This window comes from Rattus norvegicus, chromosome 4, assembly GCF_021556685.1.
Source record: "Rattus norvegicus strain SHRSP/BbbUtx chromosome 4, alternate assembly SHRSP_T2T, whole genome shotgun sequence".
Lineage (NCBI taxonomy): Eukaryota > Metazoa > Chordata > Mammalia > Rodentia > Muridae > Rattus > Rattus norvegicus.
Genome location: NC_141537.1, coordinates 147,662,560 through 147,934,679, shown reverse-complemented (window position 1 = coordinate 147,934,679; position 272,120 = coordinate 147,662,560). Strand labels below are relative to the sequence as shown.

At 47.0% G+C, this 272,120-nt stretch overlaps 14 protein-coding genes, 1 long non-coding RNA gene, 2 other non-coding genes and 3 pseudogenes across 125 annotated transcripts; 10 read left to right on the top strand and 10 right to left on the bottom strand.

Annotated features, from left to right (window-relative positions):
- Positions 1–993: 993 nt before the first annotated feature.
- On the bottom strand, positions 994–16,266 carry Brk1 (BRICK1 subunit of SCAR/WAVE actin nucleating complex). Its single transcript, NM_001195476.1, is given in 3 exon segments — positions 994–1,875; positions 2,088–2,170; positions 16,128–16,266. Coding segments are annotated over 3 exon segments (228 nt in total). The 5' UTR covers positions 16,246–16,266; the 3' UTR covers positions 994–1,848.
- A 3,470-nt stretch (positions 16,267–19,736) lies between these two features.
- Positions 19,737–26,310, top strand: Fancd2os (FANCD2 opposite strand). 2 transcript variants are annotated; one of them, NM_001446512.2, is made up of 3 exons: positions 19,737–19,775; positions 21,977–22,562; positions 26,210–26,310. In NM_001446512.2, the coding sequence occupies exon 2, from the start codon at positions 21,985–21,987 to the stop codon at positions 22,519–22,521; it is 537 nt and encodes a 178-aa protein (NP_001433441.2). In that variant the 5' UTR covers positions 19,737–19,775; positions 21,977–21,984; the 3' UTR covers positions 22,522–22,562; positions 26,210–26,310.
- Fancd2 (FA complementation group D2) lies at positions 23,712–88,287 on the bottom strand. 2 transcript variants are annotated; one of them, XM_087657591.1, is made up of 45 exons: positions 88,225–88,287; positions 86,549–86,642; positions 85,678–85,773; positions 82,689–82,829; positions 81,768–81,835; positions 81,539–81,642; positions 80,918–80,978; positions 78,514–78,566; positions 75,016–75,094; positions 71,126–71,250; positions 69,934–70,021; positions 68,114–68,218; positions 67,696–67,796; positions 67,214–67,322; positions 66,973–67,008; positions 64,837–64,980; positions 62,704–62,838; positions 61,683–61,814; positions 61,389–61,499; positions 57,622–57,731; positions 56,222–56,282; positions 55,491–55,610; positions 54,729–54,802; positions 54,281–54,424; positions 53,497–53,597; positions 52,450–52,565; positions 51,791–51,899; positions 50,718–50,828; positions 50,318–50,430; positions 48,029–48,172; positions 46,419–46,535; positions 44,802–44,930; positions 44,325–44,443; positions 41,566–41,676; positions 40,511–40,641; positions 37,524–37,617; positions 35,293–35,415; positions 33,717–33,810; positions 33,131–33,202; positions 32,468–32,506; positions 31,317–31,391; positions 30,327–30,401; positions 28,674–28,820; positions 26,330–26,431; positions 23,712–24,107 (listed from the first exon to the last, which is right to left on the bottom strand). In XM_087657591.1, exons 3-45 carry the CDS (start codon positions 85,748–85,750, stop codon positions 24,039–24,041), a joined length of 4,365 nt encoding a protein of 1,454 aa, XP_087513717.1. In that variant the 5' UTR covers positions 85,751–85,773; positions 86,549–86,642; positions 88,225–88,287; the 3' UTR covers positions 23,712–24,038.
- A 106-nt stretch (positions 88,288–88,393) lies between these two features.
- On the top strand, positions 88,394–104,300 carry Emc3 (ER membrane protein complex subunit 3). The gene is given in 8 exon segments (NM_001008355.1): positions 88,394–88,659; positions 96,648–96,705; positions 97,045–97,138; positions 98,649–98,753; positions 99,241–99,322; positions 101,284–101,363; positions 102,045–102,127; positions 103,171–104,300. Coding segments are annotated over 8 exon segments (786 nt in total). The 5' UTR covers positions 88,394–88,504; the 3' UTR covers positions 103,300–104,300.
- Positions 104,301–117,021: 12,721 nt separating this feature from the next.
- On the top strand, positions 117,022–126,178 carry Prrt3 (proline-rich transmembrane protein 3). Of its 3 annotated transcripts, none has more exons than XM_087659037.1 (4): positions 117,022–117,103; positions 120,784–121,917; positions 122,106–122,261; positions 123,111–125,577. In XM_087659037.1, exons 2-4 carry the CDS (start codon positions 120,918–120,920, stop codon positions 124,889–124,891), a joined length of 2,937 nt encoding a protein of 978 aa, XP_087515163.1. In that variant the 5' UTR covers positions 117,022–117,103; positions 120,784–120,917; the 3' UTR covers positions 124,892–125,577.
- Positions 125,858–135,484, bottom strand: Creld1 (CRELD disulfide isomerase 1). Of its 3 annotated transcripts, none has more exons than XM_087657589.1 (11): positions 135,355–135,484; positions 134,952–135,187; positions 134,453–134,535; positions 130,755–130,935; positions 130,371–130,462; positions 129,222–129,398; positions 129,042–129,137; positions 127,401–127,484; positions 127,159–127,254; positions 126,893–127,027; positions 125,858–126,514 (listed from the first exon to the last, which is right to left on the bottom strand). In XM_087657589.1, the coding sequence occupies exons 4-11, from the start codon at positions 130,895–130,897 to the stop codon at positions 126,300–126,302; spliced, it is 1,038 nt and encodes a 345-aa protein (XP_087513715.1). In that variant the 5' UTR covers positions 130,898–130,935; positions 134,453–134,535; positions 134,952–135,187; positions 135,355–135,484; the 3' UTR covers positions 125,858–126,299. The 3 variants fall into 3 exon arrangements, with proteins under 3 accessions (XP_087513715.1, NP_001019954.1, XP_087513714.1); NM_001024783.1 differs by having other exon boundaries at positions 130,755–130,865; positions 135,355–135,466; XM_087657588.1 differs by having other exon boundaries at positions 134,952–135,484.
- Positions 135,485–135,904: 420 nt separating this feature from the next.
- Positions 135,905–148,373, bottom strand: Il17rc (interleukin 17 receptor C). 50 transcript variants are annotated; one of them, XR_015685465.1, is made up of 18 exons: positions 148,055–148,373; positions 147,751–147,772; positions 147,449–147,601; positions 147,147–147,209; positions 146,950–147,059; positions 144,599–144,710; positions 144,275–144,319; positions 142,542–142,681; positions 142,281–142,340; positions 140,393–140,447; positions 140,142–140,323; positions 140,006–140,056; positions 139,035–139,196; positions 138,762–138,883; positions 138,373–138,432; positions 137,953–138,004; positions 136,669–136,764; positions 135,905–136,548 (listed from the first exon to the last, which is right to left on the bottom strand). XR_015685465.1 is itself a non-coding variant. In XM_087656866.1 (18 exons), the coding sequence occupies exons 11-18, from the start codon at positions 140,292–140,294 to the stop codon at positions 135,989–135,991; spliced, it is 1,173 nt and encodes a 390-aa protein (XP_087512992.1). In that variant the 5' UTR covers positions 140,295–140,323; positions 140,393–140,447; positions 142,281–142,340; positions 142,542–142,681; positions 144,275–144,319; positions 144,599–144,710; positions 146,950–147,059; positions 147,147–147,209; positions 147,342–147,601; positions 147,751–147,772; positions 148,055–148,373; the 3' UTR covers positions 135,905–135,988. The 50 variants fall into 50 exon arrangements, 46 of the variants coding, with proteins under 46 accessions (XP_087512992.1, XP_087513003.1, XP_087513013.1 ...); XR_015685466.1 differs by having other exon boundaries at positions 138,373–138,465; positions 139,081–139,196; XR_015685464.1 differs by having other exon boundaries at positions 139,081–139,196.
- A 769-nt stretch (positions 148,374–149,142) lies between these two features.
- On the bottom strand, positions 149,143–161,899 carry Il17re (interleukin 17 receptor E). 4 transcript variants are annotated; one of them, NM_001004091.1, is given in 15 exon segments: positions 149,143–150,370; positions 150,741–150,839; positions 150,920–150,971; positions 151,376–151,444; positions 154,300–154,454; positions 154,553–154,598; positions 154,680–154,727; positions 154,816–154,991; positions 155,866–155,932; positions 156,696–156,764; positions 157,688–157,827; positions 157,902–158,061; positions 158,297–158,394; positions 161,314–161,329; positions 161,664–161,869. In NM_001004091.1, coding segments are annotated over 15 exon segments (1,914 nt in total). In that variant the 5' UTR covers positions 161,796–161,869; the 3' UTR covers positions 149,143–149,783.
- Positions 161,900–171,133: 9,234 nt separating this feature from the next.
- On the bottom strand, positions 171,134–175,818 carry Jagn1 (jagunal vesicle mediated transporter 1). 3 transcript variants are annotated; one of them, XM_087659036.1, is made up of 2 exons: positions 175,618–175,818; positions 171,134–172,099 (listed from the first exon to the last, which is right to left on the bottom strand). In XM_087659036.1, exons 1-2 carry the CDS (start codon positions 175,711–175,713, stop codon positions 171,992–171,994), a joined length of 204 nt encoding a protein of 67 aa, XP_087515162.1. In that variant the 5' UTR covers positions 175,714–175,818; the 3' UTR covers positions 171,134–171,991. The 3 variants fall into 3 exon arrangements, with proteins under 3 accessions (XP_087515162.1, XP_087515161.1, NP_001037737.1); XM_087659035.1 differs by lacking the exon at positions 175,618–175,818 and adding an exon at positions 175,034–175,099; NM_001044272.1 differs by having other exon boundaries at positions 171,135–172,099; positions 175,625–175,808.
- Positions 172,320–172,510, top strand: LOC120102752 (U2 spliceosomal RNA). The gene has a single exon (XR_015687302.1). It is a non-coding gene; the product is annotated as a U2 spliceosomal RNA (small nuclear RNA).
- A 1,619-nt stretch (positions 175,819–177,437) lies between the features above and the next one.
- Apoo-ps2 (apolipoprotein O, pseudogene 2) lies at positions 177,438–179,898 on the top strand (annotated as a pseudogene).
- Positions 179,899–185,248: 5,350 nt separating this feature from the next.
- Positions 185,249–198,087, top strand: Cidec (cell death-inducing DFFA-like effector c). 6 transcript variants are annotated; one of them, XR_015685773.1, is made up of 6 exons: positions 185,249–185,280; positions 186,163–186,240; positions 187,357–187,510; positions 191,807–191,965; positions 192,049–193,273; positions 193,478–194,081. XR_015685773.1 is itself a non-coding variant. In XM_087658881.1 (6 exons), the coding sequence occupies exons 1-6, from the start codon at positions 185,571–185,573 to the stop codon at positions 197,213–197,215; spliced, it is 804 nt and encodes a 267-aa protein (XP_087515007.1). In that variant the 5' UTR covers positions 185,249–185,570; the 3' UTR covers positions 197,216–198,087.
- LOC102548450 (uncharacterized) lies at positions 197,056–202,001 on the bottom strand. The gene is made up of 2 exons (XR_015686951.1): positions 201,584–202,001; positions 197,056–199,696 (listed from the first exon to the last, which is right to left on the bottom strand). It is a non-coding gene; the product is annotated as an uncharacterized LOC102548450 (long non-coding RNA).
- A 2,751-nt stretch (positions 202,002–204,752) lies between these two features.
- Rpusd3 (RNA pseudouridine synthase D3) lies at positions 204,753–213,585 on the top strand. 5 transcript variants are annotated; one of them, NM_001398863.1, is given in 9 exon segments: positions 204,753–204,864; positions 205,137–205,282; positions 206,083–206,127; positions 206,208–206,307; positions 206,762–206,869; positions 206,942–207,026; positions 207,184–207,307; positions 207,660–207,799; positions 212,387–213,581. In NM_001398863.1, coding segments are annotated over 9 exon segments (861 nt in total). In that variant the 5' UTR covers positions 204,753–204,763; the 3' UTR covers positions 212,399–213,581.
- Positions 209,424–233,242, bottom strand: Ttll3 (tubulin tyrosine ligase like 3). Of its 22 annotated transcripts, none has more exons than XR_015685657.1 (15): positions 233,140–233,241; positions 230,561–230,655; positions 228,963–229,131; positions 228,728–228,825; positions 225,482–225,610; positions 224,603–224,717; positions 223,659–223,763; positions 222,009–222,204; positions 218,688–218,836; positions 216,611–216,854; positions 214,645–215,080; positions 210,901–211,183; positions 210,331–210,407; positions 209,938–210,164; positions 209,424–209,750 (listed from the first exon to the last, which is right to left on the bottom strand). XR_015685657.1 is itself a non-coding variant. In NM_001429203.1 (14 exon segments), coding segments are annotated over 14 exon segments (2,607 nt in total). In that variant the 5' UTR covers positions 233,183–233,221; the 3' UTR covers positions 209,424–209,492.
- Positions 233,243–234,387: 1,145 nt separating this feature from the next.
- On the bottom strand, positions 234,388–244,937 carry Arpc4 (actin related protein 2/3 complex, subunit 4). The gene is given in 6 exon segments (NM_001106615.2): positions 234,388–235,278; positions 237,695–237,865; positions 238,909–239,004; positions 240,790–240,901; positions 242,249–242,367; positions 244,905–244,937. Coding segments are annotated over 6 exon segments (507 nt in total). The 5' UTR covers positions 244,908–244,937; the 3' UTR covers positions 234,388–235,272.
- Positions 244,938–245,357: 420 nt separating this feature from the next.
- Tada3 (transcriptional adaptor 3) lies at positions 245,358–256,956 on the top strand. Of its 19 annotated transcripts, XM_087658159.1 has the most exons (12): positions 245,358–245,629; positions 245,746–245,803; positions 246,155–246,208; positions 247,212–247,436; positions 248,063–248,313; positions 248,417–248,522; positions 249,542–249,646; positions 250,579–250,720; positions 250,807–250,910; positions 252,364–252,473; positions 252,971–253,156; positions 256,413–256,956. In XM_087658159.1, the coding sequence occupies exons 3-12, from the start codon at positions 246,203–246,205 to the stop codon at positions 256,603–256,605; spliced, it is 1,428 nt and encodes a 475-aa protein (XP_087514285.1). In that variant the 5' UTR covers positions 245,358–245,629; positions 245,746–245,803; positions 246,155–246,202; the 3' UTR covers positions 256,606–256,956. The 19 variants fall into 19 exon arrangements, with proteins under 19 accessions (XP_087514285.1, XP_087514286.1, XP_087514289.1 ...); XM_087658160.1 differs by lacking the exon at positions 245,746–245,803; XM_087658163.1 differs by lacking the exon at positions 246,155–246,208.
- LOC120102750 (U2 spliceosomal RNA) lies at positions 255,374–255,564 on the bottom strand. The gene has a single exon (XR_015687301.1). It is a non-coding gene; the product is annotated as a U2 spliceosomal RNA (small nuclear RNA).
- Positions 256,957–261,809: 4,853 nt separating the features above from the next.
- Positions 261,810–262,392, top strand: LOC147995021 (gamma-glutamylaminecyclotransferase pseudogene; annotated as a pseudogene).
- Positions 262,393–264,513: 2,121 nt separating this feature from the next.
- Positions 264,514–268,077, top strand: Cct3-ps6 (chaperonin containing TCP1 subunit 3, pseudogene 6; annotated as a pseudogene).
- Positions 268,078–272,120: the final 4,043 nt, after the last annotated feature.

Here is a 272,120-nt window from a genome sequence, read left to right as displayed (position 1 = left end):
CACCCAGCTGAGTTAATCCAGGGAAGGGAACTCAGGTACTTTGTAGGTTACTTGTGTGGTGATTTGAATATGCTTGACCCATAGGAAGTGGCACTATTAGGAGGCATAGCCTTTTAGAGGAAGTATATCACTGTGGAAGTGGGCCTTTGTGGTCTCATATAGCTCAAGTTTGGACAATGTGATGACACCCTCCTTCTGGCTGCCTGTAATAGACAGTCTCTTCCTGGCTGCCTTCAAATAATGACAGAGGACTCTTGGCTCCTCCAGCATCATGTCTGCCTACAGGCTGCCACACTTTCTGTACTGATAATGCCAGCTCCAATGGAACATTTGCCTTTAAAGAGCTGCCTTAGTCATGGTGTCTCTTCACAGCAACAAAACCCTAAGACAATATACTCTGAAAATGATCTAAATAATTCAGGATAACTCTGGTGTGAAAACACAAGCCAGGAAGTCTGAGAAAGGGCAGTACTGAATGTACTTGTCTGGAAGAACAATGGGGAATGTTAACCCGAGCTAGACTCTGAATGTGAAATAGGGCTTGGATAGAGAGGAATCAGTGTGCACAGAGTGATGAACTCTGCCCTACTCAAGGGGAAGATCTCTGTAAGGAAAAGCCTTGAGCAGTGAGTTGGCTTAAGTTTACAGGAAACATTGGAAGTCCTCGATTCTTGTTTAAATGGCAGTATTTGTTTGAGAAAATTGGTTTTTACATTTTGTACACGTACACGGTACACTCATGCACAGGAACACCACAGCATGCACGTCGAGATCAGAGGACAACCTCCAAGAGTAGGTTTTCTGCTGCCATGTTGGTCCAAGAGACAGAACTCAGGGCTCCCAAGTTTGGAGGAAAGCACCCTACATGTTAGACCATCTCACAAACCTCAGTATTTATTTTCAAAGGATGTTTATCTTATAAAACTAGTAGTCTACCTTGGATAGAGTTAAACTGGGAAGATTCTAGGATTTTAACAGATCATAAACATCAGGTCTGATTCAATACTGTATCTTTTATTAGAGTCTAACACACCTATAAAGTAAAAGTCCTTGGTAGTATCTGCTGAAAGACCAAATAATTCCAGGCTGAGCTGGTTCAAGTGTCCAGACAGGAACACTCTGACTGGAGCTGCCTAGGCTTTGAACAGCTAGAGCTGCAGGTTCCTCTGTGGGAGAGCATTCCTACACAATGACTCTGTGAACAGCGAGTCCCTCTCCAGCTAGTCTTGCCACCACAGTCAGCAGTCAGACAAAGTTGAGTTTATTAGGGAAGCATGAGAGCCACTGATACCCCAAGTGACACAAAGAAAACTGAAAATGTCCCTTCAAGCCAACTGGGGGCCTGGCTTTGACCTCCCAGAACAAGAAACTGGTGTGTTAGCAACAACATTTTCTGGCAACCACACTGCAGGGCACGAGTCTCAGCCAGGACTGCCCCCACCTCTCACAGGCAGGGAGAAGGCTGACTGTGGATAGAAATCAGTGCAGAGGCCATGGGAGCTGTAGGGAAGGAAAGTCTGAGAGAAAGAGACTGAGAGGTGGGGAGGACCTTAGAGAGTCCCAGCTTTGGCCCCTCAACACCTCAAGCACATTGACAATAGTTCCACACAATGTTACTGAAAAGGAAAAAGCCTAATGCTGTTTCCAAGAGGTCCCCTGGACTGCTTGCTCCCCCATGCCACATCACACCCCAGGGCACACAGCAGAGCCCAAAGGCCACTTTTGAAAAAGAAAAACAAGAAAAAGCCCTGTCGCTCTGTAAGGAGAGGAGGAGGAGAAGGCTGCTGGGCCTTTCCCACATGGCCAGTGTTCTGTACAGCAACTTCCCAGCAGCGGCGTGGCACAGTTCTAGGTGAGAGTCTCACCCTTTGTCACCTGTGAAGGGAAAACTGACATTTAGATAAAATGCAAACGGATTAAAGTCATTTAAAAAAAAATCCTATTTTGGATCCTACTCAGTGAGAAATGGTAGCAAAGGCAGCTCCAGAGACCCAGACACCTAAATCCAGGCAGAGCACTTAACTTCTGCAAGGCTGTTCTAAGTAGAAATGTGTATTCCCTCAGGGGTAGCCTGTGACCATACTCACCCTCGCTTCAATGTACTCTATTCTCCGTTCAAGGGCTGTCAATTTCTCATTCAGTGTTGCGAGTCTTGAACGACAAGACATATCTGGTAAAAGGAGACTAACGTTCAGGATTAATGTCCCCCAAACACCCACACCCAGACCCCTGGGCTGAAGAGGAAACAGTTTTCCAAGTACACACGGGGACTGGGGATATGGTAAGAAGCATTGAAGGATTGACTGCCCAGATGCTGTGGAACACCCAGGGTGGTAGGCAGAGAAGAGTCACCACGAAAGGAGATCCCTGTCTTGTCTTATAACCAAGGCTAGTCTTGACTTGCAATGATCCTCCTGTCTCAGGCTACATTTGTAAAAGTTGTCATGGCAGCAGTATACAGCTAGTATGTAAAGGATGTGCAGATCGCTTGCTAAGCAGCAAACTAAGAGAAGGGACCCACGAGAAAGGAAACACAGAAGCAAGCTCTTCAACCTAAAGCATATCCCATAACCCCCTGGAAATTAAAGTAGGGCTGTGTACTAAATGTACCACACTGAGGAGCACCAGCTGTTTCTTGAGCCCACAGGGCTGAGTGGGAGCTGTGTTCCTCTGTTCCCTGGCATCACAAGCACCATACGTCACTAGCCCGGAAGAAATCAAAACTCAAAACCTGAGTACGGTTTTAGGATAGAGTTACAGATCAGCTGAGGAGGCTTGTCCTAGATTATTCCAAGTTCAATGCCCAGCACTGCGGCAGTGAGGGAGAGTCCAGAGGGTTACAGCTGAAATTAAGGCAAGGAAGGAAGGAAAAAGAGGTCCAGAGAGGAGGGTGTCAAAAGCCCACTTTTTTTCAGGATGTGTGTGCGTGTGCATTTGTCTGTCTATGCATGCCTCATGCTCATGGATCAAGTTTTAAGCTCTCAGCTCTCGTGCCATGCCTGCCTGCCTACCTGCCTGCTGCTATGCTCTTCACCATGATAGTCATGGACCCAACCACTGGAACTGTGAGCTCCAAAATAAACTCTTTTATAAGTTGCCTTGGTCACAGCAATCGAAAAGATACAAATTGGTATCAGCAAGTGGGCTATTCCTGTGACAGCCTGACCATGCTGCTTTGGAATAGAAAAGCAGCCGAACACTTTTAATGGGCAATCTTGAAAGGAGCTAAAGGGCTGGAGAGGTGGCTCAGTGGTTAGGAGCACTGACTGCTCTACCAAAAGTCCTAAGTTCAAATCCCAGCAACCACATGGTGGCTCATAACCATCTGTAATGAGATCTGATGCCCTCTTCTGGTGTGTCTGAAGACAGCTACAATGTACTATAATAAGTAAATAAGTAAACAAATAAATAAATCTTAAAAAAAAAAAAAAAAGGAAAGAAAGGAGCTAAAAATCTGCCTGAGGTTAAATTGAAACTTTGGGGGCTGGAGAGATGGGTCAGTGATTAAGAGCACTGACTGCTCTTCCAGAGGTCTTAAGTTCCAGCAACCACATGGTGGCTCACAACCATCAGTAATGGGATCTGATTCCCTCTTCTGGTGTGTCTGAAGACAACTACAGTGTTCTCACAGAAAATAAATAAATAAATAAATAAATAAATAAATAAATAAATAAATAAATAAATAAGTCTTTTTTTTTGAGCTGGGGACCGAACCCAGGGCCTTGCGCTTCCTAGGTAAGTGCTCTACCACTGAGCTAAATCCCCAGCCCCTAAATAAGTCTTTAAATTGAAATTTTGGACTAATTTCTTTGGTAGAGGAAATTTCAAGACAGCAACTCTGAAGTTGGATTACTGGTACTCTTTTGCAGGTCTACAATGAAATAGAGCAAGCAGGGCAAGAGGAAATACAAAATGCAGAATTTGAGGAGAAAAAAATTGTGAGGAAACGTTGGAACCAAGGCTTGCGCTGAAAGAGACAAGAAGACTAATGAGAAATGGAATTAGGGAATGAGTACTCTCAGGGCAAGACCCCACCCAAGCTAACCCTGCAATTTATGGAAGAAAAAGACGAAAGGAATTTTCTGTTCCTAAAAGGCAACAACAAATCAAAGTTTATAAAAATGTAGGGGCTAGGTTCCATCCCCAACAGGCAGCATAACTTGGCAGTAATAGTTTTGTGGTTCTGGCTATATAATTGTGAAGGATACATGAGAAAATGGGTTTGAGAGCTGGTTAGGTCAGGTGTGTGGTAGGGAGTCTGGGCTGTAGCCCAGAGCAGTGGGTGGGCAGTGAAAGTGAAGCCTTGATCTCACTGGTGATCCCACTGTGCTAGAGCTGTGGGTTATCTGCTAGAGAGCTGCAGAGAGGGAGTAGAAATAACCCAAGAAAGAGAAGTATGCTCCAGTCACAAAGCTGTAAGGAGGAAGCACATAAGACCTTTTGATATCAGACATAGAGACAGGATTCGGAGTTTGCCCTGTTGGGTTTCCACCTTGCTTGGTCCAGCATTGCCCTACTATGCCACTACTCTTCCTTGCTGGAATGGTGATGCATACTCTGTGCCATTATATGCTCAAAGACTGTAACTTGCTGCAAATGAACTGCTTTCTTTTTTTTTTTTTTTTTTTTGGTTCTTTTTTTTCGGAGCTGGGGACCGAACCCAGGGCCTTGCGCTTCCTAGGTAAGCGCTCTACCACTGAGCTAAATCCCCAGCCCCGAACTGCTTTCTTTTATAAGTTGCTTTGGTCATGGTGTTTTGTTACAGCAATGAAAAGTAACACTGTCTCATCATTTGAGCTCTTGGAAGCTAATCTGAGCCTGGACTGCGTCAACAATACCCATAGAGACCTTCTGAACTAGAGAAAATTCAATCAATATCAATCACATGATGGAGCCAAGATTCTGTGAAAAGCAGCCTTGACTCTTTCCCATGCCTTTTCCAATCTTTTTTCAGTACCCCCCAGAATGCAATCTAGACTCCCTTAAAATACCTTTTCTCTTCTGACTCCTTTACCTGAAACCACAAGACCCTTATTCTTCTCAGCAGCACAGGATGGAGACAAGTGATGGCTACTTCCTACTACCGCCTCCAATCCATGTTTCTGTCTCAGTAACCTTTATTCTTTGGGTCTAAAATAGCTGCCAGATCACTCTGAACGTCCCCCACACCATGAGTCAACAGCAAGCTGACAACTTCCCTTCTCGTCTCTTCTCTGCCTGCTTCTACAAAAGCATTCACTTTGACAGATCCTTCTACACTCTGATCCATTTCATCATCTTGCCTATCTAATCATTCTTCGTCACCAACACTTGCTAATAATTTGCCTCTGAGAAGTCTTAGCCAGAAAAAAGCAAGTCTTTTTATTTATTTATTTATTTTATTTATTTATTTTTGTCTGAATATATCTAAAATTCCTAAGGATGAACTTCTCATTCTTAAGACACTTGGGTATTTGGCTGTCACTGTCCCCACTTTAGAAAAACAGTTAAAAAAATAATAAGGGGGGCCACTGGGCTGAGGAGATGCTTCAGTGCTTAAAGCACCTGCATAAGGGCAGGAGTTCAGACATCCAGCAACTCACGTAAATGGCTGGTGGGCAGGGCAGTCTACCTGCAATTCCAGCCTCAGAAGGCTGAGATGGGATCCTCCTCAGAGCAAGAGAGCTAGAAAAACTAGACTTCCTATCACCGAGCTTTGAGTTTGACAGAGAGACCTGCCTCAGTGAGTAAAGTGGAAGAGCTATGATGGTTCTCTTGTGCACGATACATACACACACATATACACACTCACACATACCCACACACACATGAAAAAGACATTCACCCATTCTCACTATTTCAAACTTAGTTTTCATAATCCTTTTCCATACTTAGTTTCACCACCATACATTCATTCACCGTAGGTGTGAACACAATGCTGGGCCCTTCTTTTTAAACCTTACTACCTGCTATTGCTGTCTCCTCTAGTTCCCAAGTCTGACTTATGATGACCACCCTAGCAACCTTTAGAAACACACACCACCTTACTTTAAAAAAAATTTACATTTTTGTGTTTGTATGTATGCCCTGGCACATATATGCAAAGGAAAGAGTGGCTCTTTCCTTTAGCCATGTAGATCTCAGAGACTGACCTCAGGTCATCAGGCTTAACAGCAGGTACCCACTGAGCCATCTCACTGGCTCAACACTGTCACTCTGTCAGGACTATCCAGCATGCCCAGAGTTCCATTTACTAGGATGTCTGGAAGCTCAAAAGCTGGATTTCCTAGGAAAAGAGAGATCCAGGGAGGGCTCTTTCCTAGAGACTTGTGTTACCTGTCAGTCTGGTAAATCAATCAGAACCCCAGAACGATACTCTAGAACTGGCTTACGTGAACACTGTTGAGGAAGACAGTGCCCAACTCCAGACACAGGCTCTGAACTATGCTTGAAGTTAAATGTTTGGTTCATAGGCTAGGTGTAGCCCAGGGGTAGAATGCCACTTCACATGCTTAAGGCCACACCAGAACCTGCTATTTTAAATAAAAATAACAGAGAGCATTCAGCAACTGGGCAACTCTGGACCCTGAATTAAAGTAAACTTTGTCACCACTCAATAAAAGCAGGTCTTATTAGAGTGCTTGCTTGTATATCCACACCATCACTGCCAACAATACTAACATGATTTCTTCTCTACCTTTATCATTTATTTTTAAAGATTTATTTTATGTGTGTGAGTACACTATTGCTGTCTTCAAACACACCAGAACAGCGCATTAGATTCCATTACAGATGGTTGTGAGCCACCATGTGGTTGCTGGGAACTGAAGTCAGGACCTTTGGAAGAGCAGTCAGCGCTGTTAACCACTGAGCCATCTCTCCAGCTCCTACATTTACTTTTTAGGTAAGATCTTCCCTACATAGCCTGGCCTAGCCTGAGACTAAAACTTAACAATCCTTGTACCTGTTGCTTCCCACAAACTGGGATTACTGGAACATTTCACTACACTTGGCTTTCTGCCTCTGGATTACTTCATGTACCACCTTAGCACAGCAAAGATTAGTACTAGCTTTATCTCAAAGTTTCTTCTGGGGGCTGGGGATTTAGCTCAGTGGTAGAGCGCTTGCCTAGGAAGCGCAAGGCTCTGGGTTCGGTCCCCAGCTCCGAAAAAAAAGAACCAAAAAAAAAAAAAAAAAGTTTCTTCTGGACTTGTTTGGTGGGTGTTGGGATGTGACGGTAGAGGGGGTTTATTCTATTTCCTTATATAAAGTTCAGGCCACATTGGCACTCACTATGTAGCCCAGGATAGCTTTGAATTGGAAATCCTATCTTAGCCTTCTAAGTTCTGGAATTACAGGTGACTGCTAATATACCCAGTGCAATGGCTATTCCTGGTTGTCAACTTGACTATATCTGGAATGAACTACAATCCAGAATTGGAGGGCTCACCTGTGATCCAGAAGACACAAGTTTCTGACCTGGATCTTGGCATGGAGATCTTGAAGCACAGTGGCTTTGAAAAGCTTAGGACTGGGAAAGGTAGTACACGCCTTTAATCCCAGGAGTCTAAGGTAAGATCTCTGAGTTCAAGATCAGACTGGGACAAAGCAAGTCCCAGATCCAGACGTGGTGGTACACACGTTTATTCCGGGCCAAACTAGCTGAGGACTCACATAAGGACATGTTCTGAACAAGGAAGATTTCTTCGCCTGCTTGCATTTATTTGCCAGCACATCTGCTGGAATCTACTACAAAAGACCAGCTGAAACAACTAGCCTTGTGGGACTGAACAGCTACTAGATCCTTGGACTTCCCATTCACAGCTGACCACTGTTGGGGTAGTTGACTATAAGTCATCACAACAAATTCCCTTAATGTATAGAGACATCCTATAAGTTCTGTGACTAGAGAACCCTGACTAAAATAGAAGTTAGTCCTGGGAGTGGGGTATTGCTGTGTTAGACCTGACCATGCTTTTGTATGGAAGAATGCAGATTTTGGGACTTTGGATTTGGAAAGCAGTGGAAGGCTTTAAATGGGGCTTAATGGGCAATCCTGGTAGGAATATGAAAGACTGTTACTGAGAGTGATTTGAACAGTTCGGAACTGGCCCAAGAGGTTTTCGTGGAGAATTTGAATATGTGGCCTAGAGACTGTTTTTGTGGTATTTTGGTGAAGAATGTGGCTAAGTTTTGCTCTTGTCTGAAGAGTCTGCCTGAGGCTAAGGTGAAGAGACTCAGATTAATTGTACTGACTACAGTCTCAGAACCCCCATCATACTTTGTTCTCTGGTTAAGTCTTATGAAGAGCATTTTAAACAAGCATAGCAAACTGAGAAAGGAAAAATATAAAATATATGGTTCAAGTATTAAAGGGGTACCAGAAAGTGGAATGGAATCCTGTGTTCAAGGATATTAGATTGAATGAAAGGACCTTGGGTCAAGATCCTACCCAGCTAAATTTGGGCCCAGGCCTGGTAGTACAAGCCTTTAATCCCAGGAGGCAAAGACAAGCAGATCTCTTGAGTTCAAGGCCAGCCTAGAGCAAGTGCTAGGTGAAGAAAAATTTAAATCCAGGCTTGGTGGACCACTTTTTTTTTTTTTTTTTTTTTTTCCGGAGCTGGGGACCGAACCCAGGGCCTTGCGCTTCCTAGGCAAGCGCTCTACCACTGAGCTAAATCCCCAACCCCTTGGTGGACCACTTTTAAACAGTGTTTAGGAGATAGGTATGCAAATCTTTGAGTTCAAGGTCAGTCTACAGAGCAAGTTGCTGGAAAGTCAACCTTAGGCAGAGAGTTGTAAAACAGATAACTGGTAATAGAATAGGGGGGGCCATGTTCAGTCTCAGCAAGCAGCAGAACAGGACTTCAGCCATGTGGATCTGGCTTTAAAGTCCAGAATAAAAGGGGCTACTAGGACAACTGGTGCTGGTTAGCTGGAGCTAAGAAATTAGTGGTGATTAAGAAGAGACCAGCATCGGGCTGGAGAGATGGCTCAGCGGTTAAGAGCACTGACTGCTCTTCCAAAGGTCCTGAGTTCAAATCCCAGCAACCACATGGTGGCTTACAACCATCTGTAATGAGATCTGATGCCCTCTTCTGGTGTGTCTGAAGACAGCTACAGTGTACTTATATATAATAAATAAATAAATCTTAAAAGAAGAGACCAGCATCACTGAGGTGAAATCTGGGAAGTGTTTTCTGAGCGCATAAAGAAGCTGTGTCCTGGAGATAGCCAAGGTTGTACCTCATACTGAAGCTGGACTTGGTAATCTTAAGAGTCACTCAGGTGGTACTGGTTTTGAAGGCATGAAGGTGTCATGAAGAACAGCTGAGGCTTGGCACTGTGAGAAGCCAGGGAAGGCCATTGGTGAAGGTGCAGCCTCAGTTGCAGTTGATGGCCCAGGACTGAAGGAGTCATGCAAAGGAGCTGAGGCATGGCAACATGAAGAGAGTATATGAGAGGCTATAGGTGAAGCCTAGTTGAAGTAGAAAAACCCAGAGTATTGGAGATGCCAGTGCCATGAGATGACCACCAAGAGCAACAGCAGCAGCAGTGGAGTGGGATCAACCAGAGCTTAGACTGCTACAGACAGCAGAGCTGCAGAAGTGACACCAGCCCTTTGAAGGAGCCCAGAAGATCATGTGTGGATCCCAGAAAATGAAACAAGAAACTGTAACACTGAAGTTGCCTTAGAGACCCCAAGATGTTCGAGATACCACAGCTGTGGGCTATCTGTTGAGGAAAGCTGCTAACAGGGAGTGAAACCAGCCCAGCAGAAAGAAATTTGTTGCTGTCAACAAAGATGAAAAAGGGTTTGAAGATCTGAAGACATCAAACATGGAGATTGAGAGTTTGAAGTTTGCCCAGCTGGTTTCCTGTCTTGTTTTGGGAATTATAGTTAAGTGATCAGATGAATCTCAGAAGAGACTTTGAACTTTTAACACTGTTGAGACTGCTATAGACAAGGAGACTTTGGAAGTTGGACTAAATGTATTTTGCATTATGCTATGTTTAGGTATGGCCTCCAATGACTCATATGTTTAGACAAGCCTATGGGGCCAGGGAGTGGCATTATTAGGTGTGGTCCTGTTGGAGTAGGTGTGGCCTTGTTGGAGAAGGTGTGTCATTGTGGGTTTTGGGATACAAGACCCTCATCCTGGCTGTCTGGAAGCCAGTATTTTGCTATCAGCCTTCAGATGAAGATGTAGAACTCTCAGCTCCTCCTGCACCATGCCTGCCTGGATGCTGCCAGGTTCCTGCCTTGATGATAATGGACTGAACCTCTGAACCTGTAAGCCAGCCCCAATTAAATGTTGTTCTTAAAAGAGGTGCCTTGGTCATGGTATCTGTTCACAGCAGTAAAATCCTAAGACACTCAGCTCTTGGCTTGTTTTTGAAGTCAAGTTTTAGTTCCTGGATTAGCAGGAAGAGTCTGAGATCTGCAAAGGAGAAATGTTCCTTTTCCTGCTTTACAAGGGAGAAGTCTCTGCTGAGATGTCTGTATCACATGTGTATGAATCACATTTTACTGAGGAAGTAATTGATTTGGGGTTTTCTGTTGCATCCTTGATTAGGGAAATAAAGCAGGATTCTAATTTTTTTTTTTAGGAACAAGAAGAAATGGCCTCCATGACTGTTATTTTCTCTGAAGATAATAAAGGCCCTATGCCTGGAGTCATTACTAGGTGTTTTTTGAAATAGCTGAAATTAGTACTTTAAAGAAAGGAGTAACTAATTAGAAGGCAGAAACTCATTATGATACACAATTAAAAGCTAAAGCAATTTAACTGTTAGCTGAGCCTTTAGGCAAGTCCCTGGTTGACGCTTACATATGATACATGAACTTACAGAGACATCACTGGGCTGAGAAGCTCTGAGTCCTAAGGAGAAACTTTATGTGGTGTGGCATAGATGACTTAGTAAGAATTGTATGGGGTATAATGTTCTGTCTATGCCCTTACCATACCTCCTAAGTTCTGGTATGTATCTATAAGGTTTGTACCATTTATGATTATCTAACTCAGTGGTACAAAGACTATAGTTTAGTTTGAAGAGGCATTTGGAGTTCTTTGAAAATTACAGCAAACCCAAGTCCCTACCCTGACACCTGTAAGTAAGCACATGCTCTAAAGGGAGAATGTATTCTTTCTAGACAGCTAATGACTGAACAACTTTTTTTTTTTCCTTTCTTTTTTTTCGGAGCTGGGGACCGAACCCAGGGCCTTGGGCTTGCTAGGCAAGCGCTCTACCACTGAGCTAAATCCCTAACCCGGACTGAACAACTTTTATTCTTGCAATTCCAGTCACTCACAATCTGTGGTTCCAATTCAGTGTCAGACACCTGCCTGAACCTGAGGCCACACAGATGATGACACATAGTCACACTTAACACTGCTCTGTATTGTGGGGTGTGTGAACTTTCTAAAAAAACATTACCGCAGACTACTGGTCTGCATTTTTAGACTCTGCCCTGATTCTGAAGCTAATGTGTGCAAAGAAATATAAAGGGGGAGGGTGATTTTTTTTAAATCTATTTTTATATGCAATTAACAAATTCAGCATGCATGTTGTAGTCCAGCTGTGTCAGATGGTATAAAATATGTAAATAATGTTGGAAGGCAGAAATGGAAGAACATTTGACCCTTCAAGTTGGAGACCTAAGCCTAAGCAACATGGTGAGACTTCTCGAAATGGGGAGGAAAAAAGTAAGGAAGAGCCGGGCGCAATGGTGTGGGACTTTAACGCCAGAACTCAGGAGGCAGAGGGCCAGCCCAGACTACACAGCAAGCTCCAAGCCATCCAAGGCCAGCCTGGCATCAAAAGGTCTCTTAGTAAAACCGTCTCAAAAAAACCCCACAAAACAATAAACAGAAGCTTTCAGACTGAGTCTTTCTCAGCAATTATGTAACCATCTAAGGAAAGGGAGAAGCTTCCTAATAGATATGGAGACCTTGTCTCAAATCCCACCACCCCCACCCCAGCAAAAACAAACCAACAAAAAGGTAATAAACTAAGAAAAGAAAACTAGAAAGAGCAGGGTCATGTGTACACCTGTAATCTCAGTCAGGGAAGTCAGAGTCCATGTGAGATACTCTTGGCTAGCTTGGGCACACCATGGCACCCTATTTCAACACACACACACACACACACACACACACACACACACACACACACACACGAGAGAGAGAGAGAGAGATAGAGAGAGAGAGAGAGAGAGAGGGGGGGGGGGGAAGGAGGGGAGAAAAAGATGAGGAAGAGGAGAAAGTGAACAGTACTCCTAAGAGACTCAGAATTATGACAATCAGCAGTAGTGTATACCTAAGCCGTCAGAGCAAGATTCAAAGTTCCAGATCATCCTAGAAACTTAGTGAGACCCTGTCTGATAAATATTTCTTAGAGTGTACATATCAAAATATATGTGGACTAAAGTTTAATGTAGCCAGGCCTGTATATAGACACAGGCCTATAGTCTCAGTTACATAGAGGAAGCAGGACTTGCGCCTGGCCAGGGGTTAGCGGCCAACTTGTTGCACAGTGAAATCACAACCAAAATGATGTTTATTAGTACAGGCTGGTAATATAGATTGAGTAGCGTTTATGAACTAAATCTCTGGTACTAACACACACACACTCAAAAACCCCCAAAACAGCCAGTTGTGTACACCTGAGAGGCAGATCCTTCTGAGTTTAAGGCCACCCTGGTGTATACACATTGTGAGTTCCTGGTCAGCCAAAGCTATATAGCAAGTCCTTGTCTCAAAAAACAGAAACAAACCTAGAAACCTTCCGATTTTGATTGTTCGGTGGCAGTTAGGTAACCATCCGAGGGAACAGCTTATTTACTGATGCAATTCAGTTAGAATGAAGCTGCTGTTACTAAGACCCAGATTTGGAACAGTGAAATGTTACATCACTCTTACATTTTGAAAAGCAGGTCCAATTTAACAGGACTTTTGGTGCTTTGCTGATTGAAATGCCATTAATACTTTGGTTAGACACTGTATGCACATCTCTGATATTAACTCCTACCACATATGTGAAGTCTTATAATTTTGCTTTTTAAAACCTTCTTTGTGGGCTGGAGAGATGGCTCAGCGGTTAAGAGCACTGACTGCTCTTCCAGAGGTCCTGAGTTCAATTCCCAGCAACCACATGGTGGCTCACATCCATCTGTAATGGGATCTGATGCCCTCTTCTGGTGTGTCTGAAGACAGCTACAGTATACTCACATTAAAACCTTCTTTGTGAGTGATGTTTCCAACTACTTTCCACTGCCTCTCCCAGCTAGGCCAAAAACTCAAATCTATGATCCTAACGTAGTCCATCCTGCCCCACCCCCAGCACAAAACACTAGGTTTTTGTTATTTTCTGAGACAGGGCCTTATCTTTACCTAGGCTGGCCTTACACCCATGGCAATTCTTTTGCCTCAGCCAGGCAGGATTACAGGTATAAACCACCACATCAGGCTATTTTAATTTCTTTCATTCGATTCTTCCTTGAGGGAATGTTTGTCAGTTCATTTGATTCTTACTTGAGGGGATGTTTTTCAATAAGGAATGCTGTTTAAATAAAAAAGTGAAATATTCCAGTTCTCTGGCAAAGTAGGAGAAATCAACTACGTGGACCAAACATGGAAGTCATTTACACAGAAAGCACACGCCCAGCAAGTGCAACTTAGGGTGGAGTTGATTCCAGCATTCACAAGGTCCTGGGCCAAAACAGAAAACCTCCACAGGGAAACTAGACTATGGGCGGCAGGACAAATGATCAGTTCTCGAAATGTTTGAATCTGCATCATAGGGTTGAACTTCGAGCCCACCTGCCTTGCCCACGGAGTTGAATTCTTTTTCTTATACTTCTTAAATCGGCTTCTTCTGGGGATACGTGAACTCTTATTGACTACAGTTCTCTACCGTAGCCTCCACAGTGACTTACGGGTGTGAGGCTATGGCACTGACACATTTATGCTACTCCCTCACTAATTAATCTTTAACCTCCGTTCCCCGTTGAGAAAATCCATGTAAGCTTACATGGAGCCCTACACATTTTGTAAGTACACTTCTAATCCCAGCACCTGGGAAGCGGAGCCAAGAAGAGGCATCGCAAATTAGAGGACATCCTTGATCAATAGAGTTCCAGGCCAGCATAAAGTGATAGACTAATTATCACAGGAGGGGAAGGGAAGAAAAAGTTGAGCACGGTGAACCTAGAGCTCTAGCAATTTCCAAGACTCAAAACCAAAATGGAGTAGGGGAGACGGAGGATGGATGGGCAGATTAAGATCTCTTCTTTATGCTGTATTTGAAGGTGGGTGTGAGCATGTACTACGGTACCGTTGTGGGGTCAGAAGACAACGTGTGGCAGTTGGTTCTCTCACCTTGTAGACCCTGACGATTGTATGCAGGTTGCCAGACTTGGTGGCTTTTACCTGCCAAGCCATCTCAACAACCTGAAGGAACGCCTTTGTTTTTTTTGTTTTTTTTTTGTTTTTTTTTCCGGAGCTGGGGACCGAACCCAGGGCCTTGCACTTCCTAGGCAAGCGCTCTACCACTGAGCTAAATCCCCAACCGAAGGAACGCCTTTGAATACAGAAGATGGATTTTTTTTTTTTTTACATTGATAGTCTCCCTTCATATATGTCTGTGTCATATCCCCTAGAACTGGAGTTATGGACAGTTGCGAACTGCAGCGTGGGTCCTGGGATTTGTACCTGGGTCCTCTGGAAGCTGAGCAATCTTTAGAGCCCCAGAAAATGGTTCCTTTTTTGTGGCTGTTCTGAGGACCAGGCTGGCCTCAGATGCATAACACTCTTCCAGCCTTCCTCTCTCAAGTGCTAAGAGCACAGGCGCGAGCCACCAAATACAGCAGGACCTGTGTAAGGACCAGTTACCCCTGCTGATTTTTGCTTTGTTCTACCAGGCTGGACTCAAACTTTCTACAAAGCAGATGAGTTTGAGTTCCTCCTGCCTCTGCTTCCTGAGTGCTGCTACTTAGAGGCACAGTGTGCGCCTGCAGGGCCACTGCTCTACAGACAGGGAATCCCTAGTCGCTTAATGATGCGTTTCCGCCTTCTTTTTTGTTCTCTTTTCTTAACAAACAAAAAACAAAACAAAACAACAACAACAACAAAACCCAAAAGGGGGGGCGGAGAAAAAGAGAAAACTCTTTACTTTCTAAGGAGTGGAGGGTCTTGTGCCTGCCACTCAGGAGCCCAACACCTGAACTACATCATTCTGCTCTGTCACCTCCATTATACTACTTAGGACTCAGCAGGTCTTTAGCTAGAAAATAATCGACTCATTTTAATTTACTTTCCAAAATACAGCACTCTCCCAAAGATGCTGAAAGTTGCTAATTAGTAGAACCACAGTACTCTAGTTGAAAAAGATCACTGGATGCCATCTGCACGTCTTGTATTGTGTAAGAAAGTTCCTGAAGGAACCCTTCCGGAGACCGTAAGGAGTCTGTGACAGGTTTTCAGTCCAGAAGGCTAGGAACACATGCAGAAAGAAATCAAGACTGTCAGCAGCCGGCCACACCTAGGAATACTTTTTGGAAAAGTAGACTCTGCTGAAAGCAATCTGCCCTGTTAAACCCGAGGAACCAGACAGAAGCACCCAGAACACCTACTATGAAGCAGATACAGGGCTACAAAACGCATTTCCAAGACCCGACAGGGCCCCATCCCTTACAACCCTCATCACTAGAACCAAAGGGAGCTGGGGGAATGAACGGCAGGGGAATGGTTAAACGGGAGCAATAGAAGGCATGGCACTAAGGGCTTTCCGACTTGATCCTGAAGGAGATGGAGAACTATCAGGAGTCTCTTAACAGTATTCGTGACCGTGACACGGCTGCGCACTGCGTGCCAAGTGCAGACTGGCAAGGAAGGGCAGCGCAAACCAAGTCAGACGATGGATGGGCCTAAGAGGCTGGGCAGCGGGCGCGCTGACGTGCGCAAGCGGGGCATGGCAATGGGCAGGGTAGACCCACGGAAACCGCCTAGTGAGGCTCAGGGTGAGGGTCCTGGGGCCGGCAGGGAGCGAAAGAGGAAGCGAGTAGCCGGCACGGCGCGCCTCTCCTGAGCGCCGCCGGCAGCCTCCGATGCCTCCCTCCTCCCAGCCTCCCCTGCTCGCCCGCTGACCGAAAGAGTTGAGAAAGTCCGAGATTTTCTTGATGCTGCTGGTGATGATCTCAATGTACTCCCGGTTCGCCCAGTCCTGGTGAATCTCTCGCTGCACCGGATCCTCTTGTCCCGCCATGGCGGCAGCCTGAGGAAGAGTGACTGCGCAGGCGCCGCGACCTCCACAGGCCTCCAACGCGCCTGCGCTGCCGCCGGCACCCAAGTGTTCGAGCCCCAGAAAGTCCTGGCATTGAGGCGCGCACGCGCAGACTAACTGTCTTCACCGTTCCAGTTTGGCTCCCACGCAGGGGAAAACAAGGCTCCTCCACTCGCACTGTGAAGACTGAGAGCTACCCTGTCCCCGCCTGCACAAACCCGCTGATCACTAGCGGGTCTTGTCGTTAGGGGACGCCCACACGCTCCTACCTCCACCTAGGGTTGCTCCAAGCTTTCTTGCGCTTTGTCAGCAGATTTGGCCACAGTCCACAAATCCCGTTCAAGATGCTTTTCATGCTTGGGTCACAACTCTGCTCATTCTCGTTTTCTTTTAAAATTGTTATTGTTGTTGTTTGTTTTTCGAGACAGGATCTCTCTGTGTAGTCCTGGCTGTCCCTAAACTCACTCTGTAAACCAGGTTGGTCTCGAACTCTGAGATCCACCTGCCTCTCCCTCCTGAGTGCTGGGAGTAAAGGTGTGGGCCACCACCGCCATGCTAACATTTTTATTCATATTACGTGTGTGTAAGCGTACATGTGACACAACACGCAAGCAGAAGTTACAGGACAACTTTCAGGAGTTGGTTCCTTGCCTTCCATTTTATGGGACAGAACTCAAGTCATCGGGCTCGGGTGGCAAGTGTCTTTATTAATCGAGGCATCCCACGGATTCTGAATCTCCATATTGACCAAATGAGCAAACTACATTTTTAATGCTAATGCCCAGTGATGGACAGGCTGAAGCAAAATGGTAAGTCTCAGTGTAAACTAGAGCAATTTCTATCAAGAACTGCAAAAGCAATCTCTAACCTTTCCACCGAGTCATTTCATTAAGAAAATCGTTAAAGGAAGTGGTCATCGTGCATGCTTGTAATTTCAGCACTCAAGAGACTGAGAAAAATACTTTAACCCTAAGAATTGGGCTTTGAGGTAGTGCCTGCTATAGTAATTGCAGTAAAGCTAAACAAAGGTGGAGTCAACCCTTGTGTGGTGGTTTCAATAGGTTTGGCCTATGTTTGAATACTTGACCCATGGGGAGTGGCTCTGTGAGGAGGTGTGGCCTTGTTGGAGTGGGCATGTCACTGTGGGTGTGAGCTTTGAGGTTTCCTAGTGTTCAAAGTCTGGCTGGTGTGGAATCAGAGCCTCCTCCTGGCTGTCTGCAGAAGACAGCCACCTCCTGACTGCCTTTAGATCAAGTTGGCCTGCTGGGTACCATGCTTTCCACCATGATGAAAATGGACTGAACCTTTGAAACTGTAAGCCAGCCCCAATTCAATGTTTGACTTTATAAGCGTTTCCTTGTTATGGTGCCTCTTCACAGTGATGGAAACCTTAACTGAGACACCTTTGTAGATCAGGCTGGTCTCAAACTCAGAGATTCACCTGCCTCTGCTTCTAGGGTGCTGGGATTAAAGGCACACCTCATAACCACCCAGTGCCAAGATGTAAAATTTTTAAAAATTTTAACTTAGGCATCTACCTTGGGAAGGGAATGGAGCTCTTGGAGTTGGTTTTCCAGAGCTTGATATTACAGATGTCTGTGTTTAGCCCAGCCCAGCCCAGTTCTTTCTGCTTCTTGTTCTCTGTGGGATTTCTTTCTCCCCACATATGCTTTTGCCATTTGCCAGGACCAGGGCAGTTGTGTGTGTGTGTGTGTGTGTGTGTGTGTGTGTGTGTTTCCTTCTTCCTAAGAAGACTGGCTCAGGTATTTCACTGTAATTGGTTGATGTAAGGAGACTTTGGCTTTTCTGGATCCCAGTGGTGCTAATAGCAAATGGTACCTCCCAGAACATGTGCCCTAGATCTGAGCAGACTGCACACGGGACTATGTACAGACTGTCACAACAGTTCGAATACTTCTTTTTCCAATAGTTCTAATCATCTGGTCTTGGCCGTGGGGACTTCCATATTTAATGAATATGATGTACAGTAACTACAGTTTCACTTGCCTCTTAAGTAGTAGCTATCTCTTAATCAGGAGGAAGATAAAAACAGGAAAAGTTGTAAATTCAAAAGCACCCACCTCTCTTCCAAGTCTCATAGTTTTCTACTCTCTCTGGTTTGTTTTCCATCTAAATTCTTTTTCTGTTATTCCTTCTGTAATGGACACACATGTATACACAGTGGGCACCTGAAGACTCTGTAGGTCTTCCAAACCCAGATCGCTGCCTGGCCCCAGTCCATGGGCCCTCAGTCTTAGCCAATTAACACCACCCTTAGGGTTACAGTGTTTTCCCATTGTTCAGCTGGCCTTAAACTCAGGTCAGGCGTCCGGCTTAGTCTCATGAGCGCTGAGATTACAAGTGTGTACCAAAATGCCCAGCTCATCCAACAAATTTTTAAATTAAGAGTTCTACAGTTAAGGAAATGCAGGGCTAATTTTGTGTTTAAGGAAAGTACAGTATGGGCTAGAGAGATGCCTCAGTGGTTAAGAGCACTGGCTGCTCTTCCAGAGGTCCTGAGTTCAATTCCCAGCAATCACATGGTGGCTCACAACCATCTGTAATGGAATCTGATGCCCTCTTCTGGTGTCTGAAGACAGAGAATGTACAGTGTGTGTATATGTGTGTGTGTGTATACATAAATATATATATATATAAATAAATATTTTAAAAAAGAGCAGTACGTTGTTAGTTCATCAATCCTCCCTTCAGACACTTGCATTCTATGAGACTGAAATTACTGGGGGTGGGGGCAACTCCTGCTTTCCATAGCCATTCGTGCTAATTAAAATGTTGCTCACAGTGTACTTTTGCTATGGTAAATCATGTGTCTCAGTGTTAGACACAAAACAGAAGCATCTTGAGGTCTAACAGAAGACAAAAGTAATTATGGGGCTGAAGAGACAGCTTAAACAGTTGAGAGTATTTGAGCTTGTAGAGGACCCAGTTTCTTTTCTGGCCCCAAGGTCTCCTGCACAGAAATATTGCTCATAAACTCATACAGGCAAACAAACAAAAATGATTTTTTGAAGTTAAAGAAAACAAGTTGTTAGAAAAGTAAGGGAAGTTTTTCTTTTCTTCTTCACAGGTGGGCATTTATAATTCACTTTTCTTGTACTGGAGTCCTTCTAGTGCAATAATAAAACCTTTCCAAGCACTGGAGCACAGTGTGAGCCAGGGTATAATGAATAAAGGTTAACTTAACACTAACTACAGGTCTTGGAACTTGACCACAGCCTTTGACATGGGGGGAGGGGGGTTGTCTTCTAAGTACCATGTCAAATGCACACAGGTGTAATCCAGGGGTAGGGAGGAACTGAAGGTGTTGCTGTAGCTGTGTTACACCAGAGGCCTTCCAGAAGGGCGCCTCCAGCCACGTCCTCGCCCCCGCACCCTTCCACACTTGGCCCCTGCCTCCGGGGTCCTGAGTCACAAAGGCGGTTGCTAGGCGCCGAGTGGAGAAGAGATGCGGCAGCTACACTGGAGCGTGCAATCCGCGTGGAGTTCAGTAGGTGAGTCCCCGGCCCAGATGGTGATGGTGGGTCTCGGCCCAGGCTCCCACCGCTGTCCCGGCCTTGGCCAGGGCCGAGTGGCTCCCGCTCCGGGGGAGGGAATTCCAGGGAGACAAACCTGTTCTCCAAGCACTCCAGCCTCTCGGGATCTTTTCACAGTTCGCGAGGACTTGAGCTGCACTTTGGCGCTGCCGTCCCCTTTCCCAGGTGGGGAAATCAAGGATCCGGGTTCCTTAGAAGGAAGGCGCCAATAAAAATGCCTCTTTGGACAAGGGAACCTTGTGTTCCCTGTGTGGGGCTAGAACAGCAGTTTGTGTAGAATCCCTAGTTCACCCCCAAACCCTATTCCCTGTGATGCTGGGGACTGTGGCAGAACCATTTTTATTTAAACCTTGTGTGAAGGAGTGGAAAGACTTGGAGTCCAAAAGCCCTTCCATCCCTATTGATTTAGGTTGGACATTTGACGGACCATTTTTTTTTTCAGATGAGTCTCTAAGTAGATTTTTCTTTTTTATATTTAGAGGCGTTAATACTCTGCATCTGCTTGCTATGGCAGTCTACCAAATGCCCCCTCTAGTTTTCTTTTATTTTCAGACAAGGTCTTACCCTCTGCAGCCCAGGCAGTTATTGAACTCCTAGCAATCTTGCTTTGACCTCTCAAGTCCCGAGATGTCTAGCACTGGGTGCCTTTCATAAGCAGTTTGAAACAGACAGCTGTACTCTGTGTCAGTTTCTCTTCCTAAGGCAACCTAGAAATAGGAAGCATAGCAACTTGCAAAGCAACTGAGAAACACTATCAACTGGAGGAAACCAGCAAGTTAACTCCATCCTAGTCATTGTCAAAGGGCACTTTTCATTTTGAAATCACACACACACACACACACACACACACACACACACACACACACACACATGAACCTCACTGGGGGTTTTCATAATGGGATATAAATGGGACTTGTAATGGTCCTTCACATGAGAAGAAAGTGTTAAGAAAATGTTAACTTCTCCTGAATTCAGTAGACACTGTCGATTTCAAAGTAAAATTACAGAAAAATCAAAATTCTATTAGGATAAATTTTGACTTAATCTATCCTCCCAGCACAAAAGGAAAAGTCAAGGTATTATCCAGTGGGTATCTTACGTATAAAAACATATATCTTTATATGGGGGAGTAAATGAACAAATTTTAAAGGCTAGCCTTTGAACTCTCCCTTATGGAAGGTGTCTCTTCCAAGGGGCTGTGTAAGTTGCCCAGCGCTCTAGAGTTCTCTTCTATCAGAACGCTTTTAGGGCCAAGAGACTGTCCAGTAATATTTTTGTTTTGGGGTTGGGTTTTCTGCTGTTAAGTCTTGGGGTTTTTTGTTTGTTTTGTTTTGTTTCTTTGGACAGTGTCTCCTTATGTAGCCCTGGCTGTCCTTGAATTCAGAGCTCACCTGCCTGAGACTTATTTTATGTGTCTATCTGTATGCTCAGGTACTGGTAGAAGACAGAAAATCCCCCTGTTGAATCCCCCGGAGCTGTAGACAGATGTAAGGTGCCCCACATGGGAGCTAGGAACCAAATTCAGGTTCTCTGAAATAGTAGCAAGTATTTGAAACTGTTGAGCCAACTCTCCAGTACCTTGTGGGGAAGGGCTGGGTCTCACCATGTATGTAGTTCTGGCAGGCTTAGAGCTCACTGTGTTAAACAGTCTTGCCTCCGAGTTGTAATGATCCTCCCACCTCTACCTTCCAGATGCTAAGAATATAGCAGGCATAAACCACCAATCCAGGGACTGTTTTATGTTGGACGCCTGGGGTGGTATAGTGAAAACAGGTTACTTAAAAGTCACACTGTAAGTCTGCAAATTGTAAGGTGTAACAGAATTATGGGGGGGGGGGGGGTTGCATATGTGCAAACTTCCGGATTCCACCCCACATTTCTAATTCAGTAGGTCTGAGATGGGGCCCCAAGAGTTTGCATTTTTATCAGATCCTTAATGATGTTAAAACTGATAGTTCAAGGGCTATACTTTGAGAGCTCTGACAAAGTACCAATTTCAAATACTTACAAGACATGGGCAGTTTTCTTTGCCTCAAATAATATGAAGTCCAGCCACTTTTGCCTCCCAGCCCCCACCCCAAGACATTAAGATACCTCCATGCCTCTCCCCTCCCCCAAAGCACAGCAGGGAAATTCCATGTCTGACTCCTTTCCTTTAGGACTGTCAATGGCAGGCTACCAGCTCTGGTCACCATGGACCCCACTGGATGAGAGCTTCCAATGGCTGCGGCATACAACACCTACTCCTTCCTCCAAACACCCTTTTAGGGCCTCTCCTTGCTTCCCCCACACCCCTTCCGACCTTGAAGTGCAGTTGTGCCTTCAAGAAGTCACACTTGTCCTAGACAGCCCTCTTGTGGAATCTGGAGAGAGCCCCAAGTTACCCTGTCACACATCAGAGCTCCGAGCCGTGAGTAACAAGAAAGGAGTGGTGAGGAAACCCCAGCCAGTCCGCCTCAGTGGAGTAGATTCTGTTTTTGGTAGGGTCATCACAGCCCAGCCACCCAAGTGGACTGGAACCTTCAGAGTTTCAGACAAGTCAGCCTTCTGCAAAATAATCAGCAGGGAGCACCGGTGGCCTACTGGACTCAAGGAGCCTCAGATCCAAATGACAGTGACTATGTGCAAACAGATGCTACGCTCAATCCTCCTGCTGTATGCGACTTACAAGAAGTGCACCTTTGCCTTGCAGCACTCCAAGTGAGGGTCCCCATTTGACACCTGTGCTCCACACCATGCTCTCTGGTATGTACCCAAAGCTTACACAGACCCATCCACATAAACCGAACCATGACACCACACCGAACACTTTGCCTTTAGGTCAAGCTGTGACGATTCAGGAGATCTCCCTTTCTCTTCAGAAATAGGAGCAATGACACTAGCAGGGAAGAACATTTCTACGCTAAGGCTGAATGGCCATTTAGAAGTTAACCCAACATTGGTGTGCACATGTGATAATTACGACCTTGTCATATAAATAAGCCAGCCTAGTGTGAGCTCAACTTAAATGCCAAAGACAAAGATGAGCTGGTGAAGGAAGGGATGCCAAGGAAGACATGGATGGATCTCTGGGTACTAGAGGATGAAGGGGTCAAAAATCTGTACATGGGTTAAGGTCTAATTTAAAAACAGCATTCCCTCCTCAAATCAATGTGAACAAGGAAAAAAAACACCAAAAACAAAACAAAACAAAACAAAACATAACTTTATACCAGTATGAGTAAAAATATTAACAAACATTAAATAATCTTAATAGCACAGCAAGGAGAATCTGGCAGCAGCTTCCTGGCAGGAGACAGAGGAGTCCCCTATTTTAGCTCCTGATGCTCTATTTTTAATAAACTATAATTATTTTGTATAATTCTTACAAATAGATTCTAGGCATAATTCAGAATAATGTGGAAATAAATAGTATATGTCCACACAAAGCCAGCCCATGTTTGGTGATGTCTTCCTTCCTTTTATACAGATAACCAGAGATTTTAAAAAGGAGCTGGTAAGGTGGCACGTAAAGGTCCAGCATTTGAACTCTGGAACCATATGGTGGAAGGAGAGAGTTCACTCCCATAAGCTGTCCTCTGACCTCCACATATGCACGATAGTACATATATGCCCATACATATACGCACAAACATAAATGTTTAAAAATTCAAAAGTAATGTTAAGGCCTTCCTGGTCAACATATCTAATACCACAATAGCCAGGACTATGTAAAGAGACCCTGACACAAACCAAACCAAACATAGATCATTGTTAAGAAGGTCAAGTCATTCCTCCAGGAAGATAGCAGTACGGAACACACTTTTAGGGCACCAGTATGACTGCACAAACCTCAACTCAATCTTACGTATTCCTTGAGTAACGAAGACACATCCAAAGTGAGGAAAAAGGTAGTCGAGGCAAAACTCAGAAACGGATTTATTTACAAAGCTATCATAAGCCTAGACTTTAGTTTCAAACCCATCCCCCACGGCCCAGCTAGAGCATCTACAGCACAGTCATGCTCATCCAACCCACGGACGGATACTACACTGGACTCCTGAGCCAGGGACCTGGAGGTTACACAATCTGTGAAATCCACTGGGGAATTAAATAAAAACTCCTTCTTGTTGGACAAACAGGATGCTTCTGGCTAGAAAGACAGACACCAGACTTCAAACCCCAAAGAGAAAATGGGTGAGAGTCTGCCAGAGGTGAGCAGGGCAGCCGTGTCACTCGGCTCTAACTGGAGCTGTCGTCACTCTCATCACTGTCCCTGTCCTGTCCATCATTTGCTTCATCTTCCCCATCCTAAGGGAAAAGAAGACAACAGGCACCTTAGGACAGGTCTCGAAATGCTGCTCTCTCAGATGTACACACCACACCATTTTCATTCTTAAAAGCAACGAAGAGTTAAAATTGTTGTAAGCTAAAGCAGATGTTCCTCTTCTGTTTTTGCTTTGTTTTGAGACAAGATCTCACGTAGCTCAAGACCTCTCACCCTTATGTTGCCAGGAAGGACCTTGAGTTTGTGGGCTTCCTCCACCTCCACTTTCTAGCACCTCCAAGGGCTGGGATTACAGGTGCATTCTACCCTTTTTAAATGTGAGTTTTTGAGATGAGATCTCACTATGTGGTTCTTGACTGGTCTCATACTCAGGAGATCCACCTGCCTCTGCCACCCAAGTGCTGGGACCACAGGCGTGAGACGTCATACACAGTTCCCCCATACCCCATAGTTCTTGACATGAACCAAAGCTCAAGGCCACGGAGAAAGGTTTTTGTTGAGACAGGGTCTCATTGTGTAACCCTATCTAACTCAAAACTTGCTATGTAGTCCAGGCTGGCCTTGAACCCACAAAGATCCATCTGCCTCTGCTTCCCTAGTACTGCGATTAAAGGTGTGAGCCACCACATTCAGCCTAAAAGGTCATTTTAATACTGAACTCTTTACAACTGAAGCAAATCTGCATGATCTTTAAATAAACCAAAGCTCTCTAGCAGTTCTTCAGGCATAAAACACAGAAACAAAGTCACATTATCAATTCAATAGATACAGCAAGCCTTCATATGGTACAACTATCCCAAGATTCAGGCCAAGTCAGGAGGATTGTGAGTTCAAGGCCAGCCTTGGCTACATAGCAAGATTATGTATACATAAATAAAAGGAATAAACAGGCCAATATGTATGAGTTGTGTGTGCAAAGCAAAGATTATTACAAGTCCTGGCACATACCAATGAAATCAGCACGGAACTGATTTCTTCCTCTACTAGGACTCATTTAGGTAGTGGAAGCATAGCATACTGATTACCTCAGATCCTATGAGAGTAAGCAGAAGAGGTCATAATGGGACTATAATAGAGCCTTAGAATCAGACTTCAGAGTGGACAGCCTTTCTGTGCACAACTTCTAGCTAAACTGCCTGGTGTGCCCAGCTAATGTGAAACCTAATGCACACATTTTCATTTAGCTTTGTCTGCGATAGCATTTGTCCACAGAAAAAAAATGAAAATTTATATTACTTTATTTCTGTTTTGGCAGCTTGACTCTAGGCTTTTGTTTTTATGTTTCTATTTTATGTGTTAAAACAAGTTGAGGGGCTGGAGAAATGGGTCAGTGTTATTGAGAGTACTGGCTGTTCTTCCAAAACCCACATGGTGGCTCACAACTCTAATTCCAGTCCCAGGGGTACAGCAGCACCCACAGGGGCTGCATGCATGGACCTGATGCACAGAAAAACATGCACAAAAAATACCCATAATCATTAAAAAACAGACACACACACACACACACACACACAGAGAGAGAGAGAGAGAGAGACATACAGATGCATATATACACAGACACACACACACACACACAGAGAGAGAGAGAGAGAGAGACATACAGATGCATATATACACAGACACACACACACACAGAGAGAGAGAAAGAGAGAGAGAGAGAGAGAGAGACAGAGACATACAGATGCATATATACACAGACAGACACACACACACACCTGAAATGCCCTGTCATAGTAGTTCATGTCTTTAACCTCAGCAGCTGGGAGGCGCAGACAGGTGATTTTAAGCTAGCCTGATCTACATAGTTTCAGGAGGCCAGAATTGCCAAACAAACAAAAGTTAAAATGGTTTAACTCTTTTAACAACAAACATGCTTGTCATGTCTCCATTCTAGAATACATATACAAGATCATGGAAAACAGGATGCTATATAACGGAAGAAAAAACCCCCCACTTTGTTTCTGGTACAGAGGATCGAGTGCACAAACGTGTAAATGCTAAGTACCAGAGTGCTACCACTGAGCTAGAATTGCCCTTAGGTTGCAAATTTTCAACATACCTTGAGATGATGTAATGGAATTTTATGGCTCCCGAAACATTCATATACGCTTCTTTTTCCCCATAGGGAATGAAGATGGGCACAGAATTAACAACGGATACATAGAGAAAAATCCTGTACTTTCTACTAACAAAGAATACTTAATAAAATACTTAATGCCAATGCCAGATCAGCCTGTGCGGATACCTCTGTTGCTCTGTTCCTGGAGACATAGGATGTCATGCCATCCTCACTGTCCTCTGAAGTGTTTTCTGGGGAGGAGGGATGCTGGGAAATAATTTCTTCACCCTAAACATAGAAGAAGCAAAACAAATAGTGGGTTATAATAAGCACCTTTATGATTGGGGGAGGCCAAGTTTCTAGGTATTAGAGAAGAAATATTCTAGCCTCTGATCTATCATTCAGGGAAGCACCATTCAGTTCCATATTTCTGAGATGCTCATGGAAATGATACATAAGTCTATGTCCACTTTTGTATATCTAGTGTTACACTAGATTATATACTAGATGTTGTATTGGTGACTCTGTTAACGCTAAATATGGATGTAAATTGTCCCAAAGGCTAAGTCAGAACTTAGAAGAGGATCAAAGTTTGCAGCTAACGTGGGTTACATAGTGAGATCTTGTTGCCAAAAATATATTTCTCAATGCCTCAAGGCTCATAAGTGCCACACACCAACTGAATAGGCAATGAGAGTCTGAGGAGCTGTCTAGACTCAAACCCTGGCTCCACTAACTCCCTGCTGAACAGTCTGTGAAAGTTACTATCCGAGCTTCGGTTTTCTCCAACAAAACAACAGAATTGACTCCATAGGGTTGATTTGAAGAAAGAAAACCACTGTTCTATCGTTTTCATACAAACCATTATACGACTCAGCTAGAGGGGGGTGCAGGGATGGCGTGGCCGCTGAGTGTTTAACTGCAGTTCCAAGGAACTCAACATTTTCTTTTGGCCTCTTTTAGATCCTGCATACATGTAGTGCACATAAACTCATGGAGGTACACATCCATACACACTTTTAAAAGTTAAAAACGGGGCTGAGTGGAGATGGCTCAGCGGTTAAGAGCACTGATTGCTCTTCCAGAGGTCCTGAGTTCAATTCCCAGCAACCACATGGTGGCTCACAACCATCTGTAATAGGATCTGATGCCCTCTTCTGGGGTGTCTGAAGTCAGCTACAGTGTACTCATATACATAAAATAAATAATTCTTAAAAAAAAAAGTTAAAAACGACCCTTGGCTAGTACGAGTGAGGAGGACTTAGACCTTGGAAGTGAGTGGTGTTGAACCCCCACGGCAGTGTCTCACACAGGCTCCAGATGAGCACACTCATTTGCTAGAACAGAGAGCATCTTCAGTAAGAAGAGAGACGGCTTTACAAGAAAAATTCAAAACAAGTTTGTCCATATAAGAAAATGTTATAACTCTTCTTTCCGTGGGGCTTACAAGTGTTACCCCGGCACAGAGAAAGGGCCATGCTGATTTGCCTCCTTGTTTTTGGTTTTCTGAGATTGGCCCTCACTATGTAGCCCTGGCTGTCCTAGAACTTGCTCTGCACACAAGGCTGCCTCTGCCTCCTGTGTGCTGGGATTAAAGGCCTGTGTTACTACTGTCCAGCTAAACAGTATTTTGAAAAAAAAAATTTTTTTTTTTGGTTCTTTTTTTCGGAGCTGGGGACCGAACCCAGGGCCTTGCGCTTCCTAGGTAAGCGCTCTACCACTGAGCTAAATCCCCAGCCCCGAAAATGTTTTTACCTTTATTTTTACTTTATGTCTTTTAGTGCTCTGCCTGCGTGTGTGTCTGTGTACCATATGCATGCAGGCCCATGGGGGCCCATAGAGGGGTTTGGAGTCCCTGAACGGGGGTTACATGGTAAGCTACCATGTAAGTGCTGGGAATTGAACCTAAGTCCTCTGAAAGAGTGGCCAGTGCTCTTATGCTGCACTGTCTCTCCAGCCTTATAATCTTATAGATCTTATAATCTTATAAAACAACCACAGATGTGATAACAATCATCTTCTTTCCCCCCACTAATGGGGATGGCACCAAGTTCCTCACACAAGTACTCTACCCCTGAACCGAGTCTCTAGCCTCCTCTATTCACTTTCTTTTTTTTTTTTTTAAATTTATTTTATTAATATGAGTACACCGTAGTTGTCTTCAGACGCACCAGAAGAGGGCATCAGATCTCATTACAGATGGTTGTGAACCACCACGTGGTTGCTGGGAATTGAACTCAGGACCTCTGGAAGAACAGTCAGTGCCCTTAACCTCTGAGCCATCTCTCCAGCCCCTCTATTCACTTTCAAATTTGGGGTAGCTTTGCTAAATAGTAGCTGGGCAAACCTTGAACTTGTGATCCTCCTGCGTCAGTTTCACAAGTAGCTGAGGATTATAAACCTGTGCCCCCAGGCTCAGCTAAAAGCAGTCATTAGAACTGGGCTTGGGTAGCCCCTTGCATTTCTTCTGATGCTCTTACAAAGAACAGGACTGGGAGCACTCCATCAATTGTCTGAACTTCAGGCTTACCTGTAAGTCTCGGTTTTTGAGAGTACCCAACCAGAAAGCCTCTCTACAATTGTTGAGGACAAGCATGGCTTTGACTCTGCAAACTAACAGCTCCAGTGACTTTTTGAGTAAAGGCACATGTTTGGTGAGTCTTGTGTCCTGGTGAATCTGAAGAGACATAAATCATCCAGGTTTATCATCAAGTATCCTATTTCTAGTACGAAAATGTCTGAATTTCTCATAACTGAACAGGAAGAGGACATGACTGGCCAATATGGTCCAGAGACAAGTTCAATCAAAAAGTAACAGTTTGATGAGTATGCCAAAAACATTAAAACCTTAACACTAGAAGACATACCACCACCACCTCTAGGTGCCCCTTATAAGCTCTGTTGAGTAGTGATCAGCAAATTGCCCCAAGATGTTTAACTGATATGAAAAATATTAGGTCTTGTCAGTTTAAGTCCTAGAAAGTCCACCTCAGCTTTTTCTAAACAGAACCAGGGAAGAAGTAAGTTGCAAAAAAAAACAGTTCCAAGAGTCACATGGTTTCCCAGGGGCCACAGTCTCTAGGTTCCTTCAGACAGATGTTCAAGGCCATCCTTTGATCAGAGGGGTTTTTTTTTGTTGTTGTTGTTGTGCCCTCCCCCGGCCACCCCAGCCAAGGACTCATCAAGCATCTCTGACTACCCTGGAACTCACTGTAGATTAGGCTGGCCTTGATCTGTTCACCTAGACCCACCTGCTTCTGCCTCCCAAGTGCTGGGATTAAAGGCACGTGCCATGATGTCTGGTTTAGGGAAGTCTTTTAATAAATACACAGATATTCCCACAAGAGAAAACCAAGTCCTGAGGCTGAAAGCTCTCAGATGGCTGGCTAGGAATACTTCCAGGTTGGAGCATTAGCTGCCATGTAACATTCCTCCCGCCACAGCCACAGTCTGTGTGCGCCCTCTAATTTATGTCAATTTGACACATCTAGGGTCACCTGAGAGGACCTCAGTTGAGAAAATCCCTCTACAAGACTAGGCTGTAGATAAGCCTTTAGGGCATTTTTTTAATTAGTAACTGACGTGGGAGGATCCAGCCCACGGCTGTTGGGGCTTCTGAGTTGGTAGTTTTGGGTTCTACAAAAGCAGGCTGAGCAGCCATAAGCAGCACACCAGTAAGCATGCCTCCATGGCCTCTGCATAGCTGTTGCATCCAGGCTCCTGCCAGCTTTAGTTCCTGCCTTGGCTTCTCCCAAAGGATGTGTAAACTAAACAAACTCTTTCCTCCCTGAGTTGCTCTGGTCACGGTGTTTCATCACAGCGTTAGAAACCCTGATTCCAGGACGTCTATAACAGAGCCTCATCTAGGAGTGTTCTGTACTCCCTCCCCCAAGAAGTGGACTCTGCTTTGTCCTGAAAGTGTCTTGCTATGTAGCCTAGGCCAGCCAGCCTGCAATGCTAGGATGGGCACAGCTACCCTTGGCTCCTCAGAAGCACTGAGAGGAAACAGAGCTATAAAGTTTGAGCACAAATACAAAGCCCTCCCTTTTGACAACTGCCAGTCCCACAGGGTGGAAAGTTGGGTCTGGTGGCCCATGCCTATAATCTCAGCAGGGAGACTGAGCACAAGGAGTCCCAGGCCATGGCTGGTTATGCTTCAGAGTGAGACCTGCTCCTCTCTTACCTTGGAGTGTCCACAAAGGTGATGAAGTAGCCTTGTGTTCAACTGAAGGGTTTGCAGCAAGCTCAGAACATCATCCTAAAAATAATAATTCAGAAATGTCCTGGTATAATGTTCTGTTATTTCAGATGCAAGCTGTTCTTGCAACCAGGGCTCTAGGGAGGGTAAACTTTGTAGTTCCAACCGTGTTATACTCATCTGAGCCTGGCCCTCAGATAGGAGCACTGAGTCAGCTAGCTATTGGTTTGTAGCTTCTCAACTCTATCCCTAAGATCTATTAATCTGCTAGCTAGTAAGAGCTAGATTGTTTTTGTTTGTTTGTTTTTTTCAAGATAGGGATCCTCTGTGTAGCACTGGCTGCCCTGGTACTCGCTCATTAGACCAGGCTGGTATCAAACTTTAAGTGGGGAAGCATGTCTCAAGTTTCCCATCTGTAAATTAGGACAAGATACACCCCCTTTTTTTCTTTTCATAGCTATTTTCATAACTAAATACTGCCAGTGTTTTGTAAAGCTCACCTTTCTATACATGTGTAAGAAATTCTGTTTCAGAGGTGGATCAGTGGGGAGGGAAAAGGGATGAGAAGGAAATGGAGGTATGTATGACCAAAATACATTTTACACACAAACATGTGTGACGTTGTAAAATAAATTTACCCACAAAAACCCTTTCTATTCTCACCATGCCAGTTCCAAGACCCTCATGGCTCTAGGCATATCGAGCATGATTTGCAGCGCAGCGGTCTCTAAAATGTTTGCAGACACTGCTGCAGCACAATGACGGCAGACGCAGCCCAAAAGTTGGGGAGAGGTAGGGTCTGCACACAGTGATGTGAGCGGCTCAGCTTACCTGGGTGGGTACTTCCGGCTCCAGCTGGTATGCTGTTGCTTAGAACTGGTGCTCAGAGGATAGGCAACAGGCTCCTGCAACCCCAGCCCTGGCTCAGAAATACCCACAGACGTCCCAGACAATGGATCTGCTCTCAGCTCTTACCCGATGCTTTCTAAAGCTGAAGTCGAGGAGCGGCATGCACTGCTTCAGAAATGCCTCCACAAAGCGACGGCCATACTGAAGGGAGAGAGGGCGGTGCTGAGCCACAGTTGAGGGCTTTACTTGAAAAGCTCTCAGATGAAGCAGCATAGGCCGCCTAGCTCAAGGCTTTTATATCATCCCATTCAAGTAAATTGGGAGTGGTTCAGGAAGTTAATGTGGAGGATGTAACTTAAGTTGAAAAGCAGACAGACCTGCTCCGTATATAAAGAAGCTACAGATTATGCAGACTCAAACCCAGACAGACAATGGCCAGAGCCCTTGTTCAGCTTAGAGAACACAGAGCAGCAGCTGCACTCAAGCCTCTGGGCCTAACTCATTTTCAAGAGGAGAAATTTTGAGAGGACCAAGGGAATACATGGCCATCTCCAATCAAGTTACTTCTCCGATTCACTCATTTCCTAAGCTGCACAGGGTAGCGTGAAGAGAGAAGCGACCAAGAACGGTACCATGCACTGGAGGAAGACACCACAGGAGGGAAGAAGCATTCTCCCCATAACGTTCTGTTTAGGTTTACCATCAAATCCAGGTACAGGCAGGAAAATCCCCACAGGAGGAGGGAAGGGTTGTGCAACTGTCGGAATACCGACCTGACATGCATAGACCACTCACAAAGGACTGCACCTGGGGCTGCGCACACACTAAGCAGCTTCTCTACCACTGAGCACCATTCCCAGCCCTGGCCCTTGTGAAAAATGGAAACCATCTATAACTTGTCTTCCGCTACCTGGAAATACTGCTGGGGAGTGCAAGGGTGAGTGCTGCTCTTTCTCCTTTGTTTGAGGTAGGGTCTTCCCTAGCAGCCCTAGCTGACCCGGAACTCCCTGTGCAGACCATGTTAGGTGTGCGCAGCCAAGAGCACCACAGACACTGTTCTGTGGCATTCGACTAGGCCTAATATTCTGACCAAAAATTCTGCAACTCACGAACTACATGTAGTTAGTTGTCAACTACTGTAGCCAACTTAGCCTCTGTCTTCCTTGAACTACCACCTATTGGTATAGCCTTTGGCATGTAAAGGAGGCAAAAAGCAATTCCAGTTATCTGAGGCCCCTCTGAAATGACCCACAGGAAAACACATGGAAATCTCTTACCTTTAAACACACATGCAGAACAGGATAACTGTCAAATACCTGGCCAGGAGAACGACAAGAAACTTAACCTGAGGTCAGCTCCTTTGAGTAGCCAGCCCCCCAGTGCACACGGCCCAGCTGTGAGTGACCCAGAGACTGCAATGTGAGGAAGGCACGCCAACAGTGCAATAGAAAATCAATTACAGCAGAAGGAAACTCTCGCAACCCAAGCCCAAGACAAGCAAGAAAGGAGCAAAGGGGATTAAGAATTGACTCTGACTGGGGATGTAGAGAAGACAGCACTGTTAGAGGACTGCCATTCTGATATGAAACTGTAGAAAAGACTGCGATGGAAACGAAGGAGAAGCCAACAGTAGAGAACACAGTGTCTGGAGGACAAAGGCAATCGGGTGGACATGTGCTCAGATCAGAGGATCCGAGGTAAGATGGTGGGAGAAAATGGGGCAATGTCAGGGAGTACATTTGGTAGTACAGGTGGGAGGCAAAAAAGAAAGTGTGGGGGGGAACCCCAGAGTAGCCAGATGGGGTTGTCCAAAATGAATAGGGATCATAAAAGGGAGGAAACAGGCCCAGAGGAAGGGTGAGAATAGCAAGTAGGTGAATTCTGGAAACCAGAACCATAGTGCCTAGGGTAGCTAGTGAGGCGGGTCAGGGGCCCCATACCTTCATCAGATTGATAAGGATGCTGAAGTCTCGGACAGCCATGTTCCAATAGAGAAGCTTCTCTTCGTGAACCTGGGGACAGTCAAACAGGCCTCTGAGTCACACAGCCCAGTGCTTCTATTGCCCTCTCACTACCAGGCTGTCCATTCTGAGGAGATGTGGGAACCAGTGTACTCCTCAGCAGGCTCACACACTGTGGTGACATCAGAGTGCCCACACTGGTACACAGTTATTTCCACATAGGTACAAGGCTCTGCTGCCATCGCATCTCTGTGGGTTCTGACTCGCTGGGTACCCCATGTCCACCCCAGCTCTGACTAGGAGGCTGCCAAGGCCACAGCACCTAAAATAGCCTTGGTGTTCTTCAAGCCAGGTAGTGGCAAACGGGGCAGAAACAAAGGGAAAGAGCTCACTTCTCACCTCCAACTAGAGGGAAAAGAAATCAAACCAGAGCTTTCTGAAAGAACTCCTAGGTCTTGGTAACTGAAAGAAAATGGCTTAGGATAAACTCTACACCCAAGAGATAAAAGAATCAATGCCCACATAATCGAAGTCCACTTGTTTTTTAGGGGAATCCCTGAGCCACCTGCTGGGAATCTGTAGCTGTGCCAGCCTGAAGACCTTTCACCGTCTTCTCAAGTTCAGCCATCATCACACGGAAGAAGATGACAAAGGTGTGCCTATAAGGGAGAAAGGCCTGAATACCCACACGATGCATAGCTTACAAAAAACTTCCAGAAAGTTCCCTGTAGGAAGAAGTCAGGAGACGAACAGTCATTTCTACCTCTGTCTCTGAATGATTAGCTAGGGTCTACTGAAAAGGGGGACTGAAAAGAAGGAAGAAAGAGCCCAGGGGCTGGTGTGTGGGTCAGAAGATAACAGCGCGTGCCAAGCATGTACTGGGCTCAGCACAAATGAGATGGGCATCACGGTGCACGCCTGCAACCCTCGCAGTAGGGAGCAGGGGTAAGAGAATTGCAAGTTTAAGGTCATCTTGACTACAAAGGGAGTGAGGCTACCCTAGACTAAATGAGACTCTCTTGGGAGAAAGGAAGAGAGACAGAGGAGAGGAGAGAGAGGGGGACAGGGAGGAGAATAAGGAGGGGGAGGGGAAGAGGGAGAGGAAGAGGGAGAGGAAGAGGGAGAGGGAGAGAGAACGAACATAGGGAAGGCCAAGCCAAGGCAAATGGCCAGTCAAACAATGAAGCGAGCTTGGCAGCTAACCATGATGCAGGAAGCAGCCATGAGATAGTGGGGAAGCCATGTTTATGTATAAGTTCCTTTCACTGATTTTAAGTGGAGAAATTCTAACTTTCACTTTCCTCAACAGTAAAGCTGTGGTAATGACACCTCTACCTCACAGGAATCAAGATCAAATGAGATGAAGATGTCAAAGTCTTTGATAAACCAGACTGACTATACAAGGAAAAGGTAACTATTGATATTGTAAGACACAAAACCATCAAGACAAACATCAGATACAATAATCAACTTTTCCAAGCTGGCTAAAGTATTAGAAAGATGATCTTAAATTAGTCTTTTTATTAGTTTTGGTGTTGGGAGCTGAACCCAGGCCTCGAATATGCTAAGTAATAAAACAGTAGCTTATTATTGGTGAAAACTGTAAGTAATGAGACTACATTCTCCCATGGTATCCTTTCACACACCTTGTGACCTGATTTGAATCTGAAATGCTGGCAAGCTCGTGATTTGGGCATGGCCCTTAGTGAGCTCACAGCACTATTTTAAAGGCTATAGAACCTTAGCTAGCCCATAGTGCTATTTTAAAGGTGACAGAACCTTTGGGAAGGAGGCCTGGCTAGTGGAATAGGCAGGCTTTTGAAGGTAAAGCCCCTGGTTCTGGCCTGCTTACTTTAGTTCCTGTTTCGAGTCACGTGACCATGCTGCAGCCTCAAACTCTTGCCAGTGATGGTGGGGCAGCTTCTGACACCATACTTAGCTGTCACACTGGACTGAAATTGTGCCCTAAAATAAGTACCTCCCCCTCAGATTGCATCGGTCAGATACTTTATCAGTGATGAGATAAGGATCCAGAGCATTTTACAAAGAATACACAGTGAGACTTATACTGCCAAAGGAGTGGGAGAGTTTACCTTCCAAGTCAAGTAAGATGGAGGATGGTGGAGCAAGAAGCCCCTTACCTGGTCAACGTGGGGAATGTAGAAGAGGAGGCATCTTTCGGAGCATTGACCAGTTCTGGGACACCAACACCAGTGATCTCCTCTATGGCCTTCAGAACATTGTCTGTGTGCTCCAAGTAGATGCTTTACAAAGTCAAAAGAATAGGGACACACATTATAGAACTCCTAAATCTGCCCTGTTTCCTGGCTACCAAGTGAGCAAGTTTGCTTCATTACAAGCCCCTCCCTGGCTCTCCTCTCCATGACACACACAGTGGAGGCAAATGACCAGGAACCAGACAGACCTCCCCTCCTTAACGCTAATTTTCTCAGGGATTTTGTCAGTGGTGGGAAGCTGACTAACACAGTTGCCACCTGTAACTATATTCAGTGTCCATAAGTACCCTGTGGAGATCTGTGAAGCAAAGAGAGAAGGAGCAGCCAGTAAGAGACGCAGATCAGACGGAGAGCGGTCAATTTCTAACTAACAGCTGACAAAGTCTCCAAAGTCCAAAACCCGGAGTCAAGCCTGGAGGCACAGGCCTGTACTCCGAACTATCTGGGAAGTCAGAGGCAGGGGGATCACAGGTGCAAGGCCAGCTTGGGATATAGCTGTGTGTGTGTGTGTGTGTGTGTGTGTATGTGTGTGTGTGTGTGTGTGTGTGTGTGTGTGTCAGAGAGAGACAGAGACAGAGAGAAGGAGAGAGAGACAGAGACAGAGAGAAGGGGGGGAGAGAGAGAGAGAAATTCAAAATATCCCATAGGCATAGGAACTCAGGCATAGCACTGTTAAGTATATTAGAACACAAGAGCTAATAGTCACCAACAATAATAAATGTTTCTTTCATTTTTAAAAGTTTGTTTATTGGGGTTGGGGATTTAGCTCAGTGGTAGAGCACTTGCCTAGCAAGCACAAGGCCATGGGTTCAGTCCCCAGCTCCGAAAAAAAAAGTTTGTTTATTTTTATTTTATGTGCACTGGTGTTTTGCCTATGTGTATGTGAGGGTTCCAGATAACTTGGAACTGGAGTCACAGACAGTTGTGAACTCCATGTGGGTGCTAAGAATTGAAGCCAGGTCCTCTGAAAGAACAGCCAGTGCTCTTAACTGCTGAGCCGTCTCTCCGGCCCCAACAATAAACCTTTCTAAAGCCGCCCCCAACCCCAAATTCTTTTCATGAGATGCTACCATGTATAAAGTTTTCAAATAATCTCAGATATTCACTTTTTTTGGAGAAAGGGTCTTTCAATGTAGCTCTGGCTATACTACTGACATTCACTTTTTTGTTATTTTTATTTTTCAAGACAGGGCTTCTCTGTGTAGCCCTTGCTATCCTGGTTAGCCCAGGCTAACCTTACTCTGTAGACCCGACTGGCCTTGAACTCAGAGATCTTACTGCCTCTGTCTCCTAAGCACTGGGATTAAAGGTGTGCACTTTAATCATTCACTTTAATAATAACAAAGATTCCAAATGCTTGTCAAGAACTAAGAGTAAATAAAGTTCCAATTAGAAGCACTGTCAAAGCTAGAGATAGTTAAGGGCACTGGCTGCTCTTCCATGGGACTTGGGTTCAATTCTCAGTACTTGGTGGCTCACAAACAGTTGAAGTTCCAGTTCCAGGGGATATGATGCCTTCTTTTGACCTCTGAGGGCAGTGCATACATATGGTGCATAAACATGCAGCTTAACACACACACACACACACACACACACACACACACACACCCCAGAAATACAAACAGCCAGCTGGATGGTGCCCATCTGTAACTCCAGCTCTCAGGAGGTGTAGGCAGAACAGAAGTTCAAGGCTATCCTGTCTGAAGGTTTAGCTCTCCCTCCCACGGGATTTGGGTACAGAGAACTGTCGATCCAGTCCCTTCAGGTCCCGGCGGTGTCTGTTCAAGGCTATCCTTAGCTACATGGTAAGCCCACGGCAACAAGCCAAAATAAATAAACAAAAATGTGCTTAGATACCCTGGAAGTAATGGATGTGTCTTAGACACGATGCGCAGTACGTGTATTGACTCACCATTAACAAGGTAGGACACAACTGTAGACTTAGTTGGTATTAGCCAACATTAGGAAAAGCATTCTTAGGATCTAAACTCCAATCGATACGCATTTAAAACTGTCATTTGCTTTCAAGTTCCCCCAGCAGAGGTAACGACTCAGTCCCTGACTAGATGAGAGATCCCAACATCAGCAAAATGGAAAAATGCAATCTGGCTCCCTAAAGAAACAAAATAACTCACCAAAGCAAGTCATGGAGGTGGTCATTAAAAGTGGGGTTCTTCTCTTTGTCCCCATGAGGCCATGCTCGACAAAGCAGCTGTTTGGCCAGAGAGGCTGTTGGAAAACAAAATAAAAAACATTTCACTCACACTAAATTACCTCATTCCTTTAAAACTACACAAGTGTTAACTGAGGGTGGTTGTTTCACTCCTAGCACTGGGGAGATGAAGGCAGGGAAGAGACTGCAGTGAGGTCCAGGATAGTGAGGGCTTTACAGACACTGGCAGCTCTCCCCTCCCAACCAACTGACATGGTTGTGTGTGTTAATAGGGTGTAGAGTGACCTGTCAGCATGTAGTGTGAGTAATCAGAGAAGCGCACTCTCATCTTTCAGATCCTGGAGGAAGAGTAGTGATCAAAAAGATTATTTTATTTTTTAGAAATTTTAACGCGCTCTTGCTCTCTTGCTCTTGTTCTTGCCTTCCTGTTCCTGCTCTCTCGTACCATTCCCCTCCCCACTCTGTCTCCACATGCTCATGGCTGGCCTCTACTCCTCTTCCTCTCCCCCTCCCTCCCTCCCTCCCTCCCTCTCTCTCTGTTTCTTTCTCTCTCTATGCCTTTCTCTGTCCCTAGTGCCCTCTTAACTCCCCTCCCCATTCCCTGAATAAACTCTATTCTATACTATTAAAAAAAGTTTTAAAGCATATTTTTAAAGGGTTTTTAAGAAGAATTACGGTACATGCGAGTATCTTGGGTGTGAGCACGTGCATGTAACTGCGGGTGCCTCAGAGGACCCTCTGAAGATGGAGCTGCGTGCAGTTATGAGCAGTTATGTGAAGCTGTGTGAGGTAATGTTGGGGATTGAATCAGCTCCCCTTTGACAGCAGTAAACATTCTTAACCACTGAGTCATCTCAGCCCTAGATTTTTTTTTTTTAATTTAAGATTTTGCCCAATCAAGCAATTTTGTTTTTAGGACAAGTGTTTTATGTGGGTGCTTGTCTAGTTTGCAGAAAACTCTGGGTTCAATGCCCACAACATATAAAACCAGGCATGGTGACATGTGCCTATAGTACCAGCACTTAGAAAATAGAGGAGCTTAGCAAAGGGAGGATCAGAAGTTTGGATGCATCTTTAGCATGGACATAGCAAATCTGATCCTGCCCAGGCTTCAAGAGACTGTTTCTACAAAAAACAAAAATGAGAGTGTCACTGTGTAGCATAAGTGAGCCTCAAACTCACAATTCTTCAGCTCTGGGTACTGGGATTGTAGGCAGATAGCACCAGCCCTGGCCTAGCAATCAATCATTTAAGAAGCTAATTTGTTCTTGTTCCATTAACTGAGCTGCCATAAATGAAATCATGTGTCTAAGACTTGAATATACCCTATTTACTGACCCTGTCATGAAGTATAAAACATGTCCTGTTTAAGATTGAAACCCTATTCTATTAATTAAATATAGAAAAAAAAGATTACTTTCACACATTAATCTTGCTTTTTGTTGTGCCAAAACTGGGAAAGATAGTGATTTGCATTTTAAGAGCTCTTATGCTAAACGATACTTAAAGAGAAAGGTCACAAGTTCCAGATCCCTAGGGAGGGGTGACAGGTGACACATGACCTGTCAGACACATGACCTCCCAGAACTGGAGCGCCCAAGGTAGAAAGATCTGGAGTTCAAAGCCAACTTGGTTACATAGTAAGATGATCTCAGAGATGGGGAGAGAGAGAGAGAGAGAGAGAGAGAGAGAGAGAGAGAGAGAGAGAGAGAGAGAGAGGAGTGTCAGCTCTCAGTGGATGACATAAGCATGCTTTGAAAAGGCCAGCACTTATTTCCTTGGTGCTTTGATTTCTTTTTCTTATATTTTCACCCACTCCATGGTGTGTGCGTGTGTACAGAGCATATGAGGGAAATGATAAAAAGACAGAAGAGTGTGGTGGTTTCAGTGAGAAGGGCCCCCACAGGTTTATATGTTTAAATACTTGGTTCCTAGCTGGTGACCTGTTTGGGAAGGATTAGAAAGTGGTCTTGTTGGAAGAGGTGTGGGCATGAAGGTTTCAAAAGCCCATGCCATATTCCCAGTTAGCTTTCTCTGTGTCCTGTTTGTGGATCAGTGTGTAAGCTCTCAACTACTACTCCAGTGCCATGTCTGCCTTCCCACTGCTTCCCATTACAATGGTCATGGATTCCAAGCCTCGGAAAGTGTAAGCCCCATCCACTCCTCTATAAGCTGCCTTGGTCCTGCCACCCTCACAGCAATAGAGAAGTATGTAGGTATCTAAGCATCTAAGTCAGGGAGGAAGCATATTATTATGACTTATGCAGGGGATGGTGGAGGCCTATAATTCTAGTACTTGGGAATAAGAAAAAGAAAAGTTAGGATTGCTACAAGGCCAAGCTTAGCCTGGTCTACATAGAGTCCATACCAGCCAGAAATACATAATGAAACCTTGTCTTTTTTTTTTTTTTAAAAAAGGTGAAAGGTAAACAAAAGTTAAACAGAAAATTATTAAGGATGGAGGGTAGAGCTCAATAGTTTAACACTGGGTTTAATCCCTAGTATAAAGAAAAAGAAGAAAACTTGGGGCTGGAGAGACAGCTCAGTGGTTAAGAGCATTTGCTGGTCTTCCAGAGAACCCTGATTTTTCCCAGCATTCATTGGGCAGCTCACAACTGTAACTCCAGTTATAGTGAATCCAATGCCCACCTCTGGCCTCCAACATTATCATATTCATCCAAGTGAAACACTTATATACAGAATAAAAACAAAATACATACAGAAACCAAAACGGCACAGTCAGTTAATCTAACCAAAGTCATACTGCGCAGTGTCATGGCCCATCCTGAAACCTGGTCTCCTTGGTGGAGGAGACGGCATGCTTATCATTTTGTGGGATTTACATGTAAAAATGTCAAAATCCTAGGAAAACACCAAAATTGCAAATGTAAGACATCAATCCTATTCATATCTCCCTCTTCCCCTGAAACTGGGATCTAGGCTCATCACCAAGTTTTTCTTTCTTCTGGGTAGGTACTGCAGACTTCTCCAGAAGGGCCATCAGAAGTCTGAGGAGATAAAGACCACACTGGAAACTGGGAATGCTGTGCTGCAAATTCTGCAAGTAACTGAAGCTCTGGCTGTGAAAAAGCAAGAGATGAGAGAACATGCATTAAATGCATCACATGCATTAAAGAGGTTTTACACACACGAGTTGCCCAAGCTGTCTCTTTGCAAAGAAACTGGATAGGAAAAGCTCCATGGACAAAATTATTTGCTATTTTGGGATCTTATGGGGGGAGGGGAAGTTCTCATAAAGACTAGGCTGGCCTTGAACTCGTCACGACAATGATGGAATGGGTCATGACAAGATGGGATAGGACTGGCAATTAGTATCAACTAGTTGCTCCCTACAGAGCTAACATTGATAGAAGACTGAGAGGTCATTAGATAGTCTAAAGTTGGCTGAGTTTAGGGAGTGGTGACACATGTCTGTACTTGCAACAGTAAGAAGACTGAGACAGGAGAAGGCTGTGTTTGAGGCCAGACTAGGATATATATACCATGACCTGTTTCCAAAAAATCAAAATGAGAAGCCGGAAAAATGGCTGAGCAGGTAAGACCACTTGCTTCTTTTCCAGAGGACATGGACATGCATGCACGCACACGCACACACACACACACACACACACACACACACACACACACACACACACACACACACGACAAAAATCTAAGAAATAGAGCTGGGTGTGGAATTGTATGTCATTGTATGTCATTAATCCCAGCACTCAGGAGACAGAGGCAGGTGGATCTTTGTGAGTTTAAGGGCTGAGGACAACCCAGTCTACATCATGAGTTCCAGGCCATCACAGTTACATAATGAGACCCAGTCTCAAAACAATAAAACAAAAAAAACCCAAACCTTTAACACATGAAAAAACATTAAAGGAATGTGACATATAAGTGTAGATTTTGTTCACAACTGAATGAATATTTTCCAAAAATATTCTGCCAATCCAGTTCTAGGACTTCTTGCAAGCATCCTGGGATGTCCTGCCTACCTGAGCAGTTCCTCCAAGGGCTGCCCCTCTTCCGTCTGCTTCAGTCGGCTCGCAAGGACCTCAAGGGCTGAGCGCAGGAGGCGGTGGTTTGATTGGTGAGTAAATCCTTTCCTAAAGCAAAAACGTGGGCCAGCCTGTTTCAGGAGGGTCACTGGGCACTAACTGAGCACAGAGCAATCAGTGAAAACTAAAAATAATTTAAGGATGTTAATGGGGGCTGGAGAGATAGCTCAGTGGTTGGGAGCACTGACTGTACTTCCAGAGGTCCTGAGTTCAAATCCCAGCAACCACATGGTGGCTCACAGCCATCTGTAATGAGATCTGATGCCCTCTTCTGGTGTGTTTGAAGACAGTGACAGTGAACTCACATACATAAAATAAATAATCTTTAAAAAAAACATTAAAATCTTCTGCCTGACTTCCAAGAGTGTACACAATCTGATCCCCGAATTTTTTCTAGCAACATCTTCCTTTTCCTTTCACACGTTTTGTTGCTTGTTGTGTGTGTGTGTGTGTGTGTGTGTGTGTGTGTGTGTGTTTACCATTAAAAAACACTCCTTGATGAATTGTCAATGCACATCTTTCATTGGCCATTGCTTTTAAGTACTGAGAATATAAAAATGACTAGCGTCTGCCCTTGTGGAAAATATTATAAGTCTAACAAGGAAGAAAATTTAACACACAATTTTAACAAAATGTGTGAAATTAGACCAGAAGAAAATGGCAGAGTGTTAGAAGGGAGCTGAAGAAAGAGGATTATCTAGTAAGGTTAGAGAAACTTAACTGATTTCTCTCCAGAAGCTGAAGAGATTCAGTCAGAGGGTACGGATCAAGTAGCCAGGGTCCTGAGGAAGGATGCGTGTATCTGAAGGGTTTTGGGTTAAAATTAAGTAGGGCGCTGAGTAACTCAGTCTGCCTGCAGGCATAATGTGAGAGTGGGTGCAAGAGCAGATGCCAGACAACAGGCGGTGAGAAAAGGCAGGTCAAAGGGCGAGAGCCAGGAAAGCCCACAGCTGTCAGTGATGACAACTGGGAAGGGAAGATTGGACATCCGGAGATGGACCGAGAGGCCAACTGTGACACTAGGTCAGGTATGATGGAAGGCTGGAAGCAGGAGACGCCTATTTATATGATACAATCAATAGAATTTAGGGTTACATGTGAGAGAAGAAAGATGGAGTCTAAAGAATAACTCCTGGTTTTGGCGTACAAGAGTGATGATGGCATTTTCAAGCAAGGCGAGGCTGGAGGAAGAGTGATGCTATGCTCAGATCTGGATGTGAGGAGTCTGAGGTGCAATGACACATCCACGGGAGTGCTGAGTAGGCAGTTGGATACAATCTTGCCTACAGTTCGTAAGAGAAGATTTAGCATAAATTTAAGCTTGGGTAAAATTCTCAAGAAAAACCGTTCAAAGAGGACAGATGGGATAAGGCATGGCTGAGGAACAGAAACACTCAGAGGCATGCCTTTATTTCTCCTTTCCCCCATGCCTCCAACTCTTTACCTCCCTAAAACCCAACTCCCAAGGCTCAGCAGGTAAAGGCCCTTGCTGCCAAGCCTGACACAACCTGACTCTGACCCCTGGATCCCCTTGGTGGAAGGAGAAGATGTTAGTGTATACATATAATACACACAATAAAATGTAAAAACATTGTGTTATAATATATTTCTTTTTTTTTCTTTTTTTTTTTTCCCGGAGCTGGGGACCGAACCCAGGGCCTTGCGCTTGCTAAACAAGCGCTCTACCACTGAGCTAAATCCCCAACCCCGTTATAATATATTTCTATCCTTATTTTGAAACCAGGTTGAACAGAAGGCTCAGCACTTAAGAGCATGACTACTCTTGCAGACGACCTGAGTCGGTTCCCAGCACCCATCAGGCTGTTTACACCCACCTGCAACTCCAGCTCCCGGAGATCCACACCTACTTCTGGACTTTGAAGGCACAGACACAGATACACATAGTTTTTAAAATGTAAAAAGTAAAATAAAAAGACTACTGATTCTTTAAAGGCCTACAAGGGTGTGGCTGTAGCTCAGTTGGTAGCGTGCTTGCCTATCCTGCATAACGTCCTAGGTTTCATCCTCAGAAGCACATTTGGTGGCACAGGTCTGTAATACCAGTTAGTACTTAGGGAGTAGGGCAAGGGTAATAAGCAGCCTCACTTGCAGAGCATGTGCAAGGAAGGCCATGCCTATGAGAGCCTGTTTAAAAGCCTCATCAAGTGCCACAGCTTCCACTGTATCCCCAATATTCTAGTTCACACTGTGCTCACGTTTTACCACATAATTTGAGACTTACTTACAACTTAACTTAAAATTTAACTAATTAACCACCTAACTTTTAATTAAATAATAAAAAGTTGTATAATTGTTTAGATTGGGGAGTATCTCTGTCTTCTTCAGTCTGGTCTCAAACCCCTGCATGAGCTCATTTTTCTTCTGCTTCAGCCTTCCTAGTAGCTGGGTTAAGACATGAACCACCACAGGGCTGGCTTCCCTAGTTACTGCAGATGCTGCTACAAGAAACAGAACGAATAAGAGGCTCAGATTTGTTGTGCTAATCAGTGAGCCCCTAATTTACCAAACTGGTTAGTGGCCCCCTAAGAGTAGTTTTATAAGAGCAAATAGAGAAGAAAGCACCCAGGAAGGGCTGTGTCCACCTCCTTCCCGTCTGCTCTTAGGGAACAATCAGAAGTGAATGCACGCACACACTCATTGCACACACCCCTGCAACACTGCCTCCTCTCACTTACCAAGCCAAGAGTGCATGGAAGACCTGCAGCAGCTTCTGGTAGCAGGAGGACATGGTGTAGTGCTCCTGAGCTGTCACTCTGGCCTTGTCATTTACACTGAGATTCTCAGCACCTAAGCACTAAAATGAAAAGAGGGTTTAGTCCAGCTCCTCGCTCCTCCTCAGTTGCCTCAGTTGGGAAGGAACGCTTGGCAGTTACTTACAGATCCACAAACCTAGCCTGTTTGTAAGTTAATGTTTCTTTGCTTTTCTCCCTCTCTTTGTAAAAGTTCCAGGCTGCTTGTCCAGCCACTCTGAAGACCATGCTCCAGCTATGAGTCTGCTCCTGCATTTGTGCTGCTGAGTCTGCCGCTCTCCTGACCTCTCACGCAGAAGGTCTAAGTCTCTCTCTTCTTCTGGTCTCCCCATACTCTGCCCGCACCACAGCTTGCCTGCCTGCGTTTCCGTGGTTTCTCATCTTACAAGTCAGTCTTCTCACCTGGAAGAAGTTGTGAATGTTCTCCAGATGGTTACACATGGGGGTTAGCAGCTGAACAACACAATGCACAATGTCCTGGACAGATCTCTGATGAAGATGTGAGAATCCAATATTCCGGCTTCCTTTATTCTACAATAAATTTCAGAGTTATGAGAGAAGAAACTGGATAAATCATTTAAATTAATCATTACCTGAGAGTTCAAAGTTGGGGGGCGTGGAGAGAGCTCAGCAATTAAGAGTTAAGAGCGCTGACTGCTCTTCCAGAGCTATTGCCAAAGGTATTGAGTTCAATTGCCAGTAACCACATGGTGGCTCACAATCATCTGTAATGGGATCTGATGTCCTCTTCTGGTAACTTCTGAAGAGTGACCGTGTACTCATATACATTAAATAAATAAATAAATAAATAAATAAATAAATAAATAAATCTCAAAAAAAAAAAAGTTCAAAGTCGGGCTGGAGAGATGGCTCAGTGGTTAGGAGCACTGACTGCTCTTCCAGAGGTCCTGAGTTCAAATCCCAGCAACCACATGGTGGCTCACAACCATCTGTAATGAGATCTGATGCCCTCTTCTGGCTGACGGCACACATGCAAGCAGAACACTATATACATAATAAAGATATCTTTAAAAAAAGCTCAAAATTGTGACTCCAGGTAGGAGTCAACAGAAGAGGCGATTTATTTTCCTAAGATGATATCATAACATAGGGATAAAAATGCTAGCAAAAGAAAAAAATCTTTCTTTAGTTTTAAATATCTGAGAGAATGGGTTTTGTAGAGTTAGAACAGGGTCTGATTAAAAAGTACAGAGATGGCTCAGAAGTTACTTGCTGCTCTTGAAGAAGAGCTGGTTTGTTTCCGAGCACCCACAGGGTGGCTCACAACTGCCTGTACTCTAGTTCCAGGGAGATCTGACTCCTCCTCTGACCAGGCATGGTGATATATGCCTTTAATCTCAGAAGAGAGATGGCGGCAGGCAGGATGATCAGGACTTCAAGGCAATTCTCAGCTGCACAGTGAGTTCAAGTCCAGCCTGGGCTCTAGGAGACTGTCTCAAAAGGTCAAAAGTACAGACCATCATAACTAATGAGTTTGGGCACATGCACACGGAACAAATAACAATCACACACACACACACACACATGCACACGCACACCCAACGCACACACACTGGCACACACGCACTTACACGCACTCATATGTACGCACGCATTCACACACTTTACCATCTGCAGCATCCATGTACTTTCCTATATGCTGGGTGCTTTTGTACCTTCTATGCTTCTATGTTTAGGACATTTAGAAATAAATTTATTGAATAGGGAGTTTCTCCAATTTTGTTTGAAAAATACACACACACACACACACACACACACACACACACACACACACACACACTTGGTGTTAAGGATCCAGCCTGGGCCTTAAGTATGTTAGGTTACACTACAGCCCAGCCTGTACAGGGCCAGACACGTATGTAGGAATTATGTTACCTAGTAAATTAATGCCATTATGTTACCTAGTAAATTAAACACAACACTAAATTACTCACAACTAACACCTGCTTATTTCCAAGTTCCTTGGAAGCCCAGGCCTGTGCTTGTGCCGCTACTAACCTTGAAGAAACAGACTCTCTTGGTAAAGGAAGGAGTGAGTCTATTCTCTAGCTTCTGGGAAAGATCTTCCAGCAAGAAAAGCAGCTCAGCAGGCCCCAGCTGGACAACTTCTGTAGCCTGTAATGTGGAAGGGAAGAATAGCTTCTGTCATGTCCTGTTTACCAAGTTTTTGGTGTATCTGATGCTCATCTCTCCCACTGGGTGCAGAATTGAATTTGACTTTTAATCTTAAAAAAGGAAATGGGGGCTAAAAAGAAGGCTCAGTGGACAAAGCAATTGCCACACAAGCAGGAGGACCGGGGGTGGACATCAGGACCCATGTAAAAGACGGTGGGCACTTTAAGCACTTTCCCTGCCCAGTCTTCTCCCCAGCTTCTATTTCATTCCACCTCTTCTCTCCTGCTCACTGTGGCGAATCATTCGATAAGTGCACGGCAGGAGACGGGATGGGGAAATGTCCCACCTACACCGCTCATTCAATGCACTTTTATGGAGCATCTTCTATGAGCAGCCTGAAAAGATACTCACACACTACTAATTCTATTCTGAAGGTGCCTACATTTTCTCAACTATTAGGTAAAAATCCATGCCATTTTAAATATTTTAGTCTGGGGAAATTCCATTCTCTAGTGAAGATCCTTATCAAAAGTTACCTTCTCTGTGAAAATATTCCCTATTCTCAACTTCGTCAGGATGAACCCTCTTCCTGCCATTCAGATATTAATACAGTGCAGAGCCATCATCTCTACCCCCCCGTGCACTTGCCCAGCTGAAGGAAGCAGCAAACGGTGCATGCTACTGTGTGCAGGTGAGCAGTCACCATCAAAATGGCGTCTAGACTTATCTATTTAGAGCTGAACAAAGGTCACGGAAATGGAAAAACAACACTGACTTCTCTATACCCCAACAGTCCTCCACTGTAAAGTACACTCAATGCTTCTAACTGGTAACCTGCAGAAGGGTCATGTCACCAGGACTGTGATTTATAACCTGACACAAGGAGAAAACCTGTGAACAACCAGGGTGACAAAGATAACTGCTCACTCAGAATCCATACCAAGGGCTCTGAAGTCAGAAACCAGCCTCTCCTTTGCTGCCTCCCCTACATCCCATCTATTGTCCTCCCACAGGGGCTCACAGTGCTCCCCCACAGAACAATATTCTCCCTTTTCAACTCTCTATGTATTTTTTTAAGATTTATTTATTTATTTTATGTGAATACACTGTAGCTGTCTTCAGACACATCAGAAGAAGGCATCGGATTCCCCATTACAGATAGTTGTGAGCCATCATATGGAGCTGGGAATTGAACTCAGGACCTCTGGAAGAGCAGTCAGTGCTCTTAACCACTGAGCCATCTCTCCAGCCCCTCAAATCTATTTTTGTTGTTTTGTTGAGTGTCTCTGTTAGCACTGACTATCTTGGAACTAACTATGTAGACCAGACTGGTCTTAGATCTGCCTAGCTCTGCCTCCTAGTTGCTGGGCTTAAAATTGTGTGCCATGACCCCTGGTCCAACCACTTTAAATATCCGTGCTCTACTTGAAACATGGACAGACCTGAGGAGCTTCCCAAAAGGCTTCGATCTAGGATCCCAGACTGTCACTTACTTCAGTGTGCATTTCAGTGTCTAAGATGAACTTGGTCACAAGTCCAGAATGCAGAATAGAGAAGACTTCAATGTCCAGCTCTCGGAAGAAAGCACGGTAATTCTGCAGTGACACAAACGTCTTTCCTTCCTTCCCTGTAGACTCCTGCAGACAAAAGAATTCAAAAGAACTAAAGTCTCAGTCATCAGCCTAATAAAACATTTAATCTGTTATTATTTTAAAATTGTGTGTGTGTGTGTGTGTGTACACTTGTGAACTTGTGAGCACAGAGGCACTGGATCCCACTCAAGCTGGAGTAACAGCTGAGTCACCAAACGTGGGTGCTAGGAACTGAAATTCTATCCTTTGGAAGAGCAATAAGTACTCTTAACCATGGAGCGATTGTCTCCACAGCCCCCCAAATCTAATTTTAATTAACATGCTAATGTCTGATACACATTCACATTTGGTAAAAAATTCTAATTTCCTTACATCACCAGATTCCTTTCACCAAATTCTCTAACCACCCCTAAGCCACAGCACTTGATGTAGTTTAGGAATATGCACCAACATCATCTTTGGTTGTTTCTACTTAAGGTAAACAAAAGCATGTGGGAGTGCACAGAAAGCTGTGAGCTTAAAGGCCAGGAGGATCTAGTCTCAAACCTTAGCTCAAGTGCACATGTATGTCTGTGAGCAAGTCCTTCATTTATCCCCTGCTTATAAAGTGCCTAATGAGTTAATACATATATGAACATTAATATCAACCTTGGACTTTTTTTTTTTTTTCTTTTTTTCAGAGCTGGGGACCGAACCCAGGGCCTTGCGCTTCCTAGGCAAGCGCTCTACCACTGAGCTAAATCCCCAACTCCCAACCTTGGACTTTTAAGAGGTTAGTGGAGTTACACATAACAAATTAAAAGACTGCATGGTGGGGTTGGGGATTTAGCTCAGTGGTAGAGCGCTTGCCTAGGAAGCGCAAGGCCCTGGGTTCAGTCCCCAGCTCCGAAAAAAAGAAAAAGAAAAAAAAAAGACTGCATGGTGGCTGTGAAACAAACTGACATCCATGTGTCTAGGAAACTTCTCAAACAGGACGCTTCCACAGAGCATATTAAACATTCCTAAACCATTCACAGTGTTGTTCCTCACTTGTTAGGCCTTTTGTGGCTTTACATTGTTTGTACTTTTTATTTCTTAGCTATGTTTGCGTGCATGCCACAGCACATGTGCGGAAGTCAAACAACAATTTGTGGGAACTGGTTCTCTCTCCACCATGTGAGTTCTGAGGACTAAATTCAGGTCAGAAGGTGCGACAGCGGTACCTTTACTGGTTGAACCATCTTATTTACTATATTTTGTCTCTGGGTTTTTGAGACAAGGTCTTGAATGTAGCTTAGCCAGCCTCAAATGTATACTCATCTTCCTTCACAGCCTCCCAGACGCTGAGGCTATAGGTACGCACAACATCTAGGTCACTGAGTTTAAGGTCTGGGGTAAAAAAGGAGAAAAGCCGAAAGCAGTATATACAAAAGAATGTCATCCCGAGCAGCGAAGTTCAGGCAGGACTGCAATCCCAACACCAAGGGCACCAAGGCAGAGGCCAGCCTCTGCTACCTAGTGAGGCCCTATGTGAAAAACCTAAGGCAGGGGCTGGTGTATTCTAAGATACAGTGAGATCAAAGTACCAAAGGGAGCAAAACACAGGGTAAAGTATGTAGAAGATAAAGAGAAAAGGCAGCCATGTGTACAGCAGCAGTAAGGGCTGTTCTTCTTTGGTTTCTGTGGCTATGATAAAATACTCTGATGAAATTAATTGGGGAGAAAAGGGCTCACTTGGCTGTGGTTCTCCAGGTCATACTCCATCATTGAGACAAATCAGGGCAGGAATTGAAAGCAGAAGCCACAGAGGAGCACTGCTTGCTGGCTTGCTCTCTAGCTTGCTTCCTATTCATGCTCAACTAGCTTTCTTAACGGGCCCAGCCCACTTGCCTAGGGATGGTGCCACTCATAGTGGACCCATCAATCATCAACTAAGACAATTTCTCACAGCCTGCTGCAGGCCAATCTAATTTGAGCAATCTGTCAACTGAGGCTGCCTCTGCCTAAGGGATCCTACTGGTTTCTAGTGGGAGACAACAACCAAGAATTTAGAGACCAATAAGAACTCTGCTATTCGGGGGTCATTCTGAGGCCAAAGAGACTTCATTTGCCTCTCATTTGCCTCTCTTCCCGTTTCTTCAAAGCATGCAGATATGAGGTCAACCTCATTCTGACTGAGCAGTCATAAACATTTGTCGAACATCCCAATACCTTGTCTACTTGGCTTTTCCCAGACGGTGCCACGTCACATTCTGAAGTGTCTTCTGTGAGAAGTGTGTCCGTGCAGGATGCTGTGCTGCTATCAGCTTTCTGTTTCTTTCCCCCTGTGTTGCAAAGAGAGAATAATCACTCAAGTAATTAAAATGCACATTTTGCCAAATAGGGCCCTCCAAGAAAGGAAGTCGAAATATTATGATTGGAATTACACAACTTATGCACCTTCTAAAGAAAGATTTGACAGCAGGTCTTGCTAATCACTGTAGAAGTACCACTCACTAACCAACCATGTACCACCAGCACTCTGATCTTCCCAAATATGAGTGCCACCATACATATAACCCATGAGGTTAATTCAGTGTGGCACAGATGGGGACAAGAAAGGAATACTCACCGGTCTTTCCCTTGTGTCTGCTTTTTGCAGCAACAGCAGAATTGCTCCTAGGTATCACATCTAAAGTATCCAAGTCAACGCTTGTGAAAGGTGGGACATAGTCTGGGATGACTGAAACAGAGAAGGAGTAATGAACACCAACCGCAGATCCACATCCCCATCACAGATTTCCAAATCACCACCTGCAGCAGCGAATGCCTGTGACATGCACCTCCCCCGTCACTCAGCAGATGTGGCTCAGGCTTAGAGAATACAGTGACTGATGATGATTAATTAATACAGAGCCATTTTCAATAACGACATGGAATAACCAACCAAGCAAAAAGAAACTAAAAACACCACTTAAAAATCCAACGATATTAGCAGTTGGTCACTTATCTTTTTGTTTTATATTCCATTATTTAAGATGAGAGTCTGAGGAAGGCTTCTTATTTTCCCTACAGAATTAAACTGGAACTTTGGGGTTTTGTCTTTGTTTTATGTCTGTCTATCTGCCTCTCTAGGACAGGATCTCACTCTGTAGCCCTGGATGGTAGTGAATGCACAGAGATCACATGCCTCTGCTTCCAGAGTACGGAGATGAAAAGTGAAACACCACATTCAGCCCTAAGCTAGCACTAAAAAAATTTTTATTAATGTGTGTATTTTGCCTGCATGTATACCTGTGCACCACATGCATGCTTGGTACCCTGGGAGGCCAGAAAATGGTACTGAACACTGGAAATGGAGTTGCAGACAGTTGTGAGCCGCTACGTGGGTACCTCGCATGAAACCCCTCTAGAGGAACAGCCAGTGCTCACTGCTGAGCCATCTCTCCAGCCCCATAAGCTAGAAAGAAGGAAAAGGCCTTCGTCTTTACTGCTGTTCATGACTATATTTAAGAAGAAAAGGTTGCCTGGCCACTGAGGCAAAGGCAGGCAGATCTCTGTGACTTAGAGGCCAGTCAGGTCTACAAAGTGAGTTCTAGACAGCCAGGGCTACAGAGACACCCTGTCTCAAAAATAAATAAGTAAATGTATGTGACGCTCATCTCCTCAGCACGACTCCGAGGCTTGTAGCATGGCCCTTCTTACCTGCCAAGTACTTCTCTAGGATCTCCTGAAGCTCCACAAGGTCCTTTAGCCGACTAAGAACCTTGCCCTTCATCTCAGGAGAAGTTTGTTGGCAGAAGGCATTCACAACCTGCAGAGTACAAATCCTCTTCCTATGTGGGCATCAGCCTCATTTGCTTTCCTTCCCCAAGGATGAAAGGTTCTTTTACTGCACTAAATATTTTTTTAAATATAAAGCATTGGAGCCTGGTATGGTGGTTTATGTTTATAAAATTTCAGTAGTTGGGATGCTAAGACAGGAGCACTACCATGTATTTGAAACCAATCTGGTCTACAAAAGGAGATACAGGCTATACCCATTTCTCCCTGAGACCAAAGAGTGAGTGGTAGTCCGTAGCAACAGAACAGGCTTTCTCGCACAGACATGAAGCCACTGTTTGGAGAAGTGGGAGTGCAGGGCATCTGAGGAACCAGCTACACAATGAGGGTCTATGCTCTCTGACAGGGACGTCAGCAGGTCAGCAGGTCAGCAGGTCAGCAGGGGTGGGGAACTTCCACTGTAGAAGCACAGGCATTGGTGCTTCAGGGAGATGTTCCAGGAGTTTGTGGGAGCCAAGAAAATCGTTTTATTTTGAGAGAAACTACAGCCGTAAGTGAAACACTCCAGTAACTCTGCTCACCTCTCTGAACCAGTTGAAAGTTAAGAATGTGAGTGAACACATGAGTGAACGGTCTTTAGCAGACATGGACTCCAGTTTCTCTCCAGGTTCCAGGTCAGGGAGGAACAGGGGACAATCTGAGAAAGAACAAATGTCCCACCAACCTTTAGGTTAAGAACACAGGTCCTAGCTCCCCAGCTACCTACCTGTCACCTTAAGCTCTTATTTGAGAGCCAAGCTTTATTTCAAAAATCCTTCCACTTTAGTGTCCAAAGAATACAACCACACTCTTTACCCATCTTGGCACCTATGGGAGCCTACTGGAAACAGGACTTCTAAGAGGCAGGTATGTCTGGAAGGCTATGTGGCAAGGTCCTTTTTGCTGGCTATTACCAGGGCCCCTGGAACCAAAGAGAGCACACGGCTCTTCTTAAGATTGAAGGTGTTTATGCCCGAGACAAACGGAATTCTACTATTTCTTACGCATATAAATAAAACAACAGAGGGGTTGGGGATTTAGCTCAGTGGTAGAGCGCTTGCCTAGGAAGCGCAAGGCCCTGGGTTCGGTCCCCAGCTCCGAAAAAAAGAACCAAAAAAAAAAACCAAAAAAACAAAAAACCAAAAAAAAAACAAACAACAGCACAGTGACTCCTGGAGGCAAACCAAACGGAACCAGAGTGATTCAGGGAACAGAATCTCAGATCCATTGAAACAGCCGCATGGTTCATGCCAAATTCCTAAGAGGTCTTCCTGCAAAGGCCATGGGTCACAAAATGTGTCATGATGCTGTGCACCTCCCAGATTTATAGTAATAAAAAGTAAACACATACAAGTGGGAGAAAAATAAAAATAAAAATAATAATAAAGGATATGTTCACCAAACAGCATTCAGCAACAATTACAAGCTAATGCCTGGCTCCACACAAGCTCATTTGATTGACACTTCATTATTGCTGCAATTCTCATCTGAGGTTAGAAATTCCATCCCACACACATGAGGTACAGGCCTGGCCCCTGCCTACTTTACCACAAGAGCACAAAAGAAGGCCCTGAGAACCGCAACCATACCTAAGAGAGCATCGATCTCATCCAAGTTTCCGTTATGTTGTCTTGCCACGCAAAGTCTCAGCAGCCGGAAATGGGAAGCCAGGCACAAAGGAGACATTGATCTAGGAAGGAAGAACCCACCTCAGGGGCCACACTTAGTACCACAGTCAAAGGAATCCAAAACTACAGGTACTCGCTCTTGTAACTAAAGAGAAGCGGCAAGTAACTCAGTGATGCCCAGCAGATAGCGAGCTACACTTGGAGGAGGCAAAGGGTATGCGAGCAGCTGTGAGGCCCCAGTGGGAAGGAGGGGGTGACGGAGGCAGAGGCAGCCAAGGATGCCCATGAAAAACCGCAAAGGACAAATAAGCTGGTGCAGTGTGCGCTGACTCTCACAGGCAATGCGAACCTCAACCCCAGGGAGCAAGAAAAAAAGAGGCCTCTGGCTGCATCCTTCTGCAGCTCTCGATACAACCTTTCTTCAAAGAATCACTTTGATGTAAGGACCCCACACATTAAAAGAACTATGAAATGGGGCTGGAGGAATGGCACAGGAGTTAAGAGTGCTTACAGCTCTAAGAGAGAACCCAGGTTCAGTTTCCAGAGCCTATATGATGGCTCACAACTACTGGGAACCAACACATTCTTCTAACCTTCACGGCCTCCAGAATGCATATGGTGTGGATACACGCACTTTGGTATTCATACACATTAAATAAATAAGTCCATTCATTAATATTAAGAGATTGAAAAAAGAGAATTTCCCATGAACATTCAAAATACCATCAGATGGAAAGCAACTAACTTCTGGCTTGATTCTTGTGAAGTCACTTGACTGACATCTTTTGCAAATTCCTGAAAGAACAGTGGCAGGAGGTTGATGACAATGCCATCTTGAGTGTTGCATTCTTCCAGTCCATAGAGCGCTTTCACAGGAAATGGAAAGTCACTGAGAAGAGAACCCAAAATCTGATGTCCCCACTGGGAGGGAAACAAGGCCAAGTGGGAAATCACTAGAACAAACCAACTTCAATCAAAACAATTTTAGGAAGCAGCTATAAATAAAGAGAACAGGTGGGGACCATTTTAGCAATTCTACAGCTGGGATACAGGATGGTGGGGGTGGGGGTGGGGGTGGGGTGAACTATGGTGGGCAGACTTGGGGGCAAAAGTAATGTGAAATTTGTATTAGCCACTGAACGGATACAACCTCCTGACTAGTAGAGCCAACCTGGAAGGTAAACAGCACTCACCCTTCTGGAACAGCACAGAAGTCCACCACAAAGGCATCTTGGAAATCATTAAAGATCGTCTGAGCAACCCATTCCTTCCAGTGCAAACAAGAATGGTGTAGTGAGGGGTATAGTTGCTATAGCCCTAAATAAGCTGCCATTAACCCTTCTAAACTACAGGCTTCTCATTTCTTTTTTTTTTTTTTTTTTTTTTTTTTGTTCTTTTTTTCGGAGCTGGGGACCGAACCCAGGGTCTTGCGCTTCCTAGGCAAGCGCTCTACCCCTGAGCTAAATCCCCAACCCCCAGGCTTCTCATTTCTAAAGCAGAAATAGTAACACAGACCTCCAATACTGTGACGAAAGGAGAAAATGCACCTACAGTGCCTCACTTGGTGCCTGGTACAGAAACCAACGACCGCTCACCTTTACCATTATAATCATTGTTATGTGGAGGAGCCCCAGGAGAGTCCACAAACTGGGACTCTTCCCAGCTAGGATCAGGACGCCCAGGATGCTCTGTTTGTACACCACAACAGAGAGAAAGACTTAATTGTGCCAAAGAAGCTCTGATGCTTTGTCACTTTAAGAAAAGACACTTGGAATGGGGTTTTAGCAGCTCACCCCAGTCATCCCAAAACTGGGGATGGAGAGGCAGGAGGACTACAGCTAGTTCAAGGGCAGGCTAATCTTTATAGAAGTTCTAGTCAGACTGGGCTACACAGTGAGACCTGTCTCCAGAACTGGCTCCTACCTGCCACCCCCAAAACAAGACATTATTCTTACCAAGGTTTTTGGAGCCAACTTTCTTTCTTGGATGAGGTTGGCAAATTCATCATAATAAAGAGAAGAGGCCCAAGGAGAGTGTTCGGTGCAGGAATGAACCAGTTGTAACAAAGAAGTCACCTGGAAGAGATAGAAATAGCCGTGACTCTTGGGCTGCCAACTCTGAATTCATCTCCACACTCAGTGGTAAGTTCTTTCTCCAATCTCACTGCCATAAGTTAAGTGAGGCATCCCTGAACCTCTTCTCTAGTCTGTCTCTTTCCAAGCATAGATCATAACCAAAGCCAAAACCAAAGCTGGAGTGACACCCTTAGGCATGGACATTAGGAGAGGAGAAGAGAGACAGCATAATGAAGAACACTGCCATGTGTCCTACAGAGAACTTCTGAGGAGTTATCAAGGCAAGATGGGCATGGTGTCTCACGCCCGTAATCCTGGTACTTAGGAGGCAGAGACAGGAGGATCCTACAAAGTTCAAGGCCGGTCTGGTCTATATAGTTAGTTCCAGGCCTGGGCTACATAGCAAGACCTTATCTTTAAAAATAGTTACTTGAAGATGTTTCTTAAACAAGATACACAAAATACTCCAGTCACTCAGTGGTAGTATACATGAGGCCCCTGCTCATCCCAGCATTGTGAAAGAAAACTCACATCGCTTCCTAGTAAAACAACAGTGAGAAGCCTCGAGCCTTGTGCACTGGCACACTTCTTACCACGTCACAGAAACTTACCTGTGTGTGCTGTTCACTGCTCACACTGGCGCTCCTCTGGGTTGAATTAGATGGCATAGTTCTAGGAACAAGGAATTTTAGTTTAATTTTGTAATATTTTATAATAATTGGCAGTAAGTTTAACAGTCTTGTTTTCTTTCAGATGGAAATAAAGGTAAAATCTCATGAAGGCATGGAGGTGAACTCTGTTCATCCTAGTGAAGCACAGTTCCCTCATTTGTTGAGACAGAGTAACACTAGGTTATGTCTATGGCAAACTCCAGGGTGCAAGTGATCACTCTGCCTTTGTCCCTTGAATTCTGAGGCTTTTGCAGATTAGTAAGACCAACTAATACGTATTTTGAAGGGCACACTAAATTAGTAATGATAAGAGAGTCTCTTTTGTTTTCCTGAGACAATAGTCTGACCATGCTACCCAAGACAGCTTCAAACTCCTGCCATCAGGTGAGTCTCTTTCCATGTACCCAGATAAAGAAAACATTTCTTCAATATGTAGAGTGTTCTGGGCATTGTCCTAGCCACTGAATACTCTTAAAAGTCTACAATGTAAGAATAATTAGCATTTCACAGTTTCGAAAGTATAAAGACAGAGTAACTCACCCAAGGTCCTTAGGTGAGCTAGGATTGGACTCCAGACAAACAGTATGGATCAGCAAATAAACTCTTAACCAACACACAAAAGGCTCTTCATATTTTTCCCCCTTCCTTTCTTCTAGCTGTTATGCTGACTCTAAGAATGTTTCCTAAGCTCTTAGAATTCCTGACGAAGGATTTCTGAGAAGCATACTGTCAGTTTTCAATGCAAGTAAACTCATAGCAAGTGAGGAATCCACGCAGAAAATTTATTTCTACTAAACATGAAGCTCCAGACAGAATTAATGCAGGTAGAGAGAGCTTAGGTCAGAAGCAGATTCTAAAAATTAATTTTAGAAGGACCAAGGTTACCCTCTGTGGAAAGATTTCCAGCACTGTACCTCTGGGCAACATTATGATTAATAACTATAATGTAACTCTATAAAAATTGCAATGGTATATATAGTTAAGATTAGAAAGGAATGGGCTGGAGAAAGGACCCAGCAGTTCAGAGTATGCTCTTCCAAGGACCTGAGTTCAATTCCCAGGACCCACATCAGGCAGCTCACATCTGCCTGTAACTCCGGCTCCTCTGACCTCGGTAACTGATACCTCTGGCTTCCATAGGTACCTGACTCATGTACATATACCAACCTACAAAAATGTAATTGAAAATAACAAAAATCCTAAAAACAATTAGAAGAGAACATGGAAAAGAAGCCAGACATGTTTACTTCTTCTCTTATAGTTTTAATATCTCTATTAAAATAATGTTACAAAATATAAAGTATGCAAGGCTGCACCAGAAACCAACTCTGCACAAGTACCTGTCTTCTGCCATGATGCCGGCCATGGTGACTGCACCGATGATCCCAATGAGTTTGTACTTGAACACAGTGCTAGAGAGCTGCTTCCGGATCACCAGGTGCATGTCATCCTACGATGAGATAATGAGGTGAGGACAGAGAGAGACTGTTCTGGAGTAACAGATCGAAAGGACAAAATCACTGTTGGAGCTAAATTCCATTCTCTAATTCTCATGTAGAAGATAGAAAATCCACAGACCAATTATACAACGCTCCTAGAACAAGGTCCACATTCCACAACCGCTCTTAGTGTTGTCATGGCAGCTGCTCTAGGACATAAGAATCACTGTGGGATGGTCGTGCAGCTAAAATACGAGATACAATGAACGATTTTTAAATATATCGATTTTGGGTGTATACCTATGTGCAGGGCAGAGGCACAGAGGTCAGTGGGCAATTTTTAGGAGTAGATGCTCTCATTCCAAAATGAGGACATGCTGATCAAATGAGGATGTTTTCACAGCTGACCACAGGTTACTGTGCAGTTCTGACACAACCCTATGACCCACTATGCAGACCACAATAAACCATTCAGAAATGAATTTAAGTTGGTCAGTGGTAGTTTACACCTTCAATCAGCACTTGGGAAGCAGAGGCAAGCAGATCTCTGTAAGTTTCAGGCCGGCCTGGTCAACAGAGCAAGTCTGAGGACAGCCAAGGCTACCCAGAAAAACCAAAAAAGAAAAAAGAAAGGAAGTAAGGAAGGAAGATTGAAGGAAAGGAAGGAGGGAAGGAAGATTGAAGGAAAGGAAGGAGGGAAGGAAGATTGAAGGAAAGGAAGGAGGGAAGGAAGGGAGGGAAGGAAGAAAGAAAGAAAGGAAGAAAGAAAGAAGAAAGAAAGAAGTCTAACTAAGGAAGCAGAAGATCACATGTTAAATTCTATAAGACACTGCTAGCTGGGTGTGGGGCATAACTCTGAAAACAGAACTTGAGTTTGCAGCCAGCTTCAGTTACACACTGAAAAATACTCCTGAAAAGAACTAAGTAATAAGAAGATATCCTATATTCTTGGGTTGGAAATTCATTATTGAAAGATGAAAACATTGTTCAAGGATTTAATGTAATCCTTATCAAAAATGCAGCTCCAGTTTTTGCAGAAATAGGAAATGTTGTGCTTTCCAAGTAAGAACGTGAAACGGTATAGCTGTTCTGAACAATGTTGGTAGCTCCTCAGATTGCTAAACTCAGAACCCCGAATACTTCAGCAACATTATCTCTAGGTATACACTCTACAGCTGGGGCCGAGGCTCACATGTGGACCTGCACATGATGCTCAAACAGCATTGTCCAAACAGCTGAAGGTAAAAACAGCCCACAGCCATCCTCGGGCAATCAACGAATGAGAGAGAGATGGACATGAAATGGACATTCAGCCACAATGAGAATGAAGGTCTGACGTGCCCTGTAGCCCCGAGAACACTGCCTGAGAAAAGACAGCAAGAAACACTGTGTGATCCTACATGTCTTACCAAGGCCCCAGGAGAGTGGGCGGCGTGGACTTACTGTCATATTGGGTACCTTTCTGTTCAGAATGACAACTATTCTGAAAATGAATATTAATTATAATTTCAATTTGTGAATATTCTCCATACCACTGATATACTTAAAAATAATGAAAATAAAAAGTTTTGTATATATTTTGCCACAATTCAAAAACAAAATATCAAAGTAACTGTGTATTATGGATATGAAACAGTTTGCGAATACTCTGCTAAATGAGAAAACAGGGTACAGCACCAAGAAGGGAAAGCCCAACAGAGGTAATAATAAATTTGTGAAAGTTCAGGACTGGGGCACTGATGGCCTCAGAGCTCAGCCAGATGCCTAGAAAATGGGTACTGTTGATTGCACACCTCTCCATACACACTGAATTCTGTATGTGTTTATGTGTGTATGTGTGTGTACGTGTGTGTACGTGTGTGTGTGTGTGTGTGTGTGTGTGTGTGTGTGCGCGCCACCTAGTCAAGACAATGTTTACACTAAACAAGGTGCTGGACTTCCAAAGTCACAGCCCAGTATGAATTAGTGCCACAAAGTGGCCCTACAGCTGCAGGAGGTGAGTTATGATCCCAACCCAATAAGCTTTGCTCCTATTGATACCCTGGTAGCTTTCTTCAGTGATTCGTGACTTCAGAGGAAAGCCGGACTAGGTGAAGTTCAGCTTAGACATCTGGTGTCTCCACAATACTCCATACAGAATCTGAAAAGCAAGGCTTAGTCTCATGGTTGGCTGACTACAGGTTCAGGCCCATCTTTACTCCAACAGACTAACTCACTGACAGGCTGGGATTTGTTGTCCAGACTGAACTAGTGGCAGAAATTCACCTAATTCTGTTTCCCAAGAGCTAGGAGTAAATATCCATGACTCACTGTTGTTAATTTTATTGTTTAGACAGGGTCTTGCTAAAAACCACCTTTGACTCCACAGGGTAAACCAAGGCAGGCAGTGAAGGGGTATGACGTTGGCAATTGGGGTCATGCTGATAGCAGCCAACTGTATCCCTGCTGACAGTGACAGGTGATTTACTGGGTCAGTATTACTGATGAAGTAAAACTTATTTATCTGGAGCTGGTAAGAATGCCCAGTGAGAAACTCTCAACTCTTTTAGCTCTTAAGTTAGAGAGTAGGTCATGCATACACAGGTACATACATATACACACATACACACACACACACACACACACACACATACTCTGGCCAGGCCTGACCACCTATTTCACAAGTGCACATGTATACCTACATATTCACACATATACCTACATATGTATGCACACACATATAGACAGACAGACATGTATACAGTTGGTGGATGAAGCAGAGCCAACAGCCACACTTTATTTTTTCTCTCAGCCTTTTTATACCTTTAGATAAAAGTTCTCTATAAAACTACCTCATGGATAAAATGTTACACAAAAGGGAGTTACAGAAGGATGTCAATAGTAAGTTCAAAGTAGAGTTTCATTCTGTAAGCTCATTATAAGTTCAAAGCAACAGTTTCACATGGCCTTGCCTTATCATAGTGCATACTGTGGCTTCATCCTTGGATCTGACCTAGCGTGAATGTTTTTCCTTGATAGAGAATCTGTCCCAAGCCTATTTTTCTTCTTAGTGCAGTTTATGAAAGCTCATTATATTCCTTATCATGCAGCCTTTACTTACTATTTTATGAGGATGATTTTAGCTAAAATCATCTCTTTAAACTTTCTTCCTAAAATTATTTGAATCAAATCTGGAATTCTATAAAGTCATTAATTCATCTAAACAGCATTAATACATGAAAGTTCATCTTCATGTTGATCTGCAGGAAATCTGCCCTGTAGAGTGGGCTGATGCCCAGGAATCATTAGGCTATGGAATAGTGGCAGGAAAGGTGTCTCAGCAGTGAGAAGCGATCCTGGGACAAGGTCTCTGAGGCCATGCATCTCCAGAGTGCACCCGCTGTAGCCATGCAAAATGGTGGGCTATCTCCAGGAAACTCACCTGCTTGCCATAGCCTCTCCTAGATGGCTTCTATCAGGGCCTCACTAGGAAGTAGCCTGAACTATGTATGTTGCTAGGTAGCCCAGGCTGGCTTGGCACTCACCAACATTTAATTTTTTTATATTGTGAGACAGGGTTTCTCTATTTTGTGGCTGCGGCTGTCCTGGAACTGGTTGGTCAGGTCGTTTCTACTACTCCACAGGCTTAGTCTGGCAAATTTCAAACAATGAGGTTTAAAACATCTTACCTGGATATGGTTGCTGGTTCCGGGCTGTTGGCTAAATGCTAGAGTGCTGAGAATACAGAAGATTTTTCGTATTTGTTGAGGGGACATATTTTCCAAATAATCTAAAATGCCCTATGAAGTGGGAAAAATGTCCAAAATGAGGTAATTAGCTAACATTTTTCTCTATTTAAATTGAATCATTTCTCTGTTTAAATTTAAATTTTTCTTTATTTAAATTTAAAAACAGTTGAATTGCATTAACACTGAGATACCTGCCACAGAAAATGATTTGATAATTGTCAGAGCAGATGTTACCTTAATAAAAGCAGCGTTGAGCCTCATGGCAGAGGCGTTTAGCACAATCAGCTCCAGGAGGACATCTAATGCAGCATCAACTTCAGCCTCATTCCCACTGCATACATGGGTTACTAAAGCACCAACCACTTCCTACACAGGGAGGTCAACAGGGCAGCATGAAGCAAAAACATGACACGCCCATTCTAAAGGGTTCATGCTCACGGCCTTTCTAACCTCTACCTTACTGTCTATTATCCAACTGCCATGAGCATTGGCTTCAGGAAGCCGGTAACCACACAGCATAACCACACTACCACAGTTATCCTGGCTCCCCGGACCTCACTCTCCCAGGCTGGCCTCAAACCCGTGACTATCCTGTCTCTCGAGTATTAGGGTGATAGGGATGTCAACTCAGTCTTGACCTTCTTTCAGTGACACTATCAAAACCTCCTGAGTCTGCTCCTTGGTGTGGCCATCTGAGTACGTATCCATAAGTTAAACTTCACTCAAGTTGTGGCTGGGCTTAGTGTACATTAAGATTTCTTGAAAAGACTATACTTAAGGAGCTGAAGGTCTTACAAGTTTTGTGAATAGAGTACAAGTCAGACTGGATGATTCCAAGAATATATGGCTTCCTCAGAAACTTCATTCAGATACAAAACTCCACACACATATGCACATAATTAAAAAATAGTAAAATAAACGCTAAGTTCAGCTGCTTGAAGTGCGACACATGAGCAAGATCTCAATGATTTTAAACCAAACTTCAGCTCTCACAGTGGGATCCTATCTTACAGCTTCAGGACAGAGACTAGAAATGAGTATTTTCTTGGTCTATGCAGCAAGATCCCGCACTGCAGGCCAGTCTTGCTTCGAACTTCTGTTCATCCTCCTGCCTGTCTCCCGACAATCCATTACACATGTGCATCTCTATGGCTGGCTTGGAACTGAGTTTTCCAAGCTGTTGGTCAAAGGTATTTCCCCTCCCATGTTATCTAACCACCCTGAATATAACATCCAAATAAATGCTTCAACATACCTGCTGGCAGTAGGTATCAAAAAACTTAAAGGCATATTTGCATAGAAGACTGCCAAACAAAATTATCCTCTGGTCTTGGGAGTGAAACAAAGTCTGAGCCAGCAGAAGGATAGATGGGCAAATATCCTTAAGAACCTGTTAGAGGAAGAAAGAGAAGACTAGGAAAATGTTCTAATAGCCACCACTACCACCAAAGAAAGCAACTGGTGGGCCTCGGGGCATCAGGCTGACACAGCTCTCCTGCCCTCACACGCTGCTCTCTAGCCTTCATACGATGCACCAAACCCAGAGCCTGGTCCATGTCTGACAGACACTGGACCACTGACTTACAGCTCCAACCCCAGCTCTCACCTAACTGAAAACAACAAAACAGGTTTTTTGTTTTTTTCTGGTGGGTACTCTAGGTGGCCTAAAACTTTGTAGTTACAAAAGACGAACTTGAGCTCCATGCTTCCACAGCCCGATGCTAGTGAGTCCCCAATGTACTGCTATTTATAAAAGGAGTCCTAATTGTACCAAAAATACCTTCACCATTCTGATTTTTCCTCTAAGGATCAGATTCCATAAACAGATAAAGAAATACCTTTGGAATTAAAAAAATTAAATGATAAGCTTATTACATGGTTCCTACTTGTTCAGTTTGGAACTACAAACTAGACTGAATAGATAGATTTCAGTTTCTTCAGTCAATCATACACCTCCCCAGGTAGGCTGTTCTATTTCAGTTATGATTTAAGTTCAGTCTATTATAACATTCAATGCTACCCAAATTGAGTAGTGTGTGTGTGTGTGTGTGTGTGTGTGTGTGTGTGTGTGTGTGTGTGTGTGTTGGTGACCATTTGACCATGTGGAAGGAAGGCAAGGAGGGCAAAAGTAACCCTCAGGGTTTTTTAGGAGCCATATTCATTTTTCTTCCTTCCTTCCTTCCTTCCTTCCTTCCTTCCTTCCTTCCTTCCTTGCCTTCTCCTCCTCTACCTCCTCCTCCTTTTTTCTTTTTTGGGACAGGGACCCTCACTGAGACCTGGGCTCAAGAAATGCTGGGTGACCAGTTGACCAGTGAGCCCCACGGACATGCATATTTCCACCCCCAGTACTGTGATTACAAATGAGTGCCAACATGCTCAGTATTTTTATGGGTGCTGGGAGTAGAATTCAGGACTTCATGATTGTGTAGCAAACACTTTACCAACTGAGCTACCTCCCCAGACTTCCAAACTAAGTTCTTTAAATAACTGTTATAAGAGAAGGTTCCATCAACAATATAATAAAGATAGACATTGGGGCTGGGGATTTAGCTCAGTGGTAGAGCGCTTACCTAAGAAGCGCAAGGCCCTGGGTTTGGTCCCCAGCTCTGAAAAAAGAACCAAAAAAAAAAAAAAAAAAGATAGACATTGAAGGATCCAGAGTAAATGAGTAAATAACGTTAGTAATTCCATCTTCTTTACTGATATTGTCATTTTCGAAACAAAAGGCAACAACAAAGAAACAAACAAAAAACCCAGCAGGTGGATGGATCTCTATGAGTTTAAGACCAGCCTAGTCTACACACCAGATTTCAGGCCAGCCAAGACTACATAGTGAGACTCTCATAAAAAAAAAAAAAAAATCAAAACACATTAAAAAAATTATATTAAGGCTGGAGAGATGGCTCAGCAGTTAACCGTGCTTGCCATTCTTCTAACAACTCAAGTTGGGTTCCTGGCACCCATGTCAGGTAACTCACAAACATCTGTAACTCCAGTTTCAGAGGATCCAATGCCCTCTTCCAGCCTTCAAGAGCTCGTACACACATGTGGCATATACACACAGGCACATGACATAAACACATACGCAAAACCAAATCTTTTTTAAAAATCCAAAAGGCAAAAGAACTTGAGTTAGAGAAGTTCAAAATAAACTAACTTCATTAACATCTTCCTAGAAGGATAAAAAGCCATTTAGGCTGGCTCATTAATACCATCATCTCAAGAAAGCCGTCACTCTACTGCTCTGAGACATGCTGAGCTTCCTGTCAAAGAGCAATAGTAGACAAAGGCGTTTTGAGACTTCTACATGGTGCAGAAAATGTCAACCTATTATCTTCTCAGCATCTCTCTACCTGCAGCCACCACTTCCTGCTTATCTCACACTTACCAAGCAATGTGTAGAGAACGTACTGTCAAGGAGCTGTTCTTGAATGCAGTCTGACTGAATCTTGTTTCTCAGAAGCCTCTCAACGCCCTTCTTTGTCTGAGTGCTGGTTCCATAGATGATGAGCAACATTGCCACGTCCAAAGCCTGTCAGAGAGCAGCACACCAGAGCTCAACTACTTTCTACTAAAACACAATGACAACACTCGCTTGCTCACTCCACACCCACGGAGCTCAAATGCCATTACAAAAACCAGAAACACTCTTCAGAGAAATAAAGTGTAACCACTATTATCCTTTGGTAGTTCCTGAAAAAAGAAATCAGAATGTTGAGAACAGTGATATTAAAATAGAATGTTGAATAATTTTACATTTGTTAAAAACAAATAGACAAAATCATGTGACAACTAAATTATATATTTTTAAAATTAGGAAGATTGCTTTATGAAAAGTTACCAAGACTATAAATCAATATGAGCTTAAATAACTTATAATTATTTTTGAAATATAATAGAGCTACACAAACCAGAAGAAGCCAACCCATTTTTGCTTGTTTATTTTTTTGACACAGGGTTTCTCTGTGTAGCCTGGCTGCACTGGAACTCACTTTGTAGACCAGGCTGGTCTTGAACTCCAAGATCTTCCTAGCTCTCACTCCCAAGTGCTGGGACTAAGGAATGTGCCACTACTCCCAGCTCAGCAAACTCGCTTTTAAAACAGAGTAAGTCATTTCTGCTACATGGTGATGATGGTGAAGGAAAAATAAGAAACCTGCACTACACGAGCCCCAGTAGGATTCTACTTAAAGACAGAGTGAAGACTGTACACATGCATATGCACACATTTGCACTTACAGGAGTGCGCCCGTGCTGTGCACGCACTGCTTTCCAAAGGGGATATAGAGACAGCACAGCGCTTAAAAGCACTTGCTGTTGCTCTAGGGACCAGGGCTCTCAGGCCACAGCCCCATGTAGGATGACTCACAACACCTATAATGCCATCTCCAAGGAGACCCACTACACCATGCCTTAAATCCCAGCACTGCGGAGGCAGAGGCCAGCGTGGTCTACAAATGGGTTCCAGGACAACCAGGGTTGTTACACAGAGAAAACTGGTCTAGTAAAAAACAAAAACAAACAAAAAACTGTTCAAAGAATATATAACTTATGTTTATACTATGTTCTGGCTTGCAAGTCTAAAAATTAGGTATAAAGGTATCAAAGGGTGTGAATTTACTTTTTGTGTAAAAACAAACTGGATTATCACCTGCCCCAAGATTATATTCAAGAAATCATGGTAGCAAATGCCTGTCATCGTAGCACTTCGGAGTAGGAGTAAAGGTAAGAGAGTCAAGAGTTCCAGGTCAATTTCACAGCTACACAGTGAGTTTGAAGACGGTTAGCTGAGACCCTGTCTCAAAAATCTTCATTTTTCTACTGTGTATCCTATATCATAGAAACTTTTAAGACTGTCATCTAATAATAGGACACTCAATTAACAAAAAAATCCCACAGAAGGAGAATCATCTTCAGTTTGATAAGCACAGTGAGTTCAAAGCCATCCTGGATTGCAGAGTTTCACAACATACACCCACAGACACACATAAACAGAACAATACACATAAACACACAGACAGACAGACACATACAGACACAGACACAGACACACACACACACACACACACACACACACACACACACACACACACAACAGAGTCAAAGAGAGACGGAGAAAGACATAGAGTGGGAGATAGATCCAGTACCATTGCTTGTCCTACAGTGGAAAGTCTAACCTACTCAAGTTAGGACTACATAGTAAAGTAAAATCAAAAAGACAACTCCACCTGGTGGAAGAAAGGCCAACCAGACTTAGGACCTGAACTCATGACCACGGTCGGGGACAGCCTTTTGGACTATAACTTCATATGGGTAAAACAACCTCCGAGTCTACTGAACACTGTGGACTACAGTCATTTCAGAACCAGTCACAAGGCAAGTCACCCCACTCTGGTTGTCTTCTCCACACACCCAACATTATCAGAGCAGCTACAGAAGGACAGCTGCAGGAACACAAGAAGAAGGCAGGACAGCACAATAGGCAATGCAATTCTTTAATTCAAAGGACAAGAGCATTTAGTACCTTATGTTCAGCCGCTGACTGAATGCGTTCAATTGCCTAGAAAAACAAGGGCCACGATGTTATATCGTATGCATGGAGAGTGTCCATCTGCTTCATTCCACATATCCTGCTCACTTGCACGTCATGATCATTTATACTTGAATGACAGTTTTAAGACTTAGTTCATCTCACCTCACACATCTGTCACTGACTGACACTCATGAACCACCTTGATGATCAGAGTTGCAAGGATCTTACTCACCTTGATCCAGGCTTCTGAAATGGTTTTCTCGTATCTAATGGCTGACTTTATTACATCAAAGAGGAGAACAATACAGTCTTTATCACTGTTTTCTTGATTTCCTGAAGAGCTACAAACAACAAAGCAGGAAACATTATTTTTCTACGAATCAGAAAAGATCTTATAAGATCCGAATTTCTGTTATTAACTAGAGGTTCTGGAGCATGTCCCCACTTATGCAAAATATTGAAAAACTTGCACCATAGATTGTGTGGATTTGAATGGCTAGGAAAATGTGTTTCCATTACAATACATAGCTACAGACTAAACCTCAATACACAAACACACACACAAACTTCACAATCCCCGTTGCACTGTATGTGAATGTAGCCTTGCTACCAGAACTTGTGGTTTATTATGATCTTATAACTGCCCTGCCTTCAGGATGAAAGGAGACTATGATTATGCAAGGAAAGGAATGGCAATTGCAAACCGCTCCATACCTTGCTAATCCTTTACTTTTCAACTTGCTTTGGGAAGCCTGAATTCGTGACGGCAAGGTAAAATGCTGGACGTTCAACTTCTCCCGCAGCTCAGCAATCACCTAGGGTAAGTCACTGTCAGTCATATATCCTGCTCACCCTCAGCGGACAGGCACAGCCACTCTCTCACTGGAACCTTAACAACCCCACAATACTGAGGAAAACACCTGACCTGTAACAAAAGGCACGTTAGCAGCCTGCATGAGAACAGTTCAAGTTCTTCAGAATGCCACACCCTAGACCCTAGGTTCACTTGAGCCACAGCCACAGGGCAATAGGAGATGTCAGCCTGCAGCAGCGTATGCTGAGGGACCAACCAGACTGAGCTGTTCTCTCCAACAGCTCTCTGGAGTGATCAGGGTAGGAGCTAATAGCATACCTCTAGTGAAGTGCTGTCTGTCACAGAATGAAGAATGAACTTTACTATCACAGGTAAGTCCTCTAGACGGACAGATGACAGCTTGCCCATCACCAACTGGCGGATCTAAATATAAAAAGCACAAAACTCTTCACTACTCAAACCCAATATAGACTTACCAACAAAATTAGAAAATTCATTTTGCTCATTTGATTTTCTTAATGGTAGTTTAGGGGAAAAGTTCTTTTTCCCTAAATTACAAACTTTTATAATTATAAATGTCAGATGTTTCTAACACAGACAAGTGATAAACGTCAAACATCTTCAGCCTCACATTCCATTCAGCCTGAGCTCACAACCGAAAATAGGAGAGCTCACTCCTGCTTCCCTCACAACTGACCCCGGTGAACTTACTGTGGATTGTGAACAACCCTGGGTTTACGGATGATGGAAAGCTAGCTCTCTTCCAGAATAAAAGTATGTTATTTAGAAGGGAACCAAAGAGGAGTGAAGTAACTGCCGAATAAAAACCAGCTAAATTCCAGAACCCATATATATATATACACATATACATATATGTATATATGTATATATATGTATATGTGTATATATATATGGTTTTTTTAAAATATTTTTTTGCTTTAGTTGCTTTGGTGAGAAGTGTTCAGGTGCTGGTGTTAGTGAGAGGCTGTGGGAGTTAGCTTTTGCATTTATTTATTTATTTATTTATTTATTTTATTTATTTATTTTTTTTTTTTTTTTTTTTTGGTTCTTTTTTTCAGAGCTGGGGACCAAACCCAGGGCCTTGCGCTATTTAGTTATTTATTTATTTATTACATGTAAATATACTATCACTGTCTTCAGACACACCAGAAGAGGGCATTGGATCCTATTAGATGGTTGTGAGCCGCCATGTGGTTGCTGGGAATTGAACTCAGGACCTCTGGAAGAGAGGTCAGCGCTCTTAACCGCTGAGCCATCTCTCCAGCCCCAGAATGCTTATATTTTAAAAGCTACAAAAGAAGTAAAAATATACTGTTGTTTTCCTTGAGGGTTTAGCGTCCCAGGCTGGCCCTGAGCTCCCTATGTGGCTTAGGATGGCCTTGAACTTCCGTTCCCAGCATGGCTGCTTTGGAGACAAGCGCATCTCTGAAGCTCCTAGTAAGTTTCACGAAGTGAGACACCTATCACCACCACAAAACATTTTTTAAAAAGTGGACAGACCTGAAGAACACCTGAGGTTGTGATCGGTGTTCCACAGGTACACATACACACACGCATGCATATATACACGAACATGCACAAGCTTACCACTTAAGAGATGAGAGTGTAATTCAGTGGTGAAATGTCTGCCTAGTGTTTGTGGGACCCTGGGTTCGATCACCAGCACAGCGAAAAACAAAACAAAACCCAACTAAATTGCATTGCTTAAGCCAAGCCTGGGGAATCACATGTGTTACCCCAGCACTGGGGAGGCCAAGGAAGGAAGATCTTGAGTTTGAGGCCAGTTAGGGCCAAATGGTCAGATCATTTGAATTGAAAGAAAAAAGAAGAAGGGAAAGAAAAGAAAGAAAGGAAGGAAGGACAGATGGCTGGATGGAAGGAAGGAAGGAAGGAAGGAAGGAAGGAAGGAAGGAAGGAAGGGAGGGAGGGGCTGGGTTTTGGCTTAGTATTATAGTATTTATAAGGCCCTGGTTTCTGATCCCCATGATGATGATGTGCATGCGTGAGTGCGTGAGTACAACATAATACTTTAATATTTGTGAGCATAGTTTCAAGGTGGTATTTTCTTTCATTGTATATGATTTCTTCCTATTTCTGGAAAGCAGGCTCTTCCCTACCTCAGACAGGAAGTTTGGGTCAAGTCGGAGACTGGAAAAGACATCCAAGATCGGAACAGTCAGTGAAGTATTCTGCACCAGCAGCTCACTGTTAACAAAAAAGGAAAAGCTGAGTAATGGCTTGAACAGAACCAGGCAAGGCATAACCTGAGAAGCTACTCCTTAGAGTAGAGAGGACAAGACATACAGTGACCCCCTGGACCTGAGGTGGATGCTCAAGCCCCTTCTAGGAAATGGCATAGCAATCAGCACATGACCTAGCCATCCACCCACACACTGTCTGTTACTTCTAGGGAACTTATAATACCTGAGGCAATGTAGAAGCCATGCACATAGTTGCCCTGCTGTATTGTTTGGGGAATCATAACCAGAAAAAGTCTGTACATCAGAGCATGTGCACCTCTGTGTAGCCCTGGTTGTCCTGGAACTCACTCTATAGACCAGGCTGGCCTCAAGCTCACAGAGATTTGCCTGAGGTTGACCTTGAACTCCTGATCCTCCTACCGTTATTCCCAAGTGCTGAGCTTAAAGGCATTCTCGACATTGCCCAGATAATTTTTACATTTTGAGGCAGGATTTAGTGTATCCCAGGCTGGCCTCAAACTCACAATGTAGTCAAGAATGACCATGAACTTCTGATCCTCCTGCTTCCACCTTCTGCCATCACAGCTGGTTTATGTAATATTAGGGAATTAACATACTTTGTACATGTCAGGCAAATACCCTTAACAACTGAATCATATACCCAACCACCTTTCATGTGTGATTTTGAGCCTCATGTACCCCAGACTGGCTATGAACATCCTACAAAACTGAAAAGGAACTCTCAAATGCCTGTGGGGTGTGTGTGTGTGTGTGTGTGTATATATGTGCGTGCATGTGTGCCCATGTGTGTGTGTGTGTGTGTGTGTGTGTAGGTATGTACATCTGTGGGTGTGTGCACATGTAGGTGTGAGTGCATGTGTGTGCACACACATGCATATATGGCATAATGTGTACCACAGTGCATATATGGAAGAGAACAACTTGGCAAGTCAGTTCTCTTCTATTATATGGGTTCCAGTGTAAAAGTTACATCATCAGAGATGAAAGGCAAGCACCCTTAGGTAGAGTTACCACATTAGCCCTAAACTTAGCTCTTTTTACACTGCTAGTGGAGGCTCTATGAGACAGTCCTGCAGTGTTTACCCACCTGAGCTCTTTCCCCACATTAGCATGCTGGGAATCCCCTAGGATCTCAGGAAGGCTAGTGATGAAGTCATGTTGTAAATTCACTGGAGCAACACTGATCAACTGCATCATCTGGGTTGTGAGGTCCTGCAGGGAGAACATTATTAGAATTATAGCACATTACACAAAATAAGCACTCCTTATTCATGAAAATACAGACCTGAAATTATCATGTATACATCATGACCAGGATAGACTCAAGTTCAAATTTTAAAGTAAGAGGTAAATGGGAGCTGGGGAGAGTCCATTCAACAATAAAGTGCTTTCAATTTCCAGGACCTAGATAAACGAAGCCAGGCACATGAAAATGCACTTGTGATCCCAGGTCTGGGGAAGCAAAGGTAGGTAGACTCCTGGGGAGCACTGCATAGGCCCCCTATATCAGGCTATTTGGCAAGTCCCAAGCCACTGAAAGACTGTTTTAAAAAAAACAAACCTGAATGTTGCCTGAGGAGTAACATCCAAGATTGTTCTCTGATCTTCAGATACCAGCACATATGCATATGCGCACACCCACCATCCATACACACACACACCAACCACACACACACACAATCCATACACACACACACACACACCATCCATACACACACACAATCCATACACACACACACCATCCATACACACACACACCATCCATACACACACACCATCCATACACACACACACACCATCCATACACACATACACCAACCACACACACACACACACACACACACACACACCATCCATACACACACACAATCCATACACACACACACCATCCATACACACACACACCATCCATACACACACACACCATCCATACACACACACACCATCCATACACACACACACCATCCATACACACACACAATCCATACACACACACACACCATCCATACACACACACACCAACCACACACACACACACACACCATCCATACACACACACACCATCCATACACACACACACCAACCACACACACACACACACACACTCCATACACACACACACCATCCATACACACACACACCAACCACACACACACACACACACACACACTCCATACACACACACACCAACCACACACACACACCATCCATACACACATACACACACACACCATCCATACACACACACACACCCTCCATACACACACACTATCCATACACACACACACACCATCCATACACACACACTCCAACCACACACACACACACACTCCACACACACACACACCATCCATACACACACACACCAACCACACACACACACACACACTCCATACACACACACACACCAACCACACACACACACCATCCATACACACATACACACACACACACCATCCATACACACACACACACACACCCCCTCCATACACACACACTATCCATACACACACACACACACCCCATCCATACACACACACTATCCATACACACACACACACACACCATCCATACACACACACATACACACTGTCCATACACACACACACACACACAACCATCCATACACATACCCGTCATCCTACACACACACACCATGAATACACATACACACACCCCATACACATACACACACACCAACCATACACATACACACCATCCATACACACATACACTTACACACCCCCACACCTACTCATGAATATATACCTGTAAAAGATACAAATACCTCTCCCTAAATTCACAGTACATTGAATATATTAAAGTTCAGTCCAGACCCCAATTCCAGTCCTGATGAGACTCTAAAAACACCTGTTTTTCTAAAAAAGATGTAGTTTGAAATGTCTGTCAAAACCTAAAAGAATGGTTCTAAGAACTTCGGAAGTGAAGACAGCCATGGCAGTGTACCCTGACAATCTGAGCAACTGAGAGGCAGAGGCAGGAGGATCAAGGTTCTAGGCAGCCGGAGCTGCACAGCAAGTTCCAGGATCACCAGAACTAGATAATAAAACCCTGTAAAAACAAAAAACAAAACAAAACAAAACACAAACAAACAACAAGGTTTCTGGAAAGAAGTAAGACTGCAGGCAGTGCCTCAAGCAGACTGTTCACCACTGAAACAGTCTTGGCCTATGGATTATGAGAACAGTTTCTTGTCAGTGAGGTACAACATATTCAATTTCTTGTCCAGTAACCAACACAAAGAAAAACATGAACTTCTATTCAACTGTTCAACTTTACCAATGCACTTACATACATCACATACTTGCAAAAACTACAAATTACATCATTTATAGTGAAATAAGATGGCCTGGGATCTTACCACTTTTCAGAAGTAAAAAGTAATCTAGAGATTGTGAAACACAAATAAACACCCTTACCTTCTCTGTTTTTGTTTTCATTTTGTTGCTGTTGTTGGAGACAGGGTTTCTACATTTAGGCCTGGCTGTCCTGCAACTTGCTCTGTAGACCAGGGAGTCCTCAGAGGGCTCAGAGGTCCGGAACTCAGAGACCCACCTGCCTCTTCCTCTCAAGTGCTGAGAGTAAGCCTGTGCACCATACCTAGTTCTTATCAACATTTTAAAGATTTATTTATTTTACACTTTGTGGGGTATGTTTGCATGCCTGTTTGCGTGCGTGTTTGCATCATGGTTATCTTTGCTGGATCCCCTGGAATTCAGGTTACAGATAGTTGCCAACCACCATGTCGGTGCTGGGAACTGAATTGGGGTTTTCTACAAAACCAACAAGTGCTCGTAACTTCTGGGCCATCTCTCTAGTCCAGTGGTTCTCAACCTTCCCAATTCTGCAAACCTTTAATACAGTTCTTCATGCTGTGGTGACTCTCAACCATCAATTATTTTCATTACTACTTCATAACTATAATTTTGCTGTTATGAATTATAATGTAAATATCTGATATTTCTGATAGTCTTAGGTGACTCCTGTGAGGGGTCATCCAACTATCAAAAGGTCCACAGCCCACAGGTTAAAAAACACTGCTCTAGCCCCTTCCCAAATATTTAACATAAAATAAACTATACTTAATGCTTATACTTAAGGAAGAGTCCATCTTTTAAAAATTATTTATTAATGCATGTACTCTGTATAAATGGGGCCTGTGCCTGCCAGAGGACAGCTTTGACTTTTTTTTTTTTAATTCTTTTTTTCGGAGCTGGGGACCGAACCCAGCTTGCTAGGCAAGTGCTCTACCACTGAGCTAAATCCCCAACCCCTTTTTTTATTATTCTTTTTTTTTTTTTATTCTGACAGCTTTGACTTTTATGTGGGTTCCAGGGATCAAATCAGGCCTTCACACAGCAAGCACTTTAACCACCGAGCTAATCCACCAGTCCTTTGACAAAGCAGAAGAGTCTCTCTATGGCTGCTCTTCAGACTTCCCATCTTCCTGCCTCATCCCTAAGTGCTGGAATTACAGGCATCCCCACTTCACGCACCCTAAGCTTCTTTGTAAATAAATGTTTTTTTCTTTCTTTTTTTTTTTTTCCCCGGGGCTGGGGACCGAACTCAGGACCTTGCGCTTCCTAGGCAAGCGCTCTACCATTGAGCCAAATCCCCAACCCCCGTAAATAAATGTTTTAAAGAGACAAATACTCAGGTTTCCCAAAAAAGGTTTGGTCAGTGTAGCCCAGGCTGGCTCATGTTGACCTCCACCTTCTTGTCTCTGCCCTCTAAATGCTCAGACCACTGGCATTTACCACCATCCCTGACGAGAAACTTCTGTTTGTTTTCAAGACAGGGTCTCCCTATGTAGACATGGAACTCACTCTGTAGACCAGGCTGGCCTTGAACTCTCAGAGATCAGCCTGCCCCTGCCTCCCGAAAGCTGGGATTACAGCCGCGCACAACCTGCCCAGCTGTACAACACTGTTTAAGTGAGCAGAGCCGCACACCCACCTTGCTGTCCACGATTCTATCCAGCCACTTTAGCTGACTGATGATGAGTCGGGGCATGCTGATCCCATCTCTGCTCTCGCTGAAATGCCAATGAGAAGGGATTCAGTCTCCGCACTCCATCCCTCTCCCCACGTCAATTTTTTTCTTTGCTTGGTTCTAGGGGACTCACACAATGAACAGGTATTCTCCTATAAGCTGCATTACCAACTCCTGACTACAAAACAGAAAACGTTAATACCGTACAGAATACATCAGCCAGTCAGGTAAAACTACTAACTGTATAGTTACTAGTTATGGGGTACAATGCTAAACTCAAATGTGATTATTAAAAACAGAGGGGCTGGAAAGACAACTTAGCAGTTAAGTGCACTGGCTATTCTTCTAAATGATCCAGATTCAATTCCTAGCATGTAGACACTCAAACCGTCTGTTAACTCCAGTCCCAGGGGATCTGGCGCCCTCTTCTGGCCTCAGCAGGTACCAGGCATGCATGTGGGTCACAGACATACACGCAGGCAAAATAACCAAACCCATAAAATAAACTAATAAATAACCCAGACATGCGTATATACTGTGGAAAAGATGACTGGGAGAAAATGTCAAGTATTAACGGTGGCTGTGGTGGTTTAAATGACAATGGCCCCCATAGGCATATATATTTGAAAGCTCGGTCCCCAGTTGGTAGAACTGTTTGGGAAGGCTTAGGTTTGCTCTTGTTAGAGGAGGTATCATGGAGTGGGCTTTGAGATTTCACAAGTCTGCCATTCTCAGTTAGCTCTCCTCTCTGCCTCCAACCTTCTGAGAAGGATGTAAGCTCTCAGCTACTACTCTAACACCCTGCCTGCCTACCAACTGCCGTGCTCCCCGCCATGACGGTTATGGGTACATCCCTATCTCTGAAACTGTTAAGTCACAAAATAAACTCTTCGATAAGTTGCCTTGGTAATAGTGCTTTGTTATAAAAAAAAAAAATCACTAAAATAGTGGCTACAGCTGGGGAGAAGGGAAAAGAGGGATCATACTTATCTCTTACAAACAATGTGAGAGACTGGAGGGTATGGCTCAGTGGTTAGAGCACTTGTTGGCCTTCCAGAGGGCCTGGATTGATTCCCAGGAGCCACATGGAGGCTTACAACCAATTATACCTCCATTTCAGGGGACAGAATGCACTCTTCTGGCCTCCCTGGGCACCAGGAACTTCATAGTACACAGGCATTTATGAAGGTAAAGAACCATACACATAAAAAGAAACACTATTGGAGGTGGTGGCACAATCCTTTAATCCCAGAACTTGAGAGGCAAAGACAGAACTCTCTGTGAGTTCAAGGCCAGCCTGGTCTACAAAGTGAGTTCCAGAACAGCTAGGGCCTCAAGGAGAAACCCTGTCTAGAAAAACCAAAATAAATAAATAGTTAATAGATCTAGGGGGTTGGAGAGATGGCTCAGCGGTTTAGAGCACTGACTGCTCCTCCAGAGGCCCTGAGTTCAATTCCCACATGGTGGCTCACAACCATCTGTCATGGAGTCCGATGCCCTCTTCTGGTGTGTCTGAAGAGAGTGACAGTGTACTCATATGCATAAAATAAATCTTTAAAAATAAAAAAAAATAGATCTAGCAGACATGGTGACACAGCACATGACACATCTGTAACCTCAGCACTTGGGAGGTAGAAGCAGACTCTGAGTTCAAGATCAGCCTGGACCTTATGGCAACTTGTAGGCCAGTGTGGGCTACATATGACTCTGTCTCAAACAAACAAAAAATAAATAAATAGATAAATTCAAAGTTCCTAAACTTTCAATAAAAAAAAAGAAATGTGGGGTTGGGGATTTAGCTCAGTGGTAGAGCACTTGCCTAGCAAGCGCAAGGCCCTGAGTTCGGTCCCCAGCTCCGAAAAAAAAGAAAAGAAAAAGAAAAAAAAAATGTGGCTTTTGTTTTGTTTTTGAAACATAGATTCATTATGTAGCTCTGGCCAGCTTTGAACATATGGAGATCCAGCTGCCTCTGCCGCTGCCTCTCAAATGCCGGGGCTGAAAAGTGTTTGGGTTTTTTTAAATTACTTTGAAATAGGGTCTCAGAGCATAGCCCAGACTGGCCTGGAACTCACTATGTATCTGGGGATGCTTCTGAATCCTTCGTCATCCTGCCTCCTTTTCCTAAGTATTGGGATTATAAGCACGAGCCACCATGTCTAGCAACCAGACCTAATTCCAAGGTTTTGAACCATACAACTTAACTGCTTCTCACAATGATTGGTTTATGCTCATTTACAACAAATGCCAGTAACTGTTCATTATATTTAACAAAGGCTCTTTGGGTGTAGGGAAAACTCACTCAATATTTTATCCTTTTATTTTCCCTTCTTTCTTTCTTTTTGGAGACAGGTCTTCTGTGTCTTGGGCTGAACTCAAACATTCTGTGTAACTGAGGATGACTTTATCACTAGAGTGTTCAAGTTTATGTTCAGGACTTCAGGTTAGACAAGGATCCTACTAACTGGGCTGCACACCCAGTATTTGAGTGCTCTACCTACATGTACACCCGTATGCCAGACGAGAACATTGGATCCCATTACAGATGGTTGTGAGCCACCATGTGGTTGCTAAGGATTGAACTCAGGACCTCTGGAAGAACAGTCAGTCCTCTTACCGCTAAGCCATCTCTCCAGCCCCACCCCAATCTGGTTTTTCTGTTTTGTTTTGGTTTGGTTTTTTTCATTTTTTTTTTGCTTTTTTTTTTAAAGATTTATTTGCATTGAATTTTTTAAATTAATTAAATTAAATCATTGTCTTTATTTGTTTTGTTTTTCAAGACAGGGTTTCTTTGTATAGCCCTGGGTGTCATGGAACTCATTCTGTAGACCAAGCTGGCCTGAAACTCAGAGATCCACATGCATCTGCCTCCCTAGTTCTGGGATTAAAGGCAAGTGCTACCACACTCAGACCTATTTTTTAATTTTACGTTTCTGCCTTTGCTAATGAAATTGAACACTTAAATATCTGATGTTGCTATACTTGAGATTTTATATGTCACTTTTAATCAGGCTGGTCTTTATCCTTCCTGACATAGTTGGTTTTTTAAAAATATTTATTTATTATTTTATGTATATGGGTGTTTTATCTGCATTGGTGTCTGAGAGTTCAACTCCAGTATTCTCCAAGAGCAGCCTGTGCTCTTCACCACTGAGCCATCTCTCCAGCCCCTGACACAACAGAAACACACTTCAGAATAAAAGGCAAAGGCTGACAACCGGCTCCCTCCTAGGAAAGAGCCACTACTGGCAGAGAGTTCTGTAATCTTGTAGAAGAGCGAGCCTACATACAAGCACGTGTGGTCTTTATTTTAACAATGGCTTAGTATTTATGAAGTGATGGAAGAAATGTTACCCCTCACTCTGGAATCCGACATGTTAAACGCAACCGTAGGGCGTTTCAGAAGAGACGTTCCAGGGAGTCCAAAAGCACTGAAACTCAAGGTGTCAGAACAATTCCACTTACCTTTCAAAAAGAAACTGTGGCACTTTTTCAAATAGCATTTTGATAATGGCAGGCTAAAGGAGAAAACATGCAGAGTCAGGAGATGGTATTGAAATATACAACAGAAATACCTTAGTTACCAGGTAGAAATGGCAAGCAGCAGGCCAGGGGCTGCGGCCTCAGGCCAGGGGCTGCGGCCTCAGGCCAGGGGCTGCGGCCTCAGGCCAGGGGCTGCTGCGTGGTACTCTAAAAAGGAACTGCAGTGCTGAAGAGCTCAGCATGCTGGGCTCAGTGGAGATGATCCCCACAGGATGGCGGTGTGAAGGAAGACACAAGAAGGCTTCCTGAGAGGCTTACAATGTGTGTCTGAGAGGACTGGACAAAATACAAAGTGGGCAAACTCTACTACTGTCATTCACTTCTGGGGAAAAAGAAAGCAGAGGTAACCATGGAGTTGTGATTTGTGGATATACCTGTTCGCAATGTGTTTTTATGAAACTAGTTAAGCCTGAGAATTATTTGATCAGTAGATGGCCTCCTTTAGTATCTATAATAATAATAATCATTAAATGAAGACGTGCAATTAGTTATAAGTTTCTTCCACCAAAGCTCTTGAGAAAACATTTTAGTATAACTGATATCCTCCAAGAATGTTCACACAGATAATGTCGGTATTTTAATATAAATGCTTGAATATAAATATGCCCATAATTTGCCTTCCCAAATACCAAGGAAAATTAATCAGATACTAAAAATACTATTAAATATGGTAACTCTTAGTCTATGAAAGGCAGATTTTAAAAGATTATGTTTTCATGATAAGGAGGTCTACTCCAGATAAAAAGTGAAGGTCTCTGATATGAGTTAACTAAATTACAGTCAAGATTTCCAAAGAAAAATATGAGATAAAAAATTATATGAAGAAGAAACTGAGAAAGAGGAAAAGGGAGGGGGGTGGGAAAGATCCGTTTCTCTCTACAGCTCTGTTCAATCTGACACATTACAACAATAGGATGTCATACAGGCGTAGGCAAGTACAAGATAGGATGAGGCCTGTCAGCGGGCGGGAAGGAAGGATGGGCAGGAGAAAAGATTTAGAGAGAGGAGGAGACTGAAGGAGGCAGGAGAAACAGCAGAGAGAACATGGAGGCTGGTGATGTTAAGACTCCTCTCTGCACATTTACAGGTCGTTATGAATGCTCTTAAGGGATGGATGTGTACCAGGCTTTGCATGTGTAGGTGGGCGATTATATCTCATCAATTAGATCAGAGGTTGTTGTGCTGTCCTCTTCCATGTGGCCGTTTAAGTTAAAGAGAGTGTGTGGCGGCTGGAGACACTGGGCTGCCACGGAATTGGGATGTGTGTGTCCGGCATGGTGGCAACCTGCCTTGGGAACTGGATGGGTAAAGAGATTGTTGCCAGGCTCAGAGAGAGGCCATCAGCACTGTGATATGGCATGGAGCAGAGGGGGTGAGACGCTTTGCTGACTGAGATGAAGATGTCTACCAGATATCTTGGGGCACTACGGTGTCGGACCTAGTGCAGGGTAAAAGACCCCATTTTTTTTATAATTTTACAGCAACAACAACATGTCAATGTCCTGGCTGGACAGAAGGCCCAGTGGTTAAGACTCTGCCCTGATCTTCCAGAGGACTCAAGTCCGAGTCCCAGAACCCATATCCTCCAGTTCACACCTGCCTTTAACTTCAGATCCAGTGCTCCAACACCTCTGGCCTCTGCAGGCACCTTCACCACCGTCACATACACACCCCACTCCTGCCACGCAGACACCAACTTTTAAAGGAAGTGAGAGAGAAGAGTGAAGTAAAGACCAAACCCACGTTACTTAGTGACAGTGCAGATGGAAACTCAGCAGAGAGTACACAATTCTCAGAGTGCATGGCATGGAGCTGGAAGAGGAATCAGACTGGTAACATGGTTCAGCTGTTAGGAATGTGTACTGTTCTTAGAGAACCCAAGTCTGGCTTCCACAACTCATATCTGGAAGTTGAAAACCATGACTCCAACTCCAGGAGATCTGATGCCTCTGGCCTCTGCATGCACCAGCATCCTTGAGCCAACTTACAATATGTTTTTTTGTGTGTGTGTTTTTTTTTTTTTTTTTTTTTGGTTCTTTTTTTCGGAGCTGGGGATGAACCCAGGGCCTTGTGCTTCCTAGGTAAGCGCTCTACCACTGAGCTAAATCCCTAGCCCCACAATATGTTTTTAAATAAACCAGAATCATATGCTGAAGAAATGAAGGACTGCCAGATCAACTGGCCTAGTAACAAGTCAAAGGCACAGGCGCGACTCAGACTCCTCTCATCAAGCACTGTACAGAGCTGTTGCCAACTAAAATTCACCCACTCTGTTAGTTACCCAACTCACATCCGTCATGCTCTCAGGAAAGGGCTGCAGCCTCACCTGCAAAATGTCAATCCCCAGAAGAAGCTTGATCAGACTCTTGGAGTAAAATGTGCCCATGCTGTAAAACAGAGAGGTGTTTGGCTCCTGTTTTGTTCATTTTGTTTTAATGTTTGACTCTCTTTCCTACATAAAATTGGTTAAATATACAATCCTTCAAGATCATCTCAAAGCTAGGCTAGAAAGCAGAGGCCTTTAGTCTCTGCACTCAGAGGAGGAAACAGCAGGCAGCCCTCTATGAATTTAAGGATAATCTGGTCTGCCTAGGGAGTTCTAGTATAGGCAGGGCTGCATGATTAAGACCATGCTTCTAGACAGACAGACAGACAAAGTATAGTCTTATTAGAAAAAACATATGACCATGAGAAGACAGCTCTTGGTAAGGGAGACACAGAGATGTGAATTCTTAATTACTACAGGTAAGACATATTTCATAAAACATTGTAGTTCTTCACCATGTAGCCTCAAATTAAATTAAATAGTTTTAAAGTTACATTTAAACTCGAGTAAAAAAGCGTTATAAATCAAAAGCAAAATTGTAAGACAAAGAAAACTGCACTTCCCGTGTCCAGTCCAGTTACTGCCAGACTGAACTTCTAGAAGGCAGCTTCTTCCCCACACCTGGCTTCCTCATCCTGCAGGCGCTCACAAGACAGCAGGCAGTTCCTGAGACTGTCACTGTCCTCAGTGTAGGACTCCAGGCCATTAACAAATTCTTCTATTACCTAAATAAGGTAATAGAGACGAGAGAAGGTAAGGTCTGTGGTAACGTTTGTTACCAGCCACTCAGCTGTGTGCCAGGGTCTCAGCCCTCATTCCCTGCACTCCTAGCACCACAGAGAGTACATACTTTGGGATAAGAAGGATGCTTCCTCAAGGCCTGAAAGAGCTTCCTTTGGAAGATTATCTGATCCACACCTGTGAGGAAGGAAAACCAGCTTCTCAGTATGATGTGTAATGTCTACTACAGCCTCCTTCCCTAAAGACAGGCTTCACATCTGACGATGCCACTAGGAATAGTTTCTTTCTTCCTCTTTCCTTAAAAGCGTGTGTGTGTGTGTGTGTGTGTGTGTGTGTGTGTGTGTATACACTATTTTCATGTGAAAGTCTGTGCAGAGGCTCTGGCCAGGAAGTAGAGTTACAGACACCTAGTGTGGCTGCTGGGAATCGAAGTCTGTTCTCTGAGAACAGTATAAACAGTATATAACTTAACCACTAAGCCATCTCTACATCCCTACTAAGAATAATTTCAGCCAAAACTTCTATACCTAGAGTAAAACACTTACTGTAGATGTTAAGATACCAAGTGTTGTTATACAAATCACCCATCTTATTTGTAGATATAAAGATAACCTATCTTAGTAAAACAAAAAAGTATGCCCTAGAAACATGTCTCTAGCCTTATATGGCTTGCCATATTTTCTTCTGATATGGATCTACTTGCTTCCTGGGTATCTACATACAGGGTGTGTAGTGTGTGTGTGTGTGTGTGTGTGTGTGTGTGTGTGTGTGTGTGTGTGTCACAAAGGACGACTAATAGTATACTAGTTTCTAGAAAAGGAATTAGAGGTAACTGATGTAAGATGTTATTTATCAAGCCTTAAAACAATAAGATTATGATCGTAAGCACATTCTCTAGAGCAATCTCACTCTTCTCTCAGTACAGAGGCCTTCCTTCCTTCCTTCCCTACTCTCTGTCAGCCTCTCTATTGTGGATCCATGGTCTGGTCCTAGGCTTTCACTAAACTCAAATTCATATTTTAAACTTTACCTAGCTGATTTTGGTTGTCTCCAGTTTTCAGAGTGAGTCCTGACGCCTTAAGAAGCCTTACAAAAACACTGCCATTTTCTTCAACTTCATGAGAACCACAAGACTTCTTTGCCAACTTGGAAAAGGGTTGCTTCATGATTTCTGGAAAAACAAACACAAAACCTCTAAAAATATGACCACAAAAATAAGAAGAGTGCAAAAGTTAAAACACAAACCTAGGACTAAATGTTCTGAAAGGCAATCTAAGGTGTTCCTGAAGAATCACACTAATTGACTCTGTAGTAAAATGAACTATCCTCCGTGGTGGTCAGCAACAGTGGCTTCCCCACAAACAAACAAACAGTCACCAAATAAAATAACATTCATTCAGTGAGTTTTCAGTAGGGAATACAAAGTGTTCCATTTGACCAAAAGTGACCACGGAAGCACTTCCACCTAAAGTGTCAAGTAGTGCACGCCTCTCCAGTGCACTGCCGTCACTGAGACGCTTATTACAATGCACAATCTGCACTGCATGCCAAAGCTCAGGGAAAGCCCTGAGAACGCTCCCGAGATTCTGAAGTTTTGACAAATTCTTCTGGTAACAATCCTGATTTATGCCAAATTTGAGAACTGATGATCTGTCCATAACAGAACCAGACAGAACAGAGCAGGCTCTGCACGTCTTTCAGGACAAAACTCAGGCTGGTTTCATCAATGCATAAGGCACAACAACAAAACAAACAAAACAGGGACCTGAATCTGAAGAGGAAACCTACTTTTCTCCTTCCATGATGTAATTCTGACTCTTTTTCTACTTAGTCAAAATCAGAATGAGAAACTCAGTTTGCTCATTACTCATTTGGAGCACAAGGCCCCTAAGTTCTTCCCCACAGACTTTTCTCTCTCCTACTGTGGGTGGAACTTAGGTTTGCCGGGCAAGCACTCTACCAACTGAGGCAGATCTCCAGCCCCTCAGCATACACCGGAAGTGTTTCTCTTTCGGTGATGGCATTTGCAAAGGATGAGGTTTCTACTTACCCATTTTCTGCTGTTCTGATTTTGTTTTGAGACAACGTTTCACTATGCAGCCCTGCTAACCAGGAACTCACTACACAGACCACACTGGCCTGGAACACAGAGAGACAGGTCTCCCTTTGCTTCTTGAATGTTCCAATTAGAAGTTTGTGCCAACATGCCTGACGTGTTTACTTATTTTCTACGTTACTTTTTCAGTTTCACTTTACTGAGAGACTTCTAGACATGAAGGTAGAATTTCTTCCTCTAAACCAAGCTTGTCCTGCTTGGTTTCCAGTGTAGGCCTGTAATCCCAGCTATTCTGGAGAATAACATAAACAGATAGAAATTTCAAAGTATTTGGGCTACAAGATTCAGTTCAAGGCCAGAGTAGGCAATTTACTGGCAAAAATATAAAGCAAAAGGGGGCTAGGACAGAAGCTCAATGGTAAAGCATTGGCCTTAGGTTCAAGCCCTAGTACTGAAGAAGGAAAAGGAGTGTCAACTCTAAGTGTGAATAATTCTGAATATTGCTCAACAGGATCTTGAGATGGAAGCTAGCAGACAGGACAGTAAAGGTGTGATGGCCTTTACTGTAACCCAGTACTCAGGAAGAAAGTTTGAAGTCATGGGCTACATGAGACGCTTTTTGAAAAACAAAACCTACCATGAATGCTCTCAAACAAATTCAAAATGCAATCTGGAACTGCTTTGGTATTTGTGCATTCGTGCATGTGTGTGTAAACCAGAGGGCAACATCAAGTATTCCTCTGAAGGAATCCAACTGGATTTAAACAAAAACAATTTCTTCCTTAGCTATCTGTGTGTGTCTAAAACGTGTAGACATATACGCTAAGGCATGAGGATGAGGTCAGAGGGCAGCTGTGGAGTACATTCTCTCCTACCTAAACTCAGGCCGCCGGACCTGCCCAGCAAATGCCTTTCCCAGGTGAGCAACCGCGGCATCCTCACCTTGATTTCTGAGACAAAGTCTTTCACTGAGGCTCACAAAGTACACTAGGCTGACTGACCAGCAAGCCATAGGAATCCTGCAGACTCCACCTCCTCACCACTGGCACTCCAATACAGCATTTCTGCAGTGGTTCTGACACTCAAGTGCAGGTCTGACACTCGAGTCCTCACGCCTCCCTGACTGTGCCATCCCGCAGCCCCCTTTCAGAACTCTTAGCATCTTTGTTAACTGAATTCTCACTCTTTCTTTGCTTGTGGCTTGCTTGTTTTGATATAACTTACCTTTATCTATCACTACCATAGCATTTACATGTAACATTTTTTAGGAATAAAAGGAGACAAGTTACTATTTTTTTCCTTTTCTGTTTTTTGTTTTGGAGACAGGGTCTCTCTATGTAGTTCTAACTATCCTGGGGCTCACTATATAGACCAGGCCGGCCTCCAACACACAGCGATCCTACTCCTTCTGTTTCCCAACTGCTGGGATTAAAGGCGTGTCTCTCCACACCCAGACCACTTGCTTTTCAAAGGGCAAAAATTTCTTACTTTTGTGTTCTAGGATCTAGATAATATTGATAGTGTATAATTTTTATTTCTATTTTATGTGTATGATTGTTTGCCTGCCTGAACCTAAATGTATCACACGAATGTACAGTGTCTTCTAAGGCCAGAAGAGGGCACTGAATTCCCTGGAACTGAAGTTAAAGATGATTGTGGGGTGTCACGTGGGAGCTGGAACTCAAACCTGGGTCCCCTGCAAGAGCAGAGAGTACTCTTAACCTCTGTGTCATCCACCCAGCTTCTATAATAATTATTTTTATGAAGGTGGAGAGTGAAGTCCAGAAGTTGTCCAAAACCCCCGCGTGGCATTTGAGATAGAAACTCAATCCTTAATCTCCTAGGCTCTGTGTTCTCACCACTAATCCTTAACAGGTGTCAGCACTTGAAAAGTAGGAGTTTTGGATCTTTCCCTGTCTCACATCTGTGATTGACATATAACAATGAAAGGGTAGATACTTACTGGAGGCATCTTCTGCCAGGGTTTCTTTATCCTCAAAATCTAACCGACTTCTTTTGGAAACCATTTTGACCATGTCTTCTGCACTTACATTAGTTCCTTAAAAAAAAAAAAAAAACATCCGGGAGTTGGAAATTTAGCTCAGTGATACACTGCTTACCTCAAATGCCAAAAGAACTAGCATAATCAGACACTGGAAATCATTCTAAAACTGCCCTGCCTATAAGCAGAGGGTTTGAATCTTCACGTTAACACTGTCTAAACGCAAGTGCTGAGCACATTTCAACTCCTACAGCTGGCCGTTATCTCTTCAAGACTTAGTGATCGAGTTGCTCCTTTCACTGGGCTACTTCTCTGTTGCTAAAGGAGAAAGCCCAAAGCTCTTCATCTGAGACTCGAGACCCTCAGCTAAGCTCGTCCACCTGCTAACTGGTCACTTTAGTACTGTGTCAGGGATGGTGCTAAGGACTGCAGGTACAAGACAAACATTAAACACTGCAAACAAGACAGACGTCACTCCAGCTCCCAGGAAGTGTACAGCATTACAAGGTCTTAACGAACTGAACTATGTTTGAGTGACTGCAATCTAAGAAAAGCCCGGGGATCCAGTGAGAGCAGTTATTCTACTCGTAGGTGGGGGTGGTGAAGAAAATCAGGGACAATTTCCCTTAACACGTTTTCCTTTTCAACACCGTAGCCTTGTGCATGCTAGGCAAGAGCTCTCCTGCCAGAGATAATAATTTTTATTTTTAAAATATTTGAGTTCTATGTGTCTGAGTAGTTGCCTGTGCATAGGACTGTGGACGTGTGCACACCCACCCCAATGCCCACATAGGCCAGAAGAGAATATTAGACCCCCAAGAAGTGAACTTACAGAAGTCATGAGTCACTGTGTGGGTGTTGGAAGCAAGTCGAGGTCCTCCACAGAGCAGCAAGTGTCCTTAAGCACTGAGCTATTTTCCTGGTGCCTATTTATTTTTAAGACAGGAGTTCACCCTGTAAATTGGACTGGCTGGTCTACATAGTTACCAGTTACATTCCAGCCCAGCTACAGATATACAGTGAGACCCTATCCCAATAACAAACAAACAACCCTGTCTTAAATGCTGTCATTATAATCCACAGAGTTCTCACATGCTAACTTGAGAAACATCCCATTATTACTCTCCTAACCAGGGGAAGGGCTGAGGTTCTAACTTTAGGAAGACTGGTTCCAGAATCTGACTCCTTGTTTTGTGCATTTACTTTTTGTTCTTAGAAAGAGCCTCATGTAGGCCAGAGTCTGTGCTTTTTGTAGTGTCTTGTGTAGCCGTCTGGTCTGGAACTCATAAGAGCCAATGGTGACTATCATCTGATCTTCCTGCCTCCACCTCCTGAAAGCTAGGACTTTGGGCTATTATTATCATTGTTTTTTGTTTTGTTTGTTTGTTTTGAGACAAGGTTTCTCTCACTCTGAAGACCTGGCTGACCTTGAACTCAGAGATCCACCTGCCTCTGCCTCTCAAATACTGGGACTAAAGACTAAAGGCACTGACACCACCGCCCAGCTTCTCTCTCTTTCTCCTCCCCTCCCCACCTCTCAGATGTATTACTTTACTGTGTATACAATGTTCTGCCTACACATCAGAAGAGGGCACCTGATCTCACTGTGGATGGTTGTGAGCCACCATGTGATTAAGGGGAATTGAACTCAGGACCTTAAGAAGAGCAGCCAGGGGGGTTGGGGATTTAGCTCAGCGGTAGAGCGCTTGCCTAGCGAGCGCAAGGTCCTGGCTTCGGTCTCCAGCTCCGAAAAAAAAGAAAAAAGAAAAAAAAGAAGAAAAAAAAAAAAAAAAAAAAAAAAAAAAAGAAGAAGAGCAGCCAGTGCTGCTCTTAACCTCCGAACCATTTCTCTAGATTATGGCAATGGTTTCTATTAAGAATTAACGTTCCGGGGGCTGGGGATTTAGCTCAGTGGTAGAGCGCTTACCTAGGAAGCGCAAGGCCCTGGGTTCGGTCCCCAGCTCCGAAAAAAAAAAAAAAAAAAAAAAAAAAAAAGAAGAATTAACGTTCCGTGGTTGGGGATTTAGCTCAGTGGTAGAGCGCTTGCCTGGCAAGCGCAAGGCCCTGGGTTCGGTCCCCAGCTCCGAAAAAAAAAAAAAAAAAAAGAATTAATGTTCCAGGACTGGAGGGACAGCTTTGGTATTAAGAGTGTTTACTGCTCTTGCAGAGGACCCAGGTTCAGCTCCCACTCAAACAAGCGGCTCAAAACTGTCTGTAACTCCAGTTCTAGGGGATCCTGCGCCTCTTCGGGTTCCTATATGCATGTGGTGCACATAAACACAGGAGATCAACTCATACATACACACTAAATAAGCCTTAACCAAAAAAAGCCTTAAAAACTAAAAACAGGTTAAAATTTCTTATTATGCTATGTTTCTTATTCTGCGTTACCTACAACATGCAATCCCTGACAGTCATTGTTCAGAGGGAAATACTGAAGCAAGACAGGACCGTCTGACTTTGGAGAGACAACATCTTGACCCCAGGAAAGCCTAAAAAGCCACTAACCTGGGGGCCGCCAGTTGCTTCCCTTCGTTTTCGACTTTCCCGCTTGTCGGACGCCGTTCTGACGTCATCAAGGCCACGCCGTGCCGTGCCGTGCCGTGCCGTGCCGTCACTCTTCCACGCCGGAAGTTGAAGGCCTGGCGGCCCAGCTGGAAACAGTACGCGTAGAAAGCTAAGCTGCCCCAGATTCCACACCAGCTTGACTGAGGGGCGGGTGAAGGCCCCGATCCAAAATCCGGGAGGAACGCAACACCTCCCAACCCGCAGCCAACTTTCAGCGAAGATGGCGGGGCCCGAGCTGCTGCTTGACTCTAACATCCGCCTCTGGGTGGTCCTGCCCATCGTTATAATCACCTTCTTCGTGGGCATGATCCGCCACTACGTGTCAATCCTACTGCAGAGCGATAAGAAGCTCACCCAGGAACAAGTGTCGGACAGGTCAGTACCCTCACCCTATCCTGCCCTCATTCCCGGGTGACCTTGGTCAAGAAAGTGCAAGGATTATATCACTTTAACTGAGTTTTCATCGCGCCCCTACTGGTATGGTAGGTTGACCTTGGCAGTTATCTGTGTTTCGCTTTTGTCTGTAAAATGGGGATAATAACAGTACCTACCTAACAGAACAGGCATGTGGATGTTAGATTAGATTAGATGATATCTAAAAGCCTTTAGCACAGGGCAAGGGTTTAAGAAAACATTGTTAATATTGTTAGGCTAGTGGTCAACCATCAGTGAGGTTATCTATGAACTATCCGGCTCCATTGCTTTATTAAGAGTACCTACCAAGAGCCAGATGCATTATTACCTTAAGTAATAACATCTGCTAACATCCAATCAAGTGGATTTCATAATCTACATTCTACCAAACAACTGTAATGGTCTGCTGAGATGCTATGGTATAAAGTGCTTCCAAAGCTTTGAGACTGAGGAGTCGTAATGGAACATTTCGCCTGCCTAAAGTGGAGGCATCCTCTCCTCACTGGCTTTCTTACAGTGTTTTTCTATGGAGACAGAACTTTGATATAACTTCAGGCAGTTCACATTAAAATCACTAACCGTTTTCAGTCATTTTATTCTAGTCATTTCCAGAGACTAAAAAAAGTGCTGCTCTTACCTCAACATGTCCAGATCACATAGGAATCACTTTAACAAAGAGAATGTCAGGCTCAGAAGTTTCTGCAGAGAGCAGTGGGGAAAAAAACCTCATTTTATCATATGTTAAAGTTTCTTTTTGTGGCAGGTAATACTGGATTTCCACTTGCTGGTGATTTAAAGATTGTCTTAAATTAAAACCCCTTAATTTTGAAGATTTCTTTATGTTATGTATATGAGTAGACTGTCTCTCTTTTCAGACACACCAGAAGAGGGCATCAGTTCCCATTACCGATGGTTGTGAGCCACCATGTGGTTGCTGGGAATTATACTCAGGACCTCTGGAAGAGCAGTCAGTGCTCTTAACCGCTGAGCCATCTCTCCAGCCCTCAAAACACTTCTTCAGCAGTGAGATTGTGATGTAACTCAGTTGGGTACAGTGCTTGCACAACTGGCTTTGAAGCCCTGGGTTCAATTCCTTACCCTGGCGTAAGCCAAATGTGGCAGTGCAAGCCTGTAATCCCAGGACTCAAAGCTGGAGGTAGGAAGATCAGAAGTTCAAGCAAGCTACCTGTAGTCCAGAAGTCAGGCTGGTGTGCATGGGAACCAGTCAATTGACTTTCCTTATTATGCTGCTGCTGCTACTAATACTACTACTACTAATAATAATAATAGTAATGAGCCAGCTTTATGAAACATTCTAAGCAGGTACAATGGTAAGGACTTATATTCATTAATTTATTTAAAACCTAAAGCAAGTCCATGTGGTTGATACAGTGTCCTCATTTCATAGAAACCGAGACTTTATAGAGTTCCATAATAGCAGTAGATGTCAGTTCAGGACTTTAAGCCAAATCTGTGGTTCCCAAGCCTAGCCTCTTTCTATTCCCCAACAGTGGCCACTATGATTATTTTTGTGTGGCATTAGTTTCAGAGCTGACTAGAGACAGCTCCCTGAAGCAAACCTTGGGAGTTAGCTTACTACAGACTTGAAAACTACTACAAAAAGATGGGGAGTGAAGAAAACTCAGTAATTTAATTTTACTTAGTTTTTTAAAATATTTATTTTTGCTACCATGGTGGTGCATGCCTTTAATCCCAGTACTCGGGAAGCAGAAGCAGGTAGATATGTGAGAGTTCCAGGACAGCCAGAGCTACATAATTTTTGAGACATAATATCTGTCTCAAAAAAATGTATTTTTGTTTTGTTCTATGTGATAGAGTATTTGCCTGCATATATGTATGTGTATGTACTTTGTGTATGGTGCCTGCGGAGGCCAGAAGAGGGTGATGGATCCACTGGAGTTGGAGTTGCAGAAAACTAGTTGTGAGCTGCCATGTGGGATCTAGGAACTGAACCAGGGTCCTCTGCAAGAACAGCAAGTGGGTTAACTACTCAGCTTTCACTCCACCCTCAGTCAACAGTTTCTGATTTCTATAAAATAATTGTCACTTTATCCTTACAATCAAGCATGTTATCCTAAACCCACTTTCATAATGAAAAGGAAAGTCAGAGAAATTAAACAGCCTTCCCAAAGTAATCAGGGTAATAGACCATTATATATGTATACTAACCCATATGGTGGTAACTATATGATGCAGTTTTCTGCCCTGGTTCACCTTACAGTTTTAGAGTAATGGTTCTAACTGACATCAGACCCTCAGCTCTTTTTGTATTCTACAGATGAAGTTCACACTCAGTGCAGTGTATATTTAAGAAGGTTTGTTTGTTCTGTTTTTTGATTGTTTTTCAAGAACTTTTAAAAGGCAACACAGTGTTTAAGTTGTAATAATCAGAAATAAAGAGATTTTTAGTAAGATGATATGTATTTTATACATGCATATTTGTGCACAGCTATCTTACAAGATGTCATATGCATACATATATCTAGCTATAAAATTACAACCAGGACAAGTCAGTCAATTGGGAACTAAAGCAGATGATACTAAGTCTACACAGAACCAAGTCTGATTTTTTTCCCCACCCTGGGTGCTGCCTGTTTATAAACTTAGTAATATAAAGCCTGTGCTCCTTCCACACTGAAGTTAGGTTTGTGCCTTAGATAACTAGAACAGTTTGATGAGGTATACAGAAGTGTGTAGGACACAGGACAGTTCCTTGTTACATAACCGAACCATTGAGGATATCAAAACGCCTCTGAATCTATGACTAGTGACAGTTATATGCCATTTCTCCTCCACACTGTCATTATGACAATCAAAAAAGTTCCAAATATGCCAAACAGGGTGGCTTACACCTAGAATCCTAGAGGGTAGGGAGCTTAGGTAGGATCACCAGGAGTTTGAGCTCAGCCTGGGCTATAGAGTAAGACAATGTCTCACATCAACCCTCTCCCTTGAAATAGCCAGAGGTAGTGGTGCACACCTACAATCCCAACCCATGAGAGGATGAGGCAGGAGAATTGAGATTTCATGACCAGCCTGGGCTAAGTGAAACACTGTCTCAAAAGAAACACAAAGTTTCCCAGATTCCATAGGCCTCTAGAAGATGGTACTATCCCTGTAGAGAGTCACTGCTGTAAGGAACATCTCTAGTCATAATTGCTGCATCTCTAAGTGAGGTGTTTGGATCATGCCTGCTCTGACATGGTGCATCTTTACCCTACCAGAACCTGTTCTTGGCACTGTTGATGTTCAAAGTAGTTACTGCTCTTTCAAAGGGCCTGAGTTCAGTTCCCAGCACCTGTGTGAGGCAGCTCACAGCTGCTAATAACCTCAGCTCCAGAGGATCTAATTCCACACAGAACATGCATTCACAGACACACAAAAATAAAGTAACTTTTGAAAGATGTTCTTTATTGTAAAGTGTTTCTTTTGATACAGTATGAGTTGACTTTAGCTCGAATAGTCACAAAAAGGGAAATTTGCTATCTTACTTTATTAAACTCCTACTGGGTCGATATTTAGCTGTGGGCCAGATACAGTGGCACATGTCTTTAATCCCAGTACTTGGGAAGCAGAGGCAGTTTAAAGCTAGTCAGGTCTAAATAGTGAGTTCGAAGCCAACCATGACTATAAAGTGAGACCTTCCCTTAAAAAAAAAAAAAATTAACTGATTCTTTTTTGTATAATGTATTAAACGAGAAATGAAAGAAATATACATGAATAGGATGCATTACCCTATATCTGGAGACTCTGTGTGTGTATGTGTGTGTGTGTGTGTGTGTGTGTGTGTGTGTGTGTTTCTCAAACTCAGAGAATATATTGACTCATTTAGAGAGAAAAGAAAACAAAAACAGATTCTTGGGGATTGGGAGAAATACACTAACTAAAAACTAAAGTTGTGAGCAGTGAGAAGCTCAGCCACTACCCACCCAACACTGAGTTAAATACCTAGAACCTATAAATACAGTAAAATGAGAAAACCAACTTCTGCAGGCTGCTCTATGACCTCCAAATGTGACCCATAATGTATACTGCACCCTATCCCAAATAAATGTATACATGCTTTTTAAAAACTAAAGTTTTGCTACCTATAATGGTATGCCTCTTTAATCCCAGTATTCAGAAGACTGAAGTATAAAGATCATAAATTCTAGAGCAGCATGGTAGTTTGAATAGGTGTGGGCCCTATAGAATTGTGTGTCCATAGAGAGTGGCGCTATGAGGAGGTTTAGCCTTTTTAGAGTAGGTATGGCCTTGTTGGAAGAAGTTTGTCACTGGGTAGTTGGGCTTTAAGGTCTCCTAACATCCAGCTATACCCAGTGTGGCACACTGTCTCCTTCTGCTGCCTGTGGATCAAGATGTTTGTTCCTCCAGCTCCATGTCTGTGTGCACGCTGCCATGCCTATGATGATAATGGGCTGAATCTCAGAAACTCAGCCAGCCCTAAGTAAATGTTGTCCTTTATAAGAGAAGCCTTGGTCAGGGTCATGGCCTCTTCACAGTGATAAAATCCTAACTAAGACAAGCAGCCTATCAAGTTTAAAAAAAAAAAAAAAAGCTAGCACTGCATAGTGGGTTTTTTTTTCTATCTTAAAAAAAGTCTTTTAATTTCAAATTACCAAGGTTACCCAGTACAAGGATTTATTCTTAGATATTTGTAGAAATTAAAATGCAAAACTAGTGTTTTCGTGTGGAATTTTTACACTTGGGAGAATATAGTTAGGGATCTCAACTTCAGAGCCTGAGCATCAAGAGTACACAGGCTGGGGTTGGGGATTTAGCTCAGTGGTAGAGCGCTTGCCTAGGAAGCGCAAGGCCCTGGGTTCGGTCCCCAGCTCCGAAAAAAAGAACAAAAAAAAAAAAAAAAGAGTACACAGGCTAAGTCAGCCTTGTCTTGATCACCATCCTCAGCCTCAACTCTACAGAGTTCCTCAGTAGTTTCAGTATAAGAGCTTAGCTGATGTTTTGTTATCCGAGTGTCAGAGAGAGCCCTGACAGGGCTACAGGTGGCCAGGACTGTGCCCTACACTCTGTGGAGGTACAAAACGTGACAGTGGCAAGCTTCTGCTCTAATAGAGTTTCAGTCCAAGTGATAAAACAGGCAAAAAGAAAAATAATAGATGCCACCAACCCGGGATGTGCCAGGTCCAACAGTGAACACTTCAAATGAGATGAGAAAACCAGCGGGATGGCTCAGTGGTTAAAGGCTGTTGGTGCCAAGCCTAACCAATGGCCTGAGATTGATCCCAAGTACTTCTGTGGGAGACAGAGAGACCTGCTCCTACTAGTTGTTCTCTGACCTCCACATGTGTGAGATGGCATGCACACACACGCACACACACTAAATAAATGTTAAAAATAAATTCACCTTGCTCATAGCCATTAAATCATTAGTTTTACATATAAAAAAATAAATTCACTCAGATGATATAGACAGGCTTGGCTTAAATCCCTTCAATATTTAACTTCATAGAACATGGCCTTACATGGCCTACATTGCCTTGAAGAGTCTGTTTGTTTTTAACATGTGTGGGTGTTTTGCCCCACAAATGTAATGTGCCCTCAGAGTTCAGGAGAGGAGGTTGGAACCGAAACTGGAGTTACAGATGGTTGGAAGCCAACATGTGGGTGCTGACAACCAAACCCAAGTTCTCTACAAGAGCAGGAAGTTGTCTTAACCACTGAGCCATCTCTCCAGTCCTCACTCTGGGTCTTGCCCACCTCTTCTTGCTCATTTTTTTCTTGCATATGGCCTGTCCTCAGCCAGAGAGTTGATTTTGTTACAGCACTCATACCTGTGACATCCCTTGGTGCTTTGACTAGGTAATTCCCACTCATCCTTAAGATTCCTACCTATGGGACTGGCAAGATGGCTCAGTGGTTAAGAACATATGTTGTTCTTGCAGAGGATCAATGCCCACCACCCACACGGTTGCACAAAATATACTATAACTTTATGTACACCCAGTGAAGGGGATCTAACACCCTCTTCTGACTTCCAAGGGCACCAGGCACACAGGTGGTATACAGATATATATCCAGACAAAACATACTATACTAAAAGAATAAAAGTCTTACTTAATCCTACATTCTGAGTAGAGATTCCTCCTGCTCGGTATCCTCTCATACACTCCCATCATGCCACCTAGTTCTCTGGGATGTGATGGTTCAAGTTCACATTGTTCCTGTAGTTAGGACTTTCTTTTTTTAGGTAATGTGCTATGTAGCTCAGGCTGCCCTCAGACTTGCTGTATAGTGAAGGATGTCGCCACTTTCACAGGGCTGGCATTACAGTGGTGTGCTATCACACTGTGTTTATTATTGGATTTCTTACTCTAAACATAATAGGAAATTTACATTTTCATCATTGCTTATGGCGCTAACATGGCATCTGGTAGTTAGAAGTTTAAGAAATGTGTGCAGTAAAAGCCTGAGTCTGTGCTTGTGAGATTGGGAGTGGTAGGGAATTAGCATGACTTGCCCAAGATCACAGTTTATAAGGCATAGAAGGCCAGGCACGGTGGCATACACCTTTACTCCCAGTATTCAGAAGGCAGAGAAGCAGGCAGATTTCTGTGAGTTCGAGGCCAGTGAGGGCTCCATAGTGAGACAGTATAAAACTAGCAGAGACAAGATCTGAATAAGGACAAACGATTATAAAAGACTCCGTTTTTTAAACATTTTTATTAGTTTATGTGTATGGGTGTTTTGCTTGCTTGTATGTCTGTGTACCGTGTGCATGCAGTGCCCAAGGAGTCCATAAAAGAGCATTGGATTCCCTGGAACTAGAGTCAGAGATGGTTGTGAGCTGCCATGAGGGTGCTAGGACTTCGACTCAGGTCTTCTGGAAGAACAGTCAGGGTGCTTAACTATGAGCTGTCCCTCCAGCCCAGAAATTCTTACTCTGTCTGAACTTAAACTTAGCTTTTCACAGAATTGTCTTGGTACAGAGTCCATTGGAGAATCTGTAACAGCTCCCAGGGTACAGAACATATCACACATCTCTTCTGTAGGCCTGTGTAAGGCAGACAGCTGTGGACTATCACGAGGCTGAGAGGAGGGAAAGCAGGTGGAGTTCTTTGGAAGAATTTGTGGTGGAAGATGAGCTCAAGGAAGGAACTTCGGTGGGTGGGGTAGAACTGGCAGAAGAGGCTGGCAGCAGAGCATAGCAGCACACGCAGCAGCTGGGCATGTGGAAGGTGGCCAACCGACCCACTGGCTCTCACTACTTGGAGCATGCGGCTTGTGCTGAGCAGGAATGAGAAAGCGGAGCATTCTCTGCATTTCTGCCTAAAGTCTTCTTGGTTCTCAAGAATTTCCATTGACCCAAGAACTCTTCCCCTCTCCCTCCATTAAACAACTTCTGAAAACCTAGGGGAAAGTATGGTGTTTTATTTCTGCTGCATATTATTTACTCTAAAAATCACCAATAATGTATTCAGTAACTACTGAAGAGTTGGAAGGAAGTTGGTTTGAGCCCTAGGTGGAGTTTCTCTCCATTATCTGTCAGGTAACAGCCATCTTGAGGCCTGCCCTCGTTTCTCTGAGTGAATGAAGCAGCTCCTCTTTTGCCCTCCCGGCCCTCCCACCCCCGCCTCCAGATCTCCGGAGCACTCTCCAGCTACACTTCCCTTGCAAGGAGAGTTCCTTTGTGTCTCACATCAAATCCAGAAAGGCCAAGTGCAATGTCCCCGATTGCCTTCCTCAGAAACCTTTATTTGTACAGAGCCCGGTGACTCTGAAGACAACCCTTGTGAAAGCCTGAGTGGCGAGTTGAATATGTGTCATTGATTTTTAGGGTTCTTGGAAAGTTTCCACACCCAGCTATTGCCAAACAGGTCCTCTCTTATGTCTGAATGGGCCTTCTGCTTCACGATCGTTTTCCTCTTGTTTCACATTCTAACATCTCTTTGTCTTGTGTTTTCCAGTCAGGTCCTAATTCGAAGCAGAGTCCTCAGAGAAAATGGAAAATACATTCCCAAGCAGGTACTCACTGATCTTTTATTTAAAAGCTCCACTATTCACCTGTAAGGGCAGTAAAAACCTGAATGTTATTTATAAGAGGGGCGCCAGAGAAAACTGGAGGTGGCTCTCCGATTATTAAGCGCAGCCTGCTGGTATATGCTGTCACTTGCCCTCACCCTTCTTAGGAAACTGTTTTTAACTGTGACTCAGCTGAAGTGTCAGATTGGCTGCCAAGGAAACTGACAGCTCAGAGTGTAGAAGTGTATTCCAAGGGCCTTTAGTCAGTTCCCTGGGGGATAATTTGGCAATTTACTATTTCACAACTCTCATATTTAAAAAAGATTCTCTTTTTTCTGCTAGTCTTTCTTAACACGGAAATATTACTTCAACAACCCAGAGGATGGATTTTTCAAAAAAACCAAAAGGAAGGTTGTGCCACCTTCACCTATGACAGGTATGTTTATTCAACATAGGTGGTCAAGCACTAAGTCATAGGAGATAGTCAGGTAAAGGACTTAGAAGCCATCTAATTATCTCTGGGGACTGGGGCCTTTCTCATACATGCTAGGCGACTCACATACATGCACTTAGGTGCATTCCGAGCCTCTAATATAGGAGTCCTTGAAAGTGGGGCCCTCTTTTTCCAATAAATCCACAAATCCTAGTTTAGCAGGTGGATTTTACAAAGTTCTTGCTGATGTGGGGGAAGACCAAGGCCATTGTCTCTGCTCTCTGTTCAGAGCTGTAGGAACTTGGGACCAGTTCCCACCAGTGTCTAGATCGTTGCTGGAAGACAGTACCTTATGTCTTATGCACAAATGAAAAGCAGCTGCTCCTTGGTTGCCCACACCAACATACAGTTGACCTAACTGCTGCATGGCTCCTGCCAGCCCTGTTTTGTGTAAAGTGGGTCAAAGCAGTGCATTCTGGGTCGACTCTCTCTCTTCCCAGTCTCACTCTTCTAGGTGAGGTAGTCAGTCCTTCTGATTCATACAGAAGACAGTAGTGTCAACACTTAGGAGCAACAAAATGTCAGTGTACATATGAAGTGAACCTAGTCCAGGGATGCAGAAAAACAGGATGTCCAAAGCTAGGATTGTCAGGTCAAACAAGTTAGATCCTGTTGACATTGATGAGAATACTCAGTGACAGGGCCTCGTTATGTCTCGAAACCCCATTCCCCCAAAAAAGAATTACTCTTTAGGAACACATACATCAGAGATTGGTCAGTTACCTATTACAGGGTAGGTAGCAGCGGCACTCCCTGCTAGAAATGGTTGAGAATGAAGGTATTGAGAGACATAGGGCTGGAGAGGTGACTCTTAAAAGCACTTGCTGATTTGCAGAGGACCCCAACTCCCTCATGACAGCTCATAACTGTCCATAACTCTAGTTCCAGGGGAATGATGCTTCTGGCCTTTGTGAGAGGTCCTGCATGCACAGACACTTATGTAGGCAAAACAACCACATGCAACTTTTTTAATCTTTAAAAATATATATATATGTATATTGAGAGGTTGGTACTATGACAATGTGGAAATGTCATCACAAATTATTTTTTCTGTTTTGATATTGAGAGCTGCTCTACCCCCTCCTGCATGGTAAGCAGTGCTCTGCCCCTGAACTACACCGTCAGCCTTTCTTTACAAAATTATTAATTTTCAAAGTCAGATTGAGAGGTAGAAAGATATGCAACAGAGAACTCAAAGGATTTAGGAGCAGATGGAGAGGAATTGTCTGCGTCTTACATGCTGAGATCACGTGAACTTGTACAGTAAATCTGATAGCTGGCCCGCCATGCTGGCAAATGCCCTTCACCCCACTGACAGGCAGGCCTGATAGTCAAGACCAGCTGGGCTACACAGTAAGACCCCATCTTAAACACAAACAGCTGTCTGACCTAAGTATGTGAAGAGTCTTGTCAACAAAGGGAAACCTGGTGTTTTCTTCTGCGTTTGTCTTAGACCCCACCATGCTCACAGACATGATGAAAGGGAACGTCACCAATGTCCTCCCAATGATCCTTATCGGCGGATGGATCAACATGACATTCTCAGGCTTTGTCACAAGTAAGTCTCAGGTCTAGGAGACCTCCTACTTCCTTTACCCACGCCCCTTTCCCAGTGCTACTGAGAATGTAATGTCACTTCACGGATAGTGTTTCTTGTGAAAATAACAACATATTTTGAACAAAAATCTTGAGTTCCAATCTTATTCAGTGTAAATGCTTTGTAACTAATGGTGACACAGGAGTAGCTGAGGCTTAAGTGCACGTTTCTCCCAAATGCCAGGTCATGGTTCATCCTGAGTACCTGCTCCCTCCATAGTCTAGAAACTGAAATCTCTCAGCAAAATCAGAGCAGAGTGACATTTTGACTGTTCTGTTCTCCAGAGGCTGCCACCAATTTCCTCGTGAAAATCATTTTCCAGAAGCCAGTGGTACAGAGTTCCCACCTCCTCTGAGAAAGAATGTGTGTGTTCACACGTCAGCTGGCTTGGGTGCCTACTAGGAACTTTCTTGAAGCAAAAACATGGTGTTTTTTTCTTTGCCTACAGCTAAGGTCCCGTTTCCACTGACGCTTCGCTTCAAGCCTATGCTTCAGCAGGGAATAGAGCTGCTCACACTAGACGCGTCCTGGTAAGTGTGTGGTCTAAAGAGACTGCTGGCCCCACACAGTTCTAGTTTTTATTTCACTAGAATGGGGTTGTTTCAGTTTGAGAAATTTTGTCCCTCCCTCCCTCCCTCCCTCCCTCCCTCCCTCCCTCCCTCCCTTCCTTCCTTCCTTCCTTAAATGAAAGCTGTTTGAAATGCCACTGCTAGACTAAAACAGTTTTACAGTAGTTGTGCCAAAAGAAGGTTTGTCTTCCTCTCTTAGATGAGGAATGCAGGAGTGAAGGTATTGAGCATCCCCCTGCCTCAGAAAAATGGAAAGGTTAAGTAGTCTGGCCAAGCAGAGCTTCTTAGCAATGCCCTGAAACTTATAAGAATGGAGTCTGTCTTTGTCAACTTTCTGTTACTGAAGTACTGAGAGCATCACCTTGTAAAGAGGAGAGGTGTATTTTGGCTTGCCATTTTGGCGGCTCGGGTCATGACCCTGCAGCCTCATTGCTTAGGATCTGTGATGGGGCAGAGAGTGGTATATAATGGTGAGCGCTCACCTTAGGATCAGAACATAAAAGAGAAAAGTGAGGTGTCCAGACCCCACAATCTCTCCAAGAACATGCCCCCAGTGACCTAAAACTACCCACTAGTCTTCCATCTCCCAAAGGCTCTCCCACCTTCCATTGGACCCACAGACTGGGGTCCAAGCCTTTAACACATGAGCTTGCTTGTTTGCTTGTATTGCTTTTTTTGAGACAGGGTCTCTACATAGTCCTGGCTGTCTTGGAATTCATTTTGTGGACCAGGCTGCCTTGGAAACCACAGTAGTCTATCTGCTTCTGCTCTGCCTTCCGAGTGATGGAATTGAAGGCATGTGCCACCATGTGAGGCTAACACTTGGACTTTCTAAAAGAACATTCCAGAGCCAAATTATAGAAATGTTTGGACTATCATTTTCCTTAGTCCCAGTCACCATGCTGGGTATTTTCCATGTATTACCTTATCCTCACAGCAACCCTGTGAGGTCAGCAAAAACTACTGGTGATCCACACACAGCTTTTCCATAACCAGTACTTGCACCTGTTTCCACTCCAGTGACGTATAGCAGATACCAAGCTGGAATCTCAAAACCCTCTTGGGAAGCACTGCTCTTGTACCCAAAGTCCAGTAACATTGACTTCCAGACTGTTCTGTCTGTGGCTTCTCAAGAACTGGCCTGAAACAAACTCAAACAAGGAGAGCCTAGTGGCAATTTTGACTCCTCCGGTTTGAGCAGAGCCATCTCTGGTTGTGTTAACCCCAGGGCAAAGAAGATGCCTCACCTTGCTCTGTGTAAGAAGAAAAACTACACATGAGCTATGTGACTCTGTAAAAATTTGCCCTGCCAGGTCCACTGGCCTGGCATAAATGCCAGGGTTAGAGAATGCTTATCTTCTCTCGGCATTTGGACAGCTGTGTATGCCACATACGTGGGCAGGCAGGGGAAACAGCAACATTCCAGGGGAGCTGCAATGCACACACACTAAAGTAACTGTTGTGGACAGGTCATCAGCATTGTGGGACCGAAGTACCTGTTTAGTCTACTGCAGGAACCAGAGCAGACCCAGTCACGGGTCGCTCTTCCCACGTGGATCGCTCTCTTCACTCGCCCTTTGGTTTCTGTTTGGATGATCGAGTTCCAAATTTGTTCAGGTAGCTGTCACCCTCAGTATTGCAAATGCTTCCCAAAAGTCAGGCCTGGTCCTCTCTGCTAAGTAGGGAACACACAGACACACCCACACTCCTAGAGAGTAGGGTTCAGAGTAGGCAGCCTCTTTCAGTGTCACCCACGGTGCCTGTGTGTCAGAAGTCAGCCTTACTGTGTTACTGTGTTCATCTCCTCTGTGGTTGTGCCTTGGCTATCTAGAGTGTGTCTTGATTCTCACATACAATGAGCAGCTGTGAACTCTGTTCATCTCCCTAGTAACCCACCCCCACTCTCCCTGTTGCTTTGCTAGGGTGAGTTCTGCATCCTGGTATTTCCTCAATGTGTTTGGACTCCGGAGCATTTATTCTCTAATCCTGGGCCAAGACAATGGTAAGAAGCTCAGTGGGTTAGTGAGCGCTGCTTCCTGTGAAGGTGGGGAAGTCTTCTGGTTCCTGTGTTGGTCAGCGTGGCCCCACATAGTGCTTTGGTCCTTGAGTTTCTGAGGACAGTTGCAAAGCTCAGACTGAACATGAGCATTCCTCCCAGCAATCACTGGGCAGTACTTGGTTGCTCAGAGTCTGGCACTTTGTGTGGGGACCCAGCACTCCCATTAAGCCTGCGAACCTAAAGCCTAAGGAAGGACTGGTTAGATGAGTTCCTGTATTGAGCAGATTCCCCACCAGTTTCAGTAGTGAGGACCTCAGATACTCTTTACTGATTGGATTGCTTTTCTATACCTTAGGGTCTCAATAGATACCCTGTGGGCTTCAGAGCAGGTGAAGGATACAGCAGTGAACTACCTAGGCACGTAGCCATGCTCAGTAATTAGTGTCTAGTGCCAGACTGACATTTAAAATAAAGTTCGGAGTGCTTTAGCTTTGTCCGTGTTCCACCTGCAATCACCCCCATTTTCCTAGACTTTCCCAGAATCACATACCAGAGGCCACCAGGCCAGTCAGCTGTCCAATTCTCAAACCCACCACCAAGCAGCTATAAGTTATGCGTGTTCTCCGGTAAGGGTGCTGGGTGCTTATGGAGCCTGGTACTCATTGAGCCTGTCTTCTGCTGCAGCTGCTGACCAGTCACGAATGATGCAGGAGCAGATGACAGGAGCAGCAATGGCCATGCCTGCGGACACCAACAAAGCTTTCAAGGTATACGCCGGTGACCATTGGGTGCAGAACTGCAGGGCTATCTCAGACTTACCCCAGTCCTCCCTTAACCGCTCACGTTCAAGTGCAATCCAAAATGAGCAGTATATAGAATATGCTGTCCTGCCCCACCCTATCCAGGACATAAATGATCACTCTGTCCAGTGTGTTCACACTGTATGTGCTGTGCACCTCATGACAGTTGAGAGGGAGAAGCCATATTCCCATTACTTTCATTACAGCATGCTCTTGTTCTAGTTTTGAAAATATTTTTTAATTTTTCCTGCATTTTTGTGTGCCTGAAATTGTGTGTGTGTGTGTGTGTGTGTGTGTGTGTGTGTGTGTGTGTGTGTGTGTGTAGACCATATGCATTCAGGAGCTTGTAGAGGTCAGAAGAGGCATGGCATTGCATACCCTGGAACTTGAGTTATAGGTGGTTATGAGCTGCCATGTAGTGCTAGCTAGACCTACACAGTATTACCTGTCTCAAAATAGTAATTAACATTAAAGTAATTTGAGGGGCCAAGTGTGGCAGTCATGCCTATAATCCCTGTCCTTAAGAGGCTGAGGCTGAGGATCTGAGGCCAGCCTATACTACATGAGACCTTACCTCAAAAAACAGAACAAAGCAACAAAATTCTAAAACATGTCTTTGTGACCTTGTATTGAACAATTTTTTTTTGTTTTAATTTGAGGGTGTTTTTTGTTTTTTGTTTTTTTTAATTATGTGGGTATTTAGTATATGTCTATGTATATGTCTTAACTCCTGAGCCCTCTCTCCATGGTGTTTGACTTTTTGAGACAGTCTCCTGCCTCCATTTCCCAAGTGCTGGGATTGTAGACATATTCCACCATGCCTGGCCTTGGTGAGTTTTTAAAGATTGCTGTATGAGTGTTCGTATATCTATCTGCCTCCCATGATCCAGTCAGCTCATACACAGAACAGCCTTGCTTAGCTGCTGGTCAGAGAGGTGGCCACTCCGTGCTGTCCCCAGCTGTCAGCTCAGTGGCAAGCGTCCTTCTCAGCCTGTGTTCTCCCCATGCAGACAGAGTGGGAAGCTTTGGAACTGACAGATCACCAGTGGGCGCTCGATGATGTGGAAGAAGAACTCATGGCCAGAGACCTCCACTTTGAAGGCATGTTCAAAAAGGAGCTGCAGACGTCCATATTCTAACCGCACGGGGGTCAGCTGTGTCCGGAACTTGCAGTAGCACTTACCCTTGTAACTTCCGTGGAGCTGGAGCCTCTGAGAATGAAAAGGAGGGGCTGGCGGGTGCAGCGAGGCTCGTTCTTGTCTGAGCTGGGGCCCCCTTTATGTTGGACACTTAGGAAAAGGAGTTGCGGGTGACTGCGGTCTTAGAGTTTGTGATTGTTCCTTCAGGTGGACGTCAGAGAAAGGGGAGACCCCATGCTACTGAGAATATCTCAACCCTTAGCAGAACCTCCGTGCTCAGAAAGAGCATGTCAGTTATAGCAGTCACGATGTCGGTCAGCCTGACTTCCAGCCACAGTAAACTCCTGTTTTCTTAGGATCCAAACACACCCTGCATTTTACCTTTAATTTCTTGTTTGTATTTTTTAACTTTCTTTACATGCGTAATATACATTTTCTCTACCACAATTTAGAAACTATGGCTGAGCAGCATAGAGCTCCCTGCAGTGTTCACTTGAGCCTACAGAATGACGCAGAGAGCCAGTGTGGCCCAACATTGCTGAAATAAACTCTTTATAGAGTGGATCCCCAGGGCCGGGGCAGACTCAGCAAACTTTTCATATCTCTTCATATTTAGTCCAGTGAAAACAGGTGGCCCTGAGGCACAGCCAGACTCTCAAGTGCCTTTGGGCTCATCAGAGACAGGTTACATAATACAAGTTCTTGATTGGAACTTGAGAAAATATCAACTCTATTGGCCAGTCAATGGTGCTGTACTGTAAATGGCTACTCATTTGAACGAATGACCTCATCCCAGTTCCTCTGGGCAGGAAAGAACTTACCACTGTTGGCAAGAAGGCAGTTTCTGTTGGATATATAGATCAAGGTGCCCAGGAGTCCTCTGACCAGGGAAGTGACAGGGTGCCATTTCTGTACCAAGAGGTGGGTGTGACTGCATGTTAAGCACTGTAGCCAAGAACAAGCGACTCTTGACTCTTAATTAAACAGCCCTGTTTTCTCTTTGCCTGTGAAAGTGTTGCCTCTGTGGGTTCTGAGAGCTTTCTGCCAATGGGAGTACCTGTCTTAGAACAGGGCTGGAGGGCTCAGCGGGAGAGAGCTATGCACCTTTGCCTTCCCAGAACTCAGGGGAAGTCTGGATGGAGCTCAGTGGTAGTCAGTCAGTCAGTGCACATTATCCCCAGAATACACACAGAAGCCCGCATTATGAGGCAAAGCTGCTTATTTCCCGTTGCCTGTATGAGTGTTTGGCTTGTACCTAGGTCTGTGCACCACATGTGTGCAGTGCCTGCAGTGGCTAGAGAGTGGCAAGTCCCCTGGAACTGGAGTTGTTGGTTGTGAGGTGCCGAAAACCAAACCCAGGTCCCCCGTAAGAGCATCCTGTGCTCCTAACCACTGAGCTGTCTCAGCGTCCCCAGGGGAGATCTATTTTGAGGTCATAGAACCTCTGTGAATCTGAAGACCAAAAGGCAGAGTGACTTGTGGCCATCTCAGAAGCAACTTGACCCTGATAGTGTTGGGAGGGACTAAGGGACAGGACCTGCTGCTGCGGTAGAAGTGGAGTAAGTAACTGCTGTGTGGAATGCTGGGTGAGGGTGGGAGGGGCAGCGTGGAGTTCATGGTCATGGTCATGGTCTGTTCCTGTCCTGTGCCCCCATGCCTGCCTCTGAAAAAGACATTTCCCCTTTCCAGGCCTCTGGGATGAGCAGCCATTCTGAAAAAGTCTGCAGTCCTCAGAAGATTAAATGCTTTTGCAGAATGACACAGAAGGGTTACCTATCAGGAGAGAATTGGGAAAGAAAAGTGACACATGCAGAACTACACAGTCACAGAAAAGTGACACATGCAGAACTTACACAGTCACAGCAGCAGCATTAGTCACTGCAGGAGGCCACACCACTGTCTACCAACTGAGTAACTCACGGTCACGTGATAGACAGCCGAGCAATGAAAGGAGCGAAGTGCTGCCCCCATGGCAGGGCCGCAGAGCTGCTCTCTCCAACGAAGAACCAGTGTCCAGGAGTCAGTGCCCTCCCCGGTTACACATGTGCTGAAGATGGAACCCAGGACTTTGTACACTAATCAAGTGTTCTACCACTGAACTGTATGCCCAGCCCTTCCAGGGTTTTTTTCCCTCCTCATTTTGGGGCCTTATTATATAGCCCTACCTGGCGTAGAATTTACTGTGTAATCCAATCTGGCCTTGCATTCACAGATCCACCTACCTCTGCCTTCCGAGTGCCGTGAGTAAAGACGGCACCACCACGCTCAACTCCTATCCCACCCCATGTTTTAGTGCAACCTCCAGGATTAGCAGATCCATAGAGGTAAAGGTAGCTTAGTGGTTGCCAGGGCTTGGAAGAGGAGAATGGGAAATGACTCCTAAAGGGTCCAGTTTGGTTTACAGGGTAATGCGCTAGATGACACCATCATTGTGATAAAATGCCTAGCAATAATCAATGGAGCAGAGAAATGGTTTATCTGGGCTCCCAGTTTCAGGTGTTTCACTCTGTGGTTGGTTGCCTCTGGTTTCTAGACCTGTGGGGAGGAGCCAGGAAGCACAGAGTACATGGTCTTGACATTTTTTAAGGGGTATGCCCCACTGACTGAGTTTCCTGCCATGAGGCCTTTCATCTAAAAAGTTCTATCACCTCACAATATTGGCACAAAATGGGGACCGTGCCTTCCACACAGGAGCCTTTAGGGAAACTCCAGATCCAAAGTAGAGAGTGATAGAATGTTCTAAAGCTGGACATGACAGGAGCTAGGAATACATTCTGTGGACTTGTCTAGGATGTGTGGGGCTTTATCCTATTCAGGAAGAATGGCTCCCTACAGCAGGGATGGTATGAAAATGGGTTATGCATAGCTCTCTTACAGGGTTCCCTATGGCACACTTAGGTAACTTAGGGCTACAGATGTAGCTCAGTTTATCAAGTGCTTGCCTAGCATGGAGAGCCTTGGGTTCAATCCTAGCACTCCCTAAGTCAGGCAGGCTGGTGTAGTCCTATAATAGTAGCATTCTAGGGGAATGAAGGGTGATCAGATGTTCAAGGTCATCCTTAGCTACATACTGTGTTCAAAGCCAGCCTGGGCTACATAAGACCCTCTCTTACATAAGCTGAGTAAATGATGTGTATGGGTTAGCTCTCAACCCTGCTGTGCTGACTAGTTTTATGTCAACTTGACACAAGCTATATCCTCTGTGAGAAGGAAACCTCACTGAGAAAATGCCCCCCTAAGGTCAGGCTGTAGGCAAGCCTGCAGAACATTTTTTAAATTAGTGATTGATGTGGGAGGGCAAGCCCGTTGTAGATGGGGCACTCTTGGGCTAGTAGAGCCATTGTGGACTGAGCTGGCTAGGTACTATCAGCAGACTGAGGAAGCCAGCAGGTAGCACCCCTCCATGGCCTCTGCATTGGCTCCTGCTCCCAGGTTCCTGCCCTGCTTTAGTTCCTGTCTTGGCTTCCTTCAGTGGACTGATTCAGGGTGGTTAATTCAAATAAACCCTTTTCTTCCTAAGTTGCTTTTGGTCATGGTGTTTCACCACAGCAGTAATGGTCCTAATTAAAACACCTGTCAAAAACACGGGAAGTGGGCTGGAGAGAGGGCTCAGCGGTTAAGAGCACTGACTGCTCTACCAGAGGTCCTGACTTCAATTCCCAGCAACCACATGGTGGCTCACAACCATCTGTAATGGGATCCGATGCCCTCTTCAAGTGTCTGAAGACAGCTACAGTGTACTCACATGCATAAAATGAATGAATCTTTAAAAAAAATAAACACAGGAAGAAGGGAGAAAAGACCACCCCTCCCCCAGGTCTTCCATGATTGTGACCAGGAGAGGATCTAGCTTTAGGTATTCCAGATAAAGAATATCAGGAAGGGGGTTGGGGATTTAGCTCAGTGGTAGAGCGCTTGCCTAGCAAGTGTAAGGCCCTGGGTTCGGTCCTCAGCTCCAAGAAAAAAAAAAAAAGAATATCAGGAAGACACCTGTGACCCCTACATACAGAGAGGCCTCAGGAATAAGCCAGAATGTCCCTGAGCTTCTGTGCTTCACTGCCCCCTCCCAACCTCTAGCTCCACTGATTCCCAGAATCAGTACCAGAAGATCAGCAAGCCTCAAAATCCGGTGTCTTCCTCTAAGGATGGGTATTGTCCTTTGGTTCCTTTCTTTTCTTCTTTTTTTAACCATAGGTTGAAGCTTAAAATAGCTTTTTAAAGAAGATTTACTTATTTTATATATATGGATACACCGTAGCTGTTTTCAGACACACCAGAAAAGGGCATCAGATCCCATTACAGATGGTTGTGAGCCACCATGTGGTTGCTGGGAATTGAACTCAGGACCTCTGGAAGAGCAGTCAGTGCTCTTGTCCACTGAGCCATCTCTCCAGCCCTGTCCTTTGGTTTCTATTACTGGGATAAAACATTGACCAAAAGCAACTTGGGGCTTGTGGTGGCTATTCTTGGTTGTCAACTGGACTACATAAGAAATGAACTAAGACCCAAGTATCTGGATTCATTTGTGAGAGGTTTTTTTTGTTTGTTTGTTGTTTTTTTTTTCTTAAATCATTTGAAGTTGGAAAGACCCACTTCTTTTTTTTTTTTTTTTCTTTTTTCTTTTTTCTTTTTTTTCGGAGCTGGGGACCGAACCCAGGGCCTTGCGCTCGCTAGGCAAGCGCTCTACCGCTGAGCTAAATCCCCAACCCCGGAAAGACCCACTTCTTAATCAGGTCTTTGAGGTGGGAAGTCACACCTTCAATCCAGATCTTTTGAGGAGGGAAGATCCATCTAGGCCACGCCATCTGCTGACAGCCTATATAAAGGACGTGGAAGAAGGAGGCTCTCTCTACCTTTTTGCTCTCACTCTGGCCGGCAAGTCCATTTCTTTACTGACAGAATCTGCTTCTTCAGGATTCTGGCATATACTGAAGACCAGCTGAGACATCCAGCCTCCTGGACTGAACAACTACCAGTAATAGTTGTTCTTGGACTTTCTGGTGTGTGTGTGTGTGTGTAAATGTGATTTATAAGATATATATAACATACCCCTATGTATTTTATATTTTTTCATTCTGTCTATAGAATGGATGTCCCTCTAGAGAACCCTAATACAAGGAAGGAGGGATTATTTGGTTTACAGGACACATCATAAGGGAAAGCTAAGACAGGATCTGAAGCAGAGTCCATGAAGGAGTACTGCTTACTGACTTGCTCCCACTGGCTGGCTTTCTAATAGAACCCAGGGCTCTCTTGCCCAGAGACTGCCCCACCCGCAGTGGGCTGGGCCTTCCCACATCAAGCAGCAATCAAACTGTCCCCACAGACCACAGTGATGGAGTCAACTCCGAGACTGAAATTCCCTCTTCTCAGGTAGGTTTGTGTCAGATTGACAAAACTATTCCTTCATAAAATGTTTTACGCTTTCATTCGTGCACACACACATACATGCTGTGAACTGAATCTAGAGCCTGGAAAACACTAACCACCTTGCACACACATTTATCTCCAAACCACCCACTCGCCCTTTTCTGAGGCAGTCGGGATAGACTGTTTTCAAAGTAAACCCCATCAGAAAGATGGGTGATGCAGGATTGCAAGTTCAAAGTCAGCCTGGGCAATTTAGTAAGACGCAGTCTCAAAAATAAAGATACCAGAAGAGGAGGGTAGGGTAGTGGGGACAGCTGGCTGTGGGGACAGGCACTTGTAATCCAGCACTTGGGAAGCTGAAGCCAGAGGGCTGGAACTTCAGAGCCAGACTCTGCCATGAAGTGAAGTTGAGACCAGCCAACGAGAGCTACATGAGAACCTGTCTGTAAAAGGGCAGCGGGTGTGTGTGTGTGTGTGTGTGTGTGTGTGTGTGTGTGTGTGTGTATGTGTGTGTGTGTGTGTGCGTGTGTGTGCGCGCGCACGCGCGCTGCTGAAGGCATGAGGAATAACTCAGTTGCGGAACATCTGTCTATGTGCAGTGCACTAGCGTCAATCTGTAGCACCAAGTAAATAGATCCCGGTGGGTCATCTCACACACATTCTTGTGAGTGTCTCTAACAGGTGAAGCTTTGTTTGTTTATGGTTTTTGAGACAGGCTTACATAGCCAAGAATCTAAGGAAGCGCCCCTCTTTCTCCCTCTACCTCCAAGTGCGAGGGTCGCCAGGGAGGGTCAGCACACCTAGCTCTGCTCGCCTGCCCATGAACACGTTCAGATGTTCCCGCTGTGCTCCAAGACTGTTTGACATGTATGTTTGTCTGAACATACGTGTGTGGCACATGGTCTGCTGCCTGCAGAGGCCAGAACATGGTGTCAGATCCCCTTCTGTGACAGCTTTCTCTTCCCCGAACCCTCCAGGCTGTTTTTATGTCAGCTGCTTGGTCAATGAACTATATTGTTTGTACTCTGTAGAATCCTGTGGTTCCTTCAAAGTTATCCATACAGTCCACACTCCCTCTCTTTTAGTCTTTGGGGTGGTGTTTAGGTTTCTGGGGACCATGAAAGTCTCACGCTGCAGCCCTGGCTGGCCCTCACAACTAACCTCCTGCCTTAGCCTCCTGAGTCATAGAGCTGGGGTTATAGATGTGAGCCACCGAGGCCAGTAAGAAATAAATATTGAGATTGGCTTTTACTGGAATGAAGTGGGGGAGGGCGGCAGAGATGATTAAGCGAAGGGAAAAAACCAAGTCACGATTCCGGAGGACAACCCAAATGTCCAGGGAAGAGACACCGGTCACTTCTGACTCAGTCTGGAGACCCTTCACCACCACAGAATCAGAACAGGCAAGTGTGGCCACAATAGAAAAGCTACATTCTGCATGTTTCCCAACACAGTCAGCAGGTAATGCCTAGAAATGTTTGTAATCCCAACACTCAGGAGGTGGAGGCAGGAGGAGGAGGAGCTCGAGGCCAGCCTCTGCTACAAGGCAAGTTTAAGGCCAACTTAAGTTGTATGAGACCCTGACTCAAAGAATAATATACACATAGGAAGTGAATGATGTGGGGTGTGGTAGGACACATCCACAATAACAACGGTTGGGAAGTAGAGGCACAGAGACAAGGTCAAAACCAGCCTGAGCCTCATAGGAGACCCTGTCTCCGCAGAAGAATAAATCAAAGTTTAAAAATGAATGATAGCGGGGTTGGGGATTTAGTTCAGTGGTAGAGCGCTTGCCTAGCAAGCACAAGGCCCTGGGTTCGGTCCCCAGCTCTGGAAAAAAGAAAAGAAAAAAAAAGAAAAAGAAAAAGAATAGGGAGCTGGAGAGATGGCTCAGTGGTTAAGAGCAGGGACTGCTCTTCCAGAGGTCCTGAGTTCAATTCCCAGCAACCACATGGTGGCTCACAGCCATCTGTAATGAGATCTGATGCCTTCTTCTGGTGTCTGAAGACAGCTACAGTGTACTTACATATAATAAATACATCTTTTAAAAAGACATGAGTGATAGGTTGGGCAGTTGTGGCTCAGGCCTTTAGTGCCAAGACCTCAGGAGGCAGAGGCAGGAGGATCTCTAAGTTTGAGGCCAGCCTGATCTACAGAGTGAGTTCCAGGACAGCCAAGGCTACACAGAGAAACCCTGTCTGGAAAAAACAGCCAAACAGCAAGAAAAATGAGTAATATCTCAAACCAAGATAACTCACATAAGCCACCAAAGTCTACTACATGTGAAATAGATAAAATGCCAGAGGAAAGAGTCCAGGATAGCAGACGGTTGGGAATGGCTGTGTCTGAGGAATGGGAATTGGAGTGGGAAGGCGCAGGGCTGGGAAACCTTGGGTTTTAAAAGCCCGACTTAGCAACTGCCTGTCTTACAGGACCAGAGTTGTTTGGTTGGTACCGCCGGGGAGGTTGAAATCTGAGAATGAGTTCAGGCTGTAGCCGGGTTGGTGGGTAGGCAGCATGCCCTCAGAGCTGAGGACAGCTGGCAGAGCACTGAGCAGGCTCTCCAGCCTGCCCTAGCTCCCACCTGCTCTGCCTCTCATTTGTTTGCCCTGTCAAAGTGGCGGGCTGGAGTGAAGATGTAAGCCCATGGCTCCCAACATTGTCTCCTCTGGGAAGCTTCATTCCCTGCCAGTCACACCTCCTGTGCCTTCTCGTTCTCTCTCTGGAAGTTTCCAGGGCACAGCTCCCATAGGTGACAGTCTGCAGCCCTTTCCAGATTTGGAGGGACTAACTCCTCCCAGCAGAGCTCACGTGGAAGGTCTACTGTGTTCTTTTCCCCTCCCCCACTATGGAAGGCAGGATGTTATCCTCGCTCAGAGCCTGGCTCTAAACTCAGTCTTGTGACTTGGTAGTTGCTATGTGACCTTTAACAAATTCCTATACCTTTCTGAGCATCTGCTTACCAGCTTCCAGATGAAGACCACAGTGCTACACAGAGCCGCTGTGAGACTTTGAAAGAATGGCACAGGCGGGTGTGTGGCAGGCACACTTGTCACAGACCAAGTGCATGGCAATGGCAGAGTCCCCCACCCCAAGATCTCCAGGATGATGGGGACAGTTACTGGACTGAGGCCATTCCAGTGTGCACCTGGCAGCCGGTGTCCCTACTTCTGTGCCCCTGGTCTCCTCTTTCCCTCCAGTGGTCAACTTTCATCCTGGCCTCAGGCCAAAGGGATCAAAATGTCCTGTCTTTGTTTGGACTCTCAAGCTTAGAAACCTCATGGGACCAAACTCCCCCACTCCAAAGAGGGCAGCCAGTGAACAGTGCGTGGAGGGGGCAGGGTGAACATGCCCTGAGGAGGGGAGGCAGCCAGTGCTGAGTGCTGTGTCTGCTCAAGCGGTGCTAACATTTTAACAGGCCCACTGGACAGTTGGGGAGATAGTTCAGTCTGTAGAGCGCATTCCACATGCGCAGAAGGACCTGAGTTAGATCCATAGAGAGCATGTAAATATTGAGGCATGATAGCAGTGTCCCTATAACACCAGCACTGCGGGGTGTGTGTGTGTGTGTGTGTGTGTGTGTGTGTGTGTGTGTGTGTAAGTTCTGTGGAAAAACCTAGGAGACCCATACTGGGTGTCGGGGAGTTATGGCAGCTGGAAATTCAGCTCAATGTGAGACCGAAGTGACTCAATTTTTAGCCACCAGGACAAAGTTCCATAAGATTTGAATCACACTGTAAAAAAGGAAAGCTTTTGTTGGGCTCTCGTCTCAGAGTTACACTCCACGATCCCTTAGCCCAGTGCTTTGGGGCTGTGACGGCACATACATCATGGCAGCCGTGCCTGGCAGAGGAGGCCTGGTCACCTCAGAGTGGCCAGGAAACAAAGAGAAGGAGAAGAAGTTGGGCCCTAAATACCCCTTCAAGGACACCACCTCGGTGACACACCTTCCTCCAATTAGGTCCCACTTCTAAAAGGTTTCACCATCTTGCCCACAGCACCCCAGGCTGATGAACAAGCCTCTAGCACAAGCCTTTAGAAACACCGGATCTAACTCATGAGAGGCCATCGGCATAGAGAGGTAGAACCTAGTAAATGGAAGGCAAAAGTCAGCTTTCTATGTAACCTGGCTCATTTCCAAGAGTCGTCCTGCAAAGGACACATTGTCAGCCCTAAGATGGCAACAGAAGAGTCATCACCACACGAAAGACTAGAATCCACTTCTCTAGGAAATGGTGGAAAGAAATGGAGAGAGAGGACTCCAGAGGTAGGACGGCTATCTTGTCTATCTGTCTCTGAAGAGCCTCACAGAGCAAGGGCAGGAGAGCAGCTCAGTGCCTGAGGTAAAGTGGGACACTGTCCTTCAGATCCCAAAGAGCTGTGAGGCCAGGTGTGCAAGATGAATCAGCCTGCAGCCCCAGATGCTCGGGAGGCAGCCCTGGTAAAGAGAGAAACCCTCTCCACAAGAGTGTGCCACACACTATATGCAAGAGTATTAACCAGCTATCGGCACTGAACGCTTTCAAAGCTATGTGTCGGGCATGACAAGGGGCTATCCTTTTCTGTCATGACCAGAGGTCAGAGAGCATAAGAGGATCTTGACACATGGAAGAACTGTTTTCTCCTCTCTCTCTCTCTCTCTCTCTCTCTCTCTCTCTCTCTCTCTCTCTCTCTCTCTCTGTCACCCAGTACGGATTCCCCCAGGCACTGAGATTAGAGAAGTTGCAAGCTTGAGCTTGGAGCCCAGGGCTGTGTCTTCTTGGAGCAGCTGCTCTACCACTAAGCCACACATCCCCTCTCCTGTCCCCCCAGGATCCTCTCCACCCAAGTCTTTTGTTGATGTTGTTTTGGGTTTTGGGGGGTTTTGAAACAAGGTCTGTATAACTCTGACTAGCCTTGAACTCATAAAGATCTACCTACCTATTCCTTCCCAGATCTTGTACTTAAATTCTTTTTTTCCCTCACCACTATTTATAATGTCTATTACTTTATTTATTTTTACCGGGGGCATGCTCATGTGGACAGCTTCTGGGAACTGGGATCTTCTACCATGTGGGTCCCCAAGAGGTCATCAGGCTGGGTGGCAAGTACCTTGATGTGCTGAGCCATCTGGCTGGCCTTTTTCTTCCTTTAAAGTAATTCCATTATTTTTCTGATTGAAAAAAAAAAAGGTACGGAGTGTGTGGAATGTTGGTAAACTGAAAAGTAAAGGTAAATGGAGAGTCACAACCACTGCTGCTCAGCGCCTTCAGGACCAGGATGGGAACTGACCCAAATCCTCCATCTGTCTCTGAGGACAGAGCCTCCATGAGTTGGAATGTTCTGTGAAGTACTGTTACCACAAGGGGAAATGGCCACCAAGCTACCTGATTACCCATCAGTCATTGGGGGAATATGGGGAATGACTGAATAAATATCAGTGTGCCCAGACCATGTAATGCTGGGTAACAAATGGGAAGAGGAGGACAGAGTGCATGGGATTGTGCTGAAAACGTCTGTACTGCATTGCAGGACAAACAGTACTCAGAATAGTATACAGAGCGATTCCACTCGGTTAAAATGCACCCTTAGACAGATGATGCATGGATGGATGGATGGATGGATGGATGGATGGATGGATGGATGGATGGATGGATGAGTGGGTGGGTGGATGGATGGATGGGTGGGTGGGTGGATGGGTGGGTGGGTGGATGGATGGATGGGTGGGTGGATGGGTGGATGAATGGGTGGATGGGTGGATGAATGGGTGGATGGGTGGATGGGTGGATGGATGGGTGGATGGATGGGTGGATGGGTGGATGGATGGATGGATGGATGGGTGGGTAGATGGATAGATAGATTGATAGATTGATAGAGTGATAGATAGCTTTTGTTGGTTCGAGACACAGTTTCACTATGTAGCCCTGATTGTCTTGGAATTGAGTATTAGGCTAGACTGGCCTTGAATTTTGCCTCTGCCTCCAAGTGCTGGGATTAAAGGTGCTCACCACCATAACTGTCCTTCAAAACCTCCAGAAAGGGTCTCTCTATAACCCAGGGAGGCCTTGAACTTGCTATGTAGCCCAGACTACCTCAAACTGATTATCTTCCTGCTTCCTTTTCCTAAGTGCTGAGATTACAAATGTATACTACCACTCCTGGCCATATATGAACTCTCTGTCTGTCTCTGTCTCTGTCTCCCCCCAACCTCCAAGTGTGTGTGTGCATGTGCGTGTGTGTTGAGTGTCTCAGTCTGGCCCTAAACAGGCAATGTAACAAGACTGAAGTTGAATTCCTGATCCTCCTGCCTCAATCTCCTAAGTGCTGGGAACTTATGCCTTTACAAGCAAAGAAAACAGTATGGCAATGACTGTGAATGAGTCAAGGTAGAGAACTCACAGGTAAGACGACCAGTTTTGAAATGTTTCTTTGTTTGAATGAAGACAATCAGTCCATACTGTTTTCACAGTTCACACGACCAGCATCTTAGTGAATATCAGTCCACAAGAAATATCTCCTCACCATTTCTGATGGGCACAGGTCTTCTTTGTATGTCATTCGCTGGGGAATCGGTGTGATTGTGGCCATTTGAAGGACTGGGAGAGAGGTCAATGGTACAGTGCCTGATTCCCATTCATGAGACCCTCAGTCCAATTCCCGCATTGAGGAAGGGAAAAAAGAAATCATCCAGGAGTATTAGGAATTGTGCATGGATCTGGAGTACGTGATGGTGTCCCTGTGCAGAACCCCAGTTCTTACCACGCCTCTGTTAGATTCCCACATCAGTTCCTTGTTGGGTGGAGTGAGAACTCTGGGATTTTGGCTTCTCTAAAAAACACAAATATTATAAGAATGTGCTTTTGTTTTAACCCCAGGTGTGGGGACGTGGGGCTGCTTTGTCTGCTGCAGCTATGATTTGCCTCGTGCTCTAGCAGAGACATCTGCACATAGATTCTGTGATTGTGTGACATTTGGAATTCTGGGAACTTTTCAGAGAATATATAAATGCTATAGAGAGGCAGGGTGGGTGGTTGTGGGTTGTTGCTGGGGTGGGGGTTGTTAGTAGCTGTACTCAAAGAAGAAACAAAGGAAAGAAATTATATTCAGAGATCTCTATCTCACTCTCTTCCCTCTATTGTTTCTGTCTTATCTAGTGATAGGGGGTGAAACCAAGGGTGGGGGGATAAAGGGTGGGGAAAAGTACCCACAAAGTAGCTAAGGTCAGCTATAGTTCAGTCGCCTCCATTTCTCCTGCTAGCTGTAGAGGCTGAAGATAAAGAAGGGATCTGTGATGGTTTGAATGACAATGGCTCCTATAGGCTCATACATTTGAATGCTTAGCCATAGGGAGTGACCCTATTTGAAAGGATTAGAAGGATTAGGAAGTATGGCCTTGATAGAAGCGGTGTGTCAATTGGGGAGCCCACACCAGGTTCAGTTTCTCTCTCTCTCTCTCTCTCTCTCTCTCTCTCTCTCTCTCTCTCTCTCTCTCTCTCTCTCTCTCTCTCTCTCTCCCCCCTACTGATCAGTATGTAGGTCTCAGCTACTGCTGCTCCAGTGCCTACCACCATGATAACGGACTAAATCGCAGCAAGCAACCAATTAAATTGTAACAGTTGCCTTGGGCCTTAATCGTCGTGGTGTCTCTTCACAGCAATAGAACAGTGACTAAGACAGTATGGTATCCAATCACAAAGGCCAGAAGAAATTTACATGATCGGCTGACCACATGCTGGAAATCACAGCAAAGACAAGAATGAAGTAGATCTCCGGCTGGCAAGCTGGTTCAGCAGGTAAAGATCTGAGTTTGATCCCCAGGATCGACGTAGCAGAAGGAGAAAACTGACTCCACAGACATGATGGGGTATGCCAGAGGCCACACAAATACAAACATACACACACCAAAACAACAACAACAACAATGGGGGGAAAGATGGAGGAGGAGGAGGAGGAGGAAGATCTCCATGGACAAATACTTGGAAAATGTGTCAGAATATACTGTAGAATGATGAGAGGAAAGCCAAGTAATAAGAGCAATTAATAAAGCGTGGGCTCGTCTTTATTTAATATGCCCTGGGAAAAGCCTGGAAGATAAGCCAGGCTGTAAGTATGATCTACCTATGTCTGTATGAGTCCAGAGAAAGTGAGATCCCAGTCCTCGCAGATATGCAAATAAGACGGGCTTTAACAGGAAGGGACGCTGCAGAGCCTCCACAAGGCTCTGACACCATCTGGGCTGTGCTGCAAGTGAGAGAGGGGCGGTGAGGAGCAGGGAACAGAGTCCATTCCCTAAGGAAAGGGTTAAGTATCCCGCGCTCCTGTGGGCGGGCTCGCCGACGAGATCGGCAGAGCTGGGCTCTGCTGGCCAAGCCTGAGCATCTCCGAGGATGCGCCTCGGAGAGAGGCTGCAGGGACGCGCGCAAGGTGAACGCATGGCTGCGGATGCAGCGCGCAGGTGAGGAGCTGGCCGAGGGAAGGGGAGATGGCGGGACCCAGGAAGGCAAGGAGCAAGGCCTGCAGCCCCCTTCGCGGGCACGGGCGACCAGGCCTACACGGTGCAAAACCCCACCCGAGACACTGCGGGAAGGCATGGAGCCAGGGAGAGAGGAGCTGGAGAAGGAGAAGAGAGGTAACCCGAGATGGACCAGCTTCTGCAGGCTGTCCTGCAGAGGCCCTCACCCTGCTTCCCCTCCCCCCTTCTTTCTCACCTAGTCTCTGCGGCTGATTGATTTCATCTCCCCTCAGAACTGTCCAGCCATGGGACCCCAACGCTAGGCAAGCCCCTGCCTGGACTGCTGGTGCCCACATCTCTTGCATCGGGGGTGGTAGGCAGATGGCATGTTATTCACTGGAGGCCCACCTCAGCCATCTCCTCCTCTGCAAAGCTTCAGAGCTGTGCAAGATGAGTCCTATGGGCTTTAGTATGCTAGTGTTCTCAGCTGGCTGCGCGACCTTGGACAAGTTGCTCAACCTCTCTGACTCTTGGTTGCCCACTTTCCTTTACTGTGTGATGAGTACATGCACCTGCTTGTATGGGAAGGTTTAGAACAGAAGCCTAACTGGGCAAACAGTTCAACATAGAGTATAGTTATCAACCTATATCCACACCAGGGGCCCAGGTGCTTCCTTGGCACACCTCAGCCCCAGCCTGGGGACTTGATGGGTCCTTAGACCCCAGCCTGACCAACGAGCAAGCAGAACCTGGGACTTAGTTTGAGAGAGGCCTTACCAAAGCTTAAAGACAGTCGGAATTAAAGCTGCAACTGGACCCAAGAGGTCTTTGAATCCCCTGAAACTTTCCACAACCTCTGATGAGCCTAGGGGACTCTTAGGAAGGGTACCTGGGGTCACCTCAAGCTTCTCCTAGTGTCTGAGCCACCGAAGGTGGTTCTATCCAAGAGAAAAAGGACACAGTGCCTGCCTGAACACAGCTGGCCCTCAGCTGGCTCCACGGCTGGTCCCTCCCTGGCCTACTTAAGGATGGACTTAGGAATAGGGATCTCATGGGAATATCACCCAGGCCAGGATTGCACAGGGGCTGAAGGTGTAAAGGAAAGAGACAGGAGCCCCAGGTCAACGGCAGACAGGACCTGGATTACCAGGGGGCATTGCTCCGGGTAGGTAGAGCCAGGAACAGAAGGTGTCCCTGGGGAGGAGTGTCTAGGCCAATACAAACTACCCTCCAGTCGTCCCTGGACATGATGCTGACCTCTTTCCCTTAAAAACAAAAACAAAAAAACAAAAAAACCCACTACTACTCAGACCTCATCACTTTTAAGCTTTCCAGTCCTTGTGATGATTTACAGGCACCCTTGCTGTCAAGCCCCTGCCTTCTGACCGCCAAACCCAGGAGATGTTCTGAACTCACTGAGTTCGTTCCCACTCTAGAGCCTTTGCATATGCTGTTCCCACTGCCAGATGCTCTCCCCTCAGAGCTTCAAATGCCTGACTCTCTCTTACCATTCCACCTTTGCTTGAGGATCTCCTCAGAGAGGCTCTCCTGGCACCCCTGCTGGGACTCACATCTGTTATCGTCTAACCACGTCTTATTTTCCTCAAAGCTAAACTTCATTGTTTTACACAGTCCTTATTTCTCAGGCCCGCCTGCAACTTGATAGGTAGACCAGGCTGACTTTGAGCTCACAGAGATCTTCCAGTCTCTGCTAAGGACCTGAACTTTAACACTTTAAAAAAAATTCTATGTATCGTGTGTGTCTGCGTGTGTGTATGAGTGTGTGTCTTCGTGTGCATGCATGCATATGTGGAGGTCAGAGAACAACCCAAGGGAATCCGTTTTCTCTTTCCACCATGTGGGTCCTGGTCAAGAATTGAACTCTCAGATCATCAGGCTTGGCAGCAAGCCCCTTTATCCACTAAGCCATCTCATTGGTCCTTAACTTTAAAATCATGTATTGTCCATCTTATTTAGAACGGTCTCTCCATAGCGGGGAGGAGGCAGTCTTCTCAAACTTGTTCACTGCTACATCCCAAGGTCTGTTCAGTTTACTTGTTGAACTAGTAAAGGGGTTATGGGGGAAGAACCTTTCCAGACAAAGGCTGAGAAGATAGGGCCCTGCTATCAAAAGTTCCTACTGTGGGTCTGACCTTCGTGTGTCTCATTAGTTATACATCATATGAATCCCCTGAGGTAGACACTCTTGTTAGCGTCATAGAGATAAGCGCCAAAACCACGATGCTGAAAAGCAAAGTAACTCACCCAGGAGACAAGATGCCAGGAATCTAACTCAAGGTCCTCCTCAAATGCAGGGGCGTGTTCCTCTTTCTCTTTTATCAAAGTTGGGTGTTGATAAATCTAATTCGAGGGCAGGCAGGAAGGCTCAGCGGCTAAAGATGCTTGCCACAGAGCCCGATGACCTGAGTTTGATCCCTGGGAACCACATGGAAGGAGAGAACTGATTCCCACAAGTTGTCCTGCCCTCCAAACGCTTGCTGTGGCAGATATCCCCCCTTAATTAAATGCATAAATGTCATTTTAAAAACTTAAATCTGTTTTCAGGGACTGGAGAGATGGCTTAGCTAGCTAGAGCAAGCAGTCCTTCCTGCTCTTGTAGAGTATCCAGCACTGAGGGTGGGTGGCTCCCACATGCCCCTAACTCAGCCCTTGGACAATCAATCCCACACTCTCCCCTGGCAATCACAGGCACTGAACTTAATATATACAACTACTCTTGTCATACATATATGTGCATAGGAACATATATATGTATATCATAAATAAGATGCACTTACTATATACAACTACCCTATCATGTATGTGTGTATGAGTATATCTATCTATCTATCTATCTATCTATCTATCTATCTATCTATCTATCTATATTAAATACTTAAAAGGCTGGGCCTGGGTGGCATGCACACCTTTAATTACAGCACTCAGAAGGCAGAGACAAGGAAATCTCAGTTCTACACCAGCTTGGTTTACATAGTGAGTTCCAGGTCAGCTAGGACTACATAGACCCTGCCTCAAAAAATAAAATCTTGGGACTGGAGAGATAGTTCAGTGGTTATGAGCACTGGCTGCCTTTCCAGAGGACCCAGGTTCAATTCCCCACACTTACATGGCAACTGACAAACTGTAACTCCAGTTCCAGGAGATCTGACACCCTCATACCAATCAATGCACATAGATAAATAAAATAAAATCTTCAAGAAAAACATAGATTTCATCGGGTAAAGAAGGCAGCCCATCTTGAGGGAACAGAAGCCGGTGTCAGGGCAGAGGCTGAGTCACCTGACCTGGCCGCAGCCTTGGAAGGCCAGGAATAGAGCTTGTATTCTCTCCCAAGAGCAATGGGGAGTCAGAAGGTTTTGAAAGCAAAGGAAGTGGTGTGAGTAGAGACCCAGTTTTTGTTTTTTTTTCTTTCAAAGATTTATTTATTTATTATATATAAGTACACTGTAGCTGTCTTCAGATACACCAGAAGAGGGCATCAGATCTCTTTACGGATGGTTGTGAGCCACCATGTGGTTGCTGGGAATTGAACTCATGACCTCTGGAAGAGCAGTCGGGTGCTCTTAACCGCTGAGCCATCTCTCCAGCCCGAGACCCAGTTTTTAAAAACTTTAAAACCAGGGACAACACTGTTGTTTAATGCTTCTCTTCTTTCCCATCAGCCCCCTGAGGACGTCTTGGACCGGTCAACCCTCATGCCATCTCTCTCTGATTGGTCATTTCTTTCTCTGCTTTTGTAGACTTACCAGTGAATTCTAGAGGTCAAGGGCTGTACACTCAGGCACTGAATTAGACCATGGCCCCCAGCCCACAGGCCTGTGCATCTCCGCTTCTGCTCTTGCTGCTGCCATGCCTGGGGGCTGGCCCTGCCTTGGTCAGAGGCCTTCCCAGACCCCTTGAGAACTCAGAACCTCACGTGATTCCGTCAGAGCCACGTACCTTTGACCTCTTCTGGGAGAAGCTGGACAATGAGAGTTCCCGGCACAGTGGCACCCCCCAGGCCCATGCTGAAGGGCCCAAGAGGCCTGCAGACTCTCCCCTCGGACCAGCACTGCACGGGCCCAAAGTAGCCCCCGGGGTCGTCCAAGGTGAAAGACTCCTAAGAGCTGATGACCTCCAGCTGGCCCGAGCACTCACCTCCCAAGGCTGGACAGGACCTCCTGACTCACAGGAGCTTCTGGAGACAGAAGCACCAGAACCCCACCCCATGGGAGCACCCCATCTCACTCTTGTCCCTACAACTCCTAGCTTTCAACTCACAGTAGCCACACTTGACACTGCCTCACAGAAGCCTGGAGGCCCAGCAGGACAGCAGCCACCTAGGGATGAGGGGCTAATGGCCAAAGCCAAGACCCACACACAGGCTTTGCCCTGGGGTTACCAGGGTTCTCCCCACATTCTGGTACCTGAGACGGGTGCTGTGAGGACACTAGTGTTGGGGAAGCAGGGTGGACATGAACAGGGCCTCCAGGAGGCTGTCCAGGGCCCCCTACTCACCCAGCAGGATCCAGCAACACCTGAGGTTGGATCAACACCCCCAGTTGAGGCCCCAGTTGAGGTGAAGTCCACTCCAGAGCCTGGAACCCAGCTAGACCGGGCATTGGCCAGAAGCCTTCCTCTTCCTGAGGGGCTGCCAGCTGAACCCTCCAAAAAGGGTGGAGCTGGGGATACCTGGGAAGTCAGCTCTCTGGGACCCCAACCCGAACAGACTGACCACCATGGAGGACAAGATTCCCCAGCACCCCCGCCTATACCACCTGCAGCCTCAGACATTTCTGATGGGCACCTAAGACCAGGTATGTATCAGCATGAGGGGACTGAGTGGGGTTTTGAGGGACAGTGGTCCAAGACAGCTAGGTGTAACTCCGAATGTCATTTCCCTCCTTTGGAGGAATTAGGGTGATGGTGCCTCCCTCCTGAGGGGCTGGGATTTGGGGGAGTACTGGAGGGTCAGACAAGGTAGTGACTATTCTTGCCATTTCAGCAATAGCCTCAATGAATGGAGTAGACCCCATCTCCCCGCAGCGAGTGAGAGGAGCAATGGAGGCCCCAGGAACCCCCAAGTCCCTCATCCCTGATCTCCTAAACTCTGCTCAAGCTGCAAATGGAACAGAGAGCCCTATGAGGGCCCTGCAGCCAGGTGAGGCCACGGCTAGGGGTGAGGGGAGAGTCACCGAGAACCTGTGCTTAGCGATGGGGCAGGGACCAGGGTTAAATGGAGAAAGCACCTGCTGAAAGGAATAGGCTAGGACCTCTGACAAAAGCAAACCAGTGGTCGCTGGAGACTCCAGGACAAGACATTAGCTCTTTTGAGCCCAAATGTTCTTCTGTGCAGCATAGACATATCTTGTGCGGTCATCCTCCATCCCACCCGGAACCCCAGCACTCTGGATGCTGAGACAAGAGGATCACACGTTTGAGACCTGCCTGAACTACATACTGAGTTCAAGGCCGGTGTGAGTAGCTCATTAAGACCCTGTTTCCAAAATCAAAATTAGAAAGGGCTAGAGATGCAACTGAGTGGTAGAATTATTATTGCCTGGCATATGAAAGATCCTGGGTTCAATTTCCAGTACCATCATCACTACCACCACCACCACCAAAAAAGAAAAGAAAGGAGGTTTACATCTGCCTTGTCTTTGACGGGAAAAGCTAGACATATGCCGTGATCCAGTGACGGTGGCAGGTGCTAATATCTCCATTTGACAGACAACCTTGGAAAATTAATTTACCAACTATACTTTTGAATATGGAAAAATCAAAAGCACTTTGTGTTTGTTCGGGGTTCTGTTGTGTTGTTTCTTATTTGTTTTGAGATAGAGGGGGTTGGTCTTAGGTAGCCTAGACTGACGTTAACTTATTATGGTTGCTGAAGATGGCTTTAAAGTCTTGATCCTCCTGCCCCGCCTCCTATTACAAGCATGTAACTCCACACCCCACTTTCCACAGCTCTTCCCAAGAAACCCTTTTAATGTTGTTATTATTGCAGATGAAGCCGAGGAATGGCCGGGTCGCCCACAAAGCCACCCTCCAGCACCCCCTGTCCAGGCCCCCTCGACATCTCGGCGTGGTCTCGTTAAAGTCACCACACAGAGAGCTCTGGGGCAGCCACCCCCTCCGGAGCCCTCAGCCAGCTCCATGGTTCCCATCCCAGCTTCTAGCCCCCCAGCCAATGCCACCGCACCTCCCCTACGTTGGGGACCCCTGCGGCGGGTGCTGAGTTTTTCCTGGGAGCTTCATGTTTATGGGGTGGGAGTGCTTTTCCTGCTTCCAGCATTGTTGGCATTGGTCACACTGGCAGCCGCCCTAGCGGGACCCCGATTGGCATTAGTGGCTGCCGTGCTGGTGTTGGTGGCTTCAGGGCTCCGATCTGCCTACATGCTCACGGATCCTTATGGCTCTCAGGCCCGGCTGGGAGTACGTGCAGGTCTGGTGCTATACAACTTGCCCTTCCCCTTGCTACTCACTGCTCTGGCAGCACTCACCCTGCTGGGCTTGGGTGCTGGTCTGCCACAGCCTCTACAGAAGCCGCTTCTGCTGGGAGTCGTGGCACCGGTGCATGGCGCAGGTTTGCTGGCTACCGACCTGTTCTCCACTAGCCCTGTGCTCAACCTTCTGACACAAGGCTTATCTTGCGCCTGGGGCGCGTCAGTGGCTCTGGGCACACTCTGCCTGTGCCGTCGCCGCCTGCTGGAAGGCCCTCGGGGCTGGGATGCCAGTCCAGGCCCCCGGCTTTTGGCTGTGGCGGGCTCACTGGGGCTATTGGCCAGTGGTCTGCAGTTGGCGGCCTCGCTCTGGCTGTACCCAGGGCCTGGCCGGGAGGGTCGCTTCTCCTGGGCTTGGTGGGGCGTGCACTTTTGGCTGCGTCTGCTGGAGTTGACCTGGGCACTGGCCCTGGCGCTGGCCGCCCTGGCTGCCACTCGTCCCAGGCCGCCCACAGAGCACGCTTGCTGGGCTAAGCTGCTGCGCCTGGCTTGCCCCGCGCCCACTGGCAAGAGCGAAGTTCCCGAGAGACCCAATAACTGCTATGCGGGGCCCAGTGGCGTGGGCACAGGCGGCCTGGACATCAGCAAAAGTCTCATCCGCAACGCTGCTGGGGAAGGTGGGCTCCCTGCTACGCCTGGTTCTGGACCCTGGGGTTCGGCTGCATCGTTGGGTCGTGGTCGTCCAGGTGGCCCGGGGATGTCCCGAGGTAGTGTGGGGCCTGCACCGTCGCTGAGTGAGCTGGATCTGAGGCCACCGTCGCCCATCAATTTGAGCCGCAGCATCGACGCCGCGCTCTTCCGGGAGCACTTGGTTCGAGACAGTGTGTTCCACCGCTGCGGTCTCCGTGGCTTAGCCTCCTCGCCGCCAGGGGGCGCCCTGCGGCCTCGCCGCGGCAGCCAGCCCGACGCTGAGCTCGATGGCGCGGGCACATCGCTGCTCCGAGGCCGCTGCCGCTCTCTCAGTGAGGTGTGCTTGCGCACGTCGCTCCCGCAGCACGTGGTGAATCCGCCCGTCGGCGCGGCGGCCGCGGGGACTTCGGGCAGCTCCCTGGATAGCTTCTCCAAGGGCTCGCTGAAGATCAGCTGGAACCCGTGGCGTCACGGGCTGTCGTCCGTGGACAGTCTGCCCCTAGATGAACTGCCCAGCACCGTGCAGCTGCTGCCACCACCTACCCCAGCCCCAGCCCCTGCTCCTGCCCGGGCCGGGGAGCCTCAGGGCGAGGGCCAGCCGCGCTGCAAGTCCAGCGAGTCTCACAGCGCCTCCAGTGACACTATAGAGCTCTAAGCAGCTATGGGGAGAACCTCTCCTCAATGTCCACATGAAGTGGCTAAGCCAAGACAGTTGAGCATTTGAAAAACTGGCCTTCCAGGGCCTCCACCTGACTGCAGCTCCTGGGTACAGCCGGGCTTGAATTTACCTGACTCGTTTTGATTTTCTTTTTTAATATCTCTATTTTTTTTCAGCAGATATTTTGCACAAAGGCCGTGAGTTACACGGAACACAGGGTGGACGTGCATGGATTTGACCATGGGGGACAGGGACCAGGTACTCCTGCCCCTCCAGTGTGGAGAGGTGCACTTCACTTGTCCGGATTGACTGTCCTCTTTGTGCCAAAGAAGTAAATCCTTCCGATTAGGCTCATGCCTCCCCTCTGGTCAAGCCAGGATCTCTCCTAACAGGAGAGCCAGGAGACCCTTCCCCACAGGAATCAAGAGCTTTCCAGAGGAATGTTTCCTCCGGCTTTGGTAGGAACAGCCACCCCTATCTCACTAAAAACCTGTCTGTTGTGGGGTCCCCACCTCCTGTAATCCCCACTTTAGGCCTAACCGGAAAGCATTCTGCCCATTTCGGAAATGAGAACAGCTGGTGTTCAACCCAGAAAGACCAACTCCTAAGCTGGTTCCTGTTATCTTTTTCCTTCCTCCACTCCTTCCTGGTTTTTATTTAAAAACATTTTTTTTGTAGATTTATTTTGTGTGTATGAACATTTTGCCTGTGTCTAGTATATGCATCACGTGTGTGACGGTCAGAAAATGAGTCCAGTCCTTTGGGACAGAGGTTGGATGGCTGTGAGGCACTGCATGCTTGCTCGGAAGTGAACCTGGATTCTCTGCAAGGGCAGCCATGGCTCCTAACAACAGACCTCTCTCCAGCCCCTTCCCACCCCTTTTCTATCATGGTAGCCCTCGATTTCCCAGGGTTGTAGAAAACTTCACTCAAGTGGCAATGGTGGGTTGTTAAGACTGAGGCTTTTCCAGTTTCCAAGACCGTCCTTTATTTCCTGAGATGAATAAATAAGTCAATGGCTGGGGTGTGGGCGGTGAACACACAACAGGAGCTGGCAGCATGCACCTGGCAGGAGGCCTATGGGGGCCCCACCCCTGAGGGGACGCCTCTCATCCAGAGCAGGGGCTGAAGCCCACCTGCAGCCTCCCTGGGGAGAAACTGTCTTGGAATTCACACACTGTGAGGCCCGCCAGTCCTCTAGGCAAAGATCTCAAGACAGCAGCTTCAGGACCTCTTTTTCATCCCCCAGGGCCACTGGGGTCCTGGGCTGCTCAGTAAGGCAGGTAAAAGGGTATTTACCCCAGTCTCAAAGAGAAACAATGCTGTCCCAGGTGTCCAGCGGGAGAGAGAAATAACCTCTAGGGGCAGCCTGGGTGGGAGGAAATCCTGTAAGTGGTGGCAGGGATTATCTACCCTTGATGAAGCCCTCCAGCACACGGTCACTGCGCTCTGACAACCAGTACCCAGTCATAGCTGCCACAGCTCCAATGAAGATGGCGGTGAACACCAAGTCCCCCTTAGCAGCAAGTGTGGCCAGTGCACAGATGATCACACCAAAGAACATCTGCTGCAGGACCACCATTTCGTCCTCTGTCATCTCCGCGAAGAAGCCCGCCGACTCTGCAGAGGAGGTGCACCTATCATTGCCCGGTTCCCGGAGCTGCTGCCTGATCACTGCTGCAGGCCTACCTAGCTCACCCATTCACTACTGAGAAAGCCTCTGCAGGGGCTACCACCCTAAGCTGGAAGGAAGCTGGGAGGTGAAGAGGCTGCTAAAGCTTGAAGAGGACGCCAAAGAACATCCAAAAATGGGCTTAGAGATGTGGAATTTTGGTGCCAGCTCTAATTCTCTTTCTACACGGAAGTGAGGCCACCAAAAGCCAACCTTGAGAATGCACAGGGACTGGGTCTCAGGGCAGACAGCCTCTTTGGGAGCTGGGTAGTGGTGGAGCTTCTCTGCTCTCTCTTAGGACCAGCCCAGCCTCCCACCTTGCTTACCTGGGATCTGCTCCTTCACACAGATGCCGTCCTCCTGTCTGAAGCCTTCAGCACAGACACAGCGGTAGCTACCTTCCGTGTTTTCACACTGCTCGTTCTCTCCTGGACACACCACTGTCTCACACTCATCCACATCTGGTGGTGGGGATGGGGGAGCAGGTCGGAGTGCTGACTGCCATGGCTTCCCAGACTGCATTTCACTCCCATCGTCTCAGTGTGCATCCTTGCCCCTCCCATACTCCAGCCCCCTTTGGCAGAAGACTTACCTAGGCACTTGGAGCCCACCTGCTGGTAGCCACGGCTGCATTTTTTGCAGCGCCCTGGCCCTGCTCCCATACAGCCCAGGCAGGCCTTTGCACAATCTGAAGAAGAGAGAGCAGAGGTGAGGGGTCCCCCTGGTCTCAGGCTCCGGAGCCTGAGAAGGCAGAAGTTTGGAGGGGAAGGCACAAAGCACCATCTCCTGTCCCTCTTTCCCATCCCACCTCTCCCCTCGGCAGCTGACACTGACCTCGGCACTCATAGGACCCTTCCGTGTTCACACAGAACTGGGCGGCTCCACAGGTAGCTTGCTCTGTGCCACACTCATCGATGTCTGTGGAGAGGGCAAAGTCTGGGAGTGTCAATTTGCAGGACTAGCAGGGAAACTAAGGTAGGACTGTCAGGAGTGGACTTGTCTATGATCACAAATGTGGTGGGTTCTGCAGGCCAACTTCCAACTCTGAAGTAATGGGGCAGCTGGACCAGCACTACCCAGCCAGACACTCAAGCCTTTATCTGCCCTGCAGCACGGTGCAGCCCTCTGATGGGGGTGGAGATGAAAGTGACATATTCCACCCTTACTTAAGAACCATCAGCCCCTTCTCACTTCCTGAATGCTGAGGCCTGAAGCAGGAGGAGACCATGAGTCAGCATCATCCATTCAACTTATATCTAAGGCAGAGGGGACCTGGGTCCCTGAGGGACTGACAGGATAGCTTCACTGCTAAACTGGACCACTCACATCAGGACTATGAGAAGAAAAGTGTGAGTGTGTGTGTGTGTGTGTGTGTGAGTGTGTGTTGTATGTGTGTGTTGTGTTGTGTGTGTGAGTGTTGTGTGTGTGTGTGTTGTATGTGTGTGTGAGTGTGTGTGTGTGTGAGTGTGTGTGTGTGTGAGTGTGTGTGTGTGTGAGTGTGTGTGTGTTGGGGGAGAGGAGGGCTGGTTTTGGTTTGGGTTTTTGAGACAGTGTTTCACTTTGCAGCCTTGGCTATACTAGAACTCACTCTGTAGACCAGGCTGGGCCTCAAACTCAGGGAGACCCACCTGCCTCTGCCTCCCAAGAGCAGGAATTAAAGGCACTTACCCAAGCTATATGAAATAGCCTGGGTAAATGGTATGTTAAAAACAATTTTTTTTTTAATTTATGAAACAGGGTCTCATGCAACCCAGATTGGCCTGAAACTACTGTTCCCAAGGATGACTTTGAACTCCTAATCTTCCTGCCTTCACCATCCCAGAGCCAAATACGCATGCATTACCACAAGTGGCTTTAAATTCTTGTCATTCTTTAAGAAAAAAAATTTACTATCATTTGCATGCATACATGTGTATGTGTGTGGGCACACTCATGCCATGGCACACAACTGGAAATGAGGGGACAACTTGCTGGTTTTCTCCTTTCAGCATGTGTGTCCCAGGGACTGAACTCAGTCTTCAGCCTTGGCAGCAAGCACCTCTAACTGATGAGTCATCTCCCGGCTAGACTTCAGATCCCACTCTAGATTTTTGTTGTTGTTGCTTTGTTTTTGTAAGATTTGTTTTGCTATGCACACCCCTTTAATCCCAGCACTCAGGAGGCAGAGACAGCTGGATCTCTAAGTTCGAGGCCAGTCTGGTCTACAAAGCGAGTTCCAGAACAGCCAGAGCTACACCGAGAAAGCCAAGCAAAGACCTGGCCAAAGGAGAGCCTCTTCTAAGGTACTCCTGACCCATCAGTGCCTTGCACTGAGCTGGGTGTGGACACGAGTCTTCCCCTGCATGCAGGTCTTTCTACTCTGTACCTGCCTTCCAGCCAGGCCGAGTGTCCTTGTGAATAGGACTATGGTGGTGTAGGCAGGCATATGTGTATAGAGGGGATAAAGCTTGCCCCACCTCCATGTTCCCCACTTACCTACACACTTGAGGTGATGCAGGGCCCAGCCTTTCCTGCACTGCAGACAGTGGGATTCCTCGGGTCCTGTGCAGCGGGCACAGGGACCAAAGCACGCTGGGTAAAAATCGGACAGTGTAAGAACCAGCAGGCAGGTGCCCCGGCTATCCCCGCCCCACACCACAGCTTTTGGCTACCTACCCGAACATACCAGATGGCTGCTGTTGCGCTCTGCCTCAAAGTAGCCAAGGCCACACTGGCCACAGGCCTCGCCCCCATAGCCGGCTTGGCAGTCACAGTGCCCGCTGCCCCCTCGAGTCCCTTCCCCTTCACACTGCCCGTAGCCACCGCAGGGCCTCTCTGTGCCCCCAGGACATGCTGTGGGCAGATATCAGTTGGGTGAGATTTTATACACAACTTTGTCATCCAAGAGGCTATTTTCTATGTGGTCCTAAATATTCTTAAAAAGAAAAATTAATTTTATGATTCACTCAGAAGCTACATGAAATAGCCTATTGTAAACTTTATTTTTATTTAACCTATTTTTTCTCTTCTGAGGGTCTCACTTATGCAGCTCCAGCTAGTCTGGAACTCAGTATACAGACTAGGTTGGCCTCAAACTCAGTTATTCTTCATACACGCACGCACATACACACACACACACACACACACACAGAGTGTTAGTGCTTGAGACACAATCTTAAGGAAGTCCACAGAATTTATCTGAACAGACTGAAAATCCTCCTGCCTCAGCCTCCTAATACTAGCACTGCAGGCCTGTACCTCCGTATCTTTTCTAAAGACTAGATCCACCATTCCAGAAACTGACCCTTTACACCTTGTTTACAGGAGAAATAGCTCTAATAGCTAGGAGCTTAGCGTGGTGGCAACACCCAGAATGCTAACTCAGGATTATTACAAGTTCAAAGCCCAGGCTCACGGGCTCGAAACCAAATAACTAATAGTAAAATAGTAAAATAAATAAATAAACGAACAAGCAAACAAACTAATTAGCACAGGACTGTGCCAAGCTCAGCTCTTGACAAGATATTGTGGAGGTGGACAGATGGGAGCAATGGGGACTTCAGGGCATGTGCCTGCCCCTTCCCAGTCTGACCAGACATGTGAATGAGGGAGGCACAGGTGAAGGCGACAATGATTGCAGCCACACTGCACCTGGCTCAGGCTAGCCCTGTGCTTTTTTTTTTCCTCCGCAGCCTGACCCAGGCCTGAGAGAGAGAGAGATGGTCTGGAGATGTTAAGGGAGTAAGCTGTACTCGCCCAGCCAGGCCTAGCTCCCTGGTCTCAGCAGTCCCCTCCCACCTCCAAAGAGGACCAAGAAAGACTCACGCAGGCAGGAGGGACCGAAAGTCCCAGAGGGGCAGCAGAGCTTCAGGGAATCTGAACAGAGCCACTGGAAGAGGTCAGGGGCTTCTTGCTGCCTGTGAGTAAGGGGCAGAAAGGCAGAAAGGCGAGGGTGCTGACAGTGCGGGAGTGGCTGCCTTCTCCTACTCTCCCCGAATCTGGAATTCAGCTCAACATGGGCCTATGTCCCAGGAACCAGTTGATCAAGGCCCTTTGGGCAGAGGAGTAAACAATCCCAGACTGTGGGCCTGGTACCCAGAGGCAAGTCTTCAGATCTAGATTTGGAAGGCTCTCAACTAGGCTGTCATGCAACTGTTTCTTGGTCAAGTAAAAGCCAGGGCCTGTCTGTGAGCCCCTCCCGCCCCTCACCTGTGGAACCACCAGGCTTCCACCAGCTCCTCGCTGAGCTCTAGCAGGCGGTGGCACTCGAAGTCTGACTTGCTGCACACACCCTCCAGCACCTCCACCAGGCGGGTCTCACTGAGCAGACAGGACAGGGATGAGAAGAACATCGTCCACCCACCTGCTCCTCGGGTCTCTCTCCACCTCCCTGAATACATGACAATATCAAGGAAGGGGCCATGGAACATTAATAACAGACAAGCTATCAGCCCTGGGAATCAGACAGACCTAGATCAGAAGCTAGATGTGTGATTTGGGAAGTCATTAAGTCTCTCAACTCTGGCCCCTCGGTTGTCATGATCTCGATGTCACCCAGGGTGGCCTAGAACTCTCCTGCCTCTACATGCCAGTGTGCAACCACCATGTTGGGCACACTTCTATGGTTACACCTCTGCAGGTGAATCCGGAGTCCTCGGTTCCTGCATCTGACCTGGGATAGCAGGGGTAGCCATGCTGCAAAGACAGGACTAAAATTACCCCATGAGGCCGGGAGGGGTAGCTCAGAGGTCGAGAGAGGATCCCCACAGCTCCTGCAAATATATGATCTATCAAGCACTGGCAAGGATGTAGAAAAACCGGAATCCCTTCCGCACGGCAAGTGAGCCTTTGAGATGGCGCAATCAGCTAAAAGGAGCCACCATGACTCAGCAAGTCCTCGCCAGGCCGCACGCAAACCAGATGGAGAGCAGGTGTCCAAAGCTTCCACCCAAATCTCACAGCCACAGTATTCATAACAAGCAAGAGGCAGACAGCTCAACTGTCCACTAACTGAAGAAAGAAAAGGCAGCATGGCCATTCAGTGGGGAATTATCCCACCTTAAAAGGAATGACGTAATGTGCCGCACATGGCACACGATAGGGATGAGCCGTGGAAACACGAGACTAAGTGAAGGAAGCCAGACATAAACGGCGTCACCACACAGGATGTCAAAGAAATCAGACAGTCCTCACGGGTCTCTGCCTGAGAGAGCATACTGGAGTAGCTGGGGGTTTGGGGGGAGGAAAGATGGGGACAAGAGGTTCAGTGGGTATTGCTTTTTTGGGTGATGAGTAAGTGGTGGCATATATCTGTAATCGCAGCATTCTGGAGGCTGAGGCAGGAGGATCACTGAGTTTGAGGCCAGCCTGAAATATAATAAGGAAAGTGTGTCAAAACAAAAACAGAATTAATAAAAATGAGCAAGTTCTGGAAGCGCACAGAGGTAGTTCCACGGCAGTGAGAATTACCAAGTGTCCCACTGGGGATTTTTTTCCCCCTTTTCTTTTTTTTCTTTCTTTCTTTTTTTTTTTTTTTTTTCGGCCATGTAGCCTTGAATGTGCTACGTAGCCGGGTACAACATTAACCTCCTGCTTCCGCCTCCCGAGTACTAGAATTACAGATGTGTGTCACTGTGCCTGTTTTACTAGGTGCTGAGAAGGAGCCCAGGGTACTGTGCATATGAGAGAAACACTGACAACTCCACTACATTCCCAGCCTGTTACGTTCTTCCATGTGTATTTTACAATATAGGAAATTAGTAATAAACAAGATGTCTACGCCTCACACCTGTAATCTCATCTTTCGGGGAGTAGAGGCAGAAAGATCAGGAGTTCAAGGCCATCCTCAACTATATAGCAACCTGGATGGCCGCCTGGTCTAGATGAGATCATATCTCAAAACCAGATTTTTTTTTTTTATTACATAAAATATGATGTGAGGGTTGGGGAGATGGCCCACTCAGTAAAGTAACTCCTGAAGAAACATGAAGACTTGACCTTGGACTCCAACACCCATGTAAAAGCCCAGCGTAGCCTGGTAACTCTAGCGCTGGGGGAGTGTTGGAGTGAGCTCTAGGTTCAGGGAGAGAACTAAGGTAGGGCAGCCAGGCATGGTATTTAGTTCTAGCACTCAGGAGGCAGAGGCAGGCAGATCTCTGAGTTCGAGGCCAGTCTGGTGTACAGAGTGAGTACCAAAACATAGAGAAACCCTGCCTCGAAAATAAATAAATGGAAAGAGACTTGGAGTCAAAATACCATGAGCACATATATATGCACGTGCACCTGCACATGTATACACACTCGAATATATAACATAAAAAAAAGTTTATACTACAATCTCAAAAACTGAATTTAAAACATTAAAAATAAACATCATGTGTCATATCACGTACTTAAAGGGTTGGACACAGTGGAGAAAGGAAAGAAGAAACTGGGGATCACTATGCCTCAAGAGGTGCAGCACTCACACCAAGACTGGGCCTGAGAACACGAGTTCGATCCCGAGGACTGAAGCAGTGGGAAGAACTGGCGCGAAAGCTGTGCACATGTGTACACAATCACACACACAGAATAAACAAGTGACAAAAAAAATTAGGAAGACACCAAGTATGCACACTTGTAGTTCCAGCACTGTGGAGGCAAAGAGAGGCGGATCTCTGTGAGTTCAAGGCCAGCCATGAGGTGTATATATATTAAACCTAGTATCAAAAGTGGAAAAACTATGTACTAGAATAAAACTTTTAAAGGAAAAGACAGAAGAGCCCACAAGCCATTATGCAGCAGAAGTACTCTTGGTTCTGCTGATTTCCTAAGTGAGGAAACCGAGGGGAAGGAACGGCCAGAGTTCCAGAGAAGTAAGCTGTCTGTCCTTCCAAGTGGGAGCATCATCCAAACCTCTACCACCGTACCGTGGACCAGGTATGGGAGAGAAGAGCAACCCTAGCCACTGGTCTAACTCAGACTCTCTGCTGCCCCTCCTTCAGCATCACCTTGAAAAGCTGGAGGGCCTCTGCCATTCCTGTCTCTAGGCCTTCTTCTCCCTCCATCTCTGGAGTGAGATGGAGGCTACCTGGATGTCCAGGGCACATTTCACCGCCACCATGTTCAGAGGCCTGGCCTGACCCCACCCCTGCCCACAGCCTCTCTGCTGGCAGAAAACACCTGCACAACTCACCTAGTTGCCAGCTGTCTGTAGCACTTTCTCCTGTGCCCCATAAGGAATCTATCACGTCAACTGACGATCTCCGGAGTAGGCTCAGATCTCAATTAGTTTTCACTGTATGCACAACTGGATGTTTTGCTAGTCCATGCTGCCTTTATACCCAGACTACAGAATCCCTCCTTTCCCATCCCCTAGCTGCTCTCCCCACTCCTTCCACACTGCCCTGGCTTCCTGTACTTTGTGAGTGTGACTGAGCTCTTCACTTAAGACCAGAGGCTGGAGATGTAGCTCGGCAATTATTCAGTTCCCACCACAGATAGAGTGGCTCCCAGTCGCCTAACTCCAGTTCCAGGAAATCCATGGCCCTCTTCTGACCTCACATCCAGGACATCTAAACTCCTCTCTAGAGCTTTCTGCTCACTCTGTTCCAGCTGCCTTTGGGAGAAACATAAGGTCAGCCCTCCTACTGCACAAATGGACCATCCTGAGCACCTCCCACCCAGCTGTGGTCTACCCACATTCTTGTTTTTCACCTGACAGGCAGTGTGTACTGTTTGTGTCTACTCTACTGAAAAGCAAGCTTCACGAAGATGGGGCTTGGTTTCCTTATCTGTTGTTCTGAAAATGTTCAGGATCTGGGGAGTGAAATGCTTCCACAGAGAATCTATTCCAACCATCAACAGAACCTGAGAGTTGGGGTATATACCCCCCCCACCCTCCCACACACACACCACTACCTTCTTACCTGTCTTTGTATTTGGACAACTTCTCTTCCTCCCAAGCAGTGTTTCCACCACCAAAGTTGTCCCGGATAGTTCTCTCCAGGCCCTGGAATAGGGAAGGAATTAGGAATATCTGAGTACAGAGCTGGACACATTCATTTTGGGTTTTGTTTGTTTGTTTGTTTTTTGTTTTATTGTTATTTTTTTAAACAAGGTTTCTCTGTGTAGTTTTGGCTGTCCTGGAACTTGCTCTGTAGACCAGACTGGCCTCGATTCACCTGCCTCTGCCTCCCGAGACCTGGGACTAAAGGACTGTGCCACCACCACACCCGGCCTAACATTCTAACATTTCATTATTTTATGTTATTGACCAGGAAACTAAACACTGTTGAGCACCTTACCCGAAGGCCATACAGTTAAAGCAAGCAACCCATATTGGGAGTAGAGACCATGCAGATTTGCATAGAGAGCTCCCCGCTCTCCGATAATGAGCCCCTCCCTCGAGGCTATTAGTGCACCCACCTTGTTGAAGCTGTCCACCAGTGCCCGGCAGGTATGACATGGATGGGGCTCAGCTCGGGGAGCAGAATGGGGAGGAGGAGAGGGTTGGAGCCAGACAGGTCCTGGGAGGCTAAGAAACAGGCTCAAGCACCAGAGCAGAAATGGGACCAGGCCCCTTAGGGGCTGTGGAGCCATCTTTTCCCAGGCTGGGAACGTGCAGATAGAGGGCAGGGGGAGGGTTCACTGGAAAAGCCAGCCTGTAAAGAGGAAAGCGGGTACTCGGTTCTGAAGTGCCTTGGGGCTCAGAGCCCCAGACCTACGTAATTACAAACGAGGATGAATTGGGGTACTGAAAGCAGAGGCGCTGGAAGAGGGGAAAAGAGCCTAATCTACAATTCCAGCAGAGAAATTATTTCTCCGTTACCGTAGGGGGAGGTGGCCGGGATCGCTGGCAAAAGAATAGGCGTCAGCCCATTGTTTTAGGGTCTCAGTGGATTATTAGGGGCCAGAATTAGAGAGAGAGGGTTAGATTCCCAAAATATTCCGAGAGAAAGGCGGATGGGCGGTCCTGGGGGAGGAGCCCGGATCCGGATATGAAGAGAAGGGGTCAAGTTCAGATCCTCTTTGGGAGACGGAGGCACTGCCAGTAACAGGACTGGGAGGATCCAAATCCTGCTAGACCTTAGAGGAGGAGAGAAAAAAAAAAAAAAAAAGAGTCCCCGCCCCCGCCCCGGGCGCTGTGGGCCGAGTCTTCTCAACGCCACTGCCTCCGTAAAGAGTACACCCTTCTCCAACGCCGCAGTCCGGAGGGCGGGGCCTTCTCCCAGCCAATGATGGAAAGCCATGTGACATTGCGTCACTCAACACTAACCAACCAAAAGCGGCTCCGGGCTGCACCTGTCCGGGTTTTAAAGGGCCGCGGGATTAAAGGCTCTGCCAGCGGAGCATCAAACAGATATACGAGGGCTACTCTGTTAGGAATACTGCATCGGCCTTTATTCGAGTGCAGGGCAGGGTCCCAGGTCCCATTCCTCGCGGCAGCCTGGGGCTTCCGAGCTCTAAGTACAGCTGTCTAGGGCGGACAGCAGCGCCTGGGCCACTCGTTCCGCCCTGTCCGCAGGTCGCCCGGGGGACTGGGAGCTGCTTCCCTGCAGTGCATCCAGGAAGGCCGGCAGCTGCGAGGGCAGGGAGAAGAGCGGCGCGACGCGGAACAGGGCGGGTACAGTGTCTGGGTGCAGCAGCCCGTCAAAGTAGACCCCGACGTAGCGGCCGGTCGCCTGGCCTTGCAGGAAATCGGGCAGCACGCAGCTGAGCCAGGCGGCCAGAGCGTCATGCGGCCCGGGCTCCACCGTCTGGAGCTGCAGCCACTGCTGACACTGCGCCACGGCCGCGGGTGAGAAGAGAAGTATGACCACGCCATCCTCCTGCAGGGTCCGGCGCCGTTGCTGGTGGAACCAGGCCAGGGCTCCGTGCGCGGTCAGCTCGCGGCGGCTCCACAGGTCCACGGCAACGCGCAGTGGCATCTGGCTCAACGCGGACGCCAGAGCGCCCACCAGACGCTCGTAGTATGCTCCATCGGCCGAGTGGAGAAGCAGGGCCGGGCGGGCACGAGGGGCCGCTGGTACAGGGGTAGCGGAGCCGGTGAGGGTGAGCCCGGGACCTGCCTTCCTCCACCCAATAGAGCCCAGCGCCACCGTTTGAGGCTCTCCCTGGAAAACCGGGACTGGCAAGCACTCACCTTTCCTGCGGTCCTTTTTTAAAAGGAGGAAGAAGAAAAGCGCCGCAGCCAAGAGTAGGCAGGCCAGCCACACTAGGACCCAGCGCTTGTGGATGTCTGGGATAGACAGGGAAGAATAATGGGCTAGTTAGAAACCTATCTTTCAAGGAGTCTGTAGACATGAAGTGATCTGCCCCAAAATCACAAGTGTCACTGCCCATGCACCGAAAAAGCTCGATGTGCCTGTGTGACCCGCCTCAGTTCTCAGCTTGTAAATATGGATAATGGCATCAAATGCATAGATAGGGTTGCACATAAAACATTCACAGTGCCAGGCCTTGTAAATGTTCAGATGTCAACTGATATTGCCCCTTAAGCCTAGGGTTGCAGCCCTTCACTTGGTTGCCTTGCATGACTGCAATAGCCCCATCTTTCTGCCTTCAGTCCATTCACTCTATGGGGAGCCACCAAGATCTGTTTAAAATAGGTTTATTCTACCTCTTGAGGAAGCTAGTGGTGTGGGGATATAAAAATCCTACATCCCAGGGTTGGGGTTTTAGCTCAGTGGTAGAGCGCTTGCCTAGTAAGCGTAAGGCCCTGGGTTCGGTCCCCAGCTCCAAAAAAAAGAAAAGAAAAAAAAAATCCTACATCCCTGTCGGGTCTCCCATCTTCTTCCCGAGACCCTCTAACCACACCGACACCTGGAAACTCTCAGGAATGTACTCCGCAGTCTTAAAAATGCAGTTTGACTCCTTTCAACTGGTTCAGGCTTCACAGTGTGTGTAGGAGTTTTCCTCTGAACCCCTCATCCCATCTAGACCAGGTCTGGGCTACGCTCATTCAATGTCAGCTCAGTTCTTCCATATAGCCCCTAACTATTACTGTGAGATAACATTTGCAAACATTCAATAGCTCATACTGGCTCTGTCCTTTTAGATTTCCGTTGGTGTGGGCAAGTTCTATCTTAGTGATGCTGGGATCCCTGAAAGTGTCTTTTTGTCCCTGTCCCTCCCCGTCTCTCTGCCACCCTTGAGGGACACACATGCCATAGAGCTTGTGTGGAGGTCAGAAGACAACTCAAGAGAGCCAGTTCATGTGGGTCCCAGGGAACTCAGGTTGTCAGATTTGGTGGCAATGCCTTTGCCAGCTGAACCATGCTTCTCCCTCTCTGTGGTTTTGAATGGCTAAAGGAATGCTGCTGTGACTAATTTGAGCCTGACAAGGCATCACATATGTTGCCTCAGCACCGTGGTCCCTGTCAGTCAGCTGTTGGCACACAGGAAGAGCAGTTCCCCTCGTACTCACACTTGTCCATGGGGCAGGCCCACAGTGATCCCAGGTCATCATCATTCCACAGCTGTAAGACACAATCACAGGCCCCTGCTTGGTGTTCAACAGCTAATAATTTCTGCCCAGCTTATTCAAATTCCTAGCCTCAGCTACCCACATCTCTGTGTCCAGAGCAGGCTCCTGCAGATACCTCTGCTTTTGCTCAACCTGCCCAAGCTGACCTCTATGCCAAATGGGACCTTGGAAGATTTCTTCCTTGAAGCTCTTTCTAGAACCCAACACTGACTGGAGGGTGTGTATCGTTTAATTGGGCTCTAGCCAGAGTGAGCACCTGAGAGATAGGACTGATACACTCCTACCTGCAACCTACCCAGGACTAGACAGAGAGCAAGCAGACACATGTAGGCACTAGGGCAAGTTCTGTCACCAACTCACCTGCATGCACTGGTGTGTCCTGAAGTCTAGAAGCAACTGCTCTCCAAGGCGAGCAGCTCTCTGCCAAGTCAAGGGAGGGGGAGGGGCTGTCACCTGGGCAGCATGTAAGGTGCCACAGTAGAGCAGGACTGTTTGTTGAGAGGAGCTAAGAGACTTACGAAGACACTGAGAAGGGATGCGGGTGTGTGTGTGCATACAAGCAAGGGTACACACACACACACACACACACACACACACACACACACACACACAGACACACACGCAGAGCCCTAGCAAAGAGAGTGACAGAACAAGGTAAGGTGGGATATAGTGACTGAGAATGGAAGTGAGAATATGAGGCCACACTTGAGATAAGGCTGGAAGCATCTGGAGAATCAAGGGGTCCTCACCGTGGAGGCAACACTAGGCAGTGGTGTACAGCCACTGGGTTCCAAGGCACAGACTGATGTGTCGTTTAGGTCAGTTTTCATCTCCACTAACAGCATATCATCCTTGAAGGGCCCTAAGGAGTCTGGGAGGAGAGAGAGGCCACTCCAGTAAGACCCACTTGGGAGTTGTCACTTGCCTTCCTCCCATTCCCTGTTTACCCCCCAGGAGCCAGTTCCTCCATGGTTTATCCCATCGCAGTGGCCCTGTCCCAGCCACCCTCAAGCCCCACTCACCAGCCCACAAGCACTCTTGGAGCTCAACCTTCTCCCAGCTGCTCACCTGCTTAGAAGGAGCCAGAGTTAGGAGCACTAGGAAAACAAGAGCCAGGGCCAGGAAGTCCAATAGGGAGGGTGCAGGCAAGAGGAAGCCCATCAGGCCGGCTCTGCACTCTGGACCTGAGGTTAGGCAGAGCCGAGTTCAGGCTGTAGGATTAAGAGTCACCCATCTCCGAGACCAGGCTTTGGTAGGGCACCTGTGCTAATGGAACTCACAACCTTCAGCTCTGTCTTAAGCACTCAAAACATGTTTCCTCCACATCTGACACCTTGAAGAGGAGACTCTCACCCTCGCCCAGTCACCCACTGAAAATCACAGCCTCCGTTCCTTCACTTCTTACCATAGCACATGAATTCACCTTAACATGCTTCCTTTTTTTTTTTTTTTCCCGGAGCTGAGGACCGAACCCAGGGCCTTGTGCTTGCTAGGCAAGCGCTCTACCACTGAGCTAAATCCCCAACCCCCTTAACATGCTTCCTTAAGCACACTGTTCACCTTCCTCCGTGAGAAATAGGTGCTGTGAGGCTAGGGACATTTGCTGGCTTTGATCAATCTCAAAGTGGCTGGCACATGGTAGATATTCAATATTTGTTTTGATACAGCATCATGCTATAGCCTAGGCTGGCCTGGTACTCACTGCATAGGTCAGGCCAGGTGGCCTCAAACTCAGGGGAGCCCACATACCCTCCTGCCTCAGCTTCCCAAGTGCTGGGAATACAGGCATGAGGCTCCGTGCCCAGCTAAACCTTGAATGGTCACTTTTGTTTTTTAATTTAAGAACTTTTAATTTTTATTATTAATGTGTCTGTGTATGTGAGTGTGTTTGGGTGTACAGTTTCCAAGAATACATGTGGAGGCTGTAGCTCCCCAAGGAGATTCGGCACAGGGTCCCACCCTTAGCCCAATGCTTTCTCGTTGCCATTCTGACCTGGACACAGAGGTTGGGGTGTTCTTTCACCAATGGGAACTCAAATGGCCTCTGTGGAAAGCAGGGAAAATGAGTGAGGTCATGAAGGGAGACTCTGGGGTTCCACACACTCTCTCCAACCTTTGACCTCACTTACATTCATAGTGACATTCTTCTGGGGCATTGGTGGCACAAGGGGCTGGCAGGGACTCTGGTCTGGTGCCTGCCAGCACAGTGCCACCTCGGTCCGTAGAGAGCAAGGCGTGTCTAGCAGCCAGCTCCCTGAGGACTGCACCCGCAGCCTGGCCATGTGCCAAAGGTTCCTGTGTGCACGGGGATCTGCAGCAGAGAGCCAGGGTCACTAATCATCCACCTTCCCATACCCCCTGCCTTAGGAGATTTGCTCACCTTTCTTGAAGGGGCAGAAGCTGGTCCTAACAGAGTCTGGCTCCTGAGACCATAACTGGGAAACAAAAAAAAAAAAAAAAAAAAAAAAAAAGGAGGAAGGCTGTACTCAGTCAACTGGACTGGGCCAACCATCCATTTGCATGTCAGACCCTCTGCTGAGTACTAGGGCATGCTCAGTGAGGGAGTGTTCATCAGCACTCCCTAGGCTTCTCCCTGAAAACTCTGCGGTATATCTCTTCTCTCAACTTTTGGGGGGTTGTTTGGTTGTTTTGTTTTGTTTGTTTTTGGGACACAGCCCCACTATATAGCCCTGTCTGGTTAGAACTCACAGAGATGCACCTTCCTCTGCCTCCTGAGTGCTGGGATTAAAAGCATGCGCTGTGACACCTGGCTTTTCGCTCAACTTTTAATGAGTGTCTACTATGTGCATTAGTAGTATGGGATACACAAGGAGCCTTAGATTGTTAATTTTGATTCATTTCACAAACATTTTGTTTATATCTATGTATCAAATACTGTGCTGGATTTTTTTAAGAGCACCTACTATGTGCTTAGATCCATGTGATGAGAGAATATATTAATTTATTCATCAACTGCTGGAGAGTGGTGGGCATGATACAGAGAGTTAAATCACAGCAAACACTTCCTGGACATGTGCCATGTGTCTCACCACGGGGGATTTGCTCATTCACCTATGTGCACCCACTGTATACCAGGCTCTGTGCAGGGCTCTGACAAAGTCACTGCATTTGAATGAGATATGCTTTGCTTTCCTTCAAAGAAGTCACAGGCTCAGTAAGAAGGAAATACATAAATGTTGGTCAGTTACCCACCTCCAAGATTTTCCGGAGCATCTTATGTACAGGAAAAGAAATAGACAGAAGCCAAATGTTAGAGGCAGTGGCATGTGGAAAAGAAAAGCCAGAAAGACGAGGGGAACTCAGAACAAGGAAAGGCCAGGAAACTGGAGAAGCTTTGGTAAAGAGGTAATGTGAGCTAGGAAGACTTAGTTATGCGGAAGAGGTGGTGGGAACAGGCTGAGCAAAGGTGGGTCTTGGTGAGCAGCTCCTCTGGATGTAACAAGCTTCTCATAAAGGAGAATTTAGGAGAAAGTCTACTGGGAGAGCTTCATTGGGGGAAGACAGGAAGGCTCCGGGAAGGGAGGTAAGAGGTGGAGGTCATTGACAGCTAAAGGAGGGATTAGAGAGGCCAAAAGGACTGACGATAGAAGAGAAAGAGTGGCTCTGATGCCAGAGGCCAAGCAGACGGGACTCAGTGACTAACGTGCAATCAGAGGGAGCAGCTGCTGTCCACATATTTTTTTAAATGTCTTTTTTTTTTGGAGCTGGGGACCGAACCCAGGGCCTTGCGCTTCCTAGGCAAGCGCTCTACCACTGAGCTAAATCCCCAACCCCTGCTGTCCACATATTTAAATCTAGATGTGGCACCCTTCTTCACAATAGCCCGTTTTAACGGGACAGTTTATCCGTATTACAGATAAGCAGCAGGCTCAGAGAGTAATGTCTTGTCTAAGGTCACACAACTAGTGAATGGCAAGTAGGATTGAAGCTCCTTTAAGTATACAGCATGTGTCCTACCCTTCCCAGGAACACAAAAGAGGGAATACAGGAGCAGGGGAAGGCGTCAAGGAAGAGGTGACATGTGGGTGGGCCATTAGCCATAGGGTACAGTCCTGTGGATGGAGAACCAGGAGTCTCCTGGACATAACAAGCAGAAGGCGCAGGACAGCAAGACCAATGAGACAGTCACCCAAACGGGTCATGCTCTCTACCTCAGAGTATGGAGGACAGTGGCCCCAGAAGATTGGAGGCCATCCCTCAGTGCCTCCCCAGCCCATCTCCCATGTGCAGTTGAATTCTGCTCCTACCTGAATGCAGAGGCAGGGAACCAGGTCAGTGTGGTTTAAAGTAATGTTCTGAGGTCCAGTCTGTGGGATGAGCAGACAGATGTGATTTAAGAGAAGCTGAGGAAGAGGAAGCGCAGAGGCCCAAAGTCCAAGGAGCCGGGCAGACAGACCCTCCCCCTGCCAAGGTCCTCTGCTTTGGGCGTGTCCCCTTTGACAGTCTGACTACATTCTTAGTATGGGCATCAGCACAGGGTGAACATGGACCTGGAGGAGAAGCCTCACCAGGTTTTTGTACAACAAGGATTTGAGAGGACCCTGGGCCTGATCCCAGTATAGTAAGAAGCCAAATTTCTGCTCCTTAGAGACGTCCAGTATCAGAAGAACATTGTCACCATCTGTAGACACATTGAGCCAGGGTAGGGCTAGGGGGAAAAGCAGAGAGAGGGGGGAAGGTCAGACACCCTTCATCTCCCCTGCACAGCCAAGCCTGAGTCGCACTCACCAACTGCCCCAGTGGAGATTCCATCAAACCCTCGGACCATAGGAAGCCCTTGGAGAACAGACTAGATCCCCATCTCAGACTGGGCTTTGTCCCCAGCCACAAGCCCGGAGACAAGTCCATAGAGGTTCCAGCTTACATCTTGGGACAACTTCTCTTCCTCTGCAGCCAGTAGAATTCTGCTGCCTCCTTAATACAAATCACTTTCCCTAGACTCCACTTCCCATACAGTAATCACAGTATAAGCTCGTCTTTACAACAGCTTGCAAGACCTTAACCAGGCTAGCTTCTGAGTCCTCTCAAACTCAATCTGTCAGTATCTCTGTCTTGAATACTTTGCTGCAAACACACAGGCTACCTTCCTTAAGCACATTTGGCCTTGCTCCTGCCCCAGGGCCTTTGCACAGGCTGTTCTCTTCCTATGGAACTCTGTCTCTCAAATACAGGGCTCCTCCTTCATATCTTTCATTACGGTGAGGCCTTCTCACTTCTAGAACTCCCAACCTGCCCATCCCTCTTTCTCGAACTTTCTCCATAACTCGGCACCATCTAATATACTGTATATTTTACATCCCCAGAGGTTTACTGGATCGTCCCTCAACCCTTTTCTAATCCAAACCCCCATTTCCATAAAGATGGGAAGTTTTGACAGGGTTGCTTATCAATTTACTTCTAGTCTATAACTGTGTCTGGTACAGAGTAGTTGGTCAGTCTTTGTTGAATAAGGAAGGCAATCACCACAGAGTGACAAGATGAGATGCCTGGTGTGCATTTGTTTTCAAAGCTCTGGTGTCTAGTGATCTGTATGGAGTGCCAGAGAAGAAGGCCAAAAGGAAAATGGAGTTGAAGAGAAGAAAGGAGAGCATTTACTAGTTTAAAACCTGCATGGTTTATGCTTTCACCTTGTGGTAGCTGTAAACACAGCTGAGCCAGATGTGGTGAAGCACACCGGCAACCTGGCTGCTTGGGAAGCTGAGGCGAGAAGACTGCAAGTTCAAGCCCAGCGTGGACAGCATAGCAAGAGCCAGTCAAACCGAAAGAGCAAAGCAAGACAAAAACAACCTAACTACACCATCACATCACTGAACAAGACATTAAAACCAGCGCTCTTTGCTGGACACGATGGCACACATTCAATTTCAGCCCTTGGAAGGCAGAGGCAGGTGTGAGTATGAGACCAAGCTGGTCTTTATAGCGCCTATTTCAGATTTAGTAACATTTCCACTCTGGTCTATCGGGAAAGGCACCAGAATCTTAACAGTGCTTTGGGCCACTAGATGTTCCTGGTACGGATGAACACTTGTTATAAGGAAATTCATCTTTGTTTCCAGTGCCTGGCACAGATGAAGTAAATTCCTGCAGTTCATGTGGAACGAGTGTATGAATGAACGGTAGAATGTGTTCTGTGACTTTTGGAACCTGGCATCCCTCAGCCTATGTCAACCCCAAGCATCCAATTGTGTAAACTCCAGATCCTGCTCCTCCCTCCACCCAGCCCACTGTCCCTAGCCCCTACCCCAGCAGCTCTGGATGCTGTCCTGGACTTCGAGACCCCTGCAGTCTGGGGAGAGATCACAGAAAAACCTCCAGTGGGGGTGGGGACCAAGGAAAGAAGGGAAGCAATCCAACCCATGGGAAGATGTTGAGAGGGGTTACCTACCCCGAAAGACCACCCATGCTTATACAGAGCACAGAGCACCTACCCCAGGGCCTAGAAGCACAAGAAACTGACTAAGGAGGGTGTCCGCTCAGATCCCTGCCTGAAAATGATGGGACCAGAAGGATGGGGAGTGACCAAAGGGACCGTAGATCGGGAAAACAGGTCGTTGGGGTGACTTACCAGGCAACTGCTGCGTGACGTTGAGTTCTTTCTGGTACCTGGGTTTGGTGTAGGACCAGATTCGTACCTCAGCCCCAAGACCAGCCTCAAAACAGTCAAATACTGCAGAACCCTATGAGGAGAGGGTGGCGGATGGCTGGAGGTGGAGGGCTCAGAATCCAGGCCAAGCTCTTAGGCTCATGTGAGTAGAACACTGCCTACCTACTGGTCCCATGTCCAGCCAATGACCGCATTTAGGCTGTCTAGCTTGAAATCTATTGCTATAGTTTCCTTCCTTTGAACAAGTCCCCAGTTCTAAAGCGAGTATCACCTATAGCTGTCTTGGCAGGCCTGGGATTAACCAGGCTGTCTGAGTTGCTGCCTACACCTGCTGTCACAGACCACTTGACCAGAGGGAAGCTGATCAGATACTCCAAGGCAAGCATGGAGCATCCCCACAGGCACAGTTCAGTGGTCTTCATGGCTGCTTTGTGAAGTAAACTAGGCAGATTAAAAAGAATTGTGGGGGGGTTGGGGATTTAGCTCAGTGGTAGAGCGCTTGCCTAGCAAGCGCAAGGCCCTGGGTTCGGTCCCCAGCTCCGAAAAAAAAAAAAGAAAAAAAAAAAAGGTGTCCGGCCTTTCACATCAAAAAGAATTGTGGGGGCTGGGGATTTAGCTCAGTGGTAGAGCGCTTACCTAGGAAGCACAAGGCCCTGGGTTTGGTCCCCAGCTCCGAAAAAAAGAACCAAAAAAAAAAAAAAATAAAAATAAAAATAAAAAGAATTGTGTGCATGTGTGTGCGTGTGTGTGTGTGTGTATGTGTGTGTGTGTGTGTGTGTGTGTGTGTGTGTGTGTGTGTGTGTGCGCGCGCGCGCGCGCGCGCGAAGTGCTGTTTTTTTGGCTGAGAATCAAACCCAAGGCCTTGAGCATGTTAGGCAAGAACTCTACCACTGAGCTACACTCCCAGATCTTTGTTCTTATTTTATAGTCAGCAAAAGTTTCACAGGATGTTTCATGAAGGAAGTTATAAATCGCTAATAAGCATATAAGCATGTGTGATGGTTTGTACATGCCCTGCCCACAGAGTGGCACTATTAGAGGGAGTGGCCCTGTTGGAATAGGTGTGGCCTTGTTGGAGTAGGTGTGTCATTGTAGGTGTGGGCCTTACTACCCTTGACCTAGCTGCCAGGACGTGAGTTTTCTCATAGCAGCCTTCAGAAGATATAGAACTCTCAGCTTCTCCTGCACCGTGCCTGCCTGGATGCTGCCAGGTTCCTGCCTTGACGATACTGGACTGACCCTCTGAACCTGTAAGCCAGCCCCAATTAAATGTGGTCCTTATAAGACCTGCCTTGGTCATGGTGTCTGGTCACAGCACTAAAACCCTAACTAAGACAGCATGTAAAAAGTGTCTGTCTGTCACCAGGGGTATACAAATCAAAGCTGTAAGAAACACCAAATATAGTGAGTACCATAAGCCTGCAGTGTTAGCATTCAGGAGGGGAGGGTGAGGTGGGACCACCTAGCAAGATTACCCAGAATACCCAGCAAGATTCTGCCTAATAAAAACAATTAGCTCAGCAATGAACTTGTGGCTTAGCATATACAAAACCTTTGGTTCCAACCCCAACCTGTCCCTCCCCGACACTCATACAGGCAAACCACCAACACGAACACTAGTCCTGAGCTGCCGAGATGTTCAGTAGGCAAAGTGCTTACCACCAAGCCTGACAGCCTGAGTTCAATCACCAGGACCCTTATAGTAAAAAGGAGAAAACTGGGGTTGGGGATTTAGCTCAGTGGTAGAGCGCTTGCCTAGGAAGCTCAAGGCCCTGGGTTCGGTCCCCAGCTCCGAAAAAAAGAACCAAAAAAAAAAAAAAAAAAAGGAGAAAACTGACTCTTTAACTTGTCCTCTGCCTTCCATATGAAGCCCTGCGTGCATTCATGAACACGCGTGCGCGTGCGAGGGCACACACAGACACACAGACACACACACGCACATGCACACAAAATAAATAAATATAATTTAGAAATATAAATACCACCACCACCATATGTATGCACACACAAATCCCCAGTTATAAAACATGACATGGATAGCAGAACGGCTAAAATTTAAAATTTTAAATGCCAAAGCGAGAGTATGAAATAAAATTGCCCCAGAAAACTGCTTAGTGACTTCTCACCAAGTCACACGTGAGTCAGGAGTGTCCTTACCCTCATTTTACAGACAGAAAAAACCCACCACAAGAAGCCGAGAGGGCTCACTGCTCTGATCAGACCCAAGACTTAAAGAATCAATGCACCGGGTGGCTTTGGGAATCTGGGATTCTGGAGGTGGCTCTTCTCGTCAGGAGGAGCACTTCACATACCACGGACTGACCAGGCTGCACCAGGTCAGCAGGCACCTGGACCTCCAGCAGGGCACAGCGAGCAATGGGGTAGGCCTGAAAGGAGAGCACCACCTGGGCCTGGAGAGAGGCTGTGAGCAACAAGCAGGGGTCAGCCAGGCATGGGCCATGGGAAAGACCCTGACTAGAAGCAGTAGCTAGGCCAGCTGGCTCCTTACCGTTCCTAGGCCCCTGGAGTTCTGAATCAGACTTTCCAGCTTCTTCGGGCTCTTCCCAGTGCCCTGAAGAAGCAGAGAAACAAGCAAAGCCCAGGTCAGGCACCTGCTCTGGGCTGATGCAGGCTTAGATTCCCTTGCAGAGATACCATGGCTGATAAACAGAGGCCTGGGGAGAGCAGGCTGTCCTGGCGGTACCTGGAGCAGTATCTTAAACACCGCAGATGCCCACAGAGTCTGCAATCCTCATGCCTTCCCCAGGCAGGCTCATGTGTGCACTCGGAGTCACGGGCTTCCTCACTCACCATGCACAGCCAAGTGTACAACCACACGGACACAGAGGGCGCAATCTGTCTCTTGTGGACACCTGAGTACCAGCTCCGTCTGCAGGCGGGTAGGCACTAGCACAGGGCCTGGGGCAGACTCGATGCTTCCAGGCAGGCAGAGCACGTCACCATCTGGGTGTGAAGGGTGGGGTGGGAGCTGAAGTTGGTTTGGTTTCTGAGAACTACAGAGGGCAGGGGAGCTCAGCCTTGCAGGCTGAGAGCAAACAGTCACTTCCCTTCAGTTCGCTTGGAAGTCACTCTTTTAAAGTAGCAACACTTACCCCAGAGGTGGCAGGAGAGGCCCTGGGAAGAAAGGAAAAGGCGGTTTACACCCTTAAAACTAAGCACCTTTCCTTGCTTGACAGCCCTTATCCTCTGCCTGTCTTCTGGGGCTTCCTATCCTAAGCTCTTCCCAGAGGACAAAACTAATTCTTGTTCCCTTTCCTTCTTCTCTTCCCCCATCAGCACCAGAAAGACCAGACAGGGCAGTTCTGACAGAGGCAGTGACAGGAGGCAGACTAGGGCTGTGAAGAGGCACAGACTGAACTCCGAGCCTTTCCCAGACTCCCAAAGTCCCAGACTTACTAGAGAGCAGTGTGCAGTGTCCTGAGGCTCCATGAGTCTCTCCAGGGAAACGACCACGGGGCTTCGGCCCAGTGCCAAGGACAGCAGGAACCAGGGCACAGGCATCTTCCAGGTGCCAGACAGCACCCAGGCCTGAGGCCCCGTTCTGCCCCCCCCAAGGGGGGGCAGACCCCTCTCCCCTGCTGCCAATCAATCACGTGTCCCAGGGAGAGAGCAAGGGCTAGAATTCCTCTCAAGCCATGCTGTCCCACTCCTGTGAGCCTGGACTCCCGGCCCAGTTTCAGCTGGAGTGCTTTCGATTTGGCTCCCAGCAGGCAGTGGCTGTTCCCGCCCCGCCCTGTCCCGTCCCTCCCACCAACTCCAGGCTTAGGAGCCAGCCAGCAGCTTTGGACCTGGGTGGTGGCCTCTCCTCCTCCTCCTCTTTGGCTGGCACCTGGCTGGGAGGGGCCCTGGGAAGGCAGCACAGTTGGAGCACCATTGAGTAAAGGAACTCTTACCCTGGATCTCACAGAAAGCAAAGGTTCTGATCGATCTGATCACGAAGACCCCAGGCTTATGGCATCCTGGGTGTTTCCACTTCCTGGTGTTTCCACTTCCTGTATGACCCTGGGATCCTAAGGCCCACTGGGTCCCCTCTTACTATGCTTAGGTTTTTCAAGTACTTCCCTGGGCCTCAGTGACAGTGACCTTCGTGAAACAGAAACTCTGAAGACAGTGGACTGATCCAAAGGCACCAGAAAGTGAGCTCTCTGCTGCCTGGCCCAGGTTCTAGGGAGCCGGCAGGGCAGTCAGTCCTGGGAGACTCAGCACTCAGCAGAGGTTCTGCTGTTCCATTGCTGGGATTGGAAGGGTGGGGAAGGACGTGCTGCCTAACTGAGGTTCAGGTTTTCCTTTGCTCTTGGAAGAATCATAGGGAGGAGAGGATCCAGGAGGCACTGGGTCCTCCTTGCCCTTCACAGGCAATGCCTGTGGGAATGAGGCCACAGAGGACAGTATGAATGAAAGGCCTTGGGCTGGTGAAGTGTTCTAGAACAAGCCTAGGGCAAGCTTCCTGACAGGCCCAGGCACACAAGAGCAGCACACTGTTCTTTAACGTGTCTCCTATGCTTGCTTTTATTCATCTTTCTGGACGACACAAACCCCTCTCACCAATTGTGGTGAAGTAGGCCTCGAATCCCAGCACTCAGGAGGCAGAGGCAGGTAGATAGATCTCTTTGTTCCAGGCCATCAAGGGCTACACAGTGAGATTCAGTCTCAAACAAACAAACAAACAAACAAACAAACAAACAAACAAACAAATCAAACTACTTCTGGGTTGGGCCTTTCTCCAGGAAATGGCGAGGGACCCCTGGCTTACAGGGTGGGGGCTGGGGGTTCTCTCAACTCTGCCAAGCAGAACACTCTTCACGAGCTTGACACGTAGGCCCTGCTTTCCAACCCTGGTCTAGCTCTCCAGCCGGGACTAGAGTACACCAAGCAATCGGTTGTCTTTTTGCAGTTGTGAGAAGAATTGGGAAAATCTCCCCTCCTCCTCAGAATGGGCCGAGGACCTATCAGGAAAGCCCAACTTTCTCTCAGGGACTCTGAGAAGGAGCAAATGTGAGAGGGAGGCTGGTCAAGTGTGGGTCCTAGGATGAGTCTCACGGTTTGGGGGGACAAGAAGCACCCCCAAAGAGTACATGTTTGCGGCCTCGTTCTGGAGTTACTGCTGTTGCTACACAGGCTGTAGCTACAGACAACTGAAGCCACAAGGACTATTGGTTGAACCGTGGTAGTCGTCTTTGGCAGCCTCGAGTTCCAGCAGGTGACACAGCTCCAGGCGACTTTTCAAACACTCCTTAGCTCCAAGGTGACTCCAGCTAGTGGCTAGGGTGGCAGGTCGCGCATCCAGCGCTCTCAGTAGGCGTGGCAGATCACGAAGCAGGCGGTAGCGCGGTAGAGCGCGCAGCGGCCCGGGAATGTCACCTTTGGCACAGAGGCGACTGAAGTAGGCGAGCAGCAGCTGGCGTGGAGCAGCGCACGACAAGGTGCGAAGGGATGCAGTCTGCGGGTCGCCGCTGCAGGCAGTGCTGGGGCCCGCACAGCTCCAAAGGAGCAACACAGTGCCCTGCTCCCGTGCCACGCGTTCCCGTGCTGCCCAGAGCCATGGCAGTGGTCCAATGCGAGCCACGTGCGTCCCTTCCCAGAGATCCACGATCACGTCGCGTCCACCACCCAGCGCGGTCCGCAGCAGTTCGGCCAAAGCTCCCACCAGGCGTCGCTGTGCCTCCGAGTCCGCTGCGTGTAGGAGTAAAACTGGCCTTGTTCGACCGGGGCCTGGGGACCAAATAACAGCTGAGTAGAGTGAGGGGAGTCTGGGGACGGGGGTGAGGGTGAGGACAGTCAGCCCAGCCCTCCTCCCCTAGGGGCCCTTCATGCATGTGTCCTTTATCCGTTCTGGGAGTCAGTCGCCCAAACTGCTAAGCTATTTGTTGCTTATAGGCTAAAGAGGAAAACGTGGAGCTTCTCATACACAGTAAACCGCCTCTGGCAGCTGGGTGGTGGTACAGATAGGAACTGCACCCACAGCCCTTTGCCCTGCCGTAACCACTCCTTCCCACTAGGGGGCCAAGAATAGCAGCCTGTGCTTTGGCCCTCTCTTGGTCAAAAAGTACTGGGAAATTCTCAGGACCAAAGGTGAGTTTACCTGGCAGTAGGCGCCGGCAGAAGAGGACCAGAACTACACCCAGTAGAGTGGTGAGACCCAGCAGTGCCAGGATCAAGAGCCCGAGGTGTCTATGGGAGACTGAATCGAGCACAGGTGAAGGCAAGCCATCTCTTGAGTGCCCGTGCTCCTTCCCTCTCTCCTCTCACCCAAGAACTCACCATCAGGACACAAGAGGTGCTTCCAGGCAAACTGGACATCTGACCTCCACACCTGAGGACACAGGGACCCCACTCATATGAGCTAGATTACCCCCTCTCTCCCAGGGAAGGAGTCCCACTGGCTTGGGAATTCCTCCAGCTCTAGTTGTGTGTCTAGTACAAACGCCAGTGAGACCACACGTGCTCCCATCTCTGGTCTGGGCTGGAGAGCATAGACCAGCCAAAATAGCCACCAATGAGTGCTAGGCCTTGTCATTATACCTCATTGTGACATGCAATACCAGGTTTTCTCATTTTTAGTGGGAAGGCAAAATGTAAGTGTTTTGTTTGTTTTGTTTTTTAAGATAGCCTATAACTAGTGACAGCCAAGTCCCGTTTAAAACACTTGGCCAAACCGAACACTTTAATGGACTCTGTGCTAGGGGATCTGTAAGGAATAAGGGTACCATTTCTTACCAGGATGCAGCTCCCCTGCCTCAAGAAGGGAATAATGAGGTTCAGTGTCACTGGAACTGAGCCCTGGGTCTGTAGGGACAAAGAGTAGAATAGTTGTCCCCACACATGCAAGTCTGATGGTGTCTCACCCACCTCCATCCCAACTAGTTAAAGGTCCCAGTGACACCTCCAGAAAACTTCCCCAGCCACCAACGACCTGATCTTCTCCAGATATTAGCTGTTGTGGCTGAGTTAACATATCTCTCTCACACACATACACACTCACAGAGAGAGAGAGAGAGAGAGAGAGAGAGAGAGAGAGAGAGAGAGAGAGAGAGAGAGGGAGGGAGGGAGAGAGAGAGGGAGGGAGGGAGGAAGGGAGAGGGGGAGAGGGAGGGGGAGGGAGGGAAGGAAGAAAGTGAGGGAGGGAGAGAGAGATGAGAGAGAGAGATGAGAGAGAGAGATGAGAGAGAGAGAAGCAGAGAGAGGGGAGAGGGAAGGAGGGAGAGAGAGGGAGGGAGAAAGAGGGGAAGGGAGGGGGAGAGAGGGATGGGGAGGAAGGGAAGGAGGGAAGGAGGGAGGGAGGGAGGGAGGGAGAGAGAGAGAGAGAGAGAGAGAGAGAGAGAGAGAGAGAGAGAGACATGACCATGTGGCCAGCTCTTCACCCCCTACACAGCTGAAGAGGCATCTTGTCCACTGGGAAGAAAAGGCTATGGAGGCTGCAGGCTAGCTTGAGGCTTGACTATTGCTTTTCTAGTTCTCGGTTTGTGACCTTTCTGTGGATTTGAATAATATCTTCTCCCTCCCCAGCCTCAGATCTTTATTTGCAGATGGGGAGCAATTATCTTTAGTAGGTTACTGGGAGCATTAAATGGAAATATGCATATGGGTTCTTTAATAAACTGATAAATATATAATTGTTATGTGTGTAATTACATTATAACATACATATATTATATAGATATACACACACATATATTAGAGGAGGCCAAAGCCTGTTCTGTGTGTTCTTCCTATATCTCCTAGTGCATAGTACAGGGTAAGCAGAGTAGGTGCTCAGGAAATGTGTACTGAACCAGAGAGAACTGGTTGCTGTGTGTCTACAGAGGAGATGTGGCTCCACTCTGTGCTCCACAAGTTAGTTACAAGGTTGACCAGTCAACCCCACCCTTCAGGAGCACCACCTTCCTCTACTCTGCACCCCTCGCGTGTTGACTCCAGTTTCAAGGCAACTGTCAAGCCAGTAGAAACTCAGATCATAAGTGTTTGCTATCCTCTGTCTGTTTGGGAGCCCCCGGGGCTCAAAGCAATGATCTAGCTGCAAGGGGGCCTTTGAGAGAGCTCTGTGTGCAGAGAGCACAGCATGCTTGGTCAGCTTATTGCTGTGGTTTTGTGAGTAAATCTGATTGTGGTTTTTAAATCAGATACACAGAACAAAGTCAGCGAGGCAACCTATTCTTAGCCCACATGATGGAGCTGCACCAGTGCAGTACTGTTCAGTGAGTACTGTACAGTGAGTACTGTTCAGTGAGTACTGTTCAGTGAGTACTGTTCAGTGAGTACTGTTCAGTGAGTACTGTACAGTGAGTACTGTTCAGTGAGTACTGTTCAGTGAGTACTGTTCAGTGAGTACTGTACAGTGAGTACTGTTCAGTGAGTACTGTACAGTGAGTACTGTTCAGTGAGTACTGTACAGTGAGTACTGTTCAGTGAGTACTGTACAGTGAGTACTGTTCAGTGAGTACTGTACAGTGAGTACTGTTCAGTGAGTACTGTACAGTGAGTACTGTTCAGTGAGTACTGTACAGTGAGTACTGTTCAGTGAGTACTGTTCAGTGAGTACTGTTCAGTGAGTACTGTACAGTGAGTACTGTTCAGTGAGTACTGTACAGTGAGTACTGTTCAGTGAGTACTGTACAGTGAGTACTGTTCAGTGAGTACTGTTCAGTGAGTACTGTTCAGTGAGTACTGTACAGTGAGTACTGTTCAGTGAGTACTGTACAGTGAGTACTGTTCAGTGAGTACTGTACAGTGAGTACTGTTCAGTGAGTACTGTACAGTGAGTACTGTTCAGTGAGTACAGTGAGTCCTTCAGCTTCTAGAGGCCTCTAGAGAGCCAGTGAACTTCTTCTTATAGAGTCATGAACCCTGGGAGAGGACAGCTGGGGTGAGGGGTAGCCTCACTATACAACGTAGGGCTGAGGAACTGACTCCGTGGGTGCATTTTCTATGCAAACATGAGCACTTGGATTTAAATCCTAAGCATCCAGAGTTTTAAAAAAAAGAGCTGGGTGGTGGTGGTGATGGTGGTGGTGGTGGTGGTAGTTCACACCTTTAATCGCAGCACTTGAGAGGCAGAGGCAGGAGGATCTCAGAGTTTACAGATTGAGTTCCAGGACACCTAGGGCTGCAAAAAGAAACCCTGTTGGGAGGCAGGGGAAGCCAGGCATGGCTATATATTCATGCAACCCCAGCCTTGCGGGCCAGAGACAGGTGACACCCAGGACTTCACTGGACTGCCAACCTACCTGAAAACAGCAAGCTGCAGGTTCAGTGAGAGACCTTGTCTCAGACTAAAGAATAGAAATGGATGAAGGTAGGAATGAGACCTCTGGTCTCTTCTTTGCACACCTACACATGCATATGCATACATCACACACACACAGTGGCTTCGGTGGGTTGGAGTAGCTGCAGGAGGGAGTGCCAGCATCTGGATGCTATTCTCTCTGTAAACTGAGGCACTGAAAGGGTTAGGAACTCCCTCATGAAGGACCCCACAGATCAACAGAGGGCCAGTAATCCAAGGCTGATCAAGAAAATAATCTATGACAGAAAACAGAATACCTCCACCCATGCAGGATCTGCCTCACTGAAATAACAAGGAGGTCAGGGATATGCATTGGTCAAGAGAACCTGGCAGGAAACAAACCCTAGCTAGGCCATACCTGACTGATGCTGTACACAGGAGTCATGGAGCTATCCAGCCCCAAACCTGGGTTACTCCAGGCAGCACTGAAGGTAGCATATGTCCTCGTCGAAAAGTGAAGAATCAGCTGTTGGGCCTGGGTATCCATGCTCACAGTCCAGGATGGGAGAGAGCCTGTTTGTGGGAGGTAATCAGAGCTGGGTTGTTCTGGACCTGAGGGTCACAGGCGAGTAGGGCTGAGATGTGGGAGAAGGAATTCCTTATTGACTCACCACTCTGGTGGGGACATTCAACATGGCTACTGTTTTCAAAAGAAAACTGAGAAACACAGACATGGCAGGTCAGAAGGATTCAGTCCCATCCCTCCTCCCACTGCCAGCCCCCTGCCCACGGTTGTACCTTAAAGCAGAGCTGGGGGTGCAAGTCCACATTCTCCAGGATATACCACTGTTGGGGAGATGGGAGTTAGTCAGGGAGAAGGTCCCTGGGCCCCGATCCTCCCACCTCAGTCCTGGAGGGAGGTGGCTGCCCTTACTCCTTCTGACTCCTTTGCTGTGGCATTGGGAAGGATTTTGCAGGGCGTGACTGGGTCCTGCCTCCAGCAGAGAGAGGCCTCCAGTTTCAGTGGGCAGCGGAGTGTCAGAGCCATGACCATCTGACTGTGCTGGCTGTAGTCAGTGAAGCGTATTGACTTCCAGAAGTCGGAGCCATCTGGAAGGTGGCAGGTCCAAGGATGAGGCCATAGCCCAGCTGTAGCCCCATCTCCCCACCCCCACTCCAGGGCACCAGGAAAAAATACCAAAATTCCAGGACAATTCCTGCTCACCGGTGCTTGGCAGCTGATCAAGCCCTCACTCTCCCTACCCACCTTTCTACCCAGCCTTCTTGCCTTTATCTTCCATCCCGGGTCTCCAAACTACTCAAAACTACTCCCCATGCTCAAATTCTGTGCAGGCTCCTCCCAGATTCTAAATGCCTCTTTCCTGACTCTTCTTTCTAAAGCCTGTCCATTTTCTGAGCTCAGCTCAGGTGTGGGCGCCTCTGAGAGCCTCTCTGCTCACAGCAGTGTCTAGCTTTGCGTTACTTGTATCTGAGTATCTTTCCCTCCTGAGGTCAGCACTGTGCACACAGCATTCTAGACAACACCAGCCACTTTCCTGTAGAATAGTTCCCTCAAGTCAACAGTTTGGGATTTTACTGATGAAGGAAGGGTGGCGGGGATGGAGGCGATCTGGGGATAACCCATGGCAGAGCTGGGAAGTGAGCCTAGGTCTGTAGTTGGTCCTCTTACACACCACTCCCTGGGTGACCCTCCTCCACTGGGCACTTAGGGAGTTCTTCTGCAGGTTGATGGCTAGACGCTGCTCGCCCTGCCCTCCCAAAAGAAATGCGCTCATGCAGTCTGGTCTCTGTCTTTGTCTCTGTCTGTCTGTCTGTCTCTCTGTCTGTCTGTCTCTCTATCTCTGTCTCTCTCTCTCTCTCTCTCTCTCTCACATACACACGCACACTCACACAGGGTGGGGGAGGGAGGGAGGAAGGGAGAGAGGAGAGAATGGATGAGAATCAGGATTAATACAGCACTCACAAGCTTCAGGCCAGCTCCGGAAGGGACACTTTTTGTGCCTCACAGTGTCCTCCTGCAGGTAGGAGGCCTGGGGAAACAAACGTAGAGAGCATCAAGAAAATGTCTTTTCCAGCATCATTAGTTCTGGCCCTAGCTCACTACGGTGAAGTACCCTGAGCTTAGACACTAATCAGGGAGCCCTGTGTAGTAAGGGAAGGGGTTAGGGCTCAAGAGCATAGGAAAGAGTGGCCAATAAGGCAGTCTCCTCTGGTCTCCACAGAGAACTATTCCCAGCAACAGGAAACTCCTCAGGGCCGCATCCCCCAATTTCCAGCTTCCCTGGCCCTCATCGTGGGCTTTCTCCAGGGCCCTGTGTTATTCCTCGTTCTCAGGGAATCCACCTGCTGTCATCTCTGACCCCACTGGAATTGTGCTCAGGAATTGTGTGATCTGTCTCTTTACAGGGCAAGGCACCACATACCTGGGTACCCAAGGGACTCTATCCTTCTCTCAGTATTCCTCTTCCCCTAATGATGCCCAAAACATCTTTATCTTAAGACTTACAAGGAGAGATGGAGGGCTACAATGGAGGGCTAGAGAGGGCATGGCTTTGAGAGGAATGCACAACCTTGGTTCTCAAGAACATCCAGGTAGGGCTGAGGTGGAACTGCCTAGGACCCTCACAGCCAAGCAGCACCAGTTTCCTAAGCATCCCTTGTCCTTTTGGAGTTTCTCTTTAGTGCTGTGGGGCCCGTTGTATCTCTCCGTCCACCCCGAGTCCTTTATAAATTGATTTACTGGAGATTGGCTAGGCAAGGAGCAATGGTTAACCCAAATCTCCTTCTTCTCACCTCTATGCACATGCAAGGCAGAAGGAATTCATAAGGCAGGTCTACAGTGTGGCCCCCAGACACAATTTTCTGTTGGTAAAACCACAAAGGAATAGAAAAAGAGGCATCTAAGACAAGGCATGGGTATTGTAGACAAAGTAGGAGGAAGCTAAGTCCTCAGACAATATACCTTATTTCCCTACTTTATCACGCTTACTTCTTTTTCATGGGCTCTTGGTTCTAGACTCTGGCCATTTGCTTGAGGTATTTAAGGAGGAGTAGGGGGAGGGGAAGGAATACGTAGTTCTGAGCAGCAGTTGTACGCCATGTAGGGTGTTACAAGCATCACCTCTACCAAGGCTAACATCACCTTGAAGTTAGAAGGTACAGCCACTGTAGACATGAACAGAGTTGAATACTCCAGAACATAGCTTCAGTCTTTGCGTGTGATGCCTAACTATGCACAGGGGCATCTGTGATGATTGGAGGTGAAGTGGGCTGCAGGACCTGGCTTGGGAGATTAGGGGATATAATTTTCTGAGGGCTAGACAAGAGAAGAGCGCCAAGACACAGGTGACCATTTTGTCAAATTATCAGGGGAACAACATTTCAAGGAAATAACAATGTTTTTGCTGTTGTTTTTCTCAAGGCAGGGGCTCATGTATCCCAAGCTGACCTCAGACTCATTGTATCTCCAAGGATAACCTTGAACTCCTGATCCTCCTACTTCTATCTCCCACCCCATTTGCACAATGCCAGAGATCATGCATGGTAGACAAGCACTCTACCATGGGAGTATGTACCATTCATTCCTTTCTGGTCTCTCTTCTCAAGTAACATAGCCCACACCTTTTCTGTCTAGTCAAATTAAAGTCTTAATACCTCATTTTATAAGTTTTGAGTAATTACTTTCTCTATCCAGGCCTTAGTCTCCTCCATTTGCTCAGGAATTGTCCGTCTCTCTGCTCAGGAAATGTGCGATCTGTCTCTTTACAGGACATGGCACTACATACCTGGGTATCAAAAGGACTACTCATGTCCTCACATTCCAGTGCCCACTGGTAACAAAGGCGTACGTTGGCCTCTGGGCCTGGAGGAATAGTCACCCGAATAGCCTGTACCTCAGGCAGCAAATCAAAGGAGAATTCAGGTCCTAGGGAGAAAGAAGACTTGGTGACCCTGGTTCAGGTAAGGCTGAAACCATATCCTGTCACCCATCATACCTACCTCCATGCTTTTGTGAACCTGCTCCAGGGAGATGTTCTATCCCTTCTGCAGCTGAAGGCTGGGTCCTTTTGGTACGTAGGCCTCTGTGGGAGATGGCTAGGAAGTGGGTGGAAATTCGATGGCTCTCCTGAGACAAGGAAGGGCTACCTAGTAGCTTCCTCTGCAAGTGGAGAATGAAGTGGTGTTAATACAGGAGCCAGGAAGTCTGCCTTCTAGTTCTGCCTTGGAACTTGAGAGACCGCAGGCAAATTTCTCAAGTTCTTTTGGCCTCAGTTTCCCTTACTGTGTAATGTTTACATTTTCAAACTCCCTTTTGTAGCTGGAGAACAAAGTAAGGGGCAAAAAAAAAAGAAAGGGGTTGGAACCATTGGGTAGAGCCATAAACTACAGCATACCTGGAAGGGTGATGGTGTCCAGTGCCTCCAACAGACTTCAAATTCATGAGAACTTTTAGATTTCCTCACCAAGAGAGGGAACCAGCCACACTGAAGGCCTACAGGAGGGAGACACACTTTGTATCTAGGTATTCATGGCCTCTGTCTTACCTGAGACTTGATCCAATATTGGATAGAAAGTCATTATAAATCTTGGAGTGCAATGACATCGAGCTTCTTTGGTGGCGGAAAAAAATATTAAGGCTCAGAGAACACAGAAGAGAGGATAGGAAGAATGCAGGAGTCAGAAGACGAGGAGGAATACTCTGAAGTCTTCTAGACACACCATGGCGGTTGTGCACAAGATCTGTGCAAGGTCAAGCCAGCAAGATCAGCCAATACCCAGTAGGCGGCCTGATTGGACTCAGTGAGTGATGAACAAGCAGAGGAAGGAGTGGTTTTATACTTGTATCAAGAGGCAGAGACAGGAATTTGAGGCCAGCCTGGTCTACACTGCAAGTTCCAGGTGAGTCAGGACTATACAGCGAGCCTCTGTCTCAAAAAGCGGAAAGATACATACGTGTGGAAAGATGAGTAAGCAGTTCAGAACACTCACTGTTCTTAGAGGACCCAGAATTGGTTCCTAGTACCCACATGGTGGCTCACAACCATCTCTAACTCCAGGGTCAGGGGGATGTGATTTCCATGGGCACCACATGCATGTAATATATACACACACATATATACACACAGGAAAACATTCCTGCACAAAGCTTAAATGCTTTTTTTAAAAGATATGATTGTGGGACAGGGTGGGTTTGATAAAAACAGATTGTATACATGTATGAGATTTTTAAATAATAAATACAAGGTATTTTGTTTCTTTTTAAATGTTTAGGTTTATTTATTTTATTTTACATGTATGAATGTTTTGTCTGCACGTGTGCATGTGCACTATGTTCATGCCTGGTGCCTACTGAGGTCAGAAGAAGACATTGGACTCCCTGGAACTATACAGTTAGAGATAAGTCACCATGTGAGTGCCTGGAATCCAATCTAGACCCACTGGAAGAGCACAAGTGTCTATAACAGTCGAGCCATCTTTCCAGCCCCAATAAGACATTTCAAAATAAATAAAACAATTTAAAAAATCTTAAGTTGAGAAAAAAGATACACACACACACCTCCCACAAAGGTAGGTATTCACTGTAGCATGATTTTGCCCCCCTGTGTTTCTGTGTGTAACTTTGGCTGTTCTGGAACTCACTCTACAGACCAGGTTAACCTTGAACTCAGAGATCCTCCTGCCTCTGCCTCCTGAGTGCTGGATTAAAGGCCTGTGCCACCATTGCCTGGCTGTAGCATGATTTCTTTCCTTTTTTTTTTTTTTTTTAATTTTCTTTTGAGGCAGGGTTTCTCAGTGTAACCGGCCTTGGCTGTTGTGGACTCTGCAGACTAAGCTAGCCACAAACTCACGCAGATTGGCTCACCTCTCTCTCCCAAGTGGTAGGTAGGGTTAAAGGCATGGTAGCATCATTTCTTTCTTTTTTTTTTTTTCTATTCTTTTTTTCAGAGCTGGGGATCGAACCCAGGGCCTTGCGCTTGCTAGGCAAGTGCTCTACCACTGAGCCAAATCCCCAACCCCGGTAGCATCATTTCTAATGATAAAAAATTTTAAACTAATGTTTTCTGATTTTATGTCTAATATTGTGTGTGTGTGTGTGTGTGTGTGTGTGTGTGTGTGTATGTGTGTGTGTGTGTGCCTGTGTATAGGTATGTGCGAATGAGTGCAGATGCTTGAAGAGGTCAGAAACATCGGGTTCCCTGGAGATGGAATTGTGAGCTGCCTGACATGGGTACTGAGAACTGAGCTCAAGTTTTCTGCAAGAGCATCGAGTGCTCTTAGTCGCCGAGCCAACTCTGTATCCCCTGATCAACTGCTAGTTTTAAAGGGTGTGTTCAGTGTACACCTAGTGAGGCAATGAAATGGCGGAGTAAAATGACCCCCACTTTACAGATGCAAAGTAACAATAGCAGGTCCACAGAACACACACTTTTAGGGATCGATCGGTACCCTTTGTGGAAATGGCACCTCCACAATGGTACAGCTGTCTCTTAAACGTTCGTGTGATGTGCCATTTTAGGATGCTCTAAGTCACTGTTGAGGTTAACAAGACAAAAACCTGTTCCAAAATGACCACTGGCACTGTGCCAGCCCAGGTATTGACCCGTTAACTGTCCCTAATTCATGCATCTACTGAGAATGGCTCAAAGCTACTTTTCGCACCTGAAGAACGTGACACCAGATGTCACAGGCACAAACAGCAGGACCAGTGCCAAGGCTTTGTGGCTAGGACAGTAGGGCAGGGGGTTTGAGCAGAACTTCCTGTGTTGGAGAAGGAAAGTTGGCACAGAGACACATGGCTGTAAGCCCACTGCTTAGGAGGCTGAGACAGGAGGATTAAAGGCTTTGGCATTAAATAGTGAGACCCGGTCTCAAGACAAAAACCAAAAGAGACTCTGTTTCTTAGGGTCAAAGGAGGGCCTTCCTACCCACTTCTGACTGGATTTAGGGCTAAGCTTTGGCATCTTTCGAATGTGATCTTGAGAAAGTTATCAGACCCACGTGCCTGACTGCTCATCCATCAAGTGAGCTTGCCTTAAATCACGTGTGTGGAGTCCCTGGAGATTAGCCATGTTGTTCATTTTATCCTCCCCAGTGCCTGGATGCAACGCAGCCCTCATCTTCTAGTTATTCCTCCCCCACTCCAGTGCTCAGAAGCCAAGGTCAGAGGCAGAGCCTAAGCATTTATAGAATCTGAGGACTCTAGTCAAGTCCTGAACTTTCCGACATCAACTACTCCCTGGGTTGTAACCAAGACTGCCAAGGATGACTCACTGGGTCCTGGAGCACAGTGGGGGGGAGGGGGGCACAGGGGAGCACAGGGGAGTACAGGGGGGAACAGGGGAGCACAGGGGGGCACAGGGGAGCACAGGGGAGTACAGGGGAGAGGAGCAGAATAGGAAGTAAGACTTACCAGCAAAATGCTTATCCTGAAGATACAGGGCCCAGAAGGGAAAAGAAAGGAGAGAGACATCATTAGAAGGGAGTCGAGTGAGGTGCATTCTCCTGAACTCTCCATCAAATCATCCAGTTCTGAGACCCTCAGCTCACAGTACATCCACTCTGCTGTTTTCCTCTCGGTTCCACCCTGCCAAGGACCTCAGCTCACCAGAACCTTAGCAATCCGTTCAAGACCACATAGAGGACTCACTGAAGTTGCCACTAGGGTACAGGATTTCAGAGGTAGGAAAGGGCAGGCAGGAGAAAGAAGGGGTTCTAGTCTGTGCTAAGCAAGTGCCCCTTCACCTAGCAGCAGGACCTTACCACACGGAAGGCCAGTAGACAGTGGCTGGTCCAACGTGGCAGGCAGGGGCAGGCAACCTGAGCAGACACAGCAAGGCAGATGAACAGTAGAGGTTGAGACAGGAGCAAGGCTGCCAGTCTGGGGCTCCCCATGAGCTTCTGGAGGATCAGGGAGCAGAGACCATGGCTTTCCTGTAGGGCCTGGCCCTGGAGCTGTGAGAAGCACACAGTACCAGCAGGCGCTCTCACTTAACCCTGCCCTAGATCCACCCTGCCCCGAAGCTCCTCCTTGATCCTAACCAGCAGGCTTGGTCACATTCCTTCTCCTGAGCCAGGGCACAGAAGAACACTTGCTTGTTCTGTAGAAAGCCTTACTGCCCTCCAGTCACAGGAGGCTTTTGGTGTGGCAGAGAGTTAACAGGAAAGGGACCTGCACATTGTCATGGAGGTGCACCCATTTCTTAACCACTCCTATACCCCAAATACAGCAGATCTGATACACATATTAGTACACTCTGCCACAGGCAGTTCCACATCCTCCACTTTGAGACATGAACCGTTACTCTCCATTTGTCTACATGGCATGCTGAGGATGAAGCATTCATCCTCATGTTGCATCAGCTGTTGAAGTAAAAAATGAGTAAACATTAGAAAGCAAATAAGCCTCCTGCATCCCCCACTTGTACTCCCCACCTGGCTCTCTTCCCACTAAAGCCCAGCCTTCCCTCTGCCCACTGGCCCTTTCCAGCTGTTGTTGACACCAGGTCAAAGGGGTCTCCAGCTCCGAGGACCACCTAACTTATATGGCTTGTTCAGGGAGCCCCAGAGCTGACAACTGAGCTCTGGAGCAGAGGGAGCAGCCCCACGCACTGACCTGGTTTCCTGTGGTTTCCGGTGCAGGAAAAAGGCTGACAAGGCTCCAGGCTTTGTGGGGACCCTCCCCATCATCTTACAGCTTCCTCTCGCTTATGGAGCCCTTGACCTGCATCAGCCCTCTCCTTGGCAACGTCCACGCTGGGAGGGAGGTTCAGGGCATGTCCACTGGGTCATGTCCTCCCTCCCTCCCTCCCTCCCTCCCTTCCTCCCTCCCTTCCTCCCTCCCTCCCTCCCTCCCTCCCTTTCTCCCTCCCTCACTCTGACAGGGATTCTCTGTGTAGTTCTGGATGTTCTGGAACTTACTCTATAGATCAGACTGGCCTTGAACTCAGAGATCCACCTCTGCCTCCCAAGTGTAGTGTTAGGTCTGAAGGCACACACCACCATTGCCCTGCTTGTCTCTGTTTTAAAATTAAATTTAAAAAAATGTTTGGGGCTGGAGAGATGGCTCAGCAGTTAAGAGCACTGACTGCTCTTCCAGAGGTCCTAAATTTAATTCCCAGCAACCACATGGTGGCTCACAACCATCTGTAACAGATTCTGGTGTATCTGAAGACAGCTACACTACACTAAATAAATAAAATATTTTTAAATGTGTGTGTGTGTGTGTGTGTGTGTGTGTGTGTGTGTGTGTGTTTATGCATGGGCAGGCAGATGTACTTGTCCATGCAGACTCAGGTGGAGGCCAGAGACTGACACCAGGGTGTCTTCCTGATTGGTTTCCAACTTGTTTTGAGACAGAACCTGTCACTGAACCTGGACCTTGCCGATTCAGCTAGGTTGATGAGCCAGCGAGCTCATGGGATCCACCTGCCTCCTGTCCTCAGTGCTGGAGCTACAGGTCCATTCTGCCAGGGCCTGGCATTGTGGGTGCTGGGATCAGAACTCTGGTCTTCATGCATAAGCAGCAAGCACTTTACACACGGAACCTTCTCACCCATCCCAATATTATTACCATCAAGACAGGGCTTCATGTATCCTAGGTTGGCCCCAAATTCTCTGTGTAGCCCAAAGATGTCCTTACAAGCCAGGTCCTCCTCCTCCACTTCCCAAGTGTTGAGATTACTGGTGTGAAGTCCTGTATCCAATTTCTTCAGTGCTGCAGACTGAATCCAGGATTACATGCTAGACAAGCACTCTACCAACGGAGCTTCTTAGCTCATACCTGCAGTCTCCAATCTTCCCGTTACCCTAAAAGTCGCCTCTCACTTTTGCATCTGTGGGGAGGGTAGCAAGATGAGAAGGCACAGGAAGGTAAGATGGCAGCATCATAACCAGAGCTTGATCCCCAGAACGCCTATGAGTTGTCCTCTGACCTCTACACGCATGTCACAGCATGCAAACAGAGAAATATAATTTTAAATTTTTCATTTATTGGGGCCGGGGCATGTAGCTCAACTGGTAGAATGCTTGACTAGCATGCACTGCAGTCCTTGATTTGCGATTCAGGGAGGTGACATTCAAGGTCATCCTCAGCTACACAGAGCATAATAGACCAGCCTTAGATACAGGAAACCCTATAAAGGCGGGGGGGGGGGCTAGCTAATGACTAGCAGAGTTTTTAATTAAAATTTTAATTAAAAATATGTATATGAACATTTTGTTTGCATGTGCATATGGGTGCCGTGTGTATGTTTGTGGGCTGTGTGTGTGTGTGTGTGTGTGTGTGTGTGTGTGTGTGTGTGTGTGTGTTGCCTGCAGAGGTCAGAAAAGGATGTCAGATCCATTGTAATTGGACTTTTGGATCGTTGTGAGCCATCATGTAGATGCTGGAACAGGACCTGAGTTGTCTGCAAGAGCAAGTGCCCTTATCCACAGGTCCAACTCTCCAGACAGTGGCTCTGGCCTGAAATCCCATGTACTTGAGAAGTTAAGGCAAAGAGATCACATATTGAATGCTTGTCTGATCCAGAGTGAGTTCAAGACAAGTCTGGGCAACTTAATGAGACTCTTATCTCAAAGTAAAGGTGTGTGTGTGTGTGTGTGTGTGTGTGTGTGTGTGTGTGTGTGTGTGTGTGAGAGAGAGAGAGAGAGAGAGACAGACAGACAGACAGACAGACAGACAGACAGAGAATGAATTAAATAAAAAGAGGCCATTGGGTGGTAGCAGCCCATGCTTTTAGTCCCAGCACTTGAGAAGAAGCAAAAGCGGGCAGATCTGAGTTCAAGGCCATCCTGGTCTACAGTGACAGCCAGAGGTACACAAAGAAATCCTGTCTCAGCAAACAAACATACAAAGAGGCCATGAGTTTAAGAGAAGAGGTGGGTGTAAGGGAGGAGCTGGAGAGAGGAAAGCGGGGGAGAATACTACAATTATAATTTCAGGAAATTATTATTTTGTCTTTGTTTTCCAAGACAGGGTCTCCCAATGCAGCTGGCTGTCCTGGAACTCACTATGTAGATCAGGCTGGCTTCAGACTCACAGAGATCTATCTGCTTCTGCCTCCCAAGTGCTGGGATTAAAGATATGAGCCCTACTCCCAACTATAAGATTATATTTCTAAAAGAAAGTAAAAGGAGGGCTGTGTCTAACAAGCACTTGCTCAGTGTATACAAGGCCCTGGTGTTTAAAGAGGAGAGTCCCGTTTGTTCTTCTCCAGTGCCTAGCAGTGACCATCAGGAAGCAGACGCGCCACAGCTAAATGAACATCAATTATGATACATTTCATTGACATAGCTTATCTGCTTCCAGTTCACAAAGAAACTGTAGTACTCGATCCCTCTAAACACCTGCGAGGCCGATACGTGGGAATAATTTGTTTAATTTCATAAGGAGAGAAATAAGGAAGCAGAAGGGAAAGTGATTTGGTCAAGGTCAAAGTCTGTAGCCCAGGAAGCTGCACTTGTGCGGGGGGTGGGGGCCCCCTCCCATCTGGCTGGCAGCCTGTAGTCTCTGGGCCTCACCTTCCTCTTTGAACCCACAGAGTCTGCTGACAGAGAAGCCTTATTCAGAGCCAACCTCTGCAGCCAAGTCAGTGAGAGCTAGAGAGCAGAAAAGGTGGTCATGCCTAGTGCCAAAATCCTTCCTCCAATTCTACCTTGTGCAAGTTCCTGGACACATGAAACTTTTTTAACTTTTAAGGTTCATTTTTTTAAAAAATATTTTAAAGATGTGTTTGTATTTCACGTGCAATGGTGTTTTGCCTGCATGTCTGTCTGTGTGAGGGTTATCAGGAGTTACAGACAGTTGTGAGCTGTCATGTGGGTCATTCCTCTGTAAGAGTCAGTGCTCTTAACCGCTGAGCCATCTCTCCAGTCCCGAGGTTGATTCTTTTTTAATGTATATGAATGTTTTACCTACATGTATATGTGTGTATATACATGTATATAACCATATGTCTGTGGTTAGTGTCCTTAGAGATCAAAAGAAGACATCCGATTGCCTGGAACTGGGGCTATAGGTTGTTATGAGTCACCATGTGGGTAGTAGGGATCAAACCCTGGCCCTCTGCTCTGATGCACTGAGCCAACCCTCCAGCCCTACCATGGGTTTCTAATGCCTGCCTGTGCGCTCTAGTCTGTAACACTCATCCTTGGCTCCCATGGCTTCTGACCTGACTTTCTTTTTTGGTTTGACAAGGGTATTTCTTCATTATTCTTCATTCTTCTCTACATGCTACACCTGACCACACTTTCCTCTCCCTCTACTCCTCCCAGTCATCTCTCATCTCCCCACTTCCCCAGATTCACCCCTCCATTTCCCTTCAAAAATCAACATGGCACAATTTTGTATGGTGTTTTCTGTAAGCTTGTGTTTTTCTTCCTGTCCCATGCTCCTGGAATAAGGACTCTGAGACTTAAATATATTTACAAATGCCCAGGCCAAAACTTTGCATGTTCTCCAACTAGCTCATAACCTAATATCCTGTTTATTCTAATCTGAGTTCTACCATGTGGCTGGTTACCTCTGCTCAGTTCTCATGCACTGTCCTCCTTGGAGTGCCGAGGTGGAGCTATCCCAGAATTCCTCTCTCTGTACCAGAATTTCTACCTCCCTATTTCTTGCTAATTTCTAAGCTAATAGGCCAACAGCATTTTTATTGACAGGTGAAACAACCATACATTTCCTAAAAGACTCCCTCTACAGCATAACAAGTTATGACAGGACTAGGTACAAACCCTCATATCAAGCCTGGATGAGGCAATCCAGCAGGAAGAAAAGGGTCCCAAGAGTAGATAAAAGAGTCAGGGGCACCCTCTACTCCCACTGTTAGGAGTCCCAGAAGGACACCACACTACACAACCATAAAGTACATACAGAGGACCTAGCTAAGACCCACACAGAGTCCATTATTGTCACTTCAGTTCCATGAACCTTGCTTAGTTGATTCTGTGGGCCATAGTCTGTGGTGTCCTTGACCCCTCTGGTTCCCACGATGCTGCCTCCCCTTTTCCGTGGTGTTTCCCCTGGCTCCACCTAGCGTTTGGCTGTGGATCTCTGTATCTGCACCCAAATCATCAGTTGCTGGGTGATGCCTCTCTGATGACGCTTGGGATAGACATGGATCTGAGTGTAGCAGAACGTCATTAGGAATCATCTCACTGATTTTTCTTCCAGCCATGTTTGGTTCTACCCTAGATCTCTGGGCTGTCCGGCCTCTGGTTCATAGACATACAGGCAGTGTCGGGCGTGGGCTTCCTCTCATGGACCAACTTATTCTGTGTCACCACTACCCCAACATACCTGGCAGGCAGGACAGATGGTAGGTTGAAGGTTTTGTGGCTGATGTCCCAATCCCACTACTGAAAAGCCTTGCCTGATACATGGTCAGTGCAGGATGATGTTGTCAGGCTCCGTAACTAGGAGTCTTTGCTAGGTCACTCTTGTAGATTTCAGAGTTTCTATCTAATAGGCTCCACATCACCCCCCAAACTCCAGTCATCTCTCCCAGTATTCTCTCCCTCCATCCCTACGCCCTGCTGATTCCTCTTGTTTCCATCCCCACCCACCCAAGTCCACTGGCAAAACATATTCTATTTTCCCTTCTCAGGGAGACCCACGCATGCCCCCTACCTTGAGCCTCCCTTGTTCCTTAGCCCCCTAGTGTGTGGGTCGTAGCATGGTTATCCTGTACTCTACAGCGGATATCCATTTATAAATGAGTCCATACCATGTTCGTCTTTCTGGGTCTGGGCTACCTCATTCAGGATGGTCTTTTGTAGTTCCATCCATTTCCCTCAAATTTCATGACATCATTGTTTTTAACAGCGCAGTTAACACTCCATTGTGTAAATTCACCATATTCTCTTTATCCATTCTTCGGTTGATGGACATCTAGGTTGTTTCCAGTTTCTGGTTATTATGAATAAAGCTTCTATGAATAAAGTTTCTATGAGAGAGGGGCAAGCAGCCAGACCGGGAAAGAACACAGAAACAGAAAGGAGTCTAATCACAGTGAGTGGTGGATGGGTGGGCATAGTTCTAGGAGAGGAGATTGGCAACTGTCAACAGGGAGAGTTAGAACTTAGGTAGCTGGAATGGAGGCAATGGGGTGAAGGCAGCAGGGTGTCAGCATCAAAGCCTTGTGCTCTTAGGTGTCTGAAGCAGCTGGCCAAGACTTCATGCCCTAATGACCTTTATTTGGGAACCAAGCCAGGGGCTCAGGAAGTTTTGGCAAGTCCTGAAGCATGCACGCTTGGTGAGAGTATACTATTGGACGGGAGGGGAGGGCGGGGGGGGGGGAATTGGCAGCCATTTTTCTTGTCAGTCTTTCCTACGCATGGACTTGAATGGGACATGAGTAGCAGCTACAGGATCTTCCTGTAGTGGCCACTTCCTAAGGTCTGCTGGCTCTGTACCTGCTGTCAGGGCACTGGCCAGGACAACATGAATCAAGAATTCGAAGTATACTTTATGTTCTTTTAGAAGGAATCAACTTCCAGCATTCTAAGAAATCATTCTTAGCTAGACATAATGATAAATACCTATGTGACAGAGGCAGGAGGATTCTATAAAGAGAACCTGAGAGAAGGAAGGAGAGGAAAGGAGGGGAGAGAAGGAAAGAAGGAAAGGGAAACTATTCCCAAAGCAGGTACACTCCCAATCTGAGAGGCAAGCACAGCACTGCTCATCAAGGAAAGGCATCTTGATATGTAGACCTCTGTGTTGCAGGGAGTTCATTCACATTTCTTTCAGCCTCACAGCCATGGGAGAGTCCACGATGCCCATGTCTCTCATCAAAAACAGGCTCAGCTGGAAGTGGAAACAGCCCTAATCCCAGCACTACAGAAGCCCAGGACTGCTGAGTATAAGGACAGTCTGAGCTAGTGTCAAACGGAGGGCAGACTCTAAGAATGTGGCTGAGTTGATGGAGCACTTGCCTAATAAGTATGAGGCTCTACTTAGTTCCTAGGATGGCAATAAAATGTAATAAAACCAACAAAGATAGTAAAATATCTAGCTAGAATCTCAGCCTAATTCCTGGTAGCACAAGCCTTTCTCGGGTCTAGGGCATCTCTCAGGAGTCTCCCCAACTCCTTCACTCTCCTGTCTTGCTTGTAAAGATCAGACAACCACCACTTATGTCACCGTAGAGTCCATAAAATGCCTTCACAAGGTCCGGAGGATGCTGCAGCGGGTAGGTTACTGGCTGCTCTTCTAGAAGATTTGGGTTTAGTTCCCAGCACCCACATGGTGGTTCTCTAACTCCAACCTCAGCGGATACAATGCCCTTTTCTGGCTTTTTCAGGAACCCAAGTGGTACACAAACATACATGCTGGCAAAACACCTATGCATAGAAAAGTAAATTTTAAAATTTTAAAAACTTTGTAGAAAGCCTTCACAATACAGCTATTGGAGCTTTAGAGCAACCTGTGTGACAGGTGGCTGCTCTTAGCCCTGTGGTTGATACTTTAATTCATACTTTAATCAACCTTGTTTTTAGAGATTGGTTTCAATTATGTAGCTCAGGCTGACCAAAGTCACAGTATTCCTCTTGCCTCAGCCTTCCATGGGTCACCTAACCAAAACACCGTTCTTCTGACTACATCAAGAGGAGGCCTCATTTGTGAACACCACAACCATGAGGCAGGAAAAAATTGATAGAAAGAAGCTAGAAAATCACAAGTCCAGGCACAAAACTAACATAAACTGACAGCTACTTTTAAATTGTTGACAAGTTTCATAATTGGTTTTCAAGGTATTCAAAGACTATATATAAAACCCCATTTTAATGACCAAAAATAGTTTTTAGCGCTTTGACTAATAATTTGCACCCCAGTTTTAACAAATGTTTGCATCTCAGTTGAGAATTAGCAGTGTGTGCCTCAGCTGAGCTCAGGGCAAACTCCCTTGTCCATGGCCTTCCATGTACTTCTTCCTGCATCGGTCCAGTTGTGTTCTCTGTGAAATAGACTTTGGCCTCTAAAAGGACATGTTAATCTGTTCAGTAAGCTCAGAGTGAACACTAATGTGCGGAGTACTGAGCAAGGGAATGGAAGACATATGAACTAGTAATTCTGTAAGCCAGGCATGACGCTCATGCCTGTAATCCCAGCACTTAGAAAGGAGACAAAAGTATCAGAGGTTCAAAGTCACCTCCAGCTGTATAGTTTAAGGTCATTGTGGGCTATGCTCCTAATAAGTAGGCAAGTGAACCATGGACAGAGCGCTAACAGAGATCTTCTTACTTTGCCTTGTTATCAGTCAGCGGGAACTAATATAGTCCCTACAAGCAGATTCTTTTTTTTTTTTTTTTTTTTTGGTTCTTTTTTTTTTCGGAGCTGGGGTCCGAACCCAGGGCCTTGCGCTTCCTAGGTAAGCGCTCTACCACTGAGCTAAATCCCCAGCCCCCAGATTCTTTTTTTTAAAAATATTTATTTATTTTATTTATATGAACACTGTAGTTCTCTTCAGACACTCGAGAAGAGAGCATCCCATTACAGATGGTTGTGAGCCACCATGTGGTTGCTGGGATTTGAACTCAGGACCTCTGGAAGAGCAGTCAGTGCTCTTAACCGCTGAGCCATCTCTCCAGCCCACAAGCAGATTCTTAAAAACTATGTTGGGTACTATTGTACGGTTTTAGACAGATAGAGGACTAAACTTTTGATCCTATATTAGGCAGGCAAAGCAAGAGTTTGTGTGTTTGTGCTCAGTCTGTTCTACACAGTGGGATCCAGGACAGCCAGGGATAAATTGTGTTATTTTCTGTATATGTGTATCTTCCTGCAAGTTTGTCTTAATATCTCATGCCCATCAGGTATCTTCAGAGGCAGGAAGAGGGCATCAAATCCCTTGGGATAGTAGTTACAAATGGTTTTGAGCCACCATATGGTGCTGAGAACCAAACCTGGGTCCTTTGCAAAAGCAGCCAGTGCTCTTAAGTCCCTGAACCACCCCTCCAGTGCCCCTCACCCCAGGGTAGTTCTTACCTAACTAAAAGCTAGAAGGCTACAGCTGACTGAGACCCTTACCCTGGCTCCCATCTCCACTGGCAGTCCCACAGTTCTCAGGAAACATCTAAGGGGTTGGGGATTTAGCTCAGTGGTAGAGCGCTTGCCTAGCAAGCGCAAGGCCCTGGGTTCGGTCCCCAGCTCCGAAAAAAAGAAAAAAAAAATCTATTGCCTCTCAAACAATACAACTCTAAAAATCAACCAAATCTCCAACACAAGGCACAGGACAGTCTTAACTTTATTGAGGTTCTTGATTTAAAATGGTTTGCAGTAAACAGAACAGCCTGTAGGGGAGCAGCTTCCCAAATGTTGCCTGCCCTGTGACCTACGGGTTGAAGTCCACTTGACATATGGATTATTCCAGATTTCTTTTTGTAATTGGTGGTGAGGAGGTGATGCACGGAAGTAGGGAGTATGACCAAGAGAAGGCAAGGTAAGGCTCAGTCTGCAAAACCCAAACTCTAGAGGGCCTCAAGTTCAACCAGTTAAAGCGTTTCACAGCCACTGGTTACCCCGCTGTAGCTAGTCAAGAATAAATTAAATACTACAGCTTTGCCGCCTCAGCAGATGGTGAGAGAGAACTCTAGGCCAAGCTTTGAGCCTAGAGTGCACTGGGTGTCAACATCACAGATGCCAGTCTGTGGAGATTCTGAACAGCCCCCTCCACCTGCTCAGTGGGAGCCCTAGGTTCTACCCCCATAGCAGTTCATCAAGCAGGCTTCATCATTTACGTTTCTTCTCCTGTGTGCTGGTGAACCAAGAGTCTAGGAGTTTCTTGCTGTAGTAGAGTTGCCAGGCATGAACTTGGACTGCCAGTACCAACACCAGGTACATGACAGAGACGGCGGAAAAACCGAACAGGAAGCGATAGGCCTTGCCATGGCGGTAGAGCTGCTGTGCCGCAGGGAACATCTCCATGCTGCCATAAATGAGGGGAGCGATGGAGAAGAGCCCCATGCTGATCATAGAGAGCACCAGGTAGCTAATGTTGTTTCGAGGGAAGGAGAGAAGACCCAAGACAGAGGGCACAATGCTCAACAAATACGGATATTCCCACTGATAGGGCATGGCCACCTGGTCATGTGACAAGAGCCTCAGGTGTCCCACACTCATCTTGGCAACCAACAGCAGCCATATGACGAGATGCACGTAGATCAGCTTCTTGATTTCGTACTTGAGGGTCACACTGTAAGGCAGAGCAAAGGGAGAGGCAATTTTCATTTAAAGTGCTCTGACCACCAACTGTATTCCTGCCATGTGTATAGGACACACAGACACAATGTGAATGACACAGCCTCTGACAGGCTGGGTACAAGGGATGGAGAAGAAAATAATTAGGAAATGAAATATAAAGCTCAAGTAAATACTTATAAGCCCAAGATATCCTAGGGAGTAAACAATGTAAAATCACTTCCCTGCCTCTTGGCTAAGATCAAGTGTAATATCTGTTCTTATCAGTTTAATATCTGATATGTCCTCTATCCGAGGACAATATAGTAAATGGGTTTTTGGAACTAGGGGCTGGAATACAAGCTTGCTCCATCCACTCCATGCACTGACCTGGTACTGCAGTATCTCCAGGAATGGTGTACCCCTCCAGGGAATAATGTTGGTTAAATAAAAGGCTTAAAATGAAGGGAACAACCAACAACAAAAAGAACAAACAACAATGGAGTATAGGATGGAATGCCAGAGAAAGCTATCTATGTAAAGGAGAAAGCTACTTCAGCTTCCAGATGAAGGAAATCGAGGCAAAAACACGCAATTTATGTATTTGTCTTTCAAGAACTCAAGTGGCAAGACACATGGGAGAGGCAGTAACAGATTAACTTCAAAGTCTATTCGAGTACACTTCAAGACTGAGGAACAGCAGTGGCACCTGCAAGGCTGAGGCAGGAGATGCCAAATTAGAGGTTGGCCTGAACCACATAACAAGACACCATTTCACCGAGCCATGACAATTCTCACCAGTGGTTGAAATGACAGCATTGCATCACAGAAACAAAGGTGAGGAGGCCTTGAGGCAACAAGGAGCACAGTTCAGGCTCCCCATATTTCTCCAGCTACAGCTGTCATGTGAAATAGCTGTCTTAATTCCCTAGGTCTCACTCGTATCCTCAGTCTCAAGAGCAAGGTGTCTCCTCTAGCTAGGTATGCAGTGACAACGAGACCTTGGGTTAGGAGTTCCCCAATAGGAAGGGCCTAAAGTTGAGAAAGAAGGGTCCAAAGAGCTTGTCATTCTTCTGTACAGACAGAGGCAAAGAACCAGCTGAAAGATTCAATGGATTTAAGGAAAAAAATTAATTCATCTTAGGAAATGTGGGAGGTAAGGCAAAAAAAAAAAAAAAAAAAAATTTACTCTGTCATTCAAGCTCCTTCAAGGCAGGATCCAGTTTGGCTTTTTCTCTTTAAAAAGTTTATGTGTATGTGTGCACCACATCTGCACCAATGCTGTCAGAGGTCAGAAGAAGGCATCAGAAGCCCTGGAACTGGAGTTACAGAAGGTTGTAAGCCTTCTGATGTGAGTGCTAGGAACTGAATTTAGGTCCTCTGACAGAACAGCAAGTACTCTTAGTTACTATATGTGGGTTCTTAGGAAGAATTTGGTTTTTTCACCCATAATACATAAAACATTTGATCACGTGAAGATATTTGGGAAACTTTACTTAACATATACTTATTGTAATTGTTCACTTAAAGTAAAATAGAATGTAACCACGTTGTGATTCTTGTGCCGCTTGGAAGATTTTGCTAGGATGTATAGGCTGTGGTGAGTTGCTGGAGATTTGCTTCATCTACCGAATGTATGAATGTGTATGTATAGATGTAAAGATACCAAGCATGGGAGTGTGTGCCTGCTGTATTTCATTGCCGAACCCACGTTCCCACCTTGGATCACAGAACACACTGTCAGAGCTGGCCTCAAGACAATTAACTCAATCCTATGTGCACAATAAGCCTAAGACATGACTACATTGAAACTTTGTAAAGTATTTGTGACATCTTCCATAAAGATGGGGTCTACAGGTGGTGGTGACACTTGCCTTTAATCCTATCACTTTGGAGACAGAGGGGATGGGGAAGGGGAAGGAGGGAGGGAGGGATGAAGGGAGGGAAGGAAGGAAAGAAAGAAAGGGGTCTACAGATTGATAACCTCCTGATAACAGTATGGTATCTGGTATGGTCTTAGCCACACAGTGCAAAGGTTACAAGGAAACAAGTTATACCTCTCTCCCTCTGAAGAGACAACGTGTGTGATTAACATTCCTGGTTCTCCTAGTGCTTAAGATTTTAAAAAACAAAACCTTTATTGAAAAGTATAACATAAAACCAAATAACAAGGTCTAGTTTTGAAAACTGGCACAGCCTCAGTGTCTAACACAATACATGATGATGGATAGCCAGTAAGGACTTATCAAACAAATAAAAGGATGTAAAAAATCCCCTTATATGGACATATTCCTAAAACTCAGGTTGGACAGGGCCACCTTTTACCATCCACACTCACCCAAACAGCCCCAAGTTTAGCAGCTACCATGTGTTAGTTCCCATGCTGGGCCTTTACACACCAAAACCTAAAAGATATGAGATTTTTTTTTTCTCCCTCTGAAGATGTTAAAATGGAGAGTCCAATTAGAAATAGCCTGCTGGGGGCTGGGGATTTAGCTCAGTGGTAGAGCACTTACCAAGGAAGCGCAAGGCCCTGGGTTCGGTCCCCAGCTCCGAAAAAAAGAACCAAAAAAAAAAAAAAAAAAAAAAAAAAAAAGAAATAGCCTGCAGGAGAGAGGGGGTCTCCATGGAGGGGGATCTGGACTACATACCAAGACTCTAGTTTACAAAATCACTTCTGATCTGTAGTTAGAAAGATGGCTTGCCATCCTTCTGTGTTTGGTTCTCAACATCAACCTCGGGTGGGCTCAAAACTCCATGTGTAATTGTAACTCCAGTTCCAACACCCTCTACTGGGTTCTTCGAGCAGTTGCTCTCATATGCACAAATACATACATACACATACACATACACACATACACACATACACACATACACACATACACACACACACACACACACACACACACACACACACACGAAATTAAAAATAAGAATCTTCTTTAAAAACCTTAAGTAGTGGACTGGAGAGGTGGCTCAGCGGTTAAGATCACTGACTGCCCTTCCAAAGGTCCTGAGTTCAATTCCCAGCAATCACATGGTGGCTCACAACCATCTATAATGGGGACCCGATGTCCTCCTCTGGTGTGTCTGAAGACAGCGACAGGGTACTCACATACATGAAATAAATCTTTAAAAAAAAAAAAAAGTTAGGTAGTTTTCTGGCCAAGTTCATTCCTGAAAACCCAGCAGCACTCAGGAGGCTAAGGGGAAGGATGTGAGTTCGAGGCCAGCCTGAACTCTACTGTGGAACCTTTTTTTCGACTTGAAAAAGCAAAGTGGTGTCCCCCAAGGTCACCGAGAGGGTCCAACACGGAACCATGTGCCTGTGCAAGCTGGATCCCCTCAAAACACAAGGCGAACCAAGGCGGGCCAACCGGGCTTTCCCAGCCTGGAAATAAAACAGAGTTCGCTAGAGCAGGGACCTGACGGGTGCACGACAACTGGCTGGAGTGCGACAGCTTGAGGACCACTGATGTTGCTTCCCAGAACCTGCAGGCTCCGCCGGGAAAGGCCTCGGTACGGCTGTCTCACCTCGTACCTCATTTGGTAGTGCATGGCGACTCGTTCCCGGTGCTGAAAGTCGCTGCCGTCGGTGCCGGCCGCTCGTGGGCCTGCCCGAGACGCCATCGTGAAGAACCTAAGGCCCTAACGCCGACCCTCTGGCTCACACCTAGCCAGGCTCCCAGAGAACCGCTTTCCTGCCTCCTCCTCTCCGCTTCCACCACACGGCCTGCAGCTCTGGGAGCACTTCCGGTCTCTCTAGCCCTGGAGGACTGACTCTGTGGTTTCTTCGCGCATGCGTTCTTGGTCTTTCGGATGTTCTTGCATCTCCCAGAGTAGAGCGAGTGCAGAATTAACTTAGTCCCTAGAAATATCTCGCGGGTCTACCCGAGATGCCATCGTGCGGAATCGAACCCCTTGCCGCTAATGCCGATCAGCCATGCCCCCAAGCAAACCCCCTTTAACTTCATTATAAAGCATTTCAAAAATTACTTGTGTATGGGTGTTTTGTCGGTGCACCACGTGTGTTTTTTTTTGTGCCCGCAGAGACTGGAAGAGGACGTAGGATAGTCTTGTTAGCTATAATGTGAGTGCTGGGATTTGAACCTAGATCTATTAGGCTTTTTTTTTTCTTTTTTTCGAAGCTGGGGACAGAACCCAGGGCCTTGCGCTTGCTAGGCAAGCGCTCTACCACTGAGCTAAATCCCCAACCCCTATTAGGCTCTTAACTGCTGGCCCAGACCCTAAGTTTTTTGTTTTTTTGTTTTTTTTTTTTTTTCCTTTGAGACAGGGTTTCATGTGCCGCATGCTGGCTTCGAACTCTTGACAGTCTTTTTGCTTCAATCTCCCAAGGCATGATTATAGTATTAAGCCATGCCTAGCTCGACTTGGCATCTTTGACCAATTGCTCAGTGACTTGTTGCACACTTAACACTTCCTGAAGCTGCACACAACCTTCGGGTTAGGATCCGGAGCAAAGACGTTATATACCTAAAAGTACAGGGCGGTCAATGTTGAGAGGCAACATTCAGAGGCTGAGGCAGTAAAGAGGCATCTCTTCCTCCCTGCACTGTTATCCACAGTTTGAGACCCTGGGGCCTTAAGCTAACTGGAACAAAGATGGCGGTGAACATTTATAATCTCCCCAACTTGAAAGGTGGAGGAAGGAAGAGGAGGAGTTCCTCCTCGGTTACATAGGAAGTTGGAGGCCAGCCTTGCCTATGTTGAACGTTGTCAATGAATGAATGAATGAAGGAAGGAAGGAATGAATGAATTGAACATTGTCAATAAATGAAATAAACAAACAAACAAATAAATAGCTGGAGAGAGATGGCTCAGTGTTAAGAGCACCTGCTGTTCTTGCAAAGAACCCACCCAGATTGTTTGTTTTATTGAGAGAGGACCTCACTATGTCCTGGAATTCACTATGTGGGCCAGCCAGTCTTGAACTCACAGAGTATTCTTCATGCCCGATGTGTTTGTTTCTGAGCACCAAATGCGTGTCTGGTGCCAGAGGAAGCCAGGAAAGGGCGTCAAATCCCCAAATGCCCTGGAACTGGAGCTCTTGTTGGGAACTACCATGTAGGCTCTGGAAATCCAACTCAGATCCCTTTCAAGAACCACTCTTAACCTCTTAGCCTTCGACCCTTTAGGGTTTGGCTCCTAACATCCACAGCTCACAACTGACTGAAACTCCAGTTCCAGAGTCTCTGGCACCCTCTTCTGGCCTAGGTGGGCACTGCATACATATGGTACACAGACCTATACCCAGGCCAAATACCCATAACACACCCAAGATTTTTTAAATTAATTTTTTAAGACAAACCAATGGCTGTACTGCATAGGAGTGTATGCCTGTGGTCACCGCCCTTGGGAAGTTGAAGTATGAGTTTGAGGTCAGTCTTATCTAATTGCCGTATGGAGAATGGGCTGGAGGGCATAAAGATGAAGTCTATGTCAGCAGCAGAAACAAGAAATAATCCACTGGCTTGAGAGCTGAACTCAGCCTTGCTGGGGTCCAGCCTCGACACAGGATCAGAGTTCTCAACTGGAAGCAGCGATATCTGGAAGGCGCATAATAAATATACACAGACTACTCTGGGTACAGTTTCTCTCTCTCTCTCTCTCTCTCTCTCTCTCTCTCTCTCTCTCTCTCTCTCCTCTTTCTTTCTTGCTCGCTCGCCTGCAGCTTGAGGCTGCACACACTCTGCATTCTCTTCCACACTCTGCTTTTCTTCTTTGCACTTTTCGTTTCTCGAACTCACACTCACGTACACCTCTGTTCATTACCCTTTCATTCTCACACACACTCTTCATACACACCTCACACATATCTCACACACACCACATGTACTGTCCTCTCACTCACACACATAATCTTCATACACACCTCACATTCTCTCTTCACATGCTCTTCTCATGCTCTCTCTCTCTCTCTCTCTCTCTCACACACACACACACACACACACACACAATCTCATGAACACTTCATTCTCTCTCCACTCACTTTCCACTTGTTCCTTACACGCACACACACGCTCACACACGCTCACACATGCTCACACACGCTCACACATGCTCACACATGCTCTCTCACTCACTCTCTCATTTGCTCCCTCATTTGCTCTCTAGCCTTTCTCTTGCTCCAGTCTTTTATTGATTCTCCAAAAGCAGGTAGAAAAAAGACACTGTATAATCATTGCCAAATCAGACTCAAAAGAATAAGCACATCCCACAAAGAATTAAGAACTATAATTGTTTCCCCAAAGTTTCAAACTTCCCACATTCCCAGGCCTGTGACCAAAATAATAATAATTGCAAACTTATCATTATTTAAACTTTAACTTTTGACTTATTATACTTCAGAGCTCTGAGGTCAGCTGCTTGCATTTTCTAAAGCTCTAAAGATAAGTGACATAGGCAAAGCCGCCAGGCAGAAAGAATCAAGTTAACCCTTAACTCAGTGGTTCTGCTAGCTTTCTGTTCCTTGCACACAATGACTCTCATAAGAGTCCCAGTGTTTTGACTTAGTTTACTAGTATATAATTTTATGTATTCTATACTTCCTTATCCAGGAACCACTCTCAGGTGTTATATAAAACTTAATTCCTAGTTTCAATAACATTTTCTTTTCTTAGGGTCCCAATGTTGACTCTAATTCATTTTCTAATAATTTCTTCAAAGTTTCTTTGCAAGTCAAGCATTAATCTGGAGCTACTATTGTGCAGTTTTTACATTGTTTCCAAGATGAGAACACACAGCATGCACCTGGGTCATTAGGGCTGTGCTGTGCCCCTGTGCCTCAGTTTCCAATTGTTTAAGAATCATAACATCAAGGAACATCTAGTTTCACAGAATTCACCAGAGCAGAAGGAGAAAGAAGTAGGAAAGTCAGATATAATAGAATAATTATGCACACCAAGGCCAAATGAAAGGCAGTCACGCACAAATGAAATCTATGCAGCCGTTGTCCAGGGCTAAGGTTAGGAGAAATGGGAACAACCAGTTTTTACAAAAAACTGCTGCAGGCTACTGAGATGTCTCCATCCCGGCCTTCTGCAGGCAGCCTCTTATTTCAGATGGCAGGTGCCCTGGAGGGGTGTGTGTCCTGCTTCTCAGGGTCCTAGAGGCCACCCCTTTTTTTTTTTTTTTTTTTTAACAAGAAGGGCTGTGGACTTCTGAGATGTCTCCATCCCAGCCTACTGCTGGCAGTCCCTGTCATCGTATGCTGTCCCCAGCACAGCCTGAGCCTCCTCACCTTCAGAGTCTATGCAGCACTCCAAAAGAACTCACATCACAAAAATTACGTGAAGGTCGATAAGCTTTCAGTTTACTCAGTTCCTGGGGGAGATAAATGTAAGGAGAGTCCAAGGACTCAACTTGAAGAAGCCATCTCACAACTCTAGCATCATTGTGAGCCATATACAAGTTGTTGTCAGGAAACATGCTCCCAAACTAAACCCCAAGGTGGAAACCTACATCTGGTGGGGATTAGACAACTTTGTGCATCCCCAAAATGCCTCCTGGATTCCTGGATTTCCCCCAAGACTCATTGTTATTGGTTTTGCTGGGTTTGTTGAACTCACTTTTGCTAGAGGTTCAAAAATAAAGAAGCTGGTGTATACTCTTTTTTTTTTTTAATTTTGTGGGATTAGGCGTCTCTATCTGTTATCCATGAAAAGCCTTCATCTTTGCTCAGGTCAGTGGGAGAAGTTATATGGCGGGGGATTACGAGGGTGCATAGTTGTAGATTTGTGAAAGGACGAATTTCAGAAGCCAGCAAATGCAAAGAATTTACCTGGAAATAGATAGAAAACTCCATGCTTTGCCCATTTAAGTCAGTTATAGGCAAACATTGGGAGCTCCAGATGGTAAATCAGTATTTCTACAGACAAAGAGCAGAGTCAGCATTGGATATAGTAAGCTAGCTTTCTTCTTCAGGAAAAACAAGACTAAGCCTTTTTTACTATTTTGGGTGATGGCATAGTACAAGCCAACTACTCTGGAATCCTTCCATGAAAATAAAATACAGGCCTTAGAACTCCTCCTTCTCAGATCATTATTTAGGTACATAATTAAAATCTGGATTCAAACAAGAAATAAAATAAGATAATAACATAAAATGAATAAATAGTAAGGATGGAGATTCTCACTATTTTTCCAATTTTTCCAACATTTATTAATTCAAAACAAAAAGCAAATTTCTTAAAACAAGTATCAGGGTCTGGATGAGATGTCCCAGCTGTTAGGAGCATTAGCCCTTCTTGCAGACAACCAGAGCACCATTCCTGTCACCGTAGTTCACACCATCTATAACCCCAGTTCCAGGGGATTTGATGGCTTCTTCTGGCATCCTCCTCTGACACTAGACGTACCTCTGGTGCACAGACATACATGCAGGGCTAGCCTGGTCTACATAGTACAGCCAGAGTTACATAATGAGACCCTGTCTCAACAAAATAGTATAACCTGGGCCCTTTGCAACAACAGCAGATGCTCTTAAACACTGAGCCATCTCTCCAGCCCTGTATTTGGTGGGGGGGTGGGTCCTATACGTGGTTTAAAATTGCAATTCTATTTCTGTGATAATATCATCTCATATGTTCAAACATAATTTGTACTTCTTTGGTTTGTGTTTTTATTCATTCTTCATATTTCTATCCTGTTGTTTGTTTTCTGAACATATGTAGATTGGGGGAAAAGGAGAGAGAGGGAGGAAGGTTGGGGAGAGTTAGAATCTCATGATGCTCTTCAAGTTGGCCTCACTTCCTGTTTTGATTCTCTTTAGCCTCCCAAAGATTGGAACTAAGGCATGTGCCACTGTACTTAGCTTCTTGGGTCTTTGATTTTGCTCATAGTATCATAAAGTTAGCATGAAGAATATACACACGCACCAGTGTGTGCATGTGTGCCTGTGTGTATACATGTGTGTGGATAGCTGTGGAAGCCCAAGAAGAGGTTGGAGCTAGACTTACAAATGGTCATAAGCTGCCTTCAGTTGGTGCTGAGAACCCTACTCCAGTTCTCTGGAAGAGCAGCAATTGCTGACCCATCTCTCTGTCCCAGTGAAGAACAGTTGAATGTATCAAGCTTTTAAAATGTGATTTATTATTTTGTTAATGTTTTGCTTGTATATATACACGTGCACCATGTGGATGCCTGGTACCCAAAGAGGACAGAAGAAGGTGTCAGATCCAATGGAACTGGAATTACAGACAGTTGTGAACCACTATGTGGTGGGTGCTACGAACCAAAACTAAGTCCTCTGTAAAGCAACCCTGTTTTAACTGTGAGTGATTGCATCTCTCTCTCTCTCTCTCTCTCTCTCTCTCTCTCTCTCTCTCTCTCTCTCTCTCCCCCTTCCTTTCTTCTCTTCCCTTCCTTTCCTTCCCTTTCCCTTCCTCCTCCTTCCCCTTCCCTCCCCCTTGCCCCCTCCCCCTCCCTCTTTCTTTCTTTCTTTCTTTCTTTCTTCCTTCCTTCCTTCCTTCCTTCCTTCCTTCCTTCCTTCCTTCCTTCCTTCTCTTTGTAGAGCTACAGGGTCTCTCTACATAACTCTGGAACTCAAGTCTGTAGACTGAGCTAGGCCTTTACTCCCAGAGATCCCCCTGCCTCTGCCTTCCAGGCACTGGGATTAATGAGCCCTTCCATGTTTATAATTCACTGTTGTCCCTTCAGCTGAGTTACAGCCACAGTGCTTCTCTATCCTAAAGCGTCTTGAGAGGTCTTCCCACGGTGCACTTGGTGCTTTCCCTCCCCTACGTGAGTTCCAAAGGCAGGGACCAGAGCTGAGACCCAAGTGCCTGATGGTATGTGAACATACAAGGAATATTTATTGACAGATTAATGTCAAAGAGACCCAAAGGGTCTTCACGCAAAGCACTCGGACGTATCCCCTTGGGCTGGTGGTTCATGCAGGAAGTCTGGTTTTCTGCTTTTTTTTCTCTTTAACCTCTGGGCCTCCTGTGATAAACATAATGTGCCAGCCTCCCTGAGTCAGCCTCTGGCCTATCTATCAAGAGACAGCAAGTACACATAGAACGGTTAATAAAGGTTTGGGGTGTGAATGTGAAAGGGAGGGGCCTGACCCTTTGCCTAGAACTTCCTTGTGGAACTACTCCATTTGGACTTTTTCCTGGCTCTGCTGTCTGTCTGAGGGTTGATCTATTCATGTTCCAATCTCAAATCTATTGCACCACATCTTTTCCTTTTTTTTTTTTTTTTTTGAGACAGGGTCTCATGTAACCCATGCTAGCCCAAAACTCACTTACTCTGTAGATGAGATGATCTTAATCCCCCTGCCTCTACCACAGGCCTATGTGACTTTCTTTGTGCTCTGATGACATCGTTTCCCCCATTCCCCTCAGGAAAGTCGATTGTCTTCTCACCTGTTGGGATACAGCTCTTCTCACCTCTCTGGGTCCATAGACCATTCAGTTCTCCAGACATTTGTTTTCCTACCACATTGGCTTTGTTGTTGTTTGTTTATGGGGTTTTTAATTTTTAACTTTTATACTAATTTATATAATATGTGTGACATATACGCACAGGACTTGTCAGTCAGACCCGTGAGTCAGAAGATGACTCATGGAGTAAGTTCTATCCATTGTGTAGGTCCCAGTGATTGAATTCATTGAGTTTGTAAACACTCAAGAAGCAATTTTAATGGCCCTCATACTGTTTTGAAAGTCAAGGTCTCTGAGGTGGTTTGAATTTGCTTGGCCCAGGGAGTGGCACTATTAGGAGGTGTGGCCTTATTGGAAGAAGTGTGTCACTGTGGGCTTGGGCTTAAGACCCTCATCCTAGCTGCCTGGAAGCCAGTCTTCTTCTAGTGGACTTCAGATGAAGATGTAGAACTCTCAGCTCCCCCTGCACCCTGCCTGCAGGATGCTGCCATGCTCCTGCTTTGATGATAATGGACTGGACCTCTGAACCTGTAAGTCAGCCCCAATTAAATATTGTCCTTTTATAAGGCTTGTCTTGGTCATGGTGTCTCTTCACAGCAATAAAACCCTAACGAAGGGCTGGAGAGATGGCTCAGTGGTTAAGAGCACTGACTGCTCTTCCATAGGTCCTGAGTTCAAATCCCAGCAACCACATGGTGGCTCACAACCATCTGTAAAGGGATCTGATGCCCTCTTCTGGTGCGTCTGAGGACAGCTACAGTGTACTCGTATAATAAATAAATAAATCTTTAAAAACAAAACAAAACAAACAAACAAAAAAAAAAAAAACCCTAACGAAGACAAGGTCTTACTCTATAATCCACGCTGGTCTGTGTAGGGTTGTGAGTCTTGAGTCTGCATGGCTGCTTGGGGAGGCGGGACTTGGGAATTGACCACACTTATCCCACACTGTCCCTGGTGGGTGTTGGGCCAGAGGGAAGTCCCAGGACACCATTCTGGGGGTGGGAAAGCCCAGTCTAAGGCATGGGACAGCTGGAGCTGGCTTGGAAGTTACAGGCCTGCAATAAGGCTGGTCCTCAGGCTTGTGGACATTCAGGCACTGCTGGCAACCGCAGAAGAGTTGAAAATGGAGTTGAGGTCCAAGGGCTGGATCTAGCCTGAGGCCAGGATTTGGGGGGAAGGGGAGCTCTGACTGGTCCTGCCCTTGGCTTCACAGCAGTAGGCTGCAAGCTTGGGCTTGGTGGTGGTCGTGGGTGGGAGCACAGAGAGGCCTTCTAGGGGAATTAGATGGGGGCTCTATAGGCGAGGGCCTTCTCCATGACTCCCAACATGGCTCCCAATGAAAAGAGAAAGTCCACAGTTTTAAGGCATTTATTGTCATGGCATAAACTGGATGAGTACAACTGTACCCCACTTCTCAGGTTGGGCCTGAGATTAAATACCCTTTGCAGGGAGGAGTTTCTAGGAAGGAAAGCTTATTAGCTAAGCCTCCAGACCTTAGGTACCTCCACAGCATGGAGAGCTGTCTGAGTCTCTGAGACCACTTTCATCCTTTCCTACCTGTGGGGTGACTTGGGGTGTTGCCCTTACATAACTGATGGCCACAAATCTATGGGGGGCTGGGGCTAGTGACATGGGCTGGTGTCCAAGAACAGGCAAAACTCCTACTGTCCCCTCAGGGTCTGCGGGACTTCTAGCCTTAGCTCAACCGGGAACCAGGCTGCCTTTCAGGGTCCTACAGGCCTGCAACTCCTTATGTAGCTCAGGAGGGACCTTAAACTCAAAGCAGTCAACTTGCCTCTGCCTCCCAAGTGCTGGGATCCAGCCCTCAGTCACCTCACCAACTACATTGTTTTGGTTGTTGTTGTTGTTGTTTTCTTCCCAGAACATGATTATTAGAAACAAAGAAAGAGACAAAATGAAACAACAAATACACAAATAAACTTTTCTTTTTGAGGTAATCTCTCTCACAGTGTGGCCCAGGCTGACCTTAGACTGGTGGTGTTTGTGTGTAAGCCTCTGGAGGCTCAGAGCGAGAGAGAGGTAGGTGTACTTCACCACTCCTGGATCCATTACTCATTCTTTATTTGCCCCTTTCTCCAGTCCAGCTCCACCAGGTGTGGGCTGAGGCTGTCCTGCTTTCTGATGAGCCCCTAGAGTGACACGCTGGAAGTGCTTGATGAATGAATGTGCCTCTTTCATGGACTGGCTGAGCTCTAAATAATGCATCTCGTGAGAGCCAGTGAGTCCCCCCTCTGGGCTGCAGAGGCCCAACAGGTGACTACAGGACAGAAAAAGTCTATGTAACTCTGTCTTCATGTTGCTGCATTAAGGTTTGAATCAGCTTCCCAATCAGCTGTGCCTACAGATGTGTCAGGCATTTATAAAGAACTCATCTTAGCCAGGTTTGGTGGTGCAGTGTCCACAGAGGCCTGACGAAGTGACAGATCCCCTAGAACCAGAGTTACAAACAATGTGAGTCGCCGTATAGGTGCTGGTAATAGACGCCGGACCCTCTATAGCCACATCTATTGCTTTCTGTGCCCTCTTGCCTAGTGCCATGGGCGGTACCTCTTCTAAAATTTTCGAAACATGTCTTCTTCCCCATTTCAGGGCTTTTTGGGAGTCAGTCTGACTTGAAATCCCTAGGGGAGAGTTTCGAACATACTCCCTATGCTCTTTTCCCTAGCTGGGGCTGAGGGCCAGGGGAGTGGCTTCACGGGAGACAGAAATAAAATGGAGGGAGGCCTGGGCTGTGCCTGGCCACTCGGTATTGCCAGGAGGCTGGGAGGTGAGGGGGAGGTGAGGAGCTGGGGTATTTGGCTACTAGAGAGCAGGTGTTGGGGGGAGGGTTGCTGTGTGAGGGGTTAGGTATAAGGAACAGGGTTGGAATAAGTGTGCTTGGGTAGTGTGGAGTTGGGGTGAGGGGACTCTGACTCTGTAGGGGTGACCTGAGGAGAACCAGAGTTATCAGATGCACAGAGTGATTTGACGTGGCTGAGGACGCAGTTCTGTCCCATGCCCACTCCTGGTGCTAAGGGCTGAAAACAGAGACAGCAAGGACACAGGAGCTACAGAGACATGGACATGGGACGGGGAGGATGGAGGGTCCTTCTGCAAACCATCAGCAAAGCTTTCCTGAGGTAGCAGCAGGGAACCTGGGACTTAGGTGGTATTGGAGAGCACAAACCTAGATGGTCTTTAGTACAAAACTTCTTTTGGCCAGTGCCAAACCTCAGGAGGACTCTATTGCTCAAGGGCCCATGGGCAAAGCAGGCTCCCCCGTCTGGCTGCCTGTAGAGTTTCTGGACTATAGGTGACTTTCAGGTCCCTCAGAGCATGAGGAGGTGTGACTCACCTCCTGCCAGCGTGAAGTGGACTCTGTCCCCTGGGACAGGGACAAATCAGTGAGGGCCTCTTCAGCCCTGACTTCAGCTTCTCGGCTCAGTGTGACCAGAGCTTGGGTCAGAGAAACAATGGAGTGAGTGCTGCTGGGGGCTGGGGAGCGGCTGTAGAGTAGGTGGGAGTGGTAGACTCTGGCTCACAGGAAATGGGTGGTCAGAGGAGAGACTGGGGCAGAGGGTTGCTGTGTGGGGGTTGGGGTGCATTGGGTCAAAGAGAGAGAGGGACCCCTCCCTTTCCGCTAACTGATGAGCTTCTGCCTCTGTTTCAGGTCTAACACAATCCAGCTGACAAGAATGGACTATGCTATGAAGTCTCTCAGCCTTCTCTACCCTAGGTCACTGTCCAGGTGAGGGGAGCCAGGAATAAACAAGAAGCAACCTGGGGGACATCAGCTAGAACTTCTTGTACTTTTAGTGGGCATAAAAGCCATTTAAGGGTTGGCTGTGGCTGTGGTATACGCTTTTAATCTCAGCACTCAGGAGCCAGAAGCAGGAAGATCTTTGTGAATTCGAGGTCAGCTTAATCTACAGTTCCAGGTTAGCCAGGGCTATCCTAGGTCAAAAAAAGAGAAGTCATTGTGGGTGTGTAGTTGAAATACAGATATGGCCAGGCATGGTGGCACATACTTTGAATGCTGGCACTTGGTGAGCAGAGGCAAGCAGATCTTGGTGAATTTGAAGACAGTCTGGTATGCATAGAAAGTTCCAGATCAACCAGAGCTACAAACAAGCAAAAAATCTTACAATAAGCCCCGACAGACCTGATTGAGATCTGAGCTGACTAGAGCAGTGCCTGAGCTTGTAGTCTGGATAAGTGCCCAGGCTACACTCTTCTCTGACACCATCATGGAATTCCCCTCACATCTGGAGTAGAGAGGCTCTGCGCTGGGTGCCTCCATTCCTGATCTCCTAGGAGCCTCATGCCTGCTCTGGGAAGTCAATATGTCAAGTCAATAGATGGGGAAATTGAGTCACTGGTTGAGCATTCTGTCACCTGTTGCCTAGCAAGTCTGTAGGAGAGACAAACTTTGAAATCGAACTCAGTAAAGCCCAGACTCAGATTCTCTCATCTCCTTTCTTTCTACCCTATGTATCCGAGAGTCCAAAAATATACTACAGGGTCCCCCCTCCCATTTCACCCCACTTTACTACGAAGTAAACAAGGCCTTAGAGCAGAGTAGTCAACAGAGTGGTCCACAGTGTGGACCAGCTACACTGACACAGTTTGGGGACTTGTTAGACGTACAGTCCTTGGGCTCCACTCATAACCACCAAAGTGAGCCTGATTTAAGTAAGATTCCAGCCGATTTTCCTGCCCATCCAAATTGGAGGCACCCTTGGATGGGCTTTGAGAAAGCCATCTGGAGGGGCCATGATTGGTTGGAAGGGAGTGTCAGATGTGAGCTCAGCAGGCAGGAGTGGGCAGCAGGCAGATTGTCTGATGTTCAAACGGATGTCCCCAGGCATGTAGCAGTGAGCACTGCAGTGGTGACCCAACAGCTGGTGTCTGAGCCCAGCCGGGAGACCCCCAGGGCAAGACCCTGTCGTGTTAGCACCGCAGATCGGAAGGTTCGCAAAGGCATCATGGCCCACAGCTTGGAGGACCTCCTGGGCAAGGTAAGGGGTCTACCTGTACTCTGCGTCAGCTCTCTCCAGGGGCTGGCTGAGAGTTGATGCTGCCTGCCAGCTGCGTCAGTCTTCCAGGCCTGAATTGGTGTGGCGCGCGCATGCGCATGCGCGTGTGTTGTTTCCTTAAGGGTTCCTTTCTGGTATAAGCACTGGAGGGTTGGCATTACGTGTCTGGAGAGCTGTGTGTGTGACAGATGGGTGGCTTGGTCAAGTGACAGAGGGAGGGTGGTACATTGCTGTCTTACACGTCTTACAAAACAGTGGCTGGATTGTATTTTCTTCATGAAAAGGCTCTTAGTTCTTTTTCCTAGTACCCCTTATACTTGGAAAAATAAGCTAGGTGTGGTGACTCAAGCCTGAGAGTCCAGGACTTGGAAGACAGACAGACAGACACACAGACAGACACACAGACAGACAGACAGACAGACACACACACACACACACACACACACACACCCCACACCTTTCACTCACACACAGTAAAACTACACAAAACATAAAAACAACCTTCCAGGGGGTCAGGAGTTGAGGAAACAGGAGCTGGGTGCTTTCCATCTGCATCTCCTACCTGCCCCCACACAACGTTCCCGGCATCTGTTTCCCAAGCTGGAACTTCCAGGAAAGTAGTTTTTCCGTTGTCAGAATTCAATTTAGCATGCAGAGAGCATAGATGACTTAACCTTCCAGGCGAGGTTCCTATCTCATTCATGCAAATTAACTCTGCTCTTCCTGGGGCAGGTTTGTCGTCTCCTATGAGACTTGTGGCTGAGTCTGCCTTGAATCAAAAGGCCTGGTTCACTCTTTGCTCTGAGCTCCAGGGACCACTTCCACCATCTGGATCTTCTTATCTTACCTGGTTCTAACACTGCACACCCCGTCCTGCTACCACCAGAGACTGGGTCATGGATGAGGCCAGGGAGTTCCCTTTTCAGCGGGTACTTTAAGAAAGCCTTAGCGGTGTAGAATTTGAGAACCTCCTAGTCAGGGTTCCGTTGCCAGGGGACACAGGGAGACATAGTGAGACTCCACAACACAGACAGGTCAGAAGTGCGTCTTTGTCAGCCCTCTGGACTTTGACCCCATGTTTGGCAGCACAAAAGTGCGGACAGAGTAGAGGGGAGAGCATCAGAGATGTGGTTGCCAAGTAACTGTGTCATTCCAAAGGTCTCACAAATCTGTTCCTAGGAAGAGCAGAGTTAAAACACGAGATGAAAACCTCGCCAGGAAGGTTAAGTCAGCAACGCTCTCTGCACGCTACTGGAGGAGTTTACATTTTATTTTTTTAGTGATTGTTTATCTATTGGTTTGTGTGTATGTGTCACATAACACATGCATGCCACAGGACATGGGTAGAAATCAGTGCATGGGAGTTGGTTTTCTCTTTCCATCATGGGAGTTCTGGGATTGAATTGAGGTCATCAAGCTTGGCTGTGAGCACCTTTACCTGCTGAGCCACCACTGGAGCTTAAATTCCATTTGTTTATTTAAGTTAGTTTCTTGGTTTTTGCCTTTAAGCAGTTAGGCAGGGTTTCAGTCTTTAGCTCAGGCTTCCTTGGAACTCACTATGTAACCGAGGTTAGCCTGGAACTTCCAGTATTCTTCTTGCATCAGGTTACCAAGGGCTAGGATTACAGGCATAAGCCAACCGTCCCATGTTGAGGATGTTTTTATTGTTTGTTTGTTTGTTTGTTTGTTTGTTTGTTTGAGATAGGATTCCATGTAGTTAGACTGGAACTCACTATGTAGCTGATGTGTGACTAACTTTTCATCCCGTTGCCTTCTACCTCCTGAGTGCTGGGATGATGTGCAGACACTCTACACACACACACACACACACACACACACACACACACACACACACAGAGAGAGAGACAGAGACAGAGACAGAGACAGAGAGACAGACAGAGACAGAGAGACAGAGGCAGAGACAGAGAGTGCTGTGGAGGATTTTAAAAAGCTAATATGAAGCAAATCAGACTAACAAAACCTGTAAGAAGCATACAAAACGCTTGCTGGATCACTAGGAAATAAATAGCCGACCTGCTGCCATGACTTTTGGATACTTCCCTTGTCTATACAAGAGGATTTTCTCCTGCATGGTCATCAGCTCAAAATGAGGGAGCAATGTAACATCAGCCAAGTTCATCTTGAGACCCCGCTGCAGGATTGCCAATTGGGTAGTTTTATGTTTACAAAATGTGTGTGTGTGTGTGTATGGTTAAGTGTGAGTTCTGGGGCGTGCCGCAGGGCACATGTGGAGGTCAGAGGGCAACTTTCAGGAGTCAGTTCTCTCCTTCCACGGTGGGCTCCAGGTATTGAACTCAAATATTAAAGTTTGCACTGCAAGCCCCCTTCCCTGCTGAGCCATCTAGCTAGATTTTAAAGATGGCAAGACAGTTGTTTTATATCCTGTACCTGCGTTTTGAATGGCCTGTTCCCAGTTTCATGCTTTATAGCTTTGGCAGGAACAAGATTACAAGCAAGTTGTTGGGGCCAGAGAGATGGCTCAGTGGTTAAACACACGGGCTGCTCTTTCAGAGGACACAGGTTCAGTTCCCACCCCCAACATGGCCTAGTTTCAGGGGACCCGATGCCTCCTGGCCTCCAGGGTCACCCCATGCATGGGAAACACAGACATACAAGCAGGCAAAACACGAATATGGGGTTGGGGATTTAGCTCAGCGGTAGAGCGCTTGCCTAGCGAGCGCAAGGCCCTGGGTTCGGTCCCCAGCTCTGAAAAAAAAAAAAAAAAAAAAAAAAGAAAAGAAAAGAAAACACGAATATGGATACAATAAATCTTTTTTTTTTTCTTTTCTTTTTTTCGGAGCTGGGGACCGAGCCCAGGACCTTGCGCTTCCTAGGCAAGCGCTCTACCACTGAGCTAAATCCCCAGCCCCACAATAAATCTTTAAGAAATATTTTTAAGTTGATACCTGAGGATGTAGCCCAATAGAATACTTTTCCTAAAGAAAACCTCAGGGGCTGGGGATTTAGCTCAGTGGTAGAGCGCTTACCTAGGAAGCGCAAGGCCCTGGGTTTGGTCCCCAGCTCCGAAAAAAAAGAACCAAAAAAAAAAAAAAGAAAACCTCAGTTCAATTCCTCACCCCACAAATAAACACAGAGAGAAGGAAGATAAAAGAATCATGCTTACAGGCATATATAACATTTTTTTTATTTGTCTTGTTTCATTTAATTTGATTGTTAGAATAGGGTGGAATAGCTGGGCTTCTCTGTGTAATGTATTTCTCAGTCTAACTATTTTTTTTCTCCCGTCCCTCCTCAGTCTATTTTTTAACTTTAGTTTTTTGTTACTTTTTTTTTTAGTATTAACCGTTTTCTAAGAAGTTTCAATATCATGCAAATATACAATTCTCATACTTTAAATTTACTACTTTATACAAAAAGAGACTCCTATTTTAATAGGGTGTAATGATAGTAACAGATTATTTATTGGTATTCAAACTCCCCCAGACCCAGTTAGAGGGACAGTTCAACTCAATGTTTGAATCGGAAACTCTTTTTCCTTCCTTTATTCCCCACTCCCATGCCCCTCCCCTACCCCTTTTAGAGACAAGGTCTCGCTGTGCAGTAGTGGGTGGCCTCCATCTTCTTGTACAGATCAGCTAGCCTTGCTGTCATGCCGGCTCTGCCTTCTGAGTATTAGGATTACAGGTCTATACCATCCGTCATCCTGGGCCAAACTGTATTAAATAGTGCAGTCTGGAGCCGGACATATCAGTACTCAGTAATCACGTAAGGGACCCATGTTCAGTTCCCATCACCCACATTTGCCTGCAACTCTAGCTTCAGGCCAAGTGACATGGATAACAAATACGCCCATATCCATATACACATAATTAAAAAATAAGAAATCTAAATGCTGGCCAGGTACGGTGCCTCACAGCCTTTAATTCCAAATACTAGGGAGACAGAGGCAGGTGGATCTCTGTGAGTTGGAGGCCAGCCTGGTCCACATAGTCAGCCATGGCTACATAGATTTAAAAACAAAGCAAAATGAAAGAAACAACAACATCTAAGCAGAGTCTAACTGGCCCGGTGGTATAGGCCTGTAATCCAAATTACTTGAGAGGCTGAGGCCGGAAGATAGAAAGAGATGGCAGCACTAACCTGTGCTACATGGCGAGTTCCAGGCCAACCTAAGCGACGTAGTAAGACCCAGCTCCCCTGGTTTTCCTCTGGCAGCTGGTGCTTTGGCATAAGTCTCCGTCCCTCAGCACTATGGCTCCATAGGGGTGGCAGAAATGTCACTAACGGTTTTTTCAGGTCCAAGACATCTTGAAGCTTAAAGACAAGCCCTTCTCCCTGGTGTTGGAGGAAGATGGCACAATCGTGGAGACAGAAGAATACTTCCAAGCCCTACCAAGAGATACAGTGTTCATGGTCCTGCAGAAGGGGCAGAAGTGGAAGTCCCCATCAGAACAGGTGACGGACCTCCTGAGGCAGGGGTGAATGTGGAGAGCTCGGGAGGGGTTCCGGGGGTGAGCTTACATGGGCTTGTTTTGCAGCGCAAGAAGAAAGCCCAGCTATCCCTTTCCCAGAAGCCAACTAAGAAGATCGACGTGGCCCGGGTAACCTTTGACCTGTACAAGCTGAACCCTCAGGACTTCATCGGCTGCCTGAACGTGAAGGCAACCCTCTATGACACATACTCGCTTTCATATGACCTGCACTGCTACAGGGCCAAACGCATCGTGAAGTGAGTGGGTTGGGACAGACAGGGTCTGGGTGGGAAAACGCTAAGAACCCCGACCTGTCTGCCCAAAGCAAAACTCTCAGGGGCTGGGTGGACACTGGGGATAAACAAAGAGTGACTGCCACATCTGTGCAGGGATCTAAGTGACTTGATTTGCATTAGGGTGTGTGTATGTGTGTGTGTGTGAGAGTGTGTAAATGTGTGACTGAGTGTGTGACTGAGTGTGTGAGTGAGTGTGTGAGTGTGTGTGACTGAGTGTGTGTGACTGAGTGTGTGTGTGAATGTGTGTGTGTGAGTGGTGTGTATGTGTGTGAGTGTGTGTGTGAGTATGTGTGAGTGTGTGTATTGTGTGAGTGAGAGTGTGTGTGACTGAGTGTGTGAGTGTGTGTGTTTATGTGAGTGTGTGTATGTGTGTGAATGTGTGTGTGAGTGGTGTGTATGTGTGCGTGTGTGTGTGAGTGTGTGTGTGAGTGTGTGTATTGTGTGAGTGTGTGTGAGTGAGAGTGTGTGAGTGTGTGAGTGTGTGTGAGTGAGAGTGTGTGAGTGTGTGTGACTGAGTGTGTGTGAGTGTGTGTATGTGTGTGAGTGTGTGTTTATGTGAGTGTGTGTGTGAGTGTGTGTATGTGTGTGAGTGTGTGAATGTGTGTGAGTGAGTGGTGTGTGTGTGACTGAGTGTGTGTGTGAGTGTGTGTGACTGAGTGTGTGAGTGTGTGTGACTGAGTGTGTGTGAGTGTGTGTATGTGTGTGTGAGTGTGTGTGAGTGTGTGTATGTGTGTGTGTTGTGTGAGTGTGTGTGTGAGTGTGTGTGTGAGAGTGAGAGTGTGTGTGTGTGTGTGGTTTTAAGGTTTTCTAGTATAGCAAAGTACAATTTTTCACCCCCAAAAGTAGACTTTCTAGAATAGCTGGCTGAGGAACTTTCTTGTGTGTGCTGAAGTTGGAGTCTCACGGGTACTACTCGTCGTGCACGCGTATCCTGAGCTATTTCCACAGCTAATCATCTTCTCAAGATTTATTTGTTTTATATATATGAATACACTGTAGCTGTCTTCAGACACACCAGAAGATGTCAGTACTCTTAACCACTAAGCCATCCCTCCAGCCCCCTCACAGTTAATCATTTTTAAAACTGAAAATGTGGACTGCTCTTCCAGAGGTCCTGAGTTCAAATCCCAGCAACTATATGGTGGCTCACAACCATCTGTAATGAGAACTGATGCCCTCTTCTGTGTGTCTGAAGACAGCTACAGTGTGCTTATATATAGTATATATAAATACTGGAAGTAGAGGATCAGAAGTTCAAGGTTAGCTTGGGCCAGATAAGACCTTGTCTCAAAACAAAACAAAACAAAACAACAACAAGGAAAAACAAAACAAAATAAATCAAAACACCCACCACAAAGCAAAACACCAGCGGAGAAATGGCAGAGCCATTAAGAAATAATTCCCAAGGGGTTGGGGATTTAGCTCAGTGGTAGAGCACTTGCCTAGGAAGCGCAAGGCCCTGGGTTTGGTCCCCAGCTCCAGGGGGGAAAAAAAAAAAAAAAAAAAAAAAAGGAATAGTTCCCAGCACCCAGCACTCAAGTCAGCCAGCTCGTTTCTGCAGCTCCAGGGGGCTCTGTCGCTCTTTTCTGGCCTCTATGGGCCCTGCACTCAGATACACACAAAATAAGACACTGTCAAGTGGTGCTAAGGACTAAGTGGTGTAGTGCACGCCTTTAATCCCAGCATTTGGGAGGCAGAGTCAAATGAATTTCTGTGAGTTCTAGGCTATAAATCAATTTCCAGGTCAGCCGGGGCTACACAATGAGACCTTATCTCAAAAAAAAAAAAAAAAAAAAAAGAATTGTGCTAAAATCTGCACATTCTAAAATTTTCTGTGGCAGCCACTTTAAGTGTCTCACTGGCAGCATGAAGTAACTGACCATTTGTGCAAACCTTGTCTTCCTTTCCAGAACCTTTGCACCAGGCAGCAGACGCTGTACACAGCGAATAACAGTTCTCAGTCCTCTCCAGAGACCCTGCCAGTCTTTATTCTACTTTCTGTCCCTCTGTTGATCTATCCTAGATACCTCATAGTTACAAGATCAAACAGTGTTTGTCCTTTCATGATTGGCTTTTCCCACAAGAATTCTGTTTCCAAGGTCCACTCCTTTGTAGAATATGCCAGATTTTCATTCCTTTTAAAGACTGCTCAAAGCCTCAGTTCTCCAGTTGGAGAAATAACTTGAAAGGCACTGCATGAAAACATAGGTAAAGTCAGACTTTGGGGCACAGGCCTATAATGACAGCAACTCAGGAGGGTGAGACAGGAGGATAGCAAGTTAGAGGCTTGTCCAGGCTACAGAGTGTGTTCAAGGCTAACCTGAGCAACCTAGGGAGATGTCTCAAAATAAATAAAAAAAAATAAGAAGAAAGCAGAGGTTATAGTTCAGTGGTAAAGTGAGCCCCTAAGGCTCTGGGTCCAGTTCCCCAGTACTGCAAAAAGACATACACATACATGCACGAACACACAGACTTCAATGCTGGGATTAAACCCAGGGTTTTATACATGTCAGACAAGCATGATGCCACTAAATTGTACTTCTAGCCCTAATATATATTTTCAGTGTTTATATCTTTTTTTTTCTTTCTCAAGACAGGGTTTCTCTGTATAGCCCTGGATATCCTGAAACTCACTCTGTAGACCAGGCTAGCCTCAAACTCAAAGATCTACCTCCCGAGTGCTAGGATTAAAGGCACACACCACCACTGCCCAGCAAATATTTTAGCTCTGATATGTGTGTATGTATCTGTGAAGGAGTGTGTGCATGTGAATACAGATAGATACATGCCGAGACCGCGGGTGTCTGACGCCCTGGAGCTGGCTGTGAGCCTCCTGTCACAGACCCTGGGAACCTAACTTGACTCCATGTTTCTAACCTCAGACCAAGTCTCCAGTGCCTAAAATGTCTGCTGTGAGCTGCTTATGGTTCTAAGTGTATCTCTACTCCCCTTGAACCACCAAGAATGTAAATCCACATACTGAATGAAGGCGAATAGAAGTTAATTAAAAACATTCATTTAGGGGTTGGGGATTTAGCTCAGTGGTAGAGCGCTTGCCTAGCAAGCGCAAGGCTCTGGGTTCGGTCCCCAGCTCTGAAAAAAAAACAAAAAAAAACAAAAAACAAAAAACATTCATTTAATGGCTCTATATGTATGTGTGTAAGTACACGCCTGCTATGGCATAAGACAATCTCTCTCTTAAAACAACTATATTAATTTTATGTATTTATTAGTGTGTGTGTGTGTGTGTGTGTGTGTGTGTGCGCGTGTGGTGTGTGCGTGTGCTCAGAGCTTCCATATGGTTTGAGTGTGGCCATCAGAGGACAACTTTCGGGAGGCAGTTCTCTTTCTTCTTCCACCATGAGGCTCCCTGAGCTAGAACTCGGATCACTGTGGTTGGCAGCCACAAACACCTTTACTCACAAAGCCCTCTTGATGGCCCTGAGGAGACAAGTTTAACATGAGGCAGGAGTATTTTTCTTGTGTTTTCTCTTCCTTATTGCTCTTCTGACCAGCTACGCCTAGTGACCCTCACCCAGCCTTGTAAACAGCTGCGGAAGAACTTGCACTCGGTTGGCTGCTCTCGGCTGCATTCTCTCTCTTCTATACAGCAGAGCGCATGCCGACTTCAAACTCATAGCCCATGTTTCCATGTCAGGAAGCTGAGCTCAGAACCAGAGCAGTTTAAAGCTTCTTTTTTTCCTTCCTGTGAGACAGGGTCCCATGTGGCCCAGGCTGGCCTCACTCTTGCTATGAGGCAAGCACTGTACTAAATTAGTTACATCTCTAGTTCTTAGACATAATAGTCTTGAAAACAGACACCCAAACCAGTCTGGCTTAGTGCTCAGCCCTGTCTGTTTCAAGTTCTGGTCTTAGTATATGGTATTACCCATAGGAGCCTCATGGCCAGCATTCTGAAAAGTGACCTGGAAAGACTATAAAGTCTAGGACATAGTGTCACAAAGGACAGAATGTGTTGTGCAAGTTCGTCCGGCTGGTCCAGAGTGGTTGGGAAACAGCTCTGTGGCAGATTAGCTGCTTTTGCTTGAGTAAAGCCTTGGGTTCCATCTCCAGCACCACAAAAAAGAAAAGAAAAACAAATTATCACAAGAAAATAAAAAGTCTGGTGTGGTGGCACACTCCACAGGTTCAAGGCAAACCTGGTCTATAGAGGGATAGCTATGGCTACACTGATGAACCCTGTCTTGAAAAACAAAAGAAAATAAAAGAAAGGAAAAAAAGAGGCTTTGTTTTGAGAACTCGTGTTAAGCACAGGGAAAAGCAAGGGTCCCGAAAAACTGGCACACAAGGAGGGGCAGGGCTTTGTGTAGGAGGACAGCAGTGAGCCTCGTCCCACTTCCTGTCTGTACTAGGAAGTGTTCAAACCGAAACCAAAAAAGTTAGGTTTATGTGATGGCACATAGTTGTAACAGCATTCAGGAAGCTGAGGCAGGAGGATTACTGTGAGTTCAAAGCCAGCCTGGGCTACACAATGAGTTCATAGCTAGCCTTAGTTACAGTGTGAGACTGTTATCTCAAAAAGAAAAAGGAAGAAAGGAAAGGAGAGAGAAAGAGAGAGAGAGAGAGAGAGAGAGAGAGACAGAGACAGAGACAGAGACAGAGACAGAGACAGAGACAGAGACAGAGACAGAGACAGAGAGAGCAAGTTAACTTGAAGCCACTTGCTTCAGGCCAGCATAGAAAAATGGAGAAAATATTTGGGGAGACCGAGGGGGCATTCTTTATATCTGATCCGAATGCCTTTGCTATCTCCCAGGGAAATGCTCCGCTGGACTCTCTTCAGTATGCAAGCCACAGGCCACATGCTGCTTGGCACCTCCAGTTACATGCAGCAGTTCCTGGATGCCACTGAGGAAGAACAGCCCTCCAAGGCCAAGGCCTCCCTCCTCCCTGCCTGTCTGAAGATGCTGCAATGAAGACCCCAGTCCTCCTCGGCCACAGATGTGACTGGGGACCCTGCGCTCTGCTAGTAGCACCCACAAGCCTGGCAGTTGGAGAGCTTCTCACCCGCCTACACCTCTCTCACAGCACAGCATCAAGGAAATCTCAGGAAGGGCTGGAGCCCTGGAGTGGGCTGGTCACAGGAGGACTTCCTGGGCTGCCTCAGTTCCTTCTGTTCTATCTCAGGTAGCTTAGAGGACCAACACTTGCCCCTGGCAGGCACCAAGTCTGCCCCTGTGTCGCCATGTGCTGTCCTCTGTGCCACTCCCTCCTTGGTGCTCCTCGGTGTCCGGCTGCCTACGTTCATCATGCAGCAGACATCGCTATGGTGGCCCCCATCATACCTTGGCCCCAGTCAAGGCAGCAAAACAAGCAACATGCCACGGCACCAGTCATACCTATGGCTATGGTACCAGAGCGGTTAGCACTCCGTAGTAGAAGAAAAGGAGGGGGCCTCGGGGGTTCTCTCACCTGGGATTCCAATTACTCCCTCCAAGCCCCCGCTACACATGATCATGAGGTGTGCTGGGGGGGGCGGTTAGAGGTAGAGTTAAGTGATGCAGATTTGGGGGGTCCTGACCTGTGCCAGCCAGGGAGGAACTTTTAGGGAACGCAGATGAATCTGCTTCACCCAGGCCCCCCATAAGAAACCCAGTAAGCTCATAGGTTCACCAAGCTGGACTTGGATGGAATGTGGCTTTGCCTGTCATTCATGCTCTTCCTGAACTGAATGGACATAGTTCATGATCTCCAGGGAAAGTCACACGGTCACCTCTCCTGTTCTCATTTTCCACTAACGAATGAACAGCATTAGAGTCTGCGGTAAATTATTTATGCTGACACCTCACTGTTGCCTGTGTTCTTTGTGTGGAACCATTTGCCAAGACGTACAGGAGATAGCATTTACAGGAGAAATTATCGTTCTGTGTGTGTGTGTGTGTGTGTGTGTGTACATGTGTGTGTGCATGTGTATGCCTGTGTCTCTGTGTGTGCATGCCTGTGTTTCTGTGTGTTTCTGTGTGTCTATGTGTGCATGCCTGTGTTTCTGTGTGTTTCTGTGTGTCTATGTATGCATGCCTCTGTCTCTGTGTGTGTCTGTGTGTGTGTGCATGCCTGTGTCTCTGTGTGTCTGTCTGTTTGTCTATGAGCAATTATTTTACTCTTTGGAACTGTTTAATATTTTATTTATGGTGTGTGTGAGTGTGTGTGTGTGTGTGTGTGTGTGTGTGCATGCCATGGTACAGGTGTGAAGGTCAGAGGACAACTGTGCAATCCAGGGATTGAACTCAGGTTGGCAGACTTGTATAGCTTTTATGTGCTGAGCTGTGTTGTCTGTGGCCCTGTTTGTCCGTTTAGATACAGTCTCACACAGCCCAGACTGGCTTCAGATTTGTTCTACAGTGAAGGGCCTTGAGCTTCTGATCCTCTTGCTTGCACTGCCGAAGGGCTCGCTTTACAGGTGGGAACCACCAGCCACAGCCAACTCATGTGGCCCTGTGGATTGCACACCAGGCAAAGGCTCTACCAACTGGGCTACATCCCCAGCCCCACTCCCTTTTAATGTATAAGGTCTGACATTGTGAGATGCAACACAATGCATACATACATACATACATACATACATACATACATACATACATAAATGTATGTTAGAGTAAGAATCTGTGGTTGGTTTTTTAAGCCTGCCACATTTACTATTTGCGTAGATCATAGAATCCACATATGTGCCTGTTTCCAAATGAACTTTGCCTGTTAGGTGGATTGAACCTGAACCCTTCTTTGATTCCTCACTGTTAGATTTTGATACATTTTATATGTTTCATTTGAAAGGTCCCGACCCATCTACCAGGTGATTTGTCACCGCCCGTGCCAGCTGCACACAGCTCCTGTTCATGATCAGCAAACCACAGGGCGAGTCTCTAACCTAGGACAGTGACCCCAGCATTGGGAAAACAAGTGCATAAGGGAGCTCTGAGGAGGGGCAGTCAGGTCTCCTCACACATGTAGGCAGCAGAGACTAAGCCTGTAGGAATCCATGCTTCAGCCCAGCTCTCAGATCCAAAGCTTACATAACCTCATAACGTTTCCTGTAAAGCTCATTTGGACTTGGAAAACACTAAGACAAAGACCAAGTTACTCATGCTTGTCTGGGAAGCCATTGCTGGCAGCTGTCCCAGGCCTGGAGCCCAGTGAAAGTGAAGAGCAGTCAGGGCCAGGTCAGGTGTACACTGGAGGCCCAGTTTGCATCAGTTTCCCACTGCTGGGGCAGCTGCCTGTCCACACCTGCTGCCAAGTTGTAACTGAGCCAGAGAGGGCTGATGGAAGCTGGCGTTTGTCCCAGGCACAAGGTCAACAGTTAACTGTGGCTGCCTCCTGGCGTGGAGCCCTCTCAGTCCAGGCAAAGTTCGGATCCTCCTTTTCTTCTAGGAGCTTGGCGCCCACTGGAATGAAGGTAGCTGTGGGAGGAGAACAAGAGAAGGCAGCCTGCAACGGGGCAGACAGGGAGGAAGACCTCCAGAGAGCTAAGAAGCTATAGTCTCCAGAGGGCCAGGCAGTGGTCCAAGAGGGGACATGGCCTTTCTTGGAGCTAGACACTATTGATGGAGGAGAAGTCTGCTTAGCTGAGTAAGCCATGAACCAGCCTCTCCCCTGTTCCTTCTATTCACACACACACACACACACACACACACACACACACACACACACTTAATAAAAATGTTTAAAAACACACAAAGCAACCCAGATATTTTTTGATATTGGTATGCACATGCTATGCACAAGGTCAAAGGACAGCTTGTGGGAGTTGCTTCTCTCCTCCAACCAGGAGAATTCTTTCCCCACCTCCCTAGTGCTGGGATTATACCTGTGCACTTTGCCTAGTTTGTCCTTAGTCCTTGCTCAACCTGCTTCTGAGATGCACAGGAGACCCCCTGAAAAGGCTTCTGGAACACCAATGGGCCTAGGACAGAGCATTTACACACGCCAGGTGAAGGCAGACAAGAGAGTCACTTGCATTTTTCTTTCTCTTTCTTCTTTTTCTGCCAAGTTTTTCACCAGTCCTTTCTGTGGTGTGTGTGTGTGTGTGTGTGTGTGTGTGTGTGTGTGTGTGTGTGTGTGTGTTCTCTCTCTCTCTCTCATATCCTGGAACTCATTAAATTCACAGGCATCTATCTGCCCACCTCTTCCTCTCAAGTTCTAGGATTAGGATTAATGTTGTATGCTATCTCATGCTCAGTCATCGTCTTCAAAAGTTTTTTAGTCTGTTTTTTTTTAATCTATGATTTTTTTTTGAGTGTGGAATCTCATACATATTAGACAAGCACTCTATCACCACTGAGCTATATTCCCAGGCCCAACAATAAGTAATCCCTTCCAAAAAATCATGGATTTGGGGACAAGCTGCCTCAGCACATAAAGGTGCTTGCTGCCAAGCCTGATCCCTAGAACACACATAGAGAAAGGAGGGAATGGACTCCCACAAGTTGTCCGTTTATTTCTATATATGTGCAACTGCACCTCCCAATAAATAATGTTAAAAAAGAGATTTAGAAACATATGTGTAATCCCAGCATATAATCTTCAGGAAACAGGCAGGACTGACGCACGCTTGAGGCCACCCTGGTCTATATGGCATGTTCCAGGTCAGTTAGGGCTATGTAGTGTGACTGTCTCAAAAAACAAAAACGAAGAGAAAGAACCATACAGGGGGCTGGAGAGATGGCTCAGTGGTTGAACTCCTGGTTGTTCTTCTGGGAACCTGGGTTTCATTCTCAGCACCCACGCAGAGGCTTACAACCACCTATAACTCCAGCTCCAGGGGATCTGACGCCCTCATTGGGCTCACACATGGTATGTCTGCATGTATGCAGATGAAACATTCATCAACGGAAAATAATTTAAAAAAAAAAAAGGTTAACAATACAGGGTCTGGCTGCAGAGATTATCAAGTAAAGGTGCTTGCTGCTGGCCAGCCTGATGACCTAGGTTTGGTTCCCCAGAACCCATGTTACAAGGAGAGCACTGACTATTGAAAGTTGTCCTCTAAACCATGGGTGGTGGTGTGTGCCTTTGATCCCAGCACTTGGGAGGCAGAGGCAGACAGGAATATCTGAGTTCAAGGCCAGCCTGTTCTGCAGAGCAAGTTCCAGGACAGCCAGAGCTAAACACAAAAACCCTGTCTCAAAAAAAAAGAAAAGAAAAAAAAAAGAAGAAATTGTCCTCTGACTGCCACATGTGTGACCTTTTACACACATTTTACACATGCACACACACACACACACACACACACACACACACACATGATAAAATATTAAACAGTTCCAAAGAGTAAAATAATTGCTTACCTTCTCTTCTTTGTCAGTCACCTTTTCTGTTGTGGGGACAAGATATCTGATAAGGAAAGAGGGCCCAAGCAGCAATGGCCCCATGGCTAAGAGCTGCTTTTGCAGAGTTTGAAGGTCCACACTGGTCAGCTCACAACTTCCTGGAACTCCAGTTCCAGGAGATGCACTTCATGCACGTGATCCACATATACCTACGTGAGTAAAATACAGATGCTGGATCTGGTGGTGCACGCCTTTAATCCCAGCACTCGGGAGGCAGGGGCAGGCAGCTCTCTGTGAGTTCCAGGACAGCCAGGGCTACACAGTAAGATCCTGTCTCAATTAACAGAGGCTTTGATCTATTAGGCTAGGAGGCTGTAACAGAGTAGCTCAGAGGACTGCAGACAGGAAGTTGATGGAGCCAAAACAGGAAAGAGCCAACACAAGACATACTCTCCAGGGAAAACCACCTACAACAAACTACCTACTTCCTCTAAGCAGTAGGAAGTGCTCTTCCTCCACCACCTTTCACAATCCCATCGCCTCCCGAGAGCCCACCCAAATTCTGAGGAGCTCACCCATTTGCTAGGTCAGAGGTCTTAGAATGCAATAGTCCCTGGAAGCCTCCTTAAACGTGCCCAGATGTGCACAGTGCTGCTGCCATAGATATTCTCATCTCAGTTAAGATATGCTAATGGTGTGGCATTCGAATCCACCTGGAGAAGCCAGAAGCTTAGATTCCATTCAAATTTAGATGAAATGAATTGATTCTTCTTGCTAGCAAAAGGACAATAGTCTTAGAGCCCAGCAGCATCCATGGGGAAGGGGGTTAGGGTGGGGTTTTGAGGAAGACATCAGAAAGGTGTGCAAAACAGCTGGGCAGGAAAATCGTCTTTTTCTTCAGCTGTTTCTTACTTTCCTGCTATATAGTAATAAAAGACCATGCCATCCTTTTCCCATAGCGAGAAGCAGGTTTTATAGCCGCAAAGGCAGATGTTAACACCTCATGGCCCATTATCCTATTCTTACCTCACCTGCAGGCGGATCTCCCAGGCATTCCAGAGAGAGCTACAGGACCGTGACACTTACGGGATGCCTGGCGCCATATTACTTTTTTTTAGTCATCACAGGGGATTTGTGTGAATGGTCGCTCAGGTCTGAGCACTCGGATGACTGGAATAGTGAGCTCAGTTCATTTCTGGGCAAACAGCACCACAGTGCCAAGAGGTCAGGGCCGGCTGTCATGTCCTCCCAGCCATTACCCCTTCCTCCTTCATCTGCTTTCCCTTGCTATAACGAAACACCTGAACCCAGTCTGCAGCTCGGTCATAAAATGCTCGCCTAGCAAGTGTGGGGCCCGAGATCCATCAGCAGCACTGAAGGAAGACAAACACACAGCTCTGAAAGTTGATAATACGCTTATCTCCGTGGGGTGGGGGAGATGGCTCAGTTGTTGAGAACACTGGCTGCCGAGCTCCATTCTCAGTGCCCATGGGAAGCTCAGACGCTCACAACTGCCCATAACATGGGACTCCTGCATACATGTGGCATATACTTACACAGATAGACACTTATATGTAAATAAAAATAAAATACACACACACACACACACACACACACACACACACACACACAAAAGATTGTCTGTGCCATGGTTCTAAAGGTTGCAGAGTCCAAGTGCAAGGAGCCAGCATCTACTTAGCACATGTAGGGGCCATTTTGGTGCACCCTAACATGGAGGAAGCCGACCCATGGGGAGGAAGAGGCTCTCTTTTCTCTCCCCTCCTCCCTAGAAAGCTAATACCATCATGGGGAGCACCCCCTTCATATTCTCATCTAATATTAATTACATTGGTCTTCAATATCGTTAATGTGAGTTTGAAGGTTAACTTTCTCGCAGCTGAACATGGAAAGGACACACTGGGCTGTGCGGGAGGCAGCCTCTGCCTCTAAATGGAAGGAGGGGAGGGGTCCTTGCCCCCCCCCCATTCCTCCACCAGAAGCAGCAGTCCAGTGCTGGCTGGGTCCTTTCAGAAAGTCTCTCAGGTCTGGGGATGGTCGCTTGGTGACAGATCCTCTTGCTTTTGCCTTAAGTGGTGAGTGCCACCATGCCCCACTTTTGCTTTTTGTTTTTTGCCTTTTTTAAGGTACTTGCTTTTTATTTTGTTATTTTTATTTCTATTTCACTGTTTTTATTATGTGCATAAATTGTTACTTTTTTTTTAATGAGACAGAGTTATATACTCACTTTGTGTAGACTACTGGAATTAAAGGCCCAGTCTGTATTTTATTGTTAATTATGGACATATGTATGAGTTGGAAAGGTGTTAAAGGAGGTTGTGAGTCCAAGGCTGTGGGTGCTGGAAACAGCAAGCAATCTTTTTTTTTTTTTTCTTTTTTTCGGAGCTGGGGACCGATCCCAGGGCCTTGTGCTTGCTAGGCAAGTGCTCTACCACTGAGCTAAATCCCCAACCCCAACAGCAAGCAATTAGTGACCTAGCTCTGAAGTTTGTTTCAATTTATGCCTATGTATGTTGATTTTGAGACATACTGGCCAGGGTGGGACTCACAGTTGTTTACTTTTCCTTCCTTCTTTTCTTTCTTTCCTTTTCTTTTCTTTTCATTCGTTCGTTCGTTCTTTTTTTTAGTCAGGGTTTTCTTTGTGTAATCCAGGTTTGTCTCATATTCAGCTTTAACCTGCCTCTGTTACAGGCATGCACCACCACGTCCAGCCTACCTTGGTTATCTTTTCATGTATCTGTCTGTGATCTTGGTCTTTGTGATCTACATATGCGGTGCTGGGAATCGAACCCAGAACCTCGTGAATCCTCTCTACCACCTGAACCACAGCTTTGGGACCTTTTGTGTCATTGGCTGTTACCAAGCTCTTGCGGTTCTTCACCTTTTCTCCCTCGGCTTTACAAGGGAGGTTTTCAGTTTGAGGTTCTCCAAAATTGAAACGACAATCTGCAAGTTCGCCCCTTTTTATTCTAAGACACGTATTCTACTTCGAAAAAATGTCCAGCCAGAGCCCTAAATGTCACTTTTTCTTCAGCAGAGGCAAAGCTCAGATCCCTGCTTCGCTGAACTGTCTCTGCTTTGATTGACAGCCTGCCTAACCAATCTGCGCACGGAGGATGTACGGGGGGTGGGATTGAGCGGTCCTTGGACACGCGTGCGTACTGAGTGCTTGATTCGGCTATGGAAGCCCTGCGAGCTTTACGTAGTGTCTCTGTGGTCTGGCGGCCGGGGCTGGGGTCTAGCGCACGGCGGAGGGATGCAGGCTTCGGCACCGAGGCCCGGTGATTATAACACCCCACTTCCGTGTAGGGGAGACACTAGAACAAGGGGAGGCACGAAATTCAGATCAGGACATGGTTCTAAGCCCGACTGTGTTGTGTGACTCGGCACTAGATCCTTGGCGCTCCAAGCCTTTGCTGCCTCTTCTGTAAAGTCTTGGGGGAAGGTGGACCTCAAATGTCTGTTGAGCCCGGGAATTCTGAGACTTTTGTAAGAAGAGGCTGGAGTAGGCAGAGTGGGAGGGGGAGGTACCAGTTTCTACCATGTTTCTCAGGCGTCGGCCTCAACCTCAACCTCACCGCTCCAGCAAGCGCAAGGACCTAGTGGAGGACCAGCCTTTCCCCGGGCTGCTGCGGGCAGAGAACCTCGGTCTGGAAGAGCTGGCTCAAGTCCTGAGAGCAGCTGTGGTGGATCAGAAAGGTGAGGGGAGCCTGTTACTCCTGTGCCTCTGATCCCCTGTAGCTACAGGAGCCGGGCCAGCAGCCTCAGCATCATGAGGAGAGGCGTAGACTTCTATTCCTCCCTGTGTTCCAAGAGCAGCTGTAACAGAAGTTAGTTTGCTATCAGAAAAAGCTTTGGGGTTAGTTATAAGCTGGCCTCTGTAAGCGGCATGCCTCTTGGTCTTATAAAAGATGGCTGCTCTCGCAGAGAGGACCAACGTTGAGCACCCGCATAGGGCTTCACAACTTTGTGTTCATGTAGCAGTGAGGGGGCTTCGCAATACTGGGATAAATATGGCTCCTGCCTTGCGAGATCAAGCGTCTTGATGTAGAAATACCGAGTAATCACTGCTGACCACAACTGTAATTCCAGGACTTGGGAGGTAGAGGTGAGGAGGATCAGGAGGATCCTGATGAGTTTGAGGCCAGCCTAGTGTTTGAGCCCCCCTCCAACCCCAGCAGTCAAGAACTGTAGAAGGGGCGCAGGTTATCCTGAGGTATGTTTGGAGCCAACGGCAATGGAAGCCTAGAACAGCAGGCATGAAGGCGCTGAGGTGTAGGGATTAGCAAGTGCAATTTTCTTTCTTTCTTTCTTTTTTTTTCCGGAGCTGGGGACCGAACCCAGGGCCTTGCGCTTGCTAGGCAAGCGCTCTACCACTGAGCCAAATCCCCAACCCAGCAAGTGCAATTTAAAGTGGGGTTGGGAGCTTATAACCCCCGAGGCTGCGCTGTGTGCAAACAGGCTTCTCTGCTTTTGCTGACATCTATGAAATGTTTCAGGACCTCTGGTGACACTGAACAAGCCACAGGGTCTGCCTGTGACAGGTATGGGCATGGGCAGGGAGGGAGAGGCTGGGGCAGAGATGATGGGATGGCGCTCTGGAAACTTGTCCTCTCCCTCCCAGGGAGACCAGGAGAGCTGACATTGCTGTCTGTGCTGCCATGGCTGAGCCAGGCCCTGGGACTCGAACACCAGGAGCTCCAGGTTGTGCGAGCACCTGGAAAGTGAGTGATAGGGTGGCATTTATTTTACACCCACTGTATACAAAAGTCTTCTTCACGTGCCTGATACATGGTAGACCCTTGGACGTTAGTGCTAACTCTTAGGACATTTGGCTCTTTCTCTAAGGTCAGAGAAAAGGTCTCATGACTCTCTTCTCAGGGCTGGACTCTAGTCCTGGTGTTACTATCCAGCCTTTAGCTGGTGTTCCCTTAGTGGGGGTGGGGGCTCCTTTAAAAACAAAAGATTTGTTTTTAGTTAATGTGTGTAGAGTGTTTAACCTGCATGTATGTTTATGCACCACAGTGCTTGTCGGGTGCCCTCAGGGGCCAGAGGAGGGCATCAGATCTCGAAGTGGACTTGCAGACAGTTGTGAACCACCATGTAGATGCTGAATGCTGGTCCTCTGCGAGAGCGGCCATCTAGACCTCTTTTTTGTGATTTGTCCCCATCTTCCAGGGAGGCCTCTGGGCTTGTGCTCCTCTCCAGCTGTCCCCAGACAACAAGCCACCTGCAGAAGTTCTTTACCCACTCAAGGAGAGCCCAGAGACCCACAGCCACCTACTGGTGAGAGGGTCACTCCCAGGGCTTAGGGAAAGTCCCACCTGGCTGCTCTGAGACCTCTTTTCCCTTTCTTAGTGCCATCACTGATGGTGTCCCTGAGCCTTCTGAGGGGACAGTCCACATAGCTCTGAGGCTGGAACGAATGGATGGCATTGATCTTGTAAGTCAGAGACCACCGGGGGAGGTGTGCCCTCCAGGCTTCATGTGGGGTGGCTAGTTCCGCTGTCTCCTGACAGCCAGTCCTAAGTCAACTGGCAGCAGGGGTGGCTTAACAGAGTCCTAGGTATGTGTTAAGTCATTCTTGACTGGCACCCTAGGCAGTCCCAGTGACGTCCCCATCTCGAAAGGACATCCAGGAAGGTGTCAAAAGGACCCTCAGCCATTTCCATGTGACGGCCACAGGCTGTGGCTGTGCTCTGGTCCAGCTGCAGCCACTGACAGGTGGGTCCGAGCAGTGCTCTGCTGGGGATCTGAGGCCCGTGAGGAAGACAGTGCTTACCAGCCAGGGAACATCTGGTGGACCCCAAGAGTGTGTGAGTGGGCAGTGAGAGGCTGCAGTTTTAGGTGCATACCCACAGCCTAGCACCTGGCATATATCCTTATTCATAGAGGCTTCGGTTCTGTTGGGTTGGACCCCCAGGCTGGGGGGCTTGGCAGCTGACACTGTTATTTTCTCATGGTCCTCTCTGGAGGCGGAGGTCATCTCACAGTTCCTTACGATGTAGGGATGGGGGCAGTACTGCATGGTCAGGAAGAGCAACTGCCTCCCAACCCCCACTTTTCCACGTTTCAGTCTTCCCCAGTCAGCTGCAGGTGCACATGGCTCTACAGCTCTGCCCAATTCTTGGAGACCACACCTATGCGGCTCGCGTGGGCAGCGTTCTGGGCCAGCGCTTTCTGTGGCCAGCAGAGACTACCAAGCCCCAGAGACAGGTAGGTCCCCTGCCCCATATGCCTCCTCTTTGTGGGTTGGAGAGACTGTGTCTCCAGATACCGTGCACATTCGGACCAGGAAGCAGCTGGCTTGCTCTCTGGGGCCACCTGTGGTCCTGTGGTTGCTGTGTGGCTTAGGTCTCCTGTCCATGAACTGAGGGGGTGGAAGCTGACCTCAGGTCCTCACATCCCACCGTCCTTTTGAGCCTTTCTCCCTCGTGTTGAGTCCAGTGGATGGGAGTGCAGCAGGAGCGGGCCTGGCTCTAGGCAGCACTTGGGACCAAGACTCTGGCTTTTTGGCCAGAAGGGGAGACCGGAGGCTTGTATGAATTGGGGTTTCGAGGGCCAGGTCTGTGCACCTCTTTTCGTGTCTCATTGGCCAGAGGCTTAATCACATGGCTTCACCAAACACCAAAGAAGCTGAGGAAAACTCTGCCTATCTGTAGAAACATTTACTGCAGTTAGACCAGGGAGGTCCTGCAGGTCTCCCTCCCTTTGCATGAGCGCTGGGTGCTCCCCTGGCTGGAACTCAGAAGGCCGCTGTCTCCCGTCCCAGGTCCTGGATGAAGCCCTGCTTAGATACCTCCACCTGAGTCCTTCCCAAGTGGCCCAGATGCCTTTGCACCTGCACCTGCACCGCCTCCTCCTCCCAGGCACCAGACCCAGGGACCCCCCGAGTGAACTTCTGGCTCCCCTGCCCCCTTACTTCTCTCGGACTTTGCAGTGCCTTCGGCTCTCTCAGCAATAGGCCCCCGGGTGAGAGTAGAATAAGAGCTGTGCCCCCCTCAAGGACAGTGAGGTGGTGCTGAGCACAGCCAAGATCCTGGGCTCCGTGGTCTGACACACCTAAGATCAAATCCCAGAGAGGCCACTTGACTGCTGTGTGGCATTGGGCAGGTGACTTCTCTCTGGACTTAAGATAATAAAAGTTCTACCTCACCGTTTGGTTTACCAAAAATGAGAAAGCGAATGTTTACCAGGGACTGTGCTCTCTGCTCAAGTGAACAGTGGCCAGGTCAGGATGTAGCATCCGCTACACTCCTGGCCAGGAGGAGGTTGGTTTGGTTTTGAGAGCAGGTCTCTCCATGCATCCCTGGCTGGACTGGAGCTCAGAGATTTTCCCGCCTCTGCCTCCCGAGTGCTGGGGTGACAGGCGTGCACCACTGCGCTCTCCACCCCACAACACGTTCACAGGCTGCACATAGACTCTGCTTTGGAGGGACGGCAGTCAACCCTCCACGGGTGGGAAATGCTGTGCTGCACTTGGATCTTCCAGTTCTAGGTGGTTTGACTACCCCTTCACGGAGGGGAGAAACAGACCTGTACCCTCTGGAGAAGGGCCGTCTCTTGTCCTCGTGTTGTGTGCCCATCCGATGCCATTCGGCCAGTCCTGGGGGGAGGGACCCTTGACGGCTCGCCTTCCACATGCTACCATTTGCAAGCCATGTCTCCTTGCTCACACTCACCCTCCTCCTCTGTGTGCCACAGGCCCTTCCACACCCACACACACTCCAAGACTTCCTGCCAAGAAAGCTAATGCCCACGCTGGGCAATTGTGAACCTTTCGGATGAGCAGCTCTTGTTCTGAGCCTTGCCTCAATTAGCCACGCCAAGCCCAGAGAACTTTACTTGCTTTTTTTTTTTTTTTTTTTTTTTTTTATTTGATGCTGGATCCAGGATGGGGCAGTGAAGTTCAGAGCAGGGGTTTCTTTAGCCTCGTGGCCCCTACAGGCCCCAGACTTTGGGACACCAAAATAAGGGTTAAGGGGCTGGGGAGACTTAGCCTCTTCGTGGGGTATGCCTCAGCCCTGGGTCTGTTGCCGAGTCTGGCCTTGAACTTGCCTTTGGACTTGACTTTCCTGTGGGTGCTAGGAAGAAGTCCGGCTTCAAAGGTCAGAGGCCAAGAGGCACTTCCAAAGTGGGGGCCTCGAAGGTGCAGGGGAATAGCAGCCTCGGTGTAAAGGAGGGGAGGAAGAGAGAGATGATCAGGCCTCTGTCTTGGAACAGGGTTCTGTGGAAGACAAGCCCTTCCCTGGTGCGCTGCTTGGTCTTGGTGCTGCCCTCTGCCTGTGCCCTTCTGCCCCAATCCCTCTGCTCAGCACTACCCACTAGGGTGTGCAGCTTAGCTCAAAGCCCACCTTTCTGGGCTTCAGCATGCTAGGTGCCAGTTCGAGGTCAGGGTGAGGTGGGAAGGACATCGGAACCTTGGCAGTAGGTAGAGTCATCAAGGCCTTGCCTGTGGTTGACAGAGCCTTAGAGCCCACCAGCTGGCTGTGCTGGAGTCTGTGGACCCGGCTCTGGGGTCGGTGCACACGGGGAGAAGGCAGCCAGGCCTTGATGTGGAGACTAGGGAAGTGGAAAGGGTCTGTGGGAGAAGGGAAACCGTGAGGGCTGGCCTAGGTCCCAGCCTGACCAGCTATCCCACAGGGTATGTGCAGAGGCAGGGGGTGGGAGGTGTGGGCAGATGGAGCCCCTCCCAGCTCCTCCTCCAGAAGCAGTGGGAAGAACACAGGGTTGGGGGTCCAACAGACCTGGGTCTGCATCCCAGCTCTGCCCCTTCTGAGCTGTGCAACCTCGGGCAACGTCCTTAAACTTCCTGCTACCTCGGCTGGAAAATGGGGACAATAGCACCTACCTCACTAGGGTGTTGTGAGGGCTAAGGGGGCGCAGGAAGGGCATGATGGCAGCACCTTTCTCCAGAGAAGAGTGAGGGCAAAGCCAGCTAGGACAGCAGAGGTCTGGACTCCCAGGACGCGCACTCCAGGACTGAGCCAGCCCTGGCATCTTCTGATCTAACTGCCTGGCAGGGTGACTACTTTGGAATACTCATTTGATTGTATATTTAAAGACAGTTGGTGAACAGCCTCAGGCTGGCTATCATTCATGGCCTTCTGACAGCAGAGTAAGCTCAGACACTTGGGAAGGGCTTGGAGAGCAGGTAGCCCTGGGAGGATGGGGGCATTTGGGAAACGTGGTATTACCCCAGGCCTCAGGCTTTTTCACACCCAGAGACCTGTTAAAAATGTGGCCCACCCTGATGTTGGGGTGCTCCCACTTCTGGAGGGTGAGGCAGACCAGGGCCGTGGCACTTTTTGCCTTGCCTTTCTTCCCCTTTCCAGGGACCGGTGTGGTGGCAGTAGTTTCTGGCTTCTCGGCGGCGGTGGTGTGTCCCAGGCTCTCGACCCTAGCATTTTTCCTAAAAGCTGACCTGTGGGTAGGGGAGCCTGAGCCCTTGCTTTCCCCAGAGCCTTGCTGGGTCAGCAGATGAGGGAGTGATGAGCGGAGGACCCCTGTCCGCCGATGTCCCACTGCCATGGGCTTCTTGATGGTAGAGCCCTCTACTACGAGCCGGATACCCACGTACTGGGGCACCTCCACAGCAGGCTATGGGACAGGAGAGAACAAGGCCATCTCAGACACTAGTGCTGGAAATTAGGGCCCAAGGCAGAGACAGATAGAACCAATTTCTGGGGTGTCTGGTCAAGAGGCACATCTGAAAAACAGGAAGCTCCTTTTGTCCTCAAGGGACTTAGAGGACCTACAGTCACTGAGCCCTAGGGAGCCAGAAAAGCAAAGAGCCATAGCCAAGCAGACAAGCACTCGACTCCACTGTCCACCAAGGCGACTTCTGGCCTGTGTTAGAATTCAAGCGGTGTCATGCCATGGGCAGCCAGAGATGGACAGAACTGAGCCAATGGCTTCCTATGTGGAAATGAAATTCCCATTGTGAATACCAAGAAGAGGGAGGCATAGTGCCTCTGCTGTCCTCAGTGAGGCCTCTAAGGTCAGAGTAGCCTTCTAAGAATAGGGAAAGCTGTAGGGGATAGTGAGCTGCTGGACGTGGGTGCTGAGACCTGAACTTGGGTCCTCCTTGAGAGCAGACTGCTTTGAACTGCTGAGCCATCTCTCCAACCCAGCTTACTTTCCTTATAGCTTACACTGTGTACAGCAGCGCTGCTCAACCTTCCTAATGCTGTGACCCTTTAACACAGTTCCTGATGGTGTGGTGACCCCCCCCCCAACCACCAAATTATGTCATTCCTATTTCATAACTAACTTTGCTACAGTTAAATAAAGTAAATATCTGATATTCAGATTGATCTTAGGAGACCCCTGTGAAAAGATCGTTTGATTCCCAAAGAGCTCGCAGCCCAAAGGTTGAGAACTACAGGTCCATGGCACTATGTTGTTAGCAACAGAAAATGGACAGATGGACAAAGTAATTCTGGGGCAGGGGTCAGTGTTGATGTAGATAAAGGTACTTGCTGAGTTCAAGCCCCAAGACCCATGGGAAAGACCCATGACTCTCACAAGTTGTCCTCTGACCTCCACGTGTGTGTTGTGGCATGTGCAACCACACACATACACAAACTCTAACAGGATAGGTAATACAATAATAATAAAAAAGGATGACAACCACCTTGGTCGAAGAAGGTCAAATTTGGCATCAGGAATTAGGAGTCTGCTGGTCGTGCTTTGTGACAGTCAGAGGTGGTGCCCAGCTTCACTTTAGTGGGTTTTTTGATTTTGTTTTTTGCCAAAAATCTCCACCCTTGAACCTCATCAAGTTGTTAACCTATTTTCTAGTTTACAGGATAGACAGAAAACTGACTGAGCTGAACAGCGCAAGGAGACAATCAGATAAGCCAGAATGTGGGACAGTGCTACAGGCTGGCCAGCCTGGCCTCCAAAGGATCAGGACGCCAAGAAGGAACCACTGGAGCCATCCTAGATCAAAGGAGATCAGAGACACAAAGCTACCAGTGTGGCCACCCTGGGTACAAACTAGCCTCAAAAACATCAGTAACAAAAGACGACTGGGGACAAAGGACGCCTGAAAAATGCCTGGCTCAATCTTCCCAGGCACCCAGCCATTCAGTATTTTGCTTGTTTATCCTGAAACAAGGCTTCATGTAGCCCAGGTTGGCCTCAAGCTCACTATGTAGCCAAGGATGACCTGAAACTCCTGATCCTCCTGCTGCAGCATCCTAAATATCGGGGTCACAGGCTTGTGTTGTCATGCCTTGCGAAAATTCTGATCAATTTTAAATGGCAAGGACTTCATCTTTCCCCTTTCCTCTGCCCTCTTCCGTGATTACGCTGTTTGTTACGGGGTCTCGCTGTAAAGTGCCAGCTGGATTGAGTTTGGCCACGTAAGCCAGGCTGGCTGTGAACTTGTGGGTTGCAGGTGTACGTGTGCACTTGCTTAATTTCCTCCTTTACATTTTTTAAGCTGGAGCTATGACTCAGTAGTAATAGTACTACACACGCCTAGGAGGCAGGGCCCTGAATTCCATCCCTAACACCTAGGGATAATGTCCTTTACAAAAACTATGCCCTGAGGTTGGGGATTTAGCTCAGTAGTAGAGCGCTTAAGGCCCTGGGTTCGGTCCCCAGCTCTGAAAAGAAGAAAAAAAAAAACCAAAAACTATGCCCTATTGCCAGCACATTATTCTAAGACAGTGGTTCTCAACCTTTCTAATGCTTGAATACAGTTCCTCATATTATGATGACCCCCCCCAACTATAAAATTATTTTCATTGCTACTTCATAACTATAATTTTGCTCCAGTTTGAATTTAATGTAAAATAACTGATATACAGGATGGTCTTAGGTGACTCTTGTAGAAAGGTTATTTGACTCTCAGAACTGCAAGACTCAGGTCATGTGCTCAGTATTCCGCTTTCCTGCAGTAAACCTAGGCCTTTATGAATCCCAGCTGGAAGACTCCTACTTAAAACTGCCTTCAGCATTCAGAAACTCTTGAAAACATTCTTTTAAAGTTGTATTTGTGTGACTGTTGTTTTGAAATAGGGTCTCACTCTAAAGCCCGGGCTAGCCTGGAACTCAAAGTGACTCCTTTTTCAACCTCCTGAATAAGGTTAGGTAGAAGGTTGAGTCCTATTTGTCCAGCTGTGATAGCTAATGTACATCATGGTCTAGCTTGGACCGGGAAGCCTAAGGTATTTATGAAGCGTGCCCTGAGATGTCTCTAGAACCCCCAGAGGGCTCTAGCCTAATGGATGACTCCTCATTGATGGATTCAGAATTCTGATAAACTGTTGGGAGACTATAGCACTGTGGAAAGTCAAGCTTGGTTAGATAGTTTATTTCCAAGCTGGGTGTCATGATTTTTACCTATAATCTTGGTGCGTAGGAAGCTTGAAGCAGGAGGAATGCCATGAGTTTCAGGCTAGCCTGGGCAACAGCATAAGTTTTTGGCGAGCCTAGGCTATATAGAGTAATCCCCTGTCTCAAAAAAACTAAAAAAAAAAAAAAAAAAAAAAAAAAAAAAAAAAAAAAAAAAAAAAAACAACAACAAAACAATGTTTTTGGCTGATTAAAAAAAAAAAACCCTATACTTATTATAAATAAGCAAGATCAAATCTGCTTCTGGAAAAAGATGAACAATAATTATTATAAAAATAATAAGGGACACTAGAAATTGACTCTTGATAGGCCTTGCAGTTGATGGAGCTCTAATCAGCCCTACTGGGTCCTAAAGCTGTCCTTTGTGGCCTCTGTCTAGGTACCCATGAAAAGCCCCGAGGCAGATCAAACTGCCCTATTCTCACAGCTCACAAAGGAGCAGCCAGTTGTAGTCTTGCTTTACAGACAGAAAATGAGGCTACCTAGGGGCGTGGGATTGCAACTGGAGGCTGAATGGGTCCCAGAGCCCCTGAATATGAACTCGGGGCATTAATGACCCTCAGAGGACAGTAACCTCCAGCTCACAGATGAGTCAGGCCAGAGGGAAGTGTCTGATAAGACACCTGTCTTGAACTATGCCTCACAGGAGATCCCAGGACTGTGAGGTTGCCTGTGGGGATGCTGGAGCATCTTACCTGCTTATAGATGAGCTCAAAGGCTCCTGTATCGCAGCTGCGGTCCATTCGCCGGTCGATGACCACACGCAGGGTATCTGCTTGCACACCAGCACAGAGGCGGGCAGTGACAGCTGTGGAAGGTGCCATGGTGGGGCTGGCATTGATTTCAATCAGCCAGGGCTGGAAGTCTTCCCCAAACACAAAGTCAGCCCCATAGAGTTCAAAGCTGGCCTTCCGACACTGCACGTTGTCCTGGGAGGTCTGCAGGGCATGGATCACGGCAGCCTTCATGCCAGGCACAATGACAGTGGACCACGCCTTTGGGGCATCTACCTCCTGCAAGTGGGCCTGAAACCTCTGGCTGGACCACATGTTATCCGGAGGCAGCATTGGGTGTCGGTGACAGGAAGCCTCCAAGTGTCTCTGGATGGAGTTGTTACACAGGTGCACAGAGCTAGAATGCAACAGAGAGGCAGGATCAGCCTTGGAGCCCTACACCCAACCTCAGAGCTTCAGACGAAGTCCTGGGGTCAGCCATTTTGTGAGCTTAGCTGAGACAGGCCTCTGCTGAAAGACAAATAAGACAGAATGTGCCCTTCCCAACTCCAACCCCATTCACCTAAGGCCAGAGCTAGTTATCCCAGAACACTTGGGTGTAACAGATGGGCCACAGTAGCAAGTGCTTTCTGCCTACTCCCAGCTCACTCTTTCTGTGCATGGCAGGAAATAAGATGGAGAAAATGACCCAGAGTCATGAAAGGGAAGTCAAACCTCAGTTTCACCAGTGATTAAAATTACATTTAACTTGTTCGCCCTCACAGCTCTAAAATGGCAATGACCCACCACTTCATTGTGTTTTAGAAACGACTGTGATACAACCAGGCAAAAACACTTATGCCATGTGAAGTGCTTAATGATAAATAGCTACACTGTACTGCTGCTCCAGCCTCCTGATGTGGAGACTGAGGCTGGTCATTTTCTTTAAGAGAGTCTCACACAGCCCAGGCCAGATTCAAACTCACCAGGTAGCTGAGGATGAAAGTTTACACCCGATCGCCCTGCCCCCACCTTCCAAGTGTTGGCGTCACAGGCAGCCACTACTGTACCTGGTGTGATTTTGGCTGTCTTGGGCTCCCAAGTTCTGGGATTACAATTAAGAGCTACCACACCTGGCTTGTTTCATCTCGAGAGTGGATTCTCACCATATAGCCCAGTCTGTCCTTAAACTCAAAATCCTTCTGACTCAGCCTCCCAAGTGCTGGGGTTAGACATGGAGCACTGTGCCCTGCTAGTAACGTCTAAGTAGTTTTCCACCTCTCCAGAGGCACACAACTTGACACTGTAGAGATGGAAATGGAACCCAGGCCTCATCAAGGTTTCTTCTCATCCCACAAACAAACCACAAGTTGCCTCTCCTCTCTCAAGTTTGTCTGAGTCTGCCTTTACCTAGATCTATATTACAATATAGATCTACATATACACATATCACCGTCTAGCCCTGTGGTTCTCAACCTATGGGCTGTGACCCCTTTTCACAGGGGTTGCCTAAGACCACCAGAAAACACAGGTATTTACACTGTAATTCATAACAGTAACAGAATTAGTTATGAAGTAGCAACAAAAAAAATTAGTCAGGGGTCACCAGGACATGAGGAACTGTATTAAACGGTGGAAGCATGAGGAAGGGTGAGAACGACTCTTCTAGCATATACTGTCAGCCAGTTACACAGACACATTGCTAAGATGTGAACCCTTGAGATCTGGGATCTTGTTTTGTTCATTCCTGTATCCCGAGCGTCCCCTGCAGGCTCCTTCAGGGTGGAAGGATGGTGTGTGTGTGTGTGTGTGTGTGTGTAAAGCCTGCTTCCTTGCTTGCAGAGTCTGTGGTCTGAAATCTAGCCTAGATCTAAGAGTTCACTGTTCAGTTTGTCTGCTGACCTCCCCACTAGACCGGAGAGTGAGGGGAGGTGGAGGGTGGGCTCACTTGTCCAGGTTCTTCAAGGAGAAAGGCTGTGTGGAGAAGCGGATGTAGCTGTCCCGGTAGAACCACACAGTGAGTGGGTTCCAGTCGGTCACCAGGAACCACTGCCTCAGGTCAAACTTGGTGCCGAAGATCAGCAGGGGCCGCTCAATGTACTTCTGCACAATCCACTTGCCATCCTTCATCAGCATGGGGTTGCAGTCCACCAGCTTCAGCATCTCATCCAGGTGGTCCATGCATGTAATCCCTGAGGAGGAGGCAGGCAGGCAGGGACCAAGAGGTCAGGCTGCGGTCAGAAGTGCCAGAGGACGATGGACATCCCTGCTATAAGCTCTCATCTCCACAGAATCCAGCTGAACCTTAAAGCCCTCCAAGTCAGGACCACCTTCCCTCTAGCAAAGCAAAGAATGTAAATAATTTTCTAATTAACTATTTACTAAACTTTGTTTTGCTATATACAGGTAAAATTTAACTGGGGTTGGGGGCTGGAGAGATGGCTCAGCATGACCAGTGCTTGCTGTTCTTGCAGAGGAACCCAGGGGGTCTGGCGCCCTCTTCTGGTCTCCATGGGCAGCAGGCTCACACATAGTGCACATAGATGCAAGTAAGCAAAACGCATACACATAAAATTAAAAAATAAATAAGGCAAGATGGCTCAGTGGGTAAAGGCACTTTCGCCAAGGCTGATCACCTGACTTCAGTTCCTAGAACCTATGCAGTGGGAGGACAGAGTTCTGTAAGTTGTCCTCTGATGCTCTCGCACACACGCAATGTGAAAGCATTTAGAGAGTTAACTAGGTCATACATTACTTTCCTCTGGGAGTTAAGAGACTAGGAAACTGAAAGGCACGCTGAAACCTCTCTCTCACTGTCCAGGGTGAAGCCAGCTGCTGTGCCAGATCCTCTCTCTGGAGCTTTCCGGTTCCATACCTATCTGTGCTTGGCTCACAGACTCCTGCGGAGCTGGCGAGGCTGTGGGGTGAAGCTTGGCCGACGTCACCTCACCTGTTATTAGTCAGCTGTGCAACCAACTCTGGCCACAGCTTCACACATCCAAGGGCACATGTGTCTTCTTTCCTTCTTTTTGTTTTTCTCATTTCCCTTCTATTTCTTCCTGAGACAGGGTCTCACTATGTAGCTCTGGCTATCTTAGAACTCACTATATAAACCAGGCTGGCCTCAAACTTACAGAGATCCATCTGCCTCTGTGCCTGCCTCTGCCTCTTCCTCTCTGCCTCTCTGCGCCTGCCTCCACCTCCCACACGCTGGGATTAAAGGCTTGTACCACCAAGCTCAGTTTGCTTCCACACACTCTTTTTTCCCCTCGTTTTATTTATTTCGTGACAGGGTCTTATATAGTCTCGTCCTTACTGTGTAGCCAAGGCTGGCCTTGAAGGATGCTTTTGCTTCCACTTGGGATTCATACACTTTCCCTTTTGTTTATTTATTTTATCTTATGTGTATGAATGTTTTCCATATGTCTGTTTTGTGGATTTCCTGGAACTGGAGCTACACTGTGTTTACTTTATAACACTTCACTCACCTTTTACATGTAATCTTTTTTTTCAATAAAGAATATCATTGGTTGGGGATTTGGCTCAGTGGTAGAGCGCTTGCCTAGCAAGCGCAAGGCCCTGGGTTCGGTCCCCAGCTCCGAAAAAAAGAAAAAAGAAAAAAAAAAAGAATATCATTACAAGTTTTCTGTCCATTTCTGGGGAAGCCCACTACAGTCTTTAAGGACTGGGCTGATGTTGGACTCTCCTGTGCACAGTGGATACACTGATGTGATTCAGTAAAGGTGAGGACCAGAAAACGTCTTACGGGAAGTGAGAGGCAGAGCAGTCATGTTGGTGGGGTGACCCCCCGATCCAGCACCATGCTGAACAGGAGGTATGGGCTGCATTTACACTTTACCTGACAGGAAGCCCTGGTGCCATCCCCATTTCACAACTGAGAAAACCGAGATTCAGAGAGGCAAATTGACTTGTTCAAGGTCATGCATCCTATTAATAGTAGAGCTGAGATTCAAACCCGTAATGGGATAAAGGTACTAAAACTGGAAGAAGAGCTGCTCGCCCACCTCGGCCTCGGGACTTGGCTCCGGGCTTCACGATCCAGATGTTCCGATCCCCCTCCATGTCTATCTGGGGTACCACGGCCCGAAGCTGCTGTAGGATGTCTTCACAGCGCTGGACTTGGACCTCCAGGTATCTGAGTTCTGCCCCTTGACTGTATGGAGACAGTAGGACTTGGGGAGAGTGAGGCCTGTGGCCAAATGAGAGGATAGGATACTAGGAGACACATACCTCCCCAACTGTGCTCTAACCTGCTTTGCTCATGCCTGTCCCTGAGACACCTTACCACACCCCTCCCCATTTTCTACACGTCACCTTCATTCCTGATGAGGATGGGACAGCACTCACTGAGCCAAGCACCCTGGTGAGGACGGCCCGTAGTTCTGGTTCACCCCCTCAGTAGCCTCCTTGGGAAGTATTAACTAGGCAGTCTTGGGGACATGCCGACTGAGGCTGGGGCAATTAAGGGATCGTCCCAAGGCAACACACCAGGTAGAGTGACTGAGCCAGGGTGCAAATGCCTGACTGCTTCACCCAAAGGTGTTTTCAGAGGCGGACCCTCCCGATCTGGACTCAAGGCGACTGACAATCAGCTTAGTCCTTAGCCTAAGTCTGCTCGGGTGATTCTGTATCCTGCCCCACCAGGATTTGTTTCTGTCCAGCCACACACTGTGTCACAGCACACACCCACTTGTTCAGTTACTGCCTGTCCTCTCCTACTGGCCTTTCTAGTGTGTGGTGCCAGGGCTTGAAACCAAGGCCAGCTAGGCTGGGCACACGCTGTCCTCTGGGCTACAAGTTGAGCCTGCAGGGACAGCTTCTGTGAGGTTTGCTCTCTGCTGCATCTCCTCCCATATATCCCCCCTTCCGCCTACCCCCCACCTACCACACACACACACACACACACACACACACACACACACACACACCACTCACCACTCACCCACCACTTAGCAGGCACTCTCCAAGTCTATTGACTGAATGCTGAATGGTTTGGTTCTGTAAACTGGGAAGAATTTGGCATACAGGGGTTCACAGGAAAGGGGGGGGACCCTGTTCCCTACAGCTATAAAAAATGTCAGCTATAATTCATACACTGTCCCGGATGCCTCCCCTGGGTGCTAACCTCACTTTAACACCTTGACCTCCACCATAGCTTTCTTTTTATGGGAAGCATCAAGAACAAAAGTGGCCAGACAAAGGGGCTCAGAGAGCTCCGAGGGACACCCCCAGATCCTGATGAGCTGTCCTATAGTAAATCTGCACTGAGGCCCAGGGAAAGTGTCACCTAGGAGTGACAAGGTACAAGGAATTTGAAATGACCATTCAGTATAATTTTATATTGGGGGGGGACCATTTTCACACAGACACACACACACACACACACACACACACACACACACACACACACAAGTGCAGGTGCCTGCAGACTCCAGAGGCAATAGGTCCCTTAGAGCTGGAGTTACATGTGGTTGTGAGTTTGCCTGGCATAGCGCTGAGAAACAAAGGCAGATCTTTAAAGGAACACTGAGTGCTCTCAAAGGCTGCGTATTACTTCGACCCACATGGGCTTGTATTTTTCACTGGTTTTGGTTTTGGTTTTCCAGACAGACTGTCCTTGAACTCACTCTGTAGACCAGAATGGCCTCAAACTCAGAGACCTTGCCTGCCTCTGCCTCCTGAATACTGGAACTAAAGGTGTGTGTCACCACTGCCTAGCTTCACGTGGTCTTGCTTTTAAAACCGAGGACAAAGTCCTAACATGGTGCTGAAGGAGTCACTCGCCTGCGTGCACCTGTGGGAACTTTCTTTTGGGGGAGGGTTTGTGTGAGATAAAGGCTCGCTATTAGCGATGATCTCCCTGCCTCAGCTGCCTGGATGTCAGCCACCTGTCTGCTCTTATTTGATTTCTGAGGGCTTTTTGTGACCCTGACTTTTGAGGGCTTCTCAACAGCCTCTACACTGGAAATAAAAAGGATCTTTGATAAGTCTTAGTTTAAGAAAGCTGTGAGCCCAGCCAGGTCTTAATCCCAGCACTTGGGAGGCAGAGTTCATAGCCAGCATGGTCTACAGAGTGAGTTCCAGGACAGCCAGAGCTACCTGGTGAGACCTGACCTCAAAAAAAACGAGAGAGAGAGAGAGAGAGAGAGAGAGAGAGAGAGAGAGAGAGAGAGAGAGAGAGAGAGAGAGAGGGCCCGACAGCCTGAGTTCAATTGTGTTAAGAGGAGAGAACCAACTTCACAGGGCTGTTCTCTGACCCCACCCACAGCACACCAATTTAGAAGAAAAGAAAGCTCACCGAGGCTGGGGTGCAGCTCACTTAGTAAAGCACTTGCTTAAACCTGGGGTCCCAAGCCCTACCCCGTCACCGTGAAAATGACAAAGCGGCTTTAAGGGGAAAGCACAGGGTGACCTTGTCGTCTTCTGCTGTCTAAGAGACCCTAGTGTTGCTGCAGCTGAGGGTCTCTTCATTCCATCATTTAGCCAATCCCCTTCAGTCTGTTTCTCTCCGTCGACACCACCCCACTTGAGACCCTCAGTGCTTTCACCTGGCTTCCTGCAAGCCTTCCACCCGAGCGAGGGCTGTGCCACACAGAGCACTGGCTCTGAAGCCTGGCGCTCCAACAGGCACACGGCTGGTCCTCCTCACCGTGTCTGGCAGCACCGCCTCCTGTCTTCTGCTGCTCGAGCGCCTTTGCCCAAAGCGAGCTCAAAACATCACCCTTGTTCTTCCCAGCCCTCTCCTTCACACTAAAAGATCCTGAATTCTGCATTAAATTCACTCTGTTTAATTCAATGTACTGACCATAAAACCCCTGTCTGGTGACGTCTACTTCCTTCCTGTGGGAACTGGCATCCTGGGTCAGGCAGTGCAAATGACCTCAGGATCAAATCTAAATGCCTCAGAGTCCTATTCTGAGGGAGCAGCACAAGCCTATGCTGACCGCACAGTAAAAGCTGTCCTGCCTCATACCATTCATTCTCCAAGGCGGATGCTATTTTTAAATTCATTTTGCATTCAAGAAAAAGTATGTTTTGAAAGCTTAGTGATGTTCCCAGGGTCATAGGGCTTGGGGGATAGAAAGAAAAGAACTAGAATTTAGGTCTACTGACAACCCAAGCTTGCTTGGGCCTATGCTGAGGTGGAAGGAGTTGACTGTTCTCTCCGATGGAGCGGGTGGGAGACTCTGAGGGTTCTTGAGTAGAAGCGTCCAGGACAAAAGAAGGAGGTGGGGTGGGAGGGCTTGGGCTGCGCTAGATCTCCATCTGAGGGTCTGGCTGTAACCCTGGCCCATGCCTAGAGCCCCGCCCTGGAGGGAACTTACTGCACTATTTGGTAGTAGCGCTGAAGGAAGAGGGACCAGTCGTCAGGGCTGAGGTACAGTGGGGCGTTGGGGTCCTTGTCGATGTCTTTGTGGGCTATGTTGCTGAGATGTTCCTCGCATGCACTCAGAGCCTCATCCACAAAGTCTGAAGACACCGTCACTGGCTTCTTCTCCTGTTTCTTGGGCTGTGTATCTTCTGTAGGGACAGAAGGACCAGTAAACACCCCATTTCAAAGCAGGCAATGCAACACGTGTCACCACCCTTTGCTGACCAGAAGCCTATCACTTACCTGAGGCCTCGCCCTAAAGACAGTGTGACCTCCATCCCCAGCCACCTTGGGACACACCTCTCAGTCACCTGAAACTGCTCTAAATTCCCCTGCAACCCTAGAATTTCACCCCTGCCCTCCACTGTGCCTGTGCCTCTCACACAACCAAGGCTTTGGTGTAAATGTAGCCAAGGGTTCTAGAGCACACCTTCCCTAGCACTGCCCTGCAGCTCCATACCCCTGACACATCTTAGCCCTACAATGTGCCTGGAAACCTTGGCCTAGGTGAATCCAGATACATATGAAGGCAAATCTGACAGCTTCCTATACCCCATTGGATACCTAAAACCCACCCCTTCTCTCAGAATCCTCACAGATATCTACAGCCCATAAGCTCCAAAGTGCTAATGTGTCACTCAGCTAGAAGTGACACCAAGCCTAGCTCAGAGGACCTGATGGCAGCTCATGACCCTGGCTCAGGCTTTTGCCTATTTAAAAACTGACATGCGACCAAGCCCTCAACTGCCCACCTACAGCCTGACCCATACTTGAGCTCAGCACACGGAAGTCCAAGTGCAGACTCTCCAACCACAGAGGGTCAGTCCCCTGTGACCTAGGTTCTGGCACATAACAGTCTTTGGTACCTAATCTACCCAGGTCAAATGACAGCAACCAAGTACGTGTTCCTCTGGAAGGGTCAAGGACTTTTTTCCTTCCAGTAAACCTGCCCCCGAGTCCCTTGGCTGTGGAGCCCCTTTTTACTGCAGAGGGGGAGGGGAACCATATAGATTGGACCAGCATGCAGAGGACTCCTATGCCCCTCCCCTCCCAGATGTTCCCTCTGTGCAGGCACGGGGTTTCTTGGGGGACATCTGTACATAGCTGTGTTCCTGTGCGTCCTCCCCAGAGATCATGAAGTGGTTCTCACAGGCAGGGATGGGGCTGTGTGATCTCAGCCTGCCTCTCTAAAGTAGTCAGTCAGGCCCATTAAAGGGCTGAACAACTAATAAACGACAGGAGTGGGGTAAGTACAAGGGTAGACTTCAGTATGATGCACAGTAGACAGAGGATGGACAAGCAGACAGGAAGATGGGCAGATGGACAAGTGCAAGGGCAGGCAGGAAGGTGGGAGTGGACAGAGGGACATAACATAGTAGGTGACTGAAGGGACAGGTAGGGGGTACCCTGGGGGAGGATGGCTGAGAGAATGAACTGATGGCGGCTGGGTGAACAGGGGTGAACGATCTTTACAGATGGGAAGAGGGACAGAGGGCTGTAGGCAAAGGCTGCAGTCTGGTCATATGTCCTAACAGTGTAGAAGAGGGACTGAGAGGGTGGCTGGGCACATACCTGTGGGAGCGGAGGGAACCACGGCACTCACCTAGGGCCTCTTCCTCTCTTGCCTGGATGGGGATAGACTGTGACCTCCCTTCCAACTTCACCACCAGCTTGAGAACGTTGCGGGCAGCTGTCAGCCAGAAGTCCTCTGCTCCCAGGCAGGGATACCCTGCTCAGCCCCCAGGCTCCAGGCCTCTCCTGGTTCTGGAACCTCACCATGGCTTGCCCCATTTTGGATCCAGAACCTCATTTACCTGTCTCACTCTAGCACCTGGCCTACTATCCCATCTCTTAAACACCAGACCCACATGTGGCCAGACTGTCTTTAGAAATAACCTGGACCAGTTTCTTTTTTCCTTCTTTCTTCCTTCCTTCCTTCCTTCCTTCCTTTCTTTCTTTCTTTCTTTCTTTTTTTTTTTTTTTTTTTTTTTGCGACAAGGTCTTACAGTTTCAAGCTGTCTGGCTTGGAACTCACTGTGAAGACAAAGCCAAAGACAGATTTGTGGTCATTCTGCCTCTGCTCTCCACAGGTTTGTCCATTTCTGATACTTATTCTAACCTGAGAATCAGACCGTGGCCTAAATTCTATCGCAGGTTTGGGACATAATTTAAAAACTGCCACCTGATCTGGATCCAAAATCTGAACTCAGAACCCATACTGAAGCAGGAAACTACTTTGCCTTCGAGACCCATAGTCTTTCATGGAAAGGACCTGGTCCAGCCAGCAACGTATCTAGACCCCAGACAGAACCCACCCACCAACCCCTAGAACCTGCTGAAGGGAACAAGCCTGGCTCCCTGGGCTTCTCTGAATGCCAGGGTTGGCCAAGCTAGGAGGCTCATGAATGGATGAAATTAGTGGAGGAAAGGGCTGGGGTTATGGAGGAAAGACTACAGAGTGGGTGAGGGCACAAGGAGAGACTTGCTGTTCTCCACTGTGGGGCAGCCAGCATGAGGGAGTCGGGCCTGGGATTGGAGTTCCCTTACCTATGAAGGCTTTCTTGTCATCCTCTGCCCCCAGTCGGTAGCATCGTGGGAAGAAGGAGTCAGCATCAGCCTCATCAAACCATGGCAGATTCCGGAGGTTGAGACAAAGGCCCACCTGTGGAGACAGCTGCTGAAGCACCAGGGAGGACCCAGATCGTGTCAAGGGGTCCCCCACATGCCGCATATGTCCAGACACTCAGGAAAATGGAAAACCCTGCCTGGAAGCTCCAACCCACTGGTTAGGCCTGACTTGATAGCCATCTCCATCTCCCAGTTTGCCCAGCTGAGATGGCCCCTGATCCCTCTACCCACCCTTTCCCATACATGCTCTACCCAGGAAGCCTTTATAGCTCAGTGGTTCTCAACCTTCCTAATGCTTCAACCTTTTATATACAGTTGATGTTGTGGCGAAGCCTTAACCATAAAATTATTTTCGTTTCCATTTTGCTACTGTTATGAATCAGAATGTAAAGCTCTAATGCCCAGGATGCAACTCTGAAGTTGAGAACCATTGGCACAGGAGATGCTGATTAAAGCTTTCATCCTCAGCACAACCTTAGAATCAGGCTGTGCTGGCACTAAAGATGAGGAAGTGGAGGCTTGGAGAGGTGGAGTCGCTAGCTAAGAGGCCCAGGTAAGACTCGGTAAAGCCAGACAGACAATAAAGGAGACAGGCGTGCTCTGTTCGGGAGACCAGGGCCCCTTTGTTCACGACAGATTCCGTGGGAAGTGAGTGCACAGTAATCATGTCAACGAATGTCAGGTAGAGTTTGAGAACCAGATGTCAACCCAAGAACCTCTGTGTTCTCTGAAGAATCTTCTCTGACCAAAAAGTCCAGCAGGAACTGGGGCTTCCACTGCAGCCCCTGGGATGCCTACCTTTGTAGTGAAGGAGCCGGCACGGGCATAATGGTTTATCATCTGATCCTTGGAAAGGAAGCGACAATCTAGCACGTCTCGCCGAGTGGTCCAGATCAGGTAAGGGGTCTCGTTTCGAACCATGCGGGACTGGGGAGAAGGAAGGAGATGGAGACATGGAGGAGGGGTGGGGGGAGGCAGCTGCTGTGCTGCACAGAAAGGAGCGGTGTCCAAAGTGTCCTCTGGACTCCCCCATCTCTGAATACGTCATGAGAAGTCATGAGCTCCAGAGCATATGCTGGGTGAGCAGACCGAAATCTGGCTTTCCAGCCTCTACTTGGCTTTGTGTCCCAAGCCAGTGATCAAGCTGCACACCACGATGCCAACGTGTCTTGTTCTGTGATCATCAGTGGAAGGACAATGACTCCGGCCAGTGAGCACACAGTCCAGACAGATCTTCCCCATGGACCCAACCTCTCCATGCTTCCGACAACTCTCGGACACAAGATGATGGTGACAGGCTCTGTTCTTTATTTTTAGAGATAGGCTCTTGCTATATAGTCCATGAAAGCCTCAAACTCACTAGGTAGCCCAGGCTAGCTTCTAACTCATGATCTTCCAAGTGCTGGACTACAGTACACCACCCTACCCTGCTTGAAACCATCATCTCTGTGTCAGGAAAGGCTGTGTCAGGTGGGGTGTGGAGGCACACACCTACGATCCCACCACTTGGGAGGTAGAGGCAGGTGTGGGTCTGAGTTCCAGGCCAGCCTGGTCTACAGAATTAGTTCCAGGACAGCCAGGACTATACAGACAAACCCTGTCTTAGATAGATAGATAGATAGATAGATAGATAGATAGATAGATAGATAGATGGATGGATGGATGGATGGATGGATGGATGGATGGATAGGGAAAAGGCTGTGTGCTGGCTACCGTGTTGTTTCTTGGTGAGCTGAAGTCTGTGGGTGTATTTGTGGGGCCTGTCACTCTTGTGTTCCCGTACTGTCATCTGTGGAATGCATTAAGTCTACCTTAGAGGACTGAAGGAACTGACTCAGAAGACACTTAGAATAAGGTTCAAAATGGGTGCGGTGCGCTTGCCTGTAACTATAACACCCAGGAGGCTGAGGAAGGAGGGGCTTGAGTTCAAGGTCAGCTTGAACTCAGCTGTGTAGAGGAACCCTGTCTTTTTGGTTTTCTTACAAAGATTATTTCATTCGTTTTTTTTTGTTTGTTTGTTTGGTTTTTTTTTTTTTTTTTTTTTGGTTCTTTTTTTTTCGGAGCTGGGGACCGAACCCAGGGCCTTGCGCTTCCTAGGCAAGCGCTCTACCACTGAGCTAAATCCCCAACCCCCATTCGTTTGGTTTTTTTTGTTGTTGTTTTTTTTTTTTTTTTTTTTTTTGGTTCTTTTTTTCGGAGCTGGGGACCGAACCCAGGGTCTTGCGCTTCCTAGGTAAGCGCTCTACTCGTTTGTTTTTTAAAACAGGCTTTCTCTGTGTATGTTGTCCTGATCATCCTGGAACTCACTCTGTAGACCAGGCTGGCCTTTGCCTCCCAAGTGCTGGGATTAAAGGATCCCACTTGCCTGGGATCCTGCTATGACTGTAACCTGGAACTAGGAGTTAAACTTTCTATGCCAAGTTTCTTCCAGTCATGGTATTTTATTACAGAGACAGAAATGAAATGGTTGCAGCCAGCTAGACGGCTCAGCACATAATGGTTGCACACTGCCTGGACCTAACACCCTAAGCCAGGAAGGAAGGAGAGAATCCTCTGGTGACTGTGGCATGTGCTAGCCCATTCTCTCTCTCTCTCTCTCTCTCTCTCTCTCTCTCTCTCTCTCTCTCTCTCCATATATATATATATATATATATATATATATATATATATTCACAGAGAAATGGGGGAGGATGGCTAAGAGAAAAGAAAAGAAATGGCAGCTCCCTATAGTTCAATTAGTCTGGGTGGGGTCAAGCTCTGAGCTCGTGTCCTCCCTTCACCATCCATACCTCCAGCTCACCAGCATCTCTCAAGTTTTTATGTGGATATTTCGGTGTATAGGTGTGTGTGTGTGTGTGTGTGTGTGTGTGTGTGTGTGTGTGCGTGCACTCACGAGTGTGCACATGCATGTGTGTGGAGGCCAGAATATAATCCAATCTTGGATCTCAAATCCATCCCAGCTATTTTGTTTGGTTTGCTTTGCTTTTTTTTTTTAAGATTTATTTATTACATGTACGTACACCATAGCTGTCTTCAGATACACCAGAAGAGGACATCAGATCTTATTACAGATGGTTGTGAGCCACCATGTGGTTGCTGGGATTTGAACTCAGGATCTCTGGAAGAGCAGTCTGTGCTCTTAACCACTGAGCCATCTCTCCAGCCCTTGGTTTGGTTTTTAAGAGTGTATTTGTTTTTATTTCATGCATGTGTTTTGCCTGCAAGTTATGTCTGTGTACCAAATTCATGCAGTACCCAGGGAAGCCAGGAGAGAGTTTCAGATTCCTTGGTTAATAGATTGTTATGCGGGGTTGGGGATTTAGCTCAGTGGTAGAGCGCTTGCCTAGGAAGTGCAAGGCCCTGGGTTCGGTCCCCAGCTCCGAAAAAAAAGAACCAAAAAAAAAAAAAAAAGATTGTTATGCACCATCATGTGGGTGCTGAGAATCAAAACCCTGGAAGAGCAGCCAGTACTCTTGACCCATCTTGGTTTTTTATTTGTTTGTTTTTTCCGGAGCTGAAGACCGAACCTAGGGCCTTGTAAGTGCTCTACCCCTGAACTAAATCCCCGACCCCGACCCATCTTTTTTTTACCAAAGTGTCTCTCACTGGGCTGGAGCTTATGCAGGACACTCTGTAGACTGTCAGCCTGCCGGGCTTCACCAGTGTCTGCCTCCCCAGCACTGGGATTGCAAGCTTCTCACCAGCACACCTGGTGTTTTACATGGTTTCTGGAGCCTTCCCTTAATTGAAGGATTATCACCTTTGCTTGTCCTGTGGCTTTTAAAGCCATGTCTTACGGCCTTCATTTGCAAAGGGTAAAGGGAAACACCATCAGTGCCACCTTGAAGATGTGTTCATCTTATCTGAGCCCCACCGAGTCCCTCACCACTCTGTGCAGACCTAGCCAACCTTTAAAGATGCCACCTGTTTTCTCAGACTGGAAGCTGGGATCCAGAGAAGGAAGGACACCCAACTAGGTGTTCTTTCTCTGAATACAAGCTTCCTACCACCCCCCTGCTTCGTCCTGACCCCCAGAGTCCTCACCATCAAAGCATGTATCCCATCTAGGTCGTCGAATTCCAAGAAACCATCCAAGTCCAACAGCTGCGACTCCCGAAACATCTCACTCTCTTCTTCGTCCTCTGTGGAGGTGAAGGACGACTCCATGGAACTGTGTCCATGCCCCACAGCCCTTTCAGGTCCCAACCCTGGACCACGGGAAGCAAAGGGAAAGGACTGAGAAAGGACAGCTTGTGGATCGGGAGGAGGACCTACTCACCATCCTCTGTGGCATCGCTGTCACCCAGCATGGAGCTGTCTAGATCCTTCGAAGGTGGTGGCAGGATCGTGCCTGGGGGATGCACCATCTTCTTCTCTACCCAGCCTCTCTGGCGCAAGAGACACCGGATCACTGGGTATCGTCCATGAATCATAAAGATCTTCTTCTGCTATAAGGTGAGAGGCAGTAACTTGCTTCAGCATCAGACATATAGGAGGCAATGGTGAACCAGACAGGACGTCTGCCTTCAGGGAATTTTGGTAACCCAGTAGGAGGCAGCTTATAAACAAGGAGAAAAATAAACATGCATAGCTTATAGTTACTGAGTACCTGCTATGTGGTAAGCAGTTACAAGCACCATTAAGAACAATTTGCATTTTAATTACATACTGGAGGCACACAGAGACTAAACAGTTTCTCCAAGATCATACAGTAGTCAAGTGACAGAGCAGAGATTTCTTCCTTTCTGTTTGGTGCTGGGGACTGAGACCAGGGCTTTGTCCATGCTAAGCATACATTCTAACTGGTGTTCCCAGCCTCCAGAGTAATACATGGTCAAGGTAAATTGGGAGTGAGGCATGAACACAGAGCTGAGCAAACAGTAGTTCAGGCAGAGGGAGGCAGCATGGGCAAAGGTCTCTGCAAAGGTCCAGAGGATAGCCAGGAGTCAGAAGGAACTGAGAGGCCAAGGAGAGCGAAGTCTAGAAAATGAGAACTCCCAAGATTACAGGGAGTATGTCTGGGCTGCATGGAGAATCCATGCAGGAAGGGGCAGGCACAGAGGCAGATCCTCAGAATGCTGCCATGGTCTGAGGGACTGAGATAGTCAGAATGAAGGGGTAACACGAGCACTGGGGGAGCAGATGCTAGGCCTGAGATGAATTTTGGAGGCATGGATGTTGGATGACTTTGTTGATGGGTGGAAGAGGCTGGAAGGATGGATTTCTGGTTTGGGATGCAAGCGTGAGCTGCTGGCAAGCTCTCTGGGTGGAAACATCCAACAGGTGGCAGGATCTCCAGGGTTGGAGAACAGGGGCCTTGGAGGCAGAAAGGGGTGGTACAGGGCATGGTGTGACCTTGGACTCCCAGGCTCAAGGAGAGAGGCCCCTGGAGAGGGCCACAGGGAAACAGGAACACCTGGGAAATCTTCAGAGACAGAGACCAAGGAGCAAGCCAGGGAAACCAGTGTGAAGTCAGCCAGGGGTGGGGAGCAGGGCCCGTTTGTGGCACACAGTGCTCCAAAAGGAGAAAGCAGTTCAAGGGTTTCAGGATTTGGCTGGGCACCAGGGTCAATTAATGAGTGTAATTTCCAGTGGGAATGGGATAGAAGGCAGGGATCGGGGCTGAGGGAGCTAGGGAGTACATGCTCAGGTAGAGATGACTCAGCCTAGAATATGGGCCTGAAGAGACACTGAGGATGGAGGTGGGGGACACTTACAGATGCATGGTGTGTGTGTGTGTGTGTGTGTGTGTGTGTGTGTGTGTGTCTGTGTGTGTGTGTGTCTGTGTGCGTATGTGCCTGCCTTCTATGGATTTATTTTTTAACGATATGGCAAACTAGTAACTGTAACCACCACCATCACTCCATCCCCTCCAACCTTGACGGCTCTCTCTACGTGGATTTTGGCGTTTCTGAGTCGGCCCATATGGTGAGGAGTTCCCTTGGTGAATCCTCGCCAGAGGAGTAGGGAATCTGCAGAGAGATGCAGAGCAGAAACACAGAAAGCTAGAGGCTTGGCCCAGGGACTTCTCTGATTCCAGGTGCCCTCCCTCCCTCGCCCCCACCCTATATCTGGACGCCCAACCTCTAGTGCATTCCAGAGTCCCCATCCCTTCCACCTTCGCGGCCTCTGTCTGCAGCCGATAGGGTGTCAGGGGTGGTGGGCCGTTCTGCGCCTCACCACCAGGCGGCGGCGGGGCATCAGGCAAGGGCTCATCCAGGGTCGGGGGGACCAGGGAGCAGGCGGGTTCGGGGTTCACAGTGTCCAGAGCACCGGGCACGAACCGCTCCCGAGCGCTGCTTAGGTGGCGCGCAGGCAACGGGCTGCAATCCCCTTGGCTGTTGCCACTGCGCGCCACCTCTGGCCTGGCGGAGGCGGGACCTAGCCATTGCAGTCTCTCAGAAGGCCGGAACTCCGAGTTGCGTGCCCAGGGACAGCGGGACGAGAAATTTGTGCGGTGCTTGGGTGGCTGTGACCTCTGGAGCCAGCTACACTCCGAGCTGCCCTCCTGGCGGTACCAGGCGGCCCCGGGCCCCAGCTGCTCCGCGCTCAGGAGAAGCGGCGCGCTGAGGCCCTGCATGCGCCTCTTGCCAGGTTCGCTCCCAGCGCCCCACAGCGCGCCTCAACCCTCGCGCACCTCTTGGGCCCCGCCCTCTGTTTCCCGTCTCCTAGGAGACCGTTGCCCAGGCACAATCTGACTCAGGTGGAGGGCTCTAGAGCTGCGTCGCCTTAGGGAAGTCGAATAAGGATTTTTCATAAGGATATTTCGTGGTGGTCTTGGCTCTGGACCTTACTCGCCACATACTCTTGGTGTCCCAGGCACTGAAGATGGAAGAACCAAGCACTGGGGCTACCATCAGAGTTCCTTTTCTGTGCCTTGGCCCCCACACTAAGGCTCTGGGGTAAGGGCTGTTTAGTGGTCCCTGATTTCACAGAACTTACTACAGAGTGTGGAGAAAGCTAGCAAAAGAAATAAAAAGGGGGGCTGGGGATTTAGCTCAGCGGTAGAGCGCTTACCTAGGAAACACAAGGCCCTGGGTTCGGTCCCCAGCTCCGAAAAAAAGAACCAAAAAAAAAAAAAAGAAAGAAAGAAAAAAAAAAAAGAAATAAAAAGGTGCTGGTTTACGCGAAGGGAAAAAGCAGTGAGCTGAGAAAGTGGGAAAAGTCATCTTGAAGGTAGGGTAGTCAGGGATGTCCTCAGGTGACCAGTTAAGCTGAAGGTGTAAATGCAAAGATGATGGGACCCACCAAGGGAAGAGATGGAATCATTCTAGCATTGAATGTCTAGTAGCAGTCTCAGTAACTGCCCCGTAGAGCCTAGGGATCTTTCTTCTTCTTCTTGGTTGTTTTTCAAAACAAGCTATTTCTGTAGCCTTGTCTGTCCAGGAACTCAGTTTGTAGACCAGGCTGTCTGTCCTCCCAACTCAGAGATCTGCCTGCCTTTACTGGGATTAAAGGTGGGTACCACCATGCCAGGCAGAGGCTGGAAACCTTTCTTGGAGAAATTAAAGGCAGCTGGTGAGGCTTGGACCTGGTAAGGGCAGATGAGCCCTGCAGGGCCTGGCTAGAGATGGCAGAGAGGTCTCTGGAGATAAATAAGAAAGCCACGGCTGCTGTTGTGTATAGGATGACAAAGATAAGGCCTGAGCACATTCTGCCTCTTCCACTAACTTGAAAAAGTAAAAATAAATCATTTTTATCAACTGGAGAAATGGAAAGGTACAGAAGTTAGGCTTCATCCTGGCCAAGTCTGTAAGTGACCAAGGTGCTATCTTCAGAACTCTCAGAAAAAAGGAAACATCGAGACTCCAAGTCAGTTCAAACTTGTCTCAAAAATTGCACATGGCCAATCCCAGTACAGAGTTCTGGAGATTTTTTTTTTTTCCGGAGCTGGGGACCGAACCCAGGGCTTTGCGCTTGCTAGACAAGCGCTCTACCACTGAGCTAAATCCCCAACCCCTCAGTACAGAGTTCTGATTCCAACACTTCTGAGACAGGGTCTCATTTACCCCAGGCAGACTTTCAACGACTGCCACCATGCCTGTGCTGGGATGGAACTCTTGGCTTCCTGCACATTAGACAAAGCAGTCTAGCAACTGAGCTACATGTCCAGCCGCTTGGGCTTGCTTTGGGGTGTGTGTGTGTAGGGGGGTGTCAGAAGCACCAAATGGGGTTTTAGAATCCAACTCTATCAGTGTCTATTCAAACAGTCCAAGAAGCCAGCTGTCAGTCACTAGGCAAATGTGCCTTTGAAGTGAAGGTAGTCCCTGCACCTGCCCCCAACTGTCCTGTCAAATCCAACCACAGATCCCCATATATTGGCTAGTAATGGCATTTCCCAGGAGAGAACTGGCTGGTTGGCAGCAATCTGGTCAGTGTTCATCTTGCAAATCTGGTTTCAGGACTTTGGACATTGGGAGATAATCCTTGACAAAGCAGGGCTTTGGCTGGCTCACCGGAATAAGGATGTCTTTTGAGGGTTGAGTGACCAGCTGCCATTTCCTTCTGATCTCCCACCTTCACGAGGAGTACCTCTAACAGTTACTACAAAGTTAGAATAAAGAAAGCCAGGTACCACAAAGGACCTAACTAATTCAATAAGGCAGGTCACAGAGGTAGTGTCATAAAGGCATGGTAACCAGTCAAGCTGTCCCCACCCCTCCTTTAACACTTGTTCTTTTCAAAAGACTCTTCTGGGGACTGGTGATATAGCCTAGTGGTAGGTTTGCACACTATGCTCAAGGCCCTGGGTTCAATCCCAACACTGGGAATTCTCCCCAAACCCCAGCAAATATTCTGTTGCCCATCCAAAAAGCTCAGCACCCTCTCTCTCACACACATACATGCCATTTGAGACTGTGCTTCCAGCATGACCTAGAACTCACAGAAGTGGTCCTGTCTCCAATTTCCAAGTGCTAGAATTACAAGTGTGAGCTACCACACTTGGCTCGAGGCCAGGTACTTTCCAGCTTTCCCTGATACCCTCTCCTGTAAGCATACTTATGGCCCCATCCCTCCTCCAACCAGGAACAGCACTCTCACTGCCTGTTTGCAGACAGACCTCATTTTGACTGGAACTGAGTTTTGTCAAAGTAGGACTGGATGTCAGGACTGATGGCCAGCCCACACAATTAAACAGAAGGTAGAGATCAGCTACTGTTCACCTACTAGCATCTGTGTGACAGGGATAATGCTCTATAGTTCACAAGTAGTCTCTATGTGTCAGGAAACAATGAGAAAGGACCGTTTGCCTCAGGAGTCAACATCATCTGACAGAACTCCCCGAGCACGTTCAATACTGAGTTACCACCCAACACCTGCTAAGTAACGATCAGACCAAGATTTTTAGGTAGTGTGGGGAATGATTGCTTCAGAAGAAGTCTTCCTCTTGCTCACAGAATGGGAAATTTGGAGCAAGCAATTTAGGGCTGTGGAGCCTGTTTTCTTATTCACAAGTTGGGATTGTGGTTTCTGGGTTCCCTGTCAGCCAGTATGGAAGCAGGATGTGGAGACCACTGCATCTCTGTGCAGGCAGAAACCACCTTCAGAACGGCGGTGACTGGCTGCAGTGAAGGTCGATTGGGGCCCTTGGCAGGGATCAATGACACAAATGTCTGCTGGACTGCTCCAGATCCAAGCGCCAGCCACAAGGCTCCAGGAAATAAAACACACATCCTTTCGCACATACACACAGAGCACAGACCTCATGCAGCCCCAAAGGGGCAGAAAAAGACTTTAATTAGGGCGGGGGAATTGATCAGAATCAGAGACAGCGAGCATGGGAGCAGAGGGGCCTGAGCAGGCAGGACTCACCTCTGCACCTCCAGCACAGGCACTGTACCCAGATGGGCCAACCTTGGGGCCTCTCAGCTGGAAGGGTGTTGGATGGACACCAGGCAGTCCCTGCGGCCAGAAGTTTGCCTGGCTTCTGACCCCAGCTCCTAGGCCTGCCCAGCAATCATGGAATCAGCCCTTGTTCCCAACCAGTGCAGTGGGCATCTTCAGGCAGAACTCAAGAAGCTAGCAGAGGGTCCATACCACCTCTACAAGGCCCAAGGGGGCTTGTGGGTAAGACAGCAAGAAAAAAAACTATAGTCTGAAATTTCCCTCTCTCCCCACCTGGGGTGGCTCTGGGGAAAAATAGTCGCCTTCTGGCTCCAGGCCCGCCCAGACCACAGCGACCAATAAGGTACAATCACTGGGGCCAGTCACAGCCACTGGAGGTGGAGGTTGGTTTAAAAAAAAAAAAAAAAGACAAAAAAGGTTACAGTCTTCTACAAGCACAGAGTTTAGGTTTCAAGACATTTAAAAAAAAAAGGCTGTCCCGGCCCAGGGGACTGAGCATCAGAAGCTAGCCAGACCAGACGCATGTGGCCATGGGGCAGGTCCACTGCTGCCTTTCTGCACAGCCAGCAAGCTCACCACACCCGCCTCCCGCATCCAATGCCCACCCAACCCAGCTTCCTGCTGCTGCTGCTGCTGCTGCTGCTGCTGCACCGCTGCTCCGGGGAGTGACTCCAGGACACCTTCGCAGACGCAGAGACACAGGGGAGGCCAAGGGGGAAGGCTGCGAGATCCAGCTAGATGGTCTAAAACTGTCAGAGAGAATGACAGGCAATGAGTGGGGTTACTGTGTCCTGGGGAGCTGCTGCTGTTCAGGTCTCTGAGAGCCAGATCAGCCTTTGGCACTTCATGAACATACTCTTTCTTTGTGAACCTTCATGTGAATACTGGGAACCAAACCCAGGTTCCCCAAAAAGAGCAACATGTGCTCTTAACCACCCAATCATCTCTACAGTCCCACAAACACGCTCTTAATCTGGCCAGACATTAGCAATGATCTGAAGATACTGACACACAAATTAAACAAAGCAGAAAAAATGAGGACTTCCCTGTAGCCTGCTTAGCAACTGAAGCTGCTTTAGATACAGGCCCATGTGTGAGGGGCTGGAGGGCTCAGGGAGCCAAGGAGAGAAGGACAAGGTTTTATGTTATCCTTATGTTATCCTATGTTAAGCTTTGGGTGATTGTCAAACCAGAATAGGCCTTAGAAGAGCTGTCTGACCCCCACGGCTGCACACATTCACAATCTTAGCACTCAGGAAAGTGGAGGCACAAGTATCAGGAGGTTCAAGGCCACACTCAGCCACAGTGAATTCAGGGGCAGCAGAGGCTACCTGTTTCTCTGCCTTCCTCCCAGAAAGATCAAAAGAGAGGGAAAAATGGGGAAGGGAAGAGACAGGAAGAAAATGCTTTTTGCTTCAGGTAGCCGCAGTGTGCCAAGGACAATCCTGGGTACTATAAACCAGACCCTGCTCAATGACTGAGCACAGCCCGAGCCTGGGCCACATGATGTTCAAAGCTATGAATTGTTTATGACTTTGAAGACAACAGATGCTACTACCAAATCCAAATTGGGGGTTCAGAACAATTTGTTCTGGCCTGGTTATATAAGCCTGCAATCCCAGCTACTACAGAGGTTGAGGCCGGATGAGTGCAAATTCCAAGACTCCTGGGACTACACAGTGAGATTTGAACTCAAAATATAAATAAAAAGCAAGCTGGAGACAGAGACCAGGGTTTGGGCAGAACAAGCAAAGCCCTCAGTTCCGTTCAACTCCAAGCTCCAGAAGAAGAAGCAGGACAATGGTGCAGTAGCAGGCTGCAGCTGCCTGGTGGCAACCCTTGTCAGAGGCAAGCGTTACCATGTTCCACAAAGCCCCTCAGCCACACACACTGCCTGCTGACACCGCAGCACCACCAGTCGCCCTACTGTAGATGCTTAAACCAGAAACCCCGCTTCATATTCCTCTCCTCCCAGTTACTAGGTGGACGCTGCACAGGCAGCTTCACTTCCAGAGCCTTGGACAATAAATATTAACTTCTAGGGGCTGGGAAAACAGCTTAGTGAACACAGCTCCCCCTGGAGGTCAGCGGCCAGCATGATCGCCAGTTACCTCCCATAGCTCCAGCTTCGGGAGACTGGATACTGGCCCTGTTCTGGGATCCATGGCCTGTCTGTCTCTCCTCATGCATACAAATTATAAGTGATCAAGTAATTAAGTTAAATACTAGATTGGGACAATTCCCTTTGGTCAAATGAACCTAGAGAGTCTTTATGATCTGTCCTGGAACTGTGGCGTTTGTTTCCATACTTGGAGTGTACTAAGCACTCTGTGATCTTAATGCTCAACTCCCTGAAAGGTGCATATGAACAGCACTCAGGCCACAGCTGAGGAAACCAGGCTTAGCTGAGCACTTCGTTGACATGCCTGGAGGAGGCAGAGGAGCCAGGCCCTCACTTGGTCTGATTTATGAGTATAAACAACACTGCTTTGTGTGCTGGCCACCCACAGGATAATTAAACCCCAGGGGAAGTGGGTGTCATTTCCACTTTTAGGTTTCTGAGCTCCCATGGGCTGGCTCTGTATGCACCAGTAGGGATAAACACTAACTCTACCATGGAGGGATCGGACAGCCCTGAGTGGAATGCATCAACAAACCAAACCGGAGACTGTAAGGAAGGCAGGAGTATGTGCTGAATCTCTAGACAAAACGATGCTACCAGCTCCACAGAGTAAACAATCCACCTCTTCTGAGCACTCCAGGCCTTTCAGTTAGATGGCCACAACCATGAGTAATGGGAAACATGTTGAAGAAACCATAGTAACGAGCCTGAAAACAGACACTGAAGAAAAATATTTAAGTCTGTTCGAGAAGTGGGCTGTCTTCTGGTCTCAGAAGATTCACAAAGCACTCTATCTTCCTCACTTGGGGCTTTGAACTAGGACAGGTAAAGACTGTGTAGAACTGGAATTTCCATCGGTGACTTGCCTCCCAGTCTTGGAGAAATAGAAAATGCCTTGTGGCTCTCAAGGGTGAAATCTTTGGCCTTGTGCTTCAAAGATCTTGGCTAGTCATTCTCTGGGTCTGAAGAGACTTAGGACTATCTTTCGAGTGCCATCACAAAACCCACCCCTGGCATCAAGAGGGGAGGGAGGCCCAACTCACGTTCTTGAGGAACTCCTCAGCCACGATACGAGCCCGGGCATTGACTGACAGTTTCATCTCACTGATCTCCTTGTCGATCTCCTCCATGAAGTGGATTACAAAGTCCACCAGTTTGTGTTTGTACATCTGCTCCGTATGGAAGTTGGTGATGAGAAAGCTGATGTCATAACCCTAGGGAGGGAAGCCATCGGGGAAGGAAGAGACAAGACAAAATTAGCCCCCCAGGGATGCCTAGTTGTCAAATCTTTTCCCCACTCAAAAGACTTCTAACCGGCCTCCATTTTTTCCTGAGCTATATATTACCCCTCAGTCAGCAATCCAAACTTGCTTGGGTGGGTGGGGGTGGTGCTGGGGTATGGGGCGAGTGTACATTTGTGCATCTGCTGGACCCAAGCAACTGAACCCAATTCAAAATCGTGTGCCAGACCAGATGTCCTCGTGGCACAAATAGCCTTGTATTTGAAATGAGCCAAGGGAGTAAAGGAACCAGAAGTCTTATTTCAAAGACACCAATTCAATAGTAAAAACAACAGGAAAACTGACACGGAAAAGGATGGGACTGGAGCTGTTTGCTTCAGGAGCTGTGTGAGGAAGAAGGGCTCACTCACTCTAGTGGCCCCGAGGTTCGAGTGAGGACTGGGAGCAGGGTGAAGAACACAGAGGCTGACACTCGGTGTGTTGGCTGATGGTGTCTGCCAGGTCACCAGGGAGACTTGGCAGGGAGCTGACATACCTTTCAGTACCTTAAGTACAAAGGCAGACAACAAGCAATTCACTGTTGACTGTGGCACGGAGAGGCTGGACTTCACAGTTGGTAGGAAAGTTTTTGTTTGGCTTTTGTGTTCCCCACACTACCCCATATCAGTGTGCCTAGCCTCACTGCTAACTCACAATTCTCCCACCTTAGCCACCCCCACGCTGTACAAGCATGCACACCACCAACAGCAGGAAGGATTCTAAAATCACTGTTTTGTCTGGGACTAGGCCCGAGGTTCTGAGGAGGAGGAGGGCACTGTATGGGCTGACTCAGCCCAGGCAGTGAAACCCTAACCAGAAGCAGCAGCCCAAAGGCTGCAATCCTACAGAACCAGGGTGTAGCACAGTAACCTGTCCAGCAGTGCAAGGCCTTGGGTTCCATCCCCAAATACTACAAAAATCAAACATTGGGGCACACGCAGACAGAATCCTGGGAATTACAAATAAACAGGTCTCACCTCCACAGGTTTCCTTCGAAGGATAAAGAAGTTCTCTGCTCGCATCATCATGAAGCGCATGAATTTATGGCATAAAATCTTCTCAATCTCATCAGCCTGTCAACAGCAAAAGAGAAAGACAGTTTTTAAAGTCAACACTAATGTCCAAACTGCCCTGAGCCTGGTTTTCTGGTCCCATTGCCTCCCCAGGCTAACAGACACTGCTGAAAGGTTTGGCAGGACCAAAGATTTTTGAATTACAGCATCTGCTGATGATGAAAAGAAGTCCTCCCAGGGTCAGTCTCCCTTAACCAGTATCACTGAGTGCATCTCACACCAGACTCTCATCAGTCCCAATGGAGTCCACACCTGTATTACAAGCTTCCGGAATACCCTCAGGACACTAGTGGTTTTTCTCAGCACCAGTGACACATGGGATGTGGATATTGGAGACTTCCTCAAGAGTGTCTGCTTCAACATTACTAAAATCCAACAACCACCAAATCAGCTCTTCCAATTACACCTGCATCTGGGTAATCAGATGCCCGCTGCCGGCTGCCTGCTCCTCGTCTTTTTAACCCTGAAGCTCTCCTAGGCAAGAAGTAGCTAATCTGAATTTTGCAACATTGTTTTGTTTTGACTGCTATTTTGAGAGTTGTCTGCAGAGAAGGGGCAAATGTTATTCTTTTTCCATTTAGGATACATAGTTTCTTCCCAAAGTGGAAATAGAAATAGAGCTCAAATTTAAAACAAACTTTAAATAACCACTTGAGTTTTCTGTCAGAGACAGAAAGGCCCAGATCGATGTGGTAGGCATTTGGGAAACACTGCCTAAAGAAATATGGAGGGGTTGGGGATTTAGCTCAGTGGTAGAGTGCTTGCCTAGCAAGCGCAAGGCCCTGGGTTCAGTCCCCAGCTCCGGAAAAAAGGAAAAAGAAAAAAGAAAAAAAAAAAAGAAATATGGAAAGGAATGGAAATTCTATCTTATACATATATGAGTTGGAATTGAACAGAAAGCTCAGAATGAAACTCAAATATTTATAATCCCCTGAATTCCAACAAAAGCACCAAGGTCACACAATGGTGACGATTTCTCCAACAAATTATTCTCACGACTGAACATTCTAATGTGGAAGCATGACCCTAGACACCAATCTACACCACATACAAAAACTAACTCAAGATGGATAAGCGACCTACAAGTATGTCCTCCAACTAGAAAACTACTAGAGAAAATACACAAAGAAAATGACATTTGTCTGGGTGATTATTGGTAGACAGAACTTTAATTTTGACAGTTGTTGGCATTTTTCTTTCCTGACTCTGGATGTCCCATCCCACACACTGCTGGCCTACACAGCTGCTTCTGGAAGACAAGCTAGAATTGGACGGTCTGGGTGTTTTTTTTTTTAAAGAATTCTGTATGTGCATGTGTTGTACCTTCTATTTTTAAATGAAGTGGCAGTTTCAGAAACTGACTATCAAACCAGTGCTGGAACTACTCTAAGAAGACATAGCCATCACCTGTTAGAAACCTTCTCTGCTCCAACACCTAACTGACCCCACGGCCTTGCCTGCCATATTTCCTTGTTTGGGATCCAGAGCAAGCCCTAGGATAGGGCTGCTGCTGTGGTTGTGTTCTACTGACCCACTTTCTATTTTATTTTAGATAGGACTCACCAAGTAGCCCAGGCTGTTCGTGGGCTTTCCCTCTTCAGTCTCAGCCTTCCAGATGCTAGGATTACAAATATGTGCCCCCTTACTTGGCTATACCTGTTTTCTCGGGCCAATAATCCCAAGGAAATTCATGGAAACAGGCTCTGACTCTGGCTCTCTAACCATTCCACTGGTCCTTGGTTGTAAAGAGCACTCCTAACTCTGCCTCCCTCCCTGGTAACTCACCTGTTTCACAGCAATGCTGACCCGGACAGAATTGATGGAGCCTTCAATCAGAACCTTTTCCTTCTCATTCCTGCTGATGGTAACAGGTTGCAATAGGAGTTCTTTGCTACTCCTAAAAACACAGAATCAGAGAACCAAGCTGATGCAATTGACTATGTGTTTCTAAAGGTACCTGTGCTCTATGAACTGTCACCATTTGAAAACGCCTAGTGAAAACCATGTATATCAAGTAATAACACACAGTTCATCATGTATCTCAAATAACAGTGCACCCTAATGCCATAGAAATTACTTTGGAGATGGAGCTTTGCTTCAGCTGTAAGGTGTGTGCCTAGCATGACCCAAGGACCTGGGTTTAATACCCAGCAAAAGAATACCTTTATCATCGAATGTGGTAACGTGGCTTATCTCAACTATGTACACCCCAGATGTACGCCCTTGGCTTCTTTGGGTTTCTTTTTTTTTTTTTTTTGGTTTTTTTTTTTTTTTTTTTTTTTTTTTTTCGGAGCTGGGGACCGAACCCAGGGCCTTGCGCTTCCTAGGTAAGCGCTCTACCACTGAGCTAAATCCCCAGCCCCTTCTTTGGGTTTCTTGAAGAAGCCTATTGTGTAGCTGAGGCTGGCTGTCCCTCCCTGTGGTTCTTTTTTTTTAAAGATTTATTTATTTTATGTATGTAACTGTTTTCAGACACACCAGAAGAGGGCATCAGTTCTCATTACAGATGGTTGTGAGCCACCACGTGGTTGCTGGGATTTGAACTCAGGTCCTCTGGAAGAACAGTCAGTGGTCTTAACCACTGAGCCATCTCTCCAGCCCCCTCCCCGTGGTTCTTTTGCCTTAGCCTCCCATGTGCTGGGATTAGCAGTCTTTTTTTTGGTTCTTTTTTTCCGGAGCTGGGGACTGAACCCAGGGCCTTGCACTTCCTAGGCAAGCGCTCTTTCACTGAGCTAAATCCCCAACCCCAGGGATTAGCAGTCTTAAATCATCTCCTTGCCAGGTGAAATTTCAAAGAGGAAGAATATTTATTTGTGAAACGAAAACCAGTCAAGAATACTTTCAAAATACAGAGTGTATGGGTGTAAAAAAGGCCGAAGTTGTCTGAGAGTATTAAAGATAGAAAGTAAAAAAAAAAAAAAAAAAAAGTCTTGATCCTTACATTATAAAGTTTAGAGGTATCATCTCTGGGAACTAAATCCTGTGACATCTTCTGGAGCTGCCAGTGGGCTCAGTAATGCATGATATGGGGCACACTTTGGGGTACGTCTCCCATGGGTTTTGAATGGGAGCCCTATGACCCTGTTTTGGAATTAACCAAATCAGGAACAACTATTCATCTAGCAACAAGACAAATGTTACTTAAGGTATCCTGACAATCCAAGAGCATGGATTTCTGCCCCCTTTGGACAGGGTTTGTTCTTGGGAGCTGTTCTCCTCAGCCCACTCTGACCTCCTTCCCTACCTGACTTCAACCTCTGGCTTGTTGTGTCGTTCCACGACCTGGGAAGAGAAGTTCTCCAGGCAGAGGGCGGCCTGCAGTGTGGCCCGCACGGCACTAAGGTAGGGGCGGAGAGTGGCAGTCTGCAGGAATAAAGTCAAGACAGAGGAAGGATCAGAATCTGCCTCATCAAAACAAAGTCAGCCCCTCCACTGAAGCTACTGATGACTTCAGGCATGGCTGTCACACAGAACAGATTATACCCAGACTTCAAGATGCAGTCCAATCAAGATCTAGAGCAGCAGTTCCCAGCAGTCAATAATTTGGCTTAGCAATTCACAAAGTTTGAAGAAAAAGTTGACTGTCTTGACCTGGAGACAGGGGTACTATAGATATAAGTGGACACAGGCAAAGCATGCTGCCCAATATCCTGGCATGCAGAACAGAATTACGCAGCATTATCAGTGCCAAAGCTAAGTAATACCGATCTAGAAGGATCCACGTCTCTATCTGCTTATTACATTGACAGAAGTATCAACCCATGCCCTGAATGTGCTGGGAATTCAGTCAGATCACCTCTACCCTCAAACAGCTCAACTGGGTGAGGATCACAAGGGCTGACTGAGGGCCAAGTATAAAATTAACTAGGCTTAAAAATAGTCTATACTGTCTAAAGAAATTGTTTTTCACCACATACAGATCAGGATGATTTTACAATGAGAAAAAGTAGAACCCAGACATTCTCAGCAGAGTGGATGAGGTCAGCTATAATGGCCAGCTGCATTGTCTCGGTCAAGTTTTCTCTCCCCTCAGGGCCTATCACATGCCGAGAGGCATCATCTTCAGGCTTTCCTCCTCCTTACTTAGGTCAGTCTCTCAGAGATCAGCTCAGTAGAGAAGGCCTCTTCCTTCCTCAAAATGGCCTTGTGGACTTCCCCCGCAATGCATTTGTTATAGGTTATGGTATGTTCACTTTACATATAATTCACAACAGAATGCCATGTAGTTTGTCAAATAAGATTTCCTTTACTAGTTTGTAACTCTCACGGTCTACAGACGTTAACTTTAATTCAGTCATGCAGGTTGTAACCAGCTCAGTACCTCCTTCCTATACATAGTGTCATACAAATTTTCTGTAGTGTAAATGAACTAACCTAAGCAGGGCTGGATTTACACAAAAGAGCATTAAGACTTCCCAAGTGGTAACGAGTGAAGGTTTCTGTGTGTGAGAACTGCTTTCAATCACACGGAGCAAGCAGGCTGCAGTGGTGGGCTGGGATAAAACCCTAGACAGTCTAGAATGCTTTCCACTGAGTTTCTCTCTCAATGTAGCGGGAAGCATTGGGACTTTCTGAGGAGGAAGTCACAGGACTACAGCTACACGGAGGCTCTCTGGAGAATGGAATGGAGAGGGAAGTGAGACTTGTGGCAGAGAAGAGGCACAGAGTATAAGCTCTGTGCGGCAGCAGAGACAAGCACAGCAATCACAGGGGCAGACACACATCAGACAGAGGGGAGAAGGGCTAAAAACCAACGGTCATGTAGCTCAGCAGTGGCTTCTAGCGACACCCTACAGAATCCTACTTATATGTCAACCAAGAAGAGGCAAAGCTGGAAAGGCAAAATTAGTTGTGTGGGGTGGCAAGCACCGTCAGAAAAGTGATAGACTGTTCTTTACCTCGATTGTGGCTACATGATTACCTTGTCAAAGTTCATTGAAAGAAATCCAAATTTTAGATGGCCAACCTGCACTATTTACCCTTTAGTGGCTTGAAGAAGTCGTACAATAAACTTGAATGCTTAAAAACACACAAAGCTAGCTCCTCAGCTAGACAGAAGGAAAACAGCTTTCACACTGAGGAATGAAACCAGTTAGGACCTAGGACACAGGAACAAGCTTAGAAAAGTAGACGACTTTTGAAAAAGAGGGTCTAATCTCGAAGTCTCTCCCTTGACAGTATTCACAGGAGCGCGACAAGCAGCCCAGGCTTCAGAACTCAGGTCATTAAAGCTGACCAGGGACAGCAGTAGGTAGAGACGGAACTTGCAGGGAACAACTGCACGGAACACCCACAGATACCAGAGCCGAGCATCCCCTGGAAGGGAAGGACCAGCGGCTATCAAAATTTACACACGTTAAGGTCAACACGGTACTGAACACCCAGGAAGGAGTCTGCATGGAGGCGACACAGAACCTTCACTGGGGGCTGAAAGGCAAGGCTTCCAGGAAGGCCGAGAAGGTAATAAGGTGAAGTGGACACTTGCTTTGAGGTACCATGAGACAGGCGGGGACAGGGGGCTGTACTTAGCGAATCTCTACCGTGGAGGGAGAGGAGGTCCCGTTGCATTCCTCAGCGGTCCTACTACCTCAACTGCAAGCCACCACCACAGGCCTAGCAGTCCCGTCTCCTGCCTCCTCCAAACTTCGGAGAGAGGCCATTCTTGCCCGGGATTCCCAACCTGGAAGCCTCTGGGCCTGCTCTGCCCTGGGAGAGCCTCCCAGCTCGCCCCTTCCTCCTCGCCTCGGTCCTCGCCCCACCCTTTGCCTCTCCATCCTCACTGTGCCCCCTCATCCCAGGGCAACCTCCAGTCGCAAGCCCTAGCAGCAAGCAGCATCTTCCCCAGACCCACAGCCTCTCCAGGCAAAACACAGGGAGGCCCCCAGCCCCTGGTCTCTCACCATCGCGGGCGCTGTCTGGGCCGGAAAGCGGAAGTGCGGAAGTGCCCGGCCCCGGGACGCCTGCCCTTTCCAGAGAGGCGCAGCCGCAGTCCCCGACAGCACTTCCGGGCTGGACCATCTCGGGCAGGACCAGGGAAGAAGAGCCGAAGGATGTTCAGATCTCTGAGGCGATTTCACGCTGGGACCGCTGGGACTTGTAGAAGATCTGCAGTGACATAACAGCAGTCGAGGCCCCTTGGGTCCCCACACGTATCCCTCCAGCGCCTTTAGCGCTTGGCGCTTTGGTTGTAGCCTCCCCCCGTGTGACAATAGTATGGCCCGACCTCAGGTTGGGCACCAAATTAGGACAGGCCGAACCGGAGAAGCCCGACGTTTCTTCCGGTGGTGCTCCCCTATCCTCTCCGGGCTCCTCCCATTAGCAACCCTAGGGTTCGGCCGGGTAGCCAGTCCCTTGAGATTTGAGCTCAGAGCCCCGCCCCAGCCCCGGGCTGCTTCCTAGCCCCGGTCTCCTCAGGCCTAGCATTCCACTTCCCGGAGATTCGTAGGTGGCCTTAGACCCCCCCCAGCCCCCACCCCTACAGGTCACTGTGGGCTGGCCGTGTCCCCGCCCTCGCGTCAACTGCAGGGGGCCCGCCCATAGCCAGTTCCGGAGCAGTTGCTCCGATCGCCCTGGACTCCCCGCCCCCTCCTGCGGCCCGGGGCCTGTAGGAGGCCGCAGAGAGGAGGTAGGAGAGGCGGGGGTTGTGTTAGGGGCTCCCTAGAGGACAAGGACCCTGGAGGCGGGATCTTGGGGCGACACACAGGTGGAGCCAGCCATTAAGCAGTCCCACTTCTGTGCCAGGCACTGAGCTGGGCACTTGACGAGCATCACTTCTTAATCCTCAGAACATTCCAGGGAGGTAGGTACTCTCGATGCCCCCATTTTACAGATTCCTACTTTTTAATGGGGAAATAGACTGAGGCATCATCTTTTGTCCTGGAAAAAAAAACAAACCCAAAAACCAAAACGGAGATTCAGGTTAAATAACATGTTTAGAAAGGCACATAAGAAAATGGCTGGAACTTAGTTCTGTCTGCCTAACCAGCCTGTGTTCCAAACTAGTTAGAGACATAGAGAAGGTGCAAAGGTGGAATGGAGTGAGGCAAGGAGAGGCCGGGAGAACCCCGTTAGATAGAAATGGCCCAGTATAGGAAACAGAGGACATAGGAAGGCAGAGCACACTAGTATCCCCTCTCCCTTAATGCTGCAGATTCGAGACTACAGTGGTTCAAATTGCAACTAGGAGGCCGGCCTAATCATGCAGGTTTGTACACCTAGAGACTTGGGAGGCTGAAGCAGGTGGATCATAAGTTCAAGACCTGCCTGTACAACTTATTGAGAGCCTGTCTCAATAAGAATTCATGAAAGGGGTGCTGGATGTAACTCAGTTTGGAGAATTTGTACCTAGCATGAACAAGCACTGTATAAATCAGGTGTGGTACATGCCTAGAATTCCATCTCTTGGGAGTTGGAAATAAATCCTTGGCTACACAGCTAGTTTGAGACCAACCTGGGTGCATACCTTTATCCCAGCACTCTGGCACAAGAGGCAGGTGCTTTCTGGGTGGGGGGTGGGGGAAGCTTTATGAATTTGAGACCATCCTGATCTATATAGCCAATGAGTACCAGTCCACTCAAGGCTACATGGTGAGATTTTTGTCTTCCCAAAATATAGGAGTGGGGTGGGGTCTGGAGATGTGTGAGACCCTGGCTTCATTGCTACCAAAAAAGGAAAAGACAGTAAATTGTAGCTAGGAGTCTAGGCATGGGTACATGTTTCTTATATTTTTGGTTGTGAGCCTAGCCTTTAACGGCTGAGCCATCTCTCCAGCCCGGGTACATGTTTCTTTGGAGTCTTTTTCCTTTCTTGGTCAAAAGAAAGAAAGAGACCAGGCGGTGGTGGCACACACCTTTAATCCCAGTACTCTGGAGGTAGAAGCCAGGTGGATCTCTGAGTTCAAGGCCAACCTGGTCTACAGAGTGTGTTCCAGGCCAGCCAGAGTTGTTACACAGAGAAACTCTGTCTATAAATAAATAAATAAATAAATAAATAAATAGCATGGGAAAAGACCCCTGCTTAAGGTTATATGCATAATTCAGGCATAATCCAGTGAAGTAAGTCTGGCTTGGTGTACTGTCAGGCTCTGAACAGGAGCTTTGCCACCGTCCTTATCTATGAGGGTGCTAAAGCCTGGTGTCTTTGTTGAATCTCTCCCCATGCTACTTTGTCTCCTACCCAATGGCCTCCTCCTCCTCTAATTTTCCAGGGTCCCATCTCCTGGGCCATGAGTGAACTGAAGGACTGCCCATTGCAGTTTCATGACTTCAAATCTGTGGACCACATGAAGGTCTGTCCCCGGTACACAGCAGTGCTGGCCCGCTCCGAGGACGATGGCATTGGCATCGAGGAGCTGGACACCCTGCAGCTGGAGCTTGAGACCCTGCTGTCCTCTGCAAGCAGGCGACTGCGTGTACTGGAAGCTGAAACGCAGGTGATTCTCCAACAGGGGCATCACTAGAGACACAGCATGTCGAGTTGAGGATGGATCACCAGGTTCACATCTACTGAAGCTGAGGGATGGATGGGAAGAGAGACCCACATGGGGATCATGACAGAATAGTTAGCTCTCAGTGCAGATACCAGCAGCCAAGGATGCCATCCAACTGTACTTCAGAAGATGGACACTGCCCACTTGTGGTCCTTGACGTTCCCTGGGAGGTTTCTGAGATGCACCTTGATACAGTTAGTTGCATAGACAGGGCTCCCGGGTAGGTTGGGGTTTGAAATGAAGGTTAGCTTGTTCACCATCACCAAAATACCAGCCATCGAATATTCCCCAGGACCACCATGCCCTGGGGAATAACCTTATTTTTATTTTTATTTTGTTAATCTTCCTGCCAAACCATCTGTGACTAGCTTGGGTGGTGGAGGTGAATCAGAATGTAGACCTACAATTAAATTCATGTGAGAAAGAACAATCCCAGGGAAGAGCAGGGGATTTTGAAATATGAGTAGTTTGCCTACTAACCTCAAATTCTAGATCTCAGCTACCCACAGCAGGGAAAGAAGTGCCCAGTGTCTTCTCTCCTTCTCAGGCACTGTTGTTGTGTGTTCCAGATCCTTACTGACTGGCAGGATAAGAAAGGTGACAGGCGAATTCTGAAGCTTGCTCGAGACCATGAGCTTGGTGCCCCTCCAAAACATGGGAAGCCCAAGAAGCAGAAACTGGAAGGGAAGACAGGACATGGGCCAGGCCCTGGCCCAGGACGACCCAAATCCAAAAATGTTCAACCCAAGATCCAAGAATATGAATTTACTGATGACCCAATCGATGTGCCTCGGATCCCCAAGAACGATGCTCCCAACAGGTTCTGGGCCTGAGCACAGAGAGGGGAGCTAGAGGAGGTCTCAGAAAGCCCGGGCTAGGGCTGGAAGAGGCCTCACTCACTCTGGGTTTGCTTCTCCCTGTAGGTTCTGGGCCTCTGTGGAGCCCTATTGTGCTGACATCACCAGTGAGGAGGTACGAACACTAGAGGAGCTCCTGAAGCCCCCTGAAGATGAAGCTGAACATTATAAGGTAGAAACCAAGTCCTACAGGCAGTATGCGAGGGCTCAGAGGTGCCTGAGAGTCCTAGGCAGCAAAGCCTGCACCACCTGCTTTCTTTCTGCCTAGCCTCCTGCTGCTCCGTTACCCCTGCAGGCAGTAGGGCTCAGCTTTTCCTGTCACCTAGCCTTTATCCAAAGAGCCTCTGAACACTTTCCTGCGTTTGCACTCGGGCAATTCTTTCCTTCTTTCTTTAACATAAAAATGTTAGGGGTTGGGAATTTAGCTCAGTGGTAGAGCGCCTCCCTAGCAAGTGCAAGGCCCTGGGTTTGGTCCCCAGCTCCGAAAAAAAAGAAAAAAGAAAATAAATGTTAAGTGCCTGTTTCCTTCCTAAGACACTGGAACTTGCTTTGGTGCCCAGGCTGACCTTGAACCCCTGGACTCAACCATTGTCCTTTCTTACCCCTTCGGGTCCCTAGATGTCATGGACCAAAAACATATCACTGTACTTGGCTTAAAAGTTGTGGTTTTTTGTTTGTTTGTTTTTGTCTTTTTGAGACTGGATTTTATTTATCCCAGGCTAGCCTTGAACTTTGTTAGCTAACAGTTACCCTGAGCTTCTGATGTTCTTCCTCTGGCCTCCCTAGTGCTGGGATCACAGGTAGGTACCACAATGCCCAGTTGATGCAGTCCTGATACAGAAGCCAGGGTTTTCGGCATTCCAGACAAGCCCTCCACCAGCTGAGATATGTCCCCAACTGGTTAGTTTTATTGATCGTAAAAATAAAGCATGCTCCATAAAAGAAGGTGGACAACCTTGTGAGGTGGGGACTCCACCACAAGACAACTGCCATCTCAGATGTGCTCGTGACACAGACCTGCTTCTAGAGCTCTCCTGACTCCTGCTTGCCACAGAATAGAGTCCAAGCCACCTCTCTCTTTCCTGCTGCATTTATCAGCTGCACCAGACATGCTCCCTCCCCCTGGCCTCACACCAGGGTCTACACACAAGCTCTTCTCAGCTTGACCAACTGACTACTTCACTCTTCAAGGCCCTGAGTTCATCCTGCTGCCACCAAAGAGGCCTCTGCAGACTCTCCAACAGAAAGGGGGAGCTGGGCCCAGTAGCTCACCCCTATTGCACTCAAGAGGCTAAGGCAAGTTTGAGGCCAGTGTGGGTTTACAAGTTTGAGGCCCTTTCTCCAAAAATAGTAAAGGCCATGGTCTCACTTGGTGCCTCCATGGTCGCCGGGCTGCTTTAAGTGTACACCAACCTGAATTTGAAAATCATTTATCTAAGGCCTGAGATGTGGTTAGTAACATTGCTCAGTGGCAGAGCAAGTTCTTAGCATGGACAAGGCCCCAGGTTCAGTCCTGACCAGAAGGACTGCTACCACCTGTAATCCCACTGAGTCTGCCGTCAGCTTGTCCTCTGTCAAACCTTGTCTCAAAGAAGTGGGGAAAAGGCAATCCGTTTTGACAGTAGTAAGTTTAAACAACAGAAGAAAACAATTTTTTCTTATCTCTGCCGTGGGCCCAAGTTCTCTGTAGAGGACTTCCCTCTGACCACAAGGATGCACAGACACAGTATTTTATGCCTTATGTCTTTTTGTGGTTGGTAGTAGTGGTTGTGGGTTTTTGTTTTGTTTGGTTTGTTTGTCTGCCTCCCGAGTGCTGGGACTAAAGGTGTGTTTATATCTTGATACTGCATATCAACTTCTGGGTGTATTTTGATTTGGGGTTCTTGTTTGTTTATTTGAGACAAGATAGGGTCTCAGCCCAGACTCAGACTTCTGATCATCCTACTTCTGCCTCGGGAGTGCTGAGAGGCCAGGTGTGTGCACCACACCCAGCTGCCTCCATTCTTTCCCTCCCTGTTCCTCTTACAGGAGTGAGAGATTTTATCTTGTGTGCCTTTTGTGGCACCAGCCTTGGCCTTGGGCTAGGGACTTGGGCAACAAATCGGTACGGTAAGGAACAGAATGAATGGCTGCTTCCTGACAGTGTCCCAGGCCAGGAGAGTCTCCCACACTCTAGTCTCACATGGCCAGTGTTTACCTCTTAGAGCCGAATGACCTTTCTGCTGCAGATTCCCCCACTAGGGAAACACTACTCCCAACGCTGGGCCCAGGAGGATCTGCTAGAGGAGCAGAAGGATGGGGCTCGAGCAGCAGCTGTGGCTGACAAGAAGAAAGGCCTCATAGGACCGCTGACAGAACTGGACACAAAAGGTAAGCCTCAGCCTCCTGTCCACCCCAGGCCTGGATCTGAGTTCCCAGGACTTCAGGCCTCCTGCTGTTCTCCCTGTCCACTGCAGATGTGGATGCCCTGCTGAAGAAGTCTGAGGCCCAGCATGAACAGCCAGAAGACGGGTGTCCCTTTGGTGCCCTGACACAGCGCCTGCTGCAGGCCCTAGTGGAGGTGAGCAGGCCATTGGACTGGAAACCCAAGCTAGGCATGTGGCATATGCTTGTAATCCCAGCAGCACTGGGGAGACAGGCAGGAGCTCTGAGCTCAGGTGCAACCTGGCTACACACACACACTCACTCTCTCTCTCTCTCTCTCTCTCTCTCTCTCTCTCTCATGGGTGCTAGCATTTTATTGTTATTTTGTTTTTTGAGATAGAGACAAACTATGGGGCTGGTGAGAGGGCTCAGCGTTTAAGAGCACTGGCTGTTGGGTTGGGGATTTAGCTCAGTGGTAGAGCGCTTGCCTAAAAAAAAAAAAAAAGAGCACTGGCTGCTCTTCCAAAGGTCCTGAGTTTAATTCCTAGCAACCACATGGTGGCTCACAACCATCTATAGGGGGATCTGATGACCACCTCATGCAGGAGAATGTATATGCAGCAGAGTACTCATACATTAAATAAAATTTAAAAAAAAAAGAGTCGGGGGCTGGGGATTTAGCTCAGTGGTAGAGCGCTTACCTAGGAAGCGCAAGGCCCTGGGTTCGGTCCCCAGCTCCAAAAAAAAGAACCAAAAAAAAAAAAGAGTCAAATTACGGACTCAAACTTTAGTCATTCTCCTGCCTCAGCCTCCCAAGTGTTGGGATAACAGATGTTAACCACCATACTTGGCTTCCACAGATGCCTTTGCGAAGCATTGGTTAAGGGGATTCCATGCCTCCTCTAACTGGAGGCGTGTACTTGCAGTTCAGAGAAGGGAACTGTTTCTTAAGACCACCAGCTAAATCGTGAACCTTAGGGTTTCCATCTTTATGCCCCTGCCTGACCTTCATCCTCGGGTCTCCGTTTCCTCTTTTGGCTCTAACAATAGTTTTTCTCTCAGAGAGCAGTCTGGTATAGACTGAGGCGAGAGGAAAGGGTAGCCCAGCAGAGACCCCAGCTTATGTGGCTTTCCTCCTGACCAAGGTCCCTCTGGGTATTGTTACTCCACCAGGCCCTCAGAAGTTGAGTAAGGGGGAACATGCAAAGGAAGCCTTCTAGATGTGACTGTGACTCTTCCCTCTGTACATCACTGTCCATTGGAGCATTTGTCCCACAAGTGCATGCATCTGACTGCAGGGGTGCCTGCAGCTGCTGTGGTGGGAAGTGCAATGTTGGAGTATCTCCCAGGCCCTACCATGCTGGCCACAGGGCCAGGTGCCTGATGGAGACTTCCCCAGCCTGAGCTAGTTTGTCACTGTTACTCTGTCTCTCCCTCTGTTTATGTAGATACTCCCCTCCCCCAACAAAGGAACTTCTAGAACCCAAAAAGGAATGACCAAAGCTTTGGAGGAAGCTTTTTAACACAGAGTGATGAGAGCTGACACACTGTTGCTATGTAGCCTGTGAAGACTATCTGTGTCTGTCAGAGAGGAGCAGGAAAATAGGAATGCTACGGCCCTCTCCTCCTAACTTCTCTCTGGTCTTCAGGAAAATATTATTTCCCCTATGGAGGACTCTCCGATACCTGACATGTCTGGGAAAGAATCAGGGGCTGATGGAGCAAGCACCTCCCCCCGCAATCAGAACAAACCTTTCAGGTGAGCGCTACCCCAGCTGCACTCTAGGCCTGCCTGTCGGCTTCATTTTGTCTCTTCATGGGGAGACAGGTCTTTGTTAGAAGAGGTCTCAGGTGGGAGTGCTGGTCTCATTTCTGGACACAGGCTTAGTCCAGACTTGATCTCCCCAGCCCTGTCCTTCTGGGGATAAGCTGAAGGGATGGCTGGTTAAGTGCCAAACAATAGGTGATGTAGCTTGGAACAGTTCTTCATTACAGAAACATGTGCCATGGAAACAGAGTACCAAATGGGAAAGGTGTGATCCTACATGTATTCAAACTACACTTACGGGTTGCATAGAGTTAAAAAAATAAAATTGGGGAATATATATCGTAAAAGGCTGCAACTCGCAATTTGCAACATATCACAAGGCCTGGAACATGTGTGGCTGTAGTGGTTTCACTAGGTGAAAGGAAGCACCAGGTCCTCTGAGGGGGACCAGCTGGCCCTCAGCGCTCAGGTGCTGGCCTTGTCTACAGTGTGCCACATACCAAGTCCTTGGAGAGCCGCATCAAGGAGGAGCTGATTGCCCAGGGCCTACTGGAGTCCGAGGACCGGCCTGCTGAGGACTCAGAGGATGAGGTCCTCGCTGAGCTGCGCAAACGGCAGGCTGAGCTGAAGGCGCTCAGTGCACACAACCGCACCAAGAAGCATGACCTGCTGAGGTGAGTGAGCACGGCAGTGGAGCGGGCCTGCTCCCTGGGTGTCTCAGATGGACCCTAAGTCCAGGGGTACGTATGGCTCTAGCACCCACAATGGACAGATGGATGGATTTGATTCCAAGTTTAGGATGGGTGTGTGGGTTTGTGTGTGTGAGTGAAGGTGTCAGTGGTGGCAGGATGCCCTGTAGCTTGAGTGACAGGTGTTTGCTGCTGCCCGGCGTGGGTGCTGGGAACTGAACTCCAGTCCTCTTCAAGAGTAACACACTTAACCACTGAACCATCTGCAGCCCTGATTCCATCAAGTATAGTTCGGTAATACTATGTGTTGGGTCACATTTTGTCTGGTTTTGTCTTTTTATGTGTGCTTTGTTTTTCTTTATGGTATTTAATCAAAATACCACAGAGGCACCAGGAAGAGAGCTCACTGGGGAAGCTTGCCACCAAGGCTGACCTTTTGAGTTCAGTTTTCAGCTCCCACATAAGAGGGAACCACAGCCCAGCACATCTCTAACCCCAGAGCTTGGGTGGGCACAAGCAGGTGGATCCCCAGAGCTTGCTGACTAGACAGTCTAGCTCACTAGGCCTGCCCAAGACCCCAGTGAGAGATCTGTCTCAAAAGAGAAGGCAGAGGGCCAGCAAGATTGCTCAGCCAGTAAAGACCCTTGTCACCAAGTCTGACTGTCTGAGTTCAGTCCTTAGAATCCAGATGAGAGAGAAAGAAAACCAACACCTGCAAGTTGTCTTCTGGCCTCCACACACACAATAGCATTATGACTCCTGACAGACAGACAGACAGACAGACAGACAGACAGACATAGTAGAAATAAATAAGGTAAAGTGTGACAGACACCTTCATATGTGACCACACACATCTACATGTATACATATAACACACACTAAACACATCATAAAGAAGATCAGAAATAATAAATAATAAATTAAAAAACCAGTGTGCTTTCTGCTCAGACAGATGAGTTGCTAGTGTTGCTGGCACATGTGACTTTGATTGGCTAGTCACCCCACACTTACTTGTTTTTTAGAGAACCAGTCACAGTGCAGTTCATTTTATGTCACCTTGCACTGATGACAAGGGTATAGGTGACGTGTGAAGGATGTTGCCCTTCTGTTAGAGCTCAAGCTCCTCGCAGCAGGCCTCTGGCGTAGCCACACAGGGCCCCAACAGAGCAGGGCTCACTCACTCACCTGACCAGCTCTTCCAGGCTCTGTGACCTAACAGTTGGGCTAGAAACAAGGAGGGACACACACTCAGGTTCTCTTAGGTGGCTAAAGGAGACTCCATTTAAAGGAGAGGCAGCTGGTGGGCTGTGAGGGTGTCTGAGAATAAAGGAACCGATGTGTGCCTGGTGTCCACTGTGCCAGAGTCGTGTGCACTTTCTTTCATTTGAAAGGCAACTCGGGTGCAGATGGTCTCTCCATTTACCAGATGAGGGATAAAAGCTGGTGAGGTGGAGCCTTGTTGAAAGTCACATCCAGTCAAGAGCTGAGCTGAGATTTGAGGCAAGGCTGAATCCCAGGGGAATTCATCATCCCTTTCGAGGACAAGGGGAAAGCTACAGGTGTAAAGGGCAGGAAGGATAGGGACATCTGTGCAGCTGTAGAGGTGAGGAAATGGCATGGGTGGGGCTCTCCCAAGGCTGGAGCTCAGCCATGGGCCCTGCTGGGCTGGGCTGCAGCGCTGTGAGCCTGCAGTGCTGTGAGCGGGGCACTCTAGGCCCAAGCAGCAAGGAAGACTCCATTTCTTGGGAACCTTCAGCTCCACCTACCACCAATGAAACTAAGTCAGATCCATACCCAGCAGGCAGATCACCTTTGAAGATAGACGGCTTAAAAGCAGGTTGAAGCTCGGTGCGCACATCTGTAATTCTAACATGGCAAAGGGCTACTGCAGGGGGCCCAGTTGAAGCTGGCTTTTCCAGATCTTTTGTTCACTCATGCCCAACTGGAGCCGCAGTCTCTTCACCATTATAACTTGGAGATCCTGTCTCTGCCTTTGCAGGATTGTTGTGAGAATTAGCTATATACACATGTTTATGGGCTGTTTTCTTTTCTTCTTTTTTTTTTTTTTTTTGGTTCTTTTTTTCAGAGCTGGGGACTGAATCCAGGGCCTTGTGCTTCCTAGGCAAGCGCTCTACCACTGAGCTAAATCCCCAACCCCTATGGGCTGTTTTCTTTTCTTTTTTTTTTTTTAAGAGTCCCCCAAAGGGGTGCACCGTTCCTGGAGGTACTGCAATACCAGGTCGATTCGTGGAGTGGACGGAGCAAGCTCCTATTCCAACTCCTAGTTCCAAAAATCCATTTAATATATTGTCCTCAGATAGAGGACGTATCAGATATTAAACTGATAAGAACAGATACTGCACTTGATCTTAGCCAAAAGGCCGAGAAGCGATTATGGGCTGTTTTCTTAAAGATCTGCTTTTTATTTTCATTTTATGTGTGAAGGTGTTTTGCCTGCAAGTCTGTACCCCATGTGCTTGCCTGGTACCTACAGAGGGCATTAGATCCTCCGGGGCTAGAGAGAGTTGTTAGCCACTGACCGCAGGAACTAAACCCGGGTCTTGCAGAGGACCTGCCGTTCTTAACTGCTGAGCTGTCTCTCCAGTTCCAGAGCATTTCTGGTTCATTGTTTTGTTTTGTTTTTTGTTTTGTCTTTTGAAACAGTGTTTCTCTGTGTAGCCCTGGCTGTCCTAGAACTTGATCTGTTCACCAGGCTGGCCTGAAACTCAGAGATCTGTTTTCCTTAGCCTCCATAGTGACTGGATTAAAGGCGTGTCTCACCATGTCTGGCTTCTAGGTTTTATTTTTTAAGCTAGGGACAATGGTTCACACCTACAATCTTAGCGATGGAGAGGTGGAGATAAGAGGATTGTTCAGGACCAGAGGAGGCTTTGCAGTAATTTCCAGGTCAGCCTGGGCCACAGTTTGAAGCTATCTCAAAAAAAAAAAAAAAATTTTTTTTTTTAGAGAGGTTTTACGCAAAATTGATAGGAAGGTAGAGATCTCCCTGTGCTCCCACAAGCTGCCTCTACCATAAGCAGCATTAACCTAACATTTCAGAGCACTTAAATAATGCCTTACAATCCCGAGTCAATGTGCATCTGCATCTGTATCCACACTGACCATTATTGAAACAGGCCAAGGAGGGCCAGCCCCCCTGGGATTGTTAGGATGCTCGGTCTGGAAAAAAGGAAGGGACAAACTCTGGAGATGGGTTAACCGTCACACATGGTCCCCACAGGTTGGCAAAGGAGGAGGTGAGCCGGCAGGAGCTGAGACAGCGGGTCCGCATGGCAGACAATGAGGTCATGGATGCCTTCCGCAAGATCATGGCTGCACGGCAGAAGAAGCGTACCCCCACAAAGAAGGAAAAGGACCAGGCCTGGAAGACCCTGAAGGAGCGGGAGAGCATCCTGAAGCTCCTAGACGGGTAGCCTTACCTGCTGCTGGCCATCTCCCTGGCCTGGCAGAAGTCTACTTCCTCTGAAGCCTTGACCAGAGGCTGCCTATCAAATGACAACAGTCTCAGGGCTGAAACACTCTCAGGCCACTCAGCCGAGCTTTGTGCAGCCAGTGTGCAAGGCCTTACTGCGCTTGCCTGGACCTAGCATCTGCCTGATGCCCCAGATGAGCAGGCTTGTTCCTCGTCCCCTTTCCCTCATACCATCTCCACACCTCTCCCTCAAGGACTTCTTCCTTGAGGTTTTGTAAAGTACAAACTTAAGAATAAAGTGATTGCTGTGTTTTGGTTTTTTTAAAGAAAAGTTATAAAAAACCACCCACAAGCTTTGAGTATCTGTTATTTTCGGGGTAGGAAGGACAGGCAGGTAAAAGGGTTTCAGAGGGCACGCTTAGCGTCTCTCCACTTGTAACCTCTTGCCGGTGATGCTTACCTTTGAGCACTTCGTTCTGAGGATGCTGGTGATAGGAGGGTGGGTCACTAGATTCTTGGGGCAGGATTACATTTAGAGCTACTGCACAGGGCCACCAAGGATCTGTTCCTTCAGGTGTTTCTTCAATGCCAGCTATCACTGGGGTGTCCCCTTCAGCTGTGGGTGGCAGGCAGGATCTGTCACTGAAGAGAACCTAAAGCTAGCTGGCCATGGCCTCCCAAAAGAGTAACAAGCCTTGTTCCAGATGTCCCTGTGTCATATCTAGGCCCAAATTGGGGCTCTTATATGCATTCCTAACACAATCTCTAGGGTTAAGGTGTCTTTACTACAATGGTACTCAACCTGTGGGTCGTGACCCCTTTGGGGATAGAATAACCCCTTTCACAGGAGTCGCTTATTGGATATCTACATACCAGATATTTACATCATGATTTATAATAGTAGCAAAATTACAGTTATGAAGGAGCCACAAAAATAATTTTATGGTTGAGGGTCTCTAGTACATGAGGAACTGTATTAAAGGACCACATCATCAGGAAGGTTCAGAAACACTGATCTACTTGGATCTTGTTTTAGTAGTTTTGTTTTGAGACAGGGCTCCTGGCTAGCTCTAAACTTGTGGCAAGTCTCTTGCTTCATTCAGCCTTATATCTACTGGGATAATAGGGGATACCTAACCTACTGAGAGTTCCTGCCACGCAGCCCCACAAAGTTCTACCACGGTGGAGGCAGAACCTACCAGGATCTGGGCAGATAACAGAACAAATAGAGGATGGGCTACCAACATTGTATCATAGCCTGGTTGGGAGCCAGTCCAAGGAATGCACAGAGTACTCTGCTCCCTGTGGGTGCTCTCCAGGCTGAGGTTAGAGCTGGAGGGTGTTGACAATCTGCCACAGGAAAGGAGAGGCAATGACCTTTGAACTGAGCCATAAAGAGATGTAGTGGCAAAAGCCTGTAATTCCAACTCAGAAGTTGAGGTAGGAAGGCTGCAGGTTCAAGGCCTGCCTGGGCTATACAGTGAAAAAAAAAAAAAAAAAAAAGCAAAGGTAGGAAGGGTGGCATCTCCCCATTGTGGGAATGTCACTGTCAAGATAGGGTGGCCATGTCATTCCAGCTTGGTCATTCATAATGATTGGTCCAAAAAATGGTCATGTGACAACCTGGGTCACTCAATGCCTTCCTTATAATTGTTCTTTGGGGTCTGGAATGATTGTATGAGCCTACATTCTTAGCCCTTAGGATGTAGAAACAAGAAGGTCAGGAGTTCAAGGACAGCCTCAGCTACTTAGCATGTTCAAGGACAGCCTGAGTGAGTTGCTTGAGACCTTGTCTCAAAAACATAACAGTTGGATTTGAGCACGATGGTGCAGCCTGTAATACCAGCACTGTGGGAGTGGGGAGTCCAAGGCCATCCTTGGCTGATCGAGCTTGAGTATCAGCGTCAGCCACATCAGGCCCTGTTTGACACAAAGGAAAGGGAAGAGAAGGGAGAGGAGGAAAAGCAGAAGGGAAGGAGGAAGAGCAAATAGGGAGAACTTTCTAAAGGCACCCAGTGGCCAGCTTTCCTGTCATGTGGAGAACCCCTGAGAAGGACCCCAACTCAGATGCGGGCAGGAGGTGGAGAAGCAGATAGAGTCCTGTATCCAGGCACACCCGAAGCCATATGGCCTCCCTGACAGTGACTACCTATTATATCAGCCTATAAAGGCTTCTGTTAGCTCAAGCTAGGTTGTTTTGGGTTTTTTTTTTCATTTGTAAATAAAAAAGGTCTGATTAATCAGAGTACATCTGGACAAATAGAAGGGGCCTGGGGGAAAGACATCAGGCTCTCTGCCTGCTTCTAGATTCAGGGACAAGTAATGACTCATTGTCCCCAGACTGTTCACATCTTCTCAGGAAAAAAAAAAAAAAGCAAAACACCCACACATGAAACAAAGACAGAGACTCTAACAGTTATAATGAAATTAAGTACTCAGAAGTGATTAGCTAGGTACCAGCTGCTGTTCTAACCTTGTTTGAGCATACGGTAGGGTACCAACAGCATCCCGTCCATCACAGAGGAGAAAGCAGAGGCTTGCTTGAGACAGGACACAAACTCGGCCACGTGACCCGGAGGCAGTCCTTTGTTCTATAATTCAGGGAGACTCCCAGTAACAATCTGTGTGAATAACACTTCTTTCCCTCAGGCAGAGCCTGGTCTGTGCAGCTAAATATGGCCACTTTGCTCACAATCCTCTTACTCTGACCACTCGCTTCCACAGCCATTAGACCTATCCATAAGTTTGGTGGGTGGCATAGGTGGAGAGTTCCAGGGACAGACAGAGTCTTGTGAATGAGGTTAGATCCAAGGCCCCCAAACGGGGTAGAAGCCTGAAAGGAGGAAGGCAGACACTGTACAGGCAGCGTGCTTGAGAACTGACAGGACCTGGTTCCTTCACTTTCAAGGAACAGTAGTAAGAGTTTATTATGCCCCATCAAAGAGGCTGGGTAGGGGGCTGGGCCCTCTACCACAGACACTGATCTACTGTGAGGTAAGTAGTACTATGCGGGATTACAGAGCACAGCAAGGCTCACAGAGATCTGATATTTTGCTGAGTGTCTGGGCCTTGGTGGAGGCAGCTCCTGTTCCCAATACCACCCCACAGACAGCTCCTCTGTTGTTCCTTCATTTTTTGTTATTTTGTATTTAGAATTTTAAATTACATGTAAGTGTGTGTGTGTGTGTGTGTGTGTGTGTGTGTGTGTGTGTGTGTGTACATGAGTTTAGTTCCCTCAGAGGCCAGAGGAGGGCATCAGATCCTCTGGAGCTAAAGTTATAGGGGGCAAAAGTGGACTGACGTGGATACTGGGAGCTGAACTCTGCTCTCGGGAAGAACAGCAGTGCCTTTGATGGCTGAGCCATCTCTCCAGCCCAGTTTGATTTTCTTTTAAGGCAGAGTTTCCTGGATCCCAGTCTGGTCTCCAGCTCTCTCTTGGGATGAACATGACCATCTGATCCTCCTGCCTCTTCCAAATGTTGGGGTGTCAGTCATGTACCACCAGGCATGGTAGGCAATCACTTTACTGAGCTACACCTTGGGCCTCACCTCTGAACAGTCCTGACAGCTATGTCCTGTGTCACTGGGGTCAAATCAGGCCTCCTTTGTGGGATATGGTGGAAAATGGGTTTCCTAAGAAGAGGAGGAATAAGTTAGCCACTGACCAATTTTGACTTGAAGCATTTAAAGCTATGTACTAATGGGGCAAAAGTGTATTGCACCTTGCTTGGCCCTAGAAGAGGTTCTCCCAGAGCCTCTGCTGTGAGAGGGTTGAGAGCGGTGGATCCCAGGCAGCCAGCTCCTGAAAGAACGCCTTTGGAGGCTGCCACGGACCTTCTGTCAGCAGGTAAAGCCCCTTTGGCCTTGGGGCTCCACACTTATCAGAGAAGGGCATGGGGCACAAATAGACTATGATGTGATGCGCTGGCTGTCTGGGCACCGCTGACTCCATCTCCCGGCTCTACCTCCTCAGTCACACTTCTGCTCCCTTACTCTACGGCTGCTTCCAGAGGTACAAGTGACTAAGGCTCCTGTGACAGGAAGATGACGGTGAGGCAGTGGAAAGGCAGGTATGAGAGAAGGCACAGAGGAGTGTGAACAAGCTGCCAGGGCCTGGGGCAGAGAGTGACTCAACTGCAGCTCCGAGGCCAAGAGGGGCTTCGGGGCAATACAGGGAGCTGCGGGGCAAAAGATGACATTCCAGACAAAGGGACAACAGGACACAGAGGTGTGAGCAGCCGCCTGTTTAGAGAGAAGTGAGAACTTCAGTTTAACTGGAGCCTGGATGTGTGGAGGGGAGGGGAAAGTAGGTGAAAGCTGCAAAGTAGGTTAGAGCAGGCTGGGAGAGCCCGGAACCAGTGCAGCCTGTATTCTCCAGGCTGATGATAGTTGTCGTTGTCGTCGTCTTCTTCTTCTTCTTCTTCTTCTTCTTCTTCTTCTTCTTCTTCTTCAGATTTATTTACTTATTTATGTATGTGAGTACACTGTAGCTCTCTTCAGACACACCAGAGGAGGGCATCAGATCTCATTACAGATGGTTGTGAGCCACCATGTGGTTGCTGGGAATTGAACTCAGGACCTCTGGAAGAGCAGCCAGTGCTCTTAACCACTGAGCCATCTCTCCAGCCCCATGATGATGGTTTTCAAAGAAGTCCCTAGGGACCTGAGGGATAGCTCGGTGGTTAAGAACACTGAAGGCGGGGCTGAGGATTTAGCTCAGTGGTAGAGTGCTTACCTAGGAAGCGCAAGGCCCTGGGTTCGGTCCCCAGCTCCGAAAAAAAAAAAAAAAAAAAAAAAACCAAAAAAAAAAAAAAAAAAAAAAAAAAACACTGAAGGCTCTCTCTTCCAGAAGACCCAGGTTCAATTCCTAGCAACCACATAGACACTGACAATGGGCTGTAACTCCAATTCTAGGGGATTCCAGGCCCTCTTCTGGCCTCTGTGGGTATTTGCATTTGTGTGGTGCATTGACATATATTCAAGCCAAACAGCTGTACACAACAAATAAAAATAAAAACAAGAGAGAACTACTGGTGAAGGCCCATGAGGTGGATGTGATGGCCATGGTGGGCAATGCAGACAGAGATACTGACCTAAATGGAGCTACTGCTGGTGTGGGATGGATGGCTCCAGAAGGGACAAGTTGTTTTCTGTAGGATCCCTGTGTTTTGTTCAAAACACAATCAGAAAAGTGTCTGCAGCCAGATGGCCCACATCTTTGTGTATGGCATCCTGAAGTGAGGTCACCCCAACCACAAAGTCATCCTGGACCATTCACAGGGCTCTGCCCGCCTTCTGAGACATGAGATGCACAGTTGAATCCTTCCTACTGATGATTGAGGGCAAGCACAGCATACCTCATGGCTGTGGTACCTACCAGGCAATGGCTGCTGCCCAGCAGGCTAGGTCTGCAAGGTGGATAAGCAGATGTTGCACTTCTTGGATGACTTCAAAGAGTGCCCCAGCATGTACCAAACACACAGCCCCGCAGGCGAGGGTGCTTGAATGGAAGGGTGTCGGTGGCCCTGGAGACAGCTGCAGTACCTCGTGTATAGTAAGTATGGCCACCTATACACACGAGTGGCTGCATCTTCCCTACCATGAAAGCTATGATTCTGAGGGCCCACAACCCCTGGGAAAACAAGCGAGGGGCACCTTGATACCCCAGATGGGTGGAGAGAGTCAAGGGGCAGCCTGCACAAGCGGAGCTTCCCCAACTCAACATCTGTCTACAAAACATGTTGGCAAAAGGTCTCTCTTTGCAACACGACATTTACAAATACTGTAATCTGATGTTACTCAACAATGCTTGCTAGCTAAGGAGCCCTGGGCTTACAGGAGGCAGATGAGAAACACTCTGGGCTGAGGTCCCCGAAGTGGCAGTTACAGAGCACCTTACTGCTTGTTTTGATTTGATTTGCTCTAACTTGATGGTGTCTTCTGACTGACGACTGGGCTGCACTGGTGTCTCAGAAGCTGCACAGGCTGCTTCCCACACATGGAACCTAGAAGAAGTGATAGGGAAAGGTGATCTGGACTGGCTCAGGGTAAAAACATCTTCAGGGAAAGAATGCTGCACCTAGACTATGTACCCCATCACACCTTGCACTTTCCAAACCATGTATGTACACACACACACACACACACACACACACACACACACACACACACACACACAGAGAGCACAGAGTGTGGGCCCTGGATGTGTGGGCCTCAGCATCACCTGGGACTCTGAGAAAAACAAAAACTCTCCGGCACAGACCCACAGACCCACAGACCCACAGACCCAGAAACTCTGAGGCTGGGGTATAATTATCTCAGTTTTTATTCTGTTTAGTTTTGAGATAGTGACTCTGCCTCTGTATTAAAATGCCCTCCAACCAAGGAAGGTTATGTGGTGAAGGTCTGTAATTCCAGCCACTAGGAAGGCTGACACATGAGAATCACCTGAACTCAGAAGTTTGGAACAGCTTATGCAACACAGGGTAGTCTTATCTATAAAATCAGGTAGGTAGGTAGGTAGATAGGTAAAGAGAGAGAGAGAGAGAGAGAGAGAGAGAGAGAGAGAGAGAGAGAGAGAGAGAGAGAGAGAGAGAGAGAGAGAGGGAGACGGAGAGGGAGACGGAGAGGGAGAAGGAGAGAGATACAAATGGATGGATGGATGGATGGATGGATGGATGGATGGATGGATGGACAGGCAGACAGATAGACTGGGCATGATAGTTCACATTTGTTAACCCATTTCTGGGAAGCTGAGGCAGGAGGATAGTTACAAGTTCAATGTCGGCCTGGGGTATATAGTGGGTTCCATGTCAATTTGAGCTATAGAGTGAAATCCTCTCTCAAAAACTGGAAAAGGGTCTAACACACAAGCACAAGAACCTGGGTTCAGAGTTCCCCAAACCCATGTAGAAAGCTCGGAGGAGGGGCGTAAAGGCAGGCAGATCCCTGAAGTTTATTGGCCACCCAGGCTAGCCGTGCTGATGAGCTTCAGGCTCAGTGGACACAGGTCTTAGGAGCTAAGAGCACTCGTTGCTTAAAGATGAGGATCAGGGCTGGAGAGATGGCTCAGAGGTTAAGAGCACTGACTGCTCTTCCAGAGGTCCTGAGTTCAATTCCCAGCAGCCACATGGTGGATCACAACCATCTGTAATGAGATCTGATGCCCTCTTCTGGTGTGTCTGAAAACAGCTTACAGTGTACTCATAATAAATAAATAAATCTTAAAAAAAAAAAAGATGAGGATCAAAGTTCAGTTTTCAGCACTTAAGTCAGGCGACTCGCAAGGTCTGTAACTCCAGCCACAAGACATTCCGTGACCTCTTCTGGTTCCTGTGGGCACCTGCATATATACTCACAGAGACACATATATACAGACATGCACACACAAATAAAATATGATGGCAGAGGAGTTCTAACTCTTATTTACTTTTTTTAAAAAAAGGTGTTTATTTTTGTTGTCCAAGACAAGATTTCCCTTTGTAGCCCTGGCTGTTCTGGAACTCGCTCTGTAGACCAGGCTAGCCTCGAACTCAGATCTGCCTGCTTCTGCCTCTGGAATCATAGGTATGGTGAGCCATGACCACCTGGAGGAAGAGGGATTCTAGCACAAGATTAGCTAAGCCATCTCCTGGACCCCTTGGCCGCCATTGCTGCCAAGGAGGCACTGCTTGTCTGGAAGGTGGGGTCACACTGTGCCAGCATCAACATTTCTGGCAATTTCTACAGAAACAAGTTAAAGAGTCTCATTCTCTCAGAAAGGAAATGAACACCACCCATGCCCAAAGTCCCTGGCATGCTCCATGCCAAGCTGTGCTTTCTGGCACACTGTGTGTGACAAGCTTCCCCACAAGACCAATCCAGGCTAGGCCCTCAATGGGGTCCCTCCACGATAGGACAGGAAAAGTGGATGCCCTGCCTGCCTCAAGGCTGTGCTGCTGACACCAGAAAGTTTTCTTACCTGGAGCATGAAACTGACAGTGCAGTTAGAGTGACAGCCACCAGGGAGGAGAAGCCAGAGGAGGATCCATTACTGGAAGAAGCTCGTGAGGCCACAGAAACAGGTGAAAAAGAACATGGAGTAAAAAAACAGTCACTCTCCCCACAGAGGGCCTCAGACCAATGGACTTGGGGTGCTTTATTTTTTTTTCTTTTTTCTTTTTCTTTTTTTTCGGAGCTGGGGACCGAACCCAGGGCCTTGAGGTTGCTAGGCAAGCGCTCTACCACTGAGCCAAATCCCCAACCCCCACTTGGGGTGCTTTAAAAACAAAGAAAGCAAAAAGAGGCAAGGCATCAAGGAAAGATCTATACTGACCTCACTCTACCACATGCTTGATTGCACACATGTATGTTCAGGCACACATGTGCTCACACCACACACAAACAGAAATAAATTCATATAAACAAATAAAACCAGGTGTGGTGGTACATGTCTATAATCCCAGAACTCGGGGATCTGAGACAAGAAGATAGTCACCTTGGCCCATAGGGAGTGGCACTATTAGGAGGTGTGGCCTTGTTGGAGGAAGTGTGTCTCTGTTGTGAGGGACTTTGAGGTCTCCCAAGCTCAAGCTCTGCCCAGTGTGGAGCACAGTCTTCTGCTGCCTGTGGATTAAGATGTAGAATTCCGGGCTGGAGAGATGGCTCAGCAGTTAAGAGCACTGACTGCTCTTCCAGAGGCCCTGAGTTCAATTCCCAGCAACCACATGGTGGCTCACAACCATCTGTAATGGGATCTGATGCCCTCTTCTGGTATGTCTGAAGACAGTTACAAACGCACTCACATAAATAAAAATAAATCTTTAAGGAAAAAGAGAGGAAGTATATTGAGGGAAAGTGCCTTGAGGTGGTTTGAATAAGAATGGCCCCCAAAGGCTTAGACATTTGAATGATAAATCATCAGAGAGTGGCGCCATTTGAGGATTAGAAAACTAGGTGTGGCCTTGATGGAGGAAGTCTGTCACTGGGACTGGACTTTTAGGTTTCAAAAGCCAGGCCAAGCCCAATGTCTTTCTTTGCCTACACTTTGGGTGCAGCTACTGCCTGCAGACTACCATGCTCCCACCACGATGATAATGGATTAAACCTCTGAAATTCTAAGAAAGCTCCCAATTAAATGCTTTCCTTTATCAAAATTGTCTTGGTCTTGGTGTCTCCTTTTAGCAACACAATAGTGATGAAGACAAGTCTTGAGGCTAGGATTAAGCCCCTGGGCAGTAAAGAGAGAACATTAGAAAGAAAACAATACATTCAAGACCAGACAATGGAAGGCGCTGTGATGAGCAGTAACTGCAATGCCAGCTTTGAGACTCAATGAGTCCAACATCCAGCAGCCAAGTCCATGATTGAGACTAGCAGGACATGCTGGTTGGTGGTGGCCCCTGCATTTAATCCCAGCACTTGGAGGCAGAGGCAGGTGAATCTTTGAGTTTCAGGCCAGGCTGGTCTATAGAGTGAGTTCCAGGGCAACCAGAGCTACACAGAGAAACCCTGTCTCAGAAAAAAAAAAACAAAAACAAAAACAAAAAACCCAAAAGCCATAAAAAGAAAAATCTAGACAGAAAAAGAAATGAGCAGGATAGGATGAAGACGGGAGCAGCTCAGGAATCATTCTTGCAGGAGAAATGATGTAGGATACTGAACATCATCAATAGCTCTACTACTATAAAAGTCATCCATCGGTGGTCCTCCTTGGTGTGCAACATTGCCCTGGATGCCATCAAGAATGTGTACTTGGAGGAGAATGGTCGAAACTAAACTGACACCAAGAAGCACATGCAAGGGTCTTATAATAGGGATAATAGCACATGCAATGCTGTTATCATTGAAGCATTTTGAAATCTCATTTGTCTTTTTTTTTTTTAAGATTTATTCATTTATTATATATGAGTACACTGTAGCTGTCTTCAGACACCAGAAGAGGGCATCAGACCTCTTTACAGATGGTTGTGAGCCACCATGTGGCTGCTGGGAATTGAACTCATGACCTCTGGAAGAGCAGTCGGGTGCTCTTAACCTCTGAGCCATCTCTCCAGCCCCTCATTTGTCTTATGTGGAGTCCTGATTAACAGGTATGAGAGCACAACTATATTATGAACCCTCAAATGCTACTGGATTCTTGTCCTGAGTACAAGAAAAGAAGAAGGCAGACTGACGCCGAGGTTACACGAGAGGAGGGCTCCACCTGAACCCTGCAGATGAAAAAGACAAGCAAGTACCTCCAGACGCTGTGTGAGGATAGCGTCCAGCTGAAGCCTGGTGTGGCCATCCCAGACTAGGCCATCTCAGATTTAGCTCAGCACCACCTCGTGTGGGCCAATGTCACAGCCACTCCTAGAGTCTGGAAGACAGTCAATAATGACGCTGCTAGAGCCTGTGGGGCACGAATAGTTAGGTGACCAGAGGAACTGAGGGGTGATGTTGGTATAGGGGCAGGCCTATCCAATCCAGAAAATTAGAGATGAGTACATAACACTTATCACTCAGTGCAGAGACCCAGAGGCTTGCACCATTGTTCTTAGAGGAGCCAGCAAGGAAATACTTTTGGAAGAAGAGTGCGCCCTGGCAGGATGCCATGCAAGTGTGCCACAGCATTCTCCTGGATCCTCAGCTGGTGCCTGGCAGTGGAGCCTCAGAGATGGCCCATGCCTTGATAGAAAAACCCAAGGCTATGACTGGGGTGGAAAAACGGCCATATAGAGCTGTGACCTAGGCTTTGGTTGTCATCTCTTGTACCAAAACCCAGAACCATGGGGCCAGTACCATTCAGACTTACCTCCCTGCAGGCCGAGCTCACACAGAGAGTTGTGAGACCTGTCGAGACTGGTTCTTTGGTGGACAGGAAAGCGCTGGGTATGTGTTGTAGTTTAATCCCAATCTGGGGTTTCTACCCCACCTTAATGATTTAGTTACCCGATAAAAGACACACAACTTGTATTACTTACAATAAGCCTCAAATAGCACAAGAGCTGGACAGATATCTACCCCTATGTTATTAGAATCTACTTTTCTCTCGAGTTACTACTTAATATATTTCATCTGGGCTGCTCATAACTCCAACTGGCCAGCCCTCAGGGCCACGTTTCATGGCTCACCTAACTCCCGGTGGCTTCTCCTCCATTCACCTTCCTCTCTCCACTTCCAGCTCGAGAACCCTAAACTCTGCCTATGACTCTTCCTCCCAACTATTGGCTGTCAGCATCTTTATTTACCCATCAGAAGTAAATTGGCAGGAATTCACATAGGGTCTCTTGGGACTGCATATGGACTCTCTTCTCTGGGGCATCCAGGCCTTGAGGAATCAGTTTTACCATTAGAATATAAGCAGCATTGGGCCGACCCACCCCATCTCTGGGAGCTGTTGTATGTGAAGCTATAAACATACAAAACAGCAATGCAAACTGCACTTCTGCTTCTGCAGAATGATGACACTGTCTCCGGCCTCAAGAAGAAGGATGATGACCAGAGCCAGTAAAGCCATGCTTCAGATGCTGGCCACAAGTGAGTGGTGGGCAAGGTGACTTCCACATACAGAACCAGCAGCCTCCTATTTCCTGAGCCAGAGCTCCAAGGACTTACATCTTTTTTTGGAAAGGATCGAGTTGAGGGGCAGCCTCAAGTCTGTCCCATGTCATGTTTGCACAGAAACACTGACATGCATTTCTTCTCTCTTGTAAGCTTTCCATTTAGTTTGCTTCAAAAGAGTAAATCTAAATCATTTGAAAACAACCAAACAGACAATAGAAAGGAAGAAGAGGCTTCCCTCTCAAACACATGGAGGGCTGGAGAGGTGGCTCACAGTTAGGAATGCTTGCTGTCCTTGCGAGGACCCAGGTTTGGTTCCCAGCACTTACATCAGGAAGCTCACAGCTACCGGGAACTCCAGTTCCAGGAGACCCAACACCCTCTTCTGACATCTGTGGGCTCCTGCTAACATGTGGTGGGGATACACACACTCCTCCTGAACATACGCATACAACTAGCCAAGAATATAAGTAAATAAACGTAACCCTGGAGAGGAGCATCATGAAGCTCGAGAGTGAAGTGGGAGGAGCCACTGTAAGGCAGCAGTGACCATGCCCAGCAAGCAGAGGCTCTCTTTTGTCTGATATGAGGAACTTGAGGTTCAGAAGGGGGAAGGGCCAGATCAGATAGACCGCAGTGTCAATATTGTAACCTGGGTCCAAACTGTAAAGGCCCATTTTGCACACCCATCTCTGGGTCCTCTTGCATGAGTACAATAGTAAAATTAAGTATGAGGCTGGAGGGTCAGAAGGAAGGCACAAGAAGAGGGTTGTGCTAGCCTGGAGACTCTTAAGGTCTGGCCAGTCTGGAAGTCTGAAGGGGCCTTTGGTTCCCTTGGACAGGCTGTTCCTGATGCACTGAGAGGAGTAGACACTAAAAAGGCTGTGCAGAACCCCCAAATATGGAGCATAACTAAAACACAGGATTCCAGAAAAGGAGAAATAATTTAAAAGTTGGCTGTCTTAGGAAAGCTGCTGTCTAGGAAAGAAAATCTCTCCCTTCTCCCTCATTCTCTTCTAGGGGTTGGGCATTTTGAGACAGGCTATCACTGTGTAGTCCTAGCCACTAGGAATGTCCTATGCAGCTGAAGCTGACCATGAACTTGAGGTGAACCTCCTGCCTCTCCTTTCAAGTATTGAGATTATAGGCATAAACTACTATGTCCAGCTGCTTATACGATTTTTTTATACAAAAATCTAAATAACCTCAATTCAAGAGTGGTATCTCATACAATAATAATCTCAAGTGAAGGGCTACCCTGTGCTAAATAGTGAGTTCTGGACATTCCAGAATAGACTGGGCAGAGTAAAAGCCTTTTTCAAAAATCAGAAGAAGAAAGTGTGTGTGTGTGTATGTGTGTGTGTGTGTGTGTGTGTGTGTGTGCGTGCAAGTACTCAATGGGTAAAGTGCTTGTTATGTAAGTCTGATGACCTGAGTTTGACCCCCAGATTCCATGAGAGCCTCCACACTCAGGCTACACACCTTCAACCACACCCACACCATAGTTAATGATGATGATGATGATGATGATGATGAAGAAGAAGAAGAAGAAGAAGAAGAAGAAGAAGAAGAAGAAGAAGAAGAAGAAGAAGAAGAAGAAGAAGAAGAAGAAGAAAAGGAAAACTAGAGTGGTACACTACACAACTATCATCTTGTGACATAAATTTTTTTTCTTTTTTTCGGAGCTGGGGACCGAACCCAGGGCCTTGCGCTTGCTAGGCAAGCGCTCTACCACTGAGCTAAATCCCCAACCCCTGACATAATTGTTTTAAGATAAGGTCTACATAGGCTGGCCTCAAATTCCTGAGCCTGAGTACAGAGAGATGGTTGGCAGTTAAGAGAAGGTGCTGCTCGCACACTGGATCCAAACTGGGTTCCCAGTGCCCATGTGCAGGCTCGATAGCTCCAGTCGCAGGGCACCTGATACTTCTGGCCTCCATGGACACCCACACTCATGTACACAGATGCACACATCACATATATACACAATTTAAAAGTAATGAAGTGAGGGGTTGGGGATTTAGCTCAGTGGTAGAGTACTTGCCTAGCAAGCGCAAGGCCCTGGGTTCGGTCCCAGCTCCGGAAAAAAAAAAAGTAATAAAGTGAATCTTTCTTTTTTTTTTAAAGATTTATTCATTTATTATATATGAGTACACTGTAGTTGTCTTCAGACACACCAGAAGAGGTCATCGGATCTCTTTACAGATGGTTGTGAGCCACCATGTGGTTGCTGGGAATTGAACTCAGGACCTCTGGAAGAGTAGTCGGGTGCTCTTAACCACTGAGCCATCTCTCCAGCCCAAAGTGAATCTTTCTTTTTTTTTTTTTTTTTGGTTCTTTTTTTTCGGAGCTGGGGACCGAACCCAGGGCCTTGCGCTTCCTAGGTAAGCGCTCTAGCACTGAGCTAAATCCCCAGCCCCAAAGTGAATCTTTCTTAAAGACAACCTCTGACCTCCTGCCTGGGCCTCCTGGGTAATGAGACTGTAAGCATTGTAGTATCACACTCAGTTTGGCATAACTGGGGGTGGGGGTGGGGGTGAGGAGGATCAGCACTGAAGTTTGAATCTAGGGAACACAGAGGCCAGGCACTCTACTGAGTGACAGTCCCAGACCTCTTTGTATTTTGAGTCAGGGTCTTACCAAGTTGCTCCAGTGGCCTTGAGTTTACTTGGCAGCCCAAGCTGTGATTTCCCAGCCTCAAGTAGCTGTGATTACAAACCTGTGCCACCAGACACAATTTAGCATAGAGAGATTTTTTAAAAATTGTTATAGTGTTACTTAACAAAGGAGACCTGGGAATACAAACATGTAAATGAAACGAAGTCAGAGAAGTTTTTAACACTATCAGCAACATTTGTAGTGTTTTTTTCTACTCCACTGTGAATAAATTTGTGGTTTGAATGTTACTTTGAAGTTACCATGCAACCTACCTGCTTAACCTCATAAGGAGGTTGTCCTTCTATAAATAGTTCATATTGCCCTCAATTACAAGCTGTGAAGCATTCCACCCAGCAATTATACCTAATAATTTTTCCATAAAATATTTCATGGGGGTGAAGGATGGCTTAGTTAACACAGCGACTGCTGCATAAGTATGAAGACCTGTTTTGGATCCCCAGTGCTTGTGTCAGGAGCTGAGCCTGGGACTGGTGTGTGGCTGCTGAGGCTTGCTGGCCGGCAGTCTAGCCACTTTGTGAGCTCTGGGTCCAGTGAGATAGCAGGTCTCAAAAAATAAAGCACAGATTGATAGGGAAGACACCTGAGGATGAACTGTGGCCTCCACACGCACGCGCGCGCGCGCGCACACACACACACACACACACACACACACACACACACACACACACACACACTAAATGCTATTTAAAGTTCAGATGTAAAAGGCAATAATGACCTTCCCTTTTGGCATATTCTCTTCTTACTAGTGAGACAGAAAATAGCCTAGGTTTACTTTATGCCCTTCGATGATTTATTAGGTTCCTGGTATGAATTTTATGTGTTGTCTATATAATAAAAATATTATATATTTTGTCATTATTGTTGTCCTCCTCCTCCTCCCCCTCCTCCTCCCCTTCCTCCCTCCCTCCTCCTCCTCCCCCTTCTCTTCCTCCTTTCTTTTTGAGACTAGGTCTCATTTTGTAGCCCAGGCTACAAATTGCTACAACTTGTGGCAACTCTCCCATGTTAGCCTCCCAAATGCTATGATTGCAGGCATGAGTCACTATGTCTGGCTGAGTACTTCTCCAGTCTGAAGTTTGTTTTTGACTATTTACCATGATTTAGAGAAGGGTAAATTACACTTTTTTTCCCCTTCAACAACAGAAGTGGAAGAATTTTTTAATTTTTACAAATCACCTTGTTCATCTTTTCTTTGTGATTTCTTCTATTTTCTCTAACCGTAGAGATCCATTCATCCCTCCAATAAATTATTCTCCATTGGGTTAAAGAATTGATGGAAGGACTGGGTTGTATCTCAGCGGTACAGCATTGGTC

Coding starts and splice junctions, on each gene's coding strand:
- Fancd2os (NM_001446512.2), top strand. CDS start 21,985: ATGGCAGGCTACCAGCTCTGGTCACCATGGACCCCACTGGATGAGAGC.
- Fancd2 (XM_087657591.1), bottom strand. CDS start 85,750: ATGGTCAAAATGGTTTCCAAAAGAAGTCGGTTAGATTTTGAGGATAAA. Junction 81,836..82,688: donor AGACAACCAAAATCAGCTAG/GTAAAGTTTAAA, acceptor CCTTCCTCACAG/GTGTGGATCAGATAATCTTC. Junction 33,811..35,292: donor ACATTCCCCACGTTGACCAG/GTAAGGGGCTTC, acceptor TCTCCCTTATAG/GCACACCTTTGTCATCTTCT.
- Prrt3 (XM_087659037.1), top strand. CDS start 120,918: ATGGCCCCCAGCCCACAGGCCTGTGCATCTCCGCTTCTGCTCTTGCTG. Junction 121,918..122,105: donor TGATGGGCACCTAAGACCAG/GTATGTATCAGC, acceptor TTGCCATTTCAG/CAATAGCCTCAATGAATGGA. Junction 122,262..123,110: donor TATGAGGGCCCTGCAGCCAG/GTGAGGCCACGG, acceptor TTATTATTGCAG/ATGAAGCCGAGGAATGGCCG.
- Creld1 (NM_001024783.1), bottom strand. CDS start 135,125: ATGGCTCCACAGCCCCTAAGGGGCCTGGTCCCATTTCTGCTCTGGTGC. Junction 130,463..130,754: donor GAAGCCTGGTGGTTCCACAG/GTGAGGGGCGGG, acceptor CCTTACTCACAG/GCAGCAAGAAGCCCCTGACC. Junction 127,485..129,041: donor GCATCACCTCAAGTGTGTAG/GTAAGTGGGGAA, acceptor CCCTCTCCACAG/ACATCGATGAGTGTGGCACA.
- Il17rc (XM_087656851.1), bottom strand. CDS start 148,159: ATGCCTGTGCCCTGGTTCCTGCTGTCCTTGGCACTGGGCCGAAGCCCC. Junction 142,341..142,541: donor CCTTGTTGTACAAAAACCTG/GTGAGGCTTCTC, acceptor CTCATCCCACAG/ACTGGACCTCAGAACATTAC. Junction 139,081..140,005: donor ACCCCAACCTCTGTGTCCAG/GTCAGAATGGCA, acceptor CCTTCTAAGCAG/GTGAGCAGCTGGGAGAAGGT.
- Il17re (XM_087658185.1), bottom strand. CDS start 157,711: ATGAGTAGTCCTTTTGATACCCAG. Junction 156,765..157,687: donor GTAGTCCTTTTGATACCCAG/GTATGTAGTGCC, acceptor TTTTACCAACAG/AAAATTGTGTCTGGGGGCCA. Junction 154,599..154,679: donor ACCCCCAGCTCTGCTTTAAG/GTACAACCGTGG, acceptor TGTGTTTCTCAG/TTTTCTTTTGAAAACAGTAG.
- Jagn1 (NM_001044272.1), bottom strand. CDS start 175,713: ATGGCGTCTCGGGCAGGCCCACGAGCGGCCGGCACCGACGGCAGCGAC. Junction 172,100..175,624: donor GCCATGCACTACCAAATGAG/GTACGAGGTGAG, acceptor TCTGCCTTACAG/TGTGACCCTCAAGTACGAAA.
- Cidec (XM_087658881.1), top strand. CDS start 185,571: ATGGACATGGGACGGGGAGGATGGAGGGTCCTTCTGCAAACCATCAGC. Junction 186,241..187,356: donor TACCCTAGGTCACTGTCCAG/GTGAGGGGAGCC, acceptor GGATGTCCCCAG/GCATGTAGCAGTGAGCACTG. Junction 191,966..192,048: donor GGAAGTCCCCATCAGAACAG/GTGACGGACCTC, acceptor CTTGTTTTGCAG/CGCAAGAAGAAAGCCCAGCT.
- Rpusd3 (NM_001398862.1), top strand. CDS start 204,764: ATGGAAGCCCTGCGAGCTTTACGTAGTGTCTCTGTGGTCTGGCGGCCG. Junction 205,283..206,082: donor AGCTGTGGTGGATCAGAAAG/GTGAGGGGAGCC, acceptor GAAATGTTTCAG/GACCTCTGGTGACACTGAAC. Junction 207,027..207,183: donor GAATGGATGGCATTGATCTT/GTAAGTCAGAGA, acceptor CTGGCACCCTAG/GCAGTCCCAGTGACGTCCCC.
- Ttll3 (XM_087658178.1), bottom strand. CDS start 231,263: ATGCAGGGCCTCAGCGCGCCGCTTCTCCTGAGCGCGGAGCAGCTGGGG. Junction 224,718..225,481: donor CCGGCTCCTTCACTACAAAG/GTAGGCATCCCA, acceptor CTGTCTCCACAG/GTGGGCCTTTGTCTCAACCT. Junction 215,081..216,610: donor TCCTTGAAGAACCTGGACAA/GTGAGCCCACCC, acceptor GTTGCATTCTAG/CTCTGTGCACCTGTGTAACA.
- Tada3 (XM_087658160.1), top strand. Junction 250,911..252,363: donor TGCTGCAGGCCCTAGTGGAG/GTGAGCAGGCCA, acceptor TCTGGTCTTCAG/GAAAATATTATTTCCCCTAT. Junction 252,474..252,970: donor AATCAGAACAAACCTTTCAG/GTGAGCGCTACC, acceptor CCTTGTCTACAG/TGTGCCACATACCAAGTCCT.